A 288358-nucleotide genomic window follows, 5' to 3' on the forward strand; every position below is an offset into this window, starting at 1 on the left:
ATGTCAACTTTTGATCAGGGCCATTCGGATGTTTTTGGTTGTCATTATGATTTAAAATGAGAAAACTCAAGAGCTGGGAGCTCCGAGGTCACTCTGCAGGACACCGTCCATGCATGCACTGTTTTTTTGTGGACATATAATTGCCCTACTACTTCTGAGGTCAAGTTGATGATGAACTTACTGTGATTAATCCTCCAGATATTACAATGAATCTACAAAGTTGCAGATACAGCCAGACGTCTGGGAAGGGGGGGGGGGGGGGGGGTGCAAGAGGGAGACATTGAGAAATATTGAGAGATAACGCTATGAGGATGTTTTTCAGGAGTTGGCCTAAGTCCCTTAGTTCCAGTGGAGGGGCACTGTAATGCTTCATCACCAAGACATTATGGACAATTGTCTCTTGCAGCTTTGTGGGATCAGTTTGGATTCAGAGCTTTTCTTTTCCAGCATGACTGCACCCCATTATACTTAGCGAGCTCTATAAAGACATAGAGGGGGGTCTGTTGTGGGAGAATGTGGCTGACCACACTAAGCCCTGACCTCAACCCATCCTACACCTTTTTTAATGAACTAGAACACCAGGGGCAAGAAGGGAACAGCTCCATGTTTACGTACACTCACCGGCCACTTTATTAGGTACACCATGCTAGTAACCGGTTGGACCCCCTTTTGCCTTCAGAACTGCCTCGATTCTTCGTGGCATAGATACAACAAGGTGCTGGAAGCTTCCTCAGAGATTTTGGTCCATATTGACATGATGGCATCACACAGTTGCCGCAGATAAACCCTAGAGATGGTTGTGCGTGAAAATCCCAGTAGATCAGCAGTTTCTGAAATACTCAGACCAGCCCTTCTGGCACCAACAACCATGCCACGTTCAAAGGCACTCAAATCACCTTTCTTCCCCATACTGATGCTCGGTTTGAACTGCAGGAGATTGTCTTGACCATGTCTACATGCCTAAATGCACTGAGTTGCCACCATGTGATTGGCTGATTAGAAATTAAGTGGTAACATGAAGTTGGACAGGTGTACCTAATAAAGTGGCCGGTGAGTGTATATAGATTTAAAATGGAATGTCATAAAACCTCTTTGTTCAGAGAGATAGATACATAGTTGTGAGAGAGATAGATACATAGTTGTGAGAGAGATAGATACATAGTTGTGAGAGAGATAGATACATAGTTGTGAGAGAGATAGATACATAGTTGTGAGAGAGATAGATACATAGTTGTGAGAGAGATAGATACATAGTTGTGAGAGAGATAGATACATAGTTGTGAGAGAGATAGATACATAGTTGTGAGAGAGATAGATACATAGTTGTGAGAGAGATAGATACATAGTTGTGAGAGACATAGAGACATAGAGACATAGAGACATAGTTGTGAGAGACATAGAGACATAGAGACATAGTTGTGAGAGACATAGAGACATAGAGACATAGTTGTGAGAGACATAGAGACATAGAGACATAGTTGTGAGAGACATAGAGACATAGAGACATAGTTGTGAGAGACATAGAGACATAGAGACATAGTTGTGAGAGACATAGAGACATAGAGACATAGTTGTGAGAGACATAGAGACATAGAGACATAGTTGTGAGAGACATAGAGACATAGAGACATAGTTGTGAGAGACATAGAGACATAGTTGATAGAGACATAGAGACATAGAGACATAGAGACATAGAGACATAGAGACATAGAGACATAGAGACATAGAGACATAGAGACATATGCAAGATGATCCACGGCACTCCGGTACGTGAAACAAATTCCAAATTTTTTCAGGTGAGTAGATTACATAGTGCAACACAGCAAAACACGACGTTTCGGCGGTACACCCGCCATTTTAAAGTGAAAACAAGTGAACTTCATGACATCATTAAATACGTGACTACTACATAGTGATTGGGTCGTTCAGTTGTTCATCCTCTATAGTGATTGGTTCAAACATGTGTCCATCAAAGTAAGGGACTCCCAGTCCAATGTTAGTGATTAAGTCCAATCGGCAACCACCCTTGTTTCTCTTGTGGTGCAGACCGATCAATGTGAATAAGTGCATGTGCAGAAAACTTAATCACTAACATTGGACTGGGAGTCCCTTACTTTGATGGAAACATGTTTGAACCAATCACTATAAAGGATGAACAACTGAATGACCCAATCACTATGTAGTAGTCACGTATTTAATGATGTCATGAAGTTCACTTGTTTGCACTTGAAAATGGCGGGTGTACCGCCGAAACGTCGTGTTTTGCTGTGTTGCACTATGTAATCTACTCACCTGAATAAATTTGGAATTTGTTTCACGTACCGGAGTGCCGTGGATCATCTTGCATATCTACATTGAAGGTTCGTGGTCTGGACTACGTCCACTGGCACCCCTTTCGTATCTTCAGTAGTGCCACTCGTTTCCCTACTCTAGATAGAGAGATAGATAGATAGGAGATAGATAGATAGATAGATAGATAGATAGATAGATAGATAGATAGATAGAGAGATAGATAGATAGAGAGATAGATAGGAGATAGATAGATAGATAGATAGATAGATAGATAGGAGATAGATAGATAGAGAGATAGATAGATAGTAGATAGATAGATAGATAGATAGATAGAAAGATAGATAGATATTGAAGTAGAATCAATGGCACACCCAGATACAGTGAAATCCAAAGGGTGATTTATTTTGGTGTTCAAATCCTTAAAGGGGTAGTGCGGCAGTAAAGAATTATTGACAGAATAACACACATTACAAAGTTATACAACTTTGTAATGTATGTTATGTCTGTGAATGGCCCCCTTCCCCGTGTCCCACCACCCCCCACCCATGTACCCGATGTGTGGTGCGCTATACATACCTGTCACGTGCCGACTCGTCTCCGATCTTCAGTCTGCGATGTCGTCTTCGGACGGCCGGGCTGAATCCCTCCGAGCGTCCTGAGTGCCGGCCGCCCTCTTCAGCGTCATTGGATGCTCAACCGCGATTGGCTGAGCACAGTTATGCTCAGCCAATCGCGGCTGAGCAGCCGATGACGCTGAAGAGGGCGGCCGGCACTCAGGACGTTTGGAGGGATTCGGCCCGGCCGTCCGAAGACGACATTGCAGACTGACAGGTATGTATAGCAGCACGTGACAGGTATGTATAGCGCACCACACTTCCGGGTACACGTGTGTGGGGGGGTGGAACACGGGGAAGGGGGCCATTCACAGACATAACATACATTACAAAGTTGTTTAACTTTATAATCTGTGTTATTCTGTCAATAATTCTTTACCGCCGCACTAACCCTTTAACAGCACAGCAATCAAAGAGGCAACGTCTTTGTGGCCTCACGCCACCATTTTCAAGCCAAAGGAAGTGAGCACATCACACATTTAAATATAGGTAGGTTACACCTGAGCGTATCTCCCATTTGTGGAGTCACATGTCAATCACAGTGATTAGAAATGAATTCATTTAGTGTGAACAAGTGAATAGCATGTGTATAATTACAATGGTTGTGCATATATAATACCTCACAAAGTACATAAACATAGTGCAGTGAATCGAAAGCAAAATAAATCAACTTTAAGCATGTGGGTTGTCACTCCTAAGTGTCCGTGTTCCGTGTTAAAAAAAAAGTCTTGTTCCTACATGGATACTATCCATGAAAGTCCGCCTGAAAATAAACAAAGTTGCAAGATTCAAGGATCCACTTTAGGAACTTCATCGGCCGCTAGAGCTTCTGTGGTTACATCATGCAGCGTCCCGGTCTCCAGGCAACAGCTGACGTCAGGATTTAACCCTCCATCCAGACGTACCCATTGGTATCGGTCTCCGGATCATGCACATTAGCCACCATGGCAGGCGGCAACAGGGGATATGTAGTGTCGCCTCGCAGCCGCTCTACAGCGGAATGGATCTCATCCCGCCGGAACATGCTGTTCAGCAAAAGGGGCCTGACCGGCCACTCTATAATTTCAAGAAGGCTATATACAAGATTACCGCAGTCACCGGAAACGTATCGTCTGTGCTGCATCTAACCAGGAGACAGGTAAGTAACACACTTCGGCTCATATCATGCGGTCAGAAGCTGGAAGTTCCGTCCACGTTCCATTCACAATCTATAAAAATATGAAATAAGAGTTAGCAGAGTTAGCAGAAAAAAAGTGTGATTGCTCACATTTCACACAGTGCACGCCTGATAACTGGGATATATGTTTAGCAATTTTATATTCAACATTTAGACCATAATTACCAAGTGCATCAGTTTTGAGGATCCATTCAAGCTCTTTACATTTAAAGAGGAGCTGTCTGTCACCCCCTCTTCGTGGCATTTCCACCCTGTCCACAACCATAAATTTTAGGTCACGTTCCATGTGCCCCTTCTCAGTGAAATGTTTGGCTACGGGGAGGTCTAGTCTATTTTTTCTAATGGTGTACCGGTGATGGTTTAATCTCGTCTTTAAATGCCAAGACGTCTCACCCACATAAATAAAGCCACAGGGGCACCACAGGATATATATAACCCAATCTGAAGAGCATGTTAAATAGTAGTTGATTTTAAATGTCTGTTGTATAGTTGGGTGCACAAATTCTGTGCCCTTCTTCATCAGTTTGCAGTTGATGCAGTTGAGGCATGGGTATGACCCTGTCTTCCTCTGACTCAGGTATGTCTGTCGGCTACTGCGTTCCTTATTCACTACATTCTTTACAAGCTGATCCTTCAGGTTTCTCCCCCTGCAAAAAGACATTAGGGGAGGAACCTGGAATTCAGCTATTTGTTTGTGTGTGTTCCTAACTATGTGCCAGTATTTGTTCACAATCCTCTATATTTTTGGAGACATATCAGTGTAGGTCGACACGAATGGAACTCTTCTGAGTTTTTTGTCAACTAGTTTGTCTTCAGCTTGTAAAGAATGTAGTGAATAAGGAACGCAGTAGCCGACAGACATACCTGAGTCAGAGGAACACAGGGTCATACCCATGCCTCAACTGCATCAACTGCAAACTGATGAAGAAGGGCACAGAATTTAAAATCAACTACTATTTAACATGCTCTTCAGATTGGGTTATATATATCCTGTGGTGCCCCTGTGGCTTTATTTATGTGGGTGAGACGTCTTGGCATTTAAAGACAAGACTAAACCATCACCGGTACACCGTTAGAAAAAACAGACTAGACCTCCCCGTAGCCAAACTTTTCACTGAGAAGGAGCACACGGAACATGACCTAAAATTTATGGTTGTGGACAGGGTGGAAATGCCACGAAGAGGGGGTGACAGACAGCTCCTCCTTAAATGTAAAGAGCTTGAATGGATCCTCAAAACTGATGCACTTAATAATTATGGTCTAAATGTTGAATATAAAATTGCTAAACATATATCCCAGTTATCAGGCGTGCACTGTGTGAAATGTGAGCAATCACACTTTTTTTCTGTTAACTCTGCTAACTCTTATTTCATATTTTTATAGATTGTGAATGGAACATGGACGGAACTTCCAGCTTCTGACCGCATGATATGAGCCGAAGTGTGTTACTTACCTGTCTCCTGGTTAGATGCAGCACAGACGATGCGTTTCCGGTGACTGCGGTAATCTTGTATATAGCCTTCTTGAAATTATAGAGTGGCCGGTCAGGCCCCTTTTGCTGAACAGCATGTTCCGGCGGGATGAGATCCATTCCGCTGTAGAGCGGCTGCGAGGCGACACTACATATCCCCTGTTGCTGCCTGCCATGGTGGCTAATGTGCATGATCCGGAGACCAATACCAATGGGTACGTCTGGATGGAGGGTTAAATCCTGACGTCAGCTGTTGCCTGGAGACCGGGACGCTGCATGATGTAACCACAGAAGCTCTAGCGGCCGATGAAGTTCCTAAAGTGGATCCTTGAATCTTGCAACTTTGTTTCTTTTCAGGCGGACAACCCACATGCTTAAAGTTGATTTATTTTGCTTTCAATTCACTGCACTATGTTTATGTACTTTGTGAGGTATTATATATGCACAACCATTGTAATTATACACATGCTATTCACTTGTTCACACTAAATGAATTCATCTCTAATCACTGTGATTGACATGTGACTCCACAAATGGGAGATACGCTCAGGTGTAACCCACCTATATTTAAATGTGTGATGTGCTCACTTCCTTTGGCTTGAAAATGGTGGCGTGAGGCCACAGAAACGTTGCCTCTTTGATTGCTGTGCTGTTAAGGATTTGAACACCAAAATAAATCACCCTTTGGATTTCACTGCATCTGGGTGTGCCATTGATTCTACTTCAATATATAAGGAGTTCGTGGTTGGAACTACAACTGGCACCCACTCACCTGATTTTTGTGCTGCTGACATACTCATAGATAGATAGATAGATAGATAGATAGATAGATAGATAGATAGATAGATAGATAGATCTGTATTTTTGTGAAATTACTCTAAATCTCCACAAGGTGGCACTGCAGCCCCTAGTATTTTCTCTACATGACATGTCTATTTACATCTTATACTTACTATGGTTGTAATCGCAGTAACAGTTCTGTTAAAGGTTTCGTTTAATCTCAGCGCCCACCTTGACTTTCTATAGATTAGTTTTATATTGATTCATATTTCTCTTGTATTACAATGTGAGGTGAATACATATGTGGAGATGTCAGTGTAATTCTGAATCTCTGGGGGGCTCTAAAATCAAGATAAGTACACTTCGATCTCTTTCCCAGAGGCTTGGCAGCTACAGACGGTAGGAAGTCCTTCAGGGCTCCATAGGAACACACTATAGAAGACTGACAGCCCAAAGAGACCACCTGCTCCATCTAGTCGGCCCTTATATTATTTCCCTTCTTATTATCTTAGGATAGATATGTGTGTATCCCAGGCAGGTTACATTCAATTACTGTAGATTTACCAACCACATCTGCTGGAAGTTTGTTCCGAGCATCTACTACTCTTTCAGTGAAGTAATATTTTCTTACATTGCTTGTGATCTTGCCGTCAGCATGGTTTCTGTAGCTAGGTTACTGATTGAAGGCGATGAGAGAGTCTTGTCTCTATGAAGATGCTCAGTTAAGCTTTAACCCCTTCACAGTTTTTCCCTCCTCACCGTATCGTTTTTGTTTTTCCACCGATTGAGGCTTTTTTCTTATGGGATTAGTCGCCAAAATAAAAGGTCTATTTGTGCTTAGATCAGTATTTCAGGATTTTAATTTGATGTAGTTATCATTTTTTCATCACATTTTTATTATTTCTTTCCTGCTTTTCACATGACCAAAAATCTGCATTTAGGTATACTTTAGGTATACAGGACCAGTTATATTTTAATATTTTGACCAATTTTATAGATTTTTAGTCTCCCTAGAGGACTATTACAAGCAATGATTCAATTGTTTATATACATCAATGCAATACATATGTGCAGCATTGATCTAATCTTATCGGCTTTGTCATGGCAGCAACGTGAGCACCCTGCAGTTGGGATCAGCAATGACATTCTATATAACCATATAGAGGCCACGATAACCCGGCCATCAGACAGACATTGATGGCATCTACTGTGTATGGAGCAGGCTGAGCTACTGATCCTGCTCCATAATGTCCCACTTTACCTATGCTATAACTGGAAAGGAATGGGTTAATTAATGTTTAGTGATTAGAGATGTAACTTGATGCATTGTCTACAACTGGGGCTCTTACCTCTCCTGTACTATATATAACACTGATGTCTTCTAATGTGACAGATGGGCTGTTGATTGCCCCCAGGGACCGGCTCCTAGGTTGCAGCTGCTACCTCTGTACCTTATAGAGCTAAACCTCTGTCATTAACTGAAGCTTGTCCTATACATTAGATAAACTAATTTAGTTTATAGATTTAGTGAGGGCCAGACGGCAGAAGGATAGGGCATGTTGGATTTTGTTCCCAGCCATTTTGTTCTCGGGCAGATAAGGCACCGCCAGAGGAGGAATCTGGCAGCAGTTTTCTCTCCTCATTTATTTCTGGCAATGGCGCCTCCTCTATCTATAGATAGGAGTGTCAAACTAGGGTATGCACAGTATGCGCTCACCCCTGGATTTACTGACACATGTCTTTTTGAAAGTAGAACAGGTATAGGTGTGGAGGAACCACAGAGTTCAGAGGATGATGGCAGGGGGATGCTCAGTGTCCCTCCAGTGCCCTGTGTCCCTCAGTTTTCCCCTTGCCATCATCCTCTTCAGCAGCCACAGCCCACACAGCTCTGGGAGTCGGGACGTGACATGACCATGTTATCCAGGAAGTGACATCACCATGTTATCCAGGAAGTGACATCACCATGTTATCCAGGAAGTGACATCACCACGTTATTCAGGAAGTGACATCACCATGTTATCCAGGAACTGACATCACCATGTTATCCAGGAACTGACATCACCATGTTATTCAGGAAGTGACATCACCATGTTATCCAGGAAGTGACATCACAATATTATCCAGGAAGCGACATCACCATGTTATCCAGGAAGTGACATCACCATGTTATTCAGGAAGTGACATCACCATGTTATCCAGGAAGTGACATCACCGTGTTATCCAGGAAGTGAAGCCTTGATGCAGTAGTAAGTGCAGGGAAAAAAAGCACCATTTCCCGTAATAAGTATATATTGGTAATTTGTATAACTTTTGGGGGGTAATACAATTCTTTAATAAAAATTCTCGCCGGACTTTTCCTTTAAAGGGTTATTTTAAGCAAAAAAAAAATTCATTCCAATCAACTGGTTCCAGAAAGTGCAACAGATTTGTAATTTACTTCTATTAATAAATAAATCTCAGTGCAATAGAAGTAAACAGAGAGGTGATAGGAGAGAAGAAAAAAAAGATTCCCATAGGTTCACAGATCCATGTGAAACACAAACAATAACCCTTTACATACTTTAGCCGTGCAGCATCTGAATACATACATCTATAACAGAGACATCTAGTGGCAAAACTTTATCACTACCTTCATCACCACTTAAGTACAATAAGTACAGGCTTTTAAGAAGGGTGTAACCAATTGCAACACCCGTGGTGGGACAACACAACAGGGCCTATGGACTGCAGTTGTATACGTCTGCAAGCCAGCTGTTGGTAAATTACTTGATTTCCTTGGTGGGCCAAAGATAACGGCATGGCTGCCATAGATGAAGATGCATGGCTATATGTGGAGGAATCTGGAGATCTAGCTGTCAGTGGAATTCTTATCTACAGCTATCTGATTGGATACTGCTGTGCAATTTTTTGCTCAAAAACTCACTCATGATAAATCAGGCTAAGGCTGGGTTCACACTGCGTTTCTGCAGTCAGTTTAATTTATGCGTTTTATTTTAAAAATGGATAAAAATAGGATGCAATTGTAAGCAATCCATTTGGATCCATTTTTCCATTGACTTCCATAAGCGGCAAATTTGAAAAAAGACGCAGCCGTTGCAAACTGCTTAAAAATAGTGCAAACGGCTTGATAAATGCTGGGGAAAAAAAAATATGCATTTTAATGAAAATCACCTTTTGCGCCAAAATATTAGTCCAAAAAGAAAGCTACATATGCCTCTTAATCTCTTATATACTCATATACACTTATAAATATATGTGTTAGTTAAAATCTGTGCCTTTATTGTGATGTACGCCAGGGGCACATCTTTGATAAATGTGCCCCACTGTCATATCAACAAATTTTGCATAGCTCAATAGTATGAGCAAAAACTTTGCAATATATCTTATCAGACAAAAATGACTTCCTATTATCAAGCATCTTGAAGTCACCAGAAACGGCAGGTACACTTTAATTACCTTTAAAGGGGTATTCCACTCAAACATAACTTTTGATAAGTTGCTGTCCATGGTGAGACTAACAATTCCTTCCATACTTGTTGTTATCTATTCAGTCTCCCTCTCCCAGTTCTCAGCTGCTGCTTTCTGCTGAAAACACAAAATTCTGTGTGTGAGACTTTCTCTCTGTCTTCCCCTCCCTTCCCAGACAGCTCTGGCAGGCTTTATATGCAATATATCTTATCAGACAAAAATGACTTCCTATTATCAAGCATCGTGAAGTCACCAGAAATGACAGGTACACTTTAATTACCTTTAAAGGGGTATTCCACTCAAACATAACAGCTCTGGCAGGCTTTATATGCAACTTTGTAGCTTCTTTGTAATACTGTGAGGGTTAATCACAGTGAGTTCATTACAAAGATGTTGCAGATAACGCCAACCAGGAACTTGTTCATATTTGTCTCAGAAGGGAGACGAAGGGAAAAGCTCAAACACAGATTTTTGTGTTTTCAGCAGAACTGGGGGAAGGAGACTGAATAGATAATAGCAAATATGGAATGAATTGTTAGTCTCACCATGGGCAGCAACATCAAAAATTTATGTTTGAGCAGAAAACCCCCTTAAACCCCTGTATGGCAACAGTGTTAACCCTTAGGGCTCTTTGTTTTCTGAGTTCTGTTGAGATGGCAGAATGATAGCTACAGAGATCTATACTGGTACCTTGTCCGTGTTGCTGTTTTGCCTTTTGTGTATACAGTGCTATATCAGCTTGTAATCTTACTAGAGCTGAGTATATCCTGGCGGATAGTAAAGTGCACGGGTAACTTGGCGGTCTGGGCACAGATGTCAGCGTGCCCGTGCTCGGCGATGATTAATTGCGCGATGCACGAGGCTCTCTAGACATCCGGTTACCATGAGAACACTAAAAGATTAAATACATTTACAACAATACCAGCCTGGCGCTTTCTACCCCCAAATTACATACGTTGTGCTCGTCTTCTTCTTCCTACAACCTAACAGAAGCGCGTGGCCTCCTAATCTCTCCGGCTGTAATAATATGCGTTTTATCTGCTAAATATTTCCCAATTTATGGCTTTAGAGGATTATAGAGATTAAGATAAAGTTATTTTATGCCTGGTGTAATCTGTGCGAGGCACTTACAGCTAAACAGATAATAACCTGGCCAGCACATGGGGCTGGTTTATACACTCAAGCCGCAGGTAGCCATTATACCGCTGTATCGTCGGACATTCTGGATAATATGGCCGCTTTAAGGTCATAAAGTAGAGAAGAAATCAACAGGATATCTAAGGGCATGGACACCTTGGTTGTATTCTGTAGATCGAAAATAATTCAGGAAGTAAGGCTAGGTTCACACTGCGTTTTTGCAATCCGTTTAAACGGATGAAAAACGGACGGTAAAAACGGATGCATTAGTGTGCATCCATTTTGATCCGTTTTTCCATTGACTTCCATTGTAAAAAAAAAAAAAAAACGGATCAAAACGGATCCGTTTTTTTAACGGACACAAAAGTATTTTGTGCCCGTCAAAAAGAACGGATCCATTTTGATCCTTTTTTTTTTACAATGGAAGTCAATGGAAAAACGGATGCACTCAAATGTATCCGTTTTTTGCAAAAACGGATGAAAAAAACGGATTGCAAAAAACGCAGTGTGAACCTAGCCTAACTTTGATGATAAATGTCCTACAGCATTCAATGAATTATATTTACATCTATATTGGCATAAGTATCAGGGTCCCACCTCATTCATTCAGTCCCATTGCCACTGATATATAACACCCAGTAATAGTGGTAGAATGGGTCATTGTATAGAGGTTACTGCTGCTGTGCTGTAATAGGAGGCACCAATGCAGGGCCGGCGTCACCACAGGGCTTACCTGGGCAAGTGCAGGGGCCCACAGCACCTCTAGGGGCCCAGGGAGAGGGGTCCGATGCTGTGATGTTCAGCCCATTCACTGGAGTGCAGGGTGAGAGGCTGAACATCAGAAGACACAGGAGATGGAGCAGGACCTGCACAGAGAGAGAGAAAAGGGTGAAGGACCTGATCACATGACCCGCTGGTCCTCAACCTTACAGTGTGGAGATGAGATCAGCCCGACAGAGAGGAAGTGGGAGAAGCCTAAGCTGTAAGTGCTGCGTGTCAGTGTCTGAGTGTGTCAGTCAGTCTGTGACTGCGTGTCTAAGAGTCAGTCAGTCGGTCAGTTAGTGTCAGTCAGTGTCTGTGTCAATAATGTGTGTTTGTGTATGTTAGTAGTGTCTCAAGTGATTATGCATAGTGTGTCTATGAGGGGCCCGCTGAGGCTGTCGCCCGGGGGCCCGCAAAAACACAGAGCTGGAGCTGCATTAAGTCAGATCCTGAAACTTCTTCCCTTTTAGATCGTTCACCATGAGCTGCAGGAGTGTTTAGGAGACACAGTGACTTAGCCTTGGAGACCATGTAAAGTTACAGAGCAGGGGTCACCAAGCGCTGAGGGGCATAGTGCATAAAGTCACCACTGCTCTGCTGACTTCATGGTATGGGTCTCCATGGCTGAGCAGCTGCATGCAAGCCTTACATCACCATTCACAACTCTGAGCATCAGATGGAGGGGTGTAAAGCCACAGCCACCGGATTCTTCTGTGTAGTGATGGACCACACTTCTCTATCTCTGGAGTCTGATGGATGAGTCTGGCTTTGACCAATTGCAGGAGAAGGTTACCCGCCTGCATTGTGCCTGGTGTAAAGTTTGGAGGGAGAGGGATAATATTAAGGCGTTTATTTTTTGCGGTTCGTCTAGTTATCTCTTTATCTCAAGTATGTTGTCGTTTCTTAATGCTTTTATTTGTATAGCACCAGCTGATTCCACATTACTTTACTTTTGATTTTGATCTAAATTCCTAAATTCACCTATCTGTATGTTTTGGGAGGAAAGTGTACATACAGTACATACAGAGAACTTACTAACTTTACAACGCTAACCACTAAGACACTAGACCTTCTTAAAGGGGTATTCCAACATCAGGTAAAAAAAATAAATAAAAAAAATAATAATAATAATAATAAAAAACACTGAATATATAAGCATATAGTATTGCTTACCTGTCTGCCACAACTCTGAAGCAACTAAAAATCTGTTTGTCTTGTGGGTTTGTGGGACTTTCCCCATGTCAGATATTCACTGTGGCTTCCTGGCTGAGCAGTTGTTCAGCACTACAATTCCCAGAATGCATTGATGTCCCTCGGCTGTTTTTCACAGCTTTCCTAGCCTGCCTTCTCCCCTTCCAAATCACTCGTGCCAGTTCCCTGCGAAAATCTTTTTCTTTCAAATAAACTGGTGTCAGAAAGTTATAAAGATTTGTATTTTACTTCTATTAAAAAATCCCAAGTCTTTCCATACTTATAAGCTGCTGTATGTCCTGCAGGAAATGTTGTTTTATGACACAGTGCTCTCTGCTGACATCTCTGGCCGAGAAGGTTTTCTATGGGGATTCATAGAAAACCGAGACAGAGTTCCTGTCTCGGCCAGAGATGTCAGCAGAGAGCACCGAGTCAGACTGAAAATAAAACATCATTTCCTGCGGGACATACAGCAGCTGATACGTATGGGAAGACTTGAGATTTTTTTTAATAGAAGTAAATTACAAATGTATAAACCTTTCTGATATGAAAGAATGAACTTTCTGATTTGGAAGAAAAAGTTTTTCGCTGGACAACCCCTTTAACTGATGCAGGCGTATACCATTGACTGCAATGCGGTCCATCTAGTCTCCATTTATTTTGCAGGATTTGATTGGACAAAAAACAAAATGTCCGCTCAGTTCTGACAAGATAAATGGAAAGAAGGATGAGCTGGATGTGGGTGGGCGATGCGGTGGGCAATGCAGGTTCTCCTTTGGCTTCACTGCAGTAGAAGGGGGGTTTACTGCTCCAGGGCTGCTCTTCCTAATATGTTATAACTATAAAATAAAATAATGACACATTATTGGCATAATAAAAAATTTACAAAAATATGAATAAAGTAAATAAAAAGTAAAAAAATAAATAAAAATGCTTTATAGCACATACATTAAAATCTACATGTACCGGGTATCTGCATGTCCGTAGTAACCTGAAGAATCCGTAAAATGGGTAAATTTATCCCCTTTAATGGTGCGTTCACACCTACAGGATCTGCAGCTGATTTTCTGCAGCAGATTTCATTTAAATAACTGAACACAGCATCAAATCTGCTGCAGATCCTGCAGGTGTGAACGCACCCTTACTTTTACAGCTGTAAAATTGCAAGCCACTTTTCTAAAGAGTTTAGTAGAAAATGGCTTTAGGCTATAAAGTGACTATTTTACCGGTTATTTTATGTGTCGGCCTGCTGGAGGCCACACCCCCTTCCTAAGCCCCACCCCTTACTTTATTTTTTTTATTTTTTTTATGAGTACCCGAGCTATAATCCTCAGTCACCCCACTTAGCCACACTTATCAGTATTGTGAACTTATTCCTTCACCTCTAAGTGATACTTTCCTCTCCCGGTGACTGTGATCTCCCCACATTTTCTCCCATGTGACTCCGATCACAAGATCTCCATTTAAAACATTGGCCCGGTCAATTTCTATCTCTGCTTACAGTCATGTGGGTCATGACCAGATGATAATTCCATCTAAACTGAATGTTCTTTGAAGCTGAGGGTTGGCAGAAGATTGTACGTGTAACCTTCCTAGCGAGGAAACAGCCATTGAACCGTGGCTACTAATTATTATCACTGTGTATTCCCAACTGAGGGATGTTACCATGGAAACATTGATTGAAGCCGCGGAAAAAAAAAACTCAGCGAGTGAATGTATGGAGTAAATTCTAAAAAGTCCGATAATTTATCTGAGGCGAGTACATTGGATTGATGTAAAAGGGCGACCGAGTCTTTCTGGAATTTGTAGTTTACGAAAAACTTCAAAGAAACATGATGTATGTGTTATAGCGCATTGTCTTCCCGGTTACAGTATGGTTTCTACACTACAGCAGAGGGTGGGTAGGAAAAGTAGTAGTGTACGTCAATACTAGCGGCTCATGTAATGGGTATGGGTCTACTCTTCATCCAGTTTGGTTTTAGCCCCCTGTTTTTCACCCTTTAACCCTCTGCTATAAGGAACTAGTCTTCACTGCGGGGGACCACCGGGTCGCAAGACCAAACGATTGCCGGCTGTACTTGGCCGATTATCAGCCAATAATCGTTTGGTGTAATAGCTCATGTTAACGGTCCGTTTACACGAAGGCATAATTCGCCCAATTGATTGTTTAACGATCCTGAAGCAACGATTTGGTTTTTATAACGATCAGCGTTTTAAAGGGGTACTCCAGCGGGGGGGGGCACTTTTGCGCTGGGACCAGGGACAAGGTGGCCAAGGGAAAAGACGTCCACTCACCTCCCCAGTTCCAGCGGCGGGTCCCGCATCGCGGCCGCTTCCGGGTGTCTGACGCGGGCCCGAGACGTGACACCTCAGGTCTGCTCAGCCACTCAGTGAAGGAGGCGGGATCCGTTTCAAGTTCGCTCAGATCCCGCCTCCTTCACTGAGTGGCTGAGCGGACCTGAGACGTCACGTCTCGGGCCCGCGTCAGACACCCGGAAGCGGCCGGGAACCGGGCACCGGGCCGCCGCAATGAGGGACTCGATGCTGGAACCGGGGAGGTGAGTGGACGTCTTTTCCCTCGGCCACCTGGTCCCAGCACCAAAGGGCCCCCCCGCTGGAGTACCCCTTTAAGATTGCTTAAGCCTATCTCACACATAGGGTGAATCTGTTTACACAAAGCGATCTGCGAATTTTTAGCGAACGACCAACGACGATTTGAGAACATGTTGGAAGATCACAATGAACGATTTCTCGCTTGTCGCTTGATCGTTCGCTGATTATCGCTCAAATGCGATCGTTATTGCGAAAATTCAAATGATAATTGTTCCGTGTAAACGCACCAAGAGCTGACATGCACAGTGTTGGCTAATCATAGTCTTTTAACAAGCTGGAAAATCATGATAAAAAACAACAATGGTTTACTGCGCTTCAGTCTGCGTCACAGGAGCGGCGGCAGCAGGCCGCCACTGACTGCAATGGGCAGCCCGAACGATCCAAGGATCCTCTGGGCAGCCCCTCCCACTCGCTGTGTTTGCATGTAATAGCACAGTCAGTGAGCGGGGAGCGAGGGGGAAGCGAACGTCGACCTGACAGTGCTCCCTTCCTCCTCAAAATCATGCCATGTAAGGGTACGTTCACAAGGAGAACGGCGGGAGCAGCGGCACGGTAGCCCTCCCATAGAGACACTGTGTGACACTAAGGCAGGCGGGATTCTGCAGTAGAGATCAGCCGCTTTAGCTTTGTGTGAACATACCCTAATACGGCCTAAACAGGCCAGCAGACTCCAGTATGACGCATCTAGAGGACAGGCAGAGACAAGTTTGGTTACTAGTCAAAGTCTTGGCCGGCATCGTATGTGTGTACTGTAGTCAACAGGTCGGGGCAGGCAGCACGGGTTTGTAATCAGACAAGGTCACACAGGAAAAACAAAGGGAACGAAGTCAGCAAACAAATCTGTAAGCACCTTCACTGAACACTAGGGGGGACATTTATTAAAGGGGAACTATCAGGAGGTTTGACGAATCTGATCTGCTGATAGCTCCCTGGTGGGCAGGGGGAGTTGAGGAGGAAGGTAAGTGTCTTACCTTCATCCTCAACGCTGTTCCCATGCTGTTAGTTGTACCCGGTAAGCGGTTAGTAGCCTTGATGGGTGGCTATTGAACCTCCGAGAACCAATCCAGCCCCGTTTAAGTCTGCCATTTTTTGCGCTGGGCTTCAAAATGTCCCCGCAGAGCCAAGGCTCTGAGAATTAATGTAAAGGGCGCAACGACTCTACATAAATCCTGCGCACAGGAGCCCCTCTGTGCGCACTGGTGTAGGTTTCAATGTTATTTTTTCAGCGGCTGTGCTCCCTCTGTGTACGGCCGCACCCCCCGTACATGCATTGGGACATCTGGGCCATACAAAAAGGCTTTTTAGCCTTATAATAAATGTGTCCCCAGAGCTCCAGATACACCATATACATTTCTCAGGCATATCTGCAACTCGCAGCAGGTTCGGCCGTTGGGGCGTAATGGAAAATTGGCCACCAATTGGCAGAGCGGAGATTTTACATGTAGACGGTGGCCCTTTGAGATACTGAGACATCCCACCGCTGACATAGGAAACTATAGCAGGAGCATGGAGGGCAGAAAAGGCCTAGACCACAGTATTGACGATCCGCGACCATGGACAACTTTAGGAACTATTCAAATAAATGCTGCTATTGACACGATCTGTGCCGCGACCCTCGCCGTAAAAAAATAGGACATGTCCTAGTGCGGCTCATGGCACGGATCCCCCCCCCCCCCCCCCCCAACGCTCAGCAGCAGAGATGACAGGAGCAAAGAAGGCAACCACCAATGCCGGTGAACATGTGAGCCGGCCGGCACGGGGGGAGTAGGCGAGTAGTTGTCTTCTGCACTCTTGTCATCTCTGGTGCCAGGCGGCGGGGGAGTGGGCCTGCACTTCTATTGGGGGATCCGTGCCATCATCCTCTCCAGTAGCCACAGCCCGCACAGCTCTGGGAGTCAGGTCGTGACATCACCATGTAATCCAGGAAGTGACATTACCATGTTATTCAGGAAGTGACATCACCATTTTATCCAGGAAGTGACATTACCATGTTATCCAGGAAGTGATATCACCATGCTATCCAGGAAGTGACATCACCATGTTATCCAGGAAGTGACATCACCATGTTATCCAGGAAGTGACATCACCATTTTATCAAGGAAGTGACATCACCATGCTATCCAGGAAGTGACATCAATATGCTATCCAGAAATTGACATCACCATGCTATCCAGGAAGTGACATCACCTTGCTATCCAGGAAGTGACATCACCATGCTATCCAGGAAGTGACATCACCATGCTATCCAGGAAGTGACATCACCATGTTATCCAGGAAGTGACATCACCATTTTATCTAGGAAGTGACATCACCATGCTATCCAGGAAGTGACATCACCATGTTATCCAGGAAGTGACATCACCATGTTATCCAGAAAGTGACATCACCATGTTATCCAGGAAGTGAAGCCTTGATGCAGCAGTAAGTGCAGGGAAAAAAGCTCTTTATAAGCATTTCCCGTAATAACTGTATATTGGTGAGTTGTATACCTTTTAGGGGGCAATACAATACTTTAATAAAATTTTTTGCCTGATTTCTCCTTTAAATGTGATGGGTGGAATAGCGCTGCAGTTGGGGTATGTTGGGCGCCATTGCTATCCGTCTTCCAATGGTGCTAGCAATGTATCATAGTTTCTGTTATGCATAAAAATCATAACATAAGTGTGAACATAGGCTGACCCTGACGCTCCACGAGGGCAGGAAAGAAAATTATCAGCTAGAAATGAAACACCATGTGACCGCCCATCAAAGGAGGTCAGCATCAAATCTTTTCTATAGAGATGCCCATTACTTTTTTAGGCTTTTATTTGCAACAGCAAAGGCAGAACAAATAGTTGTTACTTCACAGTTTCTCGCCCCATTCACTGTGCTTGCTGTGCGCAGACAAAGGAACCACCTGCTAGGCTGTGCACCCTCCCACTCGCCTATTAGCAGTGCTGAGATGCATGGTGGCATTATTATATTATTCATATCTATACCTACTGAGAGGCAATGGCTATAGAACCGCCATATCATTCAGCAGGTCTAGGCTGCTGGGTTGATGTATCTGACATCTTTTAGGTTTGATACATTGATAGAGTTCTAAGTGATGGCTATTAGTGGCACGGTTTTTCCGTGTCCTACTGCGTGTTTCTGTAAGATGGGGATGTCGGTTGTTGGCCATTTTGATAGTATTGCCGTCTCATGTAGCTCATTCATAATATTACAAACGAATATAGTTTTAAATCGACTAGTGTCAGAAAGTTATACAGATTTGTAAATGACTTAAGTACTTCCAGTACTTATCAGCTGCTGTACGTCCTGCCGGAAGTGATGTAGTCTCTCTTTAGTCTGACACAGTGCTCTCTGCTGCCAACTCTGTCCATATCAGGAACTGTCCAGAGAAGCAGCAAATCCCCAGAGAAAGTCTTTCCTGCTCTGGACAGTTCCTGACATGGACAGAGGTGGCAGCAGAGAGCACTGTGTCAGACTGGAAAGAATACACCACTTCCTGCAGGACATACAGCAGCTGGAGGTTTTTAAATAGAAGTAAAATACAAATCTATATAACTTTCTGACACCAGTTGATTTAAAATAAAATATTTTAGAGTATACTCTTTTGCTGTGATTGGACGTCCACTTGCCTTGGAAGAATGACTTGTTTTGTGTACAGCCCATCTTTTACATACAATGGCACCCCACCATGGACATTACACACTGTGTGCCCCAGAGGAACTATACTACCTATACCTGCTGTGTACCCTCCTTGACTACTATGGGCCACAAAGCATGGCCATAGCTGTGGCCAATAAACAGTGTAGTAATGCAAACATGGGTATTGCCTGATTTCCACACTGTGCATTAAAGTGAATGGACCATTAGGTACATTGTTTTTTTTTTTTTTTTTTACATGAACCGATTGGCGTCAGGATGACGGTGGCGCGATTCTTTTTTTGAAACGCCACCCAGTTCTCGTGGACGGCGCCGTTCTTTAACCATGTTACAGAGTGGAGGGGATATGGTCACACTGGGGGTGGCAGGCCCACTTCCCAGTGCATAGAGCCCGGCCGGTGCGCGGCTAACGAACAGCACTGACCGCGCATTTCAAGAAAAGGACTGCGCCACTGGAATCCCTGAACTGGCACCAATTGGCTCATGTATGGAAAAAAAAATAGTGATAACTGATGGTACATTGGCTTTAAGGTCGGGTTTCCTCATTACCAGAGGGGTGTATACTATGGGGTGGGGAGATGTCAAACCTTATTCCCCCTCCTGTGTCTAACTGCCCCTTCTAAGTGTTTAGATTACATAGCAAAGCCAATTATCAGCCCGCTATACTGTATATGAATGAGCTTCCTAAAAGTTGTCTAGGAAACAGGAAAAAAATAACAATTAGTTACATTTGTTAAAGGGGTTATCCAGCGCTACAAAAACATGGCCACTTTCTCTTGTCTCCAGATTGGGTGGGGTTTAAAACTCAGTTCCATTGAAGTGAATGGATCTTAATTGCAAACCACACCTGAACTGGAGACAAGAGAGGGGGGAAAGTGGCCATGTTTTTGTAGCGCTGGATAACCCCTTTAATTTTGCAAAGCTGAAACAACAAAACCGGTTCCATTGCCTGATCCCGACCTGTTTCTGGAATCTCCCATATTTGCTTTAGTAGAGGATAATAGAGGTCCAGGACCCCACTGGAGGGCATTTTGCCCCGACTTGTGATGATGTCATGACTCGGGGGAAAATGCCCCACCTGGCTGATTGACAGCCTGCTTAGCCAATCAGTGATTGGAGCGGCATCCCACCCTAGTCACTGACTGGTCAATCAGCCGGGACTTGGCGGCAGCTAAGAAGATCCCGGAGACAAATCAACTGGTGTCAGTGAGTTATATGGATTTTTCATTTACTTCTGTTTAAAAATCTCAAGTCTTCCAGTACTTATCAGCTGCTGTATGTCCTGCAGGAAATGTTGTATTCTCTCCAGTCTGACACAGTGCTCTCTGCTGCCACCTCTGTCCATGTCAGGAACTGTACAGAGCAGCAGCAAATCCTCATAGCAAAGATATTTTCTCCTGTTTTGGACAGTTCTTGTTACGAACAGAGGTGGCAGCAGAGAGCACTGTGTCAGACTGGAAAGAATACACCACTTCCTGCAGGTCATACAGCAGCTGAGAAGTCCTGGAAAGCTAAAGCAACAAGGTAGCTGCTGAAGAATCAGGACAGAAAATGAACTTGCTTGTTATGTTTTCACCACCCTCTGCCCACTGTAGTTTATTTAGCCTGGACTACCCCTTTAAGCAGCCACATAACAGCTTATGTCCTCTTTTAATAACCCATAGAGTGACCTCTGAATACATCCAAGCTCAGTGAATCAATGGAGAATACCTCTTTTTTAGGCTTTAGGCTGTTTGCAACATCTTCCTGTTGGTCGGCTCTGTGTATGAAAGCCCGAAGAATCCTTTGACCTATAATGAAGTGTGTGATTCATAAGAAGGCCCCTAAGTGAGTGCGTATCCTTTCATGTTCTATCTTACACAATGGATTCTGTATTAGAGGAAAGGAACATTTTGTACATTTATGGCTCCGGACAATAGATCTGATTTCATGCATGGTCTACTCTTATGGTCCTAGCCATAAATAGCTGAAGGGACGGCAGAGGTAGCAATCTCAGCCATGCCCCAACACCTTGGGGGTCCATAGAAGAAAGCAGGGTGAGTCCATCTTCTTACACTACAATGACTGTATGTTAGATTGATTTCTATAGCGTGTACATTTTTTTATGTAAAACATCTTATTTTAATCATCCTGAAATTAAGAATAGTGAATTTTGTGTGATATTCCTGTGGTTTCCCACAGTTAAGTGCTTTGGGCACCGGTCAGAAAGTTATCCCTTCCGTGGTAGTGAAGGTAGCATTTTATGATTTCACCACTAGGTGCCAGTATTACATTTGAACCTTGTTATATGTTGCACAGCTGGAGGGAGTAAAGGGTTAATGTTTTTTTTGTACCACCTGGTCTGTTCTGACTAATAAGAGATGCTCTCTCTTTTCTTGCCTATCCCTGCTCTCCATACACACACACGCAGCCCCTGGGGAAGTAGTTAGTTAGCCCCTGGTAGACAGGAACTTAATGCAGTGTGATCCAGACTTTTAGTCAGAGACACACGTGTATGGAGAACCCAGATATTTTTCTTTCTAAGCCTATAACTACAGACATTATGCAGTGGTAGACCCCAAAGAAGGATAAGTCAGAGATCACCCCAGCCCACGCCGTGAATCTCTCTGAAAAGTGCAGGGTGGTTTTCTAAGACAAAGGAACTGACCCGAATAGAGCAAAGCTACTGTAACAAAGGTCTACGTACTCTATCTCGCAGCGCAGGTGAAACCGGGACACCCTCGGACATTTAGCTTCACCCAGGTAACCTAGTCCGGGGCTCGTTTCACCCTGATGGGACGGGTCCCCCGACACTGTAGGGCAGAAAGTGGTTTAGTAAAACACGGGCACAAGTATTCTTCTCTCAAGTATCTCTCTCTCTCTCTCAAGTTCCGGCAGAGCACACTACTACCCTAACTATTTAAAGGGGTATTCCGCTCAAACATATCTTTTCATGTGTTGTGGCCCATGATTTATCAAGTTTCTGGTTAACTCACTGTGATTAATCCTCCCAGCATTACAGAGTTGCTACAAAGTTGCAGATAGGGACTTGTTTACACGAGCTGTCTCAGAAGGGAGGGGGGAGGAGATGAAAAGAAAAGCTCACACATAGATTTTTGTGTCTTCAGCAGAAAGCAGCAGCTCAGAACTGGGGGAAGGAGACTTAATAGATAATAACAAGTATGGAAGGAATTGTTAGGCTCTCCATGGGCAGCAACATATGAAAAGTTATGTTTGAGTGGAATACCCCTTTAAATACTAATTCTAATATTTGTATATTTCATTTACACATCTCGACAAGGGACAAAATATTCAAAACTTTGAATGAAAATAAAAAAATTGCAATACCTTTTCACCGGTTTCACAGTAACACACCGGCTGTTCTGTGATCCGGCCGTGACACAGAACGGCCTGTGTCAGTGAAGTTAGTCCTGGCCGCTACTATAGTACCGTCTGTTTCTGTTGAATTGGAATGCGGGCGTATTCGGGTGCCCCTTACATCCCAATTCACCTTAACCGACAATGAAAAGTGCGGCCAGAGCTGCACTTTCCATTGTGTGAACTGTCAGTGTTGTGTGGCCGCTATTCAATGAGTAGCAGCCGCGAAAAACTGACATACTGACATGTCAGTTCTTCCTGCGTCTGATTGGAATATGTGTATACGTTCTGTCCGGGATTCCATTGACTTTTAATGCAATGTATATTTTGAATTAATCACAGCCAGTGTTGCAATTTTCAACAACGGCCGTGATTAATTCAATATATACATTCAATTCCTGGTTTGGCCTTTCCCATGATGCACTTTGTCTCCTGTGATGTCTAACTGACTCTGTAGAACTGTTAGATGGCCTAAATCTTGTTCAGCCAAACAGAGCTGAGCAACATGTGTCATCTGACAAAGGGAGGCTGGCCTAACAAGGCTTAGACCCGCCTCCCTCTTGATGATGTCATTGTCACAAAATGGTTTCCACAGAGCAGCCTGGGGTCAACAGTCATCAGGTATGAATGTGTTTACTTCACTTCCTGGTGGGGGTTGAGGGGGGTAAAGATAGGGAAGGGGGGCAGATAGGTGATTGAAGCATATTACAGAGTTATATAACTTTGTAATGTGTTTCAATTACTGGGAAGAAGCTGGAGTACCCCTTTAATGCTCTCCCACTGATTTCAATGGGGTTTGCAACATAAGTCGAGCACTCATATTTCTTATCACTTAAATGGACAAGTGCATACCACTTACACAAATGCATGGAAAATTCTGGCATCAGCTCTTTATAGCGGCATAGCTAGGGGAGGGCTAACAGAGCCAAAGGGGGTGCTAAAAAGCTACGCTCTTTATGTTCCATTTCATCCAGTGCAAAGAGCAGAATGAAAACATCAATCTCTAATCTTTTGGTCAAAGAAAAAATTCTGCCCCCTCCCCCCCCATTCTCCCCAGCGAGAGGTGCTGTGACACAGCGGAGTGAATGGCTTTTTACGGCTTACAATAGCGATTATGTTTATTCTGAAGAAATAAAAATGACATGTTAATAATATTTTGACATATTACCCCATTGCCAAATCCTATATTTGTAAACTCACAGCATGCACGCCGAACCCAGAGCCTTTTAATTTGCTGCAATTAGCAAAGACACAATGTACAAGCAGAATGTCTTCATTATGGGAACACGCGGGCTGACAAGCCGCACCACCAGCGCAGGCAACAATAAACACCTGCTTGCCTCCATGTGAACAATAAAGTGCAACATGCTGCAAGCTGAGCTTATAGAAACTGGAACGTGGTTCCAGTTATGCAGCAATGTTCAATTCTACCCTGTCGTTTATTCCGGCTAAATGGTTTTTAAGAATATAGATACATAGGGTTTTTATATTAAGCAATTGCATTAATGAGAATGTCTGGTTTAGAAAACAGTTTCCAGTGGAAAAAATATATATATTTCAAATCAACTGGTATCAAAAAGTGCCAGAGATTTGTAATTTACTTCTATTTAAAATTTTTAAGTCTTCCAGTACTTATCAGCTGATGTAGGCTCTACAGGAAGTGGTGAATTCTTGCTAGTCCGACACAGTGCCTCTGTCCATGTCAGGAACTGTCCTGAGCAGTAGCAAATCCCCATAGAAAACCTCTCCTGCTCTGGACAGTTCCTGACATGGACAGAGGTGGCAGCAGAGAGCACTGTGTCAGAATGGAAAGAATACACAACTTTCTGCAGGGCGTACAGCAGCTGATAAGTACTAAAAGATTGGACATTTTGGAATAAAAGTAAATACAGATCTCAGGTTGTGATGCAGTTTTGAATGTTGCAGGTAAAGGGGTTACAAAAACATGGCCACATTTCTCCCTTTCTTGTTTCCAGATTGGGTGGGGTTTCAAACTCAGTTCCATTGAAGTAAATGGAGCTTAATTGCAAACAACACCTGAACTCAGGGGGGTCACGGCGTCATGACGTCCTGACGTGAGATGCGGCTTCCTGCCCTCCTCCTGCTGTCCTGGAGCTCTGTGAGTGCTGGCCCCGCTCTTCGTTGGTGTCCCCGGATGTGAGCCTCGGCTGATGCCCGCCGGCTTGGAGAGGTCGTCTGGCTGGTTGTCCCAGTTCGGATGATCGGCTGTCTGTTGGATCCCGACCGGTCGGAGTTTCCTCTGACCGGAGCAGCCGGGATGATGCAGTGCGGTCATGTGACAGCCAGCTTGGCTGTGTGGCAGCAGCACGGAGAACAACGCGGCAAGCTGTGCGGCAGGAGATAGTAAGACTTGGTGCTGTGGGGAACCGTGATGATTGTCAGATAATGGACAAATCAGCTCAGAAAGCCATTTGTGAAGGTTCTATGACGCCCCCTACTGGTAAAAAGGGCACATGTAATTCTGGACCTAACATTGCAGTTTTGAGAGTGACGTGGAGGAGGAGGGGTCAGCTCAATCTGAGGTTTTGCAGACCATCCTTAGAGAGGTCCAGTACCAAATCTATAACCTCACTTCTCAAGTTGGAATTGTTTCATCGGAAGTTATGATCATTAGGGATGATTTAAACAAGATACGTGGGAGGCTTACTGATCTTGAGAGATCGGTACCATCGTTGGAGAAAACTGTCTTGGAACTAAAAGTTAGAACTGTTGGTATCCAAAAAGAGCTGTCTCGCACTCAGAGTAAAGGAAACGACTTAGAGGACCGGTCCAGAAGGGCCAATGTCAGGGTCCTCAGCCTCCCTCAGGGTGTTGAACGAGGGGACGCAATTACATTTTGCCAGAAGTGGTTCCTGGAGGCACTTAGTGATCTCTCCTTGCAGTTCCCTAGTGAAAGAGCTTACCGTGTGCCACTGAGACAGCTTCCTCCACCCAGAACTATGATGATGTGTTCGGGGGAGCGGGATAAGGTTCCTAAGGCTGCCAGAGTAAAAGGAACGGTTCTACACAATGTTGTTTCCAGATTATGCCAGGGACACACAGAGGATGCGTAGGTCCTATAGAGAAGTTAAAAGGAAGTTGATGGCGGCAAAAATTTCGTTTTAGTTGCGGGTGATATATAAAGAATTTTTTTTGCTAATGCCTAGAAAGCCAGTGCGTGACTAGAGGCGGAAGGCCTGGGTTTATGAATAATATGTAGAAGGACCTTGATATGGTTGTAATATTTGTGGTCGGCCAGCGCATTGTTGTGTACAATTTTGTGGGGGGGTGGGGAGGAGATGGGGTGTGCGGTTAGTTGACCTTGTTGAGAGATCTCCTGGGCGGCTGTCTAGGATGCTCAGGTTGGCGTTTGGGGGGGGGGGGGGGGGAACCCTCGGGTATGGAGGTTTTTTTTTTGTCATTTTTTTCCTTTTGTTTTGGTTAGATGAGTTTTAGTATTATGTGTTGGAACGTTAGAGGGACGGGGGAGCGGGCAAAGAGGACGGCGGTATTTGATGCAATTCAGCGACATCTCCCGGCAATTGTTTGCCTAATAGAAATGCATTGCACGGTAGAGTCTCTGGGTAGATTGAGACGTAGATGGGTTGGAGTGGAATTCCATTCCTGCTGTTAAGATGGTGTATGAAGGGAGATCGGTCTCTGACCACTCATCTATGGTGGTCAGAGTAGAGGCTTGCCCGAAAAGGACTGGTGGAAGAAGGAGCCCTCGTTTTAATCCCCATTGGCTCAAAATTATAGATAAAAAGGAATACATTGTGGTGGAGTTGGAATTTTTCTGGAGGACTAATAAGGGAACAGCTGAGCTAGGGGTGGTGTGGGACACCCTGAAAGCGTATCTTAGGGGAATCCTCTGTAAGGAAGTTAAATACAAAAAGAAATTATTCCAGGCTCAGGAAGAACAATTGAGGAAGGCTGTGAGTTTGGCAGAGCCAGAGTGGGAGAGGGATCAGTCCACACAGAAATTTGACGACCTACGGCATTCTCAGGATGCCCACGCTAAGTTTCTAATGGAGAAAGCACAGCATAAGAACTTCTTTGCAGGGCAGAGGAGTTTTGTTGAGTCAGGTAGGCCGGGTAAGCCCCTGGCTGCCCTGCTTAAGGCTCATAGGGGGAGTAATTACATATCTGCTCTTTATGATGCTCAGGGGGGGTTAGTTAGTGATAAGGGGTGGGGGGGAGTAGGAAAGGTGTGATGGTTTTTTTTTCCTCACTGTATACATCTGAACAGGGGTTAGCGGACGATAATGGGGATCAAGTCCTAGCAGTGTGTGATTTGCCCAGGGCTACGGAAGATCAGAGGGAGGTTCTTAATAGACAGTTTAGGATAGAGGATTTGAGGGAAGCTTTGGATAGTATAGATGGGTCCACTACACCAGGGTCAGATGGTCTTCCGTTTGATATTTATAGAGAGTTCGGAAATATCCTCCTTCCTTATTTGCTTGAATTATTTAATGAATCCTGTGAGAGGGGGAATCTTCCGGCCTCTATGGGTGAGGCTAATATAGTCCTTATCCTTAAGGATAAGGATCCCCATAAAATCGAGTCATATAGACCTATCTCACTGTTAAATACTGATTTCAAAATCCTGGCTAAGGTTTTGGCAAGGAGACTCGCGTGGTTTCCTCAGATTTGATAGGTAGGGACCAAGTGGGTTTTATGGCTGGAAGATCCATTTTTGAAAATATCCATAGGGTTCTTGCAAATATCCAGGTGGGAGATGAGGCCCCCCATTCCATCCTCTCGCTTGATTCCATGAAAGCTTTCGATTTCGGATTCTTTTGGTCTGGGGGATAGATTTATTAGTTGGGTGAAGTTGCTTTATGCTGAACCGGTAGCAAAAATTGTAATTAATGATGAATGCACAGAGAGTTTCCCCCTCTCTAGGGGAAATAGACAGGGCAGTCCCCATCCCCTCTTCTGTATAATCTATACATAGAACGCTTAGCTCAGAGAATAAGACAGGAAGAGAGTGTGCAGGGTTTTGGGATGGAAGGGTGTTAATAAACTACTGCTATATGCGGACGATATTTTTATTTTTGTTAAAGACCCCCAACAGGGCATCCCTGATCTTATAGGTTTAGTCACAAAGTTTGGTCGGTTTTCAGGACTCAAGGTTAATTGGGAAAAGTCTTCAGAGCTACCATTAGTTAAGGGCAAAGGAGGAGTAGATGGGGGAATAACTGTAGTTGATGAAGTGGAGATGGTGGAATACCTTGGTGTAAAAATCTCAAAGGATGTTTCTAAATATGTGGATATAAATATTAAACCCTTGTTGAAGAAAGTGGAGAAGAGAATAGATATCTGGCTTGGACTCCCTTTAGGGATGGCGGAAAGAATTGTTATAGTTAAGATGGTGTTGCTCCCCCAGTTTTTGTTCTTTATTCAGGAGTGCCCTATGTGGATTTCGGAGTTTTGGTTCCGTAGGATTAAAGCATCGATCAACAGGTTGGTTTGGGGCAGAAAAAAAGTGAGACTGAAGTACAGGGCTTTGGTTAAGAGGGAGGGGGAGGGTGGTCTATCCTTGCCAGACTTTGGGCTCTATTTTCTTGCTGTTGGAGCCCAGAGCCTGGCGAGGTGGACATCCTCGCCAATTGTGGGTCATATTCTGTCCCGCTTGGGTGTCAGCAAGAATTTTTTTGAGGTATTGGAATCAGGACAGATGTTGGAGGATAAGCACTTGCCACAGTTGTATGTCAGTTTGTATGATAAGATATGGAAAAAACTGAAAGCAGTATGTGGGATAAAGGGAAGAATAAGAATAAGTAATTTGGAGAGTTTTTTTCAGGAGAGATTGCTAAGTTTTGGGAAGTTAGGGGGACTAGATTAGTCGACCACTTATTTAGGGATGGAAAGCCGATTGAGTTTGATACTCTTAAATCACAATGGTTGATCACTGATACTCACAAATTTTGGTATATGCAAATTGTTAGCGCCTATATGGCGTCTGAGAATAAGGAAAAATCTTTTGTCACTTCACATAAAATAATACAATGAGTTCAAGAGGGAGGGGATGGGAAAAAAATTACTTACAAAAATGTATAGGATGCTTACTTCTGAAATCACGATTCATCAGCTTTTTAGGGTGCGGGCGAGGTGGGAGGAGGGGTTGGGACAGATCCTGGAGGAGATATAGGAATTGTGTATTAGTAATTTAGGTAGAGGATCTGTTGGAATGTCACACAGGTTGATTCATTTTAAACTTTTTTTATTGGCTTTATTACACTCCAAAGACAATCTCTAAATTTTGTAAGAAGGAATCCTGCTGCTGTAATAAATGTGGGTTAATAGAAGCCGACCTTGTTCATTTGTTGTGGTTATGCCCTAAGGTGCAGGAGTTCTGGTGTAAAATTGTGGACTATGCGGAATCATGTGTCAATTAATCTTTACAGCTAACGGTAACTGAAATGGTTCTGGGGGGGAGGGACGGATGACGGAGGGAGGGGTTCTTTTCTACTTAAAGTCCTTGGGATTGCCAAAGTGATAATTTCCAGACACTGGGTAGATCCATCCCCACCATCTTATGAGGAATGGGGTAGAGTGGTTAACAAAGTGAGAAGTTATGAGTGTATTGCGTCTAAAACCTCGGTGAAAGCTGAAAAACGATTTAAGGCAATATTTAAGTATTGGAAAGAAATTTAGCTTTGATTTTAGAGTTGGCTGAGTTTCACTGATATACTGATATATATGATTTCACTGGTATACTTTGAAATATTGTGTTTATTTATATGATAAAAATAATAAAGAGAGAAAAGAAAGAAAGAAAGAAAAAAAAAAAAACAACAACACCTGAACAGGAGAGTTAGACAAGTGGCTCGTTTTTTGTAGCGCTGGATAACCCCTTTAAATTCTTCCAACTGAACCTGATGCAATAAGAGACCACAACACAACCTGATGTGCGTTTTCACCTTTAGACCATGGGGAAGATTTATCAAACATGGTGTAAAGTGAGACTGGCTCAGTTGCCCCTAGCAACCAATCAGATTCCACCTTTCATTTTCCAAAGAGTCTGTGAGGAAGTAAAGGTGGAATCTGATTGGTTGCTAGGGGCAACTGAGCCAGTCTCACTTTACACCATGTTTTATAAATCTCCCCCCATGTTCATACTTTTGCGGTCAAAACCACACCCCTATTTGTTCACCAATAGGCGATTAACAGCCACATTTCACAGCAACAGCAGCCTTGAAATAGTCGGCTGGTCTGGTCCAATTTGGCAGATTCAGGCTCTACAAAAAACAATTGACGTGTAGATCACATGTGCATAGTAGTCCACAATGCATGGAGTCTCAAGAGCCCAGGGGGCCTTTTTCAGCATAGCAAGAGCCCAGGGTTAGCTAGCCCTTTTCCTCTTATTCTCTGCCTCAGTGCTCCCTGTCAGTCTCAGACAGGATAAGAAGATGCAGGCAGGCTGAGGACCAGTGAACAAGAGGACCTGGGCTCTTGCCGTAATGGAGAACGCCCCCTGAGCACTTGAGCTTTATTTACATATTAACCAAAATGTTTACATCTATGGAGATAATAAAGGTTTGACTGGAATCGCGAGGACTTACACTTTTTCACCATATAAACCTCTGGTTTCATGCTGACAGGCCACTGACATTACAATGTTATATAAACTTTCAGATGTAATTGGACTGGCCACTGCCTCTACTGTAGTCAGAGAAGAAAAAAAGAAGACAATCAGATTTCAACATGAAAAATCAGTTAGATGTGATGGACATCAGCCACCATAGGGGCATCTGGCAGGAACTTATTTACCCCTCCCCATTCAGTTATAAGCATGAATGGCAGATGAGCAAGCACTTGGTCAACAGCTATCTAAAGTGTATGGCCAATAAATGTTGATGAAAATAAATGACTTTAAGCAAAACAATTATTAATCGAGAGAAATAAAAAATAAATAAATTTAAAAAAGATGGTTTAAAAGGAACCTGTCACCAAGACAAGGTTATCCAATCTATCATCATCGTGTTATAGAGCAGGAAGAACTGAGCAGATTGATATATATCATTGTGGGAAAAGAATTAGTATGATGTGTAACTTGATTGAAATCCCTGATCATTTTGTGGTAAGGAGTCCAGTGGGCGGTGTCACTCATGGACTGGACTCTTTAGCATGGAAACATGGAGAGATTTCAATGAATAAATTAATAAGTTATACTGAATCTTTTCTAATAAAGATATATATTAATCTGCTCAGCTACTTCTGTGCTATAACATGATGCTGATAGTTTAGGTATTTAAGTCTGTTTTGTTTTGTTTTTTTTTGTTTTTTTAGCCAATAGATAATCTTTAGGGAAGGAAGAATCTCTAAACATTCCCAGAAACATTGTCCACTGTAGTGGCCTATATGGACTAAAATGTGTATGACTGCATCTGCAAAACAGAATAAAATGTTAGATGGTATCAAAACTACAGGACAAACTGATGGCCCCCAAAGCTGTGCTCCGAGAGGTTCCACAACTGAGGTATAATTTGCAATAAACTTTTCATACCAGGAGGTAGAGGACAGAATGGCATCTGCAGGTCAGGGAAGTAGGTGCTGGTTTAATAACAGTAACACGCTCTGGATCTTGTTTCACTTCCTCTTGTGAAATAACATGTCCCAGAAATGACAGCTCAGTTTGTCTGAAGTGGCATTTACTGTAGATAATTCGGCTTTAGTTCTGCATCGTCAGGGCTGGGTGGTACAGCTGCGAGATGTGCATCATGTGGTTTGGGGATATTTCCAAAAATGATCACATAGACCAGATAGCACTGCACCATGTTTAACCCATAAGCGACATCTATCATATCTGTATGAGGGATGTGCACTGGGGACATATGGAGAGGGCTCAGGAGCAGTGGGTACCAGATGTTAAAGGGGTGTGTAAAAGTTTTTGGTGCACAGGAACTGCCCTGCCCAGCCAGTCACTGGTCAAGGTGTGGCACTGTTGTGGTCAGTTCCTGTGGGGACAACTCATCACTGGAATAAGGAAGCTGCATTGATGAACAGACACGGGGCGTCAAAAAGACAGTTCAGTGTTAGGTGAGTATCATTTCTTTTTGTTCCTATAGCATCTCCAGCCATATTTAAAAACAAATTTAGCCTCATACAACCTACCGTACCCACTGCATATGCTCTGCCTGTTTCTGCCTCTAATTCTACTCCATATTTCCCCAGAAAAGACTGGAGCCACCACCAGATGCTGAGGATGCAGAGGAGGTGAGTATAACTTTTTTTTTTTGTAGCGCATTCATGCATACAAACATATTGTTTTCCCCAGACAATCCTTAACTGTAGCTGGCACTCGTCGGAGACTCAATTCCTGACCGTATATCCCCTTAGAGGCAATGCTTCATAGAGACTGCAGCATCTAGGTGGTTAAAGAGAGGGGGTCCTCCCCATCATCCCCTGATCTTACCCCCACAACACAATTGGGTAGTGACATCAAGTTTGCATAGCAGCTAGGGCACCCAGTGGCAGGGTGTAAGAGGAGATCTTTAAAATGAGTACACTGCAATACATTAATGAAAACTAAGGTTCACCCGACAAAAAACAAGCCTAATCTAGAAGCACGCTGGTGGGCTTAGACACTGGCTATTCTTAGGGCTGGGAGAAGGCTTGTGTATATCAATCCAGCGGAAAGAGTAGAGTAGTACCTCATTCTAGCAGTGGAACTACCCTCAGAGACCCTTCACATACAATATGGATGACAGCCGCAGGCAGAAGCTTTCTTATGAGTATTGCTACATAGGTGTTATTATACAAAGCTCATCCAGACAGGTCTTATCCCTCTATCAGCTCCTGTCTGAGGCTATTCTTTAGTTTTATTGCATTATGTAGAATTATTTAGATGGATTCTTATGTGTTTCATTTTATGACACATCATTTGTTGGAGTCACAGAATACATCTTAGTTCCCATATGCAGAGGTCATATTAGTTGTAAAATGAGCAGGAAAATGGCATTCAAGGCCTCATTTGTATGTATCTGTGATGAGAAATCCAGATTGAGTGATTTGCCACTTAAACGCTAATAAAATCGCTTCTTGCTTCCACAAGCTCAGAATCCTTGTAGATAACTCGAGAGATTTGTGAAGTGTGCACAGACCTGTAAAGTGGAATTTACAGAAAATTTAAACGCCATTTCCTGCAAAATTGATGACAGCCATTAGGGCGGCTGCAGATGTTGTCACCCAGATTATAGCAGACCCTAAACTGACTAAGTGCTTGCTAGGTTCTGTTCACACTGGTGTCATGGCTTCTGTTTTATAACTGTGTCAGCTCCATCATATGACAAGCGCTATCCAATAGAGCCTAATGATTAATGGTGTCTGTCAGGATACATGTGCTGTTCTATATGTACTGTTCTCTGCATCTACTACATGTATTGTTCATGCTGTACCTGTACTACATGTATGTAACTGCTATCTACCTGTACTACATGTATTGTTTTCTCTCTATTCGTACTACATGTACTGTCCTGCACTCTACCTGTACTACATGTATTGTGCTGCGCTCTACCTGTACTACATATACTCTACTGCTATCTACCTGTACTACATGTATTGTTTTCTCTCTATTCGTACTACATGTATTGTCCTGCTCTCTACCTGTACTACATGTATTGTCCTGCTCTCTACCTGTACTACATGTATTGTCCTGCGCTCTACCTGTACTACATGTATTGTCCTGCTCTCTACCTGTACTACATGTATTGTCCTGCTCTCTACCTGTACTACATGTACTGTCCTGGTCTCTACCTGTACTACATGTACTGTCCTGGTCTCTACCTGTACTACATGTACTGTCCTGCTCTCTACCTGTACTACATGTACTGTCCTGGTCTCTACCTGTACTACATGTACTGTCCTGCTCTCTACCTGTACTACATGTATTGTCCTGCGCTCTACCTGTACTACATGTACTGTCCTGCTCTCTACCTGTACTACATGTACTATACTGCTCTCTACCTGTACTACATGTACTGTCCTGCTCTCTACCTGTACTACATGTATTGTCCTGCGCTCTACCTGTACTACATGTACTGTCCTGGTCTCTACCTGTACTGTATGCACTGTACTATATGTACTGTCCTGCTCTCTACCTGTACTACATGTCCTGTTTTGTTCTCTATCTGTGCTACATGTACTGTTCTGCTCTCTACCTACAGTATACTACATGTACTGTACTGCTATCTACCTGTTATACATGTACTGTACTACTCTCTACCTGTACTACCTTTACTACATTACATGTACAGTTATCTATACCACATGCACTGTACTCCTCTCTACCTGTATTACACGTACTATCCTGCTCTCTACCTGTACTTCATGTACTGTACTACTCTCTACTTCTACTAAATATACTGTAATGCTGTCTACCTGTACTGTACTTCTATCTACCTGTACTATGTGTACTGTACTACTCTCTACATGTACTAGATGCACTGTGCTGCTCTCTACCTGTACTACATGCACTGTGCCACTCTCTACCTGTACTACATTTAGTGTATTACTCTCTACCTGTACTACATGCACTGTGCCACTCTCTACCTGTACTACATTTACTGTATTACTCTCTACTTGTACTACATGCACTGTGCCACTCTCTACCTGTACTACATTTACTGTATTACTCTCTACCTGTACTACATGCACTGTACTGCTATCTACTTGTACTACATGTACTATACTGCTATCTACCTGTACTACATGCACTGTATTGCTATCTACCTGTACTATATGCACTGTTCTGCTCTCTACCTGTACTACATGTACTGTATTACTCTCTACCTGTACTACATGTACTGTACTGCTGTCTACCTGTACTACATATACTGTACTGCTATCTACCTGTACTACATGTACTGTCCTGCACTCTACCTGTACTACATGTACTGTACTGCTGTCTACCTGTACTACATGCACTGTCCCGCACTCTACCTGTACTACATGTACTGTCCTGCACTCTACCTGTACTACATACACTGTGCTGCTCTCTACCTGTACTACATGTCCTGTACTGCTCTCTACCTGTACTACATGCACTGTGCTGCTCTCTACCTGTACTACATGTCCTGTACTGCTCTCTACCTGTACTACATGTACTGTGCTGCTCTCTACCTGTACTACATGCACTGTGCTGCTCTCTACCTGTACTACATGTCCTGTACTGCTCTCTACCTGTACTACATGCACTGTACTGCTATCTACCTGTACTACATGTACTGTACTGCTATCTACCTGTACTACATGTATTGTACAGCACTCTACCTGTACTACATACACTGTACTGCTATCTACCTGTACTACATGTACTATACTGCTATCTACCTGTACTACATGTACTGTACTGCTATCTACCTGTACTACATGTACTATACTGCTATCTACCTATACTACATGTACTGTACTGCTATCTACCTGTACTACATGTACTATACTGCTCTCTACCTGTACTACATGCACTGTACTGCTATCTACCTGTACTACATGTACTGTAGTGCTATCTACCTGTACTACATGTATTGTACTGCACTCTACCTGTACTACATACACTGTACTGCTATCTACCTGTACTACATGTACTATACTGCTATCTACCTGTACTACATGTACTGTACTGCTGTCTACCTGTACTACATGTCCTGTACTGCTATCTACCTGTACTACATGTACTGTACTGCACTCTACCTGTACTACATGTCCTGTACTGCTATCTACCTGTACTACATGTACTGTACTGCACTCTACCTGTACTACATGTACTGTACTGCTCTCTACCTGTACTACATGTACTATACTGCTATCTACCTGTACTACATGTACTGTCCTGCACTCTACCTGTACTACATGTACTGTCCTGCACTCTACCTGTACTACATGTACTGTCCTGCACTCTACCTGTACTACATGCACTGTGCTGCTCTCTACCTGTACTACATGTCCTGTACTGCTCTCTACCTGTACTACATGCACTGTGCTGCTATCTACCTGTACTACATGTACTGTACTGCTATCTACCTGTACTACATGTATTGTACTGCACTCTACCTGTACTACATACACTGTACTGCTATCTACCTGTACTACATGTACTGTACTGCTATCTACCTGTACTACATGTACTGTCCTGCACTCTACCTGTACTACATGCACTGTGCTGCTCTCTACCTGTACTACATGTCCTGTACTGCTCTCTACCTGTACTACATGCACTGTGCTGCTATCTACCTGTACTACATGTACTGTACTGCTATCTACCTGTACTACATGTATTGTTCTCTGTATCACATGGACTGTACTCCTGTCTACTTGTACTGTACTACTGTCAATCTGTTCTACATGTACTGTTCTGTTGTCTAATCTATAGACCTATATATTTTTAGTGCACATTTGTGCAGAATATTTTTTTTCTTTTTTTAACGCTAGCGGAATCAGATACAGGTGCGCATGTTTCCAGCATAGCATATATACAGATTTGTAACCTTTATTTGCCTGTTTGATACAATGATACATCTTGATACCATTAATATGTTTATGTTGCTGCAATGAAGTAAGTCTTACATGATGATGTAAAATGAAAACATGGCATTGTGTCCCAGCCCTTGCATGAAATTACATCCTGTGTGAACCGAGTGACATTTCCCTTGGTGTGACTCTCATTACATATTTATGGAAGGGGCGCTCTCCTAGTGTGTTAAATTACAGGATCCCGCATTGTAGTCACTGACATATACAGCATGGAAAGGCCACAATAATTACTGTACTCAACTACACAAACAGAATTAAAGGACACCGACCGACTGCCACTGCTGGGAACTAATAATACCCAATATAAAGATCACATGTTACCTGCCCACAGTAACTACTCATACAGAGCCGAGAAAAAGTATTTGCCCCCTTCTTGTCAAGCTTGTCCTACAACAAAATTATAAAATAGGATGAATATAACCTGCATGTATCTGTAAAATAGTTTATTAATAGCTATGGCTGCATAAACTGTAGCTACAAAATTAAAGGGGTTGTTCACACACACACAAAAAAAAAAGTTTTCTTTTAAATCAACTGGGGCCCGAAAGTGCTAGAAATTTGTAATTTACTTCTATTAAAAAATCTCCAGTCTTCCAGTACTTTTCAGATGCTGTATGTCCTGCGGGAAATGGTGTTGTTTCTAGTCTAAAGAGCAGGAGAGATTTTCTATGGGGATTTGCTACTGCTGTGGACAGTTCCTGACATGGACAGAGGTGGCAGCAAAAAGCACTGTGTCAGACTGGAAAGAATATACTTCCTGCAGGACATACAGCAGCTGATAAATAATGAAAGACGAGATTTTTTAGTAAATTACAAATCTCTGCCACTTTCTGGCACCATTTGATTTGAAAGAAATTGCAGTGAACAACCCCTTTAATAACCTGTAGGTTTTGGGACCAATGCAGAATGTTTACCAGGGCCGCCCACCTACCATGTAGCAGTAGAGTCAGTCAGTTCAGACTTCATAAGGAAGAGTTTTTGTACCCTAACCCCAAATAGCAAACCAATATGACCTAGAGAAATGGCCACAGAAATAGCTCCAAAAGGAAAAAATGGTGACTTCCGATTGACTTCAATGGAGTGCATTATTAGGCTATGTTCACACTACGTAAAAGTATGCCCGTTGTTGCCATCGGCAACAACGGTCGTACTTTGTACGGGGTGAAACACTGCCTATTCCTGTATGGGATCCCGGCTGGAGCATATACACATCGTATACGCTCCGGCCGGGATCCCATAAGGCGCCACAAAGAACTGACATGTCAGTTTTCTGCGGCCACAATTCAGTGAATTGCGGCCGCAGAAAACCCTGTCAGTTCACACAATGAAGTGAGCGGCTCTGGCCGCTTGCTTCATTGTGCGCTATGGAAAGTTCTGATGCGGGCGCGCACGGAAAGATCAAGTACCGACTTAAGTACCGGCCGTTCCGTGACGTCTCTTACGCAGTGTGCACATATCCTTACATTGAAAATACAGCTGTATTCTTACCTCAAAATTATATGGTGTGTGAGCCTAACCTTAGGGTGCGTTCACACTACGAATTTCTCGCATATAACATCTGCCTTCGGCCCAAAGAATTGACTCTCTGTACGGGTCCTCAGTTGAACCAAAAATAAACGCATTTCATGCAACTGTCACGGTTGTCCTCTTTAGGATTAATCATGACGAGGGCAACTGTGACAGTGGCTGAAACACGTTGAGAGAGTGACGTCACTGAATCTCCCGGGAAGTTTGAATTGGACTATCAGGTTAGCGTACTGAGGAGTAGTGCCGCCGGCCAGGGCACCTCCAGAACGGACTACACAGCATCACCGCATGTTAGATACACGGAGTATCTAAACATATCCATGCTCAGCAAAGGAGTCTCCTTGACAGACGTGGACACACAGACGGAGTGAGACTGTGCATCTAACCAGGTATCCTCAGCCAATACTATATCATTCATTCGCAGATAACTACACATTAGGCTTACATATTTTATCAGCGGTTTTGTCATCATGTTTGAAGCGTTTTTTGGCTTAGTGGCAGTTCATCCAAATCTCAGCATTCTTTTCAAGAAATAGTGTAGTTCTGTAGTAATCTAAATCCTTAAACCGTGGGAATTAGTTATGGAAAGAAATGCAGGGGATGAAACGCCAAATACAAATTCCTATACTAACACAAAATTAAAAACACCCCATAGCTGCATCCCCCCCCCCCCTTACACACACACACAAAATGCCAAAAGAATGGCAAAATGCAGCAAGAACAGCTAGCAGTTTTAGGCTGGGTTCACACGCTGTAACTGTGCGGCTGTATTTTTTATGCGGCTGTAAATGTGCGGGTGAAACTGCGGCCGTGGGAAAAAATAGACATGCGGCTCAAAACATACGGTCATTTACTTGGAAATCTGGTTCAACTAAAAATAACAAATAAAATGTTAAGAAAGTGATGCAAACACCTCTGGATGCATCTGGGAAAGCAGGGAACACAGTTTACAGGAATTGCTATTACCGGGGTTTGCGATCCTCTGCAGTAATGCCGATGCCGATGCCTCTCATGGTTAATATATTAAAATAATAAAACACATTTTCTGTCTAATAAAGTCCCTTTTATTGTTCAATAATTAAATGTAAACGATTCCATCATTTTGCAATTAAATATACTGTTAAAATAAATATATATATAAATAAATGTATATTTATATATATATTTATTTTTTGACAGTATATTGAATTGCACACTGATGGATTCGTTAGAAATAAATTATTGAACAAAGAAACTGTATTTATTTAAACGAAAATGTGTTTTCTTAATTAAATATTAATTAGTACAGGAAGCTCTATAAGCCGGTAATTCATATTCCCGGCAATAGAGCTTTCTGTACTAAGCATCACTTTACTTTACTCAAAACATCAAATGTTTCTTCTAATTATGTTGTGACAATAGCATTATTAGAAGAAACATTTAGAATTATATGTGCGCTCAGCTGATTGGCTGTTCGGCTGAGCGCACATATAATAAGCCGGTCCGCAGTACAGTGACTTCATTGTGCTGCGGACCAGCGAAGAGACAACATCGGGGTGAGTATAGAGCTCTCCCCACCCCCTCCCCTGCACTGCACCCCTCCCAGCAAGGAAGGGGGGTCAGTTAACCCCTTCCTTGCTGGGATGGGTGCAGTCTGACATCAGTCTGGCCCCCCGGGGGTTAAGGGGGATGCAATACATCCTCCCTTAACCCCTTGGGGGTCAGACTGTAAGCAGCGATCTGTAAAGATGCTGCATACTGTAAGGAGCACAACACCGCTCACAATGATGGGTGTTGTGCTCCTGTTTGTGTGTTTTTTGTGTGTTTCTCCCTTTTTGTTTTTCAGATATCGGTATCCTGGGGATTACGTCGGATTCCATGGACTACGTCGATGACCAGCGGTTGTTCTTTGAATTTTTTAAATAAAATGGTCAATGAGGGGTGTGGGGGTGTTTTTATTTGAATAAAAAAATTTTTAAACTTGTGTCTTGTCTTTATTTCTTTACTTTATAGACTTAGTAGTGGAAGCTGTCTAATAGACGGAATCCATTACTAAGTTGGGGCCTAGTGTTAGCCGGTATAAAATGGCTAACACTAACCCCCTATTATTACCCCAGTACCCAATGCCACCAGGGGTACTGGGAAGAGCCGGGTGCCAGTGGTCCCGGAGCGTCAAAATTGGCGCTCCTGGACCGGGCGGCAGCAGGCTGGTAAGATTTAGGCTGGGGAGGGCCTAAACCAATGGCTCTTCCCACCCTGGTGTTACCAGGCTGCTGTCGTTTGGTTTTTAACCCGGCTGGTTATAAAAATAGGGGGGACCCTATGCGTTTTTTTTAAATTATTTATTTATTTAAAAAAAAAAAAACGCATAGGGTCCCCCCTATTTTTATAACCAGCCGGGTTAAAAACCAAACGACAGCAGCCTGGTAACACCAGGGTGGGAAGAGCCATTGGTTTAGGCCCTCCCCAGCCTAAATCTTACCAGCCTGCTGCCGCCCGGTCCAGGAGCGCCAATTTTGACGCTCCGGGACCACTGGCACCCGGCTCTTCCTAGTACGCCTGGTGGCATTGGGTACTGGGGTAATAATAGGGGGGTTAGTGTTAGCCATTTTATACCGGCTAACACTAGGCCCCAACTTAGTAATGGATTCCGTCTATTAAACGGCTTCCACTACTAAGTCTAAAAAGTAAAGAAATAAAGACAAGACACAAGTTTAAAATTTTTTTTATTCAAATAAAAACACCCCCACACCCCTCATTGACCATTTTATTTAAAAAATTCAAAGAACAACCGCTGGTCATCGACGTAGTCCACGGAATCCGACGTAATCCACAGGATACCGATATCTGAAAAACAAAAAGGGAGAAACACACAAAAAAAACACAAACAGGAGCACAACACCCATCATTGTGAGCGGTGTTGTGCACCTTACAGTATGCAGCATCTTTACAGATCGCTGCTTACAGTCTGACCCCCAAGGGGTTAAGGGAGGATGTATTGCATCCCCCTTAACCCCCGGGGGGCCAGACTGATGTCAGACTGCACCCCTCCCAGCAAGGAAGGGGTTAACTGACCCCCCTTCCTTGCTGGGAGGGGTGCAGTGCTGGGGAGGGGGTGGGGAGAGCTCTATACTCACCCCGATGTGTCCTCTTCGCTGGTCCGCAGCACAATGAAGTCACTGTACTGCGGACCGGCTCATTATATGTGCGCTCAGCCGACCAGCCAATCAGCTGAGCGCACATATAATTCTAAATGTTTCTTCTAATAATGCTATTGTGATAACATAATTAGAAGAAACATTTGATGTTTTGAGTAAAGTAAAGTGATGATTAGTACAGAATGCTCTATTGCCGGCATATGAATTACCGGCTTATGGAGTTTCCTGTACTAATTAATATTTAATGAATAAAACACATTTTCTTGGAAATAAATTCAGTTTCGTTGGTCAATAATTTAATTCTAACGAATCCATCATTGTGCAATTCAATATACTGTCAAAAAATAAATATATAGATAAATATACATTTATTTATATATCTATTTTTTTTAACAGTATATTTAATTGCAAAATGATGGATTCGTTAGAAATAAATTATTGATCAACGAAAGTGTCTTGATTACAAATAAAATGTCTTTGATTAATTTAATATATTAACTATTAGAGGCATCGGCATTCGGCATCATTGCCGGCTATTTTTGAAGTACTCCGTACGGACCGCCTGTCAATCCACGGCCGCATGTCCAGCCGCAAACAATGGTCTTGTTCATTTTTTACGGGTCCGTTTACGATAGGGCCGTAGATTCAGAGATAGTGTGCACTGTGCAGCCGCATATCCTATACTTCCCAGCATACACACGAACCATCAAAAATACCGCCGCACAATTACAGCCGCACATACAGCCGCACTCTTACAACGTGTGAACCGAGCCCCCGTGTGTTTTAGTGTGTGAGGGTTCTATTGGAAAGAAGGGCCGCAAAACACACCAAAAACAACAGACATTTAGGCCACATTCACAAGTTCCGTGTTCCGCCCGGCACATAGACCTGGAATGCCGTATCAGAGTCCTCCCCCACTCAGGCAGCATCTGTCATAAGATGCGGGGGGGGGGGGGCGACTGTATGAATATGCAACGCGGCGCATATTCATACAGTTCCCCCGCTCCCTGAATCTTATGACAGATGCTGCATGGGTGGGTGGGACAAACTCTGATAAAGGCATTCCAGGTCCACGTTCCATGCAAAACACGGAACGTACGAATGCGGTCTTACACTTTTCATGGGTAGGGGAAAAACATCTATGGAAGTTCATCCAATTTTGGAAAAATCACATGTGACCCAAAAAACACCACAAAGCTGGGTTCACACTATATAAAAATGACGTCAGTCTGTCATAATAAAAGCTGTCATTCTGTATATATAAAAGACAGACGCAGTGTCGGACTGGCCCACCAACGGATCAGAGGATCCCCCGGTGGGTCCCCAGCTTAGAACCTACACAAACTCTGACTGACATGTTGTTTCTCACTGGTTCTTCATTGGTGGGCCCCCAGGATCATTTCCTTTGGTTGGCCCCAGATACCCCAGTCCACAGACCAAAAAATGTTGCCGGTATAGTGCTTTATATTCCCTATCGTCTAGGGCCTTTTTTTCCAGCTAAATGCTAAGTGTGTAACCAGTTTTATAACACTAACATGGGGGGTGCACAATAACTGACACCCCTAAGCTGTCACTTCGGGGATCCTAATGCAGAGTTATATATTGAAGCTTTTCTTCCTTTGCTTAGTCCTTTTTATGTGTCAGTAGTACCAGGAGGGCTGACGTGACTTCTTCCACACCTCTTACATGTCCTCGGCCCTGAGGGTCGGGTAGGTCACATGACATCACCCAACACTGATGAATGTTTAGCTTCACAGCAGAGCTTTAGGTAAAGTCACGAGGTATGAATGACACCATTAGCCGAGCTGTACTATGGCTATGACTGGGCGAGTTTATACAAGCAGAGTAAATTAGTTTGAAGTAGCCTTGAGACTAAAACCCCCAACCATATGAAACAAGGATGCAGAACATAGCTGTCAGTCACCTGTGCCCCGGGCAGGGTCACCGCGAGGTCTGACAAGGCTTGGCAAGTGACAAAAAAGGAAATAAGGGCTAATTCCTGGCGGTATTCCTAGCACAAATAAAACCTTGTCCTTTCTTGTATAGTAGAGACTATAATACTATTCAGAATGAACATGGATATCACACAAACACAGTTTTGATTCCCCCCCCCAATATGTGTTTGCCCTTCAGGGCAACTTCACTTTAGCCTCTTTTGATTGGGCTAACTGGGATCCAAAGAACATATGCTGATCTCGATGATTGGAGCCTGTTTTCTGAATCTTCACATGGTTCAAGTAATCTGGTGGCCGGGCCGAATAAACGATTGCTGGATTGTTTGTACAGCCCTTAAAGGGGTTTTCTGGGCAAAATGAGGTGTCAGCACTTGAACCACACAGTGAATGGAGTTTGTCTTTGTTCACTGTGTAGCAGTGGCGACCTGTAACAGCAGCTCGGCTTCTATTCATTTGAACGGGGACTTGCAGTTATACATTTCCACTACTACAAAGTGACTGGAGACAAACTCCAGCACTGATCAGTTTGCTCGAAAAATCCATTTACACTTTATCAATGTCAGCCACACATTACCCATTTGTACACGGAGATGAGTGGTCAATAAAAATTATTTTATTAACCACACAAAAGATGTGGTCAGCCTACAAACAGGTTTTGTTTTACATAGGCCACTTATCCTTCTCCTATGAACGCTCATTCGCCCAATATTCGGCCTGGGTACAGGGACCTTTATAGCCCTTCCAATAATAATCCGCCTCTCCCTTCCATATGACTCCATATTAGCTGCTTTGGTTGATTTGATACCCCTACCCTTAATTTTATTATGGGAATCAATAAAATGATAAAGTGATTTGATATTAAAGCAACGCTCCATGATACATGATATTTCCTAGGAAGCATTGGAAGGGATAAACATCCGCTTTGGTTCCCCTCTTACCGAGCTGCCTTGGTTCCCTTCTGAGGCTGGGTTCACACTACGTATATTTCAGTCAGTATTGCAACTAAAACCAGGAGTGGATTAAAAACACAGAAAGGCTCTGTCCACACAATGTTGAAATTGAGTGGATGGCCGCCATTTAATGGCAAATATTTGCTGTTATTTTAAAACAACGGCTGTTATATTGAAATAATGGCCGTTATTTACTGTTATATGGCGGCCATCCAGTTAATTTCAACATTGTGTGAACAGATCCTTTCTGTGTTTTTAATCCACTCCTGGTTTTGGTTGCAATATGAGGACCACAATACTGACTGAAAAATACGTAGTGTGAACCCAGCCTCACTGAGCGACTTTGGTTCCCCTCCTACTGAGCGGCTTTGGTTTCCCTCTTACTGAGCGGCCTTGGTTCCCCTCTTACTGATCGGCCTTGGTTCCCCTCTTAATGAGTGGCTTTGGTTCCCCTCTTACTGAGCGGCTTTGGTTCCCCTCCTACTGAGCGGCTTTGGTTCCCCTCCTACAGAGCGGCTTTGGTTCCCCTCTTACTGAGCAGCTTTGGTTCCCTCTTACTGAGCGGCTTTGGTTCCCCTCTTACTGAGCAGCTTTGGTTCCCCTCTTACTGAGCGGCTTTGGTTCCCCTCTTACTGAGCAGCTTTGGTTCCCCTCTTACTGAGCAGCTTTGGTTCCCCTCTTACTGAGCAGCTTTGGTTCCCCTCTTACTGAGCAGCTTTGGTTCCCCTCTTACTGAGCAGCTTTGGTTTCCTTCTTACGGAGCGGCTTTGGTTCCCCTCTTACTGAGCGGCTTTGGTTCCCCTCTTACTGAGCGGCTTTGGTTCCCCTCTTACTGAGCGGCTTTGGTCCCCCTCTTACCGAGCGGCTTTGGTTTCCCTCTTACCGAGCGGCTTTGGTTCCCCTCTTACTGAGCGGCTTTGGTTCCCCTCTTACTGAGCGGCTTTGGTTCCCCTCTTACTGAGCGGCCTTGGTTCCCTTCTTACCGAGCGGCTTTGGTTCCCCTCTTACGGAGCGGCTTTGGTTCCCCTCTTACGGAGCGGCTTTGGTTCCCCTCTTACGGAGCGGCTTTGGTTCCCCTCTTACCGAGCAGCTTTGGTTCCCCTCTTACTGAGCGGCTTTGGTCCCCCTCTTACCGAGCGGCTTTGGTTTCCTTCTTACCGAGCGGCCTTGGTTCCCCTCTTACGGAGCGGCTTTGGTTCCCCTCTTACGGAGCGGCTTTGGTTCCCTCTTGCTGTTCGGCTTTGGTTCCCCTCTTACTGAGTGGCTTTGGTTCCCCTCTTACTGAGCAGCCTTGGTTCCCCTCTTACCGAGCGGCTTTGGCTCCCCTCTTACTGAGTGGCTTTGGTTCCCCTCTTACTGAGCGGTGTTGATAATCCCCCAATTTCCAGTCCCCTCATGCTGCATTGTGGGGATTGTGTATGGAGCAGAAGTCACTTTCTGTATGGAACTCCATGAAAAGGCTTACTTTACATGTCCCTGGGGTGAACCTACATTTTATATGTAGTTTAGTCCCAGCTAATTAGTAAAAGTCTAATAAAACGCTGGTTATTTGCCTTGATTTATAATTTAATGACATGCTTTGTGAAAACGCTTTACTGACACTTCAAAAGACGCAGCTGTCATAAACTTCTACCATTTTCTAGTGACTAAGCTAGCAAGAAGAAGCAAGAAGATCCTGGGAGTTCATGAACTCTGCCCATAAATCAATCACGGAAGATGTGGAAATGTAGTTGAATATGTTTACTGTTTCTCTTATGATATAAAGGGAATCTCTTAGTGGTTTTGAACCCTGAATTCTGCTGACAGCCCTATACAGAGCACACTAATCGATAGTGTATTCCTGATTTGTAACCTTCTTTGTTATTATAGTGGTTTAAGATGCACTGTCGGTAAAGTCTAAAGAAATCAACAGGGATTGTGATCGTATTCCGTTTTTCTATGTTTAAATTTTCTCTGTTTAAATCAGTGTTATACATATGGCCACTAGGTGTCTCCCTTTACTGCCCATGTGTACAGCTGCCACATGTCCACCATGAATGCTGGGCGTGCTCACATTGTACGGTCAGCTCTCCTGTCATACAGCACCAACACCTCTGTAGCCACACAGTGACATTATACAGACTAAATTGTTACATAACAAAGAGCATTGTCTCCTGGTAAGCTGCAGAGCTGATAATATAATTAGCTAAAGTTAATTACCCTTAGTTAATATACAACCTGCATGATGAACAGGTGTCTTTCCTTGTGTGAGTGCGCAAAGGACTGAGACTTCCTGTTAGTTCTCTTTTTTTGAACAGAGAAAAGAGCAAATATCAGCACAGTGGGAGCATGGACCACGGTTTGGCCATAATGTATGTAAAACATTAATTTAGACATAAAAAAACAACAACAGAATAATAAAGGGAATATATTGCAAAACTGCTTGCGATCACAGCGTTGAGTAGACTCCCGTAACTCCCCTTCTTCCCTGGTAGGTTTTACATCTTGCACCATGACACGAGAATATTATGAACCAGCACTAAAATAGTGCCACACATTGTGCTTTTGTCAGGGACGGGTAGTACAAGGTAGGGAACAGGACATGACAGTAAGCCCTAAAGCTAAAGCCCCCCTGTCGCTACCTACTTGCTTTAGGACAGTCCTTAAAGTGTCACTGTAATGAATTTTTTTTTTTGCAGAAATCAATAGTACAGGCGATTTTAAGAAACTTTGTAATTGGGTTTTTTAGCCGAAAATGCATTTTTTTTATCATGAAAAAGCAGTTTGAAGCTCTCCCCCCTGTCTTCATTGTTCTCCTATGGAGAGAGCTAAATAAAAGACCAAAACAGGACAACAAAGAGTTAATCTACAAATACCTCACCCGTTATCTCCTCTGACAGTCACCAATGACCTCTCTGAGCTCTGATTACAGCTGTCACCCAGCTCTGTGCCTGTAATCCTCTGTTATCTGCTTTCTGCTGTCAGCTAACTCCCTCCTCCCCCCTCCCCTCTCCCTAGAACAGACTGGGTACATCTGATGCAACAAGTCACAATTTCCTAATTTTTTGCAGTAAATGGAAAAGAGGAGGGAGGGGGGGACCTGGGAAAAGGCTTTTTAAATGCAGATAAAGGCATATTTGGCTAATAAACCCTAGTACAAAGTTTCTTAAAATCGCCTGGACTATTGATTTCTGCAAAAAAACCCCGACAGTGTCTCTTTAACAACTGCGGGCAACCACGGTGACAGTCCCTATACTACACCAAGTGAGAACATAAAATGGAGACAGATAAACAACACAATAGTCCAAGGCTGACTCCGGATCGGTAACAGTAAGCAGTGAAACTACAAAATAGTCAAAGGCTGACTCCGGGTCGGTAACAGCGGGCAGCAAAAGTACAAAAACGTGAGACTGGGGAATTGTCAGAGACAGGTTATAAGGTCAGGGCAGGTGGAAAAACTAGACAGGCAAGGGTCAAAAACAGGAGATACAGGGCACAGTATGAACCGCTATGCTCAGTATACACTAATAGCCAGTAACTTGCTGCTGACCATGCTGCCTATTCATGAGGTGTCCCCATTGGACCAGAGCTCAGATAGCAACACCCTAATTGGCAGAGACAGCTGCCCGTCAAGGAACATGCAAGACTGCTCAGCTGCAGGAATCAGCTAGCAGAGAATACAGTAACCCTATCCTTGCCAGAGGCTGGGAGACAGGGCGGGTGTGGCTGAACAGATAGGAACAGAGCCCTGTTCACACCAGGTTCAGTGCCTTCTACGCTGTACGCCCTTAACAATGGAGCGCAAAGGCCCATTCCTGGAAATAACACAGATAACGCACTCTATGGGCCATACTGACAATATTACTTTCTACATTTCTATTTTAAAAACTAGTTGTGCGTCGCCCTTATAATATCCCTAGTTATACTTAAGTCCATAACAGCCCTAATAACTCTACAGCAATGGATCAAGTGTGATAGAAATCAGGGGTAATTCATGTTAGAGTCCAGAACATTATGTAGGATTAAGCATTTTGTGTATTAACCTAAGAAATCCCTCTCACGATGATGGCGGCTATGTACTGTGATCTCTTTAAGCCACTTTTAGCTTTAGACCAGTTCATATTTGTTACCATTGAGTTTAGAAACAATTCCATTGCAGAATACAGAGATGCAAATGTCTCCGATGCGAGCGGCTATAATTCCTGTACTGGGGATCTACATGACATCATCTCTATACAAGCCAGAGTGTTTTAGGCATCAAATGGATGTCCACTGTGAACTGTGACAGCAGTGGAGCTATGGCAATGTATATACTGTATATATATATATATATATATATATATATTATATATATATATATATATATATATATATATATATATATATATATATATATAATTATATATATATATATATTTTATTTGTATTACTATATATTAGGGAACTGCTTGTAATTCATCTCCTTGGAGCGCCCTCTAGGTTTTTCCCTTAGGGTATGTTCACACTAAGCAAAACAGGCAGAATTCCACAGCAGAGCTCCCTGCAGTGGAATCCTCACTGGATGGCTCGTGCGCCTCTGCTCTACGCCGCGGAATTCTGCCTGTTTTACTCAGTGCGAACGGACCCTTAACCCTTTCCAGGAAATAGAAGCTGGACTTAGGGCCATATGATACCATCCAATATTCTATGTAAGCGAGTGCAGTTTTGCTAGATCGGCAATTGCTTACACCCTATTACACGGCTTGACAATCATGCAGCGACCTCTTCACGATCCCTGTCTTCCGCTGAGACTTCTGAGACGTCTCTGAAGTGACAAGCCGATCAGCCAATCACTGGTCCAGAAGGGGCAGAGTTGTGGCCAGTGATTGGCTGAGCTAATTGTCACTGCAGAAACGGCTTCAGAAGCAGCTGCAGTAAGCTGGGAGAAGCTGGAAGGACACCGGCAGCTCTATTACTTTCTCTGCACTTTCAATCACTGTTGACTGCGCACCTCCTATTACATAGAGCAATGCACGGTCGGCAGCCGATGATTTCTTAACCAGTTGTTCACTAATTAATAAAAGTCATAATTATTCAAAATCATGCGTATATATTATTTGTGGGTTCCTTGTAGGTTATGTATTGATGAATTCGGTGGTCGTCTACCATTATGTCCAGATTGATGTTCTCATATAGGTTATATTATGATTATGATTTTTAAACTGGTTCAAAGACAGTGATTAGCCAATAATCGGGTCCTCAGCTGATCGTTGTCTTTATTACACGGGACAATATCTGCCTGATTGGGATGATAAATGCCCCATGTAATGTTGCGTTTACACGGAACGATTATTGTTTGAATTTTCGCGTAAACGATGGCATTTGAGCGATAATCGTTCCGTGTAAACACAGCAAACGATCAAGCAACGAGCAAGAAATCGTTCATGTTGATCTTTCAACATGTTCTTAAATCGTTGCTCGTCGTTGGCTAAAAATTCGCAGATCGCTTCGTGTAAACAGTCTTTTAAAGATTCACCCTATGTGAAAGATGGGCTTAAGCCATCCTAAAAAAGATCACAATAACAATTTTTCTTACGAATTTTCTAACGATTTATTCGTCTAAACGCTGATCGCTATAAAAACCAAATTGTTGCTTCAAAATTGTTAAACTATGGGCGAATTATCGCTTCGTGTAAACTCAGCATAGAGGGCCCATAGTTAATAAGAGGCACCAAGTCAATTTCCAAGAGTGGTCCTGGTGTGGATTGCAGCTGGCCCAGCAGACTATAGGACATCACTATAAAGCGCCAAGGAATCAGGGAAAGGTTTTTGCCTGTGTATGGGTCATGGGCAGGCAGTAGGATGTTATGCATCAGGAAGAGCCGTGGACAGAGCAGGAAGAGGGGAAGAGGCAGTAAGAGAATGGCAAGGGGAGGTCTGGGCTAGACTGTGTATGCCTCTCTGCTCTGTATGTTGTCCCTGGACTTGTGGACTAAGGGCCGTATTACATGGGCTGACGACTAGTGTAAACGTGCGCCAATCTGCTAGATCGCTGCTTGTTTACTGAGCCTATAACTTGGCTTGATAATTGCACGTAGCGATGTATGCCTATTGGCTGGCTAAATGACAATGTTCAGCTCATAATCGTTTCTTCGGCTGATCATTGTCTTTATTAGGGCCTGTTCACACTGAGCGAAAGGCAGAATTAGATTTGGTGGGTGATACTTTGTATTACGTGTAGGAGAGAGAAATTTGGGTGACTACCTGGTGCACATTGACTACAAACCCACCCTAACAGGCCGTATGGCTGGACTGAAAAATCCCTGCGACATATAAATGCTGCAGCTATAAGTATGCAGCTTTAACAAAATCTTATTGTAGTATTTCAACAGGCAAAGAATGTGCCTAGAAAGATTTTGCTAACTGCATCTATCTTTGCACCATTGTTATATGTTGGCAAGACTCAAGAGGTTCGTCGCCACAAGACAATGGGGTCATTCAGACCCTTTTGGTGTACAAGTGTTTATATGACAAATCTGCCGTCATTTTTTTTTTTTTTTTTTTGCTCCTATGGTACAGAAAACCAGCTATCCAAACTCATCATGTGGTCCTAGCATTATGATAATATTAAAAGAATAGGGATCTGATAATGACAGCTCTGCACCCGTCCATAGACATTGTCCTATACTGCTGACGAACAAGAATCAAAAGACCCAATAATATCCTTACTCTCATACTTCACATGTGAAAATTTTCATGTCGCCTGTTTAACAATACTCAAACATATATTATTAATTAAGTGATTGCAATTAAAGAACGGACATTGGTTGTTGTTAATTAAATGTACCCTGGGCGGTCCATCCAACTCCCCCCCCCCAAATGTCACCTGACTCCTGCCCCCTATAACAGATGGCCCCATGGCTGACTGGTGCCCCCTGCCCCCATTATAGTAGATGGGCTACTGGCTGCAGCCTGCTCCCACAATAGAAAATGACTCCTATCGCCCCCACTATTATAGTAGATGACCCCCTGCCACCCCACTATTATAGTAGATGGCCCCTACCGCCCCCACTATTATAGTAGATGACCTCCTGCTGCCCCCACTATAGTAGATGGCCCCTACCGCCCCCACTATTATAGTAGATGACCCCCTGCTGCCCCCATTATAGTTGATGGCCCCTACTGCCCCCACTATATTAGATGACCCCTGCTGCCCCCACTATAGTAAATCTGATGAACCCTTGAGTGATGTGCTCAGCTGAATGTTGTAGTTGGTAATGTGGGCGGTTTGGACAGCATGGGCCCCTAGGGCCTTGGGCGGCCACCCAAACTGCTCACATTATAATCCGCCACTGATTACATATACTGTACAACAGGTGACTCCCCTCGCTCTGTAAATTACCCCACAGAATGTCTCATGTCACTTCTTTGAGCGGAGATCAGCGGCTGTGGAGGAGCGCACGCTCTACCATTGAGATGATATGACACACTGAGGCAGGCGTAATTCCGCCGCGGAGAGTTCCGCCACGGAATTACGCTTATTTTACTCAGTGTGACCGTACCCTACATGTCAGAAATGTTGCTTTTACTCCTAGTTCTGCCATGTATTTTTACTAATCTGACCATGTATTTTGTTGCCGTTTTAGGCACAGAGTAGTGTATTCAATAATTCTGATATACGTACTGTATGCTACATTAACGTAATATACATGCACACAGTATATGTATTGCCTACCTTCGCTGTATACTATTTATGTACACACAGTATATATATTTTGTTCCTTTGATGTATAATATATATGTATGCATAGTATATGCATTTTGCACCTTTGGGCCATGTTCCCACTGCATAAAACACTGTCTGTTCTGTGTCTTGGCCAGGTCACAGAATGGCTGGTGTTTGTAAAGATCATCCCAGCGGTATGATCTTCCTTTGTGCTTAATTGGGATGTAGGCACATCTGTGTGCGCCCGCATCCCAATTCACCATAGCCGACAATGAAGCATGCGGCTGGAGCTGCACGCTCCATTGTCTAACTTGTCAGGCTTGTGCGGAAGCTATTTAATAGATAGCGCCCGCACAAAACTGACATGTCAGTTATTTGTGCGGCCGCTAGGAATCCTGGCCGGAGTGTATACTATGTGTATACATTCCAGCTGGGATTCCCTCTGACTGCAGTGCACGTAAGATTTGAATTAATCACGGCCATTGTTGCGAATCAGCAACAACGGCCGTGATTAATTTAAAACTTACTTTGTGTGAATATGGCCTTGATGTATATTATATATGTACACAATATATATGTTTATACTTCTGTTGTATACCATTTACGTACACACAACATATTTATTCAGCACGTCTCATGTTTACTTCTCAGATCATAAAATGTGATAAAAAAAAAAGTTACAACAATATAATTTCTGCACCTATTATAATAATTCAAGGTCCTGAGAAAAAAATGTATAAATGGTCAATGTGTTAAATAAGACGCCTGAGTGGAGACAATCCTCTTTCACAGTGTTCTGTGGAAGCTCTAGTTCATCCTCCTGGTATTGGCGATGAATAATAAAAGAGGCAGGATTCTCAATCCCATAATAGTAGATAGAGGATTCAGGGACATGGTGTTCCAAAAGCAGTGAAACACATGTATAACGCCACATTGTTGAAGCTGTAATGGTTTGTTTTGTGTTCTCTACAAAGCATTCAGTATGTACAGGATGGAAAAGGGCTCAAAAAGATCAGCTGGGGGGAGAGAGTAGCCATGGACATTCTATATTACAGTAGTAACATCATCAAATAGGAGAGATTTATTCTAAGAGGGCGTCCAGTGTTGAAAGATAAACTCATCTGACATCCTGCATTATGATAAAAAAAAGTAAAAAAAAAAAACTTGAAAAAACTCAGAACGTCACGTGGAAGAGTATAAGGCTTCACATTCCTAAAGCTAAAAATTCCAAGATTTGAAATATAGTCTGGTCACTAAGGGGTTAAAGGCCTGTGGGCTGGGTGAAATAAACTTGCATTAAATTAGAGACTGGTCAAAGGTGTAAATGGTGAGAAGCCCAGGTAATGCTTATGGGAATTATCCATGTGATGAGTGACTTGAACATAACCTTTCCGACTTTCTAAAGCTGGGTTTACACTTATTCATCAATCTGACCGTGTTTCCCACCTGTGCAGCAGAAAAGCGCCGGAGACACACTTCTTTGAACTGATCCCATTGATATAAATTGGATAGTGTGAAGCAGAAGCATAGCTAGGATTCGTGGGGCCCCATAGCCAGAAATTGTAAGGGGCCCCATGAATCCTATACGAGGTCTCCCCACCCATGCATATTCTCTCATGACCCGAAAGGTGATGGTGCCAGAAAGTGAAGGAGGGGACTGGAGAAGTGCGGTGCAGGCGAGGGATGTTGGGTTGCCAACAGGAGGGTAGGAGGTACAGGTGGCGGATGGCACCAGTGAGCAGTGCCTGCTCCTGTCGCTCGCTGGAAGGGTACCGACTGGGGGGGCAGGAGGTGCAGGCGGCCACTAATGTCAGTGTCTGATACTGTCACTGCTGCTAGGAGCCACTTTATCTTTGGGGGTGCTTTTGTTGAGTGAGCTGAGTGCCATCCGCTAGTATCAGGGAGACGGACCACATGTTTTGCCGATGGGGGCCCCCCTGTCTTACGGGCCCCAAAGCAGTCGCATGGTCTACCTCCATGGTAGCGACGCCACTGGTATGAAGCGAATGTGCCATCAAGTGGTGCACATGAATAGAATGGCACCAGCATGGGGAATGCCACAGTCCTTTTTTTGAACTGTGTCCTGGTTCCCACGCACGGTGCCAGTCTATTACCGAGCACCAGCCCGGGCATAGGTAGGAAACCCCCGCCCTCTATGACGCAGCTCCATTGATTCTAATGGAGCCGTGTGACAGAGGGGAGGGGGTTCCGCCCACGCCGTTCTATTCATGTGCAACACTTACAAGATGATACATTCGCTTTAAAGCATCCGGCATCCCCAAACCCGCCGTACATCAGAAATCATAGGGCCCTTTTAAATGGACAAACCCATGCCCCTAAATGTTCGATCATCTAGAAGATCAGCTCTCACCTTAGGAGTCTTTACACAGCCTCAGAACATTTTCAATGTAATAATGCGCTCCATTGAAGCCAATGGGAAATTGGACAGCAGTGCACACGATATATTATAACAGCTGTAAATGATGACAACCGTCCAAATAATAACCATGTTTATTATTTATCACCTGTCTTTGGAAAATACAGCCGTTTTTTTCCATCTGTTCTCATTTTTTTTATATTCAATCAAAATTACGGTGGTATTTAACTTATATTCTACTGTGTGTGAACCTAGCCCAATAATAATAATAATAATAATAATAATAATTAATATAATATTTATTTGTACAGCGCCAACAGATTCCGCAGCGCTTTAAATGTCCTGCTCACACGGTGCTCCATTTCCCATTAATACTCACATTAAACTGCAATGCACGTCATGTGGTGTATTCCCCGGTATGCAGAGATACCATGCAATATGCAGCACATTGGATGAATAACTAGAAATCTATGAACACATAGCAGGTGCTTCTAATAGCGCTACATGACGCAGGAAGAGCTCAGCGGAATCCTAACATTTTAAAGATGTTCATGCTGCGGATATGAACATGTTACAGATTACAGGGGTAGAATGGGTTTCCCATCTGGTAAGAGGCGGAGGTTGGAGGGAAAAAAAGACAAGTCAGAGAAGCTTTCTAGATATTAAGAATGGCCTACAGAGCTCCGATAGGAATGAATCGGAGGTCTGATGTGGCCGTCTTTCACTAAGGTGAAATATTGTATATTTCCAGCTTCTTCTTTATATGACATGATGATTATTGATATGTAACTATTTTTATCCTCATTGTTATTTTCTTATACGTGTGTATTACATGGTTCAAGTAGACTCTGGATAGTAAAGAGTTAAGTAGTTCCACATGTTAAATTAACTAACCACCTGTGGGAAGTGGGTGGATACTTTGTATGTATGATATATGCAAAAAAATGGGTCTGTGGAGCCTCAGTTACGAGTTTCAAAACACGGGAATAGCCAGATATCCCTACAGGAAAGTCTGTTGCCAAGAGGGTGCCTCCCAGTGGGGAGATTACCAAACCACCCTGATACGTAGCCCCTTAAGTCCAACTCGGTTGGGAGTACTGGGACATAAATAGGGAAACACCAGGGTAGCCCCTTTTGTGTTAAATTCTAACTCAGTTGCAAGTATTGCAACATGACAAGGGTTTACCAAAGCCAGGTATCCATCCACAGACAGCTGTTTCAGGGCATTTGCCCCTCACCAGTGTGGAGCAGGATTCTGGCTAACAGAGGCAATGAAAAGTAGACCAACAAAACACAGCAATCACTGAGCTCAGGGAGATTAGGGGAAAAAATCCAATGAAGTAGACTTCGACGCAAAAGGGGCCCCCCTGGTATTTCCCTATTTATGTTCCAATACTCGCAACCGAGTGGGATTTTAGAGACTATGTATCAGGGTGGTTTGGTGATCTCCCCACTGGAAGGCACCCCTTGACAACAGTTTTTTCTTCCCTGGAGGGATATCTGTCTATTCCCGTGTTTTGAGACTCGCAACTGAGGCTCCACAGAGCCTCAAATTTATAGGACCGGAGTACCCGGAGGAAACCCACGCAAACACGGAGAGAACATACAAACTCTTTGCAGATGTTGTCCTTGGTGGGATTTGAACCCAGGACTCCAGCTCTGCAAGGCTACAGTGCTAACCACTAAGCACCTGGCTTCCTGCAAAGGGACAACTACTTACTGGGGACATATACCTACTGAGGGCACCAATCTACTGATGATAGAGGCACCTGGCTACCTAAAGGGGGCAACTACCAACTGTATAGAAAATACCTACTGGACTAGGTTTTAGTAGTACTGGAGCTATCTACATATAGGGGGCACCTGACTTTTTACAAGGGGTTTCTTGGGATATATACTTACTTAGGGCATCAGGTACCTATTTTAGTGGCACATATCTACCTATTAGAGGAGACATCTATCAACCTACCTTAGACAAGTATGAAATGGGGCACATATCTACCAACTGGGGGGGGGCAGATATACTTAAAGAGAATGTGTCATCAGAAAATGACATATTTTTTAAGAGTTTGTGGTGACATTTTTTGTCTATAATATAAAATAATCCTGTAATCTTGCAGTTTTTCTTTTTACCATTGGAGCTAAGACTAAGCTGAGACATCCTGTTGTGTCATGGGTGATAAGAGGAGGCTGCTGTAAACTGATCTGTACAGCGCTGTGACATGTGACACCAGTAGATGGAGGAGACAATAGCGGCTCCCTGTGGAATTACCTTTTCAAAGGTCACAGAGCGCGCTCAATGATGTTTCAAATACATCTCAAGGAGACAGAGTCTGTCTATTGTTGTCTATGTCCATGAGTCTTGCTGTAAAGCATGTCACTAAATGCTGTTAAGAACAGCCAAGGCAAGATGGCCTCCACCCATAACAATGTAAAAATAGTGAAATAAAATTTTTTTTAATCATAAAATAGAAGTCGTAGTATCTGACTCTAATCAGTAAAAGAAAATTTAGGTGAGACATTCCCTTTAAAAGAGACACCTACCTACCTACCAAGGGCATCATCTGCCTAGGACACCAAAATACTTTGTTCCATCCCAGAAGTAGTACAACGTACAGTATAACCAGACAGGGCTATAAATTCCTGTGTCATACAAAAGGGAATAGAAAACCAGTTAAAAACAGGCGTTAACCTCCCTCACCGGAGAAGCAGAAACAGTTCAGAGAACAACACAGTAAATTAAATTTGTATTCAAACATCAAATATATAGACAGCAGTTTCCAAAATAAAAATCTTTTCTATTTCCTCGGAATTGACATTCATGAAAATATATATTACTCTGGAAAGAGGCAGCTGCACTGGAGGGAATATTTATATCTTATAGGATATCTCATAGGAAGATTTGGCACAAAACAGCCGTATTCTATCTCTAGCCCAATACATCTATAAATTCAGAGTGCCTCTCTCAAACTCTATAGACCCCTCCAGTCAGAAGGGAAATCATGGGGAGATTTAGGTATAAATTATAAAATATATTTGGCCTCTGATGTATTTATTTCTTGATGCAGCCTTAATGGGATTCCACATAGATTGCAATACTAGGGAAATAGTCCCTTTGCTTCCAATGTATTATACGAATCAAGGACAATTGAAACCATTTTGCTTTCAATCATGCTGCTGATAAATCTAGTGTGCCATTCTTGTCTTTTCAAATGCCGTTCTTGGCATCTGTACAAGGCAAATGCATCCCCAAAAGCTTAAAATCTAGAAACATTCTACCTTTTTTTTTCCAGTTCAGTTTGTGCTGCTGTGACCCTAGCAATAAGGACAAGGCCAGCGTGGTCTGCTTCTATGCTTCATGGCTCTAAGGACGAGTTCACATGCACTGAGCGTGCAGAAAAACAACACAAGATTTACTGTGAGTCGTTGTGATTTGGCAATATATTTTTTCCCAAAATTTAAAGTGTACCTATTGTTTAATTTTGTTTTTATTTTTTTTTTGCAGAAATCAATAGTACAGGCGATTTTAAGAAACTTTGTAATTGGGTTTATTAGCCAAAAAAAGCATTTTTATCATGAGAAAGCAGTTTGAAGCTCTCCCCCCTGTCTTCATTGTTCTCTATGGAGAGGGGAGGGGTGGAGGGAGATGAGGCGCCAAAACAGGACAACAAAGAGTTAATTTACAGCTACATCACGGGCTATCTCCTCTTAAGTCAGCACTGACCTCTCTGACCTGTGAATACCGGCTTTCATGCAGCTCCCACTGTGTAATGCTTTGTTCTCTGCTCTCTGCTGGCGACTAATCTCCCCCTCCCCTCTCCGTAGAACAGAAAGGGGCATGTCTGATGCAACAAGACATAATTCCCTGATAAAAAGTCTTTTTGAATGCAGATAATGGCATATTTGCCTAAAAAAAAACATTTACAAAGTTTCTTAAAATCGCCTGGACTATTGATTTCTGCAAATAAATAAATAAATACGAGAGTGACACTTTAAGAATTTTATTGCTTTTCAAAGGTAACTAAAACATAGCCAACATGGTAATGTAGCAATATATAGAATCCAACAACAACAAAAAGAGAAGTGGGGGGTGAAGGGCCCTTGATTAATTGGTGGCATCGTGACTTGCAATCAGCTATTGGGGAAGGGAAGGCGGAGCCAGAAAGGGCATATAGGGAGGGAAATAAGTACAGTGGTGCCTTGGATTACGAGCATAATCCGTTCCGGGACCGTGCTTGTAATCCAAATCCACTCTTAAACCAAAGCAAATGTTCCCATAAGAAATCATAGAAATGCAGACAATTAGTTCCACACCCCCAAAATAATCCTTTATTATTCTGAATAACATGTAAAACAGATGAAACAAACATTCAGAAACAGCAGAATATGTGATATTATAAGTTACTGTACAGTAATGGAGAGGATGGGAAACACAAGGGCTGACAGAGACTGCAGGGAGCATGAAGGAATGGGCAGGGCAGATGTGGGCACATACATGCAGCACTCTCTGTCCTGGGAGAGAGAGGTTACAGCTATGAAGAGATTACCTCCACAGTCCTGTCCCCTGATGTAAGCCCCAGCCTGAAGTGGATCTGCTATGATTTGGAAGGTGAGGGAGACTTCCTGGGTCAGCGTCCAGTGCTGTAGACCCCGCTAAGCAGACCATGTCCCTCCTCCACTCGCGCTCCCACCCAGTACAGGGAGCTCTTAAACCAAAGCAATGCTCTTAAACCAAGTCACAATTTTGAAAAACTGTGAACTCTTAAACCAAAATGCTCTTAAACCAAGTTACTCTTAAACCAAGGTACCACTGTAATTGATACACCGCCAATTTTGAAACTTTTCCCACCTACAAGGATAAGTACACTTCATCTTTGAGACAGAAACTATGAAAAAATTCCAGAAAATTACATTGTATGATTTTTTAAATAATTAATTAGCATTTTATTACATCAAATAAGTATTTGATCACCTAATAACCAGCAAGAATTCTGGCTCTCACAGACCTGTTAGTTTTTCTTTAAGAGGCTCCTCCTACTCTGCACTCATTACCTGTACTACCTGTAAAAAAAATAAACACCTGTCCACACAATCAATCACACTCCAACCTTTCCACCATGGCCAAAACCAAAGAGCTGTCTAAGGACACCAGGTAGAAAATTGTAGACCTGAATAAAGCTGGGATGGGCTACAGGACAATAGGTAAGCAGCTTGGTGAAAAGGCAACAACTGTTGGTGCTACTATTAGAAAATTAAGGAAACACAAGATCTTGCCTCATGGGGTAAGGATAAATTTGAAAAAGGAAAAAAGAAATCAGCACCGAACTACACGAAAGGACCTGGTCAATGGCCTAAAGAGAGCTGGGACCACAATCTCATGGATTACCGTTAATAACATACTACACTGTCATGGATTAAACTCTTTCAGGGCACACAAGGTCCCCCTGCTGATGACAGCACATGTTCAGGCCCATTGGAAGTTTGCCATTGACCTTCTGGATGATCCAGAGGAGACATAAGAGAAGGTCATGTGGTCAGATGAGACCAAAATAGACTTTTTTTTTTTCGTATCGACTCCATTCACCATGAGAAGAAGAAAGAAAGAAAGAAAGAAAGAAAGAAAGAAGAGGAAAGAAGAGGAAAGAAGAGGGAAAAAAGAGGAAAAAAGAGGAAGAAAGAAGACAGTCCCAACCATGAAGCATTGGGGGTGGAAACATCATACTTTGGGGGTGCTTTTCTGCAAAGGGCACAGGACGAATGCACCAAGTTGAATGGAGAATGGGTGGCGCCATGTATCAAGAGATCTTTGGCCAACTACCTTCTTGAAGATGGTTCGTGGCTGGGTCTTTTAGCACGGCAATGACCCAAAACACACAGCCAGGGCAACTAAGGATGTCTCCATAAGAAGCTCCTGGAGAGTCCTAGCCAGTCTCCAGACCTGATCTTTGGAGGGAGCTAAAAATTCAATGACAGCCCTGAAACCTGAAAGATCTGGAGAAGATGTATAAGGGGGAGGGGGACACAATCCCTGCCGCAGTGTCTGCAAACCTGGTCAAGAACTACAGGAAATGTCTAACCTGTGTAACTGCAAATAAACGGTTTCTGGACTACATATTAAGTTCTATTTTTCTATTGTATCAAATACTTATTTCATGCAAAAAAAATGCATATTACTTATTTAAAAGCCATACAATTTGATTTTCTAGATTTTTCTGCAAATTTGCAAAATCAGCAGTGTAGCAAATACTTTTTTCCCCCCCACTGTAAGTACTTGAAGGGTGGGAAATCAACACTCCGGGGGTAAGTGCGAGGTGCCTGTTCATACAGTTTTATAGGTGAAATATGTTAAGGGTACGTTCACACTTACCGGATCCGCAGCAGATCTGCTGCGGATCCTGTAAGTGTGAACGCACCCTTAAACGGCCATATGGCACACTACGAACGTGGAATGTGTAACTCCTGCATAAGGGTATGCTCACACTACAGAACAGGCAAGGAATTTCAAGCGGAATCCACACTTGATTCATTGGGATTTCTCAAGCGCAAGTTAATTCTTTGTGCAGATTGCGCTTGAGAAATTTAATTGAATTAATAGGACAAGCAGAATTTCAAGTGAAATCAGCACAGATTCCACTAGAAATTACTTGACAATTCCGTAATGTATACACAGCACCTTACAAGCCCAGACCAATAATATCCCCTTTCTCTCCCCTATTCAATGCACTTTCACCAGCACTATGTCATGGCATGTGGTGTCCAGTGACCAGTCAAGCAAGTAAAGAAGTACCTGTGTGAGCACTGCTGGCAAACAGCCCAGCTCTAATCCTGCCCTCTGAAATAGACAACAACATTGACATTGATACTTCAGTACCCAGGGCTGTATTTACCACTAGGCACCCGTGGTCCGGTGCCTAGGGCAGCACCTTGCAGGGGGGCAGCACCAGGGAGCAGGGGGACAGAAAAAAATAATTTTTTTGTTTTTATTTTTTTAGTTTCCCTCCTCCTGTTCAGACTTGCCAGTAAATCTGGTGTCTTTTCCAGGGGGGTGGGGGGTATGGTGGTATTGGTCAAGTCTGGTATCGCCAATAGGTGCGTATAGATTGGGCGTCTTCAGGTTTAGTGCCTAGGGCAGCAGCAGCTGTTAATACAGCCCTGTCAGTACCAAAACAATACAGTAGAATGCAAAAAATACAATAATAATAAACACATACAAAAGTTTTACCAAACTGAACAGTCACAAAACAAAGGTTAAAAAAAGAAAAAAACAATTGCCACATAAGTGCCCAAAAGCCTTCTATGGGTGTGTTCACATGTACAGGATCTGCAGCAGATTTGATGGTGCAGATTGGAATCTGCAGCAGATCCGCAGCAGATTTAATGGCCCAGAATTGATTTGCTTGGAATCTGCGCCATCAAATCTGCTGCAGAACCTGTACGTGTGAACGCACCCTATATATTAATATGCGAACAGATGCACCAAGAACATATAAGCAAGTTGGCAGCAACTCTTGGCAACAAAAGAGTTAATCTGTTGCTTTGGAGATTACCTTCCATTATTTATTGCATTAGTTTTCCCTGTGTTTCCTTAAAGCTCGGCTCCAGCCACATTTTTCTCAATATTGCATTTTACTGTACTTCAAAGCCTCCTATCCGCCATTATTTCAAAGTCATCCGTAATATCTGATGGTGTACAAATGCCATGTGCTGCTGCTGTTTTGCTGCCATAAAAAAAAAAAACAAACATAAAACGGGTCATAACTCTGAGCCGCCGAGCAAACAAAAAAAAAAAAAAAAGCAAAAATAAATAAATAAAAAGCTCTTCATAAACAACACAGAAAATTAATTGGCTTTTCCATTCAATTATTCTAAAGCTGCCAAATGAAAATGTAGACAGGTTAAATGGACGAGCTACGTTTTAATATTGCTTTTTATTTTACTTTATGTTTTTTTTTTTTTTTTGAATAGACTGTTTACATTGATCCTAAAATACATAGCGTTTTTGTTGAATGTTAATTGACGGTAGAGGCCGTTCACAGTTCAATGGCGCACTGTTAAATAGAACATTTTCTATTATGCTATGATTGATATAACACCAACAAAATGCTCATCACATAGCACGAATGCTAAGAGAGGACATTTTTCTTTTATGTTAGGAAGCGGGATTTATCTGGCGCCAACAAAATACTCATTACTTCAGTCAGGTAACAATGAGTTGCGTCAGTCATTGTTTCCTGCGGGGGCCACTAAGTATTCACAGACCTGAAAGTGTAGGTAATTCTCTTTTGTACTGGTGTTTCTAAAGTCGTGGAAATGGCGGTACCCTATGGAATAAAAATAATGACCTTAAAGCGAATGTACCATCAGACACATTCGCTTGAAGTGTTGCACACGAATAGAACGGTGCCGCCACGTGGATGCCCGTGCCGCGGTCCTTTTTATGAACAGAGGTCCGGTTCCCACGCACTGCGCCAGTCTTTTACCGAGCACCCACCCGGGCTGAAGCACTGGAGGCGGGCCGGCCCTGCCCCCAGTGGGAGGAGCCTCCCGCCCCTCTATGACATAGCTCCATTGATTCTGTAATCACATCAGGTCTCTTGCAGCTTTGCATTGCAAAGGTTAAATAAAGTGACACTGTCCCCCCCTTTTTGCCCTCTGACTTCTAAACAGGTGTAAAGGGTAAATTTAGCTTTTATATTAAGTTTTCATAACTTATTGTATATCATACGTCATGGTGTTTGTTCAAGTAAAAAGTCATCTATTATCATCTGCAGATTGTGCCAAGTGGGCGGGGCTTTACGGCAGTAGCGCGACTTTTCCCAGCCTACAGTGCCACCGTTGGCCCCTCCCCTTCATTGCATCATAAGCACATAGGCCCGGCCCCCTTGCCAACCATTGGAACAGGCTGGCCTAAAGGTCTAGGCCCCACCCCCTCTACGTCGACTCATACTAATGCAAATGACATCACGGAGGGTGGGGCCAGCGGTGGCGTTGTTGCTGTGAAGCCCCGCCCACTTAGCACAATCTGCAGTTAATAAAAGATGACTTTTTACTTGAACAAGCACCGTGACGTATGATATAAAATAAGGTATGAAAACTGCTAAATTTACCTTTTACACCTGTGTAGAGGAATCAGAATGCAAAAAGAGGGTGACAGTGTCACTTTAAAGGGATTGTCCAGCGAAAATCTTTTTCATTCAAATCAACTGGTGCCAGAAAGTTATATAGATTTGTAATTCACTTCTATTAAGAAATCTCAAGTCTTCCAGTACTTATCAGCTGCTGTATGTCATGCAGTAAGTGTTGTTTTATTTTCAGTCTGACACAGTGCTCTCTGCTGACCTATCTCGCTGAGACAGGAACTGTCCAGAGCAGGAGAGGTTTCCTATGGGGATTCATAGACAACCAAGACAGAGTTCCTGTCTCGGCCAAAGATGTCAGCAGAGAGCTATGTGTCAGACTGAAAATAAAACAACACTTCCTGCATGACATACAGCAGCTGATAAGTACTGGAAGATATAGAAGTTCCCTTAAAAAAAAGAGCTTTTTTCAAAACTGTTAAATGATCACATTCCTGATCTTTGCAAGAATAAATGCCTTGGTATATGACCGTGATGGCGAACCTATAACACGTGTGTCAGCACTGACAAGCGTATCTATAGTCGATGTGCGGCCGCATACAGAAAAGTATGCGGCCGCATGCAAACTCCAGGACAGCCCCGCGGCCTTACAGTGCGGCCTGACCCCACCAATAATTTCCCGCCCCATGTACTGCCTGGACGCAGCTACTGTGACGTCACCCGGCACAGTAGCTGTGTACGGCCAGCCACAGCAGTGCCGCGCTCCGGCCCCGTCTTGCTTCTGCCTTCAACCCCGTCTTGCTCCTGCCAGCGTCGTCTCCTGGTGCTACAGCCCGCATCCTGGACCTCAGCAAAATTGTAAGTGTGTGTGGGGAGGGATGAGGGTCGGAGGATTGGTGTCGGGGGATGGGTCAGGTGGGGTATTGTGTGTGTGTGTGGAGGGATGGAGTTCGGGGGATTTGGGTCAGGATATTGGTCAGGTGGGGAATTGTGTGCAAGTGGGAAGGGATGGGGCCAAGTGGGGTTTTGTGTGTGTGTAGGGAGGGTTGGGGTCAGGTTGGGTAGGGTTTATGTGGGTAAGGAGGTTAGGTGGGGTAGCGTGTGTGGGGATGGGGGTCAGGTGGGGTGGTGTATGTGGAAGGGTCAGGTAGGGTTCTGTTTGGGGGGGATGGGGGTCAGGTGGGGTAGTGTGTGTGGAAGGGTCAGGTAGGGTTGTGTATAGGGGGATGAGGGTCAGGTGGGGTAGTGTATGGGGAGGGATGGGGATCAGGTGGGGTTGTGTGTGTGGAACGATCAGGTAGGGTAGTGTATGGGGAGGGATGGGGGTCAGGTGGGGTTGTGTGTGTGGAACGGTCAGGTAGGGTTGTGTTTGGGGGGGATGGGGGTCAGGTGGGGTAGTGTGTGTGGAAGGGTCAGGTAGGGTTGTGTATAGGGGGGATGAGGGTCAGGTGGGGTAGTGTATGGGGAGGAATGGGGGTCAGGTGGGGTAGTGTGTGTGGAACGATCAGGTAGGGTAGTGTATGGGGAGGTGGGTCAGGTGGGGTAGTATGTGTTTGTGGTTTATAGCTTACTTCACACAATAATTATTTTTGGGTTTATTAAAGGGAACCTGTCACCCCCCGTGCCGGGGTGACAGGCTCCCGACCCCCCGTTAGAGACCCCTATACTTACCTCATCCCGCCGGGTCCCGCTTCTGGATTCGGTCGGGTCCCGGAGATCTCAGCCGCTGCAGCCCGGCGCGCGCGCTGAGAGATGAGTCCAACGCTCATAGAGAATGACGGAGCGCTGGACTCTCCTGTCATTCTCTATGGGTGTTGGACTCATCTCTCAGCGTGCGCGCCGGGCTGCAGCGGCTGAGATCTCCGGGACCCGACCGAATCCAGAAGCGGGACTCGGCGGGATGAGGTAAGTATAGGGGTCTCTAACGGGGGGTCGGGAGCCTGTCACCCCGGTACGGGGGGTGACAGGTTCCCTTTAAGTACAGTTATATATTACAATTACATATTTTTGTTATTTAAACTATAAATATCGCATAATTATGGTGTTTTTTCCCAAAGTGACAGGCCGTCCGAGTTATACTAGTTTTTTTGCTGAATGCTGACACACCAAGCTCAAAAGGTTGCCCATCACCGGTATATGATGATATAACAGAAAGGGCCAGGACAAGGTATCTTGGTGCTCTAGGCAGATGGTCCCCCCCACCCCCAAACCTGAAAAAAATACACACAAATCTCCAAGACAACATAGCTATAAAGCAGATTTCATATGTATGATATTGCTGTATATCTTTACATAATAGTCATACAGCTACACAACACAATCATCATACATATTACCATCATATTGTTAGTGACAAAATCCAGTATACTGAAACCAGTATTACCAGGATACGTGGGCATTTTCTGCACATTTTATACAAATGACGTCTTTATGTGTCAAACTACACATGAAATCACTTTTTTATGATCATATCAGCCTTAGGGCATGTGCACACTGAGGAAAAGGTGAGGAATTGAAAAGGAAAGTTTTCTGCTTGAAATTCAGAATTCAAAATCAGAATTTGAGCGGAATTCAAACCCCTTTGACTTCTATAGGATTTCTCTAGTGGAATCCGCCTAAAGAATTGACATGTCAATCATTTGGGCGCGGTCACACTACAGAATCCGCAGATTTCGTGTACTCGCGACACTCCTGCCTAAAGATCTCCCATAGGCTCCATTCTATTCAGGCAGATTCCGCCGTCCGCCCAAAAAAGAATTGACATGTCAGTTCTTTGGGCGGATGGCGGAATCTGCCTGAACATACAGAAGAATGAAGCCTATGGGATGGCCAGGTGTTCAAGCGGGAGCTCGCACGGAATCCGCCAGAAGTTATCAGCGCGGATTCCGTAGTGTGACCAGACCCTACGGGTGGAAAGTGGATGCACGGCAGAAAATTTGTGTAAACAACAGAGCGGGGATCCCATTGAACTTAATGGGACATTGCTTTATACATATTTTATGGGAAGAATTTCAAGCGGAAATTGAGAGCAGATTCTGCTTCACATTTCCCTCCTATTCCTCAGTGTACACATACCTTTAGGCTATGTTCACACATCATCCTTTTTTTTTGGCCTTTTGACAGTTGTCTGTTAGGACAGCCGCCATTCTGTTCTTTTATAATGACCGCCGTAATTTGTACAGTCACGCCCAGCATTATGAGATAACAAACATTATTTTGCCAAAAAAAAAAAGTTGTATGTGAACATAGCCTCAGGATGTAAATGCTCACTCATCCAATCACTGGCTTCAGTTCTAACCTTTAGGGGACACAGCCAGTTTTCATTTTTGCGCTTTCCTTTTTTACTCCTCGTGTATATAAGGCCATAGCAGTTGCATTTTGTCAACATAGAGACCCAGAAGAGCCCTTATTTTTTGTGCCACTAATTGTAATTTGCAATGGCAAACATAATGTTTGCCTAAAATATGTAAAATATGCCCTGAAACCAGAAAAAGATTATATGTGGTGGAATTGAAAAAAAAAACAAAAAAAAACAACAACAACACATTTTTTTTATTGGGGGGGGGGGGGGGGGGGTGTTACGTCGTTAACCCTAGGGTAAAATTGACTTATTTTACATGCTCCTTAAGTTAGTACGATTACAACAATATGTAACTTGTATAACTTTTATTTTATTTGATGGCTTTTAAAAAATTAAAACCTTTTAAAAAAATATACAGTGGTACCTTGGTTTAAGTGTAACTTGGTTTAAGAGCATTGCTTTGGTTTAAGAGCTCGCTTTACTAAGTGGGAGCGCAAGTGGAGGAGGGGCATGGTCTGCATAGCGGGGTCTACAGCCCTGTACTCTGACTTAGGAAGTCTTCCTCACCTTCCAAATCATAGTAGATCCACTTCAGGCTGGGGCTTACATCAGGGGACAGGACTGTGGAGGTAATCTCTCCATAGCTGTAACCCCTCTATGTGCCCACATCTGTCCTGCTCATTCCTTCCTGCTCCCTGCAGTCTCTGTCCGCCCTTGTGTTTCCCATCCTCTCCATTACTGTACAGTAACTTATAATATTCTGCTGTTTCTGAATGTTTATTTCATTTGTTTTACATGTTATTCAGAATAATAAATCATTATTTTTGGGGTGTGGAACCAATTGTCTGCATTTCTATGATTTCTTATGGGAAAATTTGCTTTGGTTTAAGAGTGGATTTGGATTACAAGCACGGTCCCGGAACGAATTATGCTCGTAATCCAAGGCACCACTGTATATGTTCCTTAAAATCACTCTATTCCCATACTTATAACGCTTTTATCCTTTGGTCTATGGGGCTGTGTGAGGTGTCATTTTTTACGCCATGATCTGTATTTTCTATTGGTTTCTTGATTGCGCATCAGCGACTATGCACTTTGAAATATTTTTGCGCTTGCGCCGTTTACCGTGCGAGATCAGGAATGTGATAATTTAATAGTTTGAGCGATTACGCATGCGGCAATACCAAACATGCTTATTTATTTTTATTTATAAAATGGGGAAAGGGGGTACTTCTGACTTTTATTAGGGGAGGGATTTTTTATTAAAAAAAAAATTATTCTTTTTTACACACATACTAGAAGTCCCCCTGGGGCTAGGGTTATTCCCCCGGGGGACTTCTAGTATTACTGCTCTGATCTCTCATTGAGATCTATGCAGTATAGATATACTGCATAGATCCATGAGATAGGCATTCTATTGCTTTCGGCTGCTGCAGCTGAAAGCAATAGAATGCGGAGCTGGGATCAGCGCCATTACGGCGCAGACCCTGGCCCGGAGCAAATGCGGGGATTGCTGGGGGGGGGGACAGTATGGGGGGGGGGGACAGAAGGGGGACAGTATGTATTTAGATGCAGATGTCAACTTTGACAGCTGCATCTAAATACTTCATTAGTGGACACAGCGATCGGACTGTGGCCGCTAATAGCCGTGGTCCTGGGCTGCATATAGCACACGGGATCGCGGCAGTTCAGAGCGGGATTTCCGCGTGACCCCCCTCTGAACTCCCCTAGCTGCACCAGGACCACCATTATTGTACGTCCTGGTGCCACTAGGGGAGTTCAGAGGGGGGTCACACGGAAATCCCGCTCTGAACTGCCGCGATCCCGTGTGTCCCATATGCAGCCCAGGACCACGGCTATTAGCAGGCACAGTCTGATCGCTGTGTCCGCTAATTAAGTATTTAGATGCAGCTGTCAAAGTTGACATCTGCATCTAAATACATACTGTAAATGTAGCTCAGCCAGGGATTGGATGTTTTTGTAGTACCTGCAGGATCAGCCTATCTTCGAAATCAGGAAGAAACAGCAGTGGGGGATCAGGGAAAAACGAGTATAATTTATTTTTTATTTTTTCAGCACCAAGTATCCTAGGTAAATTACATAATGCATACAATTTTTGACTGTTTGAATGACTGGGCCACTGAACAACAAGTTTCTGTAAACGTACAATGGCGACACCCAGTTCACTGAGGAGGTATATCTCTAGCCTCATCAGGCTGAAAATATATAGCAATTACTTTTTTGGCTATGCTTTTGTGTTTATCAGGGCATATTCATGGGGCGATGGCTATAAACCCGTCCAGAATAAGATTTGTCGATGTGCTTGGAGGACATGGGCTGCATTGACATTCATAGTTTTTAATTGTGCAATAAAAATATAAAACTGTTTGCAGTTTAGGCGGACTGTGCAAACATTTAGAAGCACATCTGCCTGATGCAGTCTGTATAAAGTAGGATACACCTATTGTGTGCTGCTGCTCATTCTGAATGTGGAGCCTCATTGAATCATACAGAAGCAGTTGAGCACAGACTGACCTTTCATGAAGTACTGTCTGTTCAAAAAAAACAGATTTTTTTTTTCTACTAGCATTGTTTGGGGAATTTAAAGGGGAACTCCAGACAGCCTTGTTAAAAAAAACTTCCAAACAATGCAAAGTTCTTACCTATGTTCAACCTTACACTTTTTATGTCCTGCTCCACCAATGCAGTTTTCTGCCAGCTCCATCTCTCATACTGTTCCTTTTCCTGTGCACTGCTATCAGACTACATTTCCCAGAAGTCTTTGCAGTGCACACTCAGAATGTCCTGTTTCTCCGACCTCCATAATCCCTCCCCTTCCCGAGGCCTCCGCCATGTCCCACCTCCTGTCATTTCTGCATCCTCAGTCTGTGCTCAAGAGATAAACTGAATGTGAGACAGTGGTCACATGATCTCTGTCTCCTGCTGGGGGAGAACAGAGGGAACAGGAGACAAAGTGGATTACAGGGAGACCAGTTTTCTTTACTTCCTGGATGTCAATCAACTACCAGTGTGGTAGAACTTTGCAGACACAGTAATAAATTATATAGAGACATCTGTATAACTTTTAATGTATTTTTAATCAAAAATAATGCTGCCATCTCTGTCTGAGACGGGAACTGTCCAGAGCAGCAGCAAGTCCCTATAGAAAACCTCTCCTGCTCTGGACACTTCCTGCCGGACATACAGCAGCTGATAAGTAAGGGAAGACATGAGATTTTTAAATAGAGGTAAATTACAAATCTATATAACTTTCTGAAACCAGTTGATTTGAAAGAAGAAGAGTTTTGTTGGAGTATCCCTTTAAGTGCCACAGCTTGCTCCCCTTCCTGCCCTGAATTACTGATGTGTAGCGTTCTGTAGAGTTCCATCATAGTGTGTGACTGCTGTCGGTAGTTGACAGTCTGTAATAGCTGCTCCCCACGGAGCACGGGGTCACGGAACGGCCGGTGGTTCACGTAATGTGAACATAGCCTTAATATGTACGTTTAGTATAAAATAAGTAAAACTATGTATATATAAAGTCGCTCAGCTCTTTGTATGGATCTATGAGTAAACTGTACAATAGTGTAGGGGGTGAATATGCTTTGAAACCCGACTAAACTGGACAATATTACGGCTTTATATGTAAATAAACATGGCAGCGCTATGTTCTTCTGCCTTATAAAAAAAAGGTCAATTGTGAACATCTCGAGCCTTTCGAATAAGCAAACTGTTCTCTTCAAGCAGCAAAGCACTGCCAGACACGGAGCCGCTGAATGAGATCTGGAGGAAGTACAGCTTTACATACACGCTTTATATGAGCAACATTTCCAGGAATATAAGCGAGGCTACGGCGGAAGAATAAAAGCGCACTCATACAGGCGAGTGACAGCATAAATAATGTATAAAAGCAAACAAATACCCACTCATACAGGATGCGGCAGAACACTTATTAGATCGCTTTCACCCTTTCGACTGGCGGAGGTTTTTGGATATATTGCACTTCGGGTAATAGCCAGGACAAGTTTAACACTTCTGACATGTTCACACCAAACCCAAATGACTAATAAATAACCCCCGTTCCCCACGTTGTCGCAGAGTGCTACTGATATAGAACAGGGTCTCCCCCATCAAGCATGTACAGGGCACCGATAGTGAGAAGAGAGGTAATAAAAGGGAGATTTATCAAACTGGTGTAAAGTAGAATTGTCTTAGTTGCCCCTAGCAACCAATCAGATTCCACCTTTCATTTTTTTTTTAAGAATCTGTGAGGAATAAAAGGTGGAATCTGATTGGTTGCTAGGGGCAACTAAGACAATTCTGCTTTACACCAATTTGATAAATCTCCCCCCCAAGTCTTTTATCATGTGTCAAAGTACTTGTCCCCAGTATGGCTCCCCTATCATTACTTGTTCCCAACATAGCTCCCCATCTTATTCATGGTTCCCGGCAAGGCTAGCTATGTCACTCCTGATCCTAAACCTGGCACACGGTATCATTCCTTGTCACCATCTTGACCCACAATCTCTTTCCTAGTCCTAAGTATGGCTTTGCATGCACGGTTCCCATCTCGATTATTGTCCCAACTTGGCTTCTTATCTTATACCTGGTCCACATCATGGCTCCCCATCTTATTCCTGGTCCATATTATGACTCCCCATCTTATACCTGGTCCACATCATGGCTCCCCATCTTTTTCCTGGTCCACATCATGGCTCCCCATCTTATTCCTGGTCCATATCTTGGCTCCCCATCTTATTTCTGGTCCATATCGTAGGTCTCCATCTTACTCCTGGTCCATATCGTGGGTCCCCATCTTTCTGCTGGTCCATGTCATGGCTACCCATATTATTGCTGGTCCACATCATGGCTCCCCATCTTACTCCTGGTCCATATCGTGGCTCCTCATCTTATCCCTGGTCCATATTGTGACTTCCCATCTTATTCCTGGTCCATATTGTGACTCCCCATCTTATTCCTGGTACACATCATGGCTCCCGATCTTTTTCCTGGTACATATTTTGTCTCCTCATCTTATTCCTGGTCCCAGTCATGGCTCCTCATCTTATTCCTTGTCCATATCTTGGCTCCCCATCTTATTTCTGGTCCATATCGTAGGTCTCCATCTTATTCCTGGTACATATCGTGGGTCCCCATCTTATTCCTGGTCCATATCGTGGGTCCCTATTTTATTCCTGGTCCATATCCTGGCTCCCAATCTTACTCCTGGTCCATATCGTGGGTCCCCATCTTACTCCTGGTCCATATCGTGGCTCCCCATCTTATTCCTGGTCCACATCATGGCTCCCCATCTTTTTCCTGGTCCACATCATGGCTCCCCATCTTATTCCTGGTCCATATCTTGGCTCCCCATCTTATTTCTGGTCCATATCGTAGGTCTCCATCTTATTCCTGGTCCATATCGTGGGTCCCCATCTTTCTGCTGGTCCATGTCATGGCTACCCATATTATTGCTGGTCGATATCATGGCTCCCCATCTTACTCCTGGTCCATATCGTGGGTCCCCATCTTTCTGCTGGTCCATGTCATGGCTACCCATATTATTGCTGGTCGACATCATGGCTCCCCATCTTGCTCCTGGTCCATATCGTGGCTCCCCATCTTATTCCTGGTCCATATCATGGTTCCCCATCTTATTTCTGGTCCACATCATGGCTCCCCATCTTATTCCTGGTCCATATCATGGTTCCCCATCTTATTTCTGGTCCACATCATGGCTCCCCATCTTATTCCTGGTCCACATCATGGCTCCCTATCTTAACTCTGGTCCACATCATGGCTCTCCTTTTTATTACTGGTCTACATCATGGCTCCCCATCTTATTCCTAGTCCACATCATGGCTCCCCATCTTATTCCTTGTCCACATCAGGGCTCCCTTTTTTATTCCTGTTCCATATTGTGGCTCCCCATCTTATTCCTGATCCATATCGTGGCCTCACATCTTATTCCTGGTCAATATCGCGGCTCCCCATCTTATTCCTGATCCATATTGTGCTCTTTCATCTTATTCCTGGCCCATATCGTGCCCTCTCATTTTATTCCTGGTCCATATCGTGGCCTCTCATCTTATTCCTGGTCCATATCGTGGCCTCTCATCTTATTCCTGGTCCATATCGTTGCCTCTCATCTTATTCATGGTCCATATCGTGGCCTCTCATCTTATTCCTGGTCCATATCGCGGCCCCTCATCTTATTCCTGGTCCATATCGTGGCCCCTCATCTTATTCCTGGTCCATATCGCGGCCCCTCATCTTATTCCTTGTCCACATCAGGGCTCCCTTTTTTATTCCTGTTCCATATTGTGGCTCCCCATCTTATTCCTGATCCATATCGTGGCCTCACATCTTATTCCTGGTCAATATCGCGGCTCCCCATCTTATTCCTGATCCATATTGTGCTCTTTCATCTTATTCCTGGCCCATATCGTGCCCTCTCATTTTATTCCTGGTCCATATCGTGGCCTCTCATCTTATTCCTGGTCCATATCGTGGCCCCTCATCTTATTCCTGGTCCATATCGTGGCCCCTCATCTTATTCCTGGTCCATATCGCGGCCCCTCATCTTATTCCTGGTCCATATCGCGGCCCCTCATCTTATTCCTGGTCCCTATCATGGCCTCTCATCTTAATTCTGGTCCACATCATGGCTCCCCATCTTATTGCTGGTCCATATCATGGATCCCCATCTTATTCCTGATCCATATCGTGGCTCCCCATCTTATTGCTGGTCCACATCATAGCTCCCCATCTTATTGCTGGTCCACATCCTGGCTCCCCATCTTATTGCTGGTGCACATCATGGCTCCCCATCTTATTCCTGGTCCACATCATGGCTCCCCATCTTATTGCTGGTCCATGTCATGGCTACCCATGTTATTCCTGGTCCACATCATGGCTCCCCATCTTATTGCTGGTCCATGTCATGGCTCCCCATCTTATTCCTGGTCCACATCATGGCTCCCCATCTTATTGCTGGTCCATGTCATGGCTACCCATGTTATTTCTAGACCCATGCATGACTTTCACTTATATTCCTAAACCCCAGCATATCTCTTATCTCATCCCTGTTTCCCAGAGTGGCTCTTATGTCAGTTCACAGTACAAATCTGCTAGTAAGTGTGTAACTGTGTGGTCCTTTCAATCATATTTTAGGCCATTTTCCAATGAAATTGAACTACAATAATAATGGAGTCTAAACGTTTAACATGTGAGTTTATACATTGTACCAGCCTATGTCTACTTGAAAATATCTTTATAAACTCACCAGAATGGTAGAGACAAAAAAATCTGGTTTAAAGCTGAATATTTCAAACAGGTAACAACTTTGTCTTGTCAGGCCCTTGACAGCCATGTCTACCTTCACATATCTTTGTGACAAACAAGAAACAGTGAAACAGGGATCATGTACCGTTCGGCTGCCAGCCACAAATGTGCTAAAATATTTACTACACACCGCACTCTACAAAACTATGCTACCAAGACCTACATTTTTAGGGGCACACAGCACACCATGCATCTACCACTTAGAGGGTTATTCCACTCAAACATAACTTTTGATATGTTGCTGTTCTTGGTGAGACTAACAATTCTTTCTATACTGTACTTGTTATAATCTAATCAGTCTCCTTCCCCCAGTTCTTAGCTGCTGCTTTCTGCTAAAGACACAAAAATCTGTGTGAGCTTTTCTCTCTGTCTCCCCCTCCCAAGATGGATGATGCAAACAAGCCACTGGCTGGCTTTATCTGCAACACTGTAGCTATTTTGTAATGCTTGGAGGGTAAAGTTGCTGATGAACTGTGATTAACCCCTCTAGCCTTTATATCTATCTAATTCCATCTATGTAGTCTTATAGATAGATACGGCTGAGGAATGGATGGCGCTGCAGCTATGCTCTCTCCCTGGCTATATCTCCCGATCACAGCGGGTGACCTCCATGCGATCAATAACTTTTGACATGCCTGACGACAATGTTAAATAAATTATCACTTTACCAGCAATACTCAGTTCAGTTGTGGAGAATTTTTCCTTGCAGCGTTTCATTCAAAGGTCACAGCCTTGTCTTCACTTCTTGCTGTACTCAAGATGGGCCCCATCCAGCTTTGGAAGCATTCCAGACATGTGACCTGCCAGGCTGGCAGCCTACTCTCCAGACCACCGGAGCCCAATTTCTGGTGTGATACTCGCAAAAGCCCAAGTGGCTAAAAGGTGAGAGTACCTTGCATGACAAATACCCCCCCAGCAAAAATATAGTTAATGCTTGTCTTATGTATGCTGTCAGTTTTTCATTTCACCAGTGGTCTATTTAGTGCCGCATTGTGCTACTCATGCTTCTGCGTTTCACCAGTGGGCGGGCCTTCCAATCAGTTTGTTTACTCAGTGAACAGGGGCGTGTAAAGGGGTGTGTTCAGTGCTGGCCAATCAGCATTCAACTTTACTGGGTCAATCTGTGCAGAGCAGAGGAACACCTGACATAACTTCCTGCATTTGGTCTCTTTTTTGCTGTTACTAAAGACCAAATGGCCTTAGTGATGGAGCCTCGACTGCAGTTTTCCTGTAAGTGGGACACCTAGTGGCCAATTTTATAGCATTGTATTTTACATAGAAAAAAAGGCAAAAAAATAACACCTCTTCTGCTGATTTAACATTGCTTATTGGTAAGGACAGTGCCCATTTAACAATTGTGACCCTAAGTAAACACAAACTCCATATTTTTTGTTCTCTCTCTTTACAAATCCTAGTTTGTTTCACGAGCACACCCTTTGCATTTGTGGTCTTGAATGCAGACAATGACAACGCTGACCTATTGAGAGTGTTTATGACATGGACAGATGTTGTTAAGGGTTTCTTTTTAATGAGAAAATGATCTACTTTGCTCGTACTATATACATAAAACTTTTTTAGTCTAACAATCGCCTCCTTCACTTGCACTGAGAACTCTATGAACCACTCACTGCATATTCTCCTGAACAGCTACCAAATGCAAATTAACCACTTGGTATCTCCTTAGTTTGCCGTAAAAGAACGCGGTAACAGACTGCAGCAGATCGTGAAACTGTTTCTCAGCCATTTGAGCCTGGAAATGGAGGGAATATATGAAAATAGTTATAATACCCAAATGGTTAATACAATTGTTAAATACCTCTCCAGCTTCTTTTAAAGGTCTGTTTCCTTTTCTCCTCCATGCTCTGCTGCATCACAGATCACCATGGTTAGTTCTTGATGGTTCTGAGCACTGATACTATTTAAACTCTGTCAGATCTCACTGCCTGGTTATTAAGGTATATCAATATACATCCTGGTGTACGCTAGGAAAAACGGGCAGATTTTTGCACAGAGTCTGCACCTTTCCCATGGAAGTTGGTGGTGGTGGTGGGGGGGATGGGGCAACAAGGCGAGGAGGAGGCATGGCCGCCTTCGTGTCTGATTTATCATGATTTACACCTGCAACCAGGCGTAAATCATAGCATTCACCTGCTACAAAGCAGTTGTAGATTTTTGCACCCTCTGTGCGGGAAGTGCAGGTTCCACCATATTTACTAAAAGTATAAGAAAACATAGCAAACATTATATGCTTACCTCTCCATGCTCCCTCGGTATCCGGATGCGGTTGCCGGTGTTTCCCGCTATTTGAAGCCGCCATTACTTCAGAGACAAGATTGTCTTGGGAGTGACAGCCTGGTCAGCCAATCACTGTCCCATCTCAGTCAGTGATTGGCTAAGTGGGCTGTCACTTTCGAGGCGGGCTTGTCTCGGAAGTAGCGGCGGCTACAGACAGAGGGGGACATCGGTGACAGCATTGGGACACCAGGGAAGCTCAGAGAGGTAACCATATAATGTTTGTTATGTTTTCTCTTAAGGCAGCAAGATGTAAGAAAAATTTGTTAGTGCCAGATAACCCCTTTAAGACTGGTATATGAGTATGGCGGTCCTAATAAATCTCTACTTTTTTTCATCCTTATGTTAGTCACACAACTTCTTTTGTCTTCTACATGCATATTACTGACTTATTCTTACCTCTAATTACATCTCTGGATCCTCCTCACTTAACTGACCTTGGTACTGACCTCAGCTATTTTTGACTACATCTCTGTTGCTGCATTACGTCACCAATTGGAGACTATGCTAGGAACTGTGACCTGGGGACACCTCTCTACCGAAAGTGATACTGTCACACCCTCCCCCCTTACTCTATGTGCAGTTCTTTGCACTGTCCACAGGCTTTGATGCTGCACATTAGACATTCACCTGTATAAAACTCTCAGTCTTCTTTCATTGGTGGAGTGTCACCTAGATGGGTTGGCAGTATCCACCGTTAAAATGAAGCGAAAGTAAGGAGGGGTGACAGTAGTTCACAGGACTTGACGTTCACATTTATATATAGAAGTGAAAGGCTAGCATGTGTACCACGGATTCAGCAACTTCATTTGAATTGTGGCTTAGTGAGTCCGGAAGTCATTTTCCCCCGAGTTGTGACGTCATCACAACTCGGGGGAAAATGACTTCCAGCAGGACCAATTGCTCACCTCGTGAACGGGGAGATGTACATTCCCACTTATAATCATTTTCCCCCCTCCCCCTGAAGGCTGCCTGTCCCAGCTGATAGACTGGGTGCTGAGCCAATCAGTAACTGGAGCAGTGTCCCACCCCAGTCAATGACTCGCTGAGCGACCAGTCCATCAGCTGGGTTGTGACGTGGACGACCCGGAGATCTCGAAGATCGGGGGGGCTCCCATGGCCGATACTGCCACTGACCACTGCATTTTTTCTTCTAAACCAAACAGTAGTACTCTATAGCTGAACTACATTGTGAAAAGGCTTATAGCTAAAGCTGGATGCACAACTCATAGATCGTCCAACAATGCAATATGAATCAGGTGGCACTTTAGGATTAAAAAAAAAAAAAAAAGTTTTTGTTTTACACGATGTCCCAACTTTTTTGGAATTGGGGTTGTAAATAACCCATATCTCCTTTCACTCCAGGATACTGTGCAGTAAATGAACCTTCATCTTCCTATGCTGCTTTCTATCTAAACATCCATAGTTTATAATATAAAAAACTATTTATTATAGATACAGTATATTGCATATCAGAGCAAGATGTGATTCATCCAGATAAACTGCGCCCTGGGTTCATAAAGTAGCCAGCTCTGAATGAAAGAATCCAGAATGTGAAATATCAGATGCATTTTGTTCCATAACTGATGGTGTTCTACAATCTTACAAAATGATGAATAGAGAGACTACAACTACAATAAACTATACAATGCATAAAATTATTTTTCATGCGTAAGAAACTCTAATGAAGAAATCTCAAAATACACAGTGCTATAACTGTTTAGGCTATGTTCCCTCTACAGGATCTTAACGCAAAATGACGGTCACAAATAATGTTCATGATGATTATTTGTAGCACTCATTATCAGCAGATTGACGTAATTTCACAATAAAATCCTGTAGTGGGAACCCAGCCTTAAAGGGCATTCCCTCATTTTGTATGCAGAACGCCTGGCATCATGATTCATTATACGCCGGAAGCTGCGAATCAGTTTAAATCTCCGCACTACTGTACTGATACTGGATCATGATGCCAGGAGTTCCATGATTCTGGTCTGTAGCACATCTTCTTTGCATGGACCATAATTACGGATCATGTGACTGTCCCTTTACTCAATTGTTTCTCTAGGTATAGCTCTTTGCTCGTCTTACTTTTGGTCCATAAGGTTTTATGGGAAGGTATTTTTTTAAGACCTGGGGTGCTGGAAAAATAAAAAATTACAGCATACTCACCAACCTGATCAGCTAAGCCACCCCTGCCATTCTTTATGGCAACTGGTCCCTGCCACTGTCCTCCTGCCAGCTGGAAGCCCTGCCATGAGAGGCAACACATGTGGCTGCAGGATGTCTTGCTGGACTACTAAGGGTGACTGAATCTTGTATGCGATGGTACTCCAAATCATCACCCCAGCAGGGGGCAGTGTGTCGCAAAGGCAAGATTAGGGGGCTCATCATGAGCTTCCATACTAGAACCTGACCAACGTCTGATCCCCAACAGAATCTGGATTCAACACTAAAGACGATTCAAGTCCATAGCAGTTGTAATGGATGGTCCAAACATGAGGAGGTGGATCCCCTGGATCACCGAGGAGCTCTGGCATTCCTTGCCCGAGGAGTGGAGTCCAAGAAGCTCCTGGCTTTCACCAGAGGGCAGGATGGACTTCACTGCAGGAAACTCCCAGGTCGCTACCCTCAGAGAAGGACCTTAGCGACCATTTACTGAAGAACTAAAGGAGTGCTGGAATCCGGGACTAGCTACTCTTCCTCTGTGGTAGAAGTGCAGGATGCAACATTAGGACGTAGTTCTGAAAGAAGCTGTGCTGGAACTGAGAATGGACTGGGATCAAAATAGCTAGATCGCTATTGTGCCTGTGGGCTGAGCTTATAAATACAGGTGGGCAGGCACATGTCGGCCACTAGAGGGAGCCCAATCCTCCAGGAAGCCAGCTCAGAGCAAAAGAAGCTGCCAGAGAACAAGCAGGCTGAGAGAAAGGGAGATGATCACAGGGTAGTGCGACCCAGAGCAGGTAAGTGGTAACAGACACGGCCGTTACAGTAGTCCAGGTTTCTTATTCAAGACATCAAATGAGGGCAACAGTGTCTGGCTGTCAATGGTAGGACACATAATGGACACCATGACAACAAACTTCCTTCTTGGAAATGGTCCAGGCAGAGACAGGTATAATAAAGGGGCTGCCTGTGTCTGGATAGTGGGCAAGGAAACTGCTTATGCTGCTTGTCGGCAGATCAAATGGTCCTCCCTACTGGTGGTCTGTCTGGGCTGTCCAGAGCCTGTGTGCCCTCCCATAACCCCACACCTGAAATCATTTACATATCTGCCTGGGACAAGTTTTGCAGCAATCTGACACTTCTATCTGGGTGCATCACTTATTCTGACAATGAATGTACATGTAATAACATATGCAGCTACTCATCTTCTTACGCAAGTTGCACTTAGGATCCAGTCTTTTTCCAGCATTATTACAGGGCAGTACGGCTTTACATGCATATAAATGGCAGCAGGACAATGATGATGCACTGAGTTTGAGAAGGGTCAGTTTTGACTAAAACTAATATAAACTTTACAGCGTACAGGACTGAGGGTGTGCTAGCCAGATGTTAGTCACACGGAATGGTGTCTGATATTTAACCACTGTCAGACCATTAAAAGGGAGTTTCCATCTCAACTCACCTCCTTTTTTCTGATATGCTCTTTCCCTCCCATTGTTGACAGTTCATTTTCTAGTCTAGGGTACCAACCACGACTCTGCTCTAATAAAAGCAGTGGTCTGGTTGGTGTATATATAGTTATAATGTAGATCTAAAGAGATACATGCTGTAATATATATATATATATATATATATATATATATATATATATATACTATAGCTATAGATACACCAGCTAGACCACTGCTTTTAGAGTAGAGAGGTGGTCAGTAACAAGCTGTTAAAGGGGAACTAATAGCAGGTTAGACAAATCTAACCTGCTGATAGCTCCCTACTGTGCACAGGGTGCTGAGGATGAATGTAAAAATTATTTCCTTCATCCTCGGCATCGTCCCCATTCAGTTTTAATGTAGTGCTCTGTCCAGCATGGTCATGTGGAGCACCGCCCCACCCCTTCTAATGATAAGTAAAACGGGCCGGCCAGGGGCAGACTGGATCGGTGCTCTGGGGGTGGGGCAGTGCTCCACACAACCTCACCGGCCAGAGCACTACATTTGGGCTATGTTCACACTACGTATATTTCCGCTCGTAGTGCGAACCGCGAATATACGCACGTAGTTTTGAGGTTGATGCGTTCGCTTGAAAGTATACAATATACGCCCGCACAATGCACACTACGTATGAGCTTACTGCCGGATCGTATACGGCGATGTGAAAAATGAACAAGACCATTGTTTGAGGACGGAAATGTTCGAACTCGGCCGTGGATTTACATGCGGTCAAGTACGAAGTACTTATTTCAGTCAAATTGAACTTGATTTTTCGATCCAAAAGGTTCTGTGTGTTTTATTGGGCTGGGCGAAGATTTCCAACTAAATGACCTGTTTCAGATCGCAGACGGAATCGTACGCAGTGTGAACATAGCCTAAAACTGCACTGGAATAGCACTGAGGTTGAAGGTAAGACTCATACCTTAATCCTTAATGCCCCATGTGCAATAGGGAGCTATTAGGTTAGATTCCTCTAACCTTCCCATTGTTCCCTTTTAATAATGGGAAAAGGAGGCAAGTTCGATAAATTAGTATTTGCAAAAATATTTAAAGTGTTACTGTCGGTTTAAAAAAAACCTTTGTCATGTCATAGAGACATGTCAAAAGTGTTGATCAGTGTGGGTCTGAGTGTTCATACCCGTACCCATCGTGAGAATGAGCGGGAAGAGGACTGTGCTGCAGGGCACAGTCCTTGAAAAAAAGAGTCAAGCTCATAATGTCATGGAGCAGAGCTCTGTTTTTTATTAACAACATTTTCTGCAATGCTTTACATTTGAACACGTTAAACGTTAAAGGGGTACTCCAGCGGAGGGCACTTTTTTGCTAGGACCGGGGAGGAGGTGGCTGGTCCCGCATCGCGGCGCTCCGGTGCCCGGCCGCTGCCCGGTGTCTGACGCAGGCCCGAGACTGGCTGGCTGAGCGGACCTGAGACATATCGTCTCGGGCCTGTGTCAGACACCAGGAAGCGGCCGGGAACCGGGGACCAGAGCGCCGCGATGCGGGACCCGCCGCTGGAACCGGGGAGGTCCCAGCAAAAGTGCCCCCTGCCGCTGGAGTACCCCTTTAACAAAACAAGTGAACAAAGACAAAAAGAGAGAAGCCCATGTCTATAAGGCCATTAGTGGGCATCTTATCCGTCTATATATATAAATCTTCTGTATAGTTGGTGGTTCTAAGAGGAAACAGAACACCATGGATATATTTTTTTCCACACAAAAATCGGTGCAGTTTACAAGTCAAAAACATGCAGTATGATCATTCCCTTATAAAGCAGAGCGAATGTCAAACAGCAGTGCTGCCTCCATAGGAGCAGGGATACAGCACTATCCCAGTGCTTCTACCCCTTTGATGTAGCGGTCAGTAGGGGTCACAGGAGTATAACAATGTCATATTATAGGGATATGCCGTCATGTCTGCTGTGAGAAATCCATTTTAATGCAGTTATAGTGAAGTGAATCACATTAAACAAGCACATGCAATCCCAATAGTAAACCTGAAGAGCTGATGCAGTTGTCAATACCAAGGGTCAGTGGTATGACAGGCTGCTTAGTCTCCAAGGACATGCAGGTTAACCTATATGTCCAATTTTTATAAACATTACATTATTTAATGTTTATATTACATTCCCTCAGATCTGCATTCATAATTCTGCTAGTTGTCAATGGAAACCGTAAACGATCCTGTTGTCAAACACACCCCTGACGGCTCAGCTGAGCTCCCACAATGCAGTAGGATGGTTAATTGTTCCTATAGCCAATTACTCTACAATTCCAGGTACAATGAGGACACCTGTGCAGACCCTGAACTACATGGAAGGCCGGGGGTCTTCAAGTCTGACGCCTGCAGAATTGTGAATAATGAGTAAAATTGTGATACGTAATGCAATGTATTTATAGAGTTACTTTGTATGCAGATTAGTTCTATGCAATATTTAGAATGCTCTGTGCTATTCATTTGCAGCAACCTGCGGAATCTCGGCGGATCACCCACCACGGATTCTGCAACTCGCCCCCGCTCAGGTTTGCCAGATTCCATTGTCCACCCAAAGAATGGAAGAAAAGGAGCGCTGTCTTTTTGGCTTGTCCACCCAAAGAATGATTGGGTTCATTCTACAGGCGGATGGCGTAATCTGCCAAACAATAGAATGAAGCCTATGGGACCAGCAGAGATGCACACGGCCGCCGGTGGGTGCGAGCGGCAGGTGTTCCATCGGCATTCCGTAGTGTGTACATACCCTGAGACCCTATTAAATGGGGTAATTATCAGTCAACCAGCCAGCCTATTCTGACCTGCTGAAAAAACATATCTCCCCATGTAAAAGGTCATGTGCGGCCGATAGAGGGCCATAGGATTGATCTTGCCTAGTGATGGCTGATTACCGAGACAGATAGGCTTGGGACGTCTAATATAAGAGACCTGTAGGTACAGGGTAGAGAAATAGTGGACTGCTATTTTTCCAAATATACTGATTAATACAACATATAGAACCTGAAATCCATAAAAATACATTTATTCATGTGATGGAGCGTTGTTTCCCTGCACTGACACTTAACTATCCAAAAACGTAGCTTAGAATTCTAGCATCTGAAGGCAATAAAGGGTAGCAGGCAGACAGTATATATAGTATCGTATAGCAATAACAGGGCATTAGCACCATTAGCTATTCTTTACCGTTAAAAGAAAGAAACACCATAATGTTAAACTACGTAAAAAAAAACAAAACCACCACAATGTTTGTAGCACAGTAACTATTTTTCCTTACGATAGATGTTCTTGTCACATCTAGCTGAATAAAAACACAAGTGCAATAAAAACAGTAATCAAAGTGCCACAAAAAATGTCATGTTTTACAAAAAACATGCTGTGCATTAAACCACCCAACTCTAGCTACATAACATGGAAGATACTGGAAACTATGTGGTCACAACATGTATCACATTAGTTACAAATTGCACAATGGACTCCTACAGACGTGCCCCATGTCCTCAGCGGCACACGGGTCTGGTCATGGCAGCTAAACTATGAACAGCTGGCAAGATCAACACTGACACTTTCTTCTTTGTACTATTTTTCTATAAACGTCCCCTATAGTCACTTCACACCTTCATACAGTTTCCTGTCATGTAATGCATCTGAAAAGTGTTCCACACACTAGTTTGTATACAAGAACATGTATCAGAATATAGCAGTGTAAAACCTGCAACAATCTTATCCTGTGTACTCAGGGCAACATGGCGTAATTCTGTATATATGTTGCAGTGAAATGATAGAATCAGGGATTTGATCAAATCCTGGGAAATGATGAAATGACCGTGCCGTTCCATCATTTCCCTAGGGATTTGATCAAATCAATGACCCCTTTCAGGGAAATGATGGAATGAACTCTATCATTTCCTCCTGCAACATAGAATTCACTTCCGTTTCACCTCTCTGATCCCCCGGCCTGTGTGCTCTGCTCCCTGTCTGCCACCTCTCTGCTCCCCATTTCGCTTGTTTCCCCTGCTACATGCCTCCTGTTCCCCCGGCCTGTCCACTTTGCGTCTGCCCCCGCTACCGTATGCCTGCCAGGAGGTGTGCCGCTCTTCTCCCCCGTCCGCCGCCATATGCCTGAAGGGGGGGGAGGGCCGCTCTGCTCCCTGTCCATCTCCGGTCCCGTCCACCCCCGCTGCCGTATGCATGCCGGGAGGTGTGCCGCTCTGCTCCCCCGTCTGCCTCCGCCGTCATATGCCTGCCGGGAGGTGTGCCGCTCTGCTCCCCCGTCTGCCTCCGCCGTCATATGCCTGCCGGGAGTTCATGTCCGCCCCCGCATGCCCGCATTTTGCTCAGTCTTTTGGTCAGTATTTTTCAACCAAAACCAGGAGTAGATTGAAGACACAGAAAGGCTATGTTCTCACACTGTTGAAAATAAGTGGATGGCTGCAATTTATTGGCAAATAACGATTATTTAAAAACAACAGCCGTTATTTGCCATTAAATGACGGCCATCCACTCAATTTCAACAGTGTGTGAGCATAGCCTTTCTGTGTCTTCATTCCACTCCTGGTTTTGCGCTACTGTACTGAAAAAGTCAGTACAATAGCACGAAGATTTAAACAGTTTGCAAGCTGCTGACATTGAGTTGTTCCTACCTTATGGGAAAACCTGTCAGCCTTGGTTACCTGTAGAAAACAAGTTCATGAGACTAAAGGCGCCCATACACTTCATACTAATGTTACTTGAATCCACCACTGGAAGCATGTTTGGCTGTCAGTGTAAAGTGTATGGGGGCCTCCTGAGTCTCCACTGACAAGTGATGGAATGATGGTCGAGCATGATGAAGTTTCACTGTCTAATCCCTTTGTTCTCAGAGATAAGCCAGAGCAGTCTTGCGGCAGCTTATTCCTCTCCCCTCCTCTTAGGGAGTGTTCACACTACAGAATTCTCCCAGATTCCGCTGCTCACCCCCGCTTGACTATCCGCCCATGCCATAGACTCCATTCTATGCTCAGGCAGATTCTGCCGTCCCCCCAAAGAACTGACATGTTCGGCCATGCACAATGCTCCTGTATATGAGGAGGATGAGAATTATAACTGAACTATAACTGACCAACAGTTTTGAAAGTGTATCGACATCTTTACCGGCTTCAACACTTCAGATTAGATGCCACGTAAACCCACCATCGAGATCAAGTACCAGGCACATCTCAAGATCAACTGAGGCTGAATCAGACCTTCATAGTTGAATTGCTGCAAAGAAGCCATTAGGGTGGGTTCACACTACGGGATTCTTGCGAATAAACTCTGCGGAATTCTGCCGGCTGTACGCACTCACGGACGCGCGCCTTTACGCCGGCTCCATAGACATAATTCTATCGAGTTCTTTCGGCGGAATGTGGAATCAGCCGGCCCATAGAATGGTGTCTATGGAGCCGGCGGAAAGGCGCGCGTCCGTGAGTGCGTACAGCCTGCGGAATTCCGCTGAGTTTATCCGCGAGAATTCCGTAGTGTGAACCCACCCTTACTGAGGAACAACAACAAGCTGGAGAGAACTGCTTGGGCCAAGAAACAAGGAATTGACAATAGGCCTCAACTATGCTCAGCAGTTTTTATCAGGACTGTATATTATGTCCGCAATCCGCAAAAAAATTGTCTGTAGTGCATTTGTATTACATCTGTAACCCATCATTTTTGTGGATCAGCAAAAAATGGTATGGGAATGGGAATTCAGGCGATCTGTATTTTTTGCGGACAATATGAACGTATCTTCTGTACAAATTACAAATCCGGAATAATTAAGGGACACTGTAGTAGACTTCAATGGATGAATTCACGCTGCAATTACGGCCCATACTAAGGCTTTTTTTAAGATTGTGGATCCGGACAGTTTGAATAGCCCAATAGAAACCAATGCACCCTAAACTTTCGCCTAAACTGGTGAAAACCTGTACTTTAAGCCAGAAGATTTTTGGTTCACGTCGACATGTGAGAGGATGCACACAAGGTGAGAGGATGGTTTTTACTTGTGTGATTCCCACAACGAAGCACAGAGGAGGAGGTGTGATGGTGCAGGATACATTGCCAGCATGGCCGCCACATCATCCCGCAGTCACATGCTATTCCATCTGGTTTTCTTTTACTGTGACCATCAGGCCTATGACCCAGAAAACACCTCCAGGCTAGGTTAGGGCTACTGGACCAAGGAGTGATGGAGTGCTGGGTCAGATGACATGGCCCCTATCATGACCTGACATAAACCAAACTGAGATGTTTCAGATGACATGGAGTGCAGAGTGAAGGAAAATTCCTTTAAATTTATAATTATATCTCTGTAAAACCACAAATAGGCCTCCTATGTATTATTGCAGGGCCTCTCTTCCATATACAGAAGGCATTGCTTCATTACTTCCTTATTGCCGCTTGAACTATTCCTCCTGTTATTCTTGGCGCTGGGGTCGGCTTGTGGCCCCTTCTGTGACTATACCGCCATGGTATGGTAGAACTGCCAGATGACGACACTTGAAGAACAGATACTTACCAACATATTTGGGTTGGCTAACTTTCATACATAGCCGTGATTTGGTCGGGCTAATAGTCTAGTCTTCATACAATAACCCTCCCCCCGGGTGCTGTGTGCTAATAACAAATGTGTCCTTTACTTTTCATTCATAACCAAAAGCAGCCGGAGGATAAAAGAAGCCCTGCATAGCCAAAGTGAAATCAAAGAAAACATTGATTGAGATGACAGATACAGATACACAGGTATCCAAGTGCACACATGGTCTGAGCTAGAGACGCGCGAGGTACAATGAGGGGCAATGATGGGATGATGCCAGGATTTCCAGGTTTTCTGAACACAGAACCATCACCACTTACCTCCTCCAGCCCGGCAGTACAAGAGCCTGGACTCCAGTCATAATGATAGGAGTCCCTGCTATGGATAGATTTCCAGCTCAAGAGCAGAAGGGTTCTTCTCCTGAGCTGGTCCATTGGTATACAGCAGAGGCCGGGTTAGAGCTAAATAGATCACTGCTTAATACTACTACAGTGTAAGGGCCCTATTACACGGGACGATTATTGTGCGAAAAATCGTTATATTGTTTGAATTTAAACGATAGTCGTTCTGTGTAATTGTAGGCAACAATCGAAAAATCGTTTGTATGTCGTTAATCGTTGATTTAGATCTGAACCTAAAATTATCGTTAATCTTTCCCTAATCGTTCGCTGTAATTCCACGTCCGTTCGCTCAAGTTCCGCATTTTTTCACTAATCGTTCAGTGTAATTGCCCATTGTTTTTCTGAAATCAGATAGAACAAACGATCGCAATAACGACCATCGTTCTGTGTAATATGGTGAACGGTTTCAGGTTAAAGATAAACAATCTTGTTTGCGATCATTTATCGTTAGTTGTAAATCGTTAAAAATCGATCCGTGTAATAGGACCCTATGGCTATGTTCACATTACGTATATTTTCGTAATACTATGGCCGTTGTCGCCGATTGCAACAGCAGCCGTGATTAATACGAAAATATACGTGACGTTGCCGCCTATGGAATCCCAGCCGGAGTGTATACACAGGGTATACACTCCGGCCGGGATCCGTAGCGGCGCAGTAGAAAACTGATATGTCAGTTTTGCTGCGGCCGCTATTCATTGAATAGCAGCCGCAGAAAACCATGTCAGTGCACGCAATAGAGCGAGCGGCTCTGGTCCCACGCTCCATTATGTGCAGTGGGAAGTTCTGATGCGAGCGCATATGGATACACCCGCATTAGAACAAAGCGGCGCTAAAGATCATCCGGCCGGGAAAATCTTTTCTGAGACCGGCTGTTCCGTGACTCTCTCTTACAAGGTCTGAACATGGCCAACACTGTATAAACACCTGTGTTTACCATACCTCTGTGTAACACTGTATATACACCTCTGCATACTATACCTCAGTGTAACACTGTATAAACAGCTATATACTATACCTCAGTGTAACACTGTATATTCAATATAAATGAAGACTCACACATCAGTTGTTTGCGGTGCCACTAAAGATCCTGGCCGGAACGTTTACTATGTGTATACGCTCCGGACGGGATCCCATAGACGGCAAGGTAACCTATATTTTCGTAATAATCACGGCCGTTGTTGCAACCGGCAACAACGACTGTACTTTTACGAAAATATACATTGTGTGAACATGGTCTAACACTGTATATACAGCTGTATACTATACCTCAGTGTAACACTGTATATACAGCTGTATACTATACCTCAGTGTAAGACTATATACAGCTGTATACTATACCTCAGTGTAACTGTATATACAGCTATATACTATACCTCAGTGTAACACTGTATATACAGCTATATATTATACCTCAGTGTAACACTGTATATACAGCTATATACTATGCCTCAGTGTAACTGTATATAGAGCTATATACTATACCTCAGTGTAACTGTATATACAGCTATATACTATACCTCAGTGTAACTGTATATACAGCTATATACTATACCTCAGTGTAACACTGTATATACAGCTATATATTATACCTTAGTGTAACTGTATATACAGCTATATACTATACCTCAGTGTAACACTGTATATACAGCTATATACTATACCTCAGTGTAACACTGTATATACAGCTATATACTATACCTCAGTGTAACTGTATATACAGCTATATACTATACCTCAGTGTAACACTGTATAACACGGTATATACAGCTATTATATAATAATAATAATAATAATAATAATAATAATGTACCTGAGTGTAACACTGTACATACACATATATTGTATTCCTTAGGGTAGCACTGTATATATTGTGTGTCCTATACGCAGCTGACCCCAGTGTCCCGCTAGCTGTATACCCTGGTGTATGCGCGGTATATAGCGATGTATAGAGGCTGCTATGTCAGTCGCTGGGCGCCCCAGCTCAGGGGTGTCGCAGACTGCTGAATTTGTCCCCCCCGCCCATCCGTATCGCCCCCGTTGATCAGTCAGTAGTGTGCGCATGCGCGTTGCATCCTTTCCCCGCCCGCTCCCTCCTCCTCCTGCTTCTCCTTTCCCCGGTGTAAGTGTCGCTGGGCTCACCACCCGGAGGTGCCGGGCGCGGGCTGGCGGCTCTCCCGGCGCTCTCTCACCCTCTCTGCTTTGGGATTCTTGCTACAAGTTGTCGTCAGACAGTGCCAGCGCCCACGGTAGGTGTCCCCGGGAGCCCGGCTGTGTCTGGGTGGGATGTGGATGGATGGCTGTGTGTATTGTGTGCTGAGTGATGCCAGGCTGTGTGTGAGGGCACCGGTGCCATCACATGTGTCACATGACTGCCACACAATACCTCTTGTTCTACGTAACCGATGCACGTGAAGCGAATACGACCTGGCATCTGCGGCTGTCACCGGCTGCCCATGGCGATGTACCCTGACTGTGGGCACGCGGAGGGCTGTCACCGGCTGCCCATGGCGATGTACCCTATGTGTGGGCACGCGGAGGGCTGTCCATGGCGATGTACCCTGTGTGTGGGCACGCGGAGGGCTGTCACCGGCTGCCCATGGCGATGTACCCTATGTGTGGGCACGCGGAGGGCTGTCCATGGCGATGTACCCTGTGTGTGGGCATGCGGAGGGCTGTTACCGGCTGTCCATGGCGATGTACCCTGACTGGGCACGCGGAGGGCTGTCACCGGCTGTCCATGGCGATGTACCCTGACTGGGCATGCGGAGGGCTGTCACCGGCTGTCCATGGCGATGTACCCTGACTGGGCACGCGGAGGGCTGTCACCAGCTGCCCATGGCGATGTACCCTATGTGTGGGCACGCGGAGCGCTGTCACCGGCTGTCCATGGTGATGTACCCTGACCGGGCATGCGGAGGGCTGTCACCGGCTGTCCATGGCGATGTACCCTGACTGGGCATGCGGAGGGCTGTCCATGGCGATCCATGGCGATGTACCCTATGTGTGGGCATGCGGAGGGCTGTCACCGGCTGTCCATGGCGATGTACCCTATGTGTGGGCATGCGGAGGGCTGTCACCGGCTGTCCATGGCGATGTACCCTATGTGTGGGCATGCGGAGGGCTGTCACTGGCTGTCCATGGCAATGTACCCTATGTGTGGGCATGCGGAGGGCTGTCCATGGCGATGTACCCTATGTGTGGGCATGCGGAGGGCTGTCACCGGCTGTCCATGGCGATGTACCCTATGTGTGGGCATGCGGAGGGCTGTCACCGGCTGTCCATGGCAATGTACCCTGTGTGTGGGCATGCGGAGGGCTGTCACCGGCTGCCCATGGTGATGTACCCTAACCGGGCATGCGGAGGGCTGTCACCGGCTGTCCATGGCGATGTACCCTGACTGTGGGCACGCGGAGGGCTGTCACCGGCTGTCCATGGCGATGTACCCTGTGTGTGGGCACGCGGAGGGCTGTCACCGGCTGTCCATGGCAATGTACCCTGTGTGTGGGCATGCGGAGGGCTGTCACCGGCTGCCCATGGTGATGTACCCTAACCGGGCATGCGGAGGGCTGTCACCGGCTGTCCATGGCGATGTACCCTGACTGTGGGCACGCGGAGGGCTGTCACCGGCTGTCCATGGCGATGTACCCTGTGTGTGGGCACACGGAGGGCTGTCACCGGCTGTCCATGGCGATGTACCCTGACTGTGGGCACGCGGAGGGCTGTCACCGGCTGCCCATGGTGATGTACCCTAACCGGGCATGCGGAGGGCTGTCACCGGCTGTCCATGGCGATGTACCCTGACTGGGCATGCGGAGGGCTGTCACCGGCTGTCCATGGCGATCCATGGCGATGTACCCTATGTGTGGGCATGCGGAGGGCTGTCACCGGCTGTCCATGGTGATGTACCCTGTGTGTGGGCACGCGGAGGGCTGTCACCGGCTGTCCATGGCGATGTACCCTGTGTGTGGGCACGCGGAGGGCTGTCACCGGCTGTCCATGGCGATGTACCCTGACTGTGGGCACGCAGAGGGCTGTCACCGGCTGTCCATGGCGATGTACCCTGTGTGTGGGCACGCGGAGGGCTGTCACCGGCTGTCCATGGCGATGTACCCTGACTGTGGGCACGCGGAGGGCTGTCACCGGCTGTCCATGGCGATGTACCCTGTGTGTGGGCACGCGGAGGGCTGTCACCGGCTGTCCATGGCGATGTACCCTGTGTGTGGGCACGCGGAGGGCTGTCACCGGCTGTCCATGGCGATGTACCCTGTGTGTGGGCACGCGGAGGGCTGTCACCGGCTGTCCATGGCGATGTACCCTGTGTGTGGGCACGCGGAGGGCTGTCACCGGCTGTCCATGGCGATGTACCCTGTGTGTGGGCACGCGGAGGGCTGTCACCGGCTGTCCATGGCGATGTACCCTGTGTGTGGGCACGCGGAGGGCTGTCACCGGCTGTCCATGGTGATGTACCCTGTGTGTGGGCACGATGAGGGCTGTCCATGGCGATGTACCCTGTGTGTGGGCACGCGGAGGGCTGTCACCGGCTGTCCATGGTGATGTACCCTGTGTGTGGGCACGTTGAGGGCTGTCACCGGCTGTCCATGGCGATGTACCCTGTGTGTGGGCACGCGGAGGGCGGCCATATGGCCGGGCGACTCTTGCTATTTATTAGTATTGGTGCCCAGGGGTACAATGGTTTGGGTGTAAGCCTGGCATTAGCGAGGCATTGGCCGCAGTGGTGACACCAGTCATGTCGTCCGCTCCCAGTTGGAGACCAGTGGCGCCATTACTGGACATTACTGGACTATACTTTATAGTATACTGTATTCGACTGTGTGTCCTGTACACCACATGTACCAGGATATAGGGCTACACATTGGCATAGTCGTTCGGTTGTATATATACAGTATGCTGGTAGGCCAGTACATTACACATGTTGCAGGGTATAGTGCCACACATTGGCATAGTTGTGTGTATATATATATATATATATATATATATATATATATATATATATATATATATATATATATATATACATACACACATACATACACATGTGTGTGTGTGTATGTATATATATATATATAATATACACAGCATTGTGGGTACCCTATACATTACACGTATTCCAGGGTATAGTGCCACACATTTGCATAGTTGTGTGGTTTTATTTATTTATATATATATATATATATATATATATATATATATATATATATATATATATTATTAGTATGCTGGGTGCTCTGTACATAACACCTGCTGCAGGGTATAGTACCACACACTGGCATAGTTGTGCGGTTGTATATATACGGTATACTGCTTTGTACGCTATACTTTATGCCAATTGCAGACTATAGTACCATATATTGGCATAGATGTGTGGTTGTATTTATACAGTATTGAGGGTGCTCTACACTACCCATGCTGTAGTGTATAGGGCCACACATTGGCACAGTTGTGCGATTATATATATATATATATATATATACAGTGTGCTGGGCGCTCTTTACATGACACATGCTGTTGGATATAGTACTGTACATTTGCATAGTTGGGCGGTTGTATATATAATATGCTGCGGCATGCCCTATACATTACACATGTTTCAGGGTATAGTGCCACACATTGCTATAGTTGTGCGGTTGTATATACAGTATGCTGCTGGGTGCCCTATACATTACACATGTTGCATGGTATAGTGCCACACATTGCCATGCTTGTGCGTATACAGTATGAAGGGTGCCCTATACATTACACATGTTGCAGGGTATAGTGCCACACATTGCCATGGTTGTGCGTATAGAGTATGAAGGGTGCCCTATACATTACACATGTTGCAGGGTATAGTGCCACACATTGCCATGGTTGTGCGTATACAGTATGAAGATGCCCTATACATTACACATGTTGCAGGGTATAGTGCCACACATTGCCATAGTTGTGCGGTTGTGTATATACAGTATGCGTGGTGCCCTATACATTACACCAGTTGCTCAGTGCTGCTGCAGAGCGTCTGCCCTGTGCTGTAGAATCAAACACACGTCATCCTTGCGATCAGGGATGGATGCAATGTGAGGCTGGTCCTGTACATAGTGCTGGATACTGCAGGATTGTCCCCTCTGAGCTCCATTGACAGTCCCATCAATACACCACATTGCGTCCTGTAGATGTCTGTAGCGTTGTCTCTATGATGTACAGTTTGCAGAGCGTTTGCTTATACAGTCACAATAGGCTCTGGAGCTCTGGTCTTCTCAGAGCAGAATTACTACTGCTGCTTCCAGCCTCTTCATCCCTCTTGTCTAGAGTCCTGACCGGCACCTCTCCCCATCCCCCCATCTCCCATGGCTTACCGCTGATCAGTAATATCCCCCTCACCCTGCCTCATTCATCCCCCATCCTTCAGGGCTTCTAAGCTGGTAGATGTGAACACTACACGGCTGCAGGACTACCACTCTCAGCATGTCCTGACAGCGACAGTCTATCTCGGCATGCTGGGAGTGATAGGTCGGGGGACTAATTGAAACTATTCTGTCGTCTTTTTCTGCTGCTCTTGGAAGTTGTAGAGTTCATTATGTAACGCCATTGTTTGTTAGAAGGTTATACCGCCTGCTTTGTAGAAATGATGGGATTACGCTTTCCAGATATTGTTACAGAATGTTATGTCAGGAAAACCTAAAATGAGGATGAAACAACATCATAAATTGTCGGGGCCTAAGGCTGCGTTCACACATAGGGTTTGTGCATCTGGATTGCGGACTGATGACGGCTGAGTGACAGCTGTCAGCCTGGCTCATAGTACCTGGGGTCAGGCCAGCACTTTCAGTGGTAACAGGGATGCAAAATATACGTCCGTATAATGCTGTGCATGGGGCCTTGTAGGGTATTGTTGGTGTGTGTCTCACTCCTGGTTATGGCTACAAATACTGATCACAATCCTGTGTGTGAGGCCTATAGATCTATCCCCATGGCCCATCTCATGACTGTGTTTCTGTTCTTCAAAACTGAGCTTAGAAGCTTCTCTGCTGCGGTCTAAGGCTGTGTTCACATTAGAAAAGGACTCTATGTCTGTACTGCAGTAAGCGCATTTACTTTAAAGGGGCATAGCAGCGACCCCAAATCTTTTAAATATTTGGTTTGAGGTGCTGCGGAAAAAAAAGGCCATACTCATCTGCTCCCACTGATGTGTTGATGGCTTCCAGTCCCTGCTGCTCGCTGTTGGTTCCTGTGAACGGCCCGATTAACCAATCGCTGGCTGAATGGATGACTCACCTCAGCTGGCGATTGGCTGGATGAGCACTTCCTGTGGGCACACCATATTACTTGGTCAGGATGCTGCGGTAACCTGGGGTCATTGGAACAACATCAGGGCAGGTGAGTATGGCTTTTTTTTTTTAAACTTTAAAACAAAAAGAAAAATTTATGACCCTCGAGTACCCCTCCCAGTACAAACTTCTAGTATCCTCCTCCATATGTCTCCTGTAGCTGAAGACCCCTTACTGCCCTGATGATGACCCCCCCCCCCCCTTCATGCCCTTTACAAAGGTCACGTTGGCCCCTAAACAGAGCAAATGACTAGTGATCAGGCAAATGACTAGTGATCAGGCTCTCTCTAATAGACAGGATGCATGTCATTGTTTGGTGTGATAATAAACAGATGAGACGTTTATGCATCTCCTATTCGCGCCAGCGGTAGAATTAATAGATTGCGGTTTTGTTTCTTTTCTTTTTTTTTTCCCACCAAAATAAAGGCGTCTCGTAACCGTTTCCTATTCTTTTTGCATGTAAGTTGTTTCAGTTGTGATCTTGCTGTTCGGCAGGTTTCACTGCCCTCGTACTGACAGATGTTGTGACCTTGTTGGGCTGTATGTAAGTGACATGGCTGTCACTCTCGGGCCTGTTTACTGTATCTGGCTATAGCTGTCCATGCACATCGCTCTCCTGTTGGCAGTCGTCTGATGTCGATAGAAGCCAGCGTTCTCTGGGATACATTCTCCATTGTTTTCCCCTGGAATAGCTGTAGAGGCCGGCAGCCTCCTCTCTATGAATTACAGAGATGCTTCAGCAAAATAACTTTGGCTTGTCGTCAGTTCCCTGACAGACTTAAAGGGTTTTTCAGGAAGGGGGGGGGTTAAATCTTTAGAAAAGTTTTTGAAGTATCAGCAAACTTGTTCCATGTTCAGAATCCTGTGTGACGAGTAGGCCAGCGTGACATTGCATTGTAATGTAAAGTACCTTGTTGCAGCATGGTACATTACTATGGATGCGAGGTCACTCCGGCCTAGTCATCCCGTGTGAAGGACAGAAGAATTCCAGCAATGACTAAAAACTAGAACTATAAAAAGATAATCCCAGATTGCAACATTAAGGCCCCAGCTATAAGGCAATTTTTTAGTATTTTCTTATTCCAAGTTGTTGGCATGGGACTGTGGTAAGCTGCTCAGTTCTGAACGTCATCCAGCTGGGATGAAGCGCAGCCAGCTATTGCTTTCACATGATAAGATTGGAACGGCCATGATAACGGATAACAAGAGAAGAGGGATCCAGAGCGGAAAGCAACTTAAAGGGAAACTGTCAGCAGGTTAGAAGCATCCAACCTGCTGACATGTCCCCATAGTGCACTAGAGGGACCACCCTAGGATGAGGATGAAGGTAATTTTTTTTACCTTCATCCTCGCCGCTTTTTTTGCGATGTTAACAGTTTATTTAATATGCTAGTGAGGTGCTTTGGTGCACTGGGGATGAGAGTACTGATCTGCTCGCCCCTCCCAACTTATATTGTTAGGAGTAGGGATGGTCCGAACCTGCCGAGGTTCAGGTTCGCAAGAACCCGAACTCTCGGCAATGATTCCCACTGTCTGCCCGCTCCGTGGAGAGGGTGGATACAGCGGGAGGACCGCCTGGAAAACTGGGATACAACCATAGCCATAGGCTGTATCCCAGTTTTCCAGGCGGTCCTCCCGCTGTATCCACCCGCTGAACGGAGCGGGCAGACAGCGGGAATCTGATGCCGAGCGTTTGGGTTCATATGAACCCGAACCTCGGCAGGTTCGGACCATCCTTAGGAAGGGTGGCCGAGCCGGATCGGTGCACTGAAGGAGTTAGTCCCACCCCCTTTAAAGCACCATCTCCTTCAGTGCACCTATCTGGCTCGCCCACCCCCTAACAATATTAGTTGGGAGGCGTGGGCTGTTCAGAAGTCCCGCCCTCAGGGCACCAAAGCACCTAATTAGCATATTAAATAAACTGCTAATATCCCCCAAACAGCGCCGAGGCTGAAGGTAAACAAATGACCCTCATCCTCAGCGCCTTGTGCGCTATAGGGACATACAGTGAGTCCAAGAAGTATTTGATCCCTTGCTGATTTTCTTTGTTTGGCCACTAATAAAGACATGAGCATTCTATACTTTTAATGGTAGATGTATTCTTACATGGAGAGACAGAATATTAAAAAGAAAATCCAGAAAATAAATCTAAGGAATATATATTAATTGATTTGTATTTCATGGATTGAAATAAGTATTTGATCCCCTAGTATTCATTAGCAGTTCTGGCTTTTACAGACCAGTTAGACACTCCCAATCAACTTGTTACCTGACCTGAAGCCACCTGTTCTCACTAATCACTTGTGTGAAAAACAACTGTCCACAGAATCAGACAGATCACACAGATTTCAAGTCTCCAACATGGGTAAAACTAAAGAGCTGTCACAGGACCTCAGAGTCAGAATTGTTGACCTTCACAAAGCTGGAATGGGCTACAAAAAGATTAGTAAGGTGTTGGATGTGAAAGTAACAACTATTGGTGCAATTATCAGAAAGTTTAAAGAGTATAACATGACAATCACCAGACCTCGGCCCGGTGCTCCAAAGAAGATTTCGCCTCGTGGGGTGGCAATGATGCTGAGAACAGTCAGAAATCGTCCTGCAAGCACTCGGCAGGAGTTAGCAAATGACCTGAAGGCAGCTGGGACCACAGTTTGCAAGGAAACAATTGGCAACACTTTGCGCAACAATGGATTCACATCCTGCAGTGCCCGAAAGGTACCCCTGCTGAAGAGAGCACATGTGGAGGCACTTGAGGAAGTATGCCAATGATCATTTGAAAGATGAACCAAGTTATTGGGAGAAGGTTTTGTGGTCAGATGAGACCAAAATTGAACTTTTTGGCCTCAACTCCACCTGCCATGTGTGGAGGAAGAAAAATGCTGCCTATGACCCCAAGAACTCTGTGCCCACCGTCAAGCATGGAGGTGGAAGCATAATGTTTTGGGGGTGTTTCTCTGCCAAGGGTACAGGGCTACTTCACCGCATCACTGGGAAGATGGATGGAGCCATGTACCGCACAATCCTGAGGGACAACCTCCTCCCCTCCCCTGAAAATGGGCCGTGGTTGGGTCTTCCAACATGATAACGACCCTAAACATACAGCAAAGGCAACAAAGAATTGGCTCAAGAAAAATCACATTAAGGTCATGGAGCGGCCCAGCCAGTCGCCAGACCTCAATCCGATCGAAAATCTATGGAGGGAGCTGAAGGTCAGAGTTGCCAAGCGACAACCCACCAACCTTCATGATTTAGAGAGAATCTGCAAAAAAGAGTGGGCCAAAATTCCCCCTGGTGTGTGTGCTAAACTTGTGGTTAACTACAACAAACGTCTCACCGCTGTGCTTGCAAACAAAGGCTTTGCCACTAAGTATTGAGTGTGTTTGGCAAGAGGGATCAAATACTTATTTTCCTCATTGAAATACAAATTAATTAAAATATATTCTTTAAAATTATATTCTGGATTTTTTTCTTGATATTCTGTCTCTCCATGTTAGAATATATCTACCATTAAAAGTGCTGAAGGATAGTGTCTTTATTAGTGGGCAAACAAAGAAAATCAGCAAGGGATCAAATACTTCTTGGACTCACTGTATCAGCAGGTTAGATTCTTCTAAGGGGCAGCTTGGGTATGTGCACACTATGGAAATCACACGGCTAGCTTGCCACGGACTCCGTGCACACTCCCACTTGACTCTCTACTGGTTCCATTGCACATTACAGTGTGACGGACCCATAGCATTGGATGCATGTTGTTCCCTGTGCAATAATAAATTTGGGCCACTGTGTGTTCTCATAACCTTGCCCAGTTCCAGTCAGTGGGCAGTGAATTGCTGGGACATACTGGGTACATTGTTATTGAGAGTCGCTCCTTTCTCCACAGGTTGGGGAGCCTAATTGTTGCATTTTCCACTCCTCTTGATAATAGTTAATTGTTAATCAGATCCGTTTACCAAGATGACAAAGAAACTACAATGTGGTGATTAATAAGCACAGTCAATATTTACCCAGCATTTCCAGCAGCGCGGAGCCCGGAGAGGCAGTGATGGCTCGCACCGCACCAGCCTGCCCCTGGCTCCTCTCTCTTCCTTCGCATGTGTGACTAGATCTTACAGAGACTTTACTTTGGAAAGTCATTTGGCACAGACCATGTTTCCATCCACACTATGAACATCAGTTCTAGCGCCCGTCCTTCATGCAGGTGAATGGCAGAGTCCCCGGAACTGGTGACAGAGAAGGATAGGAAGCATCTACAAGGAGCTAACGTGTATCCAGGATTTCTATGGGAGACAGAACTGTATTCATTTAGGGAGGGAGGAAAAACTTTTTTAGGGTATGTTCACACTTACTGGATCCGCAGCTGATTTTATTTAATTGAACTGAACACGGCATCAAATCTGCTGCAGATCTGCTGCGGATCCTGTAGGTGTGAACGCACCCTTAAAGGGGTTTCTCCTGTTAGGGCAATGTTTCCAAACCAAAGGCTTACCAGTGGTTGGAAAACTACAACTACCATTATTGGCCGAATAGTTAGAGACCTCACCCTGTGTAATAGGCCTGATGAACGAGTCAAAGGGTTACTTTTTATTTCATCAGCTGGTTTGAGAAGGTTATATAGACTTGTAACTTACCTTTATTTAAAAATCTCCATTCAGCTGCTTTATGTCCTGCAGGAGGTGCTGACACATGGACAGAGGTGGCAGTAGAGAGCACTATGTCAGGCTATGTTCACACTACGTAAGCTATGTAGTAATCACAGAGGTTGTTGCCGATTTGCAACAACGGCCGTGATTACTGCGTAGCTTACGTAGTGCTGCCTTCAATGGAATCCCGGCCGGAGTGTATACACATGGTATAGACCTCGGCCGGGATCCCTAGCGGCGCCGCAAGAAATTGACATGTCGGTTTTCTGCGGCTGCTATTCACTGAATGTTGGCCGCAGAAAACCTTGTCACTGCTCACAATTGTGAGCAGTGGGGAATTTTGATGTGAGCGCGCTCAGATGCGCCCGCATCAGAATTTAACTGCGCAATAGATCATCCGGCCGTTACTGCAGTACTGGCCGAGATGATCTTTTCAGACACTGGCCGTTCTGTGACCCAGCCAGGTCACAGAATGGCCGGTGTCTTACAAAATGTGAACATGGCCTCTGGCTGGAAAGAATACACCACTTTCTGCAGGACATACAGCAGCTGATAAGTACTGGAAGACTAGAGATTTTTTAAATAGAAGTAAATTACAAATCTATATACCTTTCTGAAACCAGTTGATTTAAATGAAAAAGATTTTCTCTGGACAACCCCTCTAAAATCTGTTTGTCAGCTGATCGGGTCTGTTGTGCAGTTGACGGTTCAATGATGTTAGTGTGAGCCTTCCAGTCCCTCAGGCTGTGTTCACACTTGGAGCTTTAATGTGTGTGTGTTTTTTTTAAAATTTTCCAACAGTTTTGCTGTGTTGGTGGTGGCTGAGTAACTTTCTCTTTATGTCTCTATCCCATCTCTGGTTGTGGTCCAAGCCCATTGCTGTGTTCAGTTTTAATCAGCATACAATGTATGAGTTTCTGTCTCCATTTTTAAAGGGTTATCATAGTTATAACTCATGGACTGGATGGTGGCATGACCTGCTGTACTATGTTTCTGCTGGAGCAAGGGGGTATGGTGTCATCCATGTGGTTGTTTGCCTTAGGGATTCAAGAAGGTATCTACAGGAGGAAGAAAGCTAAGGAGACAAAGAACAGCTCCGTATGTGAGATTAAAGGGGTTATTCAGCGCTACAAAAACATGGCCACTTTCCCCCTACTGTTGTCTCCAGATTGGGCGGGGTTTTGAAACTCAGTTCCATTGAAGTAAATGGAGCCTAATTGCAAACTGCACCTGAACTGGAGATAACAACAGTAGGGGGAAAAGTGGCCATGTTTTTGTAGCGCTGGATAATCCCTTTAAAATGGATACAACCTACAGGTGACACTGCAGGACTATTAGAGATGAGTGCAACTCCAGCATGCCTATGGCTGCATCCATATTATCCAGGACTCCTCAACTGGTGCCAAAAAGTGCCAGAGATTTGCAATTTACTTCTATTAAAAAATCTCAAGTCTTCCAGTACTTATTAGCTGCTGTATGTCCTGCAAGAAGTGGTATTCTTTCCAGTCCAGAGGGCAGAAGAGGTTTTCTATGGGGATTTGCTGCTGCTCTGGACAGTTCCTGACAGGGACAGAGGTGGCAGCAGAGAGCACTGTGTCCGACTGGAAAGAATACACCACTTCCTGCAGGACATACAGCAGCTGATAAGTATTGGAAGACCTGAGATTTTTGAATAGAAGTAATTTACAAATCTATATAACTTTCTGATTTGAAAGAAAAAAAGATTTTCACCGGAGTACCCCTTTAATCGAACAAATCTAAAAGTTCTGACTCCACCAAGAAGTCTACAATAAGTCTCTGCACTGCGTCTCACCAGACTTCTCCGGGGAAGCGGGACACTTGGGAAGCTGAATGACTTTTACAAGACTAAATGAATGGAGGGCCAATTCATTAGTGTCCTATGTCTCCTCGTGTGCTGGAAACCAGGGGCCTGGGGGGGAAGAGCTTTTTATTGCCAACCCTAAGTGGCTGATCCCGGATACTAAACATCCTGACATGTCACTTCATATTTGGCCGGTAATATTTACACCTATGTCAGCATTATCCATGTATTTGCTAAAGTCACTCCTAATGGAGAGAGCGAGCGAGCTCTGGTTATACTGCCTGGTTATTAACCCCTGCCACCCCAGTGCCTGGGCGATTCTCAGTGATTTGATACCATGTGGCGGCTGCACGGTCCTCCTGATAGAAGAGGAGGATTTCTTTGCACGCACCGCTCTCTTGCTTGGCTGCTTGCCCCCTATACTGCCAGAGGGGGGGTGCAGCGCCTTCTCCTCTGCCGTTCTGCAATGGCTGCGGGTGACTGACAGGCGAAGAGGAAAATCACAGGAATCCAGGAAAAGGGAAATGTGTTTTCTTGCCTGTTTGCAGGAGCAAATAGTTTCATAGCATGTCAGCTTCTCCTGGAGGATGACATAATTGGATGTGTTACATGGAAGTGTCTCAGCCAAGCGCTCGCTCACTCTCCCAGCTGTTCAGAGAGGAATTATTTGCTCTCTTAACCCCCTGAGGTCACATGTTAAGGCTCATAGTAATAATAGGTCTAATAATTCTCAAAAAAATGTGCGACTCGCTGTCCTAGCAAGCGTGATAGATTAAGGCTGGGTGCACACTGCGTTTTTTCCATCCGTTTTATGCAAAAAATTGATGGCTGTCCAGGCATGATGGGAACTGTAGTTTTGCAACAGCTGAAGGGCCGAAGGTTCCCCATCCCTTCTCTAGACCAAACACCATATTTTGCAGCATCTCCCATCATGATGGTAGTTGTAGTTCTGCAGTAGATTGGTGGCAACTACTTTAGAGGAATAATTGTCAATGCAAAACACATATGAACTGTAGGGGGCGCCATACAGTTCTTTGTCCCTGCAGTGATGGTAAATGCTCTGGAAAGTTTCAAGACTAGAGATGAGCGAGTTTACAGGAGTGAAGCAAAGCGCTTTGTTCCTATATGCATTCTGATCATCAGGCTGCGGGCTTTAAAGGGGTTGTCCAGCAAAAATCTTTTTCTTTCAGATCAACTGGTGTGACAAAGTTATATGGATTTGTAATTTACTTCTATTAAAAAATATCAAGTTTTACCTTACTTATTAGCTGCTGTATGTCCTGCAGGAAATGTTTTATTTTCAGTCTCTCTGCTGACATCTCTGGCCGAGACAGGAACTCTCTCGGTTTTCCATGAATCCCCCATAGAAAACCTCTCCTGCTCTGGACAGTTCCTGGTTTCTGTCTCGGCCAGAGATGTCAGCAGAGAGCACTGTGTCAGACTGAAAATAAAACACTTCCTGCAGGACATACATCAGCTAATAAGTATGGGAAGACTTGAGGCTTAAATTACAAATCTATATAACTTTCTCACACCAGTTGATTTGAAAGAAAAAGATTTTAGCTTGACAACCCCTTTAAAGTCTGCTCCGTGCTGTTCCTCCCTGGTTGCTGGGAAAAGATGGATCCAGTGCCGGGGAAAGATGGATCCAGTGCTGGGGAACTGGGAGATTTTCTTTATTTCTACTGAAGTTTCTCTCATCTCTACTCGACATTGGATGTATCGCGCCAATGTTTAACCCTATTGCGGTTAATGAAGTTTTTTTTTTAGGTATTCAGCTCTTACTGTTACTTGAGATGTCTTCATTTAAAGGAAACACATCTAAGCTCATGTATAAGTAATACCGGTATTAGTCAAGGATGCATGTGTCCATTATAGCCACTATTCTACCTACACAATGCACTTTACCCTGAAGCCTTTTTCCACATTTGTTTTTGTGTCTGAATAATGGCCGCCAGTCTCAGCCTGAACACAGGTCTGTCAATTTAAAGGGGAAATCCACTTTTCTGGATCCCCATTACCACTTAGGCTATGTTCACAAATAGTATTTTTGCTCAGTATTTTGAAGCCAAAACCAGGAGTGGATTGAAAGCACAGAAAGGCTATGTTTACACACTGTTGAAATTGAGTTTCTTGCTATCTGCAGGTCCCTGAAGCTCCAGTTGGTGTCTTCATTTCTTCTTCACTTCCTGGTTTGGGCTTTCCCATGATGCACTTTGTCTCCTGTGATGTCTAACTGTAAAACTGTTAGATGGCTTACATCTTGTTCAGCCAATCAGAGCTGAGCAACCCGTGTCATCTGACAAAGGGAGGCTGGCCTAACAGGGCTTAGACCCGCCTCCCTCTTGACAATAGCATTGTCACAAAATGGCTGCTACAGAGCAGCCTGGGGTCAACAATCATGAGGTAAGAATGAGTTTACTTCACTTCCTGGTGGGGGTTGAGGGGGGAAAGATAGGTAAGGGGGGTAGAGAGGTGATTGAGGCGTTTAACAAAGTTATACAACTCTATAATGTGTTTCGATTACTGGGATAAAGCTTTTCGCTGGAGAACCCCTTAAGGCGGTGTTGTCAAGCTGCAACATGCATGCATCCTCCCTCCCCCACACCTTTTGTATGTTGACTGGCTGGAAGGGGTGGGGGAGGGAGGAGGCAGACATATTGCAGCTCAGCCTCTCGAGCTTGCAAGTAAAAGATGATTTTAAAGGGGTTATCCAGCGCTACAAAAACATGGCCACTTTCCCCCTACTGTTGTCTCCAGATTGGGTGGGGTTTTGAAACTCTCTTCCATTGAAGTAAATGGAGCTTAATTGCAAACCACACCTGAACTGGAGACAACGGTAGGGGGAAAAGTGGCAATGTTTTTGTAGAGCTGGATAACCCCTTTAAAACGTAGCCATCCACCCTTTCATTTATTCTATCCCCCCCTCCACCCTGTCAGCTATCCGTCCTTGTCCACAGCTCCGAGCATGTTGTAGAGCTGACAGATCCCATTTAATATTGCAGCTTGGCCTCATTCCTCTAAATGAGAACAATTTGCAGTAATGCACACACTTCATGATCAGGATTGGAGAGACGCCAACCCTATTCCTATTGCTGCCTGAAGGAGCCTTCCATCTGAAGCCGGTGGTAGTGGTTGGAGTTGTAGGCACTAGATGCCCCCGGTAGTGTCTGTAAGGGCACCCGGCCCTCTCTTAAAACCTGTAACTTAAAGGGGTCTCCTCTAAAATGACTGTACAGCAGGGATGGGAAATCGTCCGCCCTCCAGCTGTTGGAAAACTACAAGTCCCATCATGCCTGGACAGCCAAAGCAAAGCTTTGGCTGTCCAGGCGTGATGGCAATTCTATTTTTGTAACAGCTGGAGGGCAGATGGTTCCCCATCCCTGCTATACAGCATGTAGAAGGGGGTGTACTTGTATATAGCTGGAGATATATTAGGGGAGATTTATCAAACATGGTGTAAAGTGAAACTGGCTCCGTTGCCCCTAGCAACCAATCAGATTCCTCCCAGACTCTTTGGAAAATGAAAGGTGGAATCTGATTGGTTGCTAGGGGCAACTGAGCCAGTTTCACTTTACAGCAGTTTGATAAATTTCCCCCATTGTGTGTTCTCCTCCCAAAGGCCAGCTATTTGCTATTGCATATAGCTGTGTATTCAGGGTGCTGCCCTTGACTACTTTTATTTTCTCTACAGAATAGAAAACCCAGTCTTTTATGTGGGCCTGTACACAGCAGCGTATAATATCACTGTCCCTGTTTATTCCATTACTCCCTCCGCTAATAAACTGCGGATGCGTCTAGAGGTGATTATGAGGATATATCCTTGTAATCCTCCTTTTTAGGGCTTTTCCAGGTTCTAGTAGATAAAGTTTAATAGTCAGCAGTGATAAACGCCTTAGTAGTATACGCTGATGGGGTTGTTGTGCTAACGCCTCCACTTTCCCCTTGCTCTTGGTGTAATACATGGCCCCCATTGTGTTCCAGCTCTGCACATACTACATGAGAAGTGCTGTGAGCTGACAGTGCCATTGTGTTCTATCCATCGGAGGTGTCCATGCATATCCCCACAGCTATGCTCCGCTTCATACACACAGCCCTGTCACTCCCTGATGCTCTGTGCTCCTCCGTAATACATGAAGTCCTATGGATGGGACCTGCAGCCATCTGATCTCCAGGGAAACCCGTCGGCAAGTGTCCTGCGGGCCAGATGAAGCATCAGATGGTCCACAGTGGGTTGTTACTATCGTGCACAGACTTGTCAGTCCCTTTTGGCTATGTGCGCACTCAGTCCGTATTTTCATACTTAAAAAAAGCCTTTTTTTTTTTTTTTTTTTTTTTTTTTTAGCAAATGCTATTATTGAACCAGCTGTTTGTTTGTTTTTTTTATAAAAGGCACAAAAAACATACTAAAAACAGATGGTTTTAAGGCGTAAGTGGCCGTAATTCACTTAAAACTATGAAAATAGCCTCAGGGGGAGGGGGTCTGATTGACCTCCTTAATGGTACCTTCACACGTACCGTATCGCAGCGGATTTTCTGCTGCGGATCTGCAGCACATTTGACTAAATGAATAAACACAGCATTAAATCCGCACTGTCAAATCTGCTGCGGACCTGCAGCAGAAAATCTGCGGTACGTGGGTAGCTATCCTAAGGGTGTGTTCACACGTACAGGATCTGCCGCAGATTCAAAGCAAATCAATTCTGGGCCATCAAATCTGCTGCAGATCCTGTACATGTGAATGCACCCTAAAGGGTTATTCTGTCAAAACTTTTTTATGTATATTTCTTTCATTAAGTTATATAACTTTGTAATAGAGAGTTTAATTTTACATTTTTTAGAATGTTTTTATTAAAGTGACTCTGTACCCACAATCTCACCCCCCCCCCCCCAAACCACTTATACCTTCAGATAGCTGCTTTTATTCCAAGATCTGTCCTGGGGTCCGTTTGGCAGGTGATGCAGTTATTGTCCTCAAAAAATACTTTTAAAGGGAACCTGTCACCCCCCGTGCCGGGGTGACAGGCTCCCGACCCCCCGTTAGAGACCCCTATACTTACCTCATCGCGCCGGGTCCCGCTTCTGAAGATGGTCGGGTCCCGGAGATCTCAGCCGCCGCAGCCCGGAGTCCAACACCCATAGAGAATGACAGGAGAGTCCATCATTCTCTATGAGCGTTGGACTCATCTCTCAGCGCGCGCACCGGGCTGCGGCGGCTGAGATCTCCGGGACCCGACCATCTTCAGAAGCGGGACCCGGCGCGATGAGGTAAGTATAGGGGTCTCTAACGGGGGGTCGGGAGCCTGTCACCCCGGCACGGGGGGTGACAGGTTCCCTTTAAACTTGCAGCCCTGTGTCAAACGGCCAGGGCTTAGAGTATCTGTGCCCTAACTTTGCACCACCCCTCCATCCCTCCTCCCCACCCTCATCATCATTAGGAATGCCACTGGAACATTTTCTTCTGTCTGAACATTGCAAAGGTGCCTTAACGATCCAGCCCATGTGCCACGCTGACAAGGGTGAGGAATAGTAGAAAATCTGCCGGGGGGGTTGTCAGATATTAGTTATATACCCAGCCTGCCTGGGAGGGTTGTCAGATGTTAGTTATATACCCAGCCTGCCTGGGAGTTTTGTCAGATATTAGTTATATACTCAGCCTGCCTGGGAGGGTTGTCAGATATTATATACTCTGCCTGCCTGGGAGGGTTGTCAGATATTAGTTATATACCCAGCCTGCCTGGGAGGGTTGTCAGATATTATATACTCTGCCTGCCTGGGAGGGTTGTCAGATATTAGTTATATACCCAGCCTGCCTGGGAGGGTTGTCAGATATTATATACCCAGCCTGCCTGGGAGGGTTGTCAGATATTAGTTATATACCCAGCCTGCCTGGGAGGGTTGTCAGATATTATATACTCTGCCTGCCTGGGAGGGTTGTCAGATATTAGTTATATACCCAGCCTGCCTGGGAGGGTTGTCAGATATTATATACTCTGCCTGCCTGGGAGGGTTGTCAGATATTAGTTATATACCCAGCCTGCCTGGGAGGGTTGTCAGATATTATATACTCTGCCTGCCTGGGAGGGTTGTCAGATATTAGTTATATACTCGGCCTGCCTGGGAGGGTTGTCAGATATTCGTTATCTACTCGGCCTGCCTGGGAGGGTTGTCAGATATTAGTTATCTACTCGGCCTGCCTGGGAGGGTTGTCAGATATTAGTTATATACTCTGCCTGCCTGGGAGGGTTGTCAGATATTAGTTATATACTCTGCCTGCCTGGGAGGGTTGTCAGATATTAGTTATATACTCGGCCTACCTGGGAGGGTTGTCAGATATTAGTTATATACTCGGCCTGCCTAGGAGGGTTGTCAGATATTAGTTATATACTCGGCCTGCCTAGGAGGGTTGTCCAATGTCGGTTCTGTACTTGTGCTGTCATTTCACCAGTCTGCCCTCTCCATTTTCCCACCAATTTCTCCTACTTGTTCTGCGCTCTATTGTCACCTGTGCCTTCCGTCTCCGAGGAACATGTGGAGCGTCAGTCCCCATCTACCATGGTATCTACATACCCTGACATATCGTGTCCATTCACCCCCTTTGTAATAATGTATGTTTTATTGCTGTGTCCCACTGTATAATAAAGTGTCATAGACTCTGATATAGTTAATAAAAATGTCTCCTTACCAAGGTGTTTGGTATTAGAGGGGGCTAGGAGTCGATGACAAGTGGAAGATACTATGGCGGCAGAATCTTCTGGTTTACATTGTGCATCCATGGAGGTGATTGGCTGAGGACTCTGCGGAGGAGCTGCACACACATAACGGCAGGATATTTGCTGTCGGGACTGTGTGCAGAGTTGCATTATTTATTATTTTAGAAGCTTTGGAACAATAAAAAAGGTGACAAATGATACACACCCTGTAAAGGAGGACATGTATTATGTGGGCAGAATAAGGTAGCGTCTGGTGCTAAAACTGGAAGCCTGACGTCACATATCCTTTATTACAGATGACGCCAGGGTTGTCCTTATTTATTGGTTTTACTTAGATTTTAGGTTAAGGACGACTCTTCTATCATCAGACATGTCTCACTAACAAGTTGTAATATTTAATCCAGGACATCAGACGAGCCGGAGGACAGTGTATCAGCCATACTTTAAGTGCGTCGCCTCCCTGCCATGGCGGACTAAATAGTGCAAGTCCTGGAGGAAACCGGGAGCGTGCCAGCATATGGGCGCTGCAGATAGTGACCTGCAATTCACCAGGTAAAGATGGAGCTATGCAAATCCTGCCTAGCACAAGGGAGCCGTACTTAAAGGGGCCACCACCCTTAGGGAATAAAGCTCTTATTTGCCTCGTTGTACGATATCAGTATGATAACACGTGTTTAATATATGAGTCATGTATTGTGAGTAAAGACACGTCGGAATTGGTACGAAGTAGGAGATAGTTAACATACATACACCATTTTGGACCGTAAAAGAGTTATGCCACCATCTACACATCTATGGACAGATGCTCATGATCTCAAGAACGTTGGACATTTCCCACACGTCAGTCCGAATACCATGAAGCCCAGAGCAGTGAGACCGGCAATGGTAATACGGCACCAGCTGGACAGGGTATAGTCTGTTCCTGGGTTTGGCTTCAAATCTTTGGCAGATAATCTGTCGTCAGATCTGTTGGTGGAATAGGGCCTTAAGCGATTTTTAATGATAAACAATTACAAACAAGATCGTTTATAGTTAACCATATTATGGTGCGTTTACACAGACAGATATATCTGACAGATCTTTGAATCCAAAACCAGGAACAGACTATAAACAGGTATCAGGTCATAAAGGAAAGACTGGGATCTATCCTCTTTTCAAATCCATTCCTGGCTTTGGCTTCCAAAATCTGTCAGATAAATCTTTCTGTGTAAACGCACCATTACACTGAACGATTAGTGAACGAATACGGAATTAGGGTAGCTTCTCACAGATCCACAGCAGGTTTGATCTAAATAACTGAACACAGCATCAAATCTGCACCATCAAATCTGCTGCAGATCTGCTGCGGATCCGGGATGTGAAGACACCCTTTGGTTTGGTGTGTAGACAGTATGTTCTGTATACTGGTGCGTAGGCCGTATGTTCTGTAGCCACTCCATGACATATGCTGACCCTCAGGGACTGTGTAATCTTTTCCCACGAGGCAAGATGCTCTTCTTGCCTCATGGCAGATCTGGTAACATAAATTTGGTGTGTAGTGTGGTGTGTAGACAGTATGTTCTGTAGCCACTCCATGACATATGCTGAGCCTCAGGGACTTCCCAGGGTCTTTTCCCACGAGGCAAGATGCTCTTCTCGCCTCATGGCAGATCTGGTGACACAAATTGGCATATGGCCAAATGCCTGCCAGATAGATAATAGGTGAATTAATCCTGGTTAGCAATAGCTAATTTTTTATTTTTTGGTGTGGAATGATTCATTTTGTTTATTACTGCATTTACACAGAGAGATTTGTCTGACAGATTTTTAAAGCCAAAGCCAGGAACAGCCTATAAACAGGGAACAGGTCATAAAGAAAAGACTGAGATTTCTCCTCTTCTCAGATAAATCTTGTCAAATAAATCTCTGTGTAAACGCACCATGAAATTTAAAGGGCCGCTTCCCTAATTTACTGAGTCTAATGGTACTTTTACATGGAGCGATAATTCGCACAATTAACGATTTTGAATGAACAATGTTTTTTTTTTATAACGATCAGCGTTTAGACGGAACGATACATTGTACGGAAAATTCGCTATGCGATCGCTTTGCGATCGTTTAAGCCTATCTCACGCATAGGTGAAATCGTTGAAAGACTGTTTACGCTGAACGATCTGCGAATTTTTTGCGAACGATCAACGATGATTTGAGAACATGTTGAAAGATCAAAATGAACGATTTATCGCTCGTCGTTTGATCGTTCGCTGCCTTTACACGTACGATTATCGTTCGAATTCGACCGTTATCGTGCAAAAACGAACGATCAATCGTTCCGTGTAAAAGGACCATAAGTGTCCATAGGATAAACCAGTAGGCCTCAGAGTGAAACACAAGATTGTTCTGTGCAATAGGTAAAATACGAGAACCATACTTGAATAAATCGAACGTGGCTCAAAAAATTCTGCGGAATCTGATGCCAATGTAAATTCTCTTACCTCTAATACTGGAACTTGGAAGCGGCAATTGGCAAGTTTATGTAAACTCCCGCTTTGTCCTGTGCTTATTCCTAACCTATGTGTGTATTTTACGCTATAGAGCTGTAACTTCTATTAAACCAGGCCTCGAACCTCAAGAAAGTTCAGTCATTACTTCACCGCCAATTGATTTTAAGAGCTAATGGCTTTGCCGGTGTCAGAGCCAGGAATATAGCTCCTCTCTGTTATTACAGGCCATTGCCTCGGCTGTATACATCTTGTATATTGCCATCTTCACATTGGTACTTTGCAATTAGAATTAGAATAGGGAACATTGTCTCTCTAGTCTGTTGGGTCTGGCCATCGATGCTCATCTGACTTATTAACCACCATGGTGAATGACTCCTCTTTGTTGGTGGACCTGTCAGGTTGGTGGAATTATTTGGTTTTAAGGCCAGGGAAGTTAGCGGGCGCGACTATTGGATTACCTAGACACAGGCATGGGAATATTGCGATGCACTAAAACGTGATGGATTTTGATGACTCTTTGGTTTATTAAGCTTTTCTCTTTAGCCCAAGGAGCGACGCTCTACTGAAGACTAACCGGCAAACGCTCACCTTCATGATCCAAGGACTACAGCAGGTAGTTTGCACGCTTGATGTTGCAGATGGATATTATTGCTATATTCGTGGGATGAGCCAAGTGCAATATTTTCTGCTATACTTCATTAGCAAACGATACAAATAACAATTCCCGCGTGGGCATCTGGTATCGGAATGGCTTCCTTCAGCAGCAGCATTGCGGCACATTTCAAGGTCCCTGTGTTCCCCATTCCAGGCTATATAAGCAGCGTACAGGTGCCATGTATACCCGGATGTGTTCAGGCCATGCGCCGCCAGCAACAGCGCTCATGGTAGAGTAGCTTTGAGGAGAAACTTTAAGGTGGTGTATCAGTCAAATTGCCAATGTTGGGGTTTCCCAATCTCCTAAATTGCCAACACTGCCACCTCTGTTTGTGTCAGGAACTGCACAGAGCAGAGAGAGCTTTTCTATGGGGATTTGCTGCTTCTCTGGACAGTTCCTGACATGGACAGAGGTGGCAGCAGAGAGCACTGTGTCAGACTGGAAAGAATACACCACTTCTGGAAGATAGGAGATTTTCTATTCCGTGCATCGGCACTGGAGGCGGGCTGGCCCACCCCCAGTAGGAGTGAACCCCCGCCCCTCTATAATGCTGCTCCATTGATTCAGTGGCTCCAGTGCTTCAGTCCAAGCAAGTACCTGGGAATAGAACAGCGCTGTACATGGGAACTGGGCCGTGGGTCAGAAAAAGGAAAGCAGCATCAGCGCCGATCTAACCATGGGCAAAACTTAGTGTCACTGTCTTATTTTTTTATTTTGCAGAAATCAATAGTACAGGCAATTTTAAGAAACTTTATAATTGGGTTTATTAGCCAAATATGCCATTATCTGCATTCAAAAAGCCTTTCCCCAGGTCCCCCCCCTCCCTCCTCTCTCTCATTTACTGCTTATTATCAGGGAATTATGTCTTGTTGCATGCCCCTGTCTGTTCTATGGAGAGGGTATGGGGGAGGAAGAAGATTAGTTGGCAGCAGAGAGCAGAGAACAAAGGATTACACAGTGGAAGCTGCATGAAAGCCGGTATCAGAGGCCAGAGAGGTCAGTGCTGACTGTCAGAGGAGATAGCCGGTGATGTAGCTGTAAATTAACACTTTGTTGTCCTGTTTTGGTGTCCTCATCTCCCTCCACCCCTCCCCTCTCCATAAGAGAACCTTGAAGACAGGGGGAGAGCTTCAAACTGCTTTCTCATGATAAAAATACATTTTTCGGCCAATAACCCCAATTACAACGTTTCTTAAAATCTCCTGTACTAATGATTTCTGAAAAAAATAAAAAATTTAAAGGACGGTGACACTTTAAGGCAAATGTACCTGATGGTACATTCGCTTTATAATAGAAGTAACTTACAAATCTATATAACTTTCTGCCTCCAGTTGATTTGAAAACAGTTTTTTTTCTCTTCTGGAGTACCCCTTTAAGCGATTCACTCTTTAACTTGGATGAGATGAGCTCTATAGACTTGACTTGTCTGCATCAGCGAGACAGGGAGGGAAGTTCCTAGCCACATGCTTCTCCCTCCTTGTTTCCGAGCCAATGTCAGGCCCATTTTAAGTCACGCTGTTCCCTTATAAGTAACATTTCTTTGACCGGACACGGCACCTCTCCTTTTGTATGCTCTTGTTATCATCCACCATATCTGCTATTACCATAGGTGAGCGAGGCCATGTTTGCATACACCTGTATGGCCATATCTCATGTAAGTAGCTGTGTATATATACTAGGTGCTGATCCCTGCCCGTTATGGCCTCTTTACATCTGAAGCCGTCGATATAACCCTCTTGCTGCAGCCGCAGAGGCTTTGGTGACGTCATCCGCAGAGTTTCCTTGGAGATCACATTAGCTTAGTCAGTAGCGGGTATAAGATACCATCATCTTCATAGTTAGATCTGACTGTGAGTTGGGAGTCGGAGTGAACGTCTGGAGATCACCCACTGCTGGTTCCACATCCCTGAAGGGTAAACTCTTGTCCTGGCACAAGTCTCCATACATTTCCACCAGCCACTTGATGCGGTTTCTTCTGTCAGCTTGCATCTTTGTATGTAATGTGATTTTTCTGTGTATTGTGTGCAGTTTCCAGCTGTCATGTGGCTGCCCTCCCTCTGACCATAAAATCAACCATGTTGCTGCTCAAGGCTTCAGGACCTTGCATCCCTCTGCAGCCCCCTGCTGCTTCAGTGTCTGTGCCAAACATGCTCTCAGCCCTCCAGCATTGTACTGTATGGTGTGGGCACTGAAGGGTGAAGAAGGGGAGGGTTGCATGGGTCCCGCGGCCTGAGGGATTATCTCCAAACTCATATGTAAAAGAAACGTTAGTATTCAAAGAGCTTCCCCTATGCAACCCGCAGGATTGGAACGTGGTGAGAGGAGAGAACATGGCGTAACTCTGTGCAGGGGTTAGACGTATTTTCATGGTCTTGTTATTCCACCTTTGGTGTTCTCAGATGTGTTTTGAAGCCTTTGTTGTTAAATGCAAACTATATAAAAGCTTTCCAACCGTCAGTAGCTTTCGATGGGTATAGGAACCATTTGGGCCCCAACCAGTGTAACTAATACACCCAGAGAGATCCACCATGTTTCTTAACACTGGTTCTTACTGTCTGATACTTGTAATGTTACCCATAAGTGGCTATGCTGCAGCTGATTTACCAATGCTAGAAAACTGGTAAAAATTGGGCCATGATCTATTTCATTGTAAATTTTATTTTTGTTCACTGTTGTAAATGGCGGGTGGTTGCACAGCATGGTGGTGGAGTAGTAGAGTGCTTCATGGGGCATATTTAAGGGGTTGTCCAGTTAAAAACATTTTCTTTCTAATCAACTGGTGTCAGAAAGTTATATAGATTTGTAATTTACTTCTATAAAAAAAAAAATCTAGTCTTCCCATACTTAATAACTACTGTATGTCCTGCAGGAAATGTTGTTTTATTTTCAGTCTGACACAGGGCTCTCTGCTGACATCTCTGGCCGAGACAGGAACTTTGTCTCAGTTTTCTATGAATCCCCATAGAAAAACCTCTCCTGCTCTGGACAGTTCCTGTCTCGGCCAGAGATGTCAGCAGAGAGCACTGTGTCAAACTGAAAAAAAAAAAAACATTTCCTGCAGGACATACAGCAGCTAATAAGTACGGGAAGCCTTGAGTTTTTTTAATAGTAGTAAATTACAAGTCTATATAACTTTCTGACACCAGTTGATTTGAAAGAAAACGTTTCGCTGGACAACCCCTTATAAGAGAGTCCTGTGTAACAAGAGTAGTGAGGATGTAATGCGTTTCATGCCACCACTTACTAGAGAGGACATAAAGTGATTACATGTTCAAAGTAATAGATATTGGTGTTCATTGAGATGAGCTGCTGTTGGTAGCAGGTGGCTGTTGCAGTGGGTCTAGACTGCTGAATAGAAATGACAAAAAATTGGTCTGAATTAAAAAAAAAAAATTGATTTCTTAGAATTTGGGATTAATTTCTAGTAGAGATGAGCGAACCTCGAGAATGCTCCACTGCTAATCAAATGCCGAACGATCGGGTTCGGATGGACTTGAGCATGCTCGAGGTTCGCTCATCTCTACTTTCTAGCTAATGGGTTACAGGAGCAGGGACTCCTGTCAAAGGCAGGTGTCCCAGCTCCAATACACTGGCTGCTGAGAAGCTGCACTGCTGAGTTTTGGAAGGTTTGCTCCTCTCTTCTGGTGGAATCTGGAATATGAGCGGTCCACTTGTCTGTCCGGGTAATCACCGTCATGCTCCCTCGCTGTGCCAAGAGGTCACCCCCTACCCCAGCTCAGTCACTTTATAGCACCACTGGAAATGAATGGTCTATGAAGGATAATACTGTAACATACGGCCTTGTGTATAAAATGTAATTTGTTAAACATTTTCCTTTTGAATCATTTGTAGACATCTTTTCAGAAGGAAAGGGGGGGGGGTGTAGCTGCCGTAATCTCCAGTCATTGTTGACTGCTAATCTCCGGCTGGAATGTTTATTTACTGGAAATGTAATGCTCTTGTACTGTGGGACATGAATGGCCACACTGGCGGACACACTGCCGGCCCTGTGATAAGGTAACAGCAGTAGTAGACAAGTGCTGGTGCCAGTGCCACCATGTAAAGTCTAGTAAGGGCCTTCATAGATGACCAATTCCCATTCGAGTTCAGCTGATAATTGTCCTGTCTGGGTTCACATTGCATTAAGCCCATCTGGGAGAACTCCTAGCATATACTATATCTACCAGAAGGCTGCATATACAAAATGGTGTAGTCATATAGTGCTATACGTTGCCTGTTCCAATGATGTTACTGTCCATAAGGGGGATGCAGCAATATAATTAAAAACTTGGGTGTCTGACACAATCCCTTGGGCATGAAAAATCCTAAATCTGGGCCAAGAAGCTCAGTTGTCACAGTGTCTGTATTCAAACAGCCATGTTCAATGTGTCCTTGGGCATATAGCCCCTTTCTTAGATGCAGAAGGATATGCCATGAAGTTTGGCCCTGTACTCAGTCTCCCTATCCTCTTCCTGAGAAATCTTCAGCTGCCCAACTTAGGGCTTATTCCCACGTCCCGAGTGCAGCGGAGAGTCCGTTTCCCCACTCCCGACATGATATTGATACATCATGCACTCAGTTACATGGGATGGGAATAAGCCCTTATTTTATAAGGCGGAAAGTGTGTCAGTTTCCTGTTGCACTATCACTGCTCCCAAGGGTGGTCAGGAGGAGGAGAAGATAGGGGGCTCCCTCCATCACATAAAAGTGACTTCACTATAGCCACCATAGGAAAGTCATCACTTTTAAGCTGCCTGAACCATGCGTCATTGGGGCGGTCCCTGGCAGCTTTGCTCCTATCAAAACCATCTTGATTGGTAGGTCACTCCCTATACTCCCGGGGTGCGGGTGCTGAGACCCCCGCCGATCGTTAGAATGAAGGGGCAGACTCGCGCAGCAGCACCTGCTCTTCCTCTTCATCTCTGTCTCGCTGCTGAAGTAGAGGTGGACGAAATTATAATGGAGCCCTATGGAACTTCCGACACAGCGATTACTAGACGTTCCATAGGGCTCCATTATAATTTCGACTGCTACTTTAGCAGTGAAACAGAGATGAAGAGGCAGAGCGAGCCTCGACCGATACAAACATATGACATGTCAGAAGTTTGTTTGAATGATAGGTACCCTTTACCCTCCTTTTTCCTTAGGGCCCTAATACACTGAATGATAACCAGCCGAATCTGCCCTGTCCGGCCGATTATAGCTCCATGTATTAAACACAACAATCAGCGGATGACCGCGATCATCGGCTGATCGTTGATATAGGTTTGGACCTATAATTGTTGAGTGCCGACCATGCATTGCTACGTGTAATAGCAGTGTGCGGCCGGCGGCTGACTATTTTCAAGCTGTATACATTACCTATCCATGCTGCAGGGCTCCTCTTGCTCTCTGCTTCTCCCCGGGTCCCGCGCGCTGCAGTTCCAGAGCGGCCTATCTGAGCTGACAGGCCGCTCAACCAATCACTGTCTGGGACCTCTGCGGCCGGTGATTGGCTAAGCGGCCTATCAGCTGAGACAGGCCGCTTTAGGGCTGCAGCGTGCGGGACCCAGTGAGAAGCAGAGCGCAAGAGGAGCCCTGCAGCATGGATAGGTAAATGTATGCAGTTTAAGCAAGGGCTTCAAGGACATCGGTAACAATGTCCATACAGCCCTTGTTAAACGATTATTGGGCCGTGTAATAGGCCCAGTAAACGAGCACCGATCTAGCAGATGGGCGCTCGTTTACAGTTATTATCGGACCCTTATCAGCCCGTGTAATAGGACCTTTACTGTTAAGGCTTTTTATAAACATTGTTCTCGCTGATCAGCTGTCCAGTCGAGCGCAGGATCCTTTGTGCGTCCATTACAATGTATGTGCTGCCAATCCAGTGTTTACACAGGGAGAACATGCGGCCAATAGCGATACTCTAAAAGATCCAGTCGCTGACTAATGAGCGTGTGCTTGTTCATCAGCTGATCGCTGGCCCTTCTACATGGGCCGACTGTCGGGAATGAGGCGCTCAGCCCGTGTTACACAGCAGGGCTGCTTCATTGGTGTGCTGTATACACGGGCCGTAGCTTTATAACCAGCCTGAGCTGGGAGACATGGAGGAGGCAGGCGGCGCTCTAGGATGTAACATAATGAGCCAACATCTTGTCATGATCAGATTAGGAATTTATGAATTTGCTTTCCTGTGAAGAGCAAGAAGCCGGCCCCTGACTGGAGGTCAGAATAATCTTCTCTAATCAAATCGATTCTCACTGGCTTGTCATCTCCAATAAAGCAGCGCAGAAGATGTCCATTACAAAAGCAGGCCTCCTCCCGCTACAGGCATGTGGTTAAAAGTCTCTTACTTAGAGTATCCATCCAGAAGAAGAAAGCCCTCCGTGCTCCCGCCCTGCCTAGATATATTGATGCTTAGAAAGTAGCGGCCGTACGATGGCGTCTCCCCGGAATAGGTTTCTGTAGGCTTCATTCATCGCCCTTTGAATAGGGAACGGTTGATGAGAATGAAAGGCGAAATGTATGGAGGAGAGAGATTATAAGCAATCTTTACAATCTATAAAATGGTTTTCTATGTGACCGTAAGGGCCTGCGTTTAGTTAGACTAATCCTTTGCCACTCGTGTCCTCCTTCCACCAGTTCCCGTTGAACCTGCCTTCGTCAGGTGGCTTCCTACTGAGAGATTGCTGGAGGAGGCCGGGCATGGGGATACATTAGCATTCCTGTGGCTTGTAAATTTAATAAATAAAGATCAGAAACACTGCCTGAGGCCGGGCTTTCTGTACAGCGGCTTACATCGTCTTCTCCTGCCGCTGACCTTATCAGTAAGGCTCTGCAAACAACGCCCAGGCTTCCCTACGGTTGGAGGGTGTAGGTATATGTGCTTTGTGGTGGCTTCTTAACCACGGGCCGGCAGCCAAAGACATCACAGATCTCCAACTAGACCTCATTGGCAATACACTTCAAGGGATTACTAGCATGGCACACATCATATTTCACATCAGGTGACCACGTTTGTTTCCTATACCTAAGAGAAGTGTATTGTATCAACCTATACAATGTGCAATGGAGCCTACAAGGCGGCCAGGCTTTTACCAATGGGATGAAAAACGTTCCATATTCCCATACACAATACCAACAGTACATGTCTAATGTACATGGGGGGCCTCTCTGTTGTGCCCTAATAAGTGGGTCATGTTGTATTTCACCATACCGGATACCGCAGCAAGCAGCATGGTATAGAAGCATGCGTGTCCCACCTAGTTTAAAGCTTGCCATTGCCTTTGAACGTCTTTCTCTTACTGCGTTGCATATGCTGTTTGAAATCCAACAGATTTACCATTGTTGTAGTGTTTGGCTTCTGCAGCTTGCATTTCTAACAATACCCTGAAAGCTGCCTGGTGCCGTTCTGTCCTCATCCCATCTGATGGCTCATTCTCCTCTCAATTCTAACTTGTTATAAAATAAAATAAGATTTAGACTTGGGTGAGACTTAAAGGGAATGTGTCATCGGAAAACGATTTATTGTTTAAATAATGTTTTTTTTTATCAAACATATCTTTTAAGAATTTTTGGCAACATTTTTTTTTCCTTTTTCATTTTCCACATTACTATCTATATTATAAAATCCTGAGATCTTGCAGTTTTCATTCTCACCACTGGGGCTTAAAGTAAACCAAGACTTCCTGTTGTGTATGTGGTGATAATAATAGCCGGCTGCTGTAAAGTGATCTGTACGGCAACTTGTGACACCAGTAGATAGGAGACAATAGTAGCTCCCCGTGAAAAGAACTCTTCACAGACCACAGATTACTCTCAGTAATGCTTTACATTCATCTCAAGGGAACAGAATCTGTCTAATGTCGTCTATGTCCATGAGGCTTGCTGTAAAGCATGTCACCAAATGCTGTTTAAAACAGCTACGACAAGATGGCCGCCCCCCATAACAATGTACAAAAAGTGAAATAAAAAAAAATTGACACAAAATAGAAACAGAATATAATAATAGAACAACTTTTGGTATCTGACTATAATGAGTGAAAAAAAAACATCTAGGGGATTCATGCCCATTTAAGGGGGTAGTAGTAGTTGTGGTGGTAATACTCTAAAACAGGGGTGTCAAACTCAGGCCCTCTGGCTGTTGCAAAACTACAATTCCCATCATGCCTGGGCAGCCAAAGTTTTAGCTTTGGCTACCCAGGCATGATGGGAATTGTAGTTTGACAGGTGTGCTCTAAAAAATATACTGTACCTGCTGTATAACAACTATACTTACCATCTTTGTTCCTGACGCCATTCTCCCAGGACCTCTCCTGTTCCACAGCGCCCATTCTGTTTGGGGTTACTATAGTGTTTCGCCTCAGTTGCTTATTGGCACAGCAGTTCAAAAAAAGGTGTTAAAAAATATTTAAAAAATCCACTATAATTAAAATGCAAAATAATTAAAGGAAAGGTAAACAAAAAATAAATTTAAAAAAATTAAAATGACACATTTGGCAATGACATTCACAATCACCCAAATTATTGATATACAGCTTGTTTGTTTTTGTAACATTACAGAAATGGCACAGATAGGAACTAAATGATGGTGCAAAAAAATAGCCCCATACAACCCTGTAGACACAAACAAAATTTAAAGTTATAGGGGCCTGGACAGAGCAAAAACATTATTTTGAAAGTTTACAAAAGTTGTAAAACGTAATAAAAACTATAAAATGTGGGTGGAGTTTAATTGGGAAGCCGCCATTTTGGATTTGATAGGTAATGATTAGAGAGAACTTTAAGTACATTCGGGTCCGTCCACACCTAAACTCTCTGCATGTGAGTGCCTATTAGAGGTGTTAGCAAAAGAAGAGTCCGTGGAGCCTCATCGAAGAGTCTCCAAACACAGGACTAGCCAGGAGAGCCTTCGGGAAAGAAGCCGGAAATGTCTCCTGTTACGTGGGGTCTGGTTTTGATCAGAGGGATTTCTGGATTGGACCTCTGTTTACCCTTCTGCCTCTGATTCTGGTAACTTTCTGTGCCGGATTACCAGGCTTTCAGGATTCCACTTAAAAGGCGTCCTCTTTAGTTAGTTATCCGACGCCCCCAGCGTATATCTAGCGCAGACGCATTACATCCTCTAGTGCACATGAAATTGTCCTCCCGAGGCTACATAGAAAGTGTCTCTAATCCTTTATGTGTAAACCAGTTTGTCTACCATGAACCTGGAGGGGAGAGCGGACTCTCCTATTGCTTTGTGTACAGATAGTATTAGACACACTAACTCCTTCTCCCTTCTTCATTACAGCATGTGGGCTATTGATTTACATGCGAGTCGGTTAGTAAGTGAACCAGGTGCAGGATGAAAGGACGAGGTGTCTTTCCTTTGTATTACACACACCAGTTACTACCATCACTTTCTTCATGTATTCATATGCATCTTGTCATTTCTTGTCTGTCGCTATATTGTACATGAGCATAGAAATACGGCTTACCAGTCATTTACAGGAGATAACCCGAAGCACTTTTGTCAGGTCCCAGGCCATTTGCTTTGCGGTATCGGCTTGGGCAGTTCATGGGTACATGTGATGGCGCCCTCCTTGTGGAGGGTCACAATCAGGTTTGATCTTGACACTAAATGGAGAATAAAGGGATTATCCGTCATATTTACTCACCTGTCTGATCCTTTGGTGCTACAGCACTGAAACCCTGTCCCAGTCTCTGTTTATTAGCGTCCGTCTCAGTGGTCATGTTATACTACTGACATCACTGCGAGTATGGCATAATATTTAACCACCGAGGGCACTGATTGGCTGCGGTATTCCTTTGTCGGCAACAAAGACTGGGATGCCCACCAGAGACTGTACAATTGAATTGGTCAGGTGACTAAATATTTAATGGTCACATTTAATGTTTTAACATGTTACTTAAAGTGGAACTATCGGCAGAAATAAGCCCATGGCTAGATAGGGCTTCTTATCACAAATCCAGGCATACCTTGTTTATCTCCATAATCCTCTCCAGTGCTGAGATATTAGCCTGTTCTTTATTATGCAAATGAGGCTCAAGTGTCCAGGGGGCGTTCCTTAGCACAGCAAGAGTCCAAGTAAGTCCAGCTCATGTCCTTTTCATTCCCACTTGCATTTGAATACCCTTTTTGACTGACTGCCACTAGATAAAACAGAGATTTTCTGGCCTTACCTGGGCTCTTGTCATATTGGCCAACACCCCCAGGGCACTTGAGCCTCGTTTGCATAATAACAAAAAAGTGTTATATCTCCGCACTGGAATAGACTATGGAGATAAACAGGGTGTGCACGGAATCCTGATGACCATCTCTATGTAGCCATTTGCTTATTTTCCCATGTGTTTTCTTGCTGACAGGCCCACTTTAAAGAGTCCCTCCATAACTGGTGCATTGTTTGTCCCAGGAAGGACTGCGCAGTTCCTTCTGTCCTATAAGTCTATGCATTTATGCAAAACAGCGGTGGTGCTCTTGTCTTCCTGTATGTTTATACAAGTAGCAAGGTCAGAGTTAAGTACGCCAAATATCCTGCACACCGCCAATATTTACTCTGAGAGGAATAATCCCGCAGCAAATATAGAGAAGATGAAAGCTGGAAATTACAATCATTTATATGCTATTGTATAAACAATTTTGCTGCCCCAGGCAAGCGTGACTTTGAATTTTTGATGCCTTTATGCCATATATTACCGCTCTGATGACCCATTTAGGCTTCTTAATGGCCCGGCTGGGATGTGAACATTTTGTCGGTTGAAAAATATTCACTAAAAGGCGGTGTATGGATATTTTCTAGGCGCTTGTAATTTGCAGTCTTTACAATGCTATACACATTAAGCACTTTCCCTTTCGGATGGGGGCGCACAATGATGTGTTATAGACTGGAAGTAGACGGCAGCGTTTGACATATGTCTCTTATGGCTATATATACTTTTTATCCCTATTTTTGAGGAGCCATACTAGATTATATACTCCCCTTTATACCCCTTCCACTTGATACATCTGTTCCTGCCCTAAAAAACTACTCTTCTGAAGATTAAAGGGGTAATACCGGGCTTATTATTTTTATACCCAGGTAGGGGCTATATGGAGAAATAACATATACTCACCACCTTCTTCCTTTCCAGACGCCATTTTTCATGGAGCTCCCAGTCCCACTGCATTATATTTCCGGGGCTGGTTGCCCGCCCAACCAGTCCGTAGCCGCATGGGTGTACCACCTCAGCTACTCATTGGCTAAATGGGCAACTGCACTTGTCAATTCTGATGCTGCAAGTGTCCTTGAGAATGGGGGTGGCAGGGGAGCAAGGAAGGTAAGTATTTGTTATTTTTTTTATGTTATTTATTCTATCTTAGACAAAAGGGCTAACTGTGAGAAGCCCAGCCCCAATCTAGGCTAGATTTTTCATGAAGGATTCATCCCTTTAAGCGTATGTATGTAGTGCATTTTAATTGGTGCAGACCACCCTTCCATAAGATCATGTTTGCAGCGTGAAACAAAGTGACTTGTGTCCGATACAGGCTTGTCTGCGCTAAATATTTGTCTAGTGAACCAGTAAATTATTCCCACCAGCCCACAATGCATGTTCAGTAATAAAGCGGAGCGGAGCATGCCCAAGTCTATGTGCGTCAAATAACAAGGCTTGTGACGGCTCTTAGTCCATCAATAAGTCATGTCTGCCGGGTAATGGAGATCATTGGGATTCTGCGTCGCTCTCTGCTCCGCACTCTTGAAATCGGAGCCAAGTTTAGAGTTTGTTCCACTTCTCATGTTTACTCATTACGGGAGGCTTTGTTGGTGCCGCTCACGCTGGGCCCTCGCATCCTTTCCATTACATGTGCGGACACACGCTAATCCCAGGGGCTTACCCCCAGAAAGCCGCTCATTCTGAATTAATTGAGGGAATGTGATTCATTTGCAGTCACAGTGACCTTGTAGCAAAACCTGTCAGTCACAATATGTCCTCCCTCCCCGCAGAAGCTTTTGGCCTCTTACATATTACTGGGGTCTACCAACCCTTCAAAGCTTAGTGTGAATGTCACCCCCAAAATGGCGACTGAACCACAGCTCTGTATTTTATATCTCAGTAAATTCATTACAATCTGAATTTTGTCCTTGTGTCCCTATTTACATAAAAAATAGCTTTTATTTCTCTAAATGTCATTTATTTATTTATTTTGCAGAAATCAATAGCACAGGTGATTTTATTGGGGTACTCCAGTGAAAATCTTTTTCTTTCAAATCAACTGGTTTCAGAAAGTTATATAGATTTGTAATTTACTTCTATTTAAAAATCGCAAGTCTTCCCATCCTTTTTTAGCTGCTGTATGTCTTATTTTCAGTCTGACACAATGCTCTCTACTGCCACCTCAGTGCAAAGCAGAAGAAGTTTTCTATGGGGATTTGCTACTACTCTGGACAGTTCCTGGCATGGACAGAGGTGGCAGCAGAGAGCACTGTGTCAGACTAGAAAGAATACACCACTTCCTGCAGGACATAAAGCAGCTGATAAGTACTGGACGACTTAAGATTTTCTAAAAGAAGTCTTTGGCACTCTCCGGCACCAGTTGACTTAAAAGAAAAAGTGTTTTGGTGAACAACCCCTTTATAAATCACATTTTATTAGCAAAAAACATAAAAAAAGATTAAGTGATGTGTTTCAGTCCCTCTTCAAGCTATAGCTGTGTGTGTGTTCTCAATGAAGCAGATTACTGAGACCATAGCACGTGTACTCACTGCTGGCAACAGCCGAATAGAACGTACACCCTATATAATGTATATAATGTGGCCAATTACATCGTCTTATATAAGATACCCAGCTAGGGATGCAGGATATTGTATTATATTGTCCTATAATCACAGGTAATAGTAATTGTAAGAAGGATACCATTATCTCTGTGTCCTATAAAAGAAACCTGTCATTTAGTAATGTCCGGGAAATGACACTTTATATATAATACTAAAAATAATAATAATAATATATATATATATGTGTGTGTGTGTGTGTGTATGTATATATATATAATATTCTCAAACAATAAAAAATAAAAAAAATTGTGTGTGTGTATATATATATATATATATATATATATATATATATATACACACACACACACATTTTTTTTTATTTTTTTATTATTTGAGAAAAAAAATATATATATATATATATATTTTCTCAAATAATAAAAAAAAAAAAAAAATTGTGTGTGTGTGTGTGTGTATATATATATATATATATATATATATATATATATATATATATATATAAATAAAATATATATATATAATATGCACACACGCAAGCATGCACACACAGTGGTCCAAAAGTGGGTGGACAGTATATGTAATAGGGTTATGAAGGGGGGGGACTCATCAAACATGGTGTAAGTGAAGCTGGCTCAGTTGCCCCTAGCAACCAATCAGATTCCTCCTTTCATTTTCCAAAGTGTCTGTGAGGAATGAAAGGTGGAATCTGATTGGTTGCTAGGGGCAACTGGGCCAGTTTCACTTTACACCATGTTTGATAACTCTCCCTCATCGGATAACCCTATTACACATAGGGGGAGATTTATGAAGACTGGCCTACTTGTACTTATATTAAGCTCGGACCCCTTTTTTGCGGCAGGATTCACTAAGAGGTGTACGCCTCTTAGTGAATCCGGCCGCATCTGCGCCCGGCGTACAAAATCTACACCTGCTTTTAGCAGGTGTAGATTTGCGTCATGATATGCACCTGTGAGCAGGCGTAAATCATGATAAATGAGGCGTGGGAGGAGGCCATGCCTCCTTCCCGCCTAATCACGCCCCCCGCAAGCTCCGCCAGCCCGCCCATCGGGTGAGTGGGGCACACGGGAGGCGTGTGCCAGGGAGAAGGGGCGAATCTGCCCCTTCTCCTTGGCGTACGCCTCTGGCGTATCGTTCGTAACCCCCCCCCCCTCCACCCTGTATATAAAAAATAAAAAATAGGCCAATGTTTACTTCTTCTTGTGCGGTGATGTATGCAGTTATGTTATATATGTTATGTACTATGATTCACTCATCTAGGAGGGGGGAGTGCACCTGCTTGGGGCAGACTGACCTACATCTCCCTATAACAATAATGCACTATAGCTACAGTATGACTAAGAAACACATCAGCTAGATTGGCTGTGTGTACATGTGTACATGCTTTAACAGGTTTCATAATAAAATGGGATTCTTTTTTTTTTTTTTTTAAAGGAACCTGTTATCACTTTCATAATGCCTGAACCACGAGTCATTGAGGTGGTCCCCGTTGGTTTTCCCATGCCCCACCAGTCGTTATTGATAGATCTCTCTCTGTATGACTGATCTCTCCTATACCCAATCAGTACCTACAGAAGAGGCAGAAGCCACTAGAGAGCGCCCTGATCACTTATGGTTCAGGTGACCTGTCGGTGATGGCGAAACATAGCTTTATACCTATGTCATGTCGGATTTCAGCTTATGGCTGAGAGTCAGGAGACCCACATACACATTAGATGAGTGCTGGGTTCAGCTGACTTTAATGGAAATTGCCAAGTTAAAGGGGTATCCAACATAGCCACTTTCTTCCAGAAACAGCACTCTCTCAGTCCTCAGTTTGGGTCTGGTGTTGCAGCTCAGTCCTATTGAAGTGATTTGAGTTGAGTTGTAATACCACACACAACCTGAGGACAGGGATGGTGCTGTTTTTTCAGGAAAGTAGACGTGCTTTTTCTATTCCTGGAAAATCCCTTTAACATCTCCTTCACAGCCCTGAGAGAAGTAAAGGCTGCATCGGCCTACCGTAAGCTCTGTGAGTATAGTCAATATTAATTATTTATTTGTTTCCTTATTATTATACATATTACCTTATAATGCGGAGACAACAGCATAGTTTTTTTTTTTTTTTCCTCTGTACAGTTTAAAATGATATAAAAGGAAAACAGAATAAATGAGCTGACAACACGATGAGAGTCGAGGAATAGGACAACACGTAATTACAGCAAATTATCCTGCACGGCAGCCGCACACCTGAGAACAGCTCTGTAATAGTTCCTCAGAGCTGTACGCTGCCAGTGATAACCGCCGCCTTCTTATTCATACAGATTTATCATTGTGCTGCCTTCGCTGTCACTCACGTCGGCCTATAAAGGTGTCGCTAACAACGGTTTACTTACTACTCGACTAATATCTATATAAATCCAAGGTTGGTGCGAAAAATAAAAAAAGCAATGATACTCACATGCCCCGCTCCCCTGCCGCTGCGGTTCTCATGGCTCCTGTCCTTGCTGGTCGACACTGCTTCCAGGTTCTCATGAGCCGTTGTCCATGTATGAATATTTGCCTGTTAAAGGAGGGGGCTTTTTTTCCTCTATGGGCATAGAGGGGGTGGATGAAAGCAACAACGTCCACTTTGCTCCCTGATTCCAGCGCTGGGTCCTGCATCATGCTGCTCTTGCCTCTGGTCCTCAAAGACTTCTTGGTCTAAGACGTGATGTTTCAAGCCCAATCACCTCCACGGTCATAGTGAAAAAAGCCCTCCCGCCCGGAGTACCCCTTTAAGTGGTAATAATGCCCTATCCAAATAATAGTGCTCCTCAGTATCATCAATACAGTCATAATACCCACTTAGTACCTCTATACCCTAGGTGTCAAATTCAGGGCTCTCCAGCTCTTGCAAAAACTACAATTCCCATCATGCCTGCACAGCCGAAGCTTTAGCTTGATGGGAATTGCAATTTTGCAACAGCTGGAGAGCCACGAGTTTGACATCCCTGCTCTATACACAGGTTGTGCCTCCTGGATGCTGGCTGTGCATTGCATCTATCTGCATGGTGGAGTAAGGAGCGGCTCTGCCATAATATTCATAGCTACACAGTTATATATGCAAAAAAGGGGTCCGTGGAGCCTCAGTTACGAGTCTCAAAACACGGGAATAGCCAGATATCCCTCTCTCCAGAGAAGGAAGCCCATTGCCAAGGGGTGCCTCCTAGTGGGGAGAGCACCAAACCACCCTGATACGTAGTCCCTCAGGTCCTCACTCTGTTGCGAGCTTTAGGACCTAAATAGGGAAACACCAGGGTGGCCCCTGTGATTCAAAGTCTAACTCTGTGGCGAGTATAACGACATAAGACAAGGGTTACCAAGGCTTGGCATCCATCCACAGACTGCAGTTTCGGGGTATTTGCCCCTCGTCAGTGTGGAGCAGGGGCCACAGGGTCTAACTCACAGGGGCCACCCTGGTGTTTCCCTATTTAGGTCCCAAAGCTCGCAACAGAGTGAGGACCTGAGGGACTACGTATCAGGGTGGTTTGGTGCTCTCCCCACTAGGAGGCACCCCTTGGCATTGGGCTTCCTTCTCCGGAGAGAGGGATATCTGGCTATTCCCGTGTTTTGAGACTCGTAACTGAGGCTCCACGGACCCCTTTTTTGCATATTTAAATTTTGTATGGGACAATCAATGGAGACTCGTAAATGAGTACTCCATTGGAATTTTTCACTGTTCTCCCTGAGTTCAGTGATTGTTGTGTTTTGTTACACAGTTATATAGTTAGTATGGTTGAAAAAAAGACACCTGTCGATCAAGTTCAACCGAGGAGGAGATGGATGGAGGGAAGGGGGTGGCTAATGGGTGAAGGGTAGGTTCTATTCTATTCAACAATGTGTGTGTGTCCTGACCATGCCCATACAGTTCAAGGGGGCAGTTAAAGGGTACTCTAGGCTAAGGGTATTTTCCGTGTATGGCCGGGGAGGGGGTGATATAGAGGCCGCCAGTCACTTACCTCCCCGATTCCATTGAAGGGTCCCGGATCGCGCCTCCCCATTCACCCGCCCGGCTGCTGCTTCCTGGTCTGTGCTGCGGCTTGAGACGTCTTAAGGCATCTCAGCCATTCAGCGGGCAAGGCAAGACCCTGCTATGACCGCTGAATGGCTGAGTGGCCTTGAGACGCCACGTCAAGCGGGGTGGCGCGATCTGGGCCCCGTGCTGGAACCGGGGAGGTAAGTGACTGGCGGCTTCTATATCACCCCCTCCCTGGCCATACATGGGAAATACCCCTAGCCCGGAGTACCCTTTTAAAACTGTGAAATTTCCCCCCCCTCCTTTGTACTCCCCTGGATACTTTATCCCCCACCCTACCTTCCATAGCAGGTGACTTGTACTCTGTGATGGGATATCCTTGCTTTCCCTTATTGAGGTCAGTTTGCCTCTGGACATATTCTCTTTATAATCCTCTTTTCTTCCTCCCTGGTTGTTCAGTTGCTTGTAGCTTTTATTATAATTCCGTCTTGTTATGAAGGAAAAGATCCATTCATTGTCCTCCTTCTGGGGCTGCGAGTTCACCAAGCGGCCAGGCCGCAGAAGAAGAGCTGCAGTGTAAACTATGGGGGATAACCCTGATACAGTGGGCAGGGGAGGATCGGACCGGCTTTACTTCTGGTGGTTTACATCTTGTTTTCATGTTGCATTAGCTAAATCTGGAAGATTAGACACAGGTTAGCCGCCGAGCGCTCACATAGGTCACCTCACTTTTATAGATCTACATGACACTTTGGGGACTTTGTTTAATCTTTTTTTTTTTTTTTTTTGTTGCAAATGACCTTTCTTTTAGCAAACCATCTGAGCAGGAAATGTGCCGCGTGTGCATATTACCGCCATCATATAATCCTGTAATGAGGCTTCAGGTCCTTGGTATGTCCAGCACGTCGGAGGTAAACTCAAGCCTAATTCTAAGAAATAAAAATGTCGGTACAAAGGGTCAGGCTTTGAAGTCATGTGGTGCTGGCGCGATGGGATCTGATGCTTCCCATATAAAAGAGTATCAACCTCTGGGCTGGATTATCAGCAACCGAGCAATGATAAATGACGGGGAAATCTGTTCTATTCTGCAATACAGATATCATATGTGCATATTTATATAGATATCAGGAAAAGTAATACCAGTATGTCCATAGTGCTGGTAATGGCATGCACATCAAAAAGGTAAGGGGTATATACAAAGCATGCATAACTGGTCATATGACTGATGTACAGTGATACTTCCTGCACTGAGCTTACATCATGCTAGGTAAAGAGGGGTGGAAGAGGGAGGAGGCATGCACGCTGCAGCTTAGCACAGTCCTTGTGCCATTTGAGCTTGGAAGGAAAACATGATTTTATAACTTTGCAGACTTTCATCAGCTAAAAGATAGGTATCGCTTGTTATATCTCCCTATTAGCTGACTTCAGCTCTGAGCATGACATGGGGCTGACAGATTCCCTGGAAAGTGTGTATATCCCGCCAGCAATCTAAGATTTGTGGCTGCAGCGGTCATCCAATATCCGAGGCCTCTGACTCTGATGCATGATCACCTGATGTGGGACTAGGGTGGGATAGTTAAACGTGTAATCCAGGGTCGGTGTGAAAATATCAGCCCAAGCCCCTGCATTTGCCACTTCAAAGCTTCTATTCCATGCTCATTGGGTATGTGCTAGTCTTTTTTTAATGCCCTTTAATGGCAGAGTTCGTATGAAGCCATCAGCTCTCTATGGTGCACATCCAGCTTACCCCTCGGATGCGGTCAGCCGCCCTCTGCCAGAGTGTGATATATAACACAGGGAAAGTTCTTCAAGTGAAATAACGTCCCATCAGGATAAGCTTCAGCTGCCTCCAGTATATACCGTATATCCCAGCTTCACTGGATTGTCAGGTGTCAAGTGAGAGATTTTTATTTATTTATTTATTTTTTTTGTTCATGGTTCATTTCCAAAAAATTCAATTTTGCTGTTTAGCGGTCCCTATAATGTGAGCGCGAGGACCCCCCCCCCCCCCTCACTCGGCTCCAGCATGTCACAAAATCTAAACTGCAACAAAAGTCAATGGTATGAAGAGATTGTAGGGGAGCGCTTACATGGTACTTCCCTAAACGCATTGTTTTCAAGAGTGTGGTGTTCTGGGCATACTACTGTAAGGGATGCCGGGAATAGACCCCTCATTTACTCTAATTAGTGGGGACAGATTATATATACATGAGATATTTGAGGATGATTACACTTTTTTTTTCTTCTCCACCCACATAGGAATATATACAGTATATCACACCCAGTAGTATATAACGGACTGAGTGCCTGCGGTCGCCTGTTCTGTTACTCCATGCATTATCGTAGTGTCCTGACCGACGTTTACTTTCTAGCTGTACATTGTAGATAAACTTGTTTGCTTAGCTCTCTGTGGACGGGTGTGTGTGAGTTCTGTCTGGGCTGAGACGTAGTTGATTTATAGGATGACAGGCTAGAGGAGGTAGAATAATAATCCTTGGCGGAATATGATTTGTGTATTTCCAGTACTTAAAGGGAACCTGTCATGTTAAACATGCAGTGTGATCCGCCTGCCGCATGTTATAGAGGAGGAGAAGCCGAGCAAATTGATATATACGTATATGTTTAGTAGAACACACACTTTATTCAGTTATATCTGGGCCTAGGAGTCTGATGGGCGGGTCTGATCATTAAAGGGGTTATCCAGCGCTACAAAAACATGGCCACTTTCCCCCTACTGTTGTCTCCAGTTTGGGTGGGGTTTTGAAGCTCAGTTCCATTGAAGTGAATGGAGCTTAATTGCAAACCGCACCTGAACTGGAGACAACAGTAGGGGGAAAAGTGTAGCGCTGGATAACCCCTTTAATTGACAGCCTAACATATATGTATGTATGTATGTGTATATATATATAATATATATATATATATATATATATTAATATATATATTAATCACAATAAGATAGACTTAAAGGGGTTGTCCAGGCTTAGGAAAACATGTCTACTTTGTTCCAGAAACAGCCTCACTCTTGTCCTTAGTTTAGGTCTGGGTTTTGCAACTCAGTTCTATTGAAGTGAATGGAGCTGAATTGTAATACCTCACACAGCCTGAGGACAGGGGTGTTGCTGTTTTTGCAAAAAAAAAAAAAAAAAAAAAGAGAAGGGCGCTCTTTGTGTAATATTGTGGGGTTCTTATGAATAAAATGTTATAGATCACCCAGAGGGGCACAAGCCCACACTCACCTGCGCTCATATTGGGGAGAATATTACGTCTTCTGCTGGATCCCGGCGAAGTTGTGTCTTCTGGCTGTTTTTGCAAGAAAGTAGCTCTGCTTTTTTCCTAATCCTGGATAAGCCCTTTTAATGATTTATTTACATATTTGAGTAATTTAGTAAGTACTGTACATTGCTTCATGTATGTGCTTCTAATCCAATGTCATCATCCAGAGCTGTATTCACAATTCTGCAGGTTTGTGTATTGCTTGTACATGGAGCGTGTTCTTGTTTTCGTTCATTCACATGCTGAGTGGGGAAACGATATGTCAGCGGATCCTCAGCGGTTTGTTGATTACCTTGCTGACTGTTTCCAATGACAACCAGTCCGCAGTTCTGTGATATAATGCAGGCTGTAAGGTACAAGGAATAGAGTTATGTTGTTAACGTAAAGAGCACAGTTCCATTTGGAGAGGGTTCGTGGTTGTAAATCTGACAGAAATCTCCGTCTCAGGCTTTCAAAATTTTAGTATTCTCCCCCGAACCGCCGTGAACTGTGATTTGTACTTGTAAATAAGCATTAAATTGAAGTTGTCAGCTCCATGTAGAGCCGTCATTCCCTTTAAAGGAAGGTATCGCTTCTGCTCCTAGACCGGCGCTGAGTGGTTGCGGCCCTTCCTCCTCTAAGAGGGTTAAAACGTCTCGTCTTTGATTTGTTGCTTATGTCTGCTGAAAAAAAAATGCCGTCTGTGCGCTGGGAATTGGTAATACTGCCATTTCAGCTTCTTATTAAACTTGAGCGACTCTTTAATCCTTCAGTCAATGTGTTTTTATTTAATTAATGAAGCTGCGGTTCTAATAAACAAAGCAGAACGTCTCTGGAGCCGCCACTATCCGAAAATATTGCCGCAGCCGCCATATCCACGCTACCAGATATGCACACGAGGAGCAGCACTATTTCTTACATAACTTGTAGTTGCCATTTTTACCCCTTTTCCCCTGAGCTAGTGGGTAGAGCCTGAGCGATACAACGTCCCCTGTATGCTACAAATCTAGAAGGAGATCCTGTTCTTTAAGGTCTTTATAGTGGATCCCAAGAAGCAGCAGCAGCATGGAGAATATTATAGAGCAGCAGAGTAATATGAAGTTAACCGAAATATTCAATAAACTCAGTGGGACATAGATTTTATGTGAATTTGGATGTAGACAGCTGAGCTGTGATTGGCTCTTTATTTTACACCCTTTGATAAATCTCTGCCTTTATGTCTACAGCAAAGTAGTTTGTCATATAGAAGCCTGTGACTCCAGATCTCCCCCCCCCCTTTAGAAAGCCTGTGAGCCATGCTTTCCCCTCTTACTTGTATAGAAAGTCTGTTTAGTCAAGCTTCCTCCCTCCCATTCTTAAAACAAAAAGTGACTCCAACTTCCCCCATATAGAACATCTGTGAGTCCTGCTTCCCCACTGTCCTCTCATATAAAAAGTCTATAAGTCCAGCTTTCCCCTTTAAGAAAATGTATAACTCCAGCTTCTCCCATATAGAAAGCCTGTGAGTCCAGCTTACCCACTGTCTTCTCATATAGAATGCCTGTGAGTCCTGCTTTCCCCATATAGAAAATCTATAACTCCAACTTCCCCCATATAGAAAGCCTGTGAGTCCAGCTTACCCACTGTCTTCTCATATAGAAAGTCTGTGAGTCCTGCTTCCCCACTGTCCTCTCATATAGAAAGCCTGTGAGTCCAGCTTCCCCCGTATAGAAAGCCTGTGAGTCCTGCTTCCCCCGTATAGAAAGCCTGTGAGTCCAGCTTCCCCCGTATAGAAAGCCTGTGAGTCCAGCTTCCCCCGTATAGAAAGCCTGTGAGTCCAGCTTCCCCCGTATAGAAAGCCTGTGAGTCCAGCTTCCCCCGTATAGAAAGCCTGTGAGTCCAGCTTCCCCCGTATAGAAAGCCTGTGAGTCCAGCTTCCCCCGTATAGAAAGCCTGTGAGTCCAGCTTCCCCTACCCACTTGTGCGGAGCCAGTTAGTCCCCTGTATATGTATGGAAGCGGCGATGAATACTCCTAAAGTAGTGCGTGCTGCATATGTGACTGAGGCCCTACAGGTGTATTATTCCTGACTGTAAAGCAATAGAAGTATATAGGGACATTGCCATGAGCGCCTGTAATAGCCGTCCTCTATGGTGAGATCCCTTGAGCTCTCGTCTCTAGTCCTTTCCCTTAGACTTGCAGTGTATGGTAACATCAGAGTGTGTGCGGCTGTTCTGCTCCAGCTCCCACAATAAGTACATAGCGTTCCAGTGTATTTGTCAGGCTGGAGTATTAGAGTGGGGCTGTGATCCTTCCGCTTTGTGTGTCTTATCACAGCCTTCCCGAAAAAGAAGCCGAACGCTTCAAAAGCTCTGTGTGTACCAGACCCCCTGAGAGAAAGCGAGAGCTGCGGCCAGCCCGGCTACCAGATAGAATATTAAAGAGCCAGCGCACCAGGGTTATTTCCATCACCGGCCTTCCATCCATTATTAATGTATCACCCTATAATACCACCGCCATCTATGGCAATGTAATACCTCCGCTGGTTGTCTCCATGCAGACACAGCTTGTTTTCTATGGAAAGTGCTCACCTCGGTGACCGATCCCTCCCAAGAGGGCTGCAGGGGTCAAGAGAGATGATGAGGCACTCGAGCAGCTCGTGGTAATGGAAAACATTTAAGAGCAGCAATAAATCTTAGACCTCACAGTTCTGGAAAATTGAACGGCTTTCTAAAAGCTTGATGGGGTGTAGCAAAACATATGTCTTTTCCCACAAACAGCGCCACTCTTGTCTTCAGGTTGTGTGTGGCATTGCAATTCAGTTCATTTGAAGTGAATTGAGCTTAGCTGCAGTACCACACATAACCTAAGGTGGCGCTGTTTTTTTTAAATATTTTTATCTAATCTTGAGTAATATTTTTTAAAAGGCAATGGCCGCAAATCCATCACAGTGGTCCATGGAGGATTTTGTCTTGTCCTTCAGCTTTGATTGATCAGTTTTTCCCTGCTTGGACATAGGGAGAGCTCAAGAGAGACTGATCCAATGGATAGTATGCCACCATGGATATCTGTGGAATATCACATGCCAGGTTACAGCAATCTCAAAGCGCAGTGATTCGATCTGAGCCAAGAAGTTATCTCCTGTATTTAAAAAGTCCTCCAGTACTTATCAGCTGATGTATGTCCTGCAGGAAGTGGTGTATTCTCTCCAGCCTGACACAGTGCTCTCTGCTGCCACCTCTGTCCAGGAACTGTCTAGAGCCGGAGAGGTTTTCTATGGGGATTTGTTACAGCTCTTGACAGTTCCTGACATAGACAGAGGTGGCAGCAGAGAGCACTGTGTCAGACTGGAAAGAATACACCACTTCCTGCAGGACATACAGCAGCTGATTAGTACTGTAAGACTTGAGATATTTAAATAGTTTATTCATAAATTTATATAACTTTCTGACAGTTTCAAAAAAATACCCGGGAGTACCCCGTTCTTGGCCTCTATAGCACTAAAGTATTGTATGTTTCGGTTACCTTTTTCACCTGTTTCCGCCAGCGAAAAACTTTTTTCTTTTAAATCAACTGGTATCAGAAAGTTATATAGATTTGTAATTTACTACTATTAAAAAAATCTCACGTCTTCCCATACTTATTAGCTGCTGTATGTCATGCAGGAAATGTTGGTCTGATACAGTGCTCTCTGCTGACATCTCTGGCCAAGACAGGAACTGTCCAGAGCAGGAGAGGTTTTCTGTGGGAATTCATAGAAAACTGAGGCAAAGTTCCTGTCTCGGCCAGAGATGGCAGCAGAGAGCAGTGTGTCAGACTGAAAATAAAACAACATTTCCTGTATAACATACAGCAGCTGATAAGTATGGGAAGACTTAATATTTTTTATTAGAAGTAAATTACAAATCTATATAACTTTCTGATATCAGTTGATTTGAAAGAAAAAGTTTTTCGCTGGACAATCCCTTTAAGTCCCAAACAGTAAGTAATCCCGGATTGAGTCGTTTTATGGGCAGACCGGTGAATAAATGGGTGTTTTCTTTGTTTTGTTGCCTTTTTAATGACCTTTTCATGTTGTTCATACACAACCAGCCAAACAATGTGACGTAAGCCCATCCGCCTGTAATCATCAGGCCGCTCATTACCCAGCTTTATGGGCCCAGGAAAGTTACTTATCTGGTTACTGTCTCTGCCTAATACCGGGATTGAAGGGATTTAGTTTGAGCTGGTTGATCATCACTGTGATGAAGATCTACAAGGCCTGCCCGGGGGGGATGGTTAGGCCCAGTTCTTACAGGGGATCTGATGTTTGTTTTACTGCTTTTTACATTAAAAAGTATAAGTTATTGGATGGGAATTTGTTATTTTCTATTTTATTTGCAAATGTGTGTAAGTACATATTATGGGGGAGATTTATCAAACATGGTGTAAAGTGAAACAGGCCCCGTTGCCCCTAGCAACCAATCAGATTCCACCTTTCATTCCTCACAGACTCTTTGGAAAATGAAAGGTGGAATCTGATTGGTTGCTAGGGGCAACGGGGCCTGTTTCAGTTTACACCATGTTTGATAAATCTCCCTCATAGTCCCAATGCGAGAATGGAGCACTTGTAGACACTTTAAGGCAAGGATGGGGAACATTCGGCCCTCCAGCTGTTGCAAAACTACAATTCCCATCATTCCTGGGCAGCCAAAGCTTTAGCTTTGTAGTTGAATTGTAGTTTTGCAACAGCTGGAGGGCCAAACGTTCCTCATCCCTGCTTTAAGAGGAACTTTACTTCTATTTAAAAATCTCAAGTCTTCCAGTACTTATCAGCAGCAGTATGCCCTGCAGGAAGTGGATTCATTCCAGTCTGACACCGTGCCCTCTGCTGTGACCTCTGTCCATGTCAGCAACTGCTGCTGCAAAAAAAAAAACTGCTGACATTTTTCCATTGCGTGTGAACTGGGCTGCAGATTCTGCTCAGAATTCCCTGTCGAATCCAATGCGTTTTAACCCAACATTTTCTGCATGTTTAATTGATTATTTTAATGCAGTTAATAAAAAGTCTCATTTCCCCGTCATCTTCATGTGGTGATTTATTATAATACGTGGCGCACTTTCCGGTTCCATTAGGGCGTTCGGCTTTGTGCCGCCGTCCTAGGATGAGTTAGTAATATGGGGTCCTCCATTCATTAAGTAATGTGGTAATTTATTTATTTTCCCTTCCTCATGTATATTTTATAAGCTTACGTCTGGTGTTACTCTAAAGTTTACGGCTTTGCAGCGCTCACAATTTGTGGTAGGTTTCCAGTAATTAATCAGACGAGGTTCGATTACATGGCCCCGGCTCCCAGGAGCGCTAAGCAGTATTTATCTGCCAGGAATATTCACCGGGCCGCCGCTCATTCCACCACCCCACCTCCTATAATTGATATTTCCGCTTCATTCTTTTTAATGTCTTACACTTTTATTTAGTGAGGAGCTACATGAATTATTTCAGGATAAAGGTTTCCGCACAATGTTATTTCCCTTACGCTCCTAGAATATAAGTCACCTTTAAATACAAGGCGCTGTTTGTAATTAAGGGAAGCTACACACACACACCGTATCACAGCGGATTTTAAGGTGCAGATCTGCAGCAGATTTCATCTAAGTAACTGAACAAGGCATCAAGTCTGCAGCAGATCCTGTACGTGTGAACGCACCCTTAGGGTGCAGCAGATTTGATGGCGCAGATTTGAATCTGAAGCAGATCCGCAGCAGATTTGATTGCTCAGAGTTACTTTGCATTTAATCTGCAACTTCAAATCTTTGCCATCAAATCTGCTGCAGATCCTGTAAGTGTGAATGCACCCTTAAAGGGAACCAATTACCTCCCTGGAGTGTGACCTGGCCCCAGTATCAGACTCCAGCGGGCAGCAATTTAAAGAGGATGTACCACCAGGTACATCTTCTTAAATTTAACACACCGATAGAACGCCGCTGTCATGGGTAAGCCGGCGCCGTTCTATCCAGTGGTATCGGGCCGTGCTGAAGCTCCCCTCTATGACGCGGCTCCATTGATGTTAGCTGATCGTTGCCTTCTATTAGACGTGACGATTAACGGGCGATATTGTCCGTTACAGCCGTTAATCGTCCCGTGGAATAGGGCCTTTATAAATGTCATTGTTGAATCCTCCATCTCATTGCCTGGTAACTAAGTATGAGGGCGGAGCTGCAGCGGCATGTAGTTTTGCACCCCACCCTCTTCCCAGTCACCTACGCTTGATTGGCAGCCTGAGCGCTGGGAACTTAATGTAAAAGCCAGTCAGGCTGCCAATCAAGCGTAGGTGACTGGGAAGGGGGCGGGGGCAGCATGACTACCTGCAGTTACGGCTCCGCCCTCATGACTAGTTACCAGGCAATGGGATGGAGGAAACAACAAAGCCAGGCACAGCATTGGAGGGCTGTAAGGTACTGAGGCCAAGTCAGACTTTGGAAGGGAAGTGATTGGGTCCCTTTTAAAATGGCTGTCCTGGTGTACATCCCAAACATGAGCCTTTTAGAGCCCTTTAAAAAATATGTTGAAACGTCTCAAGTCCTTTCGAGCAGGCCACCCTCTTATCTACACCAGATTTCGGTCTGAGTACATTACTCACCTCCCCTGATCCCTCCGATGGCTGCCAGGTCCCAGTTGTCATCACTTCCTCCTTTTTTTAGTGATTCTTAATTCCTGAAAGTACACGGCTGTGGTTAGTGATTGGTTGAATGGACAGTGACATATCACAGGAGCCAGGAATAAGTGGTGACAAGCGGGGAACGGGAGGCGCTGGAAAATCAACTGCAGGGAATCCAGCTGAGTATGGGTACCTTCCCCCACCACCACCCTCAGCCATACTGTATATAATTGAATTTTGAGTGCTGAGAAGGAGTGTAGGGAGAATTTAATAGAAAATGTTCACCGATTCTCTAGGGCAATCCACAGCTCTGTCATGGTGGTGTCCTGAGATATCAAGATGTAACATGAGGGAATTCAGCAAACGTATTGCATCAGTAATTCCTAGGGTGTTTCATCATTCATTTATATATATATATATATATATATATATATATATATATATATATATATATATATATAATACATATAAGCATACATATATACATTTTTTTTTTTGTATTGAACAGAAACAGATACTGGAATATGTGGTTTTTTGTCTAATAATTTTTAGTTTCTGACATGGACAGAGGTGGCAGCAGAGAGCAGTATGTCAGACTGTAAAGAATACACCACTTCATGCAGGACATACAGCAGCTGATAAGTACTGGAAGTAGTTTACAAATCTGAATAACTTTCTGGAGTCCCCCTTTAATCCATTTTGTGCCTGAATACTGGACGTAAACTTTATCTCCTATTTCCACGCTTTATTTTTTCACATATTTCGGCTTTTTTTTTATAAGAAAACCTGCTGTCTTCCCGAGGCTTTGAACAGGTTGTACACCCAGGCAGCTCTCCGCTATGATCTGATGTTGTGCGTGTCTGCCTTCTCCTCCTCCTGAGCCTTAATCTGTTTACTTCATCACTTCTCCCATGTGGACCCGACAAGGGGAAAAACAACACCGCTCTCTTGTTCTGAGGATCGCCGGGGGAATAGCGTTTTTAGACAGCGATTGTTTCTGCCTCCACTACTGGGCAGAGAATGTGCCGACTCTGGGCTGCTCCGCGGTGGAGCCGGGTGATGGGGATTGATTTGATAATCTCAGAATTGGCGCCGATACATTTTGAGAAGGGGAATGAGCACAAAAGTACAAGTCAGTGGTGTGCGGACAAACAAGATGTTGACTGTTTGACAAGTTCCTGCTAGGTATGATTCCTAAGGCGGGACAAGGGTTATATTTTTTAGGTTTTTTTTTTTTTGTGTGTGTATTTTATTGTTTTCTAGATTTTAGCTATTTCTTCATGGCGTAAATGTGAGAAGCAAGTGTTCAGTGGCCGCGCTGGGACCTGCCACCTGCCACCTGATCATAATAATTAAGACGTCTAATCATAGTCATCTATTCTCCTTCTGTTACAGACACCTGAAGAACAGTCACAGCTGCCACACTCCGCACACACCGCCTTCTGATCTCTACCCCGTTACAGGCGTGAAGAGCGACCGGACTGGTAGGTAAGGAGGAGGCCTGGTGGTCATTGACTCTCTGCTGGGATGTGCATGCTGGGCTTCTCAAGATGCATTGTTTAAAAGGCTTCTCTACTTTTTTGAAGGGGTTATATAGGATTAGAAAAAAACTCAGCTACTTTCTAGCAAAAACAGTACCACCCTTGTCTTCAAGTTTTGGGGGGTATTACAATTCATCTCAATAGAATTGGACTGTAAAACCACATCCAGGCTGACAATAAGAGTGGCGCGGTTGCTAGAAGTAAGCTGCCATGTTTTTTTTAAATCTGGATAACCTCTCTAAAGCAATGACAACTGTCTCTTCTCTGTCTCCTGGCGTGGGTCAAGTGTCTATCAAAGCCCTTATGTAAGGATTCATACATCACTTTACTGTATGGCACACATTTTGAAAACACCCAATGTTTGGGTAAATTCCCATGTGGTGTAAATGCACTGACTCCTCAAGCATTGCATTCACAGCAGATCCTGATCGTGTGATGTGCCACAGATTTTATCATTCATAATATACTCAGTTTTTCTGGCAGAAATTGAAAATCTACAATTTTTTTTTTTTCACGGGGAATGTTGTAAAAACAACTTGTTTTACAAAATATATAAATGTAACTAGGCTGCAGACATCAAACTATGTAAAAAAACAGAAGACAAAAACAGTTTTTTCTTCTATGCTTGTGTGTTCGGTCTATAGAACCACAATGGAAGAGTCTTAAAGGAGTGTCCAATGGCAGGATGGCCCACTGCCAAGACTCCCACGGATCCCGAGCACAGCGGGGTTCCGTGTCCACCGTTTGAATGAAGAGGGTGGTCAGACATGCACTGTAGCAATGCGCGGTCAACGCCCAACAATTTTGGGTCCAAACCTAAACCAACGATCAGCCGATGATCGTTTCATCTGCTGATCGTTGTTTCTGTTACACAGAGCGATAACCGGACGAATTGGCCAATTACTTGAGCCCTTAGACTTTATTTATGGCTTATAGCAAAGGAATGCAATTATTCAGAAAGATAACAATTGCAGATCTAGAATCAGCATTGTTTACTCTACTCATGTATAATCTACTGATAACTTAAAGGGGTAGTGCGGCGGTAAACAATTATTCACAGAATAACACACTATACAAAGTTATACAACTTTGTAATGTATGTTATGTCTGTGAATGGCCCCCTTCCCCGTGTCACACCACCCCCACCCGTGTACCCGAAAGTGTGGTGCGCTATACATACCTGTCACGTGCCGACTTGTCTCCGATCTTCAGTCTGCGATGTCGTCTTCGGACGGCCCGGCCGAATTCCTCCGAGCGTCCTGAGTGCCGGCCGCCCTCTGCCGCGTCATCAGCTGCTCAGCCGCGACTGGCTGAGCCAAACTGTGCTCAGCCAATCGCGGCTGAGCATTTGATGACGCTGAAGAGGGCGGCCGGCACTCAGGACGCTCGGAGGGATTCGGCCGGGCCGTCCGAAGACGACATCGCAGACTGAAGATCGGAGACAAGTCGGCACGTGACAGGTATGTATAGCGCACCACACTTTCGGGTACACGGGTGGGGGTGGTGGGACACGGGGAAGGGGGCCATTCACAGACATAACATACATTACAAAGTTGTATAACTTTGTAATGTGTGTTATTCTGTGAATAATTGTTTACCGCCGCACTACCCCTTTAAGTTTAGCGGGTGTTTTGGAGATAACAGTCCCTTTAAAGAGGGGTCACGTGATCACCGATCACAGGTATGATTGGGCACCCAGAGATCAGACACAGATCACCTGCCGGCAGAAAAGACCTTTAAGTCCTCCATTAGCGTAGAGCAGGGTTGGGGGAACCTTTAGCTTTGGCCGTCCAGGCATGATAGGAATTGTAGTTTTGCAACAGCTGGAGGGCCGAAGGTTTCCCATCCCCAGCGTAAAGTTCTGTTCTCAGTGGCGGTTCGGATCCCAATATTATTTTATTAGGTGAGGTCTAATGTTTTCTGCCTTCATAGGTTATTAGTACGATTCCCTATTGTAATTGTGGCATGGTTGTGGTCTGTTCTTTCAGATTGTTTGGAGGACGTTGACGGTGACCATGGCTTGTACACTGAGCGACTGGTGATCTGCGGATGACGAGGAAGGCTTTGGGAATACAATGTTTCTTTCATGAGACGGCACCCTGTGGGCAGAAGCTGAAGATGCGGCCATGGACGGGATCCTGGCGTTGGATAATGCTCATTCTCTTTGCCTGGGGGACATTACTCTTTTACATTGGGGGACATTTAGTGAGAGATAATGATAATCCGGACCATTCCAGTAGAGAACTCTCTAAGATATTGGCCAAACTTGAACGATTAAAGCAGCAGAATGAAGACTTGAGAAGAATGGCAGAATCCCTCAGGTAAGAAATTCTCAGCTACAACTTCATTGGTTACCTGGTTTATGGTAGTTACTGGTTATCACTGGAGCTTCCATAACTATATCATATACAAAGAAGGCTATCTCGTATGTTGTGTATATGTATGCTATATGTACATACTCATTATGCTACGTTTTTGTGCCAAAAATTGAATGCATTATAGAAACATAGAAGATTGTCGGCAGAAAAAGACCACTGGGTCCATCTAGTCTGCCCTTATATTGTTTTCATTCTTATAATCTTAGGATAGATATATGTATATACCAGGCAGGTTTAAATTCTGTTATTGTAGATTTACCAACCACATAATAGATGGCTGATAAAACGAATGATACCTGTCTCTTAGCTGATGGCGACAAAGTTATAAAATCATGTTTTCCTTCTAAGCACGAGTCATAGACACTGGGCTGAGCTGTAGGATGCATGCCTTCTCCCTCCAACACCCTTCCATGTCCTGCACGATAGATATACAAGACTATAGGCAGGAAGCCAAGCCCTGTACATCAATCAATCAATCAAGCAGGGTGGGGGAGGGAGCAGGTGTGCATGCTGCAGCACAGCTCAGTCTCCATAGCACTTTTCTAACAGAAAATAGGTTTTATCTCATGACCTGCCCAGGTCTGCAGCCCTGAGCACAATATACGCCTGACCTGAGGCTTTCCAGCACTAACAATATTATGGCGTCCAGATCTGCCAGCCCAGGTTATTAGTGCTTTTTCCTTTCATAATGCATTTTATGCAGACGTCAGCCAAAGTAATTTCTCTCTATGCTTTTGAGGAAGTGAAATAAAGAACGCCGCCTCAGTAGCAAAGTAGTGTCTTCCAGGCTGTATCCTCATACGTCAGGCCTGTAAACCCATCCGGCTGTATGTAGCAGAGCTGAGGTGGTGTGCCTACATATCTACATGATTCAGTGTCCTGTAAACCTAGAAATGACTGATAGAGCAAACACCAATAAAACCTGTCTACAGTGTCTGTCAGGCTGCAGGATTTCCAGCCGCTCCTTTCACAGCACTGAGGTGTTTCTGCTGACTTCCTTTATTTTTAGCTGGCAGACAGCCGACGGGAAAGAAAGCGTTCTGCTCTCTTATTTAAAGTGTTACTATCATCATATTACTGAGAAAGGAAAAGTTTTGATTGGTTGGAGTGTGGGTGATGTGACCCCTACCGATCACTAAAATGAGTGCTGAGTGTAACCTCGCTGCGTGAGATGGACCCATAGACGTTCCTTAGAATCGGTCTCCTTCACAAGCACTTCCTGCTCATTGTAATGATCGGTGGAAAGATTGGTGCTCAGACCCCAAATAAAGAAAATTTTTACGTATGTCGATGAGATGTCAAAACGTTTTATTTATTTATTTTTTTAAGTAATAGTATTTCCTTAAACTGAGCCGAGGCTCAGTTATGTCCGGATCCCCGATATGATTCCTTCTAGCTGCCCCTTTTTGCACCGCCAACATGTCTTTGCCACGGGGTCACATGGCCAATTTAGGATGCCTGGATTTAAAGTGTAGTCAAAAACTTGGCAATATTTGCAGGAGGATGCGACCTAGGGCTGGACGATATGGGCAAAAAAAAAAAATATATATATATAATTTTTTTATTTTTTTATTTTTTTTTGCTAATTATGATGGGTGTACTAGTAGAGGCATAGTGGATAAGGGGTGTAGTCAAGTAGAAGCATAGAAGATGATGGGTGTAGTAGTAGATAAGGATAGTAGCAGTATTGGGGGTAGTAGTAGAGCAGCATTGCGGGTAGTAGTAGAGCTGTATTGGGGGTAATAGTAGAGCAGTATTGGGGGTAGTAGTAGAGCAGTATTAGGAGTAGTATTGGGGTAGTAGTAGAGCAGTATTGGGGGTAGTAGTAGTAGTAGAGCAGTATTGAGGAAATAGTAGAGCAGTATTGGGGGTAGTAGTAGAGCAGTATTAGGAGTAGTATTGGGGTAGTAGTAGAGCAGTATTGGAGGTAGTAGTAGTAGTAGAGCAGTATTGAGGAAATAGTAGAGCAGTATTGGGGTAGTAGTAGAGCAGTATTGGAGGTAGTAGTAGTAGTAGAGCAGTATTGAGGAAATAGTAGAGCAGTATTGGGGGTAGTAGTAGAGCAGTATTAGGAGTAGTATTGGGGAAGTAGTAGAGCAGTATTGGGGGTTGTAGTAGAGCAGTATTAGGAGTAGTATATTGGGGGTAGTAGTAGTAGAGCAGTATTGGGGGTAGTAGTAGAGCAGTATTGGGGAAGTAGTAGAGCAGTATTGGGAGTAGTATTGGGGTAGTAGTAGAGCAGTATTGGGGAGGTTGTAGAGCAGTATTGGGGGAAGTAGTAGAGCAGTATTAGGAGTAGTATATTGGGGGTAGTAGTAGTAGTAGAGCAGTATTGGGGGAAGTAGTAGAGCAGTATTAGGAGTAGTATATTGGGGGTAGTAGTAGGGCAGTATTGGGGAAGTAGTAGAGCAGTATTGGGGGTTGTAGTAGAGCAGTATTAGGAGTAGTATATTGGGGGTAGTAGTAGTAGAGCAGTATTGGGGGTAGTAGAGCAGTATTGGGGAAGTAGTAGAGCAGTATTGGGGGTAGTAGTAGAGCAGTATTAGGAGTAGTATATTGGGGGTAGTAGTAGTAGTAGAGCAGTATTTGGGGTAGTAGTAGAGCCTTATTAGGGTGGAGCGGCACACAGTAACAGGCACACGCTCACACCAAAGCGGGCACCAGCTCCATGTTTCTGGTGCTCGAAGGAGCCGCTCCAAGTTTTGTGAGTGCGTTCCAGCATCTTGGTGGATGGGGTCCGGGGTCGGACCTCCAGGTGCGGGCTGGGAATTTACGATTTTTAAAGAAATTGAAATCAGTTCTCAAAATGTAGGTGAATTAATCAAATTAATACGATTAATCGCCCAGCCCTAATGCGACCGCACGACCTCCTTCCACCCCCCCCTAGTCTCTGTATATAGTCTCCTTTAATCTCTTCACAGAATTCCTTGTAAAACCTCTCTGATCTTTTCTCTTTTCTACATTTCCCCTTTACCAAAGTCAAACACGCACCGCAGCGAGACCGGAGAAGATTCCACGCCATCGATTTTACATGTGTTGTTGCCCAAAGCAAAATTCACTGAGTCATGTGCAATATGTCCACTCAGATAAAATGGGTCATTGCCTGGATACAGCGCGGCTTGTGGTATAGAGAGAGCGGGCGCTTTGTACATGGAGGCTTTATGTTCTTCCTGTGGTTGACGTCTCGGCGGGGATTGAGTTATATCGGGGGGGGGGGGGGGGGGGGGTGTAATATATGTGTACATATAATATTATTTTATAGCACAGAGCCATTTCTATGTCTATATACTTTGATGATATGCCATCAGTCGGGTTGGTGGGGGTCCATCGGTTGGAGTTTCCACTGATGTTGAGACACAGCAGTTTTAGTGCCGCATCCACATTGAGCGGGCAGCCGCCTCTCCATTGAAGTCAGTTCTCATTAAACCTCATGGTTTTCATGTACTACAAAGGGTTAAATCCACCACATCCTTATAAATATATATAATATTTTGCTGGCAGGGTTTTCTGTTCTGTGTACATTTTATTGTTTGTGGGAAAGAAAACTGGCCTTTGGTGGGTGCATCATTAACCCATTAAGGTGCCTTGCTGTTGTAGACAGTCTTGCATATACTTATACGGTACGTATCTAGGGCACTGCACCAAGTGTAGTATTGTAAATTCAAAGCACCCCCCCTACACACACACACACACACACACACAAAAATAATGCATAAGAACTATTCAGTGAATTATGCAATGCTTTTACAAAGGCTAAACATATGTCTGCATTTAAAGGGTTAAAGAGTTTTATTTTTCTTGATGAGTTGATTGATTTCCTATCCTCATGATGGGTTCTGCAACATTGAGAACCAAATGGGGTGTGGGTTTTCACCATGTTCGGAAGATAGGTCATCAATATGTGATGAGCCAGGGGTCCATTACCTGCTTGCCAGGTCACATATATAGTGAACAAACCAGAAGCAGACAGCTCCATACATTGTGTAGTGGCCATGCTGGGTTACTGCACCTCAGCTCCCATTAAAGGGGTTGTCCAGCGAAAACCTTTTTCTTACAAATGAACTGGTGTCAGAAAGTTATATAATTTGTAATTTACTTCTATTAAAAAATCTCAAGTCTTCCCATACTTATCAGCTGCTGTATGTCCTGCAGAAAAAGTTGTTTTATTTTCAGTCTGACACAGCGTTCTCTGCTGACATCTCTGGCCGAGACAGGAACTCTGTCTCGGTTTTCTATGAATCCTATAGAAAGCCTCTCCTGCTCTGGACAGTTCCTGTCTCGGCCAGAGATGTCAGCAGAGAGCACTGTATCAGACTGAAAATAAAACACCATTTCCTGCAGGACATACAGCAGCTGATAAGTATGGGAAGACTTGAGACTTTTTAAATAGAAGTAAATTACAAATATATATAACTTTCTGATATCAGGTGATTTGAAAGAAAAAGATTATCGCTGGACAACTCCTTTAAAGTGAGTGGAAGCTAAGCTGCAGTAACCCAGTTTGGCCACTACAAACTATACGGCGCTGTCTGCTGTCCCGGTGATAGATCATAAAGAACATGTGAAACCAGCAAGCTTATAGAAAAAAAAACAATAGGAGTAAATGTTTTGTGTGTAAAGTTCCCAGGTTGTGCGGTTCGGTGATGGACGCCTCTCTGCATAAGGGTACGTTCACACTTACCGGATCCGTAGCAGATCCGCAGCAGATTTCATTTAAATAACTGAACACAGCATCAAATCTGCACCATCAAATCTGCTGCGGATCCTGTAGGTGTGAACGCACTCTAAATGTGTTTCTATGTCTCAGCTGGTTGTGTACACAGGCGGCCGGGTCCCGGCTATTGCTCGGCGGTGGCTGACACTTAATATCCAATCCCCCTCAGACAGGCATCCTCACATGTCCGCTTCTCTGATCGATACGGCCGCCACGTTCAGCTAACAGAGGACGCCAGTGCGGGGGCTTTATCCAAAGAAAGTTTGAGATGTGTCTTGTTACCATGGCTCCTTCTGAATGGCGGATCAATAAGACGTTCTTCTCTATATCTCCCCACCAGCACGCCGCTTCAGGGGGAGTTTTTATATTTTTTGTAAATGTGTTTTTGTGGGTTTATTAGGTTAAAAGTTGTTGTTTTATTTAGGGATTGGAAACAAATAAGATATAATTAGAGATGAGCGAACCTCGAGCATGCTCGAGTCATTGGCTGTATCCATGTTTTCCAGACAACCTTAGAGCTTTATCCAAGTTCAGCAGCCACCGCTAATCAAATGCCAAACCTTTGGGTTCGGATCAACTTGAACCCAAACCAGGTTCGCTCATCTCTAATAATGAAATCTGATTAATACCACAAGCTGAGGTGGAAAATGGTATTCCTGCTAACTCCAACGGCAGGATAGGGAGTGCAGCTCCGGAGTATAATACAGGATATGTAATGTATGTATACAGGGACCCCACCGGCTGAATAGGGAGTACGGCTCTGGAGTTTAATACAGGATGTTATGTAATGTTTGTATACAGTGACCTGACCAGCAAAATAGTATAATACAGGATGTAACTCAGGATCAGTACAGGATCCGTAATGTATGTACACAGTGACCCCACTGGCAGAATAGTGAGTGCAGCTCTGCAGTATGGTACAGGATGTAACTCAGGATCAGTACAGGATCCGTAATGTATGTACACAGTGACCCCACTGACAGAATAGTGAGTGCAGCTCTGCAGTATGGTACAGGATGTAACTCAGGATCAGGACAGGATAAGTAATGTATGTACACAGTGACCCCACTGGCAGAATAGTGAGTGCAGCCCTGGAGTATAATACATGATATGTAATGTATGTACACAGTGACCCCACTGGCAGAATAGTGAGTGCAGCTCTGCAGTATAATACAGGATGTAACTCAGGATCAGGACAGGATAAGTAATGTAATGTATATACACAGTGACCCTACTGACAGAATAGTGAGTGCAGCTCTGCAGTATGGTACAGGATGTAACTCAGGATCAGGACAGGATAAGTAATGTAATGTGTGTACACTGTGACCCCACTGGCAGAATAGTGAGTGCCGCTCTGGAGTATAATATAGGATGTAACTCAGGATCAGTAATATAATGTATGTACACAGTGACCCCACCAGCAGAATAGTGAGTGCAGCTGTGCAGTATGGTACAGGATGTAACAGAGAAACAGCACAAGGTTAATAAAGTAATGCATGTACTTGTTCCAGCTCCTTTAGAGGAGTTGATGTGATCAGACATCCCCCTTGGTGTGCAGCATGGGTTGTCACTACTTGTTCTGTGTCCCCAGCAGGAGCAGTACGTATTGCCCTTGAGAGCGTCACTGATGCCAGACCTGTGTGCTGCTGCCGAGATATTGGTTGTCACCTGGCTTTCATATAAACAGATTATATATATATATATATATATATATATATATATATATATATATATATATAAATAAATATAGTGTGTGTGTATCACTTAAGCAGTTTGACAGAAGATTTTTTTTTAACCTCTTTATTCAGTATCTTGTAGATCTGCTGCAGTGCCCGTAGTTAGAACAGGTAGAATAATGTGCACAGAGCTTTGTCTCTGCTTAGGGACGTAGACATGACAGCACGGCTGTGGCTCCCAGAGTCTATGGTACAGATTGGTGGGACGTATGTGCCCCCCCTCAAGCATGTATTGCATTTTGACAAGCAATCTTAAAGGGTTTATCTGGATTGGTTAGAAGTCCAGCTGCAGGTGACCTGTAATAATCTGCTGTGACTGGAGAGACTATTGTGTATGAACATCGCAATAATACCCAATACAGTCCCAGTATTCAGTTGAACGTACCCCATTACTAGACAACACACCCTTTAAGTGAGGAAATCCCTCTAAAGGAATAAGGAGGAACACTGCCCAGCTATCCTATTATAAATAAGATTCATCACCAGCAAAGATACTAAATGAATCCGATAACATAAGGCGAAATAAAACATGACAAATTACATTTTCCCTGCCACATCTAAAAAAAAAAAAAATCGATATAAAATGCGGCGTGTAACCATCAGATAACTCTGATTAAAAGATCAAATAAAAGTACTGATGTCTAATCCTCCTCTTAATCCACCTGCGGAAATAGTATCCAGGGAGAAAACTGGGGAAGAAGCTCTCCGGTGTAATCTCTGGAACCCGCCGTCTGGGTAATAAGTCACTGCGACTTATTTCACAAGCCGCTCTGTAACACCAGTAAGAAGGCGCGGCGATGGCGGCCATGACTAAGCGGAGGATAGCAGATTACCTGACACCACAAATGTGTTTGGGAAGAAGACTGTAAAGCAGCGGCATCTCATCTCTAGCTCCACGGCTCTCGCTAAACTTCACTTTCCGGCACATCCTGAGTTTTAGTTCTGCAAGTTGGCGACCACCATCACAGCGGTATTCTGACATAGAGTGCGGCATAGCATCAGGGTTTAATAGACGATTTTGTGTCTATGTATGCAGAGAGAAACAGGTAAATATAATCCCAGGAGAGCAGCAGTCGGACTGGTATATAGGAAAAAACTTGAGTGTATTACACACTACTTATACCGGCTTAAAAAGAGAAGTCCGGCAAAATTTTTGATTAAAGTATTGTGTTGCCCCCCAAAAGTTATACAAATCACCAATATACACTTATTACGGGAAATGCTTTTAAAGGGAGTCGGGTCGTGACATCATCATGTTATCCAGGAAGTGACATCACCATGTTATCCAGGAAGTGACATCACCATGTTATCCAGGAATTGACATCACCATGTTATCCAGTAAGTGACATCACCATGTTATCCAGGAAGTGACATCACCATGTTATCCAGCAAGTGACATCACCATGTTATACAGCAAGTGACATCACCATGTTATCCAGGAAGTGACATCACCATGTTATCCAGGAAGTGACACATGTTATCCAGGAAGTGACATCACCATGTTATCCAGGAAGTGACATCACCATGTTATCCAGGAAGTGACATCACCATGTTATCCAGGAAGTGACATCACCATGTTATACAGCAAGTGACATCACCATGTTATCCAGGAAGTGACATCACCATGTTATACAGCAAGTGACACATGTTATCCAGGAAGTGACATCACCATGTTATCCAGGAAGTGACATCACCATGTTATCCAGGAAGTGACATCACCATGATATCCAGGAAGTGACATCACCATGTTATCCAGCAAGTGACATCACCATGTTATCCAGGAAGTGACATCACCATGTTATCCAGGAAGTGACATCACCATGATATCCAGGAAGTGACATCACCATGTTTATCCAGGAAGTGAAGCCTTGATGCAGTAGTAAGTGCAATGAAAAAGCACTTTATGTGCATTTGTCGTAATTTAGTGTATATTGGTGATTTGTGTAAATTTTGGGGGGCAATAAAATACCGTAAATTAAATTTTTGCCAGACTTCTCCTTTAAATGGCACGGTCTTAAAATATAAATTAAAAAACTTTGGCACATCCTTGGTTCCCTTTTAACAGTTACTCTGAACAGCAGATTGTGGTGATACCGTTATTCAGCACCCTGCCAATCAGACATTGTGGATAGGCCATCAATAGTATAAACCCTGACAAACCCTCTAAAAGGATTATCCAGTGCTACAAAAACATGGCCGCTTTCTTCCATCGAAAACACAGCTCTTGTCTCCAGTTCAGATGTGGTTTGCTATTAAAGGGGTACTCGAGCGATTACTTTTTTTCTTTAAAATCAACTGGTGTCAGAAAGTTATATAGCTTTGTAATTTACTTCTATTTAAAAATCTCCAGTCTTCCAGTATTTATCAGCTGCTGTATGTCCTGCAGGAAGGTGTGTATTCTTTCCAGTCTGACGCCGTGCTCTCTGCTGCCACCTCTGTCCATGTCAGGAACAGAAAATCCCCATAGAAAACTTTTCCGGCTTTTGGATAGTTTCTGTCAGGACTGAGGTGGCAGCAGAGAGCACTGTGCCAGACTGGAGAGAATACACCACTTCCTGCAGGACATACAGCATTGAAAAGTACTGAAAGACTGGAGATTTTTAAATATAAGTAAATTACAAATCTATATTAACTTTCCGAAATTAGTCTATTTTGAAAGAAAAACATTTTCACCGCAATACCCCTTTTAAGCTCCATTCACTTTGATGAAACCTGCACTATAACTGAAGACAAGAGTGGTGCTGTCTCTGGAACATAATGGCCATGGATCCCACCTCTGCCACTGACTGGCTGAGCGGACTTGAAACGTCACGTCTTAAACCCTCGTCAGTGACCAGGAAGTGGCTGGAGCGGCGTGATCCGGGACACGGCGCTTGAACCGGGGAGGAGGTGGATGAGGGCAATGACGTCCCGGCCATAGGCAAAAAAGACCCCCAGCCTGGAGTACCCCTTTAATTATTTTTTTGGTTTGCTCACGAACAACCACGGGATAGTACATTCATACAGTCCACACAAAAGATGGGATCGACCAACGAACTAGAGTATCTTGGGTACTGGTCTTCTACATTATGGGAAACAAGCAGTCCTATAAGTCCTTATTCAGCTGAGAAGCAGCCTGTGGAAAAAGCGTTTGGTGTCGGCTGCGAGTGATGGAATCGCCTCCTCCTATGGTTTTAATAGGTGTAAGAAGTTCTGAATTCCGAAACTTTTCCGAATAACATGAAACCAAGCGCTTTAGATGATCAGGTGACCAGTGTGCTGCCCATTAAACGTATTTATACTTAATATTCAGATACACCTATAGCGACGCTTCCGGCCTTGTAGCCTGCCACCTGCAGCCGCCTTCCTGACAGTCTCTGGGTAATCACAAAAATCTAAAAATAAGCCCGTTCTAGTTTCTGGTTATTATAGCTATATTGCCGGTGGACGGGTTCTGCTTGTCTGAGCTTTTTCTTAGAGGAAACAGCTTCAAGTTTCATGTTAAGTGCCTATTAATCTGTGCAGCTCTCGGCAGACATAGGAGTTGTTTCTGGCCCAGAGCCTTCAGGGGCCCCGCATATGACTGGTGGGTGCCCACCCCTGACTATAGCGTTCTAGTAATTTTACATATTCCTTCTTTTTATTATTATTTTTTTAAATAATTAACTTTCATTAAAAATCGAATTTTGACAAAAATCTGCACAAAAATGACACTACAATTACAGTAGTTTAGTGTAAATATAGCCAAAACTTAAAACTATCTAAAATGACACACCTCTTTGTGAAAAAAGTTTCGGAATAGGTCATTTTAGATAGTGTTGTTCTTTACATCTTGTTTAAGCTTTTTACAGTTTTTTATGCTAGATTATATGGCTGTTTTTCTTCCAGATAAGTTAGATACAAGTGCAGCTGCTTGTCTCTCCCTGTGGGAGGCCCAGCATTCTTGTCTGTCTCCCTGTTCTCTTCTGGCCTTATCTACTCTTTGGTATAAGGTTTAAGAAGGAAGTAAGTTTATTTGAGTCTTAAAGGGGTTATCCAGCATTAGAAAAACATGGCCGCTTTCTTCCAGGAAAAGCAAGACTCCTGTCTCCAGTTGGGGTTTGGTTTTGCAATTGGGCTTATTCTCTTTAATGGCACTCAGTTGCATAACCCCAACCCAAACTGGAGACAAGAGGGGTGCTGTTTCTAGAAGAAAGTGGCCATGTTTTTCTAATCTTTCTTGGTTAGGGTCCTTAGGCGTTTACAGATCTTCGGCTGTCCACAGGCGTGAAGAATTTGCAGTGCTAGATTAATCGCTATTAAAGGAGAAGTATGGCGTTTTCTAAAACCTGGCATTCTGTGTGTACGTGTGTGTGTGTGTGGGGGATTGATCACAATTACAAACTTACCTCTCGTGCCCGTGGTGAGCGGACTGACTGGCCGTGGGACCTCTTCTGGGATCTCTGGGGTGTCCATGCCATGACCTGGCTGATGGACTATCTGCTCAGCCAGTCACTGATTGGACTGATAACTGATGTCATCACAACCCGGGGGAAAATTACTTCCGGGAGGGGGTCCTGCGGCCGCTGCTCACCATGGGCACTGAGGAGAGGTAAGTTAGTAATTTCGATCAATCCCCCCAGAGGATGCTGTTTTTTAAAAAAACGCCAAACTTTCTTAAAGTGCCTCTGTACCCACAATCTGACCCCCCTCCCCCCCCCCCCCCCCCCCCAAACCACTTGTACCTTCGGATAGCTGTTTTTAATCCAAGATCTGTCCTGGGGTCCGTTCGGCAGGTGATTGCAGTTATTGTCCTAAAAAACAACTTTTAAACTTGCAGCCCTGTGCCCTACGGCCGTAGCCTAGTATGACTGTGCATTAGGCTGGCACAATAACTGCTTAACCTGCTGAATGGACCCCAGGACAGATCTTGGATTAAAAGCAGCTATCTGAAGGTACAAGCGGTTTGCGGGGGGGCGGGGGGGGGGGGGGGGGGGGGGGCGGGGGGGGGGGGGCAGATTGTGGGTACAGAGTCACTTTAAGCTAACCAACTGTGGTTATACAGCCCCTAACTCCATAATTGAGCACTAGTCTGCGAGATCGGTACTTGTTTGCAGTGCCTTTTACAAGGCACGATTAATCGAGTGGCCGGGCTACCCAAACCATCACTGCATTGTTATTGCGGCCATTTAAATATATTGCTATCAGACACACACATCCGCTATTTACACAGGGAGATGTGCTTCGGATAGGTATACATTTTCAGTGCCACTCAAAAGATGCGTTTTCCCGTTCCTTGGCCGATCAGTGACACTGGCTGAATATCGGACGAATGAACGTTTCTAGGAACACTCGTTGCCAATAATTGGCCTGTGTAAAAGGGCTTTGAGTCCATTCGTGTCTCATGTTTTTTTGGGCATGTCAGAGGTGTACAAGTTTTCCCCTATTTTATACTTATACATGTTTACAGGCCCTAAGCACCAATGGTATGTTAAAGCAGTATTCCACTCAAACATAACTTTTGATATATTGTTGCCCATGGTGAGACTAACAATTCCATCTATACTTGTTATTATCTGTTCAGTCTCCTTCCCCCAGTCCTGAGCTGCTGCTTTCTGCTGAAGACACAAAAATCTGTATGTGAGCTTTTCTCTCTGTCTCCCCCTCCTCCCCCCTCCCTTCTGAGACAGATGATGTAAACAAGTCCCTGGCAGAATTTATCTGCAACTTTGTAGCTTCTTTGTAATGCTGGGAGGGTTATTGTTAGGTCAACTCACTGTGATTATCCTTCCTGGCATTACAAAGAAGCTATAATGTTGCAGATAGGGGCTTGTTTACATCAGCTGTCTCAGCAGGGAGGGGGGATACGGTGAGAGAAGCTCACACACAGATTTTTGTATCTTCAGCAGAAAGCACATAAAAATACTGGAAAAATAAAACCATATCGCTTGCAAAAAATTTTAGTGGGAGTCAATGGTCCGCATACTCTATGCCAATATAGTTACTCATGTCATTGCTTTCATACGAAGGTGTATGTTGGCTAGTAAGATGGTAAGTATGACCTCCCACAGCCCAACAGGTTTACTATACACAGAAATCACCATCAGACCATTGGGTGTAGTGGTAAGTATGTGGCGAGAGCCTGGGCCTCTTCATCAGTATGCAGTGCACTAAGGCACACTCCCGACGTGTTTCCTGTATACACACTGAGAACAGATGCAACAGCTGTTTTTCACTTTAGTTTTCCTTTAAGTGTTTTTTTTTTTTTTTTTTTCCTCATTATGAAAATTTTCCATCTAATTCTCCGTGTTCATTGCGCGTCTCTTAATAAAGGTTTCCTTTAGGGAAATCTTCTTGCTCGAGTACCTAGCCAATTCTTTTTTTTTTTTCTTTTTTTCCCCTTCTTCTTCTCTGACCTTTCGACGGAGTCTTCTCTAATTGACTGCCAATGTCCTTCATGTAATTTTTAATGAGCACGAAACATTAGAAAAGATTATTCAGGAACAAGAAATTGGATTTATTCTCCGTCTAAAGCTCGCAACGTTAAGACGGCCACGTTCTTCTCCGGTTCACAAAGAAGCTGGAGGATTTTCCACAAATGTCTCCTCTATGATAGGGAGTTCAAAGCTGTTTTGTCGATAGGAAGTTTGGGCTTTGTAGCGTTGCGCCGGGGTTTTAAGGGGAGCTGAAAAGAATTATCAAGTCGTTTTAGGCGACGACAGAAGAATGTGAATAGCTTCCCTAATATGTTACATTGTTCGCTTATTCTTTTTATCTGGGAGATTTCAACTTTTTATTGCTGGATTCAGGAGACAGAGATTTGTTTTAAAAAAGGGGGACATGTGGGATAAGGAAAACGTGGCTGCTTTCTTCCGGGAACAGCGCCTCCTTTTAAGTGTGGTCTGTTTTTGGTATTGCAGCTCAGCCCCACTTAAAGGGGTGTTCCTATCTGGCCCCTTCTCAAGATCTAGGGACCTTCCTGACCTCCTCCTATGTAGTTGCTGCATCAGACGTGGTCCGGAAGCCAGAAACAGCCAGTTAAGCAACAGGATATGTAGGATTACACTGGCCTATACCCTTTAAGGCACTGTTCACACTGGTTTGCTGCACAAAAATACTTACTGGAGTGCATTTACCCAGGCTATATGATATCGTCATAGAGGTAGAAGTAATGTCATGTACATTGCACGCATAACATCTTCCGCTGCTCCAGGAGATGAACACAGTGGTAGCGGTATTATCCATAGCTGACAGCTAGTCCTCCTTCAGTATACGAGCATGTGTTCTAATGCTTGACTAAAGGAATAAGCCGCTGCCAGGCACCTACTATCTTGCCTAATAACACCATGCTCATACCTTCTTTTTCTCTGAATCCCATCGCCATACACATGACATGGTTGGCCAGTCCCACCAGCATCGGCACATAGTGACAACCTTCATCTTTGTATGAGCGGCATTAGTGTCTGGCTTATTAGGCCACAAGGTATACATTATCCACACTTATCCTGTATCGAGGAATCATTTTACAGGCCCGAGGTCTACAAATTCCTTAGTGTGGTTTCAGCAAAGAGTAATGGGACCAGTTTTGCTTCCATATTACAGCCGTGCGTCCCCCTCCCCCTTCGTGTCCAAAACTGTCCTAATGACAATACTACTTGTGTTGTTATAGGGGCGCTGGATGGATCCCCATATTCTTTGTATTTAGTCTTATTCAAATGGTGGTGATACAGACATGGCTTCAGCAGACTTGGTCACGTTCCCTGGAGCGCTCCCTCTGGCAGGGAGGACAATTTCTTGATAAGAACTATATATTTGGGAACTGTCCTTTTTGCAGTTCTTTAATGTTTAAAAGAGTACTCCACTCAAACATAACTTTTCATATGTTGCTGCCCATGGTGAGACTAACAATTCCTTCCATACTTGTTGTAATCTATTCAGTCTCCTTCTCCCACTTCTGAGCTACTGCTTTCTGCTGAAAACACAAAAATCTGTGTGTGAGCTTCTCTCTCTCTCTCTGTCTCTCCCCCCTCCCTTCTGAGACGTCTGATGTAAACAAGTCCCTGACAGGCTGTATCTGCAACATTGTAGTTTCTTTGTAATGCTGGGAGGATTAATCACAGTGAGTTCATCAGCAACTTGACTTCAGAAAAACCCTCCCAGCATTACAAAGAAGTTACAATGTTACAGATAAAGCCAGTCAGGGACTTGTTTACATCAGCGTCTCAGACAGGAGGGTGGAGGAGGGGGAGACAGATTTCTGTGTCTTCAGCAGAAAGCAGCAGCTCAAAACTGGGGGAAGGAGACTGAATAGATAATAACAAGTATCAAGTATGGAAGGAATTGTTAGTCTCACCATGGGCAGCAACATGTGAAAAGTTATGTTTGAGTCTAATACCCCTTTAAACATAGATAGGACTGATGGGCACAGATAGGTCTGTAGAGGGAATAAGAGGCACCTGGTGTTGCCAGTCTTAGGCACCCACAGTTCTGTATTCCTTAACCCATCACTTCTGCCCTATGATTCCTTTGGTCTCATTCCTTATGAATCTGATCTGAAGCAAAGTAGACTGTTTACCGCGGGCCCCCCTCCCCCTCCATTCGATGAATATGTTGCCATGTTACCTAATTTGTAGTCTACGAGTCCGTAATGAGTTTTGATTTTTTTTTTCCTCCTAGCTACTGAGCACAATTAAAATTGATCGCAGCCGCACTAATCTAGAGGTTACTTTTATTCTAAGACTCGGAATTAATTCTCCGCCGCAGACTAGAATGGCTTTTTGTAAGTGGCGTTCAGCCGTAGCTTCATCCAGAGATAAGAGACCAGCATCCCCGGTGCCCCGGATGATACCTCTTGCCATATGTAATTCTCTCAGTCCTCCGTAGTTATTCCATCTAATAGGTTTGCTTTTTATGGCTATAAAGATTCAGTTTCATTTTCACTCGAAGACATTGATTTTGTGTATATTGCCCGCTTGGTGTCGGGGTTGCTAAATACACTAATAGGACTGGAAATGGCCTTGTTAATTGCCGGACAAATCCGCTGAGACGGGTTCCCGATGCAACTACTCATTTGCCTCTGGCATCTCATATTTTTGGATTGTTTTCTGTCAAGCTGTATGGAACCCATCAAGCTGGCTACCAGAATGGTCAAGGTCTCACACATACTTTAAAACCCTTTTCAGGACCAATACTTTAAAACCCTTTTCAGGACCAAATCTAGTTGTCAGAAGACTTTATTCGGCCCAATAGAGTCAACCAGACCACCGTGGGTACGCCACATTATATATCATTACCATATCATGAGAGACTCGTGAGTTCAGCCCAATGGTTTGCCTCTTAGATGTATTGGTTTTAGGAAAGAATATGGTGCTTGACAGGTGTCGCTATAAGGCGTAAGGTCCGTAACAGTGTTCATGCACCAATGACATGACTACTGCTCTCTGCCATGTTAGCTCTGTCCCTGCTACTATGTATAATAGCATTGGCAGAACAGCGTAATTATAAGTAATGATGCCATCTGATATCATCCCACCTGCTGGGTGTGTATGTGTGTATATATATATATATATATATATATATATATATGCTGATTAACCCCCTTATAACCACAGTACAGCACAGCATTGTCAGGGCAGGAATAGTCGTCTCCTGTGCCAGATGTTGTGGGAGCTCGGCTGTTGCAGGACAGAAGGACTTCCAGGAGCTAGGAAACCTGCCATCCTTGTAGTTTAACCCTTCAGATTATGCGATCAGAGTATTATTGCAGCAAAAAGATGCTTTCTGGGCATCTGTCCCTCTATCTGCACCCAGACAACGCGATCACGGGACCTGGGTGAAAACCTAATACCTGAAGACCTAATAAACCCCCACCCCACCCGGATGGGGGGGGGGGAGAATCTAGTTCCAGGCTCCTATACTTTTTCCCTACCATCAGTCGGTGGTCACTAGGTACCACTAGGTACATCCTGTCTTGGTACATGAGGTATATGAGCTCTCCTTGGTGATCCACCTCCTTGTGTCTGGTCTATCCTTTGCATCTGAGTACGTTCGTGTTTGTCCAAACCTGAACTCTTGCCGTTTGAATACCTGTGGCTGAAAAAGTTAGGTGCAGCCCTAGGGAGTCCTGGAATCCATGAGTACTGCCTATGCCTGAAATCTATGTTTTCTAGGCAGCCTTAGGGCTCTATCTAACTTCTTCAACCACTGTTAAACAAATGGCAAGAGTTCAGGTTTGGACGAACACTAACAAACTTGAATTTTGATTATTTGTATAAAGTAGTCACAATAATCCGCACTGCCTTGACACCTAAGGGTCCTATTCCACGGGCCGATGGGGGCCCGATCAATAATGTGAACTGGGCCTATTACACTGCCCGATAATCGTTTAGCGAGGGCTGCAGGGACATCTTTACCGATGTCCTTGCAGCCCTTGTTTAAACACCATACATTACCTAAGCATGTTGCAGATCTTCTCCTGCGCTCCTTCTTCCTCCTGGTTCGGCGCGCAGCAGCAGCTTCTGTGCGGCCTGTCTGAGCTGACAGACCGCTCAGCCAATCACTGACCGCGGCGGTCCTGGCCAGTGATTGGCTGAGCGGTCTGTCAGCTAAGACGCCGCACCAGAGCTGCTGCTGTGCACGGGACCAGGAGGAAGGAGGAGCTCAGGAGAAGCCCTGAAACATGCTTAGGTAAAGCATGGAGCTTGTGAGATTGTCAGTCACCCGCCGCACATCGCTATTCCACGGTTGGTGCCTGATGATTTTAGGTTTGAACCTAAATAAACGATCAGCCGTTGACACGATCGTCGGCTGATCGTTGTCTCTATTCCATGAAGCGATAATTGGCCGAATCGGGTCGATTATCACTCTGTGGAATAGGACCTTAAGGGCCCTTTTCCACCGGACGATTATCGTTCGCATAATCATTAACGATCTCAAACGACCGCTATTGCGAAAGACCTGAAAACGTTCACTCATTTCCATGGAACGATAATCGTTACTTATGATCGTAATTGCGATCGTTTTTCTTCGCTATTTCTTCGCTATTGCGTTTGTGTCTATTGCGAACGACCGAACGATGTCTTATTCAATGCGAACGTTTTGTGAACGAGCAACGATAAAAATAGGTCCAGGTCTTATAAAGCGATCAACGACTTCTCGTTCGGTCGTTAATCGTTAACTGCATTTCAACCGAACGATTATCGTTTAGATTCAAACGATTTAACGATAATCTGAACGATAATCGTCTGGTGGAATAGGGCCCTAAGTCTTCGAGCAATGCTGACAGGAAGCATTTAATTTCCCCACAGCACCCCCACGGGTTGAATAAAGCATTACACCGTTTTCTGTGAGATCGGTGACTGTCAGGTCCTCCAGAAGGGCCGACCTCTAATGTCTGACTCTCTATTAAATCACACTTTGTCAGTAGGCTATATTTTTTTATTAGAGCAGACAAGCCCTTTCTAATAAAGCGGAGACGTCCTCTGGAACCTTTCGGTCTAGAGATGAAGCAGTCGCTTTATTTAGTTTTTGTTTGTCGGCTCCACAATTGCTCTCGGCAAACAGAGTTCAGACGTTCATTCCGGGAGGAAACATTAAGCGGCTGAAAGACAGAGAAAGGAAGCGACACTTAGAGGGAAGGTGATGACTGATATCATCTCCATGCACCAACGAACCCGTCCTTGTGTTATTACACCGTCCTAGACGTGGTGCACAGAAGGTGCCAGCTAGATTATACTGTTGTGGTCTCAGTGGGCTACTGAACTGCCATAGAAACCTCTCCTACGTCTTTCCCTTCTCATATGACTCTTTATAAGCTCTCTGGGCACAATGAAGGCAGCATTCTCTATGTATTATACCCGAGCACTCCCTCTATTGATTTCTGTGGTCATACGAGTGGCTTGTATCCTCTTTTATAGAGATCTCCTCTTTGTGCTCACATATAAAATTCAGCTATATTCTAATATGCCCAATCCTTTTTATCCCGAGGGGAAATAAGCCACCGCCAGAGTAACGTGCATGCTCAGCCGAGCGGGGCATGCACGTGTATGGGAAGACTGAAACAAGTGTTCTTGCCTGTGTCTTCCCAGCAGTTTTCCTTCAGATTTCGCCATAATCTTGTGATTTATTTCATGCTATCAGTCTTTTACTGTGTGTGGATCTCTGGTATTACTGATATGCGCTTTTTGTTGATTTGTAGGATACCTGAAGGCCCAGTGGAGCAAGGAGCTGCAGCCGGAAGGATACGGGCATTAGAAGAGCAACTTTTAAAGGCCAAAGAACAGATAGAGATGTATAAGCAGCAGTCTAGCAGTTCTGGTAAGATGGATCTAGTTCTAGGCACTTTTTTTTTTTTTATATTGAAAAGTGACGTCTGATTGGTCAGGATCTCTAGATATGGTTGGGAGAAGAGCACAGCTGAGAACTTCTCCCCTGACTCCCTGCGATATCCATCATCTCATCTATTGAGCTCATCTTGTGTACAGATGCTGATATCAAGGGATGCTGGGGAGAGAAGCTCTCAGCAGTGTGCTTCTTCCAGCACTATATAGAAATCAGGGGGTCTAAACACTAACCACGACCATCTCTCTGTAACATGTCAGACATTCTTTTTATAATGACAGGGACGTTTTATTAGTTATCATACCAGGGTGATACATCTGCAGTGCCTGAGGGCCCACAGCATGTTCAGCTACATCCACATCTCTTGCCAATATTACATGAAGGAGGCATGGTAGGTCTCACGCCGCAATGCATAGACATTAGCCTGTAGCGCTCTTGTCACACCTGACCTATACCTTTTTAAGGGACCCTGCACAACACAGTCCGGAAAGAGCCTAAATGCGCTCTTACATGAGCCAGTTATCGGCCAGGAGTGTCGCTAGAAACGTTCCTTAGGCCGATCAGTCCGTGTAAAAGTTACAGCAATCGGCTTATGAGCTGGAAAATGCCCAATCCTCGGCCGATCGCATCTTTTGGGCAGGTCTAAAGTGTCACTGTCGTTTCAATTTTTCTTTGCTGATATCAATAGTCCAGGCGATACAAAGAAACTTTGTAATTTGGTTATTAGCCGAAAAATGCATTTTTATCATGGAAAAGCAGTTTGAAGCTCTCCCCCCTGTCTTCATTGTTCCCTATGGAGAGGGGAGGGGTGAAGGGAGATGAGGCACCAAAACAGGACAACAAAGAGTTAATTTACAGCTACATCACCGGGCTATCTCCTCTGAAGTCAGCACTGACCTCTGAATAGCGGCTTTCACACTGTGTAACCCTTTGTTCTCTGCTCTCTGCTGGTGACTAATCTCCCTCCTCCCCCTCCCCTCTCCATAGGTTACACAGGGCGACTGATGTAAACCAGTCGAGATTTCCTCATAATGAGCAGTGAGTGGGGAAAGGGGGGGGGGGGGCCTGGGGAAAGTCTTTTTGAATGCAGATAATGGCAGATTTGCCTAATAAACCCAATTGCCAAGTTTCTTAAAATCGCCTGGACTATTGATTTCTGCATAAAAAAAATGAAACGACAGTGACACTTAAAATATCCACCCTTGTGTAAATGGGATGTGCGGCCCATAGCAATAGATAGATGTCTGCACAAACGATAACAGTGATTGTTTGTGCGGCCTGGCCGCTGGATTAGTTGTGCCGTCTAAAGGCATCGCACACAAGCACCGATCTTGCTCATATACCTCATGTACCAATCACTTGAGTCTGCGGACGGATAAAGATTGTTACATTCAAAAGGACCCTAAAAGGCAATACTGCAACTGTGGGGTGTGGAATACACAAGTCCCAGCTGTTAACCCTTTCAGTTCCACAGCTAAAGCTATACCACCGATTGGGGGGGGGGTACTGTCTTTGTAACTTTAGGGACATGGGCATCACTGCTGAGGCAGCCCCACAACCTGACAGTCACTCTCAAGACTTGTAAAGCCTGTTGGGCTATGCTCAATGCAAGGCTGAACAAAGTCCTGGTGATGGCCTTGGGCTGACCAATGGCCGTGTGTGTGCTGAGGCTCCAGTCCTCTCTGTAGTAGTCTCTGCTCCTCTGCACTTCCTGTGGGTGAGCTCAGGAAACGAGCGCTCGGTTATAAATAGTCTCTTCCTGTGGTCTATGTAGGTTATGGATATAGCTCCAGCATATTCCATAGTGCAGGATACATAGTGAGTGGAGATTACAGGGTGATACTCCCTTATCCGCCGCATACACCCACGCACATCTGCCTTATTCAGGCCTGATCACAAATAATAAATGACACATATCAAGGCGTGTTCCATAAACATACAATGCCTCTATAGATCACAGGTACACGGTGTGCTGCGTCTATGACCACAGACTCTGAGATCAGCCTTCAGATTGTAGTTTGGTAACATTTGTGTGTAGTCAGACCAATGTGACTTATTCAGCGTCCTCCGTGAGTTCATGTCCTACATTGATATAAAACCATCCTGCAACCGCGACTGGAGGTAGAATATTATACTGTTAGTATTACATGGTTACCTGCAGCCACAACTAGAGGAAGCATGTCATACTGTTTTTATAAGGGTTAATGTATACTAGTGTGCAGTGAGCTCCCTCTAGTGGTGGTCGGTATTATGTGGTATATTTATGTTAATGCAGCAGAAGTGGAGCGCTGCTGTATCAAAAATCTGATTGTTCTAAACTCATCTTGGACCTAAAAGTGAGAAGGTGTTATAAGAGGTTGTTTGTTCTTAAAGGCGTACTCCAGTAAAAAATTTTTTTTTTTTTTTTTTTTCAAATCAACTGTTATCAGAAAGTTATATAGATTTGTAGTTTTACTTCCATTTAAAAATCTCAAATCTTCCAGTACTTATCAGCGTCTGTATGTCATGCAGGATGTGAAGTATTTTTTCCAGTCTGACACAGTGCTCTCTGCTGCCACCTCTGTTCATGTCAGGAACTGTCCAGAGCAGGAGAGGCTTTCTATGGGGACAGAGCTGGCAGCAGAGATCACTGTGTCAGACTGGAAAGAATACACCCCTTCCTGCAGGACATACAGCAGCTGATAAGTGCTGGAAGACGAGAGTTTAGTAAATAGAAGTAAATTACGAATCTATATAACTTTCTGACACTAGTTGATTTAAAAAAAAAAAATGTAAGACTCCATGGCAGAAAAAAAAAATAATTGAAATGAATGGAATGCAGATTTCATAGGGATTTTACTTGGACTTAAATCCACATTGGAATCTGCTTGTAAAATTCGTCTTCTGAACATGGCCTCAGTGCTGACTTTTTTTTTTTTTTTTACTTTAGTGACTGGCATGGGGAAAGATCATGAAATCTTAAGAAGGGCCATAGATAATGGAGCCAAGGAATTCTGGTATTTTGTCCAAAGTGAGCTAAAGAAATTGAAACATTTGGACCGAAATGAACTCCAAAGACGTGTAGATGAATTACTGATTGACATGGGTGATCAGCAAAGGTATGTGTGTTTTTATATATATGTTTGTACATGTTCCTCTATGGGAGGGTAAGTACGGGAGGAATTGAAGAGGAAAATTCTCTGCTTGAAACCTTAGCTCTGGTGGAATTGGCACAGAATTTGTGCGCAAATCGGAAATTCAAAGCACCAATGACTTCTATGGGATTTCTGTAGCAGAATCCGCCCGAAGAATTGACATGGCAGTTCTATGGGCAGAAAGCGGATCTGTGGCGGAACATTCCATGCATAAATTCCACTGTGCGAAATCCCATTGAACACAATGGGACATTGCTCAGCACATAATGTACTGGCGGAATTTCAAGCGGAATACGATAACGGTTTGATCACCTGTATAGGGATCTCCTGACATCTACCAACGGATGTCGGTGGACATAGGGGTCAGTTAGGCGTGATGAAAAATTACAGCTTGACACCTTTGTTTTGGGGGAGATAAGCCACAGCCAGAGCTCTATTGCTGCAGCTTTTCTCCCCGTAGAGAACACAGGAACACATGGCTGTGCTTGAACGTTCCTGTGTATCAGGAGGGAACGGGAGAGATAACTAAAGGCCAGAGGCTTGGCCGTCAGTTGTTGGAGGTGTATGCGGTCCTTAAAGGGGTAGTCCACCCAAAAAATTTTTCTTTCATATCAACTGCTACCATGAAGTGCCAGAGATTTGTAATTTACTTCTATTAAAAAATCTCAAGCCTTCCAGTACTTATCAGCTGCTGTATGCCCAACAGGAAGTTGTATTATTTCCAGTCTGGAGAGCAGGAGAGGTTTTCTATGGGGATTTGCTCCTGCTTTGGACAGTTCCTGACATGGACAGAGGAGGCAACAGAGAGCACGGGGTCAGACAGGAAAGAAAACACCACTTCCTGCTGGACACACAGCAGCTAATAAGTACTGGAAGACTTAAGATTTTTTAATAGAAGTGAATTACAAATCTCTTTTTTGGTGGACTACCCCTTTAAAGGGTATCTGTCAGTAGGTTTATTCCACCCTTAATGAGAACAGCATAAACTAGAGATAGAAATGTTGAACAGATGGGTGTATTACTTATTTAAATCTGTTCAGCTGTTCTCCTAATATGCAGGAGAATGGGATTTGTGCCACGCCACTGTTCCCGCCCTTCACCTGCTGATTGACAGCTGACTGCCTATACACAGCATGGATAGATAACTGCCAATCAGCAGCTGGTGGGTGGAGCTTTCTGCTTCTCATGAATATCCAGCTCAATCACACAATGGAGAAGACCACTTATTGTCCATGTTATTCAGGAGGATATCTCTGGATCAGCTGCACAGAACAATCTAAGTGATGCATCATTCTGTTCAGCTTCTCTGTCACTAGTTTGATACCCTGAGATAGGAAAACCTAAACCTGCTGACAGAGTTCCTTTAAGAACACTTTAACAACGTAAAGAGAGCACAGACACACTGAATGGTGAAACTGATCAACTGCACAGAGCCGGTTCCTTAAATAACCTTGGGTATACACCAGCCATACCAACAGCCCGACTAAGCTCATATCCAACATGGATTCATTCTTCTGGCAAGAATCTCAGACCTACTGCAGGTAACTACTAAAATAATCAAAAAGAACTGGGGATAATGTCACGGCGGGGTCCTTCCATCATGCATAACACCCACCTGGTAGTTATAGATGCCCCCAGAATGCCGCCAGTATCTGTATACTCCAGACACCATCTTTTCACGCTGGTATGGGTCTTAGGCACAGCGGAGTTTTTCGTTTTCGTTGTTATTTTTCATGTAGTGAAATGTATTCGGATGTATAGACGACATAAAGGTCTCCCTATGGACTCTCATAATATTTCTACAGAATAGAAAGCTTTTCATTTCCTCTTAGGATGCAGATTGCACTGTGAGAAATTCCATAGTGAGTCAATTAAATGAATGGCTCGGTTTCTGCTTACAAAACGCCATTGATCCCGCTGATTGTTTATACGGTGTATGAAGCATCTTTACACTGACCATGGATTGTAAGTGTCTCCGAGCGCCTGGATTATACATATTACGGCTAACACGTCCATTTATGTATCGTATATTGGCTAAGGCTGTGGAAAAACACAAATGCATCTGTTTTTTCATCATTTTTTTTCTATCTGTTTTAGGCTGGGTTCACACTACGTTTTTGCAATCCGTTTTTTGCATAAAACGTGTCCATTGTGTCCATTAAAAAAAAATAGATCCGTTTTGATCCTTTTTTTTTAATTTTTTATAATGGAATTTAAGACTCGGTTCACACTGCGTTTTTGCAATCTGCCTAACGTATACGTTTTATGCAAAAAACGGATGCAATTGCGTGTCGTCCGTTTTCCATCGACTTATAACCGTTATAAAAAGCAAACGGATCAAAACGGATGCGTTTTTTTTAACGTACATAACAGTAGTGTCAACCCTACTTTTCTGTACGTTAAAAAAAAAACGCATCCCTTTCAGTTCGTTTTCTTTTTTTTTTATAATGGAAGTCAATGGAAAATGGATCCAAACGGAAGACACACAATTGCATCCGTTTTTTTCCATAAAACGTATACGATAAACGGATTGCAAAAACACAGTGTGAACCCAGCCTAATGGAAAAACAGATCAAAACGGATGCACACACATGCATCCGTTTTTTCCATTCGTGAACCCAGCCTTGCTCCATTAAACGGACAGCAAAACTGCAGTGTGTGGACTCAGCCTAATACACTCAAGAAAAATAAAGCACCAAGAATTTGTTACATTTTTTTTAAACTTTCTGTGTGTGTGAATATAATGATATATGTGTGATGTAATGATGATATGGAAGTGATTACAATAATATTGGGGAAGTGTTTATTGGGGAGAAATGCACAATGTAAAGGAGGCTCTAGGACGCTGTTGGGCCCCTTCAGTCTGGATACAAGATACAGTTAGACATGGAGGATACATGTTCTGTATGGCATATGCCCACAGATATTGTAGCTGAGCCTGTAGATCCTGTAGACTGGTAAGGTGGCCAAAACTGGCACGCTACTAATGCTTTGTGGCCGATATAACCGGGCAGACAAGGAAGTGTTACAGTCTGGGACAATCCTGGGGAACCCTTGCGGTGTGTAGGTGTCCATCATGCTGCAGCTGGAAACCATGAGAGACAACACATGTCCTGTACATATACCTGAACTGTTAGTGTCTCTCGTGTCATTGCTTGGAGTAACAGACTGTCCTATACGATGGCTCAGATCATCACACCAGCAGGGGGCAATGTGTCACCCCAACAACAACAACAACAGGCTGGAATAAAGCGCTTACCATGAAGCCGCCATACCTCCTGAACAGGATTCATGGCTGAAAAGGATATGGATCCAGTCTATAGCAGTTTTGCGCTCACAATGTGACTACAAATGATAGTGGCGGGGGTTTGCCCGCCATGTTTTCCCTCACACAACCACTTTTCCCAACTCCTCCTAACAGCTTGATGAGAAGGCCTTAGATGGCTGGCAGTTTTTTGAAAAGACCATGCTGCTCCTCTTAGTCCAATAGTGCACCCCAACATAGAGACATGTCTAGCAGTTGGAGATCTCTCACCAAGAGATACACTACCCTAAAGTAGCTTCTGAGAGCCTTTGTATAGGGCAATTGGGATGCACTTTTACATCCTCTCCCATGATCTAGTAGAACCACGTGTGTAATCATTACACATCTGCTTGAAACAAAGCTGCAGTCTAATCTATCTGGTGCTACTAACTATCCTCATAATCTGGACCTTTAAGTCTCGTCCTCCAACCATACAAACCCTTTAGCCGTTTACATTTCTGCTACCATGTGGACTGTAATAAAATGGGAGAACCAAAGCAAATAGAGTGAGTGGGTCATTTTAATGGTAGATTTCTGCACCGGCCTGTGTGTTCACCATATCATTGTCTGCTCCCCAGGTCAGTCATGACAGATCTCTACTACCTCAGTCAGACTGATGGTGCAGGCGATTGGCGAGAAAGAGAGGCCAAAGATTTGACCGAACTGGTACAACGACGGATTGCCTACATTCAGGTGATAAGTACATTTCTTTCCTTATCTATATGCATTAGTACTATATAGACATTAGGTACCGTGTAAGGGGGTCGTTCATTGTTTGGTGATGTGGAGTAATCCCAGGTGGGAACACTGCATGCAAGAAGCTGGATGCATCGGTCATCTTTCCATTGGCTCATACTGGGTATGGCACTGAGCAAAGATAACTAATAATGGACATGTGAATGCGCTTCCCTAATATTCTCACACTTACGGTAATATCGAAGATTCCCTGGGTCCAGGTCATATCCAGCAAAGAGACTTTTTTTTCCCTAAGGGATTCACACCACCTCCATGGCATCAATATGTCGACAAAATGTCAACGTGGTGTGTTGATGTGTTCATGCATTGACTTTAATGGCCTGAACGTTGTCCTCTAGTGATTACATTGGGGTTATTTTCTGTCTATATACAGGTTGTACTTGGCTGGTTGCCGAGTTTGCTGGGTCTGAGCTTAAACACATATACACTCAAAAGTGACCCACGTTGAATCACTAGGTGACCACCTGTGGGCCTTGGAAATCTATGGCTGAATTATGCCTGGATATCCTTACGTGTCGGAGCCACAGAGGGAACAGATGTGATCTTACCCCATGCCTTTAAAGGGAGTCTACGTTTATGCCGCCTTAAATGAGGGCAGCATAAACTAGTGAGAGAAATGCTGATCAGTTCGGTTTATTACTTACATCATTATGTTCGGCCGTTCTTCTAATATGCAGGAGAATAGGATTCTTGCCACACCCCTCCCCCTCCCTCCAGCTTCTGAATGATAAATGACTGCGTATACACAGCTTGGATAGATAACTGCCAATCAGCAGCTGGTGGGTGGAGTTTTCTGCTTCTCATGAATATCCAGGGCTACTGGGCTCATGCACATAATGAAGAGGACTACTTATTGTCCATGTTATTCAGGAGGAGATCTCTGGATCAGCTGCACAGAACAATGTAAGTGATACATCATTCTGTTCAGCTTCTCTGTCACTAGTTTATGCTACTCTTAGTGTCTCTTTAAGGTTCATGACCAGTAAGGGGAACTGCTGGGACCAATGCATAGACTCCATAATACCCAAACGTCATGAGAACAAATTGAACTCTCCTGAATGTAGCTACCCTGTTGTGGGTATTATATACTACTCTATGTCTTCTGTTGCTGTTCTGTATCATCCTGTCGGTCTGGCCCCTCCGGTAGCTCCCGTGTTAGTAGACGCTGTATACAACTTCATTATATCATTCTCTTTCTATTCACAAGTCCAGGAAAAATCATCTGCTGTAGAAATTAGATTTCTGATCCCCCCGAGTAAAAAAAAAAAATAGTTTTCTCCTCATTTTTTCCCAGGCAGCTCCTGTTACCAATGATTGACGGCCTCATATATTATTTCTTTGTCGTTAATATTAGTCGAGTTTCATGCCCCCAGGCGTGAAAATTGCAGGAAAGTTTTGAACATGGCAGCTTCCAGTGCTTACCACTTCTCCGCATTCTTGGAGAAGAGGGAACATGAATTCGCCTCCTTCAGTCTGATGAAAAGTAATTACTAGTTGTCACATTTTTAGATTTGTGAATTTCAATTTAAGGAAATTTTTCTTAAAAACGTTGAATTATGTATAGCGTAATATAACGGGCTCTGAACGAATAGAACAATGCCGTACAGCGGCTTTCCAGTCCAGAGCCTTTATAGCCTATCCATTGAACCCCCACTTATATAGCATAGAACTGAACATTTGATCCGATAATATTTAGCACTGGGAAGGTAGGCAGACGTTAGGTAATAGCAGATCCCATGCCGGCAGACCTAGCCCTGCCGTGTATTACACAAACGGCCATTCATTCGCTGCTAAAATGTACGGCCAGTAAAAGCAGTCAGCCGACCCCTAGGATGTGTTGTGTGTGAGACGCCTTTGTCTCTAGGAGATATCATCTGTAATATACATAACACACAGCTAACGCCCCTGAAACTAGGCTAGGAATTCCCTGCTTGTTACATATACTGCCTCTTGCATAATCAGAGATGCACACTGCTGCATACAACACAGTGAGGCATAACGGTGCTAGGGCGCAGAAGAGAACTATAGGCTCCGCCTCTCGACACTATTTTCATTAAAAAAATAAATAAATAAAAACACCAATAATGCTCTAAATGCTTTCACTGATATTTATCGAGCTGTGCTGCCAGTTTTGTAAGCGGTCAGGTAGTCACAGATTTGCTTTAAAAGGATAGTCCCATGTTGGCTAAAATAGTTATACTTGTAGGGCTCATCTGTCGTTTTTTTGGAGTTTTTTTTTTTTTTTTTGCAGAAATTAATAGTCCAGGCGATTTTAGGAAACTTTGTAATTGGGTTTATTAGGCAAATATGGCATTATCAGCGTTCAGAAAGACTTTCCCCAGGTCCCCCCTGCTCATTATCAGGAAATCTCGACTCTTTTACATCAGTCGGGCCCTTGTCTGTTCTATGGAGAGGGGAGGAGGGAGATTAGACACCAGCAGAGAGCAGAGAACAAAGGATTACACAGTGGGGCCTGTGTGAAAGCTGGTATTCAGAGGTCAGAGAGGTCAGCGCTTACTGTCAGAGGAGATAGCCCAGTGATGTAGCTGTAAATCAACTCTTTGTTATCCTGTTTTGGTGTCTCATCTCCCTCCACCCCTCCCCTCTCCATAGAGAACAATGAAGAAAGGGGCAACAGCTTCAAACTGCTTTTTCATGATAAAAATACATTCCTTCTCCTGGTAAGCTACTCGTTTCCGACCACCATTCTGCTCTTAAAGCAGTGGTTTCACTGGTGTATATATAGCCATAGTGTGTGTGTATGTATATATATTCACTATATCTATCTCTATATATGTACTGTATAGGTAAATATATATATATATATATATACACATACCAGCCAGACCACTGCTTTTAGAGCAGAGTGGTGGTTGGTAACCTAGACAATGAGCTGTCAACAATAGGTGGGAAAGAGCAGCATATCAGGAGGAGGAGGCAAGTTTGCTGAATAATCGTATTTGCAAAAATAACATCAATAACTTGATGAGTCCTACAAGTATAACTATGTTATTTGAGAAGGCAATACCCCTATTGTGGCGGAGTATCAGAGGCTTAGCCTGCCTTCATGTGTATCAGGTGCCGGCTGCAGCCAGGATGAGACAAGATTCAGATCCCAGCCCTTTAACCACCTACATGCCGTGTAGTCAGTAGCCCCCCTCTCACATTATGTAGTTGTGAGGTTTCATAGACTTGTTTGGGGTGTAGACCTCCCAACCATGATTACCCAGTGGCTATAAAACTCTACACAGCCCATTTTTTGTCACGTTAACAAAAAAAAGGATTTTATATTTATTTCCACCTTCTGTGTGACACATAATCTGTACAATTCCACTTAAAAACAAACTAATAGCACTTAGAGAGGGAAATAAAAATAACTGAGCTAAAATAAGGTGGTGCATCAGTGTGAACGGCCGCTTATAATTGGGGATGAATTAGCCAATAACTTTTATACCCATGTTCCACAGTAGTCTGTATGTGGCGGCCATCATTTACACTGGTTCTTTTTAACCCCATATAAAGTCCAGCTGTTCTATTTCCCAGATATATATTTTTTTTTGTAGCATTTTACACCAAAAGTCATCGTCTGTGAACAGCTTACAACACATCAAAGGGAAGTATCAGTCAGAAGCGTGAGGCGTAGGAGATATATCATGGAACACAGTGAAGCTCTCACCAAGAAGTGGATCAAATTTGGCACAAAACAAAATTTTTACATTATCAAGGACTGAACGTCCCACAAAAATGTATTTAAAAAGAAAAAGAAAGAAAATTGGTCCACAGGGCCTACAGCAATGTTAAAGGGGTTATGCGGGATCAGAAAAAGAATAGATGCTTGTTCCTGAAACAGTGCCATTATTATTCTCAGTTTGTGTGTGACGTCCTTGAGGTTAATGCAGTAAGTGTCCAACCACTATCCTCAAACTGTGCCAAGACTATCTGTACCCAGCAGTGTGCAGGGGAGTAGTGGAGAATTTCAGCAGCTCACAGTCATATAGTTTCCTTAATATTATATAATATAAAATGAACATACTCCGATCAGCCATGCCATTAAAGCTTCGTATTGTCATGCCGCCAAACTCCACAAGTCCTGCATTAGGTCCTGTTTAGGTAGGTGGTAACACCCACATAATGCCAGGATCCAAAGTTTCCCATTAGAGAAGTGCCTGGATTGTTACACTACCGCTATCGGCTTGTCTTCTTCCCATAGTGCATCCTGGTTCCATTTCTTTCCCAGACATGAAGGCACTAAAGATGATCGGACAGCGCTAAGGTTCAGGTTCGTACGAACTCGAACCATCGGTATTTGACTCCTGCAGTGTTCCCGTTCCTCGGGGAAGGTGGAGACAGCCCGAGTCCCTCCTGGAAAACAGGAATACAACCTATGGCCCAGGCTGTATTCCTGTTTTCCAGGCGGGACTCGGGCTGTTTTCACCTTCCCCACGAAACGGGAAGACTGCGGAGTCAAATACTGATGGTTCGAGTTTGTACAAACCTGAACATCAGCGCTTGTTCGATCATCTCTAGGAGGCGCACAGTCATCCACATGATGTAAAACATGTTCTGTCAGACCAGGCCCTCTTATTCAATTGCTCCATGCTCTAGTTCTGATGTTCACATCCCCATTGTAGACACTTTTGACAGTAAACAGTCAGCAGTATGGACACTCTTGACAGGTTCTTTACATTAGCTGTTCCGTAGAATCAGACCAGATGGGCTAGCTTTCTCCTTCTGCATACATCAGTAAACCTTGGGTCCCCAGTTCTCCTTCTTTGGAGTCACATTGGTAGACACTGACCACGATATACCATGAACACCCCACAAGAGCTGCCACATTGGAGATACTGTGGCCCAGTCATCTCGCCATCATACCCTTGTCACAGTTGCTCACATACTTACACTTGCTCATTTCTCCTGCTTCCAACGCATCAACCTCACGACTGACTGTTCTCTTGCTGCCCAACGTCTCTCACCCCAGCAGGTGCCAGATAATCCCTGTTATTCACTTCTATGGTTTTACCCATTTGGTTATTATTGCCATTGTCGTTGTATTTTCTTCCAAAGACTAACTTAATCTTAAAGTGCTCCCGTATTGCGCGTGTGACGTCATGAATCCCACCGCATTGCTCTTCTTTTGATCTCCTTTGTTGCTTTATTATTTGTAGCCCGCAATTGTAATCTTATAAAGAGCGCACCCTCGGCATGAGCCGCACTGTCATTAAGGCTCTTAGTGCTCTCATTCACAATGCTGCCAGTACATTTTCCCAGTTGGACTCATATCAAGAGTTTCATGCATATGTAAGAACACAGCCTTGTGTTATTCATGCAGCGCGTGCCACACAAGGTCACCTTGGTATCTAGTTAAGAGCCATCTAGCTAACAAGCTAAACTACGCTCCAACTTTTACTTTAGTCTCAAACTTCTTTCTCTTTTGTGAGCAAGATTTAGTATTATGTCTGATATTTTTATATTTAGATAGAATTACATATATTGCCATTATATAATAGACATGGACATTGTCTTTTTTATATTGGGGGTTCTCATCAGCTTTGGCTATAAGGTCTTTTGTGGCCATCGGTCATCAATTTCAGAACAGAATCAATCTCTGCAGCAGATCCTCCGGTGTCTGTCATTCAATAGAGTCTTTCATTGTTTTAGTCGTATGATGGACACATAAAGGACCTGTAGCCAGCCAAACCCCTACCCCATGCACCCCCCCATGTAAAAAATAAACATCAGATGTTGTTTCTGCCATCAACAAGCACTGAGTACCCTGATCATACACCTTTTTACAGTTTCTAAATGCACCTTTCCATTCTAGTTAATAGTCAGATGGGCGTGGTCTTCATTTTAATAATGGGAGTGACTATAAAATAATGAGTGTGATTTTACAGTCAAGCGACCAGGAGGTGGGCTTATCAGGTCAGATGTCCCGATCTCTTGGCATTGGGAACGTCCATGGCCACTCCTCTTGTCTTCACCCAAAACTGGGAGGAGGGGCCAGGGAAACCCAACAGAGAAAAGCCCGCCTCCTGGACACTTGCTTTGGAGGTGCACATCAAATAACTTTTTTTCTGCTTGACCATAGCACAGAGTATTATTAGACTTATGTAGCTGTCCTCTGTATGTGTCTTTAATATTTTGTACTATAAATAAGATTTGTGCTATATTGTACATAGGGCTGGGCGATATGGCCTATTATTTATTTTAATATATATAACGATATATCACGATATATCAATTTCTTTGTGTGTGTATACAAATTACAACACTTTAAGAATTTTTTAAGATGTGTATTGTATAACAGATCTTTATCCTTGTGCCAGTTATCACCCCCCCCTTGCCAGTCATCAGCCCCCCTTGCCAGTCATCAGCCTTCCCCTGTGCCAGTTATCAGCCCCCCCTTGCCAGTTATCAGCCCCCCCTTGCCAGTTATCAGCCCCCCCTTGCCAGTCATCAGCCCCCCCTTGCCAGTCATCAGCCCCCCCCCCCCCCCCGGTGCCAGTCATCTCCCCCTCCCCTATGCCATCATCAGCTTTCCCTATGTGGCAGCCAAGCCCCATGCCATTGCCACATCTTGTCCCCCCAGCCAGGGCCATCATAAGCCCCATGCCATAGCCATCTGCACCCCCCGACCCCTCTGCTACTTACCTTTCCTGCAGGGCTGGCTGATGGAGTCCGCGAGGCGAGACGGGAAGCGTCTTCTTCCCAGCATGCACTGGGAGAGACCTAACGTCACACGCATAGTCAGCTAGCGCGCTGACGATGCGTGAACGAAAGGCCCTGCAGCGCGGTACCACGGAGTGGTAAGTGAGAAGCTTATTCACTACCGCTCCGTGGGCATGTATCGCGATATGACGATATGCCGAAAATCTATATCGTCATCCGAATTGATGACAATATTTTTGCATATCGTTCATATCGCCCAGCCCTAATTGTACAACTGCCTGCCACCTTGTATTGACTTGCAGAGAGGATCCACTCATACTCACAATAGATGATGGTTCTAGGGCTTAGATGTGTCATTCATATGTGAAGTAGAAATGTCCCTCGTACTATAATAATAATACACCCATGTGCGTAGTAAAGCCTTGGTGTGCAGAGCTTTGAGGATTACACCTCTAAGTTTTCAGCTGTGCTTCAGGTCTATAGATGGAATGTTCTGGACAGCAGTAGCCACAGTTAGGCCTTATTGCAACTATTGGCGATTCACAGAAGCTACAGAGTGTATCATTATGATGCCGGGAGCTCCGAAAGTATTTAAATCTTCATGGGACTGTACTGACACAACTGTGCAGCTGTATCAGTACAGTCCCACAAAGATTTAAACACTTTCGAAGCTCCTGCAATCCTAATGATACTAGTGATACACCATGCCAGGAGGTCTGTGATTCCACCGCACAGCTTCAAGCTCTATAGCTTCCGTGAATTGTAGAATGTGGGAATAAGGCCTTAAGGAACCAGCTTAACAGCCCTGCATACTAATGCTAGAACCTGTGGTCTGTCTACATGGACCATGTTATCCATCCCAATAATATGTGCAGGAGATTGGAAGACTTTCTCCAATCATTTAATCCCCAGGCCTTGGAGAACCTTACTTGTAGAACAACACATTCTTAATGTAGAGGTGTATACAATAGAAATATATACAGATAGTCCAGCTCACCATGTGCTCTTTAGTTGTAATAGGTGGTCCCCAGTAGTCGTAGTGCAGGTGAATATATATGGGCCTTCACGGTAAATAGAAGTGCAAAAAATGTAGAAGCTCAACAGCTTCATACAATAAAAAGGTTTAGAATCTTTATTTCATATCTTCAAAATAGTCATACAATTAAAAAAAAACAGGCCGACGCGTTTCGAGACACTTGGCCACGGCTAAGAGATTCTTGTCTCAAAATGCGTTGGGGTGTTTTTTGAAAAAAAATTGTATGACCATTTTAAAGTTATGACATAAAGATTCCAAACCTTTTTATCATATGAAGCTGTGGACCTTCTTCATTTTTTGCATTTTTGCACAATGTTTTTTTTGTTTGTTTTTTTTAATTAAAATCCTCCCTTGTTTTAACCACAGAACCCAAAGGATTGCAGCAAAGCAAAGAAACTAGTATGTAATATCAACAAAGGCTGTGGCTATGGATGCCAGCTTCACCATGTGGTCTACTGCTTCATGATCGCCTTCGGCACCCAGAGGACTCTCATACTGGAATCGCAGAGTTGGAGATACGCTACGGGTGGCTGGGAGACAGTCTTTAAGCCAGTCAGTGACACATGTACGGATAGGTCTGGCACGTCCACAGGACACTGGTCAGGTCAGTCTCTTACTCTTTTGGCGACGTGCAGATCTGCATTATATCACTTTGATGGTCATTGAGCAAGCAATGAAATGATGTGTTCATGATCTGGAATGTTTCTTATGACCCTTGTGTTGCTGTCGATGTACACTTGTGCCCAATATTATTAGCATTCTTGATAGTATAGGAAAGTTACAGTTTTGTATCCTTATCCCTAATGCATTCAACAAAAAAGTTGAATTGTCAATAGAGATGAGCGAACCTTGAGCATGCTCGAGTCCATCCGAACCCGAACATTCGGTATTTGATTAGCTGTGGCTGCTGAAGTTTGATAAAGCTCTAAGGTTGTCTGGAAAACATGGATACAGCCAGGGACTATATCCATGTTTTCTACATAGCCTTAGGGCTTAATCCAACTTCAGCAGCCACCGCTAATCAAATGCCGAAAGTTCGGGTTTGGATGGACTCTAGCATGCTTGAGGTTTGCTCATCTCTACTTGCCAACATCCATGTAGTCATTTCTAAAAAAGAATAAACCAATTATATAACCCGGCACCGTCCATAATGATAGTTGCATAATCTTCGGCTACGACATTTTCCCATAGATTCTTTCACTACAGTTTTCTTAAGGGCCCATTACACAGCCTGATTTTTGGGAGTAAGCGAGTGCCAACCTGTCAGGTCAGCACTTGCTTGCTCCCCATTCCCCGCTCGCTGTCGGTCCTATTACACGCACCAACAACAAGCGAGTAAAGGGGGGGGAGGGGGCGGCATTGGCTGCTGGGGCCATCCAGGTAGCCATAGAAGGGAGCGGCAGTCTGCTGCCACCGCTCCTGTTCCACTTAGCGATGGTCAGCACACTGCTGCTATTGACATAGTTTGCTTTCAATGTTTTCAACAACTATCAGCCAACATCATTCATGTTGGCTGAATGTTGCCTTTTAACACTAGCTATTACACCAAGTCGATCAACCAAATATGGACGATAATCAGTTAGTGTACTAGGGCCGTTAGGGTACTATTACACGGAACGATAATCGTCCCGATTCGGCCGATTATCGCTCCATGTAATAAATACAACGATCAGCCAATGACAACGATTATCGGCTGATCGTTAATATAGGTTTGGACCTATTTTCGTCGGGTGCCGACCGCGCACCGCGACTGACGATATACATTACCTATCCACGTTCCAAGGCTGCTGCTGCGGTCTGTGATTGGCTGAGCGGCCTGTCAGCTGACAGGCCACTCTGAAGTTAGAGCGCGCAGGACCCGTGAAGAAGAAGACCGCAGCAGCAGCCCTGGAACGAGGATAGGTATTGTATATAGTTAATTAAGGGCTGCAAGGACATCAGTAACGATGTCCCTGCAGCCCTTGTTTAACGATTATCGGGCCGTGTAATAGGTCCAGTAAACGAGCGACAATCTAGCAGATCGCTGCTCGTTTACAGGTATTATCGGGCCCCTATCGGCCCGTGTAATACCACCCTAAGTCTCTTTGCTGTTTGTGTTTTCTGATAACAAATTTTAGCGCTCTCCAACGATTTTCTATAAAGATTTTGTCCTTTGTTTCACGCAATCAACCCAGGCGTCGTTATTCAAATTTTTGTTGTTGTTGTTCCTGTTTGCCGAGCGGTCTCAATAAACACTGTCTTTTAGGAAATATATTACTCAGTGTCCTTAGTGTTCAGGGGGGGCTAATAATGTTGAGCACAAGTGTAGTCATCTGTTCTAAAACTCCTTCATTTTCCTATTGACCTCTGTTTTCCCAGTGATCTGACACATGTAGTAGATGACACAATGATGTTCATGGATTGTGATGCCTCTGCCCTTGAAACCATTTACTTTATTAACACCCATCTCACAATCCGCTGAGAGCAGCCTTGCATGACTTGTGTTCCGTATAATCTCCTGTGAGCCGTAGATTTGCAGATTTTTCGACCGAAAAGTTTTCATTTGGGAACTTTTTAGCCATCGTTTTACCTTTTAACGTCAGTCGTTCCACGTTTTACATATTATTGTTATTCACGTTATATCAGACCGTTCAATAAATCGTGCCGAGTACTTGATGTAAAAACCTTGAGAAACGCGGCCATACGGAAATGTGGGTGTAAGTATGCAGATACAGTAAACAAATGAAGAGCTTAGAACCAAGTGTCGAGTTCCCCTGCAGCACCCCTACAGGGGAAATGAGGTATTACACAGTCCTCATTGATTCTGTATACCCATATTTCCATTTTTAATTTAACCTCACTGGTCTGTGTATTACAATAGGTGCAGAGAATAGATGAGGTGTCTATTTGCCTATGAATATTCATGACTTTTTTTCTTTTTTTTTCAGCACGTATAGTGCAATTTTATGTTATCTCCTTTTTACTAAATCCAGAGTGTCGTAAAAGCGTCCAGTCCTCTCTGGCATCTGCCGTCCTGAATTAAGTTGCTGTCTGGGAGGTTTTTTTTCTCCGTCAGAAATGTTGATGGCAATTAGTGTCACTGGCAGTGCCACAGCGGAGCCTGACATTAATGGGAACGTACAGGGCTATGAGGCGGAATACAGGCTGGCAGCCTCGCCGAACAAACAACAAGTACACACAATGTGTCTCTACCAGTTCTTGATCTTTGTAGAAGTGGTAAATAAGCTTAAGTGAAGAAGTGTTTCTCTGCTGAGGGGACTGGAGAGGTCGTGATCAAGTCCTAATAATTAGAAAGGGGCTCATGCATGGAACGCAGTTGTCTCGGTAACACGACAGCGCCTCTTCATGCCAAACTGTGCAGAACGTGTGACACAGCAACTCTGGAGGAACCCTGTCCATGTGCTGTATAAGGGTATGTGCACACTGAGGAATAGGTGAGGAATGGAAGAGGAATCCGCTCATATTTCAGCTTGAAATTCCTCCCATAAAATATGAACAGGGTAATATCCTATTGTGTTCAATGGGATTTCCACTCTGTTGCTCACACTGCAGAATTTCAGAGCAGAAATTTCTGCTGCAGATCTGCTTTCTGCCCAAAGAATTGACATGTCAATTCTTTGGCCCCGTTCTTACTGATCAAAAACGACGGAATTGCGCGGCGGAGCGCTCCACCGTGCTCAGTGTCTCACTGTCAGTGAATGAGAGGGCGCGCGCTCCTCCGCAGCCGCCGCTCTCCGCTCAAAGAAATGACATGTCATTGAGCGGAGAGCAGCAGCTGCAGAGGAGCACACGCCCTCTCATTCACTCAAAGCAGCACACTGAGCGCTGAGGGATTCTGCGGCGAGGCGACGTTCTTGCTCAGTGTGAACGGGGCCTTTGGGCGGATTCTGCTAGAGGAATCCTACAGAAGTCAATAGGGGCTTAAATTCCGCTTGAATACAGCTTGATTTCTCCTTACATTCTGCTCGAATTCTGCTCCTATTCTGCCAGAGCTGAATAGGTGAGGAATTTCAAGCAGAAAACTTTCCACTACAATTTCTCGAGAATTCCTCAGTGTGCACATACCCTAAGGGTGGGTTCACACTACGGAATCCACGAGGATAAGTTCCGGTGGATTCTGTCGCTTGTTCCCGTTCATGGCAGTGTGCCTCTCTGCTGGCTCCATAGACACAATTCTATGCCTGGGCCGATTCCACTGTCCGCCGAAAGAATTGACACGTCAGTTATTTCGTCAGAAGGCGGAATCTGCCCAGCCATAGAATGGTGTCTATGGAGCTGGCGGAGAGGTGCGCCGCCGCGAACGGGAACGAGCGACAGAATCCACCAGAACTTATCCATGCGGATTACATAGTGTTAACCCACCCTTAGTGATGGTGCCCTGCTCAAGGCTATCCTCCAAATGGGCATTTAATTTTCTGAGGGACATTCACTTAAATGGTTGTTATGTAATACTACATCTCCCATGGAGCCACAGCTTACTATTATATTCCAGCGACTTGAGCTGATAGTACATCACAGAGGCCGTGCTTGAAGAATTATTTACCAACACAGGCTGTATTATGCAGCTGTCACCCAATATAATGACAGGGATCAGAGAAAACTCTGGTCCCGGCTGTTTATCCCCTTAGATGCTGTGGTCAGTGGTGACTGAGACGTCTTGGTGGTTTAACAAAGTGAGTTTGCTTCAGCAGTACATCTCTGGCAGAGCCTGTTAGGATGGCTGTCAGGGTTACACAGATATAAAGGGGAAATACAAATGTAACCTCGCAAACTACCCAGTGAGTGCCATAAAACTATTGTTTGCTGTCCGCCTCACAAAAATGTTTGATAGAGAACAATCAAAAAGCCCCCAAAATAAAAAAAATATATTTTTTTTTTGCATATTTCAATACATTGTATGTACCCCCCAAAATATATATAAACACACAGTCCATCACACACACAGAAGCTTTTATACAACTACGTCAATAGAAAAAGAAAAAAAAATGATGGATCTCATGTACTTTGGTAGACAAATGGAGAAAGTCCACTGCACCCTGAAGGCCAAATTACGGGGTTAATGAAGCTGTTGCCATATTCTTTGCAGCAGGTGACTGGGATCCCCACTGTGCGAGAGGACGTTCTCCGGATTGGCGTGGGTCTAGAGTTTTGACGTCTATGGATCATTTACTAGTAGCAATAACGTTTTGGATGGGCGATACTCCTTTAATGGGTTAAGAAAGTTGCTTCCACTATCTAGGGCACATCTGTTTGTTGTTCCCTGCGCCCTAAGTTTATGTAGTTGCCTTCACGGCATGTTAGCCGCCCACTTGGGATTGGATCCAATTGCTCAGTGAGATATAAAGGAGAAGCTTCTCTCTCCTGGAGAATCCAGTCACTGGTAAGGTGACCTCTGTTATAGACGGGCGGGCGCTGTGTCTGGACTGAAGAATTGGTTAATTGTGAATTCTGCCGCTAGTAATTATAACCTGATATTGTGAAGGAAATTTCTCAAGACACTTACCTGGGGCAAATATCTGCGTTATAAGGAAGTGGAGCCGATGGGGAGGTTTACAGCAGAGAGAACAATCAGCCTGGTGTTCACTATTCTGTCTGCTATACATGTGGCTATTATAATCAGTAAAATGGGACTTAGATACAGCTATGGATTGACATCACAGGTCCATGGAGCATGTATTCCTGCCACTATGTATATGGTCCACCCCGTATCAGAAGTGCACAGTGCCAGTGCTGGTCACAGAGTGAAATCTGTTTTAGGGTTAAGTAAACTTGAAACGCGTTGGTTTCTTCCGTTCTGTGAAAACAAAATAAAAAGTTGTCAGTAATTTTATTATATCCTGGGGACTGTGTGCAGATTCTGTGAGCCTATGTTGTCACAGAGTTTTTGCTGGTTATTTGGCTCTAAACACAGGCATGAAATGCCATATTTTACCCTCTTGGATTCTTTTGTATCCAATTGGAAAACATTTTTTTTTGTTCAAATACATGCTAATTTTACAGCCATTATTATTACAGCAGTAAAATTTTATATTTACTGTCATTTTAAAGGAGTAGTGCGGTGTAAAACTTTTTTCACGAAATAAAATACATTACAAAGTTATACAATATTGTAATGTGTGTTATTTATAGGAATGGCCCCTTCCCCATGTTTCCACCCCCCAACACTTGACCTGGAAGTGTAATACCGCATACTCACTGAATCACTGTCGACCCCTTCAGTCCCGGCTGCCATCTTGGGACAATTACGTCACTCCTGAGGAGACTGGCCTGACTACTTTAGCCCTCCTGCGATTGGCTGAGCATAACAGAAGACATCTGGGTTTCTGTTATGCTCAGCCAATGGCGGCTGAGCAGCTGATGACACGCTGGAGGGGGGCCGGCATGAGGGAGGGTTGGAGCAGTCAGGCCGACCTCCTGAAGATGATGTGATCATCCAAAGATGGCAGCTGGGACTAAAGGGGTCGACAGTGATTCTGTGAGTATGCGGTATTACTCTTCTGGGTCAAGCGTCGGAGGGTGGAAACATGGGGAAGGGGGCCATTCACATAAAAAACACACATTACAATGTTGTATAACTTTATAATGTGTGCTATTTAGTGAAAAAAGTTTTACACCGCACTACTCCTTTAAGGGGTTGTTGGCTCCATTAGGGCCAGTTCACACAGAGCAAATTCCCCTCTCCCTCAGTGTGTCAATGGGAGGGCTCTACATGTCAGTTCTTTGAGCGACGGAAGCGAAGCCACGGGATCCCTCCTATAGAGACACTGTGGGATACTGATGCAGGCGGAATTCAGACGCCTTTTCTCCATGTGAACTGGCCCTTAGAGTCTATGGAGCAAATGAGCCAGATCCCCTGCCAGGCAGGGGTAAGCGCACTCCACCCAACTGTATCTAAAGGACCTATTACAAAGCAATTATTGTCTAAAAAATCGCTATAATGACCAAGAATTAAGTGCCCAAAGATCAAACAATGAAAAAAAATTGTTCATTGTTGTCTTTCAACATGTTAAAAAAAAAAATTATGGTTGGTACGTCGCCGATCATTCGCAAATCTGTTCGTGTAATAAGTCGTTCACAGATAAAACATAGTTGTGTGGGTCGTCCTGAGAAACGATTAACAAATGCAAAAATGGTCGTTTATAGCAGCAATTGGTGAATGTAATTACATCAGAATCTTTTTTATAAGATTGCTCTAGCGATTGATCGTCATAAAACATCTTTAGGGTATCTTCACACACACCGGATCGCAGTGGATTTTCTGCAGCAGATCCGCAGCTGATTTGATCTAAATAACTGAACACGGCATTAAATCTGCTGCAGATCCAGTGTGTGTGAAGGCACCCTTAAGCAAAAATCATTCAGTGTGATAGGGCCTTTAGGATTGGTGTGGTCGGTAACTTTTGGCATGTCTGAGGACATGTAAAAAAGTTAATTAAAGTGTCGCTGTTTCATTTTTTTTTTTTGCAGAAATAATAGTCCAGGCGATTTTAAGAAACTTTGTTATTGGGTTTATCAGTCAAATATGCCATTATCTGCTTTCAAAAAGCCTTTCCCCAGGTCCCCCCTCCCCCTCCTCTCTCTCATTCACTGCTCATTATCAGGAAATCTCGACTCTTTTACATCATTCGAGCCCTGTGTAACCTATGGAGAGGGGAGGGGGGAGGAGGGAGATTAGTCCGCATCAGAGAGCAGAGAACAAAGGATTACACAGCCAGAACTGTGTGAAAGCCGGTGATCAGAGGTCAGAGGAGATAGCCCAGTGATGTAGCTGTAAATTAACTCTTTGTTGTCCTGTTTTGGTGCCTCATTTCCCTCCACCCCTCCCCTCTCCACAGAGAACAATGAAGACAGGGGGGAGAGCTTCAAACTGCTTTTTCATGATAAAAATGACCCTATTTTTGGCTAATAATTCCAATTACAAAGTTTCTTAAACTCACCTGTACTATTAATTTCTGCGACAGTGACACTTTAAAATTACATTCATTATTTACTGTATTTTCAGCCATTAACACCTCAAAATACAGCCGTAATCACCCCAAAATGCCTTTTAGTTGTAAACTAGTTAAAAAAAAATGGGAAAAAAACAAAACTGATTCAGAAATGGTGTCTGCACATGGTATGACTTCTTGTATTTTGATGCGCTAGTTGGGATCTATATACTATATATATAGCTGAGCTGAGTTAGTTTTCTTACACTACTGAGGCGCCGTGCGGTTGTGTGAGCGAAATGTGTTACTATGTATCAGGTCATCTCCCCCAGTGTTAGAAGTGTTGGTTTTATAGCAGCAATAGGTGTTCCTCATAGTAAAGTAGTGTGATTAGCAATAGTATTACTACTGCATAAAATCATTGCTGAATAATTGCATTGGAATAGCTGGGACTTGTTGCTTCATTAATCCGCTTGCGATCTTATCACTTGGTCTCTCTTGCTCGCTCTTCACAGCACAATGAATCCAGGCAAATAAAATGCTAATGCCTCTGATCCTAATCAGATCTGCTATTACACCTCATTTCTCCCTCACCAGTGCAAAGATTGGGAGGATGGAGCCTCCGCAAACGTCCGCTCAGATGCCATGATAATGTATTCACACACCTTAATCCTAAACGGGATGATATCTGGAGGTCGGCAGACTTGGTTACTGTATCATTATATGTATATAATATACCCCTTCTCTAGGAGCCCTATCTGACAGCGCGATAATCGGACGGATCAGGCCATGTAATAGAGACTTTGATCCGCCAACGACAGCAATCATCGGCTGATCATGTCTTTTGGTCCTGACCTCTCTACATACCCGTCCACGGCCTCTGGTGTTCTTCTGCCATCTGCTCACTTGCTGGAGCCGCCACTGTAGTCTCAGGCGACTCAGCCAATCACCAGCCATGGCGGTCCTGGACAGTGATTTGTTAAGCGACCTGTCAGTTAAGAGACCCGTTCTGAAGCGGCAGCTCCAGGAAGCAAGCAGAAGAACACAGGGGGCCGTGGAGAGGTAATGTATACAATTTAAGGGCAAGGGCTGCTTAATAGGCTCGGTAAGCGAGCACTGATCTAGCGGATCGGCGCTCGCTTACAGGAGTCATCGAGCTGTCTAATATGGCCCTAACATGTAAGTGGCCACACCTTGTCCTCTGTACTTTACCATAGGTCATATTACCACGTTCTGTAAAACATAGAACAGAACGGCGGACAGGTATGTACTGTAGTGGACTCTTTCCCTATCCAACATTGTGTATCAATATGATGCCGGGAGCAGGGAAAGTGTTTGAATCTTCGCGGCACTATAAAGACACAGCTGGGCAGGTGCTTCACTACAGTGTCGCGAAGATTCAAACACTTTACCCGCTCCCGGCATCATATCATATATTGATACACAATGCCTGGCATGGATAGTTTTCACTACAACGCTTACCTGTCCGTAGGTTCTGTGTCTCACGGAATGTGGGAATAATAAGCCCGTACTGTTGTAGGAATGCAGCTACAGGTTGTTATGTTTGGGCACCTGGACAAACAGTATGTTATGTATACATTGTCCTTGGATAAACCATGAGGGAGATAACTGAACGCTACAGATATATATATACACACATTGCACACATTGGAGTATTCGTAGAGCCATATGTTCACTCTCCTGGGTTCCTTGGTTGCACTTTATGCAAGTAAATAACAAGAGCCTGTATTGCCGATTTTACACTAAAGATGAGTAAAACTTTTTCTTAGCAACAGCGGGGTAATGTAGGCCGAATACAAAACCAATACTTAAGTGTTATTAAAATTTTGCCTTGCACAATTTGAGTTTTTTTAGTTTTTGCTCATCCTTGGTCCCCAAGCTCTGGTCACGCTAGTCTCTAAAAGGATTATCCAGGAATTTAAAAAGTACAACTATTTTCTTTAAAAAAAACAGCACCACCCCTGTCCTCAGGTTGTTTGCAGTATTCCTCTCCATTCGCTCAAATGAAAATGAGCTGTGAAGCCCACACCCAAACTGAGAGCAAGAGTGCTGCTGTTTTTAGAAGACAGCAGCCATGTTTTTGTAAGCCTGGATAACCCCTCTAAATGCATCATGTATTGGACAGGTTGATTTTCCTCAGGGAGGTCCCCATTGCCCTTCTCTGCCCCACCAAGCCTTGAAAGATCTCTCTGTTTTGGGTATAGGGAGAGGCCTATCAGTCGTGGTCTGCAGGTAATGCTGGGAGTCCCAATGACTCAAGGTTCAGGCAGCATGAAGGTGATGACAGGTTCTCTGTAACTTGTGGCAGTCTCCTTTCCTACTGCCTAGGTTTTGACCAGGCCAAACATGGCTATAGGTAGGCTTCAGCTTAAAGTGACTCTGTACCCACAATCTGTCCTCCCCAAACCAATTGTACCTTCAGATAGCTGCTTTTAATCCAAGATCTGTCCTGGGGTCCGTTCGGCAGGGGATGCAGTTATTCTCCTAAAAAAAAACAATTTTTAATCTGGCAGCGCTGTGTGTAACGGCCGGGGCTTACATTTGTATATGCATTAGGTTGGCACCACCTCTCCGTCCTTCCTTCCCACCCTCCTCATTATTAGGAATGATCCAGGAACATTTACTGCTGTTTGAACTTTGCACAGGTGTATTAACGATCCAGCCCATGTTCATTATGCACACAGGTGAGAATAGGAAGCAATCTGCCTGGAGCATTCCTAATGATGAGGAGGGTGGGGAGGAGGGAAGGAGAGGTTGGGCCAGCCTAATGCATACACAAATGTAAGCCCCGGCCGTTAGACACAGCGCTGTAGGATTAAAAGTTGTTTTTAAGACAATAACTGCATCCCCTGCCGAACGGACCCCAGGACAGGTCTTGGATTAAAAGCAGCTATCGCTTTAACATTTTCCAGGACATTTGCTATTGATCCTCCTTAGAAGCACCACATGTAATGGGCGTATAGTATAACTGTGTACTGATCATGAATATAATGTCACTTTTTCCCAGATGTATTTGCTGTCCCGTTTCCTCCATACTAGTATCCGTGAACCCCAGTGACACTTGCCTGTGCTTCCTCTTAGAATCCCTCTGTAGAATCTTTCTGTGATCTTGTAATGTTAATCTATGGACTCATCTGTTCTTTCTCTTTAACAGCCTACTGCACTGGATCCACAGATCCCATCAAGGCAGCATACGCACAGAAGTGTAAATTTTTTTTTACTTTTGTTTCCCTTTTTTTATTTGTCTTGCTTAGTGTCTTAAAAAAACAGAGTGGCCATGTATCAGTGGTGTCATTTGTCGTACTTGCCATTCCCTTCAGCCGTTATATGGTGGCCATAAGTGGGCCAATACATTGGAAAATACAGGGTACCTTACAGGTGCCATATTCCTTTTACCTGTAGTAGGCAGACTGATACATGAGCTCTGAGTGGTTTTAAAATTACAGTCCTATGCACATAACCAAGTAAATATAGCCTGGACGGAGTACTAAATAAAACATTTACATGCAGGGGGCTCTTATAGCTGTAAATCTGGCATACACTTTAATATTGAGTCAGCAGACCCTCTTGGACGACCTTTCAGATAACCCCCAATAGAGTCTTTAGTTTCCATAAGCTGAGGAACCCTCCCTAAGGACAGATCATGTGGCTGCTATTGGGCATGAAGAGAGAGGGCCCAGTCCTGATTGTTGTCGGTCCCCTTTGCTAGTGGGTAGTTATGTGTTGGACTCAATTTTCTTGGTCCTTCTACCCAGCACCACAATGGAGACCTAAGTTTAATCCCTGCACTGGGGCTCTCAAATTGGAAGAAGGGGCCAAGAAGGGACTTTGAAGTCTCTCTGTGACATTAAAATTTAAGTACACCAAGCATGGACTGTACCTTTAAATCCAGTAGATCCTTTATTGTTTTATTTCCATTAGCAGTAGAACTGTTGTGGACTAGATGTGCCTCTTACAGTAGCGCCATGTACCGCTCCCCTGTGTTATGTTGGATGTTCACCAGTATCTGTGTACTTCTTCAGCTGTTGCTAGTTGCCATAAAGGAAAATTAATTTCCAGGTTAATAACCATCACTGCTTTCAAGGGATTCTCTATGTTAATTAATATATATATATATATATATATATATATATATATATATATATATATATATATAGTTTATGGAAAGGTGTTTAATAAAACAGGACGAGTAACATATGCCAGCAAACAGTGCCACAACTGAGGCCAAAAATACTCTTTTGGCCTCCATTTGAGTCAGTGACCATGACTAGCTGTTCTTACTCACCAAGTCCCCCCTGAGTATTTTGAGCCGTCTCCCATCTTTCTAGCTGCTGCCGTTCCTGAGTTACAAGTTTTTCTAAAAGATGGTCTATAATCAAGATAGAAAACTACATTTCCCATCATGCAATGCTTATGCCTGATGATGGCGATGTAGCAGAGCTGAGATGATGGTGGTAATGTAGCAGAACTGAGATAGCGATTGCGATGTAGCAGAGCTGAGATAGCGATGTAGCAGAGCTGAGATGATGGTGGTAATGTAGCAGAGCTGAGATACGAATGGCGATGTAGCAGAGCTGAGATAGTGCTTGCGATGTAGCAGAGCTGAGATAGTGCTTGCGATGTAGCAGAGCTGAGATAGTGATTGCGATGTAGCAGAGCTGAGATAGTGATTGCGATGTAGCAGAGCTGAGATAGTGATTGCGATGTAGCAGAGCTGAGATAGTGAAGGCGATGTAGCAGAGCTGAGATATTGATGTACTGGGTGAGTTGCAGGGGGGTGCGGGTGTCGGTTGGCCGGCTGCTCTGAGGTGGGTTATGGTGGGGCCGGGAGCTTGTGTGCCGGGGTCTGCAGTCATGGGGTGAGCTACTGGGGGGGGGGGGGGGGGGGGGGCACGGACTGGCTGCACGGGCGGGACGGGCTGCACGGGCGGGGGACAGGCTGGTTACGGGCTGCACAGGCGGGTTACGGGCTGCGGGTGGCCGCCAGGAGATCGCGCTGAGGGAGGGGGGAACTACACTCACCGGGTGAGCTCCAGGCAGGTGGCCGTTGCGGGGCCAGGAGATCCTCTACTGAGGAAGGGAGGGAGGGATGTGGGGGGGTCACGGGCGCCAGCAAGAGATCGCACTGGGGGAGGGGGGGCTGCACTCACAAGGTGAGCTCCGGGCGGTGGGGAATTGGCAGCTGCAGAGCCAGCAGGGGCACCGGGTGAGCTGCATGGGCGGTGAGCTCCTGGCCGGTGGTGTTGGTGGCCGCCGCGGGTCCGGGTGGGGGGGATACAGGGTGTGGGGCGGATGAGCTCCAGGGCGAGGGGGGTGGGCGGCACACAGTGGGGTGAGCTGGGTTTGGGGGGGGTGGGGGTTACACTCTGCTGTCAAAGAGGGAGACAAAGCTTAGCAGCAACTGTCAGTGTCCTCCCTCACTTCAGTGGACTGGATTAGAAGCACTAACCCAGCCCATTAAAGAGAAGGAGGACACGTGATGCCGACACGGAGGGTATGGGCCAGGAGCGGGGAGTGGAGACGGGTTGGACTGCAATTTGATGATTCTATGTGTTTGGTGGGGGTGAATGAATCTAGATAACTGCAAAACTGTGCAAAATCCATAATAAATTGATATTGGAAAGATGGAAAGCTAGGGGTGGGCAATGTATTAATGCAAAAATAATTTTGGGGGGAATACCCCTTTAAGTGTACACATAGCCGGAAAGACCATATAAGCCAGTCTGCAAGAGAAGAGGAAGTGATCACACAGGTTGTGTATAAATGTAGAGAGGGAGAGGAGCACCCTTAACCGGCTTTGTGGAAGGGGAATCCCACTTTTTCCAGCATTAATGTCTATCAGGTCAGATGAAAGTGATGCCTCATGAATAGTGTTGAGCGGACCTGTCATGTAGTTCGTGTTCGGCGACGCTCTCTGGACGATTGGCAGTTGATACCCTGCAGCTACAGAAGTCGGATGCAGCCCTAGGCCTGCAAAGAAAACATGGATACAGCCTATGGTGCAGAGTGCCTAGGAACTGCGTCATCAGTTCTTTGTGCACAAGTGCTCAGGGATGAGGAAATCACATTTGGGATGAGGAAATCGTATTTTAGAAGTGATGCATTGTTCCTTCGGAGGAGATTATGGAACATATACTACAAGAAGTAGGACCCCAGCCTAATATATGGAGCAATGGTGACTACAGTACAAAGTCACTTTTCCCAACTTCTGATAATATTGAATGACAAATATTAGTCGGTACACCATGTACAAAGGTACCATGTCTCAGATGGGCTAAGTCATTCCATGTGCCCACCTTTCCATTTGTGGAGGAGGGTTATATTATTGGGACTCGTCTAGTTGTACTTTTGTCTTTTTACATTAGGTCCCCTAGAAAGGCCACACCGAAAACTAAAAACAGTGCACTGCATATAACAGGAAGCTGCTTTCATCTTCAGAGGAAGAAGAGTAAGGGGAGTCGGGATCTAGAGTTAATGCTGAGCTAAAAGAGACCTGATAGTTTAAATTTTAAAAAAAAGTTAGACCAAATGTTTAAGGGTCTTAGAAAGGAACATGCGCTTAGGAGGCTTTTCTAAAAAAAACAGTTGCTTGGGATTAATGGCAGCATTATATAATTCATCCTGTAGAGCTCTATGGGTCCTATTACACACACACAGATTTCTCTGACAGATCATTGAAGCCAAAGCCAGACACAAATGGCCCAAATGTTTAAATGGAGACATGGGTCCAACGGCCAAGCTGGGTGCTCTTCCCTGACTAAGTGAATTCAATTAAACAGGTCAACCAACAGTGATGCCAGGTCTACGTTGTTGGTGGTGATGGGGGTGCAGTCAACCCTGGAATTTATGGAATTCTGTAGTTTCTTGGCCAGGGAGGTCTAGTGGTTAAAGTGAATCTATTAGCAGGTTAGGGTATTCCCAGTGCACCAAACTATAACTAGTGCACTGGAGAGCCATGATAGAGGTGCCCATACCTCTCTGCATTGTCCTCTTTTATAATCTATCTGCATACGCAGCTCTAGCATTCTACTACCGACATATAAAGCTCTTTTCGGAAAGTACTAGACATGGCTTGGTGATAATTTATTTATAATGGGGTGGGGGTTATGGACTATAAACCTGTTTCGGATTATTATATCTTAGATTCCAGACTATAAAATAAATCTCACCACTATACACTTAGGGCCAAACGCCCATGTACACACACTAAGTGGCTCCCACTAAATAGAAAGTAACTTGTATTGGCTTTTTGCCCCGCGGCACGTGACCCGTGGCTCTATTCATTGCTATGGAGGCGGGTGGAAACCTTGCCTCGTTTGATGCACGGAGATGAACATCAACTCTGCATTACCCATCCCGGTGCACTCTTAACCCTTGTGTGAGTGGAAACATAAGCGCCAGTGCCAACCATCCCTTACTTGAGACAATAAGACTAGTAGTGAGTCATAGAGAAAGAGAGAGACGAAACGTTCACCGTAAACATCACCTACAGATCTGAGGGTCTAATACCCTGCCGCCTGCTTGTCTCAATAGGCAGCTGAGTTATGAACCTTATATACCCTTGTTAACTTTATGTAGTTAGTTTCATACATATGGTATAACCACTATAAGCCCAGGTTCACACTACGTTTTTGCTGCCCATTTTTTTCATCCATTTTTGCAAATTGCAAAAACTCAGTGTGAACCCGGCCTAACCCGTGTTCACACTCCTATTACATTATCGGAGCGCAGAATCCGTTGCACAATGGACACCAGTGGCGTCTAATGGACCTCACGGATTGTTAATGGGACCTGTCTTATTTCGGAGAGTGTCCGGGAGCTATCAGTAGATTTTCCTTTACAATGACAATAATATTAATCATAATCCAGAAATCCAATAATAAAGCACCTGGTTGGTCCAAAGTTTTGCACCACCAAAGCCCTGTATATTTAGGACCGCCTGGGAAACTAGGATACAGCCATAGGCTGTATCCCAGTTTTCCAGGCAGTCCTCAGGCTGTATCCACCCTCTCCACGGAGCGGGCAGACAGCGGGAATCAGAAGCTGAGAGTTCAGGTTCATAGAAACCTGAACCTCAGACGGTTCGCTCATCTCTACTAATGACTTGTGAGTCTCCATGGTAACAGACTACAAACAAAGCCTGTGTAGTCTGCTTCTCAACTCATCTGCCCTTTTTTTGTTTGTTCTACTTCTTAAAGGGAATCTGGCAGTTCCTGGGCCCTACCTGAGGTGCTGACAGTGTGCTGTAGCTGGCAGTCCCCCAGTGAGCATGGTGCCTTTTTGGTAATTTTCTGTGCAGCGGATTATGTACAATCTTATGTCTCCTACTGTCACAGAGCAGTTGTTCGTGCCACACTTGTCATGCATCTTTCTACCTCTTCATGAATAATCAATGCTGCCCGGCCTCCTGCTCGCTCAGCTATCAGATTGCAGATCAGTCCTCTGTAGGCAGGTTATGTCTGAAAGAAAGACTCAGAAATAATTGAATCTCTTCTCCCTAATGTGTTGGAGCTTTGGTCTAGGGGTAACCTGTCTAGAGACCTGCCAGCAGTTCATTTATTAGTTCGAATTCCCTGATGGAAATTTAATAGATGTCTTTTTTTTTTCTAATTATTGTATTATTTTTAAGGCTACGTTCACACACAGTATTTTTGCTCAGTATTTTGGTCAGTATTTTGCAACCAAAACCAGAAGTGGGTTGAAAACACAGAAAGGCTATGTTCCCACTGAAATTGAGTGGATGGCTGCCATTTAATAGCAAATAATTACTGTTATTTTAAAACCACGTCCAATATTTGCCATTAAATGACGGCCATCTGCTCAATTTTAACAGTGTGAGAAGAGGGAGGAGGATGCATGCCAAAGTGTGTGGCACAAACAACTGCTCTGTGACTCTTCCCTACAGTAGGAGACATAAGATTGTACATAATCCGCTGCTCGGAAAATTACCAAAAAGGCACCATGCTCATTGGGGGCTGCCAGCTACAGCACACTGTCAGCACCTCAGGTAGTGCCCAGGAGCTGACAGATTCTCTTTAAGGGTACAAACCCACTTGGCGGGTCTGCAGCGAGTTTCCATGCTGCGTTTTTGCAGCGAGACTCGCTGCAGATCCCGGCCCTATACTTTTAATGGCAGACAGCCCACCCCATTAACCACCCGGCCGCCGGAGCTGATACTTCACCTGATCCCCGCTCCGGCGGTTCCCGATGTCTTCAGCAAGCTGGAGCGGGGACCAGGTGAAGTATATGCTCCAGCCAGCCGCCCGCAGCCCCGGCCGCCCGATCGCCCCCCCCCCCCCGCAGCCCCGGTCGCCCGATCGACCCCCCCCCCCCCCCCCCCCCGCAGCAACGATCGCACGCCCCCCCGATCGAGCGGCCGGGGCTGCAGGGGGGCGTGTAAGCGATCGGTGCTGCGGAGGGGCGTGCGATCGTTGCTGCGGTGGGGCGTGCGATCGTTGCTGCGGTGGGGCGTGCGGGCGGCCGGGGCTGCGGGCGGCTGGCTGGAGCATATACTTCACCTGGTCCCCGCTCCGGCTTGCTGAAGACATCGGGAACCACCGGAGCCGGGATCAGGTGAAGTATCAGCTCCGGCAGCCGGGGGGTTAATGGGACGGGCTGCAGACAAACTCGCAGCAGGGATGTACATCCCTGCTGCGTGTTTGTCTGCCATTAAAAGCATAGGGCCGGGATCTGCAGCGAGTCTCGCTGCAAATACGCAGCAAGGGGACTCGCTGCAGACCCGCCAAGTGGGTTTGTAACCTAAAGGGAAATTGCCGACTGAATCATGAGTCGTTGGAGCAGTCTTCCATAGCTTCTCCCCACTCCACCATCCTTGATTGATAGAAGCCATCAGGGACTGTCCCGATCACTCAGTTCGGACAACATTATAGTGTTCGTGTCTGTACGCTATAGATCCGGTTACACAACGCTGTAACATATTTTATTTGCAGACTATAGTTGCTTTTCCTTTATTTTATATGCGCGGAACAGTAAATAAATGGTTGCAGAAGTGAACATAACCTGTGGTTTCTACTAGGGTTGTCACAGCTTGGCCATAAAATGAGTTATAATTGTGCGATAGAAGGTCAGGAATTATAGAATACATTTCTTATACGTATTATTTCAGCTGCTAACACGGTGCTTGGGATTTGACGTGTGATTGACTCACAATAACAGATTGGCGTTTTCTCTACCTGTTGGCATGACGTCGGGCTGGTTTTTTCAGTGTGATTATTTTGTGTATTTTCTCTTGCCAGTCTTTGTTCTGTGGTTGAATAGAGTATTAGAGTCACAGGGAGTATAACATTCATTTTGTACTATTAGTCTCTTTGTTTCACAGTCAGATTCATTGCCTTGGATTGAATAAGCAAATAAATAGCCTGGACTTGCGGCTATTCTAACGTGTTTGTTTTAGCTATCAGTTTCTGGTTTGGGACATGTCCTAGTTTTTATGGTTTTTCTTAACATAATGCAGCGGCCATTGCATCTGTTATATGACACAGTTCCCGCTGCTGTAGCTAAACAGGTCACTGAAGACAGTCGTGTCATTTGAGATTTAGGACGGCAGCTATTAAGTTAGTACAGATCAAATCTTGAGTTAATTTACAATGTAGAGTCTGATTCCAGGTGAGTCGCCTACCCTTGTACAAAGTCACTTGTTTGGTTTCTTTAGTTAGAATAATGTGTAAAAAAAATACACAGGGCTTTGGTGGTGCAAAACTTTGGACCAACCAGGTGCTTTATTATTGGATTTCTGGATTATGATTAATATTATTGTCATTGTAAAGGAAAATCTACTGATAGCTCCCGGTAGCCCTTTTCCTCCTCTTCCCGACATTGCTCCTCCAGTGCTTATAAGGGCCCTATTACACAGAGCAATAATTGCTCAGTGTAATAGAGACAACGTTCAGCCGATGCTCGTCAGCTGATCGTTCTTTTAGACCTGGACCTAAAATCATAGCTATGTGCGGCTGACAATTCAACAAACAGTTTATTTTACCCCTGCACCCTCCTGGTCTTCTGCGCTCTCTGCTTCCTCCTCGATCCCGTGCGCTGCAGCTTCAAAGCTGAAAGGCCGCTCAGCTAATCATTGGCTGCTCTTAAGCTGCAGTGTGCTGGACCTGGGAGAAAGCAGAGCGCAGGAGAAGACCGGAGAGAGGTGATGTGTAACTGTTTGGGTAAGGGCTGCATGGACATCGCTAACAATGTCCGTGCAGCCCTTGCTAAATGATTATCAGGCCGTGTAATAGGCCAAGTAAACGAGCAACAATCTAGCAAAGTGGCGCTTTAAGTATGTTAGGAGCACTGGGGGTGCTCCTCGGCCCCCCAGAGCACCGTTTGCCCTGACTGTTGCCTCCTAGATTCACGCCTACTTATACATACTTGATGGAGGCTAACAGACATGACGTACTGTTCTCTAGGGAAGCTCAGGAGCACCCCCAGTGCTCCTAATGTACTCATTTTCATATTTCTTTAGAATTAAAGTTTTCCTTTAATACTCCATAGGCCTTAGATCCTCTCCCTGCTAAAGGATTGATCAAGAATTGATGCAAAATAGAGATGAGCTGACCGGCCGAGGTTCGGGTTCATATGAACCTGAACTCTCGGCTTCTGATTCCCGCTGTCTGCCCGCTCCGTGGAGAGGGTGGATACAGCCTGAGGACCGCCTAGAAAACTGGGATACAACCATAGCCCATAGGCTGTATCCCAGTTTTCTAGGCGGTCCTCGGGCTGTATCCACCCTCTCCACGGAACGGGCAGACAGCGGGAATCAGAAGCCGAGAGTTCAGGTTCATACGAACCCGAACCTCGGCCAGTTCGCTCATCTCTAATGCAAAAGGCCCATAGGACATCACCCCGATACAACACAGTGCACTACAGCTTAAATAAGGTTATTCCAACTTGATAGAATGGTATTTTATGCTAATTAGTTTAGCAGGTTTAGTTAGGTTTTGGTGCACTGGGGGCGGCACTCTCACCCTCGGTGCAATGGGCCACCCCTGCTGGCCCGCCCCTTCTAATGAATATCAGCCGAGCAGGCCAAACAGTGGGGATCGGTGCACTGGGGATGGTAATCCCACCCCCTGTGCACCAAAATTACTCATTAGCATAAGGATTAAATGGCTTAAATCCTGAGCATGAAGGTAAGAAACTTCTTCCCTGCGCTATAGGGACATAGGTTAGATACAGTTGCATAGTGTAGGTAAACTCCAAAAATACATGTGAAGGTGTGAACTGCAACCTCATTGTTGGTAATAATATGGCACTAGAACTGCTATACTGAAAATTTGTCAGGGCTATATACTATGAGATATATATATATATAGCACAAAAATAACCTTTATTAAAGAGAAGTGGGACAAGGCGATAAGGGCAGGAGGAAACAAAGTATTAAATTTATAGATCCAGTAAACTTTACGCCTACAGAGAAGGTTAAGCCCGTTGGGATGGCTTGCATCAATAAAATCAATGGTTTTGATGTGAGAGCTCCAATGGTCTGGGATGTGCAGTGTATAGAAATATTATACCGTCAGAAATGTTTACAGTATTTGGATTTATGTTTGATCAGTCATGAAATGTTGGATCGAACATTACACGTGCAATTGAATATACTGTATATAATAAGTATATGAAAGATACATTACATACATCAAAGAAAGCATACATTAATATTTAATCACTACGTCATCAGTCTCTTGATCACCTGTTCAACGCTCTTCTTCTTTATTGCATTCATGGGGTAGAGGAGGCTTCAAGGGTTGGAATCGAAGGAGTCACAGACTTGTTCAGCAAGCTCCGGCTATCTTTCCAGAGAATAAACTAATCAATATTATTTTGAAGAAGTACTTAAAGAGTGATTGGCCTTAAAGTCCCACGTGTCAAGATTTGCTTAACTTGGGGCCACATAGGTCCCCATTGCGGTGCCCTTTCACTAAAGATTAAAAAAAAATAGATGGACCTGATACTGACCCAACTTATTCCTGTCACCCACTCTTCTCTGTTGTCTCAACTCTTTCTTGTCAGTGACTATGCTTTCCCATTGTTCAGCTTCAAGGACTTCCACATGCCACATAGGTGTGACACCTGCTAAAAAAAAACAAGAAAAAAAATAAATTTGTGCGGATTTTTGATGCTGACACCACATAAAAAATCTGCTTATTTCCTCTGTATTCTGGATAGAAAATGGAGCATTTTGGTGTGGATGTGTGTCACATTAACTGCAGAACTGCAAATTGGTAGCAGAAATCCAAGTGCAAGCCTCGATTTCTGCTGACTGATCCCTGAGTTATGTGTCAGAATGAATCTGACCCATGTGTACGTACCCCTAGGCTATGTCCACATCTGCACTGGAGCCTTAGAACAGATTTTATGCTGCCTAAAACAATGGACTATTCAGCAGAGCCAGGCGAACTCCACTGTAAAGCACCTATTTCACGGCCGATCAGGAGGAGCAAGCGAGCGCCGACCTGTCAGATTAAGGCTCGCTTGCTTCTCGTTCCCTGCTCACTACCGGCAATATTATATGCGCTGACAGGGAGTGGCTATGTGCGATGGGGCCGCGGGGAGCCCATAGGAGATTGCGGCGGTCTGGTTTATCTAACCAGGCCACGTTGTTCCACTCTTCGATAATACACTGATGGCCAAGACTCTCAATCACTGGATTTTCGCTTTCTAATGTAGATATACCTTGACCCTAATACACAGAAGGAACTGAGGGGGTTACATTTGCCATAGATGCTTCTGTGTAGCTAGGCCCCTTACAGTGTCCTCAGATAGTCCATCACATGACAGGTCCTCTTTTTTAGACACCTTTTCCAGGTGATCACTTGTAGACCCCCAGAGAAGCCTTATGATGACAGATTGCTATTTATGCCTCCTCATTACAGTCATCACAAACCTTAAAAACATAGTGTGAGGCAATGGGGCGACTGATGTAAGAAAGTCTGGAAGTGACTATCTTCCCATAATCCTCTGCTGCGGCTTTTAGGCGTCATTAAGAACAAAGAACTCAAGGCTGTGCTAATGGAACATATGTTGCTGCTTTCACACTGTATAGATGGGAAATGAAGTGTCCTTTTATTTACTCCATCTTCTGACAGAAAGCGAAGCATCATCTTGTCATGAGACAGCGAGCGCCGCGCCTGTGATCTCCTACATCAGGAGTCTGAAAGCTCTCATCATGTCGTGTGCCTTGTACTTATTATTGAAGTGGCGGCATCTTTACTGGTACCTAAACACCGATCATATTCTCCGGTATACCAGGAGTGAACATGTCAGCTTAAAGGGCTTGTTTGGCTTGGCTGTCTCAGTGATGAGATGATGGTGCGGGGCGGCTCCCCGCTGCCGTTGGGTTTGGCACATTCCTGCAGCACAGTGTATTGGTATAAGGCTGTGTTCCAGTGGCGTAGCTACCATAGAGGCAGGGTGGGCAGTTGCAATGGGGCCTGTGCAGGAGGGGGGCCCTGGGGGAGAAGGTAAGAGTGTGTGTTCTTCTGCTTAACCCCTTATGTACTGCAGTGTGTAAGTGACCCAATGTTTACTCATATGCTGCAACACAAAAAAAATGGTTAACAAGCAGAGGACAGAGATCTCTGCTTCACTGCTCTGATAACCCCTGACCTCTGTTCTCCAGCTGTGCAATTAAGTAGGAAAGGAAAATGTGCAAAGGTCAGGGGTTATCAGTGCACCAGCAGTAAAGCAGATATGTCCTTATCTTCAGAACTTTTGGGTCACTTACACACTGCAGTGCAGTGCTGTGCTTTGTGTGGTGCGTAGGGGAGGGGGGCCCCTTAAAAATTTTTTTGCTATGGGGCCCTGTGAATCCTAGCTACGCCCCTGCTGTGTTCACATGACATTTTCACAGTGTACAAAGGCATCTTGTAAAAAAAAAGATTTCCAGTGCTTACTGCAGCATGTTCCCCAGGGGCCCATAGACTTTAATGGAGTCAGTTAGTGACCGCATTTAGTCAGTGTTACAAACATATACATTAATTTTGCAGGACTCTATAGGGTTGTGGGCTGCTCTGAGTCTTGCAGGTATAACATATATGTGGACTGAACGTTATAGTGGCTGAAATGCTAAGCAATGAATAAAAACAAATAAATTATATATATATATATATATATATATATATATATATATATATATATATATATATATATATATAATCTAAAGATTATTGATGGTCTAACACTGTACGGTGAAAAGGGCAGCAGTATATTATTTGCCGACACTACTGGATGAATCTGTGCAGTGGGAGGGGTTGCCCTATGTAACACACTGGAAGGATTCTTTCCTGTGTAGGCGGTATCAGTGTAAGCCTGAGCATTGTCGTATGCGTCACCATGTAGTGACCAAGAATATGATGCACTCCATCTATTATGGTAGGAATGGTCGAGGCCTCTGTGTGATGTAAATGTGGAATGAGTTGGATAACATTTTAGAACCTAAACACACATGTTCAGCTCGGACTCATCTGCCATGATCTAAGGGTGTCCATACACCTTAGATATCAGTGCATGTGCATGTTTCCTAACCCTAAAATAACAGCAAAATAAATGTAATAAAACATATAGGATGTGAAAATAAACTTCTTTTTTTTCTTGCTGATCTCTTGGAGATTTTCTATTTTCCTGCTGTTCTGTTTTCAATACTATTTCAGTTGCCCACAGCGAGTATCACCAGGAATATCAGATTTAGTGGAAGGAAAACAAATCAAAAAGGAAACGTCTCTGTATGATTTAGGACGGGGTAGAAGTGCTATGTGCTATGTCCCTCCATATGCGCTTTATGCGGCCATAAACCTACTTTTTATAAGAGATTATATAGTTTTGAGTTTATTTAGTTTGGAAGAAATATCTTGGGAGTGATCTGATTTCAGTTTACAGTTATATAGATGGACAGTACTGATTATATATATACCTATATATACCATTCAGAGAGCAAGGTAAGAAAGCTGAGGACACTCGCCAATCAGTTGCAATGTTCTTTTTTCCAGATGTAGTTAAAATTCAGTGAAACATATTACTTTTAGCAGACGCCAAACCACTTCACAGTATAGACATGACGGCCATTTCGCGCGCATGTGCACTTCATCAGATCAGTAGCGGTGCTATTGTGGAATTTATACATATATATATATATATATATATATATATATATAATTCCTCCCAGGTGAAAGCAGCGGTATTCCCATATAGACGCACAGTCCTCCACCAGGTTGGCTCGTTCCCAGTACTTTATCCACAACAAAATCGCAATTGAAGACCGCGTCTTTTAGAATATCAAAAAAGTTTCTTCTTTTATTTTATTTTAGCCATATGCGTACAAAATATCAGACAACGTTTCGGCCCTTCAAAAATAGGCTCAGTATGTATTTTTGAAGGGCCGAAACGTTGTCTGATATTTTGTACGCATATGGCTAAAATAAAATAAAAGAAGAAACTTTTTTGATATTCTAAAAGACGCTGTCTTCAATTGCGATTTTGTTGTATATATATATATATATATATATATATATATTTATGTGTGGACCTGTAACCATACAAGTAGAGGAGAGAAGGTTTTGCCATCATCACAGACAAGGTTCTTAACTTTAAGAGCAGTTAGGCCATGGAACTTTCCGAACTCTCTGCCGGCTGCTAAGAAAAGCTGAATCCAGTTCTGAGAAGCTTCTTCCAGTTTCCCAGGACTGGCTGCAGCTTTTCCCAGTACCTGGGTAGGAGCGGCAGTCAGTTATAAAGCAGCAGACTGATGAGTGGATTGCAGAGATAGCAAAGCACTTCACTTAGTTGTTACTGTAAATTTGCCCATCTCTAGTCTGTTCATTGAACATGTTCTGGTGGGGCCGGGATGCCTTTCGTAAGAAAATATAAGTTATGGCAACTATATTTCTGGGCATAGGGTGTTGGTCCAAAGATTTATTCTCAATATTTGTGGTGTGGAAATTTATTTTTATTCCTAGTATAGGGTACTTGGGGTCTTCTTCCTTCTTCGGATCCACTCAGTTAGGTTCTTGCCTTTTTTGTTTTTTTCAACCTTATCAACTCTGGTGTCTTTCTGGTCTAAGGCCAAAGCTGAATCCAGATATCTTTCAGTGGTATACCTACAATAAGCTCCGGACACACGTCTTCTATAAGCTGTGGTGGTGGCGGGGAGATCTGCTTCCATTGCTTACTGCGACAGTGTCCCATCACATGACCTGCAGCGGGTACCTGCGCAGTACAATGCATACACTGCCTCCTATACTGACAGTATAAAACCATACGTAGTCCACTTCAGCTCGTGGTGCCTGTATGCAGCATAATATAATTTAAAAGCAAATGACAGGTGAAAAGAATAATATTATACCAAGACAATGGCATCTGTCAAGGGGTGAGATATATTAGGCAGCAAGTGACCAGTCAGTTCTTTGTTCAAGGAACAACATCCGGTAACCTGGCATCAGATAAATGGGCGCCATGGTCTCATTGATGTGAAGCGGAGTCCAGCCTGTCTGATGTATCCTGCAGAAGTGCTACTGTAATCCAGATTGCCCATTACATTCCTGCTGGCTGTGATATAAAGATGTCGGCACACAGTGTATTGTATATCTGCAGACCAATCGGAGTGCCCATGCTTTACCTCGCCCACCTATAATGGGCATGCGAGCAATGGAGGAAGGCAGCCCGGGGGGAGGGAGGGGGTCTTAAGCTTCTCTAGGGATGAGATGGCACCAACACTATACTCTGTGAAGGACACAAGAAGGTGGCATACTCTGGACAGTATTCTGCTGTGAAACTTTGGCATCATAGGGATTCTCAAAACTGGAGTGAAGTGCTTCCACAGGATATTCCATAAGTGCCCCCTAGATAGATGTCCAGGTCCAGGATCAAGGTCTTCAGATCTAGGGCTTCTCGACCCCCCTTTGGCCTGTTCCCAGTCACCAGAGGTGGTAGTTTGTGTAACTCCTATTGGTTTTAAAAGGAGTTGTGCAAACTGTGTAGTGCCGCAAATTATACAGTATATATGGCATGTAGTGTACAAGCAGTATTATAGCCATTGTATGTTCTAGTAAATGCGATGCATTGAAGCCACTGCAAGACAACCTGAAATAATGCATGGATTCTCCTACCACCATGGATGGGTTCCAGATGGGATGTTGCCTTCTGGACATGCATAAAGACCATGCCTTAGAACATTCTAGTTTCATCAGTGGTTGGCTGAGCAAGTTTCCTCTGTTCTCATAAGATGGATGTGGGTGCTCTATGTGATTGTAATGTATTGAATTGGCTCCTTTATCCACACCATTACAGGGGTTGTTAGCATATTTGCTGCTACTAGAAAGTTTTGCTCTTTCTCTCTCTCCTGTGTTGGTTCTGAAGACAATACTCAAGACTGGTGAAGTGCTTACGGACACCATGATTCTTTCATTTGTTTTTGTTCTCTACCATTTACTTTCCCCTTTCCTTCTTGCAGGTGAAGCAAATGACAAAGATGTTCAAGTTGTGGAATTGCCAATCGTAGACAGCCTTCACCCCAGACCTCCTTACCTGCCGCTTGGAGTGCCCGAGGATCTTGCAGATCGCTTAATGCGTTTACATGGTGATCCAGCTGTGTGGTGGGTCTCCCAGTTTGTCAAGTATTTAATCAGGCCGCAACCTTGGCTGGAGAAAGAAATTGAGGAAGCCACCAAAAAGCTAGGGTTTAAGCATCCCGTAATAGGGTAAGTAGTGGACCTCAGACTCTACAGTAATCAGTTATGGAGGGACTGGGGGGGGGGGGGAGTACTGCAAACTGTATAGTAATGGTGGGACCAGGGGGTGTACTACAGCCCTGCAGCCTGTATAGTAATGGAGGGACCAGGGGCTGTACTGCAAACTGTATAGTAATGGAGGGACCAGGGGCTGTACTGCAGCCTGTTTAGTAATGGAGGGACCAGGGGGTGTACTGCAAACTGTATAGTAATGGGAGGGACCAGGGGCTGTACTGCAAACTGTATAGCAATGGAGGGACCAGGGGCTGTACTGCAGCCTGTATAGTAATGGAGGGACCAGGGGCTGTACTGCAGTCTGTTTAGTAATGGAGGGACCAGGGGGTGTACTGCAAACTGTATAGTAATGGAGGGACCAGGGGGTGTACTGCAGCCTGTATAGTAATGGAGGGACCATGGGCTGTACTGTAGCCTGTATAGTAATGGAGGGACCAGGGGGTGTACTGCAGTCTGTATAGTAATGGAGGGACCAGGGGCTGTACTGCAGTCTGTATAGTAATGGAGGGACCAGGGGGTGTACTGCAAACTGTATAGTAATGGAGGGACCAGGGGGTGTACTGCAAACTGTATAGTAATGGAGGGACCTGGGGGTGTACTGCAGTCTGTATAGTAATGGAGGGACCAGGGGCTGTACTGCAGTCTGTATAGGAATGGAGGGACCAGGGGGTGTACTGCAGTCTGTATAGTAATGGAGGGACCAGGGGCTGTACTGCAGTCTGTATAGGAATGGAGGGACCAGGGGCTGTACTGCAAACTGTATAGTAATGGAGGGACCAGGGGCTGTACTGCAGCTTGTATAGTAATGGAGGGACCAGGGGCTGTACTGCAGTCTGTATAGTAATGGAGGGACCAGGGGCTGTACTGCAGTCTGTATAGTAATGGAGGGACCAGGGGGTGTACTGCAAACTGTATAGTAATGGAGGTTCATTGGGACATACTGCAAACTGTATAGTAATGGAGGTTCATTGGGACATACTGCAGACTGTATAGTAATGGGGGTTCATTGGGACATACTGCAGACTGTATAGTAATGGGGGTTCATTGGGACATACTGCAGACTGTATAGTAATGGGGGCTTATTGGGACATACTGCAGACTGTATAGTAATGGGGGTTCATTGGGACATACTGCAGACTGTATAGTAATGGGGGCTTATTGGGACATACTGCAGACTGTATAGTAATGGGGGTTCATTGGGACATACTGCAGACTGTATAGTAATGGGGGCTTATTGGGACATACTGCAGACTGTATAGTGATGGAGGGACCAGGGGGTATACTGCAGACTGTATAGTGATGGGGGTTCATTGGGACATACTGCAGACTGTATAGTAATGATGGTTCATTGGGACATAGTGCAGACTGTATAGTGATGGGGGTACATTGGGACATACTGCAGACTGTATAGTACTGGGGGTTCATTGGGACATACTGCAGACTGTATAGTACTGGGGGTTCATTGGGACATACTGCAGACTGTATAGTACTGGGGGTTCATTGGGACATACTGCAGACTGTATAGTACTGGGGGTTCATTGGGACATACTGCAGACTGTATAGTACTGGGGGTTCATTGGGACATACTGCAGACTGTATAGTAATGGGGGTTCATTGGGACATAGTGCAGACTGTATAGTGATGGGGGTACATTGGGACATACTGCAGACTGTATAGTACTGGGGGTTCATTGGGACATACTGCAGACTATATAGTGATGGGGGTTCATTAGGACATACTGCAGACTGTATAGTGATGGGGGTTCATTGGGACATACTGCAGACTATAGGATGAAGAAGGTTCTTTGTGTGATTATGTCGTAGAATGAACAATGCTGAATCAGCTGTATACTGCTGCAGTGCTGTCAATGTTAGACTGACCTTTATTAGTCATATCCAGGCAGCGGTATGTTCTCATTTATTCAGGTGAATGGATGCATATGTTATGGAAACCTGATATTGACTGCTGTGGAGATCCTGCTTAATAGTTTATGGAGGGCAGAATCCGTCTGCCTTCCTCTGATAGATATTACTCACATTATCCGCTCTTTCTTTTCCTTAGCGTTCATGTTAGAAGAACAGATAAAGTGGGGACGGAGGCAGCGTTCCACCCGATTGAAGAATACATGGTGCATGTTGAAGAACATTTCCAGCTCCTTGCTCGCAGAATGCAGATCGACAAGAGACGTGTTTACTTAGCGACAGATGATCCGGGCTTGCTGCAAGAGGCAAAATCCAAGTAAGGGTTCAACATTACTAAAACACTAGTGACTATGGGTTCTCGGGGTATCCTCCTTAGTTACATCTGCATCTAGGACAGTGGAATGACAGCCAATTTGGTGCTATTAGGTCTCATATAAGATTTGTAAGCATTGTCACTTTGCTTCTCTCCTACATGTTTCTCAGAAAATAAGACCTTGCTTCATTTTGTTTTTTGTTTTTTTTTGGAGTAGGCTTGAAATATAAGCGCTACTCCAATAATAAGCCCTAGTTACAGTCAGCTGACCAGATCCCTGACACTGGGTGCTGAGCATCAGCCAATCAGGACCAGGCTTTTTATGCTCCGCCCCCACCTGCTCAGCCCAAGCTGTAGGGGAGGCAGGAGGGGTAAGAAGATGCACGGTAGGGAACATTAAATATGGGGGGATGAAAGGTATGTGGGCCAACTACAGAGGGGGGAGGGAGATATACAGTATGGGGGGGGGGCTATCTGCAGAGGGGATGTATATAGTATGGGGGAACAGCTGCAGGGGGTGAGGTATAAAGTATGAAGCCCTAGCCATTTTTACAGTAAATAAAATTATATAAGACCTTGTCTTATATTCAGAGAAACACTGTGTTTATTATGTTGAGGTATCTAGTAGCATGAGGATAGATGCCTTCAGAAGGCCTGATCTGCACCCGTTGTAGAGGTGTTTAGGCTATCAAGGGCTTGACAGAACCGACATAATAGCAGCTTGCAGTATCATATACAGTGGTACCTGAAGGATATAAAACCATGCCGCACACCACAGAAATACTGAAGGATTACACAGTGGGAAGTATATGCTGTCCTGTGATGGACCAGACAAGTGAGGGAAATGAAGTTCAGGTGTAAGCTCCACTTTGTAATTTAGAGAATTTGAAATACAGTAGCTGTACACCATAGAGGGTTAATCTTACTAGAACATTTAGGTTTCTAAAAATCTTCTAAAATGAATTGGCCGTCCATGTAATGTATAAATCTGTAAGGTCCCCTAGAGCACAGGTAGGGAGGGCCTGAAGGCCCCCTTTTATAATCAGGCAGCCATTTAAAGGGTTTTTTTCTGATGGTGTTATAAAGCCCTTGTACTGACCCCTCTATAACTCCTCGCTGCTCAGTATCGGACCACGGTCATTTGACTCCCGTAGCCGTATTTCTTCATTATCAGCCTGGGTATGCAGAATACTTTATCAGTGATGCGTAGACGATGGCTGGGAGCACAGGCCCTTCTCTTCATAATGTAACTATCAGGAAACCAGGGGAGTGTTAAATCTTTAATGTTACAAATCAAGTTTTAGTTGAAGTGCTTAATGCAAGCGACTGAAAATCTCGTAATAACGGCGCTAGAAGGGGGGCGAGCAAGTGATCACTACGGCTCTCGTGAATGATGGGGGGGGGGGGGGGGGGGATAGGCTGAACGGCTGGAGATGTGTTCCAGTCCACAAGTGGCTCAAATATATTAGAGCCTAATTATTATAAAGCCGCTCTAAGGTTTCGGAGTGATTAGACCTCTCCTATTCATTGGGAGAAAATGATACGTAAAATGCAAATGGAGCGGACATGAAAGCGCTCAGTGTAAAACCCCTCATCCTTATAGAGGAATTAGGAGCTTGTTCTGTTAGCATTACTTCTCATTTTTCTCTGCATTTTTAATTATTCGATTATTACTATGTTTCAATACGTATCCGGACACCAGAATAACACGGGAAATTGTCACACGGCTCATCCAGACTTATACGGGGAACCTGCCGTCCTCCAGCTGATGCCAATTCCCATCAGGTATAGTATATGCCTTCTCTAACAGGCTCTTCTTTGTGGCTTCTCCTGCAGATACCCCCAGTATGAGTTCATCAGTGACAACTCCATATCCTGGTCAGCCGGTCTTCACAATCGCTACACAGAAAATTCCTTGAGGGGCGTTATCCTAGACATCCATTTCTTATCCCAGTCGGACTTTCTCGTGTGCACCTTCTCCTCACAGGTGAGTCAATGTTGCACTTGGGCTTCGATTCCTACTGCCGAGGCCGGTCAGTCCTGCTTTGTAGCTGGAGTTGACGCTTGTCATTGCCACATCAATGATGTAGCAGAGCCAAACCACCAAAGGTCCATCAGCATCCACTTATTTGATGCAGTGTTCCCATAGGGCAGTTATTGATCCCTTTCATGGTCTCTGCTACCTGTCTGTAGTGACGGCGGTGTGCACATCTGTCACAAGGAATCAGTTCTGGTCTACAGTGAAGGTCAGTATGGGATATACTGTGTGTGTAAATAGCCACTGTTCATTAACTTCCCTCAATAATTGATTTATAAGGCACGGCTCACTCCTCTCATGGCTGCTGTCTCCAGCTGTTGTAGAACTACAACTCGTAGGTGGTCGGGGTACGCTGGGGGTTGTGGTTATATAACAGCTGGAGAGCTGCCGGGTGGAGACTACCCCCCAACGCTATGTCGTGTGCAAATGGATTCGGCTCCGTTGATTGATTTTGCATTTTCTAAAGTTCTATTTAAGGCGGCCAGGTAATTCCGAGGAGCGCTCTGAGTGTTTTATAATTTAGTTTAATGTTGATTTAATAGATGAGATATTGATGGAGCCTTCAGGTTGCACTAAGTAATAAATCTCCAAGGATGGGCGCACACTATAATGCTATTCACATTGTCATTCCCTTAATGTGCTCTGCATATTCTCAGGGCTCTCTCAGGTAAAGGGGAAAATTATTGGAATACTATTTTTTTTTTTTTTTTTTAATAGTCTTCAACGTTTTTACTTTGTATTATGTATCGATTATGTGCATCAGGTTCAATGAGCCAGTGCAGAACTGTAAATCTCTTATATGTCATTTCTTAAAGGGGGTCTTTGGCTGAATGTAAAAGGACGTGTTGTGTACTGAATCCTTAATATGCTAACAGGGTCCTATTAGACAAAGCGATTTTTAATGATTAACAATAAACGTTCGCAAACAAGATTTGTTTATCGTTCACCTGAAATCGTTCCCCATATTACACAGAACGATAGTCGTCAGTTACGATCATCACAATCATCCTTACTGCAATTGTTTACTCCATCTGATCCCAGCAAAACAAGGAACAATGTGGGATTACACTGAACGATTAGTGAACCAATGCGGCACTACAGCGAAGGATTAGCAATGATTTTAGTGTCAGATCTAAATCAACGATCAGCGACACATGAACCATTTCTCGATCATTGCCTGCAATTATGCAGGACGAGTATCGTTTAAATTTGTACGGTTTAACGATTTTCCACACGATAATCGTCCCAGGCACTGATACCTGCTTTGTATGGAGCAGAAGGAGTTATTGTATCTTCAGATTGGAATATACATCTTTTGGCCTGTATCCCGCATACAGTTTATCCCAAGCAGACAATAGCCATAGCACTGATAAATGAAGATGGCGGTGACCTGCTGCATAAGCCTCGCTGCAGACATCCTTCTGCTTCTCCTATTGTTGTCTATAAAGGCTGCCCATTAAATAAAGGAAAGTTGTCTAAGGCGAAGGAGCGTGTCAGATGTGCTTAAAGGGGTTTGCTCCCAAAATAAATGTAAATAAAGTAATAAATTAGGCTGCTTCCTGCACTTGCACGGGAACCTAGCGATGCATATATGAATAAGCATAGTGGGTGGTTCAGGATAAACAGGCAGAGCAGGTGCTCTGGGCGGACGAGCATAGCCCAGAATGTTCGTAACATATCCGAAATTATCAAAAAGCGGCACAATACCGGAACCGACAGAAATATGAATAACATCAATGCAGTCCTAAGGTAAAGAGCGTCTGGGTGATATCAGCAGGTTAGGGCCAATGAAGCTGCTGATATCACCCAGCCACCCTTTACCTTAGGACTGCACTACTGTTATAGTGCTGCGTTAAAGATAATATAAGAGACGTATAAATTATATAAAAAAATCGCAGGGAGTTAGCGGTGTAGCCATCTAAAAAATATATATCATGACAAAATTACATCTTTACTTCTGGGTTCTAGATATCTGGTATGTGTGACAAGTTCTGGGGTCTAGATATAGGATATGTGTCACAACTTCTGGGGTCTAGATATAGGATATGTGTCACAACTTCTGGGGTCTAGATATAGGATATGTGTGACAAGTTCTGGGATCTAGATATCTGGTATGTGTGACAAGTTCTGGGATCTAGATATCTGATATGTGTCACAAGTTCTGGGGTCTAGATATAGGATATGTGTCACAACTTCTGGGGTCTAGATATAGGATATGTGTCACAACTTCTAGGGTCTAGATATCTGGTATGTGTGACAAGTTCTGGGATCTAGATATCTGATATGTGTCACAAGTTCTAGGATCTAGATATCTGATATGTGTCACAAGTTCTAGGATCTAGATATCTGATATGTGTCACAACTTCTGGGGTCTAGATATAGGATATGTGTCACAACTTCTGGGGTCTAGATATAGGATATGTGTCACAACTTCTGGGATCTAGATATCTGGTATGTGTGACAAGTTCTGGGATCTAGATATCTGGTATGTGTCACAAGTCCTGGGATCTAGATATCTGATATGTGTGACAAGTTCTGGGATCTAGATATCTGATATGTGTCACAAGTTCTAGGATCTAGATATCTGATATGTGTCACAACTTCTGGGGTCTAGATATAGGATATGTGTCACAACTTCTGGGATCTAGATATCTGATATGTGTCACAACTTCTGGGATCTAGATATTGGATATGTCTCACAAGTTGTGGGGTCTAGATATCGGGTATGTGTCACAAGTTCTGGGGTCTAGATATAGGATATGTGTCACAACTTCTGGGGTCTAGATATAGGATATGTGTCACAACTTCTGGGGTCTAGATATAGGATATGTGTCACAACTTCTGGGGTCTAGATATCTGATATGTGTCACAAGTCCTGGGATCTAGATATCTGATATGTGTCACAAGTTCTGGGATCTAGATATTGGATATGTGTCACAAGTTTTGGGGTCTAGATATCGGGTATGTGTCACAAGTCCTGGGATCTATATATCAGATATGTTTTACAAATTTTGGGATCTAGATATCTGATATGTGTCCCAAGTCCTGGGATCTAAATATAGAATATGTGTCATAAGTTCTGGGATCTAGATATCGGGTATGTTCACAAATTTTGGGATCTAGATATCGGATGTGTCATAAGTTCTGGGATCTAGATATAGGATTATGTGTCACAAGTCCTGGGATCTAGATATCTGATATGTCACAAATCCTGGGATATAGATACAAGTTATGTGTCCTGGGATCTTGTATATTGTATGGAAGAAGTAGTAATGAGCTGCTAGTAGAATCCTGCACATAGTAAGGCGGGAAGCAGTCCTCTGTAGCTGTACTGTAGCACATCACCTGCCCTGGGTACTGTTAGCTGGAGTCGTCACTTCTCACTCCGCTTCTATAAGAGATTGCTAACATAAGGCTGTCACTATACTGAAATCCAGCCTGACACTTCCTTCAGCGTGACCCTGCTAGATACACAGACACATTTGCCCTCTTCACCGGGTGTTGACGCGAGAAGCTGACATCTTGTGCCGCGCTTGAATGTCATTGTGACACTTGAGTAGCGGAGCTGACAGTAGCGTTTAGGAGCCTTGTCTTATGAGGAATGGGCCAGGTGTGGATGGAGTAGCATCATGGGGCCGCTCTGTTTTCCAGCTTTATTCCTGGGTCTAGCGTTTCAATCTTAATAACTGCTAATTCTAAGTCTCCTGTCTGAAGCTTAACCACAAAGGAAGTGATTCCTTTACCAACGGTCTGATGAGACATTGCACCGCCAGCAATTATCTGTACGTTGCTGGTAACAGCGCCACCACAGGATAAATGTAGCATTACATATTGCGACCTTAAAGCAGTTATCCAAGATAAAAAAAAAAAAAAAGCACAACCACTATCTTCCGTAAATAGCACCACCTCTGTCTCCTCAGGTTGTTTATGGAATTACAGCTCTGCTCCATTTACCTCATTGACACCAAGCTGAAATACCACACACACACTTTTTTCCAATTCTGGATAACCCCTTTAAATCAGTGGGCCGCCCCTATAATGAACACTTGTGGCAGGTCCTCCAGAGCGACATATTTAGGCTACGGTTATAAGGAATATTTGGCCCTGTTGACCCCTTACACTTACATTGGCTGCCATGCAGCATGATACCTTCAGTGTAACATGGCGACTTTTGGCTGCACAATCTGTGTCACAGCCAAGTCGCTTCAGCCTGACTTACCAGTCCCCCACTAAATGATGGAAGTCTTTTATTTGGGACTTCCAACTCCTTATTAAAGGGTGTTATCCATGATTGCCAGCTCCACGTTTGTCCTTAGGTTGTGTGTGGTATTACACCTCTGCTCCATTTACTTCAATGGAACTGAGCTGTAATAGCACACACAGAATGAGGACAAGAGTGGCGCTGTTTCTGGGGTGAAAACAGCATCCATCTTTTTTTCTCATCCTGCATAACCCCCTTTAAGTGTTGTTTAAAAAAAAAAAATCAGTTCTTTCAAATTACACAAACCCTTCAGAAGCCATAAGATCCAAGAAAGCCAAGCCATGGGTGTCCCTTATATTCTATAAGTGAGATTTGTTTATTTCCTAACTTTAGTAGTTTTAAAGAAATTCTGAATGAGTGGACATGGACACAGTATAGTGATGGCCCTGGACCCATAGTTATACCATTTATTATTATACGGCAGTGACTTCTCTCTAATGGCTGAGGTTGGAAATAACTTGGTGCTGACTGTGACATCTAGATAGACACAGCAAGAAGGCTCTCGCCCTACATTACCTCGAAGATGAGATGATCTTGGACAATACGGGTGGGTATTGCGGACATTGGCCATGTTCTATTGGCCTAGTGGAATTTCAAGTGGAAGTATACTGTTGCAGTATATTCACAGACAGGCTGTGTCCATCCTATGTGTTTGTCACTTATTAGGATACACATGATAGAGCAACAGCTGGCCCAACCCACCAAGTCACTGTCCCCACCCATTTGGTAGCACTGCATTCGGTAGCACCACCCATTCGACAGTTGCTGGCACCAGCCATTCGGTTGCACTGCATTCGGTAGCACCACCCATTGGGCAGTTGCTGGCACCGCCCATTCGGTGGCACCACCCATTCGGTTGCACTGCATTCGGTAGCACCACCTATTTGGCAGTTGCTGGCACCGCCCATTCGGTGGCACCACCCATTCGGTTGCACTGCATTCGGTAGCACCATCCATTTGGCAGTTGCTGGCACCGCCCATTCGGTGGCACCACCCATTCGGTTGCACTGCATTCGGTAGCACCACCCATTTGGCAGTTGCTGGCACCGCCCATTCGGTGGCACCACCCATTCGGTTGCACTGCATTCGGTAGCACCACCTATTTGGCAGTTGCTGGCACCGCCCATTCGGTGGCACCACCCATTCGGTTGCACTGCATTCGGTAGCACCACCCATTTGGCAGTTGCTGGCACCGCCCATTCGGTGGCACCACCCATTCGGTTGCACTGCATTCGGTAGCACCACCCATTTGGCAGTTGCTGGCACCGCCCATTCGGTGGCACCACCCATTCGGTTGCACTGCATTTGGTAGTACCACCCATTTGGCAGTTGCTGGCACCACCCATTCGGTGGCACCACCCATTCGGTTGCACTGCATTCGGTAGCACCACCCATTTGGCAGTTGCTGGCACCACCCATTCGGTTGCACTGCATTCGGTAGCACCACCCATTTGGCAGTTGCTGGCACCGCCCATTCGGTGGCACCACCCATTCGGTTGCACTGCATTCGGTAGTACCACCCATTTGGCAGTTGCTGGCACCGCCTATTCCCTAGTACCACTCCCTATCCTGCAGTGCTTAATTCTTAAGCAGGGGTGTTCCTCTCTGTGTATCTGTCTATCCCGCTGGAAACAGCCTGTATGTGTCTGTGTCATTTCAGCAAGGTCAGCATAAAGTATACTTATAAGTGATAGGTTCCCTGTAATATGTAAATAAATAAGACTAAGAAAGTCATATTGCTGCATCTGTAGTGACTATTAAATAATCCTGTAATTGCATAATGCACGGTGAAATTAGACAATAAAAAGTAAATAAAAGCCAATGCCAAAATGTAATGTCTGCTGAATTGTGCAGTTTTTTTGGGGCAGGAAAAAGTGATAAAAAAACACCTGGACTCCTCACACAGTTAGGAATCTTAATATAGCAGCAAAACATTTTTTTAAATAACCCTAGTGTGACAATATTGATCCTCCAACAGCTGCTGTTCTGATGATGATCAGTCTCTGCTGCTCCCTGCTTACCCTGTGCCTGTGCAGCCTGGTCAGCATTGCGGTCAGTGACTAGCTGAACACCATCAGAACAGCAGCTGCTGGGGATCTGGGCAGGTGAGGTTCTCTTTGTTTCTAAAGCATCCACACTCCATTTTTTAAATATTTGTTCCATGTCAAAAAGGGTTTATAACCAGGTTAATAACATTGAGCGCCATTTCACAGGATGGGCCACCAGTGTAATGAAGCTGCAGATCCCTTACGTATCATTGGTTCCCTGCCTCCTGGTTGCAGCCGCTCAGAAAGCAGCAGTTTGGATAGCACAGAGACCCTGAGTTCTCTGCTCATCGTTTTATCGTTTCTTCATGCCTCCATTATAACTCCATGGACGCATTATGCTGTGGGGTTAATGTACAAGGTCTGTAGCCTTTCATTTAAAGACACATTGTACAAATGTCAGTAAGTGTCGGCCGTGACCATAATTACCGGCTTTTACCTATCTTTTCCAGTCTGTTTCTCAATAACATATGAGCAATGAGCCGGGCTTCCCGAGACCTATGAAACAGATCTCCACTACTAGCTCCGAAGGGAAGAGCTTTTACTGCTTTATAAAAGGGCCAAAACAGAGTAGCCAATGTATATCATGTCCCTGCAGCCAGAGCGGTCGGGACTCCATGAACGTGTAGATCATGGTGTGTAATAGAAGAGCGGCAGCGGCGGGAAACAGTCATCACTGGTTGTTAGAGGTGACCGAGTCGGAAGCATGCTCAAGTTCACTCTGAATTTGATTACCAGTGGCTGAAGAGGTTGGATGCAACCTTAGGGAGTCTGGGAAAACATGGAAACAGCCTATGGCACCATTCTTTTTCCTGTAAATCCTATTGTGCAGCTTAGGTGCAAAACTTATGTAGCCCACCCCATTGATGCCTGGGGCATTAGGGTGTTGTTACCTTAACTAAACTTTAGGAGCGCAGTACAACACATTACAAAAAGTTTAACATTACAGTTGAGCTGTGGTGCCAAGAACGGCAGCACTGGGCAATTCACGTCAATGAGACAGCGCAGCTACAAATAATGCAAGGTCGGCACTGCTAGATTGGTGCTTGTTTACTGTACCTTTTTAGATGGCCCGATAGTCGGGCAGTAAGGGCTGCATGGACATCGTTAGCGTTGTCCTTGCCCAAACACCTGACACCTTACCTCTTCCCGCTCCTGGTCTTCTCTCCTGTGCTCCGCAGCTTTCTAGTCCCAGTAGTAGCAGTGTCAGCTGACAGGCCACTCAGACGCTGCAGATGCCAGGACCGTAAAGCTGAGGAGCACAGGAGAGAAGAGCAGGAGCTGGAAGAGGTAAGGTGTCAGGTGTTTGGGGAATCATCAGCTGGCAACTGCATGTCACTATTACACGAACCTACGATTTTAGGTCCAAACCTAAGGGACCTGTTCCACGGAGTGATAATCGGCCGAATCAGTCCGATTCGGCTGATCATCGCTCCTTTGAATAGAGACAACAATCAGCCGATGATCATTCATTTAGGTTCAAACCTTAAATCATCGGGCACCGATTCCACGCAGCAATACGGTCTTCTCCTGCGCTCCTTCTTCCTCCCAGTCCTGTGGCTGACAGACTGCTCAGCCAATCACTGGCCAGGACCGCCGCGGCCAGTGATTGACAGTCTGTCAGCTCAGACAGGCCGCACAGAAGCTGCTGTGCGGGACTGGGAGGAAGAAGCAAAAAAAGGGATTGTCCAAAGTAGACTACCCATTGATTTTGAATTCTGCCATAGTGGTAGACAGGGGTACCTTGGATCCACTAGAGAAAATGACAGAACATGTGTACATCTAATAGGTGGCATGAATTCTACTCTCACAGCTTCACATGTAAGTCATATCATCATGGTAAATTGATCTACGTCGGCTTGAAACGCATCTCAGATACATTGTGTGTCTTGGTGTTTACATATCTGTTTACCACCGAGCTATACATCCCCATACCTCACCCTTCTAGACACAGGCCCATTTGCTGCTGTCTTCGTGCCGTGGCTTGCGTACAGATACGGTTAATAGACTGACCTTTTCAATGATTGATGTAGGCTGACATCTGTATACTGTGTAGTAGAGGCTTCCCAGGTCCCGGCTTTTACCTGCAGCGACTCCCTAGTGACAGTGGGGGTATAATAGATTAGTAAATGGCAGATTGTATGACTATTGACTGCGGGTTCCCCGCTTCTACTCAGTAATGAGCGATCCGTCGCATTTGTTCTATTTCCCTCTGTACAAATCATTTATATTATGTTTATATACAAATCCTGTGCAATGTTCAGATACATTTGTTCTCCCAGCGCTCCCCATTCGTCACAATTGTGTCTCTATTGAATGTGTCACTGGATTCTCCACAGACAAGAAAGATGACAAGGCAGGCACGGGGAGGATGTAATTGTTCTGCAGTAAATGCTGATGCGGCACAATATAATATAAATCAATGTGCGGAGCATGGCAATGAGGACACGCGTTTCTTCCTAGATACACTGTCAGATTTGTATTGTTAAATGTAATTATCTCGACAAAAAATGTATTTCTTGGCAGCTAGCACAAGTTTATAGATTGTCATTGGGAAATGTTAACCCTTGCTGATGTATTAGACGCAGGATATACTCTGGACCCAATGGTTTAGAACACCTAGCTATCGTGTACTGGAAGCCGCCAGCCATCTAGCAGACTGATGAGCCGTGTTGCCTTTGCACATAGGTACCAGTCCCAGTAAAGACAAGTCCTGTCCTAGTCGTATTATACCCAACTGGAGCTGTAGAGCAGTGGGCCCCACTAAGTAGCACGGGGAATCCTTTGAAAATTATGATCAATAATTTTTCATAGACTTATAAGACATCATCTCGGACCACGACTGATTCCAAAGGTGCCCATACACCTTCACTAGCTATTAACCAAACACTTGTTTACCCAACAGCTATTTCCCTGACCACCCATTTCGTAGGCCACCGCTGTCTTCATGACCCGACATCAATCTAATGTGTGTGCCTGACTTTTCTGTAATGTGTATGATGAGTGGTGGTATATCTGATAGAGACAATAGGATTGGATGGGATTCCATCTGTTTTTCTTTATTTCCCTTTCTCTTCAAATACATAAAAAAGATAAGTGTATCTGTAATTTTAAAAACTTTTGCCAGAAGTCTTGATCATGATGAGTGTTGATGAGTGTTCATACCTGTACTGAAAAAAAAGAGTCAGGCTTATAATGTAGTGAAGTATTATGGCTCCTTAGTATGGCCACCGTGCGCTCTGTTACGTGCGGTATGTATGGACTCTGTACATACAGGTTATGATGGAGCATGCCATATGTTTTTTTTTTCCTTTTTGGTACAAATTTCTGTGAGTAGAACAGAAAAAACACAGTTGTGGCCCTATATTATGCCTCTATGTCATGTCTATGTTACGCTAGTTTGTAACCTGTTGAAGAATAGGGGAGCTAACAATTCATTTTGTATTTCTCCTTCAGCTACAGAAGGCATTTTTGGGATTAAACTTAAAGGGAACATATTACCTATATCTTTATTTAATTTTCTGCATTATTATGGGGGCAGCCATCTTGCCTGAGCTGTGTTTTGTTGTTTTTTTTGGTTATAAAGCGTTTAGAGAGTTGCTTACTAGCAAACTCCATGGACTTAAGCAACAATGATAAGCTGTCCTATTGCCTGGGCGTGCTCTGTCTCCTTCGAAGGGGGGAGGCTGAGCTGTGAGCAGCGGTTTTGTAAAAATAAAAAATTTGAGAGAAAAAAATATATACATAAAAACTTGATTTAAACAACAGGGATAATTGAATGATTGGAGAAAGTCGACTACTGGTACCAACCAAGATCTTAAAGGAGACCTGTCACCTCAGCTACCGTGGCAAAGCCCACCCAACCCCCTGGTAGAGCCCCAGATACTTACCCACTCCTGCCGGTCCCGCTGCAGAGAAATCTCTGCCCGATGGTCTGCGCGCTCTGTATGTGAGTGAGAAGAGATTGGTCCAATGTCCATAGGAAATAACTGCTCCGGTGATTTTCTATGGACATCGGACTCATCTCTTCTAATCTACATATTAAGCGTGCAGAGCGCTGGGCAGCGATTTCTCTGCAGCGGGTACGGCAGGAGTGGGTAAGTATCTGGGGCTCTACCAGGGGGGTCGGGCGTGCTCTGTCCCAGGTGCTGGGGTGACAGGTTTTTAAACTAGTGAAGTAAATCAAATGTAAATGTATTTTTGTGATTGTTGATGATTTTTCCTTCTTTTCACAGGTGTGCCGTGTGGCTTATGAGATCATGCAGACCCTCCATCCTGACGCTTCAGCTAACTTCCATTCCCTGGATGATATTTATTATTTCGGAGGACAGAACGCTCATAACCAAATCGCAATATATCCCCACAATCCGAGAAATGCAGACGAAATCCCTATGGAACCTGGGGACATTATCGGCGTGGCCGGGAATCACTGGGATGGCTACTCAAAGGGCATTAATCGTAAACTAGGCCGGACCGGTCTTTACCCCTCATACAAGGTTAAGGAAAAATTAGAAACTGTCAAATACCCAACATATCCAGACGCCAACAAATGAGACGAGATGACAGCCTGATACTGGAAGCTACTATGTGCCCATCGAAACGCCAGAGAGACTGAACTGCGGTTCTAAGTTATGTCAAGAAGTTTCACATTCAGTGCGACGAAAGGGATTTTACTGGAAGTTTCTATTCCTTGAACGTCTGTGCAGAACATTTCCAGTCCAAAACTCTCATAAATGTTTCAGCCTGCCCGGGATGTGGCCGGTCAGTAGAGCACGGTGCTCTCCTTCTGCCATTAAGTGACAGTCTCTCAGACGTTAACACTGCCATATTGTGCAATTAGAGTGACATGAAGAAGTTTTATATTTGCAAGGTTTTAATCGATGATGCCTGTTACCAATGGTTCACCCGTCATCCGGCACAGCCTGAAGCACTGTGCCCATTTCCAAGCTTAAGTAGCAACGAGACTATGGCAAATCCTCCAGTCCAAGAGCCCAAAGGAAGCAACATGGTGTACATGAAGACATTTGATTTAGGCAAACCTTTCGAGGGTCACATTGTTGTTCAGTACACAAATGGCCCATCACACTGACAAAACCATTCACTGTTTGTTACTGTAGGAAGAGTTTTTTTTTTTTGTATAAATTCTCCATGAGATGATTCTTAAACACATGTTTCTTGGCATTGTCTTTGATAACAAACAATTAAATAATATAAAAAATGACCTATTTATAGCTGCTTGCACATTGTTGAGGAGGAGAGGTACGTCTGTGAACCGCTGCAGGGCGTCGCAGTGGAGCTCTCACGTCTACAGTCACAACTGGGCGTGACTCCATCGTTGGGTAGAAATTGGGTCAGTCTCGATAAGAAATCTTCCTGACATGAGATGGTTTGGTTCACAATAACAACACATCTCATTTTCTACAAGAAATACTACTGGTAGTCTTAAAGGGGTTGTCCATATTTTTTTTCTTTTTTGTTGTGATGAAAAAATACTTTCTCCGATCCCCCCCTACAGCTGCTGTTCCGATGCTCTAGATTATTGCATGTTGCTGCTTCTTCCTGGTTCCTATAATGACTAGCCTTTATAGAAACAACCACTGGCCAAAGTGGTGACCTGCCTCAGCCCCAGTGATTGGCTGAGCAGGAACCAAGAAAAAGAGCGATAAGCGGGTAGCTGGAGGGTTGGAACAGCAGCTGTGGGAAGAATAAAGGCGCTATCACTAATTTATTTAAAAAAACAAAATAGTATCCCTGGATAACTCATTTTAAGGGTTTTTCAGGGACTTAAAGGGGTAGTGCGGCGGTAAACAATTATTCACAGAATAACACACATTACAAAGTTACACAACTTTGTAATGTATGTTATGTCTGTGAATGGCCCCCTTTCCCGTGTCCCACCACCCCCACCCGTGTACCCGGAAGTGTGGTGCGCTATACATACCTGTCACGTGCCGACTTGTCTCCGATCTTCAGTCAGCGATGTCGTCTTTGGACGGCCCGGCCGAATCCCTCCGAGCGCCCTGAGTGCCAGCCGCCCTCTTCAGCGTCATCAGATGCTCAGCCGCGATTGGCTGAGCACAGTTATGCTCAGCCAATCGCGGCTGAGCAGCCGATGACGCGGCAGAGGGCGGCCGGCACTCAGGACGCTCGGAGGGATTTGGCCGAAGACGACATCGCTGACTGAAGATCGGAGACGAGTCGGCACGTGACAGGTATGTATAGCGCACCACACTTCCGGGTACACGGGTGGGGGTGGTGGGACACGGGAAGGGGGCCATTCACAGACATAACATACATTACAAAGTTGTGTAACTTTGTAATGTGTGTTATTCTGTGAATAATTGTTTACCGCCGCACTACCCCTTTAATGGGGTTGTCTGACTACAATCCTTTTAGGAAATTAAAAAGTCCTGTTTCAGGATTGTGATCTTTTAGCTGGAGGGGCCCTGTCTGTCTGTCCGTTACTTAAAAGTCTACCAGTCGTTTCAGAAAACTTTTGACATGTCATAAAAACATGTCAAAAGTTCTGATTGGTGCGGTGATTGATCATAAAAACCAATGGTGAGAGGACCACACTGCAGCATAGTCCACTCCCCGCTCTGTGTAAGTAAAAGGGTCGGGCTCCATAGACTTACATTATGTGTCTGACTAATCATGTGACACAGAGCCAGGAGAGGATTGGCTTCCCCTGGTTCGTTCACACATTCAGAATGGTCAGAACACGGAGACCCAGTCCAATCACAACTTTCTATGACAAATGTTTTTTGTAACAACATATATCCTTTAACAGCTCTTTGATATAAGTAGGCACTGTGGTTGCGCTACAGGGAAACTGAGCCCCATTTACATGGATGTGTACTTTGCAGAGGTGCACACATCATGCAGGTCGAGTGAAGAGGCCACAGCACTTTTATTCTTCAGATCATACGACGTCCTGAAAAACCTCTTTGTGTTCACTATATATATATATATATATATATATATATATATATATATATATATATATATATATATATATATATATATATATATATATATATATATAATGATGCAATCTACATGTTGGGTTCCTTTGCAATCACACCACATGACTTCTCTTGTACAGCCTATATTATTTTCCAGCGGTCAGCAGCTCCTCATTGCAGTGTCATCTTCTCCAAGTATTCAGTTAAAAGTGTATTTATCTCAATCAGATTACTATACAACGTGTGGTGTAGTAAGGCGGCGGCTTTGAAGTGTCACTTAAATTTTTTTTTTGCAGAAATTAATAGTACAGGCGATTTTAAGAAACTTTGTAATTGGGTTTATTAGCCGAAAAATGCATTTTTGTCATGGAAAAGCAGTTTGAAGCTCTCCACCCTGTCTTCATTGTTTTCTATGGAAAGAGCAGGGGTGGAGGGAGATAAGGCATCAAAACAGGACAACAAAGAGTTAATTTACAGCTACATCAACGGACTATCTCCTCTGAAGTCAGCATTGACTTCTCTGACCTCTGAATACCGGCCTTTACACAGTTCCTGCTGTGTAATCCTTTGTTCTCTGCTGCCGACTAATCTCCCTCCTCCCCTCTCCATAGAACAGACAGGACTAGACTGATGTAAAAGAGTCAAGATTTCCTGATAATGAGCAGTAAATGAGAGAGAGGAGGGAGGGGGGGCCTGGGGAAAGTCTTTTTGAATGCAGATAATGGCATATTTGCCTAATAAACCCAATTACAAAGTTTTTTAAAATTGCCTGGACTATTGATTTCTGCAAAAAAAAAAAAAAAATATGAAACGACAGTGACACTTTAAGCTAGGGACAAACCTTACAGAAAAGCAGGAGTGGATCCAGCAGGCAGTCATATGTATAGATCTTTCTTTCTATTCCTCCTCCTACTGGATCCACTTATGCATGACAGATTGTCCACAAGAGAGTCCGCAGCGAGTGACGCCTGTGTGATAGTTTCCATAAGTTTCATCCAGAGGTGGACGGGAAGAACAGTTCTGTCCCTCCATATTGTTCCTGAGAATTGTCCAGTAAACTGTGTGCAACCACAAAGCTGTTGTGATTAGATTGTATTATCTCTGTAGCATCCATACTGTCTTCTTGCATCTGTCATGTAATGATGCCTTAGAATTAAAGTCAGTTGGAGGATTACTGGACTCTATGGTAGAGCATAGACTTTATTTTGCCAGGTGAAAATACTGTATATACTGTACACACATGTTGCTTATACAGCACTAACATATTCTGCAGCACAATACAGAGGCCGTCACGGCTCACATCACAGTCCTCACAGGGGCTCAAAGTCTAATTTTCCTATATCGGACACGTCTGGCTGGTTTGTGGTGTTGAAGTGTGGTAGGAAATCTATGGATCCAAAAGAAACCCACGACATTTCAACAAAACAAAAGTCAACCTCTTTAATACATTGTTATTATGAACAAAATTCTGGCACAGTAATACCTCTGTTCTTGAACTTAATCTGTTCTAGAACCAAGTAGAGTTTTTCCATAGGAAATCATAGAAATACATTTAATTGGTTTTTACACTCCATGGGTCAGGTGCAGAGAGCCTGGCCCACAGAGTGTGAAGAGTTAAAGGAGAAGTCCTGACTGACCTATTTTTTTAACAAGTGCTGGAGAGGAGGAAGATAAAAGAAATAACATGCTCTTACCTCCCTGCTCCAGCGCTGGTGACTGCATACCACCGATCCAGTCCCCAGCAACTTCATGGTCTGATTGGGGACCCGGACGAGGACATGTCAGGTTTGCACAGCCAGTCTGTGGCCCTAGCGGGGTCCCGGAACGGTGGGATGTGGCCACCAGCTCTGGAGCAAGGGAGGTGAGAGCATTTTAATCCCCCCCCCCCCCCCCCCCCCCCCCCCCCCCCCCCCCCCCTAGGCACTTAGTTAAAAAAAAGACTGCCTGGACTTCTCCTTTAAGTGGTGATGCAATAGCATCACCACTTACCTCCCCTTTATGTACAGTAAGTAGCAGGGCATTGCTGGGTCCCAGCTACAAACAGGCTTTCCTAGTCTAGAGCAGAAAACTTTTGCTCTGGAGGAGACCCTGTCTGTACTGCTGAGGGGGCTCAGTTTGCCAGCCAGGCAGGGATTAAGTTGTGATGCTGTACACAGAATCACCTCTCAACATCCTAGGAGCAGTAGTCACCAAAATGATGGGTGTTGTGCTCCTCTTTTGAAAGGATTCTGTCTGTTTATTCCTATGCACTGTAGCCTCTAGGGATGGTCACATGGTCGCTAGATAGATATTAATAAAAGCATTCAGAACATACCTTTTGCTCTGCTCTTGACTGCAGAGTGTGGAATAAATATTCATTAGAAGGGGCCACCTGTCTGGAGGTGGTAGTCCCTCCCCCAGTGCACCGAACCACCTCATTAGCATATGGATTAAACAAAGTACACAAAGACGGAAGGAACTTACCTTCATCCTCGGCGCGCTGTTTAAACAATAGCAGGTTGGATGCTTCTGACTTGCTGATAGTTTCCCTTTAAAATATCTTCTAGAAATATGAATTTATTAGGAGCAAAATTTGACTATAGGGATTGTTGGTGCTGACTGGCAGAAGACAAAAATCCATCTGTTTTGCATTGCCAAACTAGCTTGCATAATAAATGTCCCCCAGGTACAGACAGCACAGTTGGTGCTCAGGAGGTGAACAGCTATGCAGTTTGTTCTAGAGAACCCTCTTACATGTGTAACAAGGGAGGACATCTTGTCTTCAGTACTGTGTAAATGACTAATTCTCAATAGGCATAAGATACGGTAAAAATCCAGCCCACGTGATATCTGTTACCACCATTGGCGGATTTAGGGTCAGTTGGGCTATCATCGTAGACATAGTTGTCTAGCACCTCCATGCAGGGGCGTAACTGCTGCCATTCTCTCTTTGGCACAGCTGTTGGCTAGCTATAATGTGGCAAAATTAAAGACAAAGCAGATGGGATTTTAAGAACAGAACAGTTATACTTACCCATCCTGGTAACCCCACAGCACCGCTGCTCCAAGTCTACCACTGGTTTCCTGTATCGTCTGGTTTCTGTGATGTCAGAGAGAATGTGACCACTTATAACTGAGGCAGCAGAGTAAGCAGTTCCTATTGGGCTGTGCTGTCTAAGGAACCAGGTGATACAGGAGACCAGTGGAAGAATGGGAGCAGCAGCACTGTAAGTGTACCAGGATGGGTAAGTATAACTATTCTGTTCTCACCACTCCCTGCCTGCCCTGTTTTTAATTTAGTCTGGACAACTCCTTTATAACTGCATACAATTGCTTATATTCATCTCATCTCAAAGAAACCTTTGCAGCGTTAAATGCCCCACATACACCAATCTGCTGTTTTTGACATTACCATGGCAGATGAAGTCAGGGTAGATCAGGGTCAGGAATGATGGATTTCAACTGCCTGATCATTTTGTTTTCTGGGAAATAAGCTGGTGCCATCTTACCTCCACCCTCCCCATTCACAACAGAGTTAAACATTAGCCAAGTTAAACATTAAGCCCCTATTACATGGGGTGATGTAGAGGAGCTTGCTCCTCGTTCCCTGCTCGCTGCCGGCACTATTACACACATCGGTGACAAGCGGGTAAGAGCCAGGGGGGCCACCCGGGTGATTGCTAGATCGTCCAGGAAGCCCATAGAAGATAGCAGCAGTCTTCTGCTACCGCTCCTATTACACGGAGCAACGGCAGGTGATTTTAAGAAACTTTGTAATTGGGTTTATTTCCCGAAAAATGCATTTTTATCATGGAAAAGCAGTTGGAAGCTCTCTCCCCTGTCTTCATTGTTTTCTATGGAGAGGGAAGGGGTGGAGGGAGATGAGGCACCAAAACAGGACAACAAAGAGTTAATTTACAGCTACATCACCGGGCTATCTCCTCTGAAGTCAGCACTAACTTCTCTGACCTCTGAATACCGGCATTCACACAGTTCCCGCTGTGTAATCCTTTTGTTCTCTGCTCCCTGCTGCCGACTAATCTCCCTCCTTCCTCTTCCCCTCTTCATAGAACAGACAGGCCCCAACTGATGTAAAAGAGTCGCGATTTCCTGATAATGAGCAGTGGATGAGAGAGAGGAGAGGGGGGGGGGATCTGCGGAAAGTCTTTTTGAATGCAGATAATGGTATATTTGCCTATTAAACCCACTTACAAAGTTTCTTAAAATCACTTGGACTATTGATTTCTGCAAAAAAAAAAAAAAAAAGAAACAGCAGTGACACTTTTAACCCCTAGGCGACCCTGCACGTAGCCGTACGTCCAGGAACGCCTCCACGCATTTAGAGCGGGGCCGCGCGGCGGCCGCCCTTTAAACCGCCACGGTGCCGGGTGCTGCTCGTAGCCGGGGACCGCGGCTATTAGCGGGCACGGTCCGATCACCGTGCCCGCTAATACAGTAATCGGATGCAGCTTTCAAAGTGGACAGCCGCATCCGATTACTGCAGCACTTCCCTGGTGTCTAGTGGGGAGAAGCGATCCACACATCTTACTCCATCCGGGGTCAGCGCCGTAATAGCGCTGATCCCGACTCGGCACTCGATTGCTTCCGGCTGCAGCAGCCGGAAGCAATCGATGTGCCTATCTCATCGATCTATGCTGCATATCTCAATGAGAGATCAGTGCACTTATAATAGAAGTCCCCCAGGGGAAATAACCCCCAACCCCAGGGGGAATCCCCCTAACCCCAGGGGGGCTTCTAGTATAAGTGTAAAAATAAAAGTGTTATTATTAATAAAAAGCCCCCTCCCCTAATAAAAGTCAGAATCACCCCCCTTTTCCCATGTTATAAATAAAAGTAAATAAATAAATAAATAAACATGTTTGGTATCGCCGCGTGCGTAATCACCCAAACTATTAATTTATCACATTCCTGATCTCGCACGGTGAACGGCGTAAGCGCAAAAAAATCCTAAAGTGCAAAATTGTGCATTTTTGGTCGCATCAAATCTAGAAAAATTGTAAAAAAAAAAGCGATCAAAAAGTCGTATATGCGCAATCAAGGTAGCGATAGAAAGAGCACATCATGCCGCAAAAAAATGACACCTGACACAGCCCCATAGACCAAAGGATAAAAGCGCTATAAGCCTGGGAATGGAGCGATTTTAAGGAACATATATTTGTTAACAATGGTTTGAATTTTTTACAGGCCATCAGATAATATAAAAGTTATACATGTTATATATCGTTGTAATCGTAACGACTTGAGGAACATATATAACAAGTCAGTTTTACCCCAGGGCTAATGGCGTAAAAACAAATACCCCCCAAATTAACTAAATGCGTTTTTTTTTTTTTCAATTTCACCACACTTTGAATTCTTTTCTGGTTTTGCAGTGTACTTTATGAAAAAAATCAGCCTGTACTTGCAAAGTACAATTAGTGACGCAAAAAATAAGGGCTCATGTGGGTCTCTAGGTGGAAAAATGCAAGTGCTTAAAAGCACAAGGAGGAAAAAACGAAAATGCAAAAATTGAAATTGGCCGGGTCCTCTAAGGGTTAAGCTAGGAACAAACCTTTCAGAAAATGAACTGAAGCGGGAGTGGATGTAGAGGAGCTTGCTCCTCGTTCCCTGCTCGCTGCCGGCACTATTACACACGTCGGTGACAAGCGGGTAAGAGCCAGGGGGGCCACCCGGGTGATTGCTAGATCGTCCAGGAAGCCCATAGAAGATAGCAGCAGTCTTCTGCTACCGCTCCTATTACACGGAGCAACATGAGCAAATCGCTGCTATCAAAGTTGTTTATCTTTTAACATGTTGAAAGACGTCAGACAACAATCATCTGACATCGTTCATGTCGGCTGATCATTGTCTTCTATTACACAAGACAAGTATCGGCCGAATAGGGGGATTGGATTGTTCAACCAATAGCTTAAAGGGGTAGTGCGGCGCTATATATTTATACAACTTTGTAATATGTGTTCTGTATGTGAATGACCCCCTTCCCCGTGTTTCCCCCCACCCACACCAGACCCGGAAGTGCATTATACTTACCGCATTCGTGTCGACCCCCGTCCACCATCTTGTGACAATGACGTCATCTTCGGGAGGCCAGCCGGACCGCTCCAGCCCCCCTCTGGCGCATCATCAGCTGCTCAGCCGCGATTGCATTTGTGTGCATCCGTTTTGATCCGTTTTTCTATTGTAAAAAAAAAAAAAAAGATCAAAACGGATCCGTTTTTTTTAACGGACACAAAGGTAGTGTCAGGTACGTTTTTGTGTCCGTCCAAAAAAAAACGGATCCGTTTTTTTTCAAATGGAAGTCAATGGAAAAACGGATGCATCAGTGTTTTTCATCCGTTTTTTGCAAAAAACGGATTGCAAAAACGCAGTGTGAACCCTTAGTGTTCCACATACTCTCACAACTTACAAAGGAAATTCCTTTTCATGATAAGGATTATGTCTCAGCAAAACACAACTCTCTTCTCGCTACTGCGCCACTTACTACTGGGACAAATATCAGCAGAAGTCACTACGCTGGCGGCTCCTGGGTGGGATGGATCTAATGCTTTGTTATGTCATTATGCCTTAAGATAATGTATTACTTAGAACCATAAATGTCCTTAATTAAACTAAACAAAAATGAGATAACATTATAAAGAAAATCTAAAGGCCCCAGTACACTTTATACTAAAGTCATCCACACCCACTGCAGGCTGTATGGTCGGCCCTTTTGTTCTCGGAGTATTCTGACTGCGCATTACCGCCCCATAGAGAACACATGAACGTTTGGCTTATAGAATGCTGATGTGTACGGGTAAAGCGAGAGAGGGAACTTTCAGCCAAATGATTGTTTGGCAGACGAAGGTGTATGAGCACCTAATGCTCGGTTTACACGGAGTGATAATTTGCCCGATCGTACGATTAACGATTTTGAAGTAACAATTTTTTTTTATAACGATCAGCGTTTAGACTGTACCACATATCGTACAGAAAATTCGTTTTGCGATCGTTTTGCGATCGCTTAAGCCTATCTCACACATAGAGAAAATCCTTGAACGACTGTTTACACGGAACGTTCGGCGAATTTTTTACGAACGGCGATTTAAGAACCTGTTAAAAGATCAAAATGAACGATTTTTCGATCGTTCGCCGCGTTTACACGTACGATTATCGTTCGAATTCGATCGTTATCGCGAAAATTTGCCCGATAATCGCTCCGTGTAAACCCAGCATTAGGGTCCATTTACACAGAAAGATTATCTGGCAAAGATTTAAAGCCAGAAACAGACTATAAACAGAGATCAGGTCATACAGGAGGATAGCCTGAGATTTCTCTTCTTTTCAAATCCATTCCTGGCTTTGGCTTCAAATCTTTGGTAGATAATCTTTCTGTGTTAATGGACCCTAACCGATATAGAGCACCAAATCTCATCACTCACGGTATATTGACATGAGAGGAAGAAGTTCCTGTTCTAAATGCTTACAAAATGGCAATAATCCTGGACTAGACTATATACTGGCACACAAATAAAACCACAGGCATAGAATAAAAGCTACAAAGCTCTGCTCTCTAGGGGTCCTTTTAGACCTAAAGGTTCTTGGCCATCCACGACCGAAAACGAGCCCCGATCAGCAAGATTGGCCGCTTGTTTGCAGTGCCGTTACATTGCACAGTAATGAAGGGTCCAGGCTGCACAAATGATGTATCGTTTGTGTGGCCATTTTGAAAGGGGAAATTGACAGCATGAATAACCATATGTCCGTGCTGCCAATTTTCAGATGCTGATCACATCAGCAGTGCATACTTACCATTAGCACTGCTGTGTGATGGCATATTCACCATCTTTCTGACAGTGTCACACATGCGTCCTGCTCCGGCCACGCTGTATCTTCCTTTTGATCTATGGGACGGATGGGAGACCTGAAATGTAAACCTAGCCAGAGACCCGAAAAGGTAGAAAATTCCTACAAATTACACATGTGCTAAAAAGGTACTACAAATTACAGCCATATATTGTACTTCAATACTTTTTTTTAATACCTTGTATACTATATGTCTTATAAAAGAACAAGGCTAAAATAAACCTATTTAAATTAAAGGAGTCATCCAGGAATAGAAATACACAGCTATTACAATTTATCTCTATTACTTTAGTGGCAAAAACCCACCTGCTGTTTCTGGAACAAAGCAGCCATGTTGTTCTAAGCCCGGACGACTCCTTAAAGGAGAGGTAAGCATAACATGTTTATTATGTTTACCAACATGGCAGCAGTATCTCTAGATAAAATATACTCTCTTCCCCATTGATTTGTATGGTTGACCACATACAGCGTATACCTTCGAGAAATGGACCAAACATAATCACAGTTAGACTGTGTTCAACTAATGTAAGTTTATAGACCCATTGACAATGCGTCGAGCACATTAGTATCCCCTTGCCACAGTCTCTCCTTATTTTGCCACAAATTGTAGGAAAATAGCAGGTAAAATTGCAGCTAAAAATACCAGGAGCACATGGGGAAAAGAAACGCCATGTGTGAACATAGCTAAAAGAGCCAGCAGTCAACTGATGAATGAGCAAATGCTTGTATATTGTCTGAATTCAATTTTTTGTGTAGTTTGTACAGGAAATGTGCAGCCAATAAAAATGCATTTAAATAGCCAACTATCAATTTTGTAACCTGGCTGTTCGATTAATCAAGCCTTGCGTAATGGCTCAGCAAATGAGTGCTGATCTCTCTGATTGGCGATCCTTTCCTGCTTCACATCGGGCCTTAGGGTGGGTTCACATTAAGGAATTCTCGCGGATAAACTCCGCGGAATTCCGCCAGCTGCACGCGCTCACGGACGTGCGCCTTTACGCCGGCTCTATAGACACCATTCTATGGGCTGGCTGATTCCGCATTACGCCGAAAGAACTGACATGTCAATTCTTTTGGCGGAATGTGGAACCAGACAGCCCATAGAATGGTGTCTATGGAGACGGCGGAAAGGCGCGCGTACAGCCGGCGGAATTCCGCAGAGTTTATCCGCGAGAATTCCTCAATGTGAACCCACCCTTATAAAAGAATCCTTAGTCTAGGTAATCAACAGGTGTGACACAGTCAGTCTAATACTGTTGCTCCTAGACCAGAAGAAGCGCAGTACGCATAAAACAATTGTAGTCTACTAGTAAGGACGTGCCTGCTCCATTCACACACCCCTCCCTGCATTTATGAAGTTGCCTAAAAAACAAAACAGCTGTGAAACTCAAGTCATTGGTGAGTGCTCGCTACTTGTTTTCTACTGTTGTTTCTTGCCATGTTTTCTCATGAGCTAAGCACTACTCTATACTGCCGAACCGGGATTCTATTCACAGCTCATCCCCACGCTGAACCCAGCTGCCGGAGACTGCTGTAGCGGTGCTGTCTGCTTCTACTTTTCTTTGACAGTCAGTCTAATACTGTTAATCCTAACCCTATTACTAGACATGAGCAAACTAAGTAAATTCAGGTTGGCGAAACCCTGTGTGGTGTCCCACCACAAGTGTTGCTAGTCTATACACCCCTCGCAAAAATCTGTACTTCAAGTAAAGTGGTAATGAAGTTATGCCTAAGTTTTGCCAATACCAGTGTCGCTATTACTTGTCTATGCACTTGTATATTGCACAGCTGTAGTGAACAAGGGGTTATTGTTTGTTTGTAATCTGTGCAACAGTAAGAGCTCTTTTCTCTTCTCCACCTCTCTATTCTCCACCTATCTCTATTCTCCTTTCTTTTTTTACACTCTCTTCTCCACAACTCACAGGAGGTGTTACACACCCTGTAGGAAGTTGTCACATGGAGAGACACACCCACACTTAGGGAGTCTTATCTAAGTCTAGAGAGAGGACGCAAGACAAGACAGTTCCTGCTGTAGTTTAGCTGGGCCCTGGTCCCCTGTAAGGGACGAAAGAACAAGTCCAGTGTAGTCTAGTCTGTGCGGTAGTGGACGGACACACATGGGAGACGCAGAGACTTTCTTCCTAAAAGCAACTCTTATTCTAGTTATGCAGGTTTAAACTACTCGAGAGAGGACAAGTCAGGGATCACTATCCTGAAACAAGAGGGACTGATCCGGATAGAGAAAAGTTGCTACAAGCCTACGTACTCTATCTCGCAGTGCAAGTGTAACCAGGTAATTTTGGCCACTCTGCTCAACTCAGGTAACAAGGTCTGGGGCTTGTGTCACCCTAGAGGGACGGGTAACTCGACACTGTAGGGCAATAGGTGGTATCACAACAGATGTCGAAACAGTGGCACAAGTAGTCTTCTACTTTCAAGTATTCTTAAGTATTCTACTTCTTCTAAAGTTCCAGCAGAGCACACCTCTACCCTGGGTTGGGATTCTCGAGACAAACTTCTCTTTGCTACTCTGAACTCTCAAGACAAACTCTCCTCTGCTACTCTGCATTCTCACGACTTACTCCTCTCCACTACTCTGAACTCTTCACTCTTCTCAGCACGCAACCAAGCCAGCACTATCAGTCTACCTCGGAAGCTCTCAACAGATTCTGTCCAGTCAAGTCAGAAGTCTTTTGTGAGCTGGTGTATTAAGTGTTCCTTCAGTAAAGAAGAGTTTATTTATGATAACGGGACTCAGTGATTATTGTTCAGACACCTACACAGTCGTTACACCATCCTTGGGTCATCTCACCTTTCTGTGGGTGGCGGTACAGATAGTCCGGGTGGGTCCCAACGGGACCCCCTCACAGCCCGGCAGCTCACCGACCACAGGGCAAAGGGTATAGCCAGCCATCTTAAAATAAAAGTAGGTGTACCCCCATACCTGTGTGCCCAAACAGCACTGGCGTCACAACAACCTACCATCTGGCTGAGCTATACTCCAACCAACCACCACAGTAGTGGCGTAACACAATACCATCTGACAAGTGACCGGTCGAGCGTGCGCCGCACCTGTATCTACAGTATGTTTTCAGGCAGCCCTGGAGCTGCATCCATCTTCTCCAGCCACTGGGAGTCAAATGCAGAATCAATACCTGAGCTTACTGTTATTCGCTCATCTTTACTTATTACTATAGGGTGTCCCTGAAACCCAATTTTAACCCTTGTATTGGCCAAGTTACATGGAATCCTGGTAGGATCTCACTGGTCTAGGATCAAAGGGTAGCAGGCACGGCTTGATAGATGAACTGCATGGGCCCTGTAGTATATCCATAGTTGACCAGAGTCTCTAACGGATAAGAAAATCTGCAGCATTCCTAGGAACTCAATGTAAATATGTTTCCAGTTCTTTCATGCTAAATGGGCGTTCATTTAAATAGGACAAGTAAGCGACCCCCACCGTCTACTCAAAGTTAGCAAGTAAGGACCAAATCGAGCGTGGCTAAACAATTCTCTTATCTGCCAGCGAGTCTCATCCATTAATGGAAATGTTTTGTTTACTGTGTTTCTAGTCTGAATTTCTAATGCATTTTATCCTCACCATGGAGGAGATAAGACATAAAGAATGAGGAGGCTTCTTCTAACACCCGGCTAGGGCAGGCAAAGCTGGCGGCATGTGATAAGGAGGTGGCACAATGCTGGTGCAATTCAGCTGCCCATTAAGTGTTACACATAGGCCTATAATCAATATATAACTGTGTTATTGCCATCTCAATAGGCAGGAAATAACAAGTCATTAAAGACATCATTATTACACACATTAAGCCGATACCACTTCCCTCCATTCACCAGAAATTTCTGCAGCAAAATTAAAAGTTGGTCGGTATAGTTGATGCAATATTGTAATTTCTGCACTGATGTAGCAGAGCTGAATCTTTTACCAAAAAAACTATAAATGGCAAGTTCTACATGTATACAAGTTGGTTTTTTATCCCACATAATTCTGCATTGAAATGGTCCAATGATATCATCAGCTGTAAAACACTTGCTGAGCTGCCATTGATGTAATTGCTATGGGTTTTAGTCTGGGCAACTGTGTGACATTGCTGGTAGCCCATTGGCTTCCCATGCTTGGGCTAGCAGAAGGAAGATTGGGTTGTACTCACCCTGGGCAGGTAGTACTTTGGAGGTGCCACTGATGCAGGGGCGTAGCTAAAGGGTGATGGGCCCTGGTGCAAAATTTTAACTCCCCCCCCCCCCCCTCCAATCCCATCAGATTAGCACAGCCAGACAAAAAAGTCATATCCGATGGCTTTAAAGTGACACCCTCCAATGTGCCACCGTGTCTTAGGGTAGCTTCACACACTGTATCGCAGCAGATTTTCTGCTGCAGGTCCGCAGCAGATCTGCAGCAGATTTGATCTAAATAACCAAACACAGCATCAAATCTGCACCATCAAATCTGCTGTGGATCCTGTACATCTGAACGCACCCTTATTGAACTTTCACTGCCTCTCTCATGTACTGTACCACTGCCTCTCCCTCGTACTTTACCACTGCCTCCCCCTCATGTACGGTACCACTGCCTCCCCCTCATGTACGGTACCACTGTCCCCTATAATTAATGGACTGTACTGTCATTTTTTAATCATTGTCTACCAATCTTTGACTCTCCAGCTGAAAACCTACAACTCCCGTCACGAACTGCCAGCAGAACATGATGAGGTTGGAGTGCTGCAACCTGGAGAGAATGCAAAACTACAACTCCCATTGTGAACTGCCAGCAGACCATGACGAGGTTGTAGTGCTTCAACCTGGAGAGCCACATGCTGCAAAACTATAACTCCCTTAAAGAACTGTCAGCAGGGCATGATGGAGGTTGTTGTTCTAGGGATAACCTGTCCAGGTTCCTGCTTTTCTCTGGGGCTTACATCTACACACATACTGTACATATATACACCATATACATACATTGTATACACATATACTGTGCAGGCATACACCATATACACACATACTGTACACGCATACATACACCATATACATACATCATATACACACATACTAAACATGCATGCACATACACTCACCGGCCACTTTATTAGGTACACCATGCTAGTAACGGGTTGGACCCCCTTTTGCCTTCAGAACTGCCTCAATTCTTGGTGGCATAGATATAACAAGGTGCTGGAAGCTTCCTCAGAGATTTTGGTCTATATTGACATGATGGCATCACACAGTTGCCGCAGATTTGTCGGCTGCACATCCATGATGCGAATCTCCCGTTCCACCACATCCCAAAGATGCTCTATTGGATTGAGATCTGGTGACTGTGGAGGCCATTGGAGTACAGTAAACTCATTGTCATGTTCAAGAAACCAGTCTGAGATGATTCTAGCTTTATGACATGGCGCATTATCCTGCTGAAAGTAGCCATCAGATGTTGGGTACATTGTGGTCATAAAGGGATGGACATGGTCAGCAACAATACTCAGGTAGGCTGTGGCGTTGCAACGATGCTCAATTGGTACCAAGGGGCCCAAAGAGTGCCAAGAAAATATTCCCCACACCATGACACCACCACCACCAGCCTGAACCGTTGATACAAGGCAGGATGGATCCATGCTTTCATGTTGTTGACGCCAAATTCTGACCCTACCATCCGAATGTCGCAGCAGAAATCGAGACTCATCAGACCAGGCAACGTTTTTCCAATCTTCTACTGTCCAATTTCAATGAGCTTGTGCAAATTGTAGCCTCAGTTTCCTGTTCTTAGCTGAGCGGAGTGGCACCCGGTGTGGTCTTCTGCTGCTGTAGCCCATCTGCCTCAAAGTTGGACGTACTGTGCGTTCAGAGATGCTCTTCTGCCTACCTTGGTTGTAACGGTTGGCTATTTGAGTCACTGTTGCCTTTCTATCAGCTCGAACCAGTCTGCCCATTCTCCTCTGACCTCTGGCATCAACAAGGCATTTCCACCCACAGAACTGCCGCTCACTGGATGTTTTTTCTTTTTCGGACCATTCTCTGTAAACCCTAGAGATGGTTGTACGTGAAAATCCCAGTAGATCAGCAGTTTCTGAAATACTCAGACCAGCCCTTCAGGCACCAACAACCATGCCACGTTCAAAGGCCCTCAAATCACCTTTCTTCCCCATACTGATGCTCGGTTTGAACTGCAGGAGATTGTCTTGACCATGTCTACATGCCTAAATGCACTGAGTTGCCGCCATGTGATTGGCTGATTAGAAATTAAGTGGTAACGTGCAGTTGGACAGGTGTACCTAATAAAGTGGCCGGTGAGTGTATATATACCAGTCCATAAAGAAACACATACATTACTTCTTTTCAAATGCTCAAATCGTCATTATTAGTAAATTCCAGCACATACAAATGTACATTAGTACATAACATCCATCTATATCACCCAGCTCACACGACGCAGCTTCAGAAAACATCTATTCCTCCAAGTTCAGTCTTTGACATCTCAGGCGTTGTTCACAGAGGCGAGATGATCCATGATGCAACGTTTCAAGGCTTGTCAAAGAGCGTTTTCTCTTGAAACATTGCACATGTATCATCTCGCCTCTGTGAACAACACCTGATATGTCAAAGACTGAACCTGGACAAACAGATGTTCTCTGAAGCCGCGCTGTATGCACTGGGTGATATAATGTTATTTACTATTGTACATTTGTATGTGCTGGAATTTGCTAATAATCAAGATTTGAGCATTTGAAAAGAAGTATTGTATGTGTTTCATTATGGACTGATACGTGATTGTGAAAGCTGTGGAGCGGCTGTAGTGAAACACACCCAAAACCCAGGTGCAACATAGGATCCTGTTCACACTGTTATATAGACTACACATATACATACTGCATATATACTGTACATGTGACTCCTACACACATACTGTACATGCATCATATACACACATACTGTACATGCATCATATACACACATACTCTACATGCATAATATACACCCATACTGTACATGCATCATATACACACATACTGTACATGCATCATATACACCCATACTGTACATGCATCATATACACCCATACTGTACATGCATCATAAACACCCATACTGTACATGCATCATAAACACCCATACTGTACATGCATCATATACACCCATACTGTACATGCATCATATACACACATACTGTACATGCATCATATACTGTACACCCATACTGTACATGCATAATATACACACATACTGTATATGCATCATACACGCACATACTCTACATGCATCATATACACCCATACTGTACATGCATCATATACACACATACTGTACATACATCATATACACCCATACTGTACATGCATCATATACAGCCATACTGTGCATGCATCATATACACACATACTGTACATGCATCATATACAGCCATATTGTACATGCATCATATACACCCATACTGTACATGCATCATATACACCCATACTGTACATGCATCATATACACCCATACTGTACATGCATCATATACACACATACTGTACATGCATCATATACAGCCATACTGTACATGCATCATATACACCCATACTGTACATGCATCATATACACCCATACTGTACATGCATACACATATACATACATCATACACACATACTGTGCATCCTTTACACACACAACACACATACTGAGCACATTATACACAGAAACACACTTTATACACATACACTTGCACACTGCATATTTGGCATAGCTACCATATCAGCAGACCACGCAACTGGCCAGACCCCCTTAGTGCAAGGATTATAATGCAGGTGGTTTGGGCGACCTCCTGGGGCCAACGGATGTCCAAACCACCCACATCAAATAATGGAAAAAAAACAAAAAATCTTACCTCCCACACACTCCCCTGTTGTAGCTCTACCGGCGCCCTCCTCTTCTGTCTTCCGCCAATTAATGGGTACTGTAGGTAATTATTGGTGGGTGCTGGGACCAATTAAATGCATTTACATTATTTCCTATGGGGGGACACTCCTCGGTTCAAAAATAGAGGTACTACTGTATGTAAAACATATGAAACAATATACTGGGTGGTGACACCCAAACACAGCCCCCACAGGGATCCCAATAAGACAGCTGCTTGAGACCAGTGATTGGCTACACAGTCACATGAACAATGCAGATTTTTTGGAGTGCCAGATACATCGCTGTAATGCTTGCTATGCGGTATACTTTATTTACCCAAGTCTCACAACATGAAATCATTTCTGCTAGATCAGAGATAATTTTCTCAAAGAAAGCAAGTTATTACTGGATGAAAGCGATCTATAAGTCTAAAAATAGCTAAACAGGGTCTGAAGTATCTAGGGATCCATTTCTGTACAGAAACAAGATGCAAATACAACAAACTGAGAACAACACAAAAATACAGCCAGATAGAAATATCAGATTGCTGCAAAACGCAGCACACGCTAGATATGTAAGGACTATGTAGTGTCCCACCACATGTTTTCTTTGTCTTTACACACCCAGGTAAAAGTGTTTCTGTTAGGTGTCACAGTTAGCTGCTGTGCTCCACTCCAACCACTAGGTGTCTCACTCTCCCTGTGCACAGCTGCAGTTCTTGAAGGAAGGTTTAGCCTGCTTCATACACTCTTACACACCACTTCCAGGTCAGTGAGTCAGTCTAGTTCCAGACAAGAGAGAGAACAGACTTATTCTTTAGTGCAGTTATGCACTGCTGAATCTAACCCTGGGGTACCCTGAGTTAGAGGAGAAACCCCTTTGCCTACGTCAAGGATTCTTTATCTTTAGGACAATCACCTCCTTAATGAGAAGAAGAAAAGGCTGATCCGCAGTAGAGCATAGTGCAAGTAGGCCGCTCTCTACTGAACAATGCTTGAGTAAGTAGGAAGGAAACTACTAGTTATATACCCCCAGAGGTCTGGGACTCATAATACCCATCAGGGTGGTCTCTGATACTGAGAGGCAGAAGGTGGTCAGATAAGATAACTAGGACTTATCTATACGTGAGTGCAAGGAGTTCTTCAAGATATTTCACACTCTTCACCTACATCCCGGCAGAGGACTTACTATTTAGGCAAGGGCCCTCCTATCCTATCCCTATCTCCTGTTCATTCTTCTTACTCTACTTCAAGCTATTATTGTTACCATAGATTTTGCACTAAATACCTTAGCACTGTTACCATGTGTATTGCACTGAAGATAAGTTCCAGTAAAGTTGAGCATTGTTTAAAGTGGGACTCTGCCATCTCTGCTGCTGCACCTGCACCCACACTCTGCACCTCACAACAGTACTATCTAAGGTCTGATTGCCAGGCCTGGACAAATAGCCCCAAAACACCAGAGCCCACCGGCTGGTTCAATACCATTATACAGTGACCGGGGCCACGGCTACTACAGGTAGGATGTGATTACACACTGGGTCTTGCTTCACCTGCTGCCCTATAGAAAAAGTTCTCGAGGGCTACTTTGGGGTAGTGTACCTCTTGGTAAAAGATTATAACCATCTACAAGGTGAGCTATCCACCATCTTTCCAGACGTCACTTTTGTTTGCAGTAGTGTGAATGAGAAACCTGATCTTCTACAGGCTGGAACCATATTATCTTAAACAGGGGCGTAACTAGAAATGGCTGGGCCCCATAGCAAACTTTTGATTGGGGCCCCCCTTCCCGACTCAACCGTCAAGTTTAGTCATAACTGCAAGGGCTTGTCAGGGGTGCTTGCAGTTAAAAGGGACCTGGGAGGCCCACTTGGCCACCTGATGCTGAAAATGATGACAGCTCAGGGGGACCAGTGCATTGCAGGAATAGGAAACAGGGTCCCCTGATGCGGTGGGCCCCATAGCAGCTGCTATGGCTGCTACAGTGGTAGTTACGCCCCTGCTTAAGCAGTGAATCCAGGTCGTGTTTGGCATCTGACGATGGTTGGCCTTGTAGTAAATGCTTCGATCCTGTCCTTTCTGTGGAACAACACGCTTCACCAACTGGTGGTGTGATAATTTGGGGCATCAGATAAAGAATTCCTCTAGAAGTAATGCGCTATCTTTCTGGTCATTTCCTACACCGCATTAGCAGACAGAAAATTACAGCTTATCACACTGTGAGGGGAGGTAATCCTTCTGCCTACTGATCGGAAGAAATCTATAATGAAGAGTCTAAGTAAATGTGGATGGAGATAAGTTTCCAGAACTGTGGTGTTAATGATCTATGTTTGCCAATACATTAGCCATAAATAAGATGACACCAATATGGCCAGCAAAAATATTAGGGAACTGCTCCCCTCCTGTGCATGTTATTTATTATAGGTATAGCAGATTTCACTCTTCTGGGAAGACGTTCTACAAGACTTTGGAGGTGTTTGTGAGCATTATCCCCATTCATCCAGAAGCACATGTGTGAGGTCTCGAGTTGATCCGAACCCGAACGTTCGGCATTTGATTAGCTGGGGCTGCTGAACTTGGATAAAGCTCTAAGGTTGTCTGGAAAACATGGATACAGCCAATGACTATATCCATGTTTTCCACATAGCCTTAGGGCTTTATCCAAGTTCAGCAGCCACCGCTAATCAAATGCCGAACGATCGGGTTCAGATGGACTCGAGCATGCTCAAGGTTCGCTCATCTCTAGTCAGGTCACTGCTGCTGGACTAGAGGGCTGGGCTTACAATCTCCATTCTAGTTCATTCTAAAGGTGTTGGATGGGGTTGAGGTCAGGGTTAGGCTTAATCAAACATCGGGGAAAAGCTAGGTTCGATCGAACTTGAACCTAGTCGGACCTTCCTCATTTGATTGCTGATTTCTTCACACTCCGTGCGGAAGGAGGAGACATCCCGGGGACCGCCAGGAATTCCGGGATTAAGCCTAGGTAATAGTCTGTATCCCGGAATTCCAGGCAGTACCCGGGCAGTCTCCTTCTTCCGCACGGACCGTGAAGGCATCAGCAATTAAATGTGGAAGGTTCAACAAGGTTCAAGTTCAATCGAACCTAGCTTTTCCAGATGTTCGATCAAGCCTTTTCAGGGTTTGGGTCTTTCACACTCCCTTCCATGTCTTTATAGACCTTGCTGTGTGCACTGGGGCAGTCATGCAGCAACTAAAAAGAGCCGGACCAAAACTATTGGTTGTCTAACATGTATTGATACGTTCTCTTCACTGGAACTGAGGTGCCTAGACTGACCCCTGAAAAACAGCCCTATAGTATTATGCTCCTCCATCAGACTTTACGTCAGGCACAATGCAGTCAGGCGGGTAATGATCTCCTGGCATTCACCAAACCCAGACTACTTCATTGGTAGAAAGGCAGGACCAGCTCTTCCCTCCTCTGGTAGAATCAATATGGAAGAGGCTGAAAACACAAGAAGGCGCTCCCTGGGTGAATCTGTATTGGTAAATGGGAGAATAGACAACCGGTGAGGATCGCACCTGGTATGGTTGCGCCTAGAGCACAACGCCTTTGTCAAGCCAGGAGAGATATGCATATCTCTCCTGGCTTGACAAAGAGGCATAGTTGCCTCGAAACGCGTAGCTGACTTCCCTACCGTGACCTCCTTGCGCCAACTGCTCGTCAGAAGTGTGCACTTTTACAGTCACAATTCTTTGCACTTACTGGTAGAATCAATAACTACGTTTATGTGTATGTGTAGGCATTAAAGGAATCTGTCAGTAGGTTTATGTTGCTTTCAATGATGTCAGTATAATAAACTAAAGACAGAAATGTTAAACAGATTGGTGTATTACTTACATTATTATCTTTAGCCGTTCTCCTAATATGCAGGAGAATGGGGTTCTTGCCACACCGCTCCCCCGCCCTATAGCTGCTGATTGACAGTTGACTGCCTATATAGAGCGCACATAGACAACTGCCTATCAGTGACTGGGGTGCAGAGTTTGCTGCTGCTCATGAATATCCAGGACTACTGGGCTCACGCACATAATGGAGAGCACTACTTATTGTTCTTATTATTTAGGATGATATCTCTGAATCAGCTGCGCAGAACAATGTAAGTGATACATCATTCTGTTCAGCTTCTCGGTCACTATTTCATGCTACCCTTAGATAGGTCATCATAAACTTACTGACAGAGTCTCTTTAACCATGTAGCTTCCAGCCATACCATATACAATCACAGTTACAGTGTATTAGATGGCAAATGGTATAAAACATCGGCATACAGGAAACTATGTGTAGGTAGCATAGGAAAATTCTTCATCTTTAGAATAAGAAAAAAAAAAACAAGAGAAGCGGAAGAAAACAGCTGAAGAAGAATAAGCTTGTGATATCTGTGCTCAGGAGGGGGGTGCTTTGCAGGCCTGGGATGGGATGTCTTTGTCAGGAAAGGTCAGCCTTGTGTTCTTCCATTGTTTTTTTTGTTCTTTGGTGTACTCAGCTCTACTGATAACACGAAGAGCATTGTCCTTTTCACTATGTTAGAAAGTCATAGCTATTGAATATCTGCTGTGTTATCAATATCACAGTTTAGGATTTCGATAAGGTGAGTAACCCATAAGGGCCGGTATAAAGGCACAAGATGTAACCTTAGTTACATGGGATGAATTCTCACCGCCGTACAATAACTGTGCCCTTTCCGTCCCTTCTCATGTTCTCTCTGCAAGGATTTTGTCTCATCCTGAGATGTCAAGTTGACCCATTTAGTCTTGAGATATTTGCCTGCGCTTCCCACTGATCCTCTAATGTAATGCACCGAGGCTCTATTCATTAAGTGATGTCAGGGACTTGTCTTATTCTAATTAATGCTTTATTATAAGGCCGGTGCAGTCCGAATGTCAGGAGTAGACGGTTATCTGTAGAAGTACATGGGTCAGGCTGATGTCTTCGCTCTTGTCTGGGCAGCACAGATGACATTTTGACACATGTATGCATTAGCACATTGCAGAAGATTAGATAGATAGATAGATAGATGACAGACAGACAGACATGAGATACATAGATATATGCACAGGCTACACTACAGGTTGACACTGCATGGCAGTATACAGATATGCCACAATGTCACAATGTGTATGTGGTGTCCCACAGTTAAAGGACAACTCGGCACTGATAAAAAAACTGACCTGAAGCTCCAGTTGGTGTCTTCATTTTTTCTTTACTTCCTGGTTTGGGCTTTCCCATGATGCACTTTGTCTTCTGTGATGTGGAACTGACTCTTTAGAACTGTTAGATGGCTTACAGCTTGCTCAGCCAATCAGAGCTGAGCAACATGAGTCATCTGACAAAGGCTTAGACCCGCCTTCCTCATGATGATGTCATTGTCACAAAATGGCTGCCACATAAAAGCCTGGGGTCTACAGTCATTAGGTAAAAATGAGTTTACTTCACTTTCTGGTGGAGGGCTGATGAGGGCAAAAGATAGGGAAGAGGGTCAGATAGGTGATTGAGTGATTTCAATTACTAGGAAAAAGCTTTTCATCGGAGTTGTCCTTTAAGTGCTTTAGGCACCGATCAGAAAGTTATCCCTTCAGTGGTAATGAAGGTGCATTCTCTACTTTTACCACAAGGTGCCAGTGTTATGTTTAAACTCTGTTATATATTGCACAGCTGTAGTCACAATAGGGTTACTGTTTTTTGTACCACATGGTCTGTGCCAGCCAATGGGAGGTGCTCTCTTTTCTCTACCTATCCCTGTTCTTTATACATACACACACAGCCCCTAGGGGACAGTTTAGTCCAGTTGTGGTTGTGGTAATGGACAGACACACATGTATGGAGAACACAGAGACTTTTTTTTCAACGATCTATACCTGTTAAGCAGCTAAAAGAGGACCAGTCAGAGATCACCCCAGCCCACGCCAAGAACCTTTCTTAACAGAGCAGGACGGTATCCTAGACAGAGGAACTGACCTGGATAGAGCAAAGCAACCGTAATCAAGGTCTACGTACTCTATCAAGACTGGGGCTTGTTTCACCCTCCTAGGACGGGTAACGCGACATTGCAGGGCAGAAGGTGGTTCTAGCGACAGTAAGGTCGAAACATGGGCAGTATTCTTCTTCAAGTATTTCAAGTTCCGGCAGAGCACATTACTACACTGGGTTGGGGCTCTCCCAACAAACTCCTCTCACCTCCTCTGAATTCTTCTACTCTTCTCAACACTAAACCAAACCAGCACTGCTTCTCTACCTCAACACTTAAGTATCTCTCAGCACAGATTCAGTGAGCTCCCATATATTACACACAGTAACGGGGATACTGTTCCTTATATCTCTGTAGCTAAATGGAGGGACACACAAGGGCCGTGCTTTGTGTGCCTGGTCTCATATCATAGATGGAGCAGTGGGGGAGTTCTCCTGCTGCAGTCAGTTGCCTTACAGACAGATCTGAATGGGGAAATGATAAATCATCTGGGACATATACAGAAAAATCACTGACATAGTTATCATGGGTTAAATTGCAGAATTAGACAGAAGAGGATCAAAGGAGGGAAGAATGTTAGGGGTGTAATTTCTTGGGAGTTTCTTCAGCTATAAATGTAATATAAACAGTATAAAGAGACATGTTAGACAGATGTTTTTATGTTTTCATGCAAACAAAATGAACCTTAGAGAGAACATCAATCGGATGCAGAACACCCCTATGGAATTGCGTATATGCTCCTCATCCGAACAGATTTCTCAAATGCGCCTAAGCATAAAATTCCATTGATGTTTGTGGGGAACTTTAAATTCCGTCTGCGCAACCTGCTGTTTTCTAAGATCAGTGGCTTAGCATAGTCTGCATCCTAAGTGTGCAGCCAGGTATGGCGGTGTGCATACAGCATGATAAATGGCCCCCTTCCCTAACACTAACACTGGCTGGGAGCTAATCTTGGTGGTGGCTTGATAAATGGATGTAACCTCTTGGTGAATCTCTGTACATTGATTAAACATTCTAGACTCGTGTTGCAGATAGTGCGGCTTCTCTGCATTTTCGACGGGGGATGCCACTTAACATTTATCTTCGCTCAAGTTTTAATTGATTTTACGTTCCGTCCCCCATTGCATCAGACGATATTAGGGTAATAATTCTTACAGGCAGAATGATAAAGAGCATAGGTTTTAATAATCAACTTCCATTAGTATCTTCTAGCTCCTTTGCATACTTATGCGACTTGCACGACACTCCTACTACATATCCAGGATAATGGAGGAGCTAAATATCCAGGGATTGTGGCAGCACTAGAATAATATGCATTTAAAGAATGCATTATTATTGCTGCGGAGTGCTAGGAATCCGCTCATGTCAAAGCTACAATATATTAAGCGGTCATAAAATCATGCAAAAATGTCATGTGTATTAAAGAGCTAATATACTGTATATATATATATATATATATATATATATATATATATATATGCAATACTTACAAGAAAGGCATTGGTTATAGAACCATGTGCATAAAGGTGATATTGAAAAGGAATCTTAGATAGATATTATCCCGAAAGTTAAAAACCGCACAGTATAATAAACCGTAAATCTCTATCTCTGGGACTCGCTTTATTTAATTGCCACAGCCGTGTTCATTCATTGGTTTTAATACTGTGTAAATAACACTAAAGCCTATTTATTATACCTTTAGCAGTCTTACACTCATTTACCAGGCACAATAACCAGTCAAATGTATTGAGTGCTTTACCCACAGTGAAAACTTCTGTATAAGGGAGGGCTTGTGCGCTTATACAGCCATGTTCACACAATGTAAGTTCTGTATTAAGTTCTGCCGATTTGCAACAACGGCCGTGATTAATACAAAAAGTTGTACTGCAATCGGAGGGAATCCTGGCCGGAGTGTATACACATAGGGGGAGATTTATCAAATATGGTGTAAAGTGAAACTGGCTCAGTCGCCCCTAGCAACCAATCAGATTACACCTTTCATTCCTCACAGACTCTTTGGAAAATGAAAGGTAGAATCACTTTACACCATGTTTGATAAATCTTCCCCATAGTAAACACTCTGTCCGGGATCCCTAGTAGCCACACAAAGAACTAACTTGTCAGTTTTGTGCAGCCGCTATTCATTGAATAGCGGCTGTACAACACTGACAGCTCACACAATGGAGAGTGTGGCTCCGGCTGCACTCTCCATTGTCGGCTATTAGAGATGAGCGAACCTCAAGCATGCTCGAGTCCATCCGAACCCGATCGTTCGGCATTTGATTAGCGGTGGCTGATGAAGTTGGATAAAGCCCTAAGGCTATATAGAAAACATGGATATAGTAATTGGCTGTATCCATGTTTTCCAGACAACCTTAGCGCTTTATCCAACTTTAGCAGCCCCAGCTAATCAAATGCCGAACGATCGGGTTCGAATGGATTAGAGCATGCTCGAGGTTCGCTCATCTCTATTAGCTATGGTTAATTCGGATGTGGACACACGCGGATGCGGCCGCATCCTAATTCAGCACAAATGAAGATCATCACTTCACCGGGATGACACCAGCCATTCTGTGACCTGGCCACGTAGTGTGAACCCGGCCTATGGTTGTATTACACAGTTCAACCCCCCACCTAATATGAGCGCTGATCTCTTCAATCAGTGATCATATGTGGAGCACATTACACTGCTCAGTATTGGGCAGCCAGGGCCAAATGAATGATCACTGGATTGTTTGTGCAATTATTTGCTCGTTAGCTGATCGTTGTTTTTCATTGTTGGCCAGTAGCCACGCATTTAGCTGTTTAATAGGTGATGTTCAGCCGATGGCGGATGAAATGGTATATAGAAAATAATAAAGATGTAGTTATGCTTACCTCTCCACACTCCCCTGGTGTCCTCCTGCCACATCACCCGCTGACCGCTGGCACCACCTAAAGGGGAAGATAAATCTAACCTGCTGATAGCCCCCTATTGCACACGGGACGTCGAGAAGGAAGGTATGGCGCTGTTCACATGCTGTTAGCAGTGTAATCTTCGGTCCAGAGAACCATTAGGAGCCCTGCCTGTCCCAATCGCGCAAGCTGGCTTGTCTGCTCCATTGATTATCATTAGAGGGAGCGGGCCAGCTTGCGCCATGGGGGTGAGGGTATGCTTTTAATGAGGCTCCGGACCAAGGATTACATGGCTAACAGCACAGGAACGGCGCCAAGGGGCCTCCTCGGTGCCCCATGTGCAATAGACTTGTCTAACCTACTGATAGCGACCCTTTAACCCGTTTCTGCAGTGGCAGCCCACTCAGTCAATGACTGGCCATGGTGCTGTCCCATCTTGGTCAGTGTTTGGCTGAGTGGGCTGTCACTGCCGAGACGAGTTCAGTAGTGGCAGCAGGGGGATGCAGAGGCACAGATGGAGGATAATATTATTATAAAGAAAGGGCTGCACGGGCTTCTCTAATAATCTCCCTGTGCAGAAGAGATGGGACGTTTCTGAAACTGCTTAATGGCTGAAAACTGGCAACGTCTCATGCAAACCAGATCCTGGAAGTGCTGTGCATCGGAATAGAGGAACCATAACAGGTAAGTGTAGTTTCATTTTATGCGTTTCAGCTACCTAAGCACATAAAAAAATTGCCAGAAAACCCATTTAAGTCATTGAGCGCCAATACCCTTTCACTATTAAACCATTTCTTGTCATGAACTCTGTCTCAAAAGATCTGAACTCTCTAAGGCAGACATTATAAAAAGTTTTTTGATTTTTGCAGAAACAGAATAAAACAAAAAATACTGGTTAAAAGGCTTAGGTAGGAGGTAACATCTTTTTTGGTAAGAAAAAGCTACGATGAAGCAGAGAAGGTGATGGAGAGAGACCTTAAGCAGTAATGGAAGGGTCCCATCCTGTTAGATAGATGATGTTCCCATTCTAGGTGACCCATGTTGGTAAAAGAATCTGACTATGACTTCATTCTCACACATCTTAGTTTGAGCAGAACTCTGGAGACGGTGGTCGTATAGGTATCCATAGGGTATTGTGCCATGACACCAAGGTTTGACTGTCTACAAAGACTTCATGGAAACTTATCATCAGGAAGGACAGCTGAGCTTTTGATTTATTAAGGGCCGACCATCTATATCTTCTACTCATTTTCCAAAAACCAGGGCAGTATAAAAATAGTCCATTCAGCACTATGAGAAATGGCGATGGGTTCTGTGCATGTTTATGAGATTTAATGCTGTTTTTTAACGGCTCTGACCTCACCCACTGGACTCATTAAACCTAATGGAGCTTAAAGCCTTAAACACCACCAAAATCTTTAAACATCCCACAGCCATTAGAAAGTAACGTAATTGTTTCCTTCTTTTTCCTTTTGGTAATGAGAAATATCTACCATCATCTGATGATAGGCAATAAAGATTGCAATACCATAGGTTTAATTTGCTAACTAAAGCTTAAACGTTCGAGGTGCTTCATTTTATGTATACACTAACTTTCCAAAGTCCTATTGCACACCGAGACGGCAAACAGGAAGCAGTGGGAGGGGCCGCCCAAACAAACCTTAGATTGTTTAGGTGGCCTATTGAAGTCGGCGTCCACCTGCTTCTATTGCACAGAGCGGTGCGCTGTAGGCCAGTGAAACACCCGATCAGCTGCCATTGTGCATTGAAATTTAAAGGTGGAATCTGATTGGTTGCTAGGGGCAATTAAGACAATTCTACTTTACACCAGTTTGATAAATCCCCCTTATCGTCTTTACCCCTGGGGACGTAGCACAGTGAAGAGGTTAAAAGGGGATATTTGGGGATCAGAAGAGGTCACGCCTGCTCCATTGCGCTCCACTTTCTCCCCCTGATCATTACTGAAGTATGCCTTCTGAGTGGAGAAAGGGGGTGGATGGATGCCAGGAGCACTGAAAACCATGGCAAACCATGTTGTGGTAATATCCAATAGCTGCCAAATTGAATTGCAAGCGCGCCTGACAAGAACTTGCAGTTAAATGTTAAAGGTTATGACTATACTTGATGGTTTTGTGGTCAGTCGGGGAAGGGGGGCCCAATCAAAAGTTTGCTATGGGGCCAAGCCAATTCTATTTACGACCCTGGCTCTAAAGGCAGGCAAAGGGTTAATGACACATTCCCTTGTGGTCTACGACACATGCTTCAGTGTTGCCCGGACTGTAGCAGGAGGCTGAACACTGATAGTTCAGCTTCCTGGTCTTTCCATGCATTGATCTTAAGGTGGAGTGCAGGACAGTAACTATAGAGCCTTACATTCCTCTCTATGAGGAGGTAGGGTGTTCAGTAGTAGAGACCCCAGAGAGTCTGCCTTCATCGTGTTCACAACTAGGGGAGGGTGACAGATATACTACTACAGTAGATTCTTGCTGACAGCCTTTTAAAACCTTTTCTGCCTGGATGACTAGCCGTCTCTGACTGCCGCACACCTGGCCGGCAGCTGCACTGTTTACCGTATAGCTGCTATTCTAGGACTCGGAAGGTAATTCATCACTACTGTGATTAAATACATCATTTTATGAGGGAGCGGAAAAACATAAATTGTGTGATATTTTATCCTAATGGCACATGCAAAACCAACCATTTGGCACAGCTTCTCTATGAGGTCAAAAAAAGGCTAATAGATGCCGATACACAACTCTGTTCCCAGCAGGATCGAGAATTGGGCATTAGGGTAAAACCCTCTTTTTTTGAGAATCCTAAAGAGCCCTATAGATGGCTGGACTGGTTATTGAAAACTTTATTACAATGGTAGATGTGCTGAGCGTTTATGTATATTTTGTATATTACATTTTTTGGTATATTGGCTGCAGACTTTAAATCAGCATGAAATTATTACATGTAGGAGAGAGCTGGCTAATATTCTGGAGAATAATGCTACCGATGGGGATATAGAAGTAATGTGGGACTCTCCTAAGGTCTATCTCTGAGGTATTCTCCGGAAACAAGTAGTAAAGATCAAAAGAATAATGAATACTTGGCTAATCCCTCCCAAGCAAAGCACAAAGATGTATTCAGAAGTATCACTGTACATCTTAGGGCCCTTTTAGAAGTCGTGTTTAGTCATCCACAGGGGGCACAAAGAAGTGCTGATCAGTGAGATCAGCAGTGTCTTTACACAGTACAAAAAATTGAGGGGTGGGGCTGCACAAACGATCCTTGTATCATTTGTACAGCCTAGGAAACTGACAGCGCAGATATGTGTGAATCTATGCTGTCAGTTTCCGTATCACAGAGCAGTACATACTTACCACTGCTGCTGTAATTCTGCATCCTGTTTCTCTGGCTCTCCCATCCGGCTGTTGTGTCTTCAGGCCCCGCCTTCTCTGGAATGATTGACAAGCTGAAGACACAGCAGCTGGACGTGAGCAGAAGTAAGTATGTTTTATGTATGTTTCCCTTTATCGCCATCAGCCTCACATACCCCACATTTACACAGGACGATGTGTGGCTCATGGCTTCGACACAGGTCGAAGGAGCCAATCTGCACAAAAGATCCAATCAGCTGATTGCTGGCACTTGGCACGGGCCGACTATTGTCTAATTGAGCACTCAAAGGTATACCCATTGATGATAATCGGCTGATGTAAAAGGGCCTGAAGACAATAGCAGCTCCCTGTTGAATGACCTCTTCAAAGGTCACAGAGTACGCTCAGCATATTTTACATAAGGGGACAGGTCCTGCCTATTGTCGTCTATGTCTATGGGGCTTGCTGTAAAGCATATAACTAAATGTTGTTAAAAACAGCTCAAGCAGTGTAGCAGCCCCTTTAACATTAAAAAAAAATACAGTCATAAATAGAAACAAAGTCTAAAAAAAAAAAAGGGTCTGGATCTAATTAGTAAAATAAATCTAGGCCATACATTCCCTTAGAGTAGTAAGCAGTCACATTGATAATGCAGACCAATCTGCCAGCACCATGTTATAGAGCATGTGGAGCTGAGCAGACTGTTATATACTGTCTTTTTCTGGGAAAAGTTCCCGGATACCTTGTCACTTATTTATGTACATATTCATTCATTCTGGGCTAAGTAGTCATGTGGGCGGTCCCAATAAGTGACTGGCGGTTCTCTATATATGTGCACTTAAGCACAGATAGTTGTCAGTAGACCTGCCTACACTTAGCCCAGAATGAGCAGAGAGTTACATGAATAAATGACAAGTGAATATGGAACTTTTCCCATTAAACTATATATCACTTCAATAACATGCTGCCTGAAGATTGTCACAATCAGTCAATGTAACAGGTTCCCTTTAACTCAAGGGTTCATTTTTTTTTTTAGTTTTCTCTTTTAATTTTAAATGAATCTGCTACATAGAGATACTTCTTGTCTTGGTTAAAGTCTTTACTTACTCCATTGCAAATAGGTTGCTACCCCATTTGTATAGGATGCATTGCATAAAAAAGGGTTAATAGTGACACTGGGCTTACCCGGGCAATTGCTGGGGCCCCCAGCGCCTCTAGGGGCCCATAGAGGTAGAGGGACCCAGCGTTCTAATGTTCAGCCCATTTACTGTAGTGCAGGATGAGCACTGAACATTAGAAGATGCAGGAGACAGGAGAAGGACCTGCAGAGAGAGAGGAAAGGGTGAAGGACCTGATCACATGACCGGAGGGTCCTCAACATTACAGTGTGGAGATGAGATCAGCCTGACAGAGAGGAAGAGAGAGAAGACTGAGCTGTAAGTGCTGCATGTCAATGAGTTAGTTAGTGTCTGAGTCTGTCAGTGTCAGTATCAGGCAGTGTCTGAGTGTGTCAATGTCAGTCAGTTAGTCAGTGAAAGTCAGTGTCTGTGTCAATAATGTGTGTTTGTTTATGTTAGTGGTGTCTCAAGTGATTGTGCATAGTGTGTGGATGAGGGACCCACTGAGGCTGTGGGCCCACAAAAGCCTGTAGTCACAGCCTGAAGTGCGTTGGCGTCTTTATGTCTTTTTTCTTTTGCTTTGTATGGATTTTTGCAAAAAAAACTGACTGCAAAAACGAATGTATTTGTGTGCATCTGCTTTGATCTGTTTTTCCATTATAAAAAAATGGATCAAAGCACAACCATTTTTTTCGGCGTACACAATAACGTGGTCGACCACGTTTTTCTGTACGCTAAAAAAGAAGACAATGGAAAAACGGGTCAAAAGGGATACACAGATATGCATCCGTTTTTTCATCCGTTTTTGCAAAAAAAAAAAAAAACAGCAGTGTGAACCAAGCCTTATTTTTTAGTCACATGTTACCGCACAGTATATAATGCCCTGATGTATGATACCTTCCATCCACCATGGCCTGGTCAGTTGGCCACATCTTTGCCGTCTATTAACCGTAGATCCACATTGTCATTTCTTTCCCGTTGGAGACAAATATCATTGGTTTAGCTTAAACATTTCTTTCTATACTTGAGGAAGCGCAATCTTTTTCCTATGACATTTAATGGAGTAAATGTTAAGCTGTGGAAATATATGACTCTGAATTGTTATTAAAAATATGAGATCCACTGGCTGTTAGTATGGGGGAAGCTCGGCATGATCACGATGGCTCTATAACAGTGCTCTATTTATTTACTGACCTGATAGAAATGCCAATAGAAAGAAGATTTGCAGTCGTATGACTAGGATTATCCCTCTATCAGAAGGCAAAGGTAATTTTAACCCCTTAGCAACATCCGGCACATATATATGGGGGATGTGCACTGAAATATGGTGTTTGATGCCAGTTGTGTCAGCGTCAGCAGCAGCCAAAGTCATAGATGGCTGAGATGGTGGGTTTAACTTTTACCATGCCAGATGCAATACAGGGATGGGGCCCTTCGTCTTTGGATGCCATAGTGATGAGGGTAATTATTTTCCTAGAGCTAAACACTGAGCTGTGATTGGTCGCTAAGGGCAGTTTACACTTGTTTCTGTTTTAGGATTTGTGCACACTTCGGAAAAGCGATGTAAAAACCGTAGCAGAATCTGCTGCTCGCGCCCGCATCTTCGCCCATGTCATAGACTTAATTCCGTGCACGGGCGGATTCCGTCGTCCGTCCAAAGAATGCTCGTGTGCACATACCCTAACACTGTTTGATAAATTTGGTTCCTAATGTGGGGAGAAGAAGTATCATATCGGTGGTTCTGAGTTGGCAAAGACTTCAGAAGAGAAGGATTTAGGGGTAGTAATTTCTGACAGCCTTAAAATGGGTCACCAGTGCAACCAGGCGGTAGTGAATAGAGACCTCACCTAATTAAGGATATTGATTAAACATTACGGGTCCAAAGACGGGCTACAAAAATGGTGGAGGGTGTCACGCATAAAACATATCAGGAAAGATTTAAGGATTTGAATCTGTATAGTCTGGAGGAAAGAAGAGAAAGGGGGGGATGGGGACATGATCGAAACCTTTATATATGTTTAAAGATTAATAAGATTCAGGAGGGTTTTTTTAGAAAAAGGCTGAAGTCAAGAACAAGAGGAAACAGTGAGAGGTTAGTTGAGGGAAAGATCAGAAGCAACATGAGAAAATATTACTTTACTGAAAGAGTAGTAGATGCTTGGAACAAACTTCCAGCAGAGGTGGTTGGTAAATCTACAATAACAGAATGTAACCTGCCTGGGATAAACATACATCTATCCTAAGATAATAAGAAGGGAAGTACTAATAGGGCAGACTAGATGGACCCAGTGGTCTTTTTCTGCAGACAATCTTCTAAGTTTCTATGTTAATGGGCCAGACGCTGCCGAGCTCCATAGTGTGGCCTCAAAGCAGCAGCTTCTCACAGGGATCAGACCCAACTGAAGAGTTCTCAGAAGTGCTAACTAACGTTCCGAAACTCAGAGCCTCGCCCCACAATGCTGCCACTACCAGCCTATGCCAGTCACAGTCTCTACAAGTGCCAAACAAGCTGCGTCAACAGTGACTTCCCATTGTATGCCGCTGCCAGTAGGAGAAGAATTTGAGAGTGCTAAAAGAGACGCCACTTGATTCAAGAGGCAGATACCAGTCAAGTAGGCACGGCCCCTCCTAAATAAGCCTAAGACGGTCCGACTCATCACTGCTTCGGGCACATTCCCTAACATGATACAAAAAAGGGGGGGGGGTGAAGCTTCTGGTTTAGATATTAAATACATGTCCTCCTAAATAAACCTGAATAAACTATTTTCTCTTTTCAACAGTAACAAAGAGGAGCCGTACTTGGCAGTCGGCCATATTGAGTTCTTCATGTAACCATCCATGTGTAATGAACACAGTGTAATTGTGATATCTTAGCATCTGCATGGCTTCACTTAGTGCTGTTGTTTTTGGTGAGATCATCCCTCAATAATACCAATCGCTTAGTAATACTTTATATTGTGTGCATGTAGGAAGTTTATTGCCATCCACTTTGCTTCTGCTTCTGCTCATGACCATGTAATGACTGACGACAGGCCATTTATATGCAGTTTTTTGCAGTATCCCAATACCTGAGCTATGGGTTGTTATGGGGCCGTAGATCCACGGCAGTCTATATAACCCAGTATGAGTATCTCCACTCTAAATATGTGTATTGTATGTCTTTGTATTACCTAATGTGTGCATACATTGCAGTTGATGTGTGCAATGGTTTATATTCTCTGTGCTACCATCTTTGGTGAAAAAAATAAAATTATATATATATATATATATATATATATATATATATATATATATATATATGTATGAGAGGTAGGTCACATGACCTCCCCCTCCTAATAAAAGCTGCTAGAAGGTTCTGCGGGAGGAGGTACCAAGTTCAACCCTGTAGAACCCTACCCTACACCAGAGAACAGGAATGGGGTGCTGATAAAATCATCCAAGTTAATCTGCAGCTCCTGTCAGCCCAGATTCACTTTGGACATAAGGGAAAAGCCAAATTTATCAGTCTATGGTTTTGTATTCTTCTCTGTTCATTATGACGTTATGATATATTATCAAGAGAAGTTCAACAGCTCCCACAAACTATCAGCAGGTTCATATACCAGAACTTACTGATAGTTACTTTTCAACAATACAGTTTATCCTGAGGATCCTACACCATGATGTGTAGCCTGCAGGATGTACTGCCATGCTAGAAAGCACTCGTAGATGGACTTAGTAGAAAGACAACTAAAGCCACCAATAATGTGCCTATCTTGTAGCCTAGTGAAAGTGTGCCACCCTGTGAGGACCACATTATGTGAAGAAAGTGTTATTACATCCAGAAAGATATATATATATATATATTTATATATATATATAAAGAAAAGGTTCACATATGCTCAGGGATAGCTTTAAAGGGGTGCTCCAGTGTGGGGGCTATTTTGGGATCTGGCCGGGGAGGAGGTGGCTGAGAGAAAAGACGTCCACTCACCTTCCTGGATCCAGCGGCGGGTCCCGTATCGCGGCGCTCCGGTCCCCGGTTGCTTCCTGGTGTCTGACGCGGGCCTGAGATGTGACGCCTCTAGTCCGCTCAGGACAAAGGCGGGTTCCGTTTCAAGTTCGTTCGGATCCCGCCTCTGTCACTGACTGACTGAGCGGACCTGAGACGTCATGTCTCTAACCCGCATCAGACACCAGGAAGCGGCCGGGGACCGGGGACCGGAGTGCCGCGATATGGGACCTGCCGCTGGATCCAGGAAGGTGAGTGGACGTCTTTTCTCTCCGGCCAGATCCCAAAATAGTCCCCACGCTGGAGTACCCCTTTAAATAGGCACTTGGTTTAGGTAACTTTGCATAGAGCAATAGTACAAGTAAAGATTAAAAACGAAAAAAAAAAATTGTGATATATCTTATCAGAGAAAAATGCTTCTGTTATCAAGTGTCTTCCCTCTCCCTCCTCCTTGCTAAAGAGCCTTGAATAATCTGACCTACCTGTGGGCTCTTTGTGCTTAAAGGGGTTATCCAGTGCTACAAAAACATGGCCACTTTCCCCCTACTCTTGTGTGGTTTGCAATTAAGCTCTATTTACTTCAATGGAACTGAGTTTCAAAACCCCACCAAAACTGTAGACAACAGTAGGGGGAAAGTGGCCATGTTTTTGTAGCGCTGGATAACCCCTTTAGGGTATATTCACACGGGCGGGCTCGCAGCGAGATTCTCGCTGCGAGCCCGGCAGGTCCTGGCAGTTCCCATACACTACATACTTGCTGCGGTCTAAACGACCACAGCGAGTATGTAATTATACCGCCCTTAATCCCTTCTGCTCCCGCCCGGCTCCCCCGCTGTAAGCATACTTTACCTGTCCTTGCTGCACGGGTCCGACGTCCTGCTCTCCTGTCCGGCCAATTAGTGTGTTGCCCAGCTGCAGCCACTGATTGGCCGGGCGGGAGAGCAGGACGCCGGACCCGTGCAGCAAGGACAGGTAATGTATGCTGCTTACAGCGGGGGAGCCGGCCGGGAGCAGAAGGGGTTAAGGGCGGTATAATTACATACTCGCTGCGGTCGTTTAGACCGCAGCAAGTATGTAGTGTATGGGAACTGCCAGGACCTGCCGGGCTCGCAGCGAGAATCTCGCTGCGAGCCCGCCCGTGTGAATATACCCTTAATGTTGCAGATTCAGAGGCCCTTTTAGAACAGGTGTATTTACACTGACACCATGTGGTACTTCTGCATGCCACCCACTTTTTGGCTTCTCAAGTGAAATGGTTGGACCCAAACTTATTTCACAGCGAAGCGACTGAATACATACACACAATGCCTTACCTTTGGGACCACTAATCTTCACATTCACATATGCAATAATAAATCTCTAATATTTCCTTATACCCCCTTATGCCTCCTTCTTACCCTCATACATTTCCATGTACCAGAAAGCTGTTCTCCACTTTTTCATGGTGCAGAGGAAAATATTTCCCGTTAACCTTTATCTCCTAGATGGAAGAGTCTTCAATCCCTAATGATCACTTCCAAAGGCAATCTAGTCCTTAGTGTAAGGCTGGTGATAGATGTGCTCTTTTCCATTCTAATCTCCTCCTTGGTACATGGTTGGAGAAGAGGCATCTTCTGCTTGCAGTTTCCCATCAGCAGCACTGACCCGCACATAACAGCTCTCCAGAAGGGAGTGTCTGCCCACAATGTTATACTGAAAATAACAGATGTGGAGAGCTGCTGCCATGTTTCATCAACTTACCGGAGCTACAAGAGGCCGCGTGATTGATTCACTTTGACTTAAGATGTCAGAAAGCAACAGATCAACAGAAAATTGTGTCTAAAATAGGACATGGAAGGTGCGGCGTTATTTAATAAATAACCACAAAAATACCGTATATCATATGCAGAAGATTTCTTTAGGTTTATCTCTGTGGCTGAACAAGAAGGGCAAATAAGGGTCATTTTATACGGGCAAAAATGAAGTATTGGTGGTGCCATGATTATTAGGTTACAGGATTGGTAAATCTGAAAAAAAAAAATATATATATATATATATATATATATATATATATATATACATATAGATATATATATATATATACATATAGTCTGTATAGCTCAATAAACCATCCACTGAAGACTGGCCATCATGGGAGCTGGGCACACAGCAGTGTAAAAGGTCAACAGTATTAAAGGATAGTAACAGCCATACACTATTGGGGACATTTATGAAGATTGGTGTATGAGCACACCCGTCTTAAATAAAGCCCCATCCCCTTTTTTCAGCCACATTTACTAAGAGTGACCATGTGCAGTCTCTGGGCAACAAACCTACACCTGCTTCCAGCAGATCTAGATTTGTGTCATGATTTGCGACCGGGAGCGGGTGTAAATCATGGTAAATCAGCCTCCTTCCCGCCTTGCCACACCAACAGCCCCCCCCCCCCCCCCGCCCCGTGCTCCACCCTGCAAGGTAAGGTAAGGACAGGTGTACACTAGGGAGATGGGGCAAATCTGTGCCTTCTCCCAGGCGTATGTCATAGACCCAATGATAGTATATGTCCCCTTATATTTTATCTGGTTGCATCCAGTTAACGGTCACCATAATGGAAACCCAACATAGAAGTCTTTCAGGCTCTATTGATGTCTGGAATCTGTAAGGTCCCAAATAGCCTGTGACATACATGTCAGCGTAGCCTTATACCAGTTACTAGAGATTAGCACAACATGCTCTAGTCCAATTGTTCGGCATTTGATTACCGGTGGCTGAAGAAGTTGGATGCGGCCCTAGGGAATCTAGGAAAACATGGCTACAGACTGTGCTCACGTTGTGCTCATGTCTACCAGTTACCTGATTGTATAAGGGGCTGGAATCATAGAGTTATCCCACTTTTGACAACAAATAAAACCTGGATTATAAAATAAAAAAGGAATTTCCTTTCTGAAAGTAGACACTTACCACATGGTGGAAAAGCCATCCAAAACTTTACAGAAAACCAAAAGGCAGAGCATCCCATAGGGTTACACTGGATCTAGACCTATAAGAAGGATGGAGGAGTCACAGCCCACTCGTGTGGTTGTCTAAGGTCACAACCACTATGCAGAGCATTCACACTGTGCGACGGCTATGGGATATCGCAGGAGTAGAAAAAGGAAAATTCTTCCACGCAGGCTGTATATAGCAAACACCATTTTATTTATCCACAGGTAAGGCATTTTGGGAGCCCTAAACACCCTTCGTCAAACCTCAAGGATGGTGCCCCCTCACCACGTGCTGTTCTCCTGAATTGGCTGTGAAAATGACAGCTGGATCAGGTGAATTGTGGTGAGCATCTCTCTCCCTATTCAACTGTATCAGCACATTGCTGCACATCACTGATACAACTGAATAGCTGAGTGACAGGAGAGGAGCCCTGTGCTCCCTGCCCTGCCACCCAGCACTGGCAGAGCAGTCATTAGCTCCGCCTTCATTACACATCATCCAGACCTGACCAGAAGAGGCCAGAGCACAGCAGGAGCCAGGAGAGGAGAGCATTACCAGGGGGGAGATTAATATGGGCTTAAATACAATCCCCATTGCACTCTTTTCACAGTCAATGATGGGACTTGTAGTTTTGCCGCCTGTGGCTTTCTTGTGTGTGTTGGGGGGGGGGGGGGGGGGGGGTTTGAATTATTGCACCAGGACCCATATGCATTTACTTATGCCCTTAATGGCCCTCTTTCAACCTTAGTAACTAACACTCCGATTCTACTAAACAGGGTCTGCTCCAGACCACTGTGTCTATTCCCATGGGACTTGCGGTAAAGCATCTCTAAATTGTACAAAGGGCGTTATTTTAATTTACATCCTTTTACATGAATTATAGTCTTTCTGCTGCCCCCCGTTGTACCTTCATACAAGTATTACTTTGCTGTAGTTATTATTATTATTATTATTATTATTATTGGGCTATGTGTGTCGGAGGGGCTCATGTAGTATGTAATTTTTATGGTAAATGTATCAGTAAGACTCGCAGCATCTCAATAAAAAGCAATAACGGGGCTGCCTGACCCTACATCCATCACAGAAGTGCTTATTCATTAGTCTATGGCAAATATAGAATCTCTTCTCAGAAAAGCTTTTCAATATGAATGTCAACAGCGACTTCAATTATAAAAAATAAAAAAAAATAGGGAAATAAATGGATGCAGGAAAAAAGTTCAGCACTGCCTTAAAAACACTAAAATAGACAAGGCACCAGGTCCGTGTACTTATGAGTTCCCCAGACTTCCATCACTAATATGTAAAGTGTATCTGCAATTACGGGTCATTTTCCTGGATGAGCTGTAAGTACATGAACAAGAAATAGAGCCATTTCTGCCCATTAAATTATTTGTACATAGTATTTTCACCAGAATTTTCTAAATTTCAGCTTTTACTGAGTTTGTGGGTCTATACTTGCTGCTTTGACACAGAAGAGACAATCCTGGCCCCTTATATCTCTATAGCACACCCACAGAGAAGCAGCAGCATGGAGAACATTATAGAGCAGTCAGGGGCGTAGCTAATGACTCCTGGGCCCTGGTGCGAGAGGTCAACTTGGGCCCCCCCCCTTCCTCGACCAAGTGATGCTATTGGTATATGTGTATATTATATATATATATATATATATATATATATATATACATATATACACCAAGACAGATATTACAAATAACGATCTTAAGATAGGAAGAGAAAATATTATCACCACACATATTACCGCCATATTGTTACTGACCAAATCCTGTATACTAAGACCAATAAAACATAGTACCAGATAGCAAGTAACAAATAATTCCACCACATACTGTCTAACACCACCACTGCTACTGACTAACACCACCACATACTGACTAACACCACCACATACTGACTAACACCTCCGCTGCTACTGACTAACACCACCACATACTGACTAACACCAACGCTGCTACTAACACCACCACCTACTAACACCACCGCTGCTACTGAATAACATCCACTGTACACGTATCACCGCATCCAGTCATATAGAGGTGGACGCAGCTCCACACAGGCTCTAGACACCATATACATTACAGTGCAGTTACATCAGGTGACTCACAGGGGACGTCTTCTCTGATCAGAGTTCTTCCCTCTTCATCTTCTTCTCCATCTGCTCTCGGCCATTATGAGAACTTCTCCGAGCCACGAATCCACAGAATCTGCCAGACAGACATATTAGACTCCTCACTCTGACACCATCGTAATCTCTCTACAAACTGCACATTTGTATTGGCCTCATTTAGGGGGTAACCCTGACACTATGTGACCTCCTTATAGTGTATGCCCTATATGTAGCCTCCTTATAGATGGTCCCCACTCTGTGTATCCCCCCTTATAGTATATGCCTCCTACTATGTAGCCTCCTTATAGATGCCCCCTCTGTGTATCCCCCTTATAGTATATGCCTCCTACTATGTAGGCTCCTTATAGATGCCCCCTCTGTATATCCCCTCTTATAGAAAGCCCCCTCTCCCCCTATGTTGCCCCCCTTATAGATGCCCCCCCTTATAGATGGCCCCTTCCCCCCCTTATATATTGCCCCCTTATAGATAGCCCCCTCTCCCACCCTCCTATAGATGGCCCCTTCCCCCCCTTATAGATGGCCCACTCTCCCCTCTCCTTATATAGATGGTCCCCTCTCCCCCCCCCTTATAGATGGTCCTCTCTCCCCCCCCCCCCTTATAGATGGTCCCCCTCTCTCCCCCCCTTATAGATGGCCCCCCTCTTCCCCCCCTTATAGATGATCCCCCTCTTTCCCCCCTTATAGATGGTCCCCCTCTCCCCCCCCTTATAGATGGCCCCCCTCTTCCCCCCCTTATAGATGATCCCCCTCTTTCCCCCCTTATAGATGATCCCCCTCTTCCCCCCCTTATAGATGGTTCCCTCTCCCCCCCCCCCTTATAGATGGTCCCCCTCTTCCCCCCCTTATAGATGGTCCCCTCCCCCCCTATAGATGGTCCCCCTCTTCCCCAGACGGAGGCGGCCTCTTGTGACCGCAAGCAACACAATGCTTGCGGTCACAAGAGTGATTGATGAGGGGGGGGGGCTTCAGGGGCCCAGCGGGCCCCGCGGGCCCCCCCTTGTGGCGGGCCGGGTCGCAGCGGCGACTGCTGCGACCCTGGTAGTTACGCCACTGAGAGCAGTACTGAGCTATAGCAGTCACTACAAGTTGCAGCCATATCTGTATGTCTCACTCTGCTCCCGCCTCCTTCCACCCACTCCTCCTTCCCACTCCACAGACTTCTATGAGCAGCTATAACCTGACACTCCAGTGAGTTTATTCCCTGCCAGACAGATATGAGCGGATTGTGTAGAATGAATGGTGAGCGGGAAAAGAGGCAATTGTCTCTGATAAGATATATTACAATATTTCTAATATTTCCTTATACTGTTGCTTCATGCAAAGTTTGTTGAGAGTGTGGAACTTAAAGAGAATGTGCCACTAGGTACATTTGTTTGACGTTTTTTTTTTACATGAACTGTTTACAAGTACCAGGGCGGCATGACAAAACCCCCTCCCCTCTGTGTCATGACTCCATTAGACTCAATGGAGCCATGTCAAAGAGGGATAGGGGAGCGTCACACTAGGGCCCGCCGGGTCCATCTCCAGTGCTCCATGCCTGTCCAGTGCTTGAGAATAGACCAGCACTGTGCGCAGCTCCAAAAAAACCCACGCCACTGGCATCCCCATACGGGCGCCAATCTGTTAATGTAAAACACACAAAGTGATGTACCTAGTGGTACATTCACTTTAAGTTGAGGGTTTATAGTGAAAGGATATGTTCTACAGCCTAATACTTAAAGTGATGTCTGTCTGCCAATCCAACATCTAATGTTAGCTAGGCCAGGCCTAGTCAAGGCATTTTTTTAGTCTTTTTTTCATCTATATAGACTTCTCCATTGCTGCTGTCTATCCGTTCTATGTTCGTAGAGGACAACTCTTTATATCTTGTCCTTCATATGGAGACCGTCCCATCAGCCGTGCTGCTTATTCCATCTCACTGCTAATGTTCAGTGTTCTGAGCCGCTGACGGTCTCGTCTTCGCATTCTGACAGTAAAACATTACCAGGTTTGCCGTGCACATCGCCGCGGTTATATGAGCCGAAGAACAAAATCCAATCAATATTTTACTTATGAGAATTGTGACTATGTTAATGATTAAGAACTTATATGTGTCTGGGACTCGACAGCTTAACCTAGTGTGACACTGCTGAATATACAAGGTTTCCAGCTGTCAGACTGGAAGAAGATGATGTGCTGCACGGAATGCATATATAGGATTGCAGTAATGTCCCCGCAGTGCTGCATATAACTATATAGGCCTATCTCCGGTCACCTGATGGGGTAGTATTACATTTACAGGAATGATCTAACACAGCATTGTCAGTATTATATCAGTATGTAAAACATATAAAGACTATAAAGTAAGCTATAATGACTACAGAAATACAGAATGAAGTCCTTAAAGGGGGAGTTCACAAAAAAAAAAATTTCTTTCAAATCAACAAGATCTATTAAATCTACTCTATTAAAAAATCTCCAGTCTTCCATTATTATTAGCTGCTGCATGTCCCACAGGAAGTGGTGTGTTCTTTCCAGTCTGACACAGTGCTCTCTGCTGCCATCTCTGTCCATGTCAGGAAGTGTCCAGAGCAGGAGAGGTTTTCTATGGGGATTTGCTACTGCTCTGGACAGTTCCTGACATGGACAGAGATGGCAGCAGAGAGCACTGTGTCAGACTGGAGAGAATACACCTCTTCCTGCAGGACATACAGCAGCTGGTAAGTACTAGAAGACTGAGATTTTTTAATACAAGTTAATTACAAATTTCTGGCACTTTCTGGCACCAGTTGGTTTAAAAGAATTTTTTGGTGAACTTACCCCTTAAATATACAGGAAAAGCCTTTCCATTATGGATGTTAGTAGTTACTTAAAGGGGTACTTTGGCAAAATAAAAATAGTTTGTTTGTTTGTTTTTTAATCAAATGGTGCCAGAATGTTATACAGATTTGTAAATTACTTCTATTAAAAAACCTCAAGTCTTCCAGTACTTATCAGCTGCTTTATGCCCTGCAGGAAGTAGTGTACTCTTTCCAGTCTGGCACAGTGCTCTCTGCTGCCACCTCTGTCCATGTCAGGAACTGTCCAGAGCAGTAGTAAATCCCCATAGAAAACCTCTCCTGCCCTGGGCAGTTCCTGGCTCAGACAGAGGTGGCAGCAGGGAGACGTGTCAGACTGAAAAGAATAAGTAAGAGGGGTCTTTTTCATTGCTCAAAGGGGCATGGCCTATATTTTTCATCCATATTGCAGCCGCAAGTTGCCACTCAACCACCGTGTATGATCACCTGAACCGACAGCTCTCAGCTCCAGCCATCAGATCTATAATCAAACTGGGATTTGTAGCTGTATATGGATATAAACAGGTGTCCACATTAGGCTGGTATGAACCAAGATTTTTTCTTTACTTTGCTTAAACTATATATTTTCATTGATAAGGACATACAAACATACATACAAACCCAATCGGGAAAGGTTCAGAAGTTCTGACAATAGATTTTCCCATTGGGGCGCAGTACTGGCGTAGCAATGCAAATATGCCCTCTCTTTAATAGAGGGGATCCTTCATTCAAATCAGAGATCAGCTACAAAAAGGGCTTCGCTCTGAAAGATCTGCAATGTCTAGGCCTTATACACACAGCTCATTGATTTTACTATGTAATGCTTAATTTCCCCTGTGATGGTTGTACAGGAAAATTGCCTTCTCTCCTACATAACAATTGTTAGTGGGGGTCCTAACAGCGGGGGCGCCGTGTTATCAGCTTATTATCTGGGGAGCATTCTGACACTGAGGCATCTCTAACATAGACCAGTAACCAGTATATCATAGACTTACATCCAGGACCCATTTATTCTGCTGCCTGAGGCGAAAACTGAAATTGCGTGCCCCCCAATGAAAAGTAGAGAAGGTTTCTGTGCAGAAAATGTGCAGTGTATAACAGTAAAAGCAAAATATACTGTATACTCTTATATAATAGTTATACAAATTATTTCTGAATTCCCAGCCCTGGCTGCCTTGCCTTCCATATCTGTTTCCAGCCATTATTTGCAGGCTATGGGATTAGGGGAGCCAACAGGGTTGATTTTAGCTTTAGAAAGTTTTGTATGCAGAAAATCTTCAGTTTATAACAGTATCCATAGACCTCTTTATAATAGTTGTAAAGTAACCAAATAATACCATACCCCTTTAAGAGCTCTGTAATTTGCCACCTGAGGAAAGATGCTCCTCTTGCCTCATGGCAGATGTGGGACTGAGTACAAAACAAGGCAGACAAGGGGGGTGGTGTGTAATAGAAGAAGCTAGAAAGTATAATTTATAGCCACTTTATGGAACATGCCATTACTCAGGAACTCTGCAAGCTGCTGCCTGAGGCGAGATGCTCAGCTTGCCTCCTGGCAAATACAACCCTCCTTACAACAGTGTCCCAGATTAAGGGATACACCTAAACCCGACAGTCTAAGAATACACCATATTCATCAAAGTGTATCACATATATGCGATAGATAGATAGATAGATAGATAGATAGATAGATAGGAGATAGATAGATAGATAGATAGATAGATAGATAGGAGATAGATAGATAATAGATAGATAGATAGATAGATAGGAGATAGATAGATCGATAGGAGATAGATAGATAGATAGATAGATAGATAGGAGATAGATAGATAATAGATAGATAGATAGATAGATAGATAGATAGATAGATAGGAGATAGATAGATAATAGATAGATAGGAGATAGATAGATAGAAGATAGATAGATAGATAGATAGATAGATAGATAGATAGATAGATAGATAGATAGGAAATAGATAGGAAATAGATAGATAGGAGATAGATAGATAGATAATAGATAGATAGATAGATAGATAGATAGATAGATAGATAGATAGATAGGAGATAGATAGATAGATAATAGATAGATAATAGATAGATAGGAGATAGATAGATAGGAGATAGATAGATAGATAGATAATAGATAGATAGATAGATAGATAATAGATAGATAGGAAATAGATAGATAGGAGATAGATAGATAGATAGGAGATAGATAGATAGATAGATAGATAGATAGATAGATAGATGATAGATAGATGATAGATAGATAGATAGGAGATAGATAGATAGATAGATAGATAGATAGATAGATAGATAGATAGATAGATAGATAGATAGGAGATAGATAGATAGATGATAGATAGATAGATAGATAGATAGATAGATAGATAGGAGATAGATAGATAGATAGATAGATAATAGATAGATAGGAGATAGATAGATAGGAGATAGATAGATAGATAGATAGATAGATAGATAATAGATAGATAGATAGATAGATAGATAGATAATAGATAGATAGGAAATAGATAGGAGATAGATAGATAGGAGATAGATAGATAGATAGATAGATAGATAGATAGATAGATAGATGATAGATAGATAGATGATAGATAGATAGATAGGAGATAGATAGATAGATAGATAGATAGATAGATAGATAGGAGATAGATAGATAATAGATAGATAGGAGATAGATAGATAGATAGGAGATAGATAGATAATAGATAGATAGGAGATAGATAGATAGATAGATAGATAGATAGATAGATAGATAGATAGATAGATATGCCAATCCTGATTATTGATTATAACAGAAAGTCTAAATTTATGTAACCCACCACTATACAGAGGCCCGACACTGGACAGAAATGTGCAACTGAACTAAAAAGAAAAAAAAAACATGAAAGTAGAAGATAAATCTTTAAATTCAGAAAACTTCTCAGCACATATTGTCACAGGAGACGAAGCATTACTTATTTATTGACCTATGTGAGAGGAGAAAAAAATAACAAGACCCGATAAGACATAAAAATACAATTGGAAAGGTCAGACTTTAAAGCTTGAATTACAGAGGAAAAACAGCAATAATAATATAACTTAGGAAAGAAAAGTCGATGGGAGATACTATTTACAAGGTCTGACTATTGCATTTGTATAATGCTTTATGTGTTAGATTTATATGGCTCCACCATATTATGTAGGGCAGCAAACATATCTGTAGGGCCATACTGATATCTGTTCCTTTATAAAGCGAGGGTTTAGGGTCATGCATAAATTCTAGGGACAGCTAGGGATAGAGAAGCCTAAATAGTGCCCTAACAAAGAACAGTAGTGTGGTGGACACACCGCATGTGCATCCGTATTACGAGGGAGAGGAGCCCGCCGCTGTAATGTTCAGCTGCTCAATGTAGTGATAAATATTAAAAGGAACAAAATAGAGGAACAGGACCTGTCAACGTTCTTCTCCTCTTTAGGGCTTCTCCATCCATGAGGCAGAGTGAAGTCTCCCAAATCCTGCACACTAAAAGGGAGAAGCTGAAGGACCTGAGTCACATGACCTGCAGGCCCTTAATGTTACCATGTGAGCGATCAGCCGACTACAAAGAGGAAGAGGGGTAAAACTGAGAGCTGTAAGTGCTGTGTGTATCTGACTGTTTGTATGTCCTGTATCTGTGAGTATGTATGCCTATGGTTGTATTAATGTTTCCCAGGACTCCCTAGGATGGCATACAACTTCTTTAGCCATCGGGAGTTAAAAGCCAAGTGTTCTGGTTCGGAGAATATTGCCAAACCCGATCAGTTCTCCAAGTCCACTCCACCCTACTTGTGTATAGGGGGATGAAAAAGTCTTTGCCCAACATGATTCGTAGGTGGTTTGGGCTAAGAACACTCACCAAAATACCATGCCCTCTTTCACACAAGTTATCTCTGTTTTTTTTGTGATCTGTAATATGGGGCTAATGGTAATCTATAGGGCTATTCACATAGTTATATACAATATGCACATACAGTATTTTAGAACATACTTTACAGTATACAGCATACTTTTAATCTTCTTGCAGTTGGATTATGCCCAATGAATTACAAATATTTCCCGTCTAGAAGGAAAGAAAACCTGGATGGAATACTGATGACGTACTTCATCTTATATACACTACAAATTCATATTATAGACATATTTCCATAAGCTTCTGTAAAACTGACCTTAGGCTATGTTCACTTTTTTTTTTTTTGCATGAGGTTATGTTCCCACACAGTTTTTTTTTTTTTTGTTTCTTCTCTCCCACTGAATTCAACTTATTTCAGTGAGAAAACACCTGTCAGTATTACTAAGTGCACTAGACTTTTCTTGGGCCATTTTTTACGGTGTTTTTTTTTTTGGGGGGGGGGGGGGATGGGCTATTTATCTGGTTTTGCCCCCTATACCAGCCAATCACAGCTCAGCTTTAATATCTTAATGAGTCCTAGTAAAATTTTAATGCTATTCTAAAAAGGTTTAAAGCGCACATATTGGTATTGTACACAACATAGGCACAAAACTAAACCTTTGCAAGAAAGAGCATTTACCGCCAATACTGTATATACAGAGACAAATATTTGTCAATTTATAGCAAAATCTGATATGTTTATCCGGTCCAGACAATGCTCCCTGAGCTGCCCAGCCTGGGATACATAGTAGCAGACTAGCAGAGTGATTTGTGCAGCTGCTGCCGATGTGTTCAGCTCACTGAGCATTGTCTACACAGTCATTAAATGTTATTTATAGAAATCCGAAGAATCACAACAGATCACTGAGAAGGCCGTACAGTATTTACTGCTGCAGGTACCTGCACAGTGCTATGAGGGAGGTCACACAGGTGTAACATGGGGGTTGATGCTTAGTACTCTGAATGGTAGTTTTGGTGGTCTCCATACAGCAGCCATCCCTTTGCCAGGTCCTACCTTGGAGAGATTTCTGGCTAGTCCCGTGTTTTGAGACTCGTGACGGTGGCTCCACTGACTTTTTTGCATAGTACTCTAAATGCATACAATAAGGCCTCATCCACACAATAAAATTATGTTTCCATTTTCGCGCGAAAAGACAATCTCCTAAATGAAAATGACATCTGCAAATAATTGCGAAAAAAAAAGAACGTAGTTAGAACACAGCCTACGGAATCCATTTCCCATTGAATACAGTCACCATATGGGTCAAGAGATTTCCCAATGCAATCAGCATGCAGGCACAACAAGTGAGTAGAGGTGAACAAAGTTGTCAAACTGTTCGGGTTCGGCAACGTTCTCTGTACCCAAATGCTCGCCATTAGACTCCCGGTGGCTGGAGAAGTTTGGTGGAGTCCAGTTGGGAGGGCGTCCTGAAAAACATGGATACAGCCATAGGCTGTTAATTGATTCCTATTTCCATCCTTTCTTTTTGGCCATTTTCTGAGGTTACTTTTCCATGCAGTTTTATTTTTGGGCATTTTTACATTTTTGCAATGTTTTTTTGCCATATTGAACCCTTTAGGGCTTCATGACAACTTTAGCCACATGCCATGTGTCCCAACTAGAGATGAGCGCAACTCAAGCATGTTCGAATCCGATCGTTCGGCATCTGAATACCAGTGGCTGAAAAAGTTGGATGCAGCTTAGGAAAACATGGATATCCAGCTCTTTTATCCTGCCATTTGGCCTTTGGTTGCATCCATGTTTTCCAGGACTCCCTAGTACTGCATCCAACTTCTTTAGCCATTAGTATTCAAATGCCAAATGATCGGACTTGACCAGGCTCGAGTTGCGTTCATCTCCTACATCATGTTGTATCAGCTCATAAAAGTGACTAAAAATAGAACCAAGATAGTTGTGGCAACCTGCGGGCACAACACCACCACATGCAACCATTTTGTCCTGTGACATGTGTTGTGTGGCCAATGTCAGAGTGTAGCCCTAGTCTGTTCCTATTGTGTGACGTTGAGGCTACACAAAAACTTTTGTAAAAATATTTTTTCCAAAAACATCTCCATTACACTTCACACACAAAAGCATCCTGCTCCCTTATATCTCTGTGGCCCACCCTCAGAAGCAGCAGCAGTGTAGAGAACATTATAGAGCAATACTGAGCAGTGTTAAGTCAGATTCACATTAGAAAAAAAACAATATGTCAGCAATGTACCACAATCTACCCACAGCAGACTTATTCACTTCATATTTGAGTTCCACAGAATAACAAACCCTATTCAGTTTATTGGTCTGCTGTGGGTGCGCTCTAGTATATGTTGGCATAACTTTCTGCCATATTTTTCTTATATGAACCCATGTCCATATAGCCCCCCCCCCCCCCCCCCCCCCGCATACTCCCTTAAAACAAAAAAAGGAAAGACTGAAGTGAGGCTAAAGAAAAACAGAGAGGTGTCATCTACAGATGAAGCGTAAAAATAGGAAGAGTTTAAAAGAAGTTATAAAAACAGCCCATAGTAATAAGTACAAATGCATGGATTTACCTGGAGGGCAAAGATGTTCTTGTACACAAGTCACACTAAAAGAGAAAAATGTGCGCCCTTAAGCGTAATGTCTGTCCAGAGAGCGGTATTACAGAGCTGGTCAGACGGCTTTTCTACAGGTAACTAGTGTGCAGTATACGGTAGGCCGGAGATATATAAGCTACGTCAAGGAGTCTGTAATCTTTATACAAAATGCAGCTTAGTTCAAGATAAAAACATTAAACCTCAAAGACGTCTCCAATAGACTGATCACCGAGAAGACACTTAGAACAGACTGAGGAGACGTCTCTGATGTATACTTTAATCTTGGTGAATAACAATGTTCTTTACAGTCTGTTGCCTTTAAACATTTCCTATTCAAGTATCTTCATCCCCGCCGTCGGTGTTACATCTATCTAAGAGACTGTATTTACTGCTGCTTATATGGCAGACCCCCATCACTTTATCACTTTACCTTGTGGCTATGGGGCCTAGTAGAGAGCCCCTTGTGATGGTTGATACTGGAGAGAACAAGTAGCCAGCAGGTTAGGTTTTTCACCTGTCAGATCCTGCCATTGTGCTGCCACTTATCTCCCCCTCTATGGATATACCATGCATGTTAATAGGAGGGTTAAGGTGCTATTACACCAAACAACTGTAGGCCATTCATGGCTGATTACCAGCCGTTCCAGCCAACAATCATTCGGTGTAATAGGACATGTTAAAAGACCACGATCAGTCAACATGCACAATGTCAGCTAAACGTAGTCTTTCAACAGGGGCCGATCACAAGGGCCGGGCCCCATACCAATTTTTTTATTGGGCCCCCTCTCCCCCCATCCCACTGTAGATAATCCTCCTGTTTGTTAACCCACCACCCAGTAGAAAGCAAATTTTAGGCATCTCCCCTGGTATCCCCCCCCCCCCAGTAGATACTGCCCCCAACAATGGAATCACCCCTGGTATTCCCCTGTAGATAGTGTCCCTCAAAATAGGCATCTCCCTTAGTATCCTACCCCCCAGTACATAGTGTCCCCAATGGTAGGCATCTCCCTGGGTAGTATGATGACAGCTCAGGAGGCCTATTGCAAGGATGAGGCCTCTGATGCAGTGGGCCCTGTAGCAGCGGCTATGGCTGCTATGGTGGTAGTTACGGCCCTGGCCGATCATGGCAGTGGAGGTCTGCTGCTTGTTACATTGTGAAATAGGAGTAAGGCAGCAGACTGCCGCTGACTTTAATAGGCCACCTGGACGTCTGACAATTGTCCATGCAGACCCTCACGCAGCTCTCCGCTCTGTCTGTGAATGTAATAGAACAGGGAGCGAGCAGGGAACGAGGGGGAAGCAAGCGTTGACCTGACAAATCAGTACTCGATTCCCCCTCAATATCTTTACGTGTAATAATATATATAGCTAGTGATGTCCGTGCAGCCCTTGCCTGTAAAATCATAAACTTTATGCATACCTTTCTACGATCTTCTTCTCGTTTTGCCTGCAGTCTCTGAAGGGATAGGCTGCTCAGACAATCACTGGCTAAGCCATGTCAGCGTCGCGGCCAGTGATTGTCACTTCAAAGACCGTTGTAGAAGCTTCAGTGCAGGCGGAAGCAAGAAGAACACCAGGGAACATGGGCAGGCCACACATCATTATTTGCACATAGCAATGTGCGCCTGGCAGCCAACAATTTTTAGGCAGGTCCAAAAGACATGATCAGCCAATGGTCGTTTTCATCAGTTGATCGTTGTCTATATTACACGGAGCGATAATCTGTCTATCTGCAGATTATCGCTCCGTGTAACAGGGAGGGCCCTTACTCTGACTTGGCTCTTGGTTGTACAATGTGATAAAAAAAAAAGCTAGAAATACACTGAGCTGGTAAAGGTCAAGAAAGAAAACATGTCATTTCTTCTGCCTGACAAACAACTAACTAAAAACAATGGAACAAAAGAACTTGGTTATCTTTGGTAGGCCTTTAGAGAGTTGAGTGCTTAGCCACCTCTCTATTTACATGGAGGTCTGACATCTTGTGATTGGAGGGGAACCATTCACTGGGACACTTACAAATTGGGTACTTGTCACTTTATCTTGGAAATGGCTGATTAGTTATAACTGTGAGACAACACCCCTTATGTAGAGGGAATCAGGCAGATAATCAAAGTAGATATCCCCCAAAATGCCAAAAAATAAAAAAATAATAATTCATACATGTTTTTTTAATTATATGAAAAACAGCTTATGTTTAATGTTATGGCTGTAGAATTAGGTGCCAAAGACTCCTCAGCCATTTATGTGCCACGCTATATTTGAACATATTTTGAAGATCTGAAAGCAGCCATTTTTGTTGTAGCCCAAAACATTGCTAAAAATATGACCAAAAGCAGACAATGAAAAGTGAAACAATGAAAAGTGTCTCAGTTGCCCCTAGGAACCAATCAGATTCCACCTTTCATTCCTCACAGACTCTTTGGAAAATGAAAGGTGGAATCTGATTGGTTGCTAGGGGCAACTGAGCCAGTTTCACTTTACACCATGTTTGATAAATCTTCCCCAATGTTTTTTTTTTTCTTTTTTAAAAGAAAAGAATAGCAACAGCAAAAGGTGTTGTGAAATATGAAAGGGTTTTCCAGGATTTTAAAATATAGCTGGTTTCCTCCGGAAACAGCACCACTCTTGTCCTCCGTTAGTGTGTGGTATTGCAGCTTAGTCCAATTGCAGTGGATAGAGTCATTTTTTTTTAAAGAAAATAGCTATATTCTTTAATCTTGGATAACCCCTTTAAGTTCACAGGTATACCGAAGCCAAAAACACAGTGAAAGTGGGTAGGCAATGTCAGGAAACAGAGGTCCGCAATCCAGACAATGTACATTGTGGGAAGATAGGTCACAACAAGCAATCTGGGTCAAAAACAAATACCAAAGAGCTGACAACAGGATATCCGTAAGTTACATGACATTAACTATAATAGGACATTGCTGGAAGGTGGCCAGGTATATATATTACAATGACATTTTTACTTTTGGTACAGTGCTTTGTGATAGCTGCTGTAAAGTGCTGTAAAATGAGGACAGTCACCATATATAGGTAAAGTATAAAGGGAAAGATAAGAGGCAGACAATATTCCAGGCTGCACTACTCCCTATTATATTCACAACCTGGTTTGCTTTAGATTTTTATTATGTCATGATGGATGCACATAGGTAATAAGAGCTGCATAATGTTAGTGCACACATTCATCTTGTATTCTGAATACAATAAGAGAAGCAGGACCTGAGGACAATAACCAAGGACTTAAGATTGTTGACAGAAACATCAGCAATCTCCAAGGACACGCAGACCTTGTAGACAGCTATTTCCTACCTAAATCACTATCAGATAGACAATGGGGGAAGATAAGCTGCAAATGTCATTTATGTAAAAAAAAAACACGATCAGAATAGTCCATGCTATGGGCCATGCTTGGGGAAATGGAGGAATGTCTTTGATCTTAAAGAATTCTATGAAAAGCAAGGGGAATAAATGGGCTAATGACCACTTTAAGACCAGTATAACAGCGGAAACTCAATGCCCAGATTAGAGGCCATATTACATGGCACAATATAAGGGTATGTCCACACTATGGAAGTAAGCAAGGAATTTCAAACACAGCCAACACAGTGGGTTCCACTTGAAGTTCTCCATGTCCCATTGACTCAATGTGATTTGTCAAGTGCAATACGAAATCACCCAAAGAATTGATATGTTGGCTGGTCTTTTAACATACGCTATTACACCAAAGGATTATCGCCCAGAATGGCTGGTAATAAGCCAAGTATGGCCAATAATCATTTGGTGTAATAAGGCTGTAAGGCTAGGATCGCAACATGTTAAGGTTCATGACTGGTCTAGACTGTGGGGAACTGTATGCGACTATAAGCATAGACCTAGATGCCAATGGAGGTGTGACGCTAGACTTTACTGTAATATGTAAGCAGAGGGTCTGGCTCATGGAAAATATAGTTATGACCAGAATAGTTAGGTAATGTTTCCACTTTGTATTTTGGGCTGTTTTATTGTATGGTGGCACTTTTTACAATTGGGCTCTATTGACCAAAACAGTAAAATGGCCATTCACCCCCTGTTTATTATGATTGAAAATGACTGGAGCAGTAATTTTCTATGGACGTCGGACTCATCTCTACTACTCAGCCTCGGGCTGCGATTTCTCCGCCCAGGGACCGGATCCAGGAGCGGTACTTCTGTGGAGGGTTACGTATGCCGGGCTCCAATGGGTGGTCGGACAGGCTCCGCCAGGGCATCACGGCTGACAGGTTCCCTTTAAGTGTTGGTCCTCTTTTTTGAACTGTTTATGACCTTGCTTTTAAGCCATATTTTGGCATGTGTTTGCCTGGCCATAGAGGTGAGTGCAAGGAGGAGTAAGGAGGACTGTGCAGCCTTAAAGGGAATCTATCAGCAGGTTAAAAGCATCCCACCTGCTGTTATGTCCCTAGAGCACAAGTGGGGATGAGGATGAGGGTAATTTTCTTACCTTGATCCTCAGCTACATTTTTTGGAAAATTGCAGTTTGTTTTATATGTAAATGAGGCCATTTAGTGCACTGGAGAGGGACTACCACCCTTAGTCCACCAATCTGCCCCAGCTGGCTGCCTCTCCCAATGAATATTCATATTCAGTGACGTCACTACAGAGCGCCACCCCAATATTCATTAGAAGTGGGTGGTGGGCAGCTGAGGCTGATCAGTTCTCTGAAGGTGGTAGCCCCGCCCTCAGTGCACTAAATGCTTCTAATCCCAGTTTCCCTTTAATTGTATCATTACACAGTTCTCACAAAGATGAGTAGAGGGGATAGAGAGTTCTGTCCAGTTATAACTGGCCATACAGTTCTTTATGATCAGAAGATGAGTGCAGGAAGGGGATTACCAACGATGCAGCTGTACCACCAGGGCCGTATTTACCACTAGGCACCCGTGGTCCGGTGCCTAGGGCAGCACCTTGCAGGGGGGCAGCACCAGGGAGAAGGGGTACAGAAAAAAAATGTTTTTGTTTTTATTTTTTGTAGTTTCCCTCCTCCTGTTCAGACTTGCCAGTAAATCTGGTGTCTTTTCCAGGGGGGTGGGGGGTATGGTGGTATTGGTCAGGTCTGGTATCGCCAATAGGTGCGTGAAGATGGGGAGTCTTCAGGTTTAGTGCCTAGGGCAGCAGCAGCTGTTAATACAGCCCTGTGTACCACTACTCAGTTATCTCTATGAGTGCAGAGAAGGGATAGAGAGGACTGTGCAGCTGTAACTGTAAAGCCATATTGTTTTACTACGATCGGGCAGAGTGATTCAGGAGTGCTCTGTCTTATTAAGGGAGAAACAGCACAAGCTAAGCCACTGTTTAACCCAAAGGTCGATAAAAGCCCAATAATAATTGTATCAGACCTCTTATATTGTTGTAGAACACTTACAGCTATGAGATTAGCATGGAAATAACCCAAAATGACACTTCTTTCCATATCTGCAGATTTCCATTTATTGACAGCTCTGGCAGAGAATAGTCATTACTGAAATATACAGCCGAGATTACTATTACTTTTCCCATACGAGACATTGAAATCTAACCACCTTAAGGAATGCAATGAAACTACTCATCCAAACCCCAGTATATATCCAATTTTGGAATGATAACCGTGCTGTTACTGAAGAGCATTTCTCTCCGCCTGGCATGTGGTATGACTTTTGTAGAAATGTGTCCTACAGATAAAAGTCCTGATACTCAAAGTCTACTTTCATTGATCTTGTCGGCGCTTAATCCAAAAAACCAGAATAAGACATATTATACAATCCGTGACCACATCTCCCTCGCCTTCCCACCAGCTGAGACTCTTCTTTGTGTTCTGACCTCTCCTGTGATAAGACGATGACCTGCACGTTGATTTTCCAATCTAATATGAACGCTCGCTTTGACTGGAAGAAGATTAAAAATTAATCAAACTTCTCCTGGCACCGGATAATTTGCACCATATGTAAATGAATTTACAGCAGTCGTGGAAACCCCCCCCCAAAAAGTATTGGCAGCTGTTTATTTGTTAATGGTCACATTGTATTGCAGCAACAAAAACATGAAAACACAAAAAGATAGTTTACCATGTGGCCAAATGATTCGGGACCTTAGTTGGTACTTAGCAACACCCTCCCTTTCCCAAGGATAATGCATTGTGTTCCAGGCTACCCTTCCTCTTGCCTTAGAGACTGCCCTGAAGCTGGGGACATGCTGCATATATATATGGTGGACTTACCCCATGAGGGTCCATTTGTGGTCACTATATGACCTCATCCGCACCTTGTTAAATCTTATACTCAATGGCAACCTTTGAGTTTCTCTTTTACCCAATTAGGCCCTCAGTCTTCCGCCAACCCAATTTCTCCTTCTGCCGGCTAAGCCAACGTTTGGCCATTCATGGAAGAAAAGATCAGTCCCCTTAGAAGAGGATATAGCCAGAAAAGATGGATTCTTTATTACCAAACAAGTCTCTAGCATCCTCCTTGACAAACAATAATTTTTATCTTAAACTATTCTTATCTCTCCCGAGTTAGAGCTAAAGGTCGCCAAACACCTTAGACTCTAGTTGGCTCTACCAGCTGCGGTCATCAATCTAAGGGTACTATTACACGGAACGATAATCGGGCGAATCGGCGAATTCGTCCGATATCGCTCCGTGTAATAAATACAACGATCAGCCAATGGGCCATGGATAGGTAAAGTATATAGTTTAAGCAAGCCCTTGTTAAATGACTATCGGGCCGTATAAGAGGTCCAGTAATCGAGCGCCATTCTAGCAGATCGGCGCTAGTTTACTGGTATTATCGGGCCCCATCGGTCCTTGTAATACCACCCTAAGGTCTGTGGGGTTCTCCCAAATGAGGACCGATAGGGGTTGGGCATGATGGAAGATCACCTCCCGACCCCATTGTCCATGGAAAGAACAAGAGCTCTCTTGCCATGGCTTACCCTTCCTCTCCCCATATAGAATGCAGGAATGCTTGGCTGTGCCGAACGTTCTTGTGTATGGAGAGGATGGGCAGGAGAGATAACTGATTGTTCGGCCGTCATTTATTGAAGGTGTGTGGGCATAACAATTTCCACAGGTTTCCTGCCTTTTTATGCCCCCCCCCCCCAACTTTTTTCCCTCTTCTTCCTATTTTCATTCTCTCCTCCACTATGTCCTATGTTTCCTGCATCTCTTTTTTCCCTTCTTCACAACTTTTTGTTTATGAGAAGACGTTCTTCATGAAATCTACAGTATCTAGTGGTTCACATAATAGAACTTCCCTGCTTGCTATGTCTTTGTCTATTTTCTGCCATGTTAAATTGGCTTTTAGTTTTTTTTTATGCCAGTAACATTCATAAAATACAAGAAAACATTTGAAATAGAAAAACAAATTGTATAAATGGGCGACCCTATTCTTCTATTTGTTGCTCAATGACAAAAACTTCTGTGTGTTCAACTAATGGGGTTTAGTTATTATTGCAGGAACATATTTCACCGTCTTTTATCAGCAGAATTTATACAGAATCACGAAATAAGGATCACTTCCATGTGTTCCCTAATACTATGATCAGCCGATTGTTAACCGCGGCATCGGCATAGCAGACATTTGTAATATACGGATGCCCTTCTATTAATGCGCAAATGTTACAAATAGTTTTTCCATGTATCATTTAGTACTCCTATTATGTGCTGTAATATATGGCATGTCTGGTATTTCAACGTTAGAGTCTAGAATGATGCCCTAGCTATTTGTTTAACGCGAGTCGCTGAGGGTGGCATGAAATTGTTACCTACTGAAGAGAGTATAATTCAGTGCTCCTCCAGACTTCTACTTATTAACCCCCTATAACACAAAGCGAAGTGGAGAGCAAGCGAGTGCTGACCTGTCATGTCAGCGCTCGCTTGCTGACACCATGCGAGGAGGAGCATGTAAGAGCCAGGGGGGCCACGGGGAGCTGCATGGGGGCTGCCCGGGCAATCGTCAGATCATCCGGGCAGCCCATAGGAGTCAGCAGCGGTCTGCTGCCGCCACTACTATTACACGGAGAGATGGCAGCAGATCATTGCCATTAGCGTTCCAGCCTGTTGAAAGACAATAATCAGCCGACATCGTGCATGTCAGCTGATCGTTGTCTTCTGTTACACAAAGCGAGGTAGCATGTGCAGTGTGGGCTGGAGGTAGCATGTGCACTGTGGGCTGGAGGTGGCATGTGCACTGTGGGCAGGAGGTGGCATGTGCACTGTGGGCAGGAGGTGGCATGTGCACTGTGGGCTGGAGGTGGCATGTGTACTGTGTGCTGGAGGTCATAACCAAAGAAATTGTGTGGTACAAAATAGTAGTATAATCTACTAGGCGATATTACCTTGTCATCCCGTAGTTCCACGTTAGTGTGATGTCCCTCTACTGGGAGAAAGACACATACTCACAGTGTGCACTTTTGTTGCTTTTTATTTTTCTTAGCTTTATATTGCAGGGTATATCCTCATGCATGAGGAAGGAGGAGTCCTGTCCTCCGAAACGTTCGGCGGGAGGCCATAGTGTTTGGCATGTGTAAATGAACTACTCAGCCTGTGAGCATTTACTGCGATATACCCTGCAAGATAAAGCTAAGAAAAATAAAAAGCAACAAAAGTGCACACTGTGAGTATGTGTCTTTCTCCCAGTAGAGGGACATCACACTAACGTGGAACTACGGGAAGACAAGGTAATATCGCCTAGTAGATTATACTACTATTTTGTACCACACAATTTCTTTGGTTATGGACTGCTGATGTTGCGGATTCGTTGAGTGCGAACTGTGTGTAGTTGGATTGTTATCCAATGCAGTGCGAAGTTGGTTGTTTGAAAACTGTGTGCTGGAGGTGGCATATGCACTGTGGGACGGAGGTGACGTGCACTTTGGGACGGAGGTGGCATGTGCATTGTGGGATGGGGGTGGCTTGTGCACGGTGGTATGGAGGTGGCATATGCACTGTGGGCTGGATGTGGCATGTGCACTGTGGGCTGGGGTTGGCATATGCACTGTGGGCTGGATGTGGCATGTGCACTGTGGGCAGGAGGTGGCATGTGCACTGTGGGCAGGAGGTGACGTGCACTTTGGGACGGAGGTGGCATGTGCATTGTGGGATGGGGGTGGCTTGTGCACGGTGGTATGGAGGTGGCATATGCACTGTGGGCTGGATGTGGCATGTGCACTGTGGGCTGGGGTTGGCATATGCACTGTGGGCTGGATGTGGCATGTGCACTGTGGGCAGGAGGTGGCATGTGCACTGTGGGCAGGAGGTGGCATGGGCAGTGTGGGCCATAGTAGGTAATATATAAGTTGCCCATAACCCAATCGGCTACCTATTTAAAGGCCCTTTTACACAGTAGAACAGCTGGACAAACAAGTGCTGATCATTAATATTAGCCCTTGGTTAATGAGCCTTGACGAGACTCAGTCAGGTCATGTGACCCATTAATTCTTCACTGTTGGCTGCAAATCCCGTATTTACACAATACTGATGTGCGTCCCATTAGTATTAATTTAATGCTTGTTTAAGGCTACGTGCACACGGAGCAAAAGTGGCGGAATTCTGCGGCAGAATTCTCGGCCTCGGAATGCCGCCAGCCTCCCAGGTCTTCCTCCTCGGCGTCTTCTGGTAAAGTGAATGGGACATGAAAATACTGCTGGTGCAATTGCGCACCAGCAGCCTTTTCATTGGCTGGACCGCATCACATGGCATCCAGCTTGCTCAGCTTGAACCCGGAAGTGACGGAGTTCCGAAGACGGCGGCCGGTGGGAGATTCAAGTGGCGATCGTCACCGGAGGGATGGTGAGTATGAAGTGTGTGTGTCTGTGTTTTTTTTTTTTTGGACCCGCCAGGGTTGCACTTTAAGTTCAGTACATAGAGAGTCAATACCCAACATTGTAAAATACATTTCTGAATATTTTTCCAACAAATGTTGTTAGATGTCACTCGAAAGAAGAAACTGCAATACACCCTGGCAGGTCATATAGTATGTGCTAAAAGCTGCATCTTGGCATGACTGTGAAATTTAAAGTAATTCTGTACCCACAATCTGACCCCCCCCCAAACCACTTGTAACTTCAGATAGCTGCTTTTAATCGACGATCTGTCCTGGGGTCCGTTCGGCAGGTGATGCAGTTATTGTCCTAAAAAACAACTTTTAACCTTACAGCCCTGTGCCCTACGGGCTTGGCTTAGAATATCTGTGCCCTAACTTTGCACCACCCCTCCGTCCCTCCTCCCCACCTTCTTCATCATTAGGAATACCACTGGAACATTTTCTCCATGCTGAACATTTGCACAGGTGTCTTAACGATCCAGCCCATGTGCCGGGGTGACACAGCTGATGAATAGGAGACAATCTGCCTGGAGCATTCCTAATGATGAGAAGGTACAGAGAGGGTGTGCCAACCTAATGCATACACAATCTAGGCCACTCCCGTAGGGCACGGGCTGCCAGTTTAAAAGTAGTTTTTTTGGACAGTAACTGCATCACCTGCCAAACGGACTCCAGGACAGATCTTGGGTTAAAAGCAGCTATCTGAAGGTACAAGGCACTTTAAAAAGAGAAAATAACAGTAAATTTGGGGGATTTTTGCTTATACCGGAGTTTGTCTCATCTTATTTTTTAGGGATAAACAATATCTGCACAATTATTTATCTCTGATATAATAAAACCGCTGTAGGACTATAAAGAATAATATAAGAAAACGTGCATATACGCTGAAGAGAATGATTCCTAGGCAGAGAACTACCAGCAGTGTATATGGGATCCAGCTGCTAACTCCTCCATATGGACACTGTAGAAAGGAAACTCATTTACAGTAGTGATGCACTCCAGCCCTATTATGTTGCTTTAGCCCATCTATCTGCAGCCTCGGCTGTGGCTCTAATGCAGACCTAGGTTCATTGACTCGTATCTGCAGGGGATGCCTGCCTGCGCCTGATACGCTCCGCCTGGCTGATTGTATTTTATTGTAATTTGATGTACTCCACCTGCTGTTGTCTTACCAACCACCCTGCTATGTCTTTTTATCATATCCTCATCCCTGTCGGTCTTACTTCCAGTAGTCTATCTCATCTACAATGTTGTTATATGCTGCTTTACATGGTCTTTTATAGGCGACTCTAAATCTATGTGATCTACCGATTTTTTATTAGGACTTTTGACTACTTATCCTCAGCTTCCCTACTGACTGGCGGATCATTTCCTCTTTCTGTACATATTGTTTCATTATTCCTGACTTTAAGGCTTTGTGCCGAGTTTGTCCTTGGTTTCTTGTATAGATTGTGTAACTTCTTTAGTAAAAACACAACTCTAGCAAGTAATAAAAGCTGACGTTTGGTTAGCTATGAAAAGAACACAAAGAAAATAGTCCTGAATGTGTATCCTGCTGATCTAACAACAGCTCACTAGTGGAATGTACAGTATATTGTTGTATTCTTGTCATATATTGGCATCCCTTCTCTACTATTCTTACTTTATTCATTTAACTAGTATAATAAATATAAAAAAATATAAGTGACGCTGGGTGCTGATGCTGGCCCTTTAACTGTACATCATTTGCAGAGCGATAAGAGAGAAAGGGAGGAGCGCCGCTGCAGCCGTGCAACAGGTAAGTACATTTTTTTTTCCTGTTAGGTTTTTACAGTCAGCAAATACTGATAGTTTCCTGAAGCCTCCTGAAAGGTTTCCTGATCAGTATTTCCTGACTGTAAAAATGTCCACGGGCATGTGCAGGATACCTAAGGGTACTAATACATGGGCCGATGGGGGCCCGATAATAACAGTAAACATGCGCTGATCTGCTAGATCGGTGCTCGTTTACTGGGCTTATTGCACGGCCTGATAATCATTTAACAAGGGCTGCCTGGACATCGTTACTGATGTCCTTGCAGCCCTTGCTAAACTGGCATACATTACCTATCCCGGGTCCAGGCTTCCTCCTGCGGTTCGCTTCTCCCCAGATGCCGCGTGCTGCAGCTTTAGAGCGGCCTGTCTTAATTGACAGGTTGCTTAGCCAATCACTGCTCGCGGCAGTCCCGGCCTGTAATTGGCTGAGCTGCCTCTCAGCTAAGACAGGCCGCTCTGAAGCACACGGGACCCGGGGAGAAGAGGAGCAAGAGGAGCCCTGGACCATGGGTAGGTAATGTATTTATTTTGCAAATCATCAGCCGCCGGCCACACACCGCTATTACACGTAGCGGTGTGCAGTCGGTGGCCGACAATTATAGGTCAGAATTAGAGATGAGTGAACCGGGTTCGGGTTCGAGTCGATCCGAACCCGAACGTTCGGTATTTGATTAGCGGGGGCTGCTGAACTTGGATAAAGCTCTAAGGTTGTCTGGAAAACATGGATACAGCCAATGACTATATCCATGATTTCCACATAGCCTTAGGGCTTTATCCAACTTCAGCCGTCACCGCTAATCAAATGCCGAACGATCGGGTTCGGATCGACTCGAACATGCTCCAGGTTTGCTCATATCTAGACAGAATCTATATCGGGGGCCGATCTGGAGATTCCCGCGGGTACGGAGGTTGGACCGCTGCGGTCTCTTACTTGTCCCATATCCTGTTGATAGGAGACAAGTTTTTTTTTTTTAAACTGTAATTTCTATTAAGTTTTTATTATTTTATAACACACAGTAGTCATATAAGGGCAACAATCAAGATTTAGGCAGTATTCATAACATTATTATAAACAACTCAAAAAGGAAAGGCATATCCAAGCAGTGTGGAAAGCTTTGTCAAGAAAAAACAAACTAGGAGTGGATAGGCTCAAGGTGACGTATGGCTCATCAATAGCAATCCGATCACATAAACAGATAAGGAGAAAACAGACATAAACACATAAAGACTCCAGACAAACAGAAGGCGAAAAACATTGGGGAAGAGAATTAGGCAGGACCGAATGAAAACAGTGGTGCAACATATGTTATATATTGTTTCTAGCAACATAAGAGTCCCAAGGGGACCAAACCGCGTCAGAGAGATCCGTTCTGTTGTTCAGGGAGACAGAAAGGTAATCTAAGGATCTAAGTTACTTAATCCGTGAGACCGGATCATTAAAAGAAGGAGGGGAGATTCTTTTCCAGAAATGGGCTGCCAAGAATGAGCAGGAAAAACTTAGTGGCTTTTTTACCGAGAGTCTTGGCTGAGAGATGAAGCAGATAAACTACCGATTCTAATGCTATAGTTTTCTCCAGGACTGAGGCAGACAATCCGGCAACTTCTAGCCCAAATCCTTAGATAATGGGGCATGCCCAGGGCCGTATTACCAGCTGCTGCTGCCCTAGGCACTACACCTGCAGACGCCCCATCTTCACTCACCAATTACCATCAGGATTTTCTAGTTTCTGAACATCATATTGATATCTGATCAGTCTTAGGCCGCGTCCCCACATTTACTGTACGTCACCACATGCAGCAGATGCCAGACCCTCATGCCGTAGCCAATAGGCGTATGGCCAATAATCCTGGTAACAGCACATGACTACTAGGGAAGAAATGCGAGTGTGGTTTCGGCCACATGGATTTCTCTACATGTAGGAACATTGTCTTAATCATGTTTTTCATGGTTTTTAACTGCTTAAAACATAAACAAATTTCCACATTGAATCAATCATTAGAGCCGCCTGCATATTGTGTTAGGAAATTCTCACCACAGGATTGGTAGATAGGTAGGTAATAGCTCCAGGCGTCACACCAGACCTGACCAATACCGCCATACTGTGACTGGATAACACCGCCATACCAGACCTGACCAATACTGCCATACTGTGACTGGATAACACCGCCATACCAGACCTGACCAATACCGCCATACTGTGACTGGATAACACCGCCATACCAGACCTGACCAATACCACCATACTGTGACTGGATAACACCGCCATACCAGACCTGACCAATACTGCCATACTGTGACTGGATAACACCGCCATACCATGAGAGACTTAAAAAAAAAGTTGTCTCCTTTCCCCTGCTCCCTGGTGCTGCCCCCTGAAAGGTGCTCTCCTAGGCTCCGGACTACGTGTGCCTAGTAGTAGATACGGCCCTGGGCATGCCCAAAAAGTATGGAAAAGAGACCCAACTGCTCTGGAGCACCGCCAGCAAAGTGATGGAATGGCACTGTTCAGTTTATGCAGAAGCTCTGAAGTCTTTCTAAGTTTACACTCACCGGCCACTTTATTAGGTACACCATGCTAGTAACGGGTTGGACCCCCTTTTGCCTCAATTCTTCGTGGCATAGATTCAACAAGGTGCTGGAAGCATTTCTAGAGATTTTGGTCCATATTGACATGATGGCATCACACAGTTGCCGCAGATTTCTCGGCTGCACATCCATGATGCAAATCTCCGGTTCCACCACATCCCAAAGATGCTCTATTGGATTGAGATCTGGTGACTGTGGAGGCCATTGGAGTACAGTGAACTCATTGTCATGTTCAAGAAAACAGTCTGAGATGATTCTAGCTTTATGAAATGGCGCATTATCCTGCTGAAAGTAGCCATCAGATGTTGGGTACATTGTGGTCATAAAGGGATGGACATGGTCAGCAACAATACTCAGGTAGGCTGTGGCGTTGCAACGATGCTCAATTGGTACCAAGGGGCCCAAAGAGTGCCAAGAAAATATTCCCCACACCATGACACCACCACCACCAGCCTGAACCGTTGATACAAGGCAGGATGGATCCATGCTTTCATGTGGTTGATGCCAAATTCTGACCCTACCATCTGAATGTCGCAGCAGAAATAGAGACTCATTAGACCAGGCAACGTTTTTCCAATCTTCTACTGTCCAATTTCGATGAGCTTGTGCAAATTGTAGCCTCAGTTTCCTGTTCTTAGCTGAAAGGAGTGGCACCCGGTGTGGTCTTCTGCTGCTGTAGCCCATCTGCCTCAAAGTTCGACGTACTGTGTGTTCAGAGATGCTCTTCTGCCTACCTTGGTTGTAACGGTTGGCTGTTTGAGTCACTGTTACCTTTCTATCAGCTCGAACCAGTCTGCCCATTCTCCTCTGACCTCTGGCATCAACAAGGCATTTCCGCCCACAGAACTGCCGCTCACTGGATGTTTTTTCTTTTTCGGACCATTTTCTGTAAACCCTAGAGATGGTTGTGCGTGAAAATCCCAGTAGATCAGCAGTTTCTGAAATACTCAGACCAGCCCTTCTGGCACCAACAACCATGCCACGTTCAAAGGCACTCAAATCACCTTTCTTCCCCATACTGATGCTCGGTTTGAACTGCAGGAGATTGTCTTGACCATGTCTACATGCCTAAATGCACTGAGTTGCCGCCATGTGATTGGCTGATTAGAAATTAAGTGGTAACTTGCAGTTGGACAGGTGTACCTAATAAAGTGGCAGGTGAGTGTATATTGTTGGTGAAGCTGCTCTGTCCCAGATTGTCCGCCAACATTCCGGTGAAATGCTCCAGCCCAGAATAGTCCCCACTTATCCATATATTTGTGGTGGATAGGAGCGTCCTCTGGGGGAAAGTTCAGAATATTATAAATTGCCAAGATTAAGCCATTCATGGAAGTGCCTGCTCGGACAAGCTGCTCAAATGTGAGGGCTTGGACATTGTAATGGAGCCCAAAACAGCAACCATGAAATGGCGTAAACACAAGTAGGTAAAACGTTCTGCATTAGGTAGGTTAAACTTCTTAGACAGCTTCTGAAGGGGAGAAGAGTTCTGGATAGCGGATCAACTATGTCTGCAAATTGAAAAAGTCCTTTGCCAGACCAGGCACGTACCACATTGGACTCGTACCCCAGAGAAAAAGCAGGGGAATATAAAAATCAGTGGGACGTGTCAGATGACAAGTTCGTTTTAAGTGGAAAACCTCTTTAACACCTTCATAGATAGATATTCCCACTGTAGTGATAAACCATTCAGTAGGTTCAGGTACAACGATGGTCATATGAACACAAAGAAGCTACCAATATTCAACAACAACACTCTGCAGGACCGGTGAAGAGGAGGAAAGTAACACACATACCCTCCTGCACAGCATCCCTGGCGCTATAAGGGGCTATCAGCAGATTGGATTCGTCTAACCCCTTGCACAAGTCAAGACTACAAAAAACCCAGGGAACCCGAGAAGGTCTTAGTTCTGTCAGCTGGGATTAAAAGCCAGGAAAGCATGCACAGATACAAGGTGGGCAAAGGGTTGAATAGGAAACAGTCCAATGGTCAGAAGCCGGGGGCATGTACAGACAAAATCAGAGGACAAGGGGTTTCCCAGGTACATGGTCCAAAACAGTCAAGAGCCAAGGAAACAATAAGACAGCAGAATAAAGTATATAGGAGCCAGTAGATTATATAAACCATAGTCACTTACCTACAGCATGAAAGCCCCAGGATTGGACACCAAGCCAGAGCCCCTATTGGCCAGAGCCCCTATTGAGTGTTTAGGATCACTGCTAGGCCAACCATCCACCTACAGTAAGTGTGCTGCTGGCTGCCATGAGAACACCGTGAAGCCAACTATAAAGTCAACACAACAGGACCCCAGACAGGTGAGTATATAACACCCACAGATCAATAATACACACATACTGTATCTGATGTAGATGCGGTAGCTTCTATCTGTGATAATGATATTAAAATATTCTTAATCTTCCATCGTCCTTATCTACAGGGACAGGTTTACTATGTGAATCATGATAAACTATAGAGCGAGTATAGCAATAGTGATAATAGCATTCATCATATCTTATTTTCTCCACATGTATAAACATTTGGGTATAGAGATGCGGCTACATAGCGGTACAGAGCTGAATGGCAATAATCTGGATATGCAAACATGCTGCATTGGTTTTCTTTAGACCTGTATACCGCAATAACCTGGAACATTCTTTTCTTCCTGACAATTCTGACTTTTCATTATAAATGAGATGTACAGTATAAAGAGGGAGATGACAAACAGGATGCTCTCCTTTGTTATACCGGGCTTCCGATTGTGGTTATACATAAAGTACAATCTGTGGCAGGCCGATCTCATTTAGAAACATCAATAGCTAGGGATTTGGACTAAAATACAATTACTGAACACCTAAATTGCTTTTCCAGTTTTATGCATATATATACGGCTCAGCGCATGTCCATCCAAAGAACTGAAATTACATTACAGGGGGCCTGTCGCCAAGTTTATTCCACCCCCCTTTGTACATACACCCGAGGCAGTCTCATAGACTTACACAGAGCTGGGAGAAAATACTCTTAGTACTCACTTCTTCAGGCTCATTCTTGCAATGGTGCCCATTTAAGTGATCATGTACCCAAATACTGGAATCTTTGCACAGATTTTCACACTTGGAATCATTACACGTTGATGCTGTGGTACCTTCTGCTATATGACCTTTGATGTCTAATGCTGGCATCAGTAGTCTCATGATTTTTAAATAATCAATTTTTCAATATATTCTCTTTATATTTTTCTATACATATGGCCACTAGGTGTCTCCCTTCCTGTCAAACTGCTGTCCATGCGCCCTCCTTGACAATATTTAGTCTTTATTTAATCAATAAAATAGACCAAACACAGGAAATCCCAGTCCTTTACGCACCCACAGACATTGATTGGTATTGATTGGCAGCCATTCCTGAGCGCACACTGAGCGAGACACGTCTTCACTGTGCATATTTTCAGCTTCTGCACATCCACATTCAGTAACAGAGAATTCTGGGGATGCTTGCATTGTATGGTCAGCTCTCCTGTCCCACAGGATGCATAGTTGATAATAGAATTAGCAAAAGTTAATAGTATAGTAGGCCTTAATTAAAGAGGAATTCTGGATTTTTTCTTCTTTCAGAAGGTTATATAGATTTGTTGTTTGCTTCTATTAAAAATTCTCAAGTCTTCCAGTACTTATCAGCTTCTGTATGTCCTGCAAGAAAGGGTGTATTTTCTCCAGTCTGACACAGTGCTCTCTGCTACCAACTCTGTCTGTGAAAGGAACTGTCCGGAGCAGTAGCAAATCCCCTGTCAGAAGCTGGCGCTCTGCTGTGTAACATCTGTTGTTATCTGGTTTTGCTGTCTGGATTATCTGATCCTTGGCTTTGTTCCTCTGACTTCTCCCCTGCTTTCTGTATTGGTACTGCAACGTCGGACTGTTCCTGACCCAGCTTGTTTAAAGGGGTAGTGTGGCGCTAAGAAATTATTCACAGAATAACACACATTACAAAGTTATACAATTATATGTTATGTCTGTGAATCGCCCCGTTCCCCGTGTCCCACCACCCCCGCACGTGTACACGGAAGTGTTGGTGCATTATACATTACCTGATCCGTGTCGCGCATGTCCGCCATCTTGTGCCAAACGTCATCTTTAGACGGCCGGCCGAATCGCTGCCGCCGTCCCTCCTCTGCCGCGTCATCAGCTGCGATTGGCTGAGCATAACTGTGCTCAGCCAATCGCGGCTGAGCACAGTTGTGACGCGGCGGAGGGGGGGCGGCGGCAGCAATTCAGCCGTCCGTCCGAAGATGACGTTTGCCACAAGATAGCGGACGGGCTCGACATGGATCAGGTAATGTATAATGCACCAACACTTCCGTGTACACGGGTGGGGGTGGTGGGACACGGGGAACGGGGCGATTCACAGACATAACATACATTACAAAGTTGTATAACTTTGTAATGTGTGTTATTCTGTGAATAATTTCTTAGCGCCGCACTACCCCTTTAACCTTCCTATATTGTGTATTGTTTGTCCTGTCTTTGTCTTGTGTGAGCACTTACTAAGAGTAGGGCTTTACGTTGGATCCGGCCTACTAAGGAGACTGACTGGTGGGAAAAAAATTTCAAATCTATATAACTTTCTGATACAAGTTGATTTAAAGCAACTCTGTACCCACAATGTGAGCCCTCAAACCACTTGTACCTTCAGATAGCTGCTTTTAATCCAAGATCTGTCCTGCGGTCTGTTCGGCAGGTGATGCAGTTATTGTTCTAAAATACAACTTTTAAACTGGCAGCCCTGTGCCCTACGGGAGTGGCCTAGATTGTGTATGCATTAGGCTGGCACAACCTCTCTATCCTTCCTCCCCGCCCTCCTCATTATTAGGAATTCTCCAGGCAGATTGTCTACTATTCCTCACCTGTGTCAGCGCGGCACATGGGCTGGATCGTTAAGACACCTGTGCAATGTTCAGCATGGAGAAAATGTTCCAGTGGCATTCCTAATGATGAAGAGGGTGGGGAGGAGGGACAGAGGGGTGGTGCAAGGTTAGGGCACAGATATTCTAAGCCAAGCCCGTAGGGCACGGGGCTGTAAGGTTAAAAGTTGTTGTTTAGGACAATAACTGCATCACCTGCCGAACGGACCCCAGGACAGATCTTCGATTAAAAGCAGCTATCTGAAGTTACAAGTGGTTTGGGGGGACAGATTGTGGGTACAGAGTCGCTTTAAAGGAAAAGATTTTCGCCAGAGTATCCCTTTAATAACCATACTATACAAGTAATAGCGTAGACAACAAAACATTTCATTTACCATTAGTATTACTCTGTACACTGTATATCTGCATAGAACTTAGGCGACTGTTTTTAGTTTAGCTTTGACTGGCAGATGGTACACTTGGCTTGGGGCACAGTATGAAATATTGTTAGCTGAGACGCCTTGTGTTTATGCTGTATATTATAATTTAACAGGAAGAATGCGAAATGTAACACAACACCAGTTTCCTACATTTAGGGTAAAGTCTATTATTAAGGTGGAACCCTGACTACAGTATCTTTACTGAACCCATGAATGGTGCCGAAAAAGAACTCTAAAGATGTCCGCACACTGTGCACTCTGGTATCTGGAGCCAGTTGGGAATCAGTGAGCAGCAAGCCAAGAAATCATACTCACTCCGCCGACCAAGTCAGTTCTCCCAGGAAATATACTGCGCGGAAGACGCATTATTTCACTTAAACTTTCTCTACCCCTCACAAGCGCCTAGAGGCCGCTGCAGGCAGCCATCTACCCAGCTGAAGAGAATTCGGAGAGACAAGTGAACTAGAGGACAGTACACACACGCACTCTCTAAGAAGCATTAAATGGAGCACATCAATGTAATACTGTTTACTTAGAAAATATTCCATTGGATTAGAAAGCAGATGGACTATTGCTGCATCTGTGTCTGGATGTAACATAGACAGAGAATGTAACATAGAAGGGAGGTAGGGACACATTATTATACTGTAATAAAAAAAAAACAATGTAATAAACAGAATATAAAATTGTTAATAGGCAAATAACTGAAAATCACAATGTATAATATCCGACTGTGGAAATCAATGAGGATTCCCATCTATTTCCTGCAGTACTTTCCTAACAACTGGCAGAGTACCTGTGTGATTGGAAGGAGGAGAAATGACATCCATCCTCAGGAGTCTCCCTTATGTGTTTTCTACTACGTATGGCTACAGGGCCGGTGTCAGCACAGGGCTTACCCGGGCAAGTGCCGGTGGACCACAGCACTTCTAGGGGCCCAGAGAGGGAGAGGGGCCAGGTGTTCTAATGTTCAGCCTGATTACTGTTGTGCAGGATGAGCGGCTAAACATCAGAAGACACATGAGATGGAGCAGCACCTTCACAGAAAAGGGTGATGGACCTGATCACATGATCGGTGGAAGGTCCTCAACCTTACAGTGGGAAGAGAAGTCCGACATAGAGGAAGAGAGAGAAGACTGAGCTGTAAGTGCTGTGTGTCAGTGTCTGAGTGTGTCAGTCAGTGTCAGTCAATCAGTTGGTGTCTCAGTAAGTGTCAGTCAGTCAGTGTCTCTGTCAATGTATGTTTGTGTTGTCTCAAGTGATTGTGCATAGTGTGTGGATGATGAGTGCATAGTGGATGGATGGGGGACACAAGGTAGCTAGGTAAGGAGTCATTTTGGGCACATGAAGTGATTTACAAATATATTAGGGATCATATTGGCTATGACATGGAGGGAAGTGTACAGCAGTCCCATTTATTGTCCTCAATATTAGCTGCCTAAGAAAAAGCATAATGTTGTCTACCGGCAGAACCAAACCAAATTGTTAAAGAGGTATCCTGGGAAAAATGTACTAACCCCCCAGCAATCTCCGTATCGGACCCCGCCAGCTTAGTTATGAACAGAGCCCCGGGTCGACATGTGACTCACAGCTCTATTTATTCCTATGGAGCCGATGGAAAGAGCCAACAGAGCGGACATTGCTCTTCCGGCACATTTGGTTCTTTCCGTTGCTCCTAAGGAATGAATAGAGCCGCCCGGGGGCCGACCTGGGGCTCTATTCATAACAGAGCCAGCAGGGTCCTATATGGAGATCGTCGGGGGTTCAGGGGTCGGACCCTCCGCGATCTCTTACTATTCCTCTATCCATTGGATAATTAAGTGGGTGGAGCTTATTGGGAAGGGAATGGCTTCCCATGTCTTGGCACATTCCTTATAATTCACAGCAAAAAAATTGTGTAAATTAAAGCAGAAGATAGAAGTCAAGGATACAAATAAATACAAGGCTTGTGCAATTGTTGCAAGAATGCATTTTCCCTTTTTTTCAGTTTCTTGCTTCTTCTTAGAATAATTGCAACTATAAGCATATGGGTGTTCTCCATAGGCCTCAATCCTGCCAGGTCCTCCCTGATTAGGTAGATAATGAATAATCAATAAACTTAAAGGGTTTGTCCACTTTATACTAAATATTTGTTGTGTTAGAAAATAAATTTGATGTCACTGCTGTCCCCGATGCTGCAGGTAGAGGCTGCCATGCCCCCCTCCCATTGTGCCGATCCTGTGCACCGCGATCTATGATATGACCATACATGGAAAAGCATGTGACCCTGTGTCCTCCACAGGTATATACAGGCACAGAGGATGATGAAGTGTGATGTACATGTCACATGCTCCTTCATACACGGCCATTACATAGACAGCACCAGCCTTCACAGTATCGGAGGGACAGCGCGGCAAACAGTGTGGCTGCAGGAACACATATAAGTGAGTTATATAATAATCAGTATAAAGTGGTCAACCCCTTTAAGAGAAGATGAGTGAACTCCTCCCATGTTATCCTGGATTGCCTTGCTGATCATTGTCTTCAGGATAAAGAGCACTGAAACGATATCACCCTAATAGGCCGTTGTTGTCTCCACCGTCACTTCTTTCCTTCATAAGATTTGATTTCGTAAAATGAACTGCCTGACTGGTGAATAATTGATTCCACTTTAGCGCAATGCCAAGAACATCCCGAGTCATCACGGATGTTACAAAAACAGCGCGGACCTAACTTTCAGAGAAACGTCTTGTACTACAGTAATTAACACAACCATAAATAATTAACAGGACACCTGGACGCTAAAACACTCACATACATTTTTTCCCATAAAAACCAATTACAGAAAGCTAATGGTTTAATGAATTCTAGCTGTTCCTGATGAAGATAACATTACGGGGAAACTTTCCCTGATATCTTATAGGAAAACTTTTCTGTAAT

At 44.2% G+C, this 288358-nt stretch overlaps 1 protein-coding gene across 3 annotated transcripts; it reads left to right on the forward strand.

Moving 5' to 3' along the window:
• The first annotated feature begins 88373 nt into the window (after window positions 1–88373).
• On the forward strand, window positions 88374–216637 carry FUT8 (fucosyltransferase 8). 3 transcript variants are annotated; one of them, XM_069950389.1, is made up of 11 exons: window positions 88374–88534; window positions 137966–138058; window positions 140100–140432; window positions 159094–159212; window positions 162166–162334; window positions 166253–166367; window positions 174502–174739; window positions 200542–200788; window positions 202895–203071; window positions 204905–205055; window positions 215648–216637. In XM_069950389.1, the coding sequence occupies exons 3-11, from the start codon at window positions 140161–140163 to the stop codon at window positions 215963–215965; spliced, it is 1806 nt and encodes a 601-aa protein (XP_069806490.1). In that variant the 5' UTR covers window positions 88374–88534; window positions 137966–138058; window positions 140100–140160; the 3' UTR covers window positions 215966–216637. The 3 variants fall into 3 exon arrangements, with proteins under 3 accessions (XP_069806490.1, XP_069806491.1, XP_069806492.1); XM_069950390.1 differs by having other exon boundaries at window positions 137966–138054; XM_069950391.1 differs by lacking the exon at window positions 88374–88534 and adding an exon at window positions 107217–107343.
• Window positions 216638–288358: the final 71721 nt, after the last annotated feature.

This window comes from Dendropsophus ebraccatus, chromosome 13 (assembly GCF_027789765.1).
Source record: "Dendropsophus ebraccatus isolate aDenEbr1 chromosome 13, aDenEbr1.pat, whole genome shotgun sequence".
Taxonomy (NCBI): Eukaryota; Metazoa; Chordata; class Amphibia; order Anura; family Hylidae; genus Dendropsophus; species Dendropsophus ebraccatus.

Coding starts and splice junctions, on each gene's coding strand:
- FUT8 (XM_069950389.1), top strand. CDS start 140,161: ATGACGAGGAAGGCTTTGGGAATACAATGTTTCTTTCATGAGACGGCA. Junction 140,433..159,093: donor AGAATGGCAGAATCCCTCAG/GTAAGAAATTCT, acceptor GTTGATTTGTAG/GATACCTGAAGGCCCAGTGG. Junction 200,789..202,894: donor TTTAAGCATCCCGTAATAGG/GTAAGTAGTGGA, acceptor TCTTTTCCTTAG/CGTTCATGTTAGAAGAACAG.